This window comes from Sphaerodactylus townsendi, linkage group LG10 (genome assembly GCF_021028975.2).
Source record: "Sphaerodactylus townsendi isolate TG3544 linkage group LG10, MPM_Stown_v2.3, whole genome shotgun sequence".
Classification (NCBI taxonomy): Eukaryota; Metazoa; Chordata; class Lepidosauria; order Squamata; family Sphaerodactylidae; genus Sphaerodactylus; species Sphaerodactylus townsendi.
In genome coordinates, this window is record NC_059434.1 from 74,774,502 (window position 1) to 75,017,202 (window position 242,701).

Genomic DNA, 242,701 nt, shown 5'->3' on the forward strand with positions numbered 1-242,701 from the left:
CTATTGGGGAGGACAGAGTGCTACTGGGCCACTGGGGCGCCCGCCCTTTGTGGCCCCCTAACTGCTGGGGTGTCAGGCTCGAATTGCAGAGGCCTCCGCGGCATGTGCCATGAGCCCACCCCACCCCAAGCCTCTTAAGGAGGCTCCCAACCGTGGGGAGGTCCAGCGCGCAAGCTCGGCTTCCCCACAAGGATGCGCTCCTCTGCCCAACACACCAGGGCTGCGACAATTAGAGCAGCCAACCCATCCCTTTAAAATAGGGAGGGTGGGTGGGTCAGTTTTCTCCAGGCATCGAAGAAGGCCGGAGCAACCGCGTGCTGCCTAATATATAGGGAGTGTGCTCCATCCTCTCAACTCATGCGCATCGCACGATCAGGCCGCCCATCCGGCCCAGGGCACACATGCTCACTGTTCCGGAGCTCACCATGTGCCCGGCCAAGTTGATTCTAGTGCCATTATTTAGCATACAAAAAAGTGCTAGTCAGCCAGCAAGCTCTGGAAAACTGAGGTAGAACATACCAGCACCTTTTTTTTTGTATTATATTTGTACATTGTCCATTATCTTTAATAAGGGATATTATGTTTAATAGGTTTCACACTCTCATTAAATGGAGCACTTACTATATTTTGTCTTTCGTTGGTAGCTAAGTTTATCGCCATTACAGGTGTAGCGGGTTCCTTTTTGCTGGTTTTTGCACTTGGAAAAGTAGATTGGCCGCAGTTCCTGAATGGCAAAAAACAGCGATTTAATCTGCTTGCTATCCCAAGAAGCATTGCTGGAGAGCACAGAGAGAAATTTCTTAATGCCTTTCTGTTGGGGGGAGAACTAAAATTCCCAAGGTTCTTTGGGGCAAGCACCGGTCCTTACTGATCCCTGGAGTGATATCACATCACAATGCTCACTAGGCATATTATGCCGTGGCCTTCCCCAGTTGTCTGGGGGTTTGCCGTGGCCTTCCCCAGGAGTGTCCAACTCTGGCGCTTCAGATGTTCATGGACTACAATTCCCATCTGCCCCTGCTGGCATGGCCAATTGGCTGATGGGAATTGTAGTCCATGAACATCTGAAGTGCCAGAATTGGACACCCCTGCTTTAGCCTCAGTAAGCTGGGGTAATTATCATAAATCAGCTGTGTAGATAGGTCCCTGCTCACCATTCTCTGATGTACACTGGCCCACTATAAGCAATTAAATAATGGGGCCGGGGGTGGGGGGAGGGGATAGGTATTCTTCCATAAGGTCACTGTATTTTCATAAGGATGATTGTTGATGCAGATCTCATAGTTCTGTTCTCCCTTTGTCCTATGGGATGGATGAAGGGAAATCATGTAGTACAGAGAGGATATTTAATTCCTTGAAAATGGCAAATTTTTCCTTTGAACAATTCTGAAGCCGGGTAATTTTGCTAGCGGGTATCTTGCAGGCTCTGTACGTTGTCTCAAAACACTTTTTTTGAGTTTTCTAATGTGGGCGATTTCTGGATCTCCTAAGACGGGATCAGTCTATATCCAATATTCCCACCTTTATGCATGATGTCAAATTGTATTCCAGCTGTATGACTCTGCACCACTGTTAGGTGTTAAAAACTTGCCTAAAAGTGTACATTCAAAGTGATCTTTGTGCCTGCTCAACCCTTGTGTGGACACCTGCATGCACTGACAATCAACTTTTGGTGTGCTTGTGTCTTTCCTTATTCAGTGGTCTCTATAATTGCGCAGTGTCCGACACAAACCATGGCCAAGTTCTCTCCGTAAACCCCATTAAAATGAGCGCTGTGCAGAAATCACAGCACGGGGCTGTTTCAGTCTGAATTTTCCCCTGGGTTGTGTCCCTTCTGATGTATGTATACACAGTTTGATTTCAGGTGGAAATCCAAAGCCAAACTCTGTTGTTGGTACAGCTATAAGAAAATCCTTTTGTCTAACTTTCGAAAAGTCACCTGCACTCTTTCCTCCTAGCAACGATCAGCTCTCTACCCGAAGATGAAACATTTTGGACTCAGTTCTGTTTACATCACATCATGTCAGCAAAATTCATTTGAAACACTGACTCTTTTTTTCATCATGTACGATTGATTTGACAAATGTTGTGCGTGTACATTTTCTTACATGATTGTATTTTGTACAAAACAAAGAAAATAGAACCTATTTTTGACTGCAAGAGTTTCCAGCCAATGTGGCATTTATCTACACTGTAACGGGTTTTGGAGCCCTTGACATGATCAAAGTCCCCCCTCCCCCGACACACACAATGGGGCTGAGTTGTGGTCTGGATTGAGACCAGTGAAATGGCAGTATTTAATAACAACGATGCTATTCACACAAAACGGATTGACCTAGTTGAGTGGCTGGTGAAAACAAGGTAGGCAGCCTCTAAAAATGGCGGTTCTGCAGGACTGCACTAATCCTGCTAGAACAGTTCAAACAAACGTTTACACACCGTGTACTGGAGAAGCAACCCTGTACCAGTTTAACTTTGGCCCTGATATCTACACAAAGGCCCCTTCCGCACATGCAGAATAATGCATTTTCAATCTACATCATCGGTGTCCCCTGCCAGCATCATGATGGGAAATGTAGTCCATAACATCTGGAGGGCCGCAAGTTTGACATCTATGATCTACTTTCACATTTGTTTCAAAGTGGATTTTGCTATTCCGCACAGTAAAATCCATCTGCAAAGTGGATTGAAAGTGCATTATTCTTCACGTGCAGAAGGGGCCTGTCTTGCATTCCCAGCAATGAATACTTTGGAGATTAAATGTGACTGTGAACATGAATGCCAGGATTGGGGGAGGGGCTGTGGCTCAAAGGCAGAGAATTTGCTTGGCATTCAGAAGGTCCCATGTTCAATTCCTGACATCCCCAGTTGAAAGGAACAGATAGTAGGCGATGTGGAGCACCCTTATGTGATGCTGGACTCTCACAATACTAGAACCAGGGGGCATACATTGAAAATGCTGGGGGGAAGAATTAGGACTAATAAAAGGAAACACTTCTTCACGCAATGTGTGATTGGTGTTTGGAATATGCTGCCACAGGAGGTGGTGATGGCCACTAACCTGGATAGCTTTAAAAGGGGCTTGGACAGACTTACGGAGGAGAAGTCGATTTATGGCTACCAACCTTGATCCTCTTTGATCTGAGATTGCAAATGCCTTAGCAGACCAGGTGCTCGGGAGTGGTAGCAGCAGCAGCAGAAGGCCATTGCTTTCACATCCTGCATGTGAGCTCCCAAAGGCACCTGGTGGGCCACTGCGAGTAGCAGAGAGCTGGACTAGATGGACTCTGGTCTGATCCAGCTGGCTTGTTCTTATGACTTCTGTGCGTAAGCCTAGTTTCTACACCATTTCCTTTTTTTTTTTTTAAGGAAAAATTACACATTGCGCATTACCTTGTGGGGGCAATACACCCAAGTCCTGTTCATCGTGCAAACTGTATCAACAGTTATGGCTCCTGTGGAATGTTTCCAAGGGTGGATTCCTATGAACAGAGGAAGACTTTTTCACCTGTAATTCAGTCTGGGTTTTAACCACAGCGTGAAAAATTAAGCAGGGTCAGCCACGGTTTAGTAAGGCGATGGCAGACCGTCCCAAGGAATACGGCTTACTATGCAGATAAGGCAACGGGACCCACCTCTGCACACCTGTTTCTTGCCTGGAACACCCCTAATTTGAGGTCTCCCTGGTTGTGATTCAATGGCAAATTCTTCAGCTCAGAGCATGTACTTGCTCCTTGCTCCTCCACAGCTGCACAGCTTCCTTCTGCGCATGCATGCGCTTTATTTCTTAATGTGAAATTCCTTGATGTTTATATGACATGCCAGAATAGGAGAACACCCCAGCCTTAGGAATATGACCGCACTTAAACAGAAGTGCATTTTATTAATGCAGTTTCTGCACTGTTTGAATTTCTGATCTGAGCCAAACGTTCCTTTGGAACTGAGCCCTCTGTGGCACGGGGCGCCTTAAAACAAACCCTGCCTTGGCCGTTCAGTTTGTCGCAGTCTTGCTTTTGTCTTTGGGGCGGCGAAGTTTGCATGTGGCTGCCGAACAGAAAAGAAGCCGTGGAACGTAACACCTGCTCGACTGCAGAAACCGAGGAACTGCCGTGAACATCCTATAAACCAAAAATCCGGGTCATTTTGTACTCCAGCACTCAAAGGGTATACAGGAGAGTGAGATTTTCTTTGCTGGGATTATTTTGTGCTGCCTGGTGTCAGCGAAGGATGGAAACAAGTTCAACTCGTACTGGAACTTGGCTTAATGATGCCAAAGCAATGGCATTTAACTCTGGGATAAGCCCCGATAAATTGGCTTGGGAGGAGAGCCAAAAGCCATGTGATAGTTCACTTTCTGCCAAGACGGCTGTTTACCTATTTCCAAAAAACACTCTCTGTGGCGAGGTCTGGAGGCACCGCCGGGGGTCTTTCCTAACGCAAAAGGGATTAAGAGCTCCGCTGCACATGCCTGTTGTCTTCCCAGCTATGGCTTGCAACGATAAACCTGGTTGGGATTGGGGTGCTGTGTGGTTTCCGGGCTGTATGGCCGTGTTCTAGCAGCATTCTCTCCTGACGTTTCGCCTGCATCTGTGGCTGGCATCTTCAGGGGATCTGATGAAGATGCCAGCCACAGATGCAGGCGAAACGTCAGGAGAGAATGCTGCTAGAACACGGCCATACAGCCCGGAAACCACACAGCACCCCAGTGATGCCGGCCATGAAAGCCTTCGACAATACACTGGTTGGGATTTCTTCAAACTTCCAACAAGAGGCTGAGGGCAATTTGAATTGTTTAGGGATGGAAACAGTACCCAGTCATTTCTCCCATAGACTGGTAAGTGGGCCAGTTCTCAGTGGGATCAGGACCTTTGAGCTCCTGTGCAGAAGGTACGGATGTGGCTAGAGAGAAATAGCTTCCCCTTTTTTGCAAGCTTTAGGTGAGGTTATTTATTTAGAATAATTATAAACACACCCCACCTACCGACAGAAGTTACACTGTAGATTTTACAGGCTGGGTTTCTAGATTTCAGTGCATTCTCAAAACCAGCTCTGGTGGGCCATAGTCCTATGGATATTCTGCGGTTGTGGCAATGCACTGAATACAAATGTCACATCAACAGAGGCACGGCATCACACTGCATGATCAGACTGCCTTATACCGAACTAGGCCTTTGGTCTTTCAAGGTCAGCATTGTCCACTAAAACTGGCTGTGGATCTCCAGGGTCTTGGATTGAGGTCTGATCCTTTAAACTGGAGATGGCTGGGGTTGAACCTGTGACCTTCCGTACGCCAAGCACAGCCCCTCCTCTCCACCTGGCAGGCCCAAAACCAGGCCTGGCCAGACCCTGTGAGCAGGCATCGGTCTCTTCCCCTAATTGCTCATTCTTATTATGCTGACTTGTGACAAACAAAATATAAAACCAGGGCTTATTTTAACTGTTCAATTTATGAAACTAGGATCTGGTTTGCACGTGATCGCTCAGATCCAGGATTGCCTTGATAAATGCGGGTTTTATGGCCTCCAATCTGGGCAGGCATCGCTGTAAATGGAGGAGTGTATTGGGAGCAAGGCATAGGAGAATTGAGTCAGAGTGTCCACATTCAACATTGATGAAAACCACTGCCGCTTAACTGTGGTGTTTGGAATATGCTGCCACAGGAGGTGGTGATGGCCACTAACCTGGATAGCTTTAAAAGGGGCTTGGACAGATTTATGGAGGAGGAGTCGATTTATGGCTACCAATCTTGATCCTCTTTGATCTGAGATTGCAAATGCCTTAACAGACCAGGTGCTCAGGAGCAACAGCAGCAGAAGGCCATTGCTTTCACATCCTGCATGTGAGCTCCCAAAGGCACCTGGTGGGCCAATGCGAGTAGCAGAGAGCTGGACTAGATGGACTCTGGTCTGATCCAGCTGGCTTGTTCTTATGTTCTTATGTGGTGAATAAACATACTTCAAATCATGCTCCAGATCTTGGTTTGACATTACCTAATTCACCAGAGTTGGTGTTGTGAGCCTATCACCTTGTAACCAGTGCTCAATTAGAACACGGTTTCATGTTATGTCTGAAGGAGCCACAAAAGTTCCCCCAAATCTTGCCCTCAACGTTTTTACGAGACTCGGCTCGTGTATGATGCTGTCCGGCAGAGATTCGATTAAATAGGACTAAGGCGGGAAAATCAGAAGCAGGGATAAAAGGCTGAAGGAAAACAGTACGTTTATTGCATAATACTGGGCTATGTACTCACACATAGAAAATAAACATTTCATAGACCTGTATTTAATGCTGTATTACAAACAGGCTGATCAGCTACCAGAGTAGCAAATCAGATTATCTTTAAAAAGCCCCATAAGCCTTTAGTTGCCTGTCTTCACAAGGTGCAAAAAAACCCCCAAAACATGGTTCGGCGGTACCTATGAAACAAGGTACATAAATAACATGGCCTCAATCCAGCTCTTACATCCCCTGAAACTCATGGAATCATTCCACCACAATAATTCCATCACAGCTATCTCCAAATTCAATTTCTTTCTATTGGATTAAACGTGAGCTAATTTGGATAGGACTGAGGCCACCATTTTATATAAATAAATCCACTCTCCAACAGCTGGCTTTAAATTAACACCGAATATTGGAAAACAGGGAGAAGCTATTCGTTATAAGATCTGAGGGAACGAAGGGGGTCTTGGGAGGCTGTGGTTGGAAAGGAGAAGGTACAGAAAACTGCTTCACTAGCTTGCCTCCGTCCCCCAAAGTGTAAACAGTGGTTGGCCAGGGCCCCACGGTGGGCCAGCGGATCCTGAATCTTATACGGAAGGCTGAGATGAGCCACTCAGTGAAAGAAGCGTGCCAGGGGGCAGCAGCACAGGGTCTGATTCTCCGTTCAGGGGGCTCACTGGGGCAGGAAAAGGGTCCAATAGAACCTGGCAAAGGACCCTCAACTACACCTGAGGAAAGGGGCAAAATGGATTGCGCCAGAAATCACTTCCAGAACACTATTCCTGAACAAAGAAAGGGAGAGAAATGCCACACCGAAATACGGCCACCCTTAAATCCAGCTGCATAAAAGTCATATTCTAAAGCAAAGATAATCACCAAAGTGCAGAAGTACGTTATTAGTTCAGTCGCCATTTTTCCTGATAAACTTAAAAGAAAAAAAAACAGTCAATCTGCATGTTGATGACAGTTTAAAGCAGGGGTCTGCAACCTGTGGCTCTCCAGATGTTCATGGACTACAATTCCCATCAGCCTCTGCCAGCATGGCCAAGAAGAAGAAGAAGAAGAAGAGGAGGAGGAGGAGGAGGAGGAGGAGGAGTTTGGATTTATATCCCCCCTTTCTCTCCTGCAGGAGACTCAAAGGGGCTTACAATCTCCTTGCCCTTTCCCCCTCACAACAAACACCCTGTGAGGTAGGTGGGGCTGAGAGAGCTCCGAGAAGCTGTGACTAGCCCAAGGTCACCCAGCTGGCGTGTGTGGGAGTGTACAGGCTAATCTGAATTCCCCAGATAAGCCTCCAGAGCTCAGGTGGCAGAGCGGGGAATCAAACCCGGTTCCTCCAGATTAGATACACGAGCTCTTAACCTCCTACGCCACTGCTGCTCCTTAAAACCTCCTACGCCACTGCTGCTCCTTAAAGGGTGCGACCAGGGATTATTATTTCACTCTTTAACCGGGTGTTTTATTTACTTTATTCATACCCCAGTGGGGGCCCAAAACCACTTAACCTCATTCGCCTGCCCTCCATTTATCCTCACAATCCTGTGAGGTAGGTTAGCTTAAGTATGAGTGGCCATTCGGCCTTGAGTCTTCCAGGCCCTTGACCAACGCTCTTTGATAAACCCAAAATAAATCGTGACTCCGCAAGGTATTTTTATCTGCACTGGGGAATATTTTTGGACAAAACAAGAATGTCAAAAACATCACAGGGATGGATCCAGACAGCTTTTTCACCCCAATTCACCTAATTGCTTGACTTCCTATAGTCCATTTTCACGTCTTTTGTCTGTGCCCGTCCCATAAATGCCCAGTGTAAGACCCTTTCGTCCTTTTTCCTCCAGCAGCAAGGCTGGTTGACCTAACTTGATCCTAGTTTGTGTGATCTTTATCATGATTTCTCTTTCCCGTCATCTCTTCACAGCTTTGAAATTCTCTTGGCTAAATTATTTGTGTCCCCTCTCCTTTTATGAGAAAAGTTTCAACTGAGGAGAAAAGATGTAAAAAGATCCCACGATGCAAAATCTTCACACACTCCCCCAAACTAATCTGCACGTGAAAGGATCTTATCTATTACAGAACTCTCTGCCACCGTTCGCATGAAAGAAATCGTTTTTGAAAAATATAAAGTTCTCTAGGCCTGGAAGCGATTTGTGATCAGCTGGGTGGGCAGGTTCATTGTGAGTCAGAGGAGGGCCACATGGGAAAGGAAAGGGAGGGAAGAACACAAGGGGATTCCCAGGTGCTTTGGGAGAAAAGGAGAGAACAGACATTCCCTGTGAATTGCGACCGTCTGTCTTTAGAAAGACTAAGGCCCCTTCCGCACACGCAAAATAATGCGTTTTCAAACCACTTTCACAACTGTTTGCAAGTGGATTTTGCCATTCTGCACAGCTTCAGTGAGCAGTTTGAAAATGCATTATTCTGCATGTGCGGAATGAGCCAATGAAATCAAATCTATTCAGCATAATTTTTGGAAAAGTAGAATAGAAGATTTTTTTAAAAAATCAGTCAAAAGATATTGAACTGATTTTGTTCGATGGATTAAAAACACCAAAACTGAAAAATCCAGGGGTTGCTGACTGGTCTTTGTGGGGGCTCTTCATCCCCTCCCCCCACTTACCACTAGAACATTACAAAAATAAAAACGAAGACTGTATTTCTTTTCTGTACAGAACAGTTCCTGTTGGGAGAGGGGGCTAGGGGCTCCCCTCAAGCCAAGCTGAAGCCCTCGTAATGGTCAATAGCTTGAGTCAGTCGAATATTCAAGATTTCTTTCGTGCTGTACACGGGCAGGTCAAGCAGGTTGTAGCACGTGTGAGCCACGGGTAAATATTCCTCCCCACTGGTCGTGGACTGGATGACGATGCGCAAACTGGACATGCCGTAGATTGGAATGCGGTCACTGCCTGTCAGAAACACTGAGAGCAGGAAAGATGGGTCACTCGCCACTCACCCACAAAGATACCAACCATTCTTTCTTCAAAATCGCAGCACTCTGCAACAGAGACCCTCCCCTGTTTCCCTGGGTTGACATCTTCATCAAGTACCCGGGCCAGGGCTTTTACGGCCCTGGCCCCTGCCTGGTGGAACGCTCTTCCTCCATCTGTTAGGGCCCTGCGGGACCTCGGGGAGTTCCGCAGGGCCTGTAAAACCGAGCTGTTCCACCGGGCCTTTGGTGAGGCTGGCCGCTGAGTCCGCCCTTCTTTGTTGCTCCTTACAGTTTTGTCATCTGCTGACTGAATATCGGCCAGTCCCCTCCCGGGGGGTTAATGCCGGACATCATCTACTTATTTTAATTGTGGAAGATCACTGCTGCTAGTGTTTTAATGTTTAATTTATTTATTGTTTTAATTGAAACTATTTGCTGTATTCAAATGCTGATTGTTTTGTAAACCGCCCTGAGCCCTTCGGGGGTCTATTCAATTTAAGTAGTAGTAGTAGTAGTAGTAGTAGTAGTAGTAGTAGTAGTAGTAGTAGTAGTAGTAGTAGTAGTAATAATAATAATAATAATAATAATAATAATAATAATAATAATAATAATAATAAAAGTATCCAATCACCCCAAAGATCTCTTTCTTGGTCTGTCACTGCCAGCGCAAATCCTATCCGTTTATATGTGAAGTTGGGGGGGTTTTTTTGCCCCAATATGCATCACTTTACATTTGCTCACACCGAAGGAACAAAAAACATTTTACACTGCATTTCCATCATCATTGGTGTTCGATTTTGACACCTGTGAGTTCCTTTGAGATCCAACTTACCGCTGAAAAGCAAGGTTAAAATCCAGGCTACAATTACCACTGAAAAGCAAAGTTTGTATGTTATTGAGCCCTTCGGGGATAGGGCGGGGCATAACTCCAATAAATAAGCAAGCAAACAAATAAAACATTGATGTGAGCAGCTCTGAGCCAATTATGACATGGGAGCCAATTCATGTCATTCCAGGCAGGTCCACATCAGTAAATCACTTTTAGCAAAAACTGTCAGGCTATGAAATTTGAGGGAAATTATTCAAGTTACTTACAGAGAAACTTCTTCTTCTTTTCCAAAGGAAAATCATGAAACGTCTCCCAGAACATTTTCACGGTTGGGTGCGTGGCAGAGAATTCTCCCTTGTAAGCAGCACTCTGTAAGGGGAACCGCAAATCCCAAGGCAGGCGTCAAAAACCAGCAGCCACTGATAACAACAATTTTAGAATACGTAACAAACAATTTTAGAGTGAAACACCCAGAGGCGGGTTATTCTGACTGTGTTTGGGAAAGCACTTCAGGAATTGTCCGTCCTCAACAAGAAATATTCCCCAGATAGTAAAAAAAAAAAGGAGGGGGACCCCACTTCTAGTGTCTGTGGAAAATATTTGATGATATAACAACTTTAAAATTCTTCAAAACATGCAAACGTATTTGTTCGATTGCCTGTGAACCAGCTAGCTCAAAACTTCATTATGTTCCCTGCACATTAAACCGTTCTCTGACAGCATCATTGAAATTTCCCTAATCTTTCTAAAGTCCTCTTTGATGCCGTCCAGCTCAAAGGAGCTGTCAGCTATTCGTGGAAGGCTTGGGAAAGCACCGCCCTCTGCGAGGCTCCAGAACACAGTAGAAGACAAGAAACACTTCTTCACACAACCTGTGATTGGTGTTTGGAATATGCTGCCACAGGAGGTGGTGATGGCCACTAACCTGGATAGCTTTAAAGGGGGCTTGAACAGATTTATGAAGTCGATCTATGGCAGGGGTAGGGAACCTTTAACACTCAAAGAGCCATTTGGACCCGTTTTCCATGGGAAAAGAAAACACTTGGAGCCGCAAATAATTATATTGGGTTTTTTTACCTTTTACTCCGCTCATTCTGAGGAGGCGCGGATCGTCCACCCTGCTGACTGCAGAGCGGACAGGATATGAGGCCAGCGGCTCGGCCTCGCGGCCGCCCGGAAAAGCACCACCCAGCTCCAGCAGGGCAGGCGGAAAGGAAAGCCAGCGGTCGCGGCCCAGCGGCTTTCGCGGGCGGTTAATCGCCATGCCTGCAGAGGCAGACAGGAATGTCGGACTGGCGGCGAAAACAATGGAGCTGCAGTGCGGGGCGAAGGCCATCGGCTCTCAGGCGCGGGGTTTCACCTGATCTATGGCTACCAATCTTGATCCTCCTTGATCTGAGATTGCAAATGCCTTAGCAGACCAGGTGCTCGGGAGCAGCAGCAGCAGCAGCAGCAGGTCATTGCTTTCACATCCTGCATGTGAGCTCCCAAAGGCACCTGGTGGGCCACTGCGAGTAGCAGAGAGCTGGACTAGATAGACTCTGGTCTGATCCAGCTGGCTTGTTCTTATGTTCTTATGTTCTTAAGGTAAACAGCACTGGACTGTCGGCTTACCTCTTCCAGTTCCTTCCAGTTGTAGTTGCTGTTACCTACAATCATGGCGCGGAGCTCAGTCGGCTGGAAAAGTTCCAGGACTTTCCCACCACACACTTTCAGGAAGCCGGAGGAGAAAGCCGCGTACCACTCCTGGATTGCGAGGTTGAAGATGTAATTCACGTAGGCGTCGACAAACTCCTGCCTGGGGGATTGGAGAAACACAACTGGTAAATATGCTTTAAAGGAGTAAGAGGGAAAAGCGACAACAAAAGACCTTGGCGACCACCCTGAACATTTATTTAAGGAAAACAGTAACTTCTCCTAAACTTGTTCAGAATATAATTTCAGGGCATAGCCATGTCGGCCCTGGATCGTTACAACAAGCTAGGCCCCTTCCAAGATATGCCCAGAGATAATACACCTCTTTCAATCCAATTCTCTCTTTCAATGCGCACTTGGAAGCTATAGGTTTTACAAAGTCGCGAGGAATATCAAAATCCACTTTTAAACAGTTGTGAAAGTGGATTGAATGTGTATTATTCTGCATGTGCAGAATGGGCCCTAGATTTGAACCCAGTAGCATTTCAGAGACCAGCAATATTTTGGGGTGTCTGATGAAAGCAGCTTTGGCTCTCAAAAGCTCACACCCTAAAAATCCTACTGGGCTAAAATCTAGTTGCTCAGAAAAGTGGCAGATAACATGGAAGCAACTGGTATAAAACTAGTATAAAACTTCCATCTTATGGTCAGAGTGGAAGACTCAAGCCTAGCAGATCGAGACCAAATCCCACATAGCTATGGTTTCCCTGAGTGACTCTTCCTTTGGCATAGCCCACCCCACAAGGCTGTTGTGAGGATAAAATGGGGAGGGGAGAACCTCCCTGAGCTACTGAGAGGAAGGGCAAGATAGCAAAAAAAAAATACACCCCGTCATGGAAGCCATGAGGAATACTTTCCAGTACTCAACCATCAAATCTCAGAACAGGCCAAGCCTTGGAAGCCCGCAGCGTGGCCCAGCAAGCCCAACACAGCAAACCAACTTGACTGAAACTAAAAAGAAAATCAAGAGGATTGTACAGTGTCTGACAAGAATCCACAGACAGACAGCAGGTGCTCGGGAGCAACAGCCGCAGAAGGCCATTGCTTTCACCTCCTGCATGTGAGCTCCCAAAGGCACCTGGTGGGCCACTGCGAGTAGCAGAGAGCTGGACTAGATGGACTCTGGTCTGATCCAGCTGGCTTGTTCTTATGTTCTTATGTTCTTATGCTGTGTTTAAAGAATCTCAAGTTGTGTAGGGCTGACTTAATTCCTTAAAAGGAGTGAATTTCTGCAGACTTGTTCACATTTCACAATCCTTAATTCCTCATTTTGGCTTTTACTGCAGGGTGGTGGTGGAGGTGATTTGCCATTACCTCTGTGCTGTGACCACGGAGGTCTTCTCTGGTGGTCTCCCATCCAAATACTAACCAGGTATGACACTACTTAGCTTCCAAAACATGACAAGATCAGGCTAGCCCACCCGACCCACATCCAACTGGTTGCGCCAGATCTTGAACAACCCTGGGCATATTGGCACACAGTGGAGAAAAAGGAAGTACAAACTGCCCAATGGCTTCCCCTTCTCATTCAGCTTCACATTTTCAGATGCTTTGATTTCAAACCACCAAGTTCCAAACCATGTTTGCCAAGGGAAATCTCTTGCAAATAGCATGGAGCTAGGTTTTCCTTTCCCCCCAGACTAAGGCAAATGTCACGAAATGAGAGGGAGAAGGAGATTACAGGACCCCGTCCTATGACATTTCTCATCTCTGGCAAAGGTTATCCCCCCCCCCCCCCCTCCACAAGCGTTCTGTCGTGGATCCTTCATCGCCATTTTCTGACATTTAATTCCCTCTACTCCCTCTCCCTTCTGGACATGCGCAGGAGCCTCAATGGCAGCAAAGGCTCCCACGTGGCTCCCGCGGTCAGCGCACAGCAACCAGCCCAGATGCAGCACACCTGTTCTCTTTCTGCACGGGAATCTTGTCGCCACCGGGCACGAGGTTCTTGTGCTCTGCCACTCCGTAGCTCTCTCTGCAGATCTATTTTTCCCCACCAAAAAAAAAAGTGACAAACAGTTACTGCTTTACTCTGCAAAGTTCAGATGACAAAAAAAACACGAAGCTGTCTTTCACTGCCTATTCGTTGTCTGGGTTGGCCAGGCAGAGAGGAGATACAAGGGTCGGATGCATAATAAAGCACAGGCCTAGCTTCTTTTTTAACAACACTAAGGCGGTTTCCGCACAGCCAAGGGAGAGAGCCTGCATCGGCATTAATCATGCCGATGCAGGCTCTGGGGCCGTTTGCACAAACGGCCCCATGGGATGCACAGCTGTGGGAGCAAGCTCCGCACAGCCGCGTATTCCCCGTTTAAGCGCCTCCGATTACCTTCCTGCTGGCGGCGGCGCGGCTCTGCTCGTTGCTCCTGAGGAGGGGAAGGGGACACGCCCCCATGGCTACAGGCGACGGCTGAAGCTTACCGGGAGACTCTGAGGGGCATGTCCCCTTCCCTCCTCAGAGCGACGATAGAGCGAGGCGGCTGCCAGCAGAAGGTAACGAGGCGTTTGAGGCTGGGGAGGGGAGGGGAGGGGAGGGGAAAATGCCGGCTTCCACCCGCTGCCGTTCGCATGGCAGCGGATGGAAGCCGGAGTTTGCAGGAAAACTCACTCCCCGGGGCAGGGGCCGCCAGTTTTGAATACATCGATTTGGCAGCGGCGCCTGTGCGAAGGGTCCCTGCCATAACAGGGTTTTACCGGGCTGAAGCCGTTGCTTTCAGCCCGTGCAGAAACCGCCTAATGTCCATAGAGTGCATATCCCAACCTAATGAAGATGCTGCCTGCCTCTGCAGCATTGCTTTTATAGGACTGCGCACAGTATGGACAGAACATGAGGCCAGTTCGTGCATACCAGGGGGTGGGACTTGGCGGCCCTTGGAGTCTCTTCCAACTCTATGATTCTTATTTATGCCCCCAAAAAAGGGCACTGCGCTAGATTCCTTCTTTTATATTGGTCCCGCTCTCCCTAACATTAGTCGTAGAACTTACCTGCCTCCGAATAAAGGCCAGTTCTTAAAATAGATTTCATTTTTAGATTGGATACTGGGAAATTTAATATATAAAATTTTTACAAAGCTATTTCAAATGCTTGCAGAGTTAATAAGAAGCGCGCATTCTTGAACCAGTAATTTCAGAAATTAATATGCAGGATGCTTTGATGATAACCCTCAGTCAAAAATCCTGGAGGTAAAGACTGACTGCCAGTGCAGTGTCGTGGTTAAGAGCAGTGGACTCTAGTCTGGAGAACCGGGTTTGATTCCCTGCTCTTCCGTGAAGCCTGCTGGGTAACCTTGAGCCAGTCACAGTTCTCTCAGAACTCTCTCAGCCCCACCTACCTCCTAGGGTGTCTGCTGTGGGGAGAGAAAGGGACGGAGTTCATGAGCCGCTCTGACTCTTTCTGGTTGAGAAAAGAGGGACATAAATCCAAACTACTACTCCTCTTCTTCTATAAAGAAAACCTGTCCCCTGCCATCTGTCTGGTTTCTAAGTCTGGTGACATATTTAGGCCTTCCTTCCAAGAATAGCAACGCTGCGGTTGTGTTAGTGGGCTCTTGGGGTGACAAGTATCTGGGAATCTGAAATAGCATCTCCTGTAGCGACAAACTCCAGATTGGACTGCATTATACTGTCCAGGATCATACATTGGAGCATAGGTGTCAAACTCACGGCCCTCCAGAGGTGATGGACAACAGTTCCCATCATCCCCTGCCAGCACATTGCTGACAGGGGATGATGGGAACTGTAGTCCATAACCTCTGGGGGGCCGTGAGTTTGACACCTATGCATTGGAGTGAATGGCCAATACAATGCATATGCCCAGTGTTGATCTTTCCAGAGGCTGCCAAATAAGCACACCTTAGAACAGTGGTGGCGAACCTTTGGCACTCCAGAACAGTGGTGGCGAACCTTTGGCACTCCAATTGGCCATGCTGGCGGGGGCTGATGGGAATTGTAGTCCATAACATCTGGAGTGCCGAAGGTTTGCCACCACGGCCTTAGAACATAGGTGTCAAACTCGCGGCTCTCCAGATGTTATGGACTACAGTTCCCATCATCCCCTGCCAGTATGATGCTGGCAGGGGATGATGGGAACTATAGTCCATAACATCTGGAGAGCCGCGAGTTTGACACCTGTGCCTTAGAAAATACCATTTCCTACTAAGACTTTGCTATGAACCACAAAGGACTGGATTTATAGCCCCAGACACATTCTCTCATGCACACAAAATTCCTAAGAATATACGCTGCCATATTTGCTTCAACAGAGGTCAACTCCATTCATCCCAAACTGTCCCCCTCTACCAAAACAAGCCTTGGATGTGTGTAGGGGGAAGGGGGGTACTAATACTGGTGTTCCTTGCATCCTCCCCAAGTAGCTGGACTGCAGCCAACTGCAGCTGGATAAAAATCAAGTCAGCGTGAACTCTCTTGAAATTCACGAAACTTTCAAATGAAGCTACGTCCGTCGTGCATAGCTGTTGAAGGGATCTGGGTCTGACTTGGGAGGCAAAACGTATTGCCTCCCAGGGGGCGTCAAATGGCTTGCACAGACACTCTGGATACACATTCATTGATCTTACTGTAAAACACAGGCAGAAAGTTTCTTCAACATCTTCCCCAGGGTAATCTAAAAGCTGTTGAAGGCTCCTACATATGAGGCAAAGGAAAGACACAGAGAGGGGAAAGAGGGAGAGTCAAACATCTGAGATAAAAGATCTTGCCTGTACGTTACATAAAAACTCTCCTTCTCAAAAAGTATTGGCTTAATACAAAGGGCTCCAGAATCTTCTCTGGGTTCATAAAAAGATGGCAAAGGCAAAGGACTCATGTCTCACCAAAGGCCAACGTCTTGCATTTCTCAAGTTTTTAAAACGCTACTGCAATTCTACAGAGTTCAGTCAAGCAGAAATGTAGAGGAAAGCACCCTTCGAAAGTGTTCTACCTTCCTTCTGTTGGAGACAGCTCTTTCAAATCTTCCAAACAGGGCTCCACGTTCAGGAGTTTCTTATAGAGAGCCAGCGGGAAGTGAAGATCCACCACGGTGAAGTTGTATATGGCCAGGCCACAGATGATGCCAATGAGATGGAACCAGTTGTGCTCCACAAAGCACTTCAGACATATGAAAGAAAAAGAGCAATTAGTGGAATGAGCTGCTGGTTCTTTATGATCCCCCTTTACGTTGAATTATACACGATGTGATTATTATAAGGCATTTTGAAGCTGCTAAAAAGGCAGTGCAAAATATTGTATTGTCGAAGGCTTTCACGGCCGGAATCACTGGGGTGCTGTGTGGTTTCCGGGCTGTATGGCCGTGTTCTAGCAGCATTCTCTCCTGACGTTTCGCCTGCATCTGTGGCTGGCACCTTCAGAGGATCTGAAGCATCTTCAGAGGATCAAATCATTTTCAGATCCTCTGAAGATGCCAGCCAGAGATGCAGGCGAAACGTCAGGAGAGAATGCTGCTAGAACACGGCCATACAGCCCGGAAACCACACAGCACCCCAGTGCAAAATATTCTTACATCATTATTGAAAATCAATGGGCAGAAATCAGAAAAGTGCAGAAATACTCCCCACTGAGAACTGGCTCACATATACACCTGCTACAAATATGTATCGTTATATAGTTAAGTTGATGTATTATACTCTGTCTCAGATAAAGATGTTAGTATGGCCAACTGAGGCTCAGGGGTAGAGAAAATTATATGCTTTCCCATTAGAATATAGTCCTGAATGAATATGAGAATCATCGTTCATTTTTACATGCTGGCCAAATATGTGAATTCATACAATGGAAAAACATAATATCAGAGGACATTTAGAAATTCACGTGTGGTTTTTTGCCCTTGTGCCAATATCCTGTCTTCTAAGCAACAAAGAAATCCACCAGGAGTATCAATGTGGTAGCTTCCTGGCTAGGTACTTTAATATGAAACTGAAGTGGGGGATGGCTTAACTTCAGTTGAGTTTTGCAGCTTGTGAGTAACCACCAATAACATTCTCCTGTGTGAGGTGCTGCATGGTTTCCGGGCTGTATGGATCCTCTGATGCCAGCCACAGATGCAGGCAAAACATCCGGAGAGAATGCTGCTAGAACACGGCCATACAGCCCGGAAACCACACAGCACCCCAGTGATTCCGGCCGTGAAAGCCTTCGACAATACATTCCCCTGTGTGTTCTTCCCTGTTTTTATCCAGTGTGTGGAGGACGTCAGAAAGGCAGCATCCAACATCTCAAAATGTTAGCAGTAGAACCCAAAGCAGCAGGTAGTTTCTAGGTCACCCATCAGCCAATGACTTACGGTATCTGAGAACCACAGCAGGTTTGATTCTGAGTAAAAGGTGAACATTCCATAGATGGGATTGAGGAGCTCTTTTAGCAGCAGAAGGAAGAATTCCTTTGTGACTCCACCAGCATCAACAGCTTCCTCACCGTCGAAGATCACCTGATGGGGTATTAAAAACCTATTATTGTCTTCAGTAGTAACAATGTCTTAGCCTGAGACACGCGTGAAAGGGCCAAAACAGATAGCATAGGGCCAAAACAGATGGAGGTCGCACAGCTGCCGTTTATTGAAGGTAAACGGCTAATAAAAACACGGAAATCTCAATCTCAATTCCCACAAGAGCGTGGGTTGCAGAATTAACTCTCCTCTTCCCTTCTTATGAAGCCTAAATCTAAATCACAGTAAGATTTTAACTGTGGATGGAGGCCTGCACCCTCTGCTATGTCTGTTTTGACTGCTGGAGATGGAGGACCAGGAATAATTTTTGTCCTGCAATAAGGGAATTTATATCGGGGCAATTATATTGGGGTTTGCTGCACCTGGATGGCCAAGACGAGCCCAATTTCATCAAAAATCAGAAGGAAAGCAGGGTCAGCCACAACCAGTTTTTGGACAGGAGACCACCAAGGAAGTCCAAGGTTGCTATGCAGAGGAAGGCACTGACAAACTGTTTCTGTTTGCCTCGTGCCATGTACACCCTGCGAGGTCATCATAAGTTAGCTGTGACTTGATGGTACACTCAATCACCAATAACTTCCATTTGGAGAACTGGTGCGGCCCACCACTTAGAAAACCAGGGGCGCCTAGTGGTTAGAGTGGTGGACTACACTCTGGGAAATCAGAGTTCAAATCCCCTTTCAAATATCATGAACAAAACACAATTAGAACAAACTGAAGTTAAGAAACTATCTGATCAAAGCAACTTTGACTCTCAAAACGGCTCTGGCCCCGGCCTGGTGGGAGCAGCATCTTCCTCCACGCTGTCCGAGGCCCTCGCGAGGACCTTGAGGGGGAGTTCACTAGAGGGGCCTGTAAAGGCTGAGGCTGTTCCACCCGAAGGGCCTTTGGGAGGAACCAGCCGGTAATGGTGCCCCCTTTCCTTCGGCCCCTGACAATTGGGCCACCTGTCATCTAATGAGACTCGCCATGCCTCCCTCTTTGAGGGGGGAGGGACTTTTTATTATTGGAATGCTGGACGCTATTTTAATTTGCTGAGCTTTTTATATAATTGGAATAGGAACTGATATTTTTATCGCTGCTTTAAATGGTTACTTATTTTATATTGTATTTTATATGTTGTACACCGCCCAGAGCCCTTTGGGGATGGGGCGGTATAAAAGTCTAATAAAATAAAAATAAATAAAACAAATAAAAAGCTTATAGCCCCAAATTCTTGCCGGTCTCTAAGGTGCTACCAGACTCTAATCTAGCTGACCAACAAATGCCCCCTTCTGAAACGTTTGTGGTCAAGCCCAGTTTGTGTGCACGCTGTTTCTCAGGACAGAGCCACGGCTCTGGCAAAGATGATTTGGGGAATACGAAACCTGATGGGCTCTTACCTTCAAAGGCTTTTTCAAGTCAATATCTGAATGGATGCTCAACTCCCTCAAGGCATCACCAACCAACTTGCTCCTACGGACATGAAGGACGAGGAAAGGACTTCGGGCCAGGAGGGGCTCCAGGGTAAGTAGCATGAAAACGTTCTGCAAATTCGCTCCGCTAATGGCCACCTACAATACAGAGACAGAGGAACCCTGAACAAGGTCTGTTTTTCCTTCTCTGCTCTATTCTTTCTTCCCATTCAAAAATATGGGGAGGAAAGGGGTGATATCTATTGAGCTGCACTGAGCCCTCCGTGGGTAGGGCAGGATATAAATCCAATAAAATCCGGCTGGCTTTGACAAGAGCCAGGGTTTTCATGGCCCTGGCTCCAGCCTGGTGGAACAAGTTGCCAAGTGATGTCAGTGGCATAGGAGGTTAAGAGCTCGTGTATCTAATCTGGAGGAACCGGGTTTGATTCCCAGCTCTGCCGCTTGAGCTGTGGAGGCTTATGTGGGGAATTCAGATTAGCCTGTACACTCCCACACACGCCAGCTGGGTGACCTTGGGCTAGTCACAGCTTCTCGGAGCTCTCTCAGCCCCACCTATCTCACAGGATGTTTGTTGTGAGGGGGGAAGGGCAAGGAGATTGTCAGCCCCTTTGAGTCTCCTGCAGGAGAGAAAGGGGGGATATAAATCCAAACTCTTCTTCTTCTTCTTCTTCCGCACATGCAGAATAATGCACTTTCAATCCACTTTCACCATTGTTTGCAAGTGGGTTTTGCTATTCCGCACAGCAAAATCCAGCTCCAAGTGCTTTGAAAGTGGATTGGAAGTGCATTATTCTGCATGTGCAGAAGGGGCCTGTGCAAGGCAAGGCAAGACCAGGGAGGCAGAAAAAGGAAGAGCCAGATACCTGCATCTGCAGCTCAGCATCCGTCTGCAGCATCTTTGTCTTGGCTTGAGCATCAAAAATGAAAGGATAAGAGCAGAGGGTCACAGCATCCTGTAAAGGAGGAGGAGCAATTCAATGTATACAGTGCCAGGCAGGCTTCTGCTGAAAGCTACTTTGGCAAGAGTTAGCCAGGACTTTCTTTACCTGCATGATCGACGGCCGCACTTTCTGCGAAAGGGAGGAAAAAGAACAAGAAATACATGAGCTTTCAGTTGCCATAATCACATAAACAACAAGAGACAGCCCAATAGGAAAGGTTTACTTGCCCAACTCTTACAGTCATCTGTACTTTCTATCTTGGCAATTTGAAAGGTTTCCTCTTTTCTTTTTCTGCATGTAGACATTCTTCTTCTAAGACCCTATTTTCTCTAACACTTGCACTTTTCCAAGCCCCCTGGACTATTTCATACCTTTGGCCCAGGCAGAGGCATATCGGGGGGAAATGGTGCCAAGGGACAACACCTCCTCCAGGCGCCCCCCCTGGCCCCCGCACTCAGGGGTGGGGCTTGGGGGCAGCTCAGACAGGCACCGCAGTGGCAGGCTGGCTCCTGGGCCGGCCTGCTGCTGCGGCACCCATCCAAGCTGCCCCCCCCCGGCGGCTGCAGGGAGGTGGAGGTCAGGGGGCAGTGAGCGGCCCAGAAGGCAGCCTGCCACGGTGCCTGTCTAAGCCACCACCGCCCCCGAGGGCCTGGGGAGGAAAGGAGGCGGCTTGGATGGGCGCTGTGTCCCATGGGGACGGGGGGGGGGTCAAATGACTCCCGGGTTGGCGCAGGGGAGGAGGGGGGTGGGGGCGATTTTGCACCACCACCACGACCCCCGCTGGTGCGCCCGGGGTCATTTGGGCCCAGGTAGTTCCTCCAGCATCTTCCCTCTTCTGTCAACGGTACATTTCCTCCTACTATATAAGCCAGCCGCCTCCCAAGGCTAGTTACCTCTACTTCCTTGATTCTCCAAGAAGCTCTGGACAGTGCATACAGTTCTCCTTTCCCCCATTTTAACCTCACAACACCCCTAACAGGTAGGTTAGGCTTAGGTTGAAAAGATACAAGTGGTCCAAATATACAATGTATTACCATGGGAATCTCTGCTGCCTTAGATGTGGAGCAAAAACTACCAGATCATGGCCACACAGCCTGGAAAACCCACAACAGTCAATTGATTGCGGCTGATCTTTGCTGCATTTCAGCCCCCATCCAGCCCCCACCCCCAGTCTGATCAGGAAGCTGCTTACCATTCCGGCTTGATGCAGGAACCACATCAGGTAATCTTCCTGAATATCCACCAGATTGGAAATCTCTGGGATATAAAACTTGTCATATTCGACATGCTTAACTTTCTGATTTACCTGATTTAAGGGAAAGTCAAAACAGAAGAATGTACCAGTTAGGAGAAAAGCAACAAACAGTTAAGACTCAACACGTATTTATGACTGATATCTGAACCCTAACAAGCATGCAATGGGGAAACTAAGGCCCTGAGCTCAGCAGTATTACTGACTGGCACACATCTTCCATTGATGGTGCAGAAGGTGTGTGTAGTAACAAGAAACCAGGATTTCACCAATCTGCTATTTCTCATAACACACCTGCACAGGTGTTCATTCACTAGACTGAGACCTATATGTCAAAAGCCCAGCACACGCCCTCAACTACAGACTCTCTTCCACCACAAAATGGAGGCATACAGGTAACATTATTCAAATTTTTGTGCCCTGTGTCCTATGCATGTGACCTCCCAATGAAATCTGACATGCAGGAAAGGGAAGAGATAGGAGCAGAGGCGTACTGGGGGGAAATGGTGCCTGGGGCAACACCTGCTCCGGGTCGCCCCCCCCATGCCCCACTTTTCTTAGCCGGCTGAAGCTCTGCCGGCTGAAGGAGCAGAGGGACCAAGGGGCACCTGGCGGAGGCTCTGCAGCTGAAGAAGCAACCTTGCGGGGCCAGGCTGAGGGGCGCCCGGTGGCCCCCCTATGTGATTCAATGGCGGGCGCCCGGGGTCAATTGACCCCCCCCCCATTCCCCTCTGGCAGATTCACCACTAGATAGGATACCCTATCCCCTGCCATAGATACTTTTCAAACACACACAGAGGCCCATGTGTGCAGGCCCACGTGTACATACTCTGCTCCCTTACTTTATGGAGTTTCTCGAGAAGTCGTAGAGCAGCTGTGATGTAGCTACTGTACAAGACTGGGATCAGCAATGTTTTTTTCCCATGCAAAAGATAAACCACAGCGCCTTTATAGAGATCGACCAGCCTCAAGAAGTACGTAGGGCACACCTGAGACCACCAATTATCTAAAAAGACAAGAAAGGAAACCTGTTGTTAGCTTCTGTAGCATTTGTGATCCCATGGAAAGAGGTGGCAATTAAAGGCGATGACAACGGCTTCCCTGCTCAACTGTCGTGACTCCAATCCCAACATCTTCAATAGGATCCACTTTTCACTTTTAGAGAAATCATTTACTCACAGGCTGTCCTCTTTATATGGAAGCAAATACCACCCTATTCAGGGGGAATTATTCGTTTGCATAAGTCTGCAAACTCAAAATCTTTCTCTGAGCTTTGCATCGAAAATTCTATCCATGTATACTCAGAAGTAATTCCCACCAAGTTAACTGGGACTTACTTGCTCGTAAATACGCTTAGGTTTTCAGATTTAGGCTTATAGAACTGTAGTCAGAATCTTTGGAGAGAAGAGATAATAAAATCTCAACATTGTTTATGCAGCTAAGAGGCAACTTAATTTGTGACATCCAATTTTTTTTAATGATTTATTTTTTTTGCTTCAGCAGCTGCAAAAAGCAAAGCTAAATACAGACAAACTACTGCTGTTTTTGTAGAGGGGAATGCCTACTTTCAAGTAAATTAAAGCAAGTTCATTCTCGTTGTTTGTAGAGGCTGTTCAGTTTTGGCCTACAAATGCAACACTGGAAATAGTCCAATTTGGGGCACATGCATCCTTGTCATAACAAGTAAAGCAAAGCAAAGCCTTTATTGGCATACATAGAACAACAGCAACAAAACACAACAACCATAACAATTTTAAAAGGCAAAAAGGATAACCTCAGATATATACATATTATTACTGGCTCTGAATTATTTCCATAACAAAGCTTGCAACCTCTTCACAAAAAACAGAATCAGAGTTATTCAACAAGAGAAATAATCTAATCAAATCTGTTAACTCAGATTGGAAGAGAGGGTGTAGATTGACATATTTAGATCTAATTTTAGCAAATTTGAGTTACCGACAATGTAATAGCTGGTGGAGCCAACTACCTTAAATTACAGCCTACACAGCCTTTTAGATTTTTTCCAGGTTATTAAACCTGCCATGTAGTAAGGCAGATGGCATAACATTGAATCTAGCAATTGTGAAGACTCTCCTTGAGCAGGGGTTAGTTAGAAAATATAAGTAGTGGGCCATGCGACCCTGCTCAAATGGAATTAAAAATTGTGTGGGAGAGCAAGTTCTTTTAGCTGCTAGATACAGTTCTGCAAATTCCCAATCTAAGAGTCGGTCTTTGAGTAGTTTGTACGCTTCTGAGCAGGAAAGAGAGTAGAGTGATTCGTCCTTGTCATACCTGCTGAACCTTTTCTGCGTACTTAGGATGAACACCATTTCAGAATGATTATGGTTTTGAGTACATTATTTGAATTAAACTAAAAAGGCTGTGGGTGACAGAGTTAACATTTCCTGGGACACACAGCCAACAGCTTCACACTATGATTTGCACCTGCAGTTTCGGCCTTGCGATTCAGTTTCAAGTAGTCCCATAAGACCAAAAGGTGAGTGCAAGACTTGGCCCACTGTGTGAGGCAGCAAAGAACATAAAGAATAGAAACCACTACGATTGCAAAGGTTTTGTTCACAAGTTAGGAAACCTGTATGCCACCTCTCAACAAGCATTCTTGAAGTGGCTTGCAGTACAACCTAACACACAAATAAAACCAACCACTTATGATCAACAGAACACTTAAAACAATACCAGCTATAACAAAAAGGAATAAGATTTAACAGAGAGTGGGGGGCAGAAAAATTCATCTCCCGCCAAAAGCCCAGAAAATTAAAAAAACAAAACCTCAAAACAGTTGAGGGGGAAGGCATTACATGATAATGGAGCCTCTACAGAGAAGGCCCTGTTCCTGGCAATCACGCATCCTACCCTGTTTCCCCTAATATAAGACATCCCCGAAAAATAAGACATAGTAGAGGTTTTGCTGAAGTGCGAAATATAAGGCATCCCCTGAAAGTAAGACATAGCAAAGTTTTTGTTTGGAAGCATGCCCGATGAACAGAACACAGAAAAATAAGACATCTCCTGAAAATAAGACGTAGCGCATCTTTGGGAGCAAAAATTAATATACGACACTGTCTTATATTTGGGGAAACATGGTACTTTGTAAGGTGAAGGCCTACAGAATGGAACCTGCAAACTGAGCTGAGCGCTTTGGAGAAAGGTGGGATAAAAACGCACTAAATTAGGGGTGGCCAACCTATGGTGCTCCAGATGTTCATGGACTACAATTCCCATCAGCCCCTGCCAGCATGGCCACTGTTGATGAGAATTGTAGTCCATCTTGTATCTAGGAAGCACCCACTCAGAACAACCTCTCTAAATCGAAGCATGAAGAATAAAACATACACTCACAAATGCGACATCTCCTACCTAAGACTTTGCTGGGGTTTCTGTCCAGGCGCAGTATGGCCATTGCCAAGGGAAGGGTTAATGTTACGTAGTATTTGGAGTCTTGGAATGGTGGGAATTCAGGGAGAATCAGGTAGATCCTCATGGCTTCCACATCTGGTGGGGAACTGGGCAGCTGAGGGATCAAAAAGCTTTCGAAGCTCTTCAAGACCTTGGGAATTGAAAAAGAACAAGATGGTAGTGAGACGGAGACAGAAGCTTGTTTTCGAGAGCCAACAGGTTCCCAATGGCTCTTTCCAGCACCGTTTGGGCACCACGACAGACACAGGATTGTTTTAACAAGTCTTTTGGATGGGGACTCATGTTAAAAATGTTTCTTGCACACAGTTCAACACTGAAAAACCTCCAAGAGTTTTGGGGAAACTACTGAAGATTCAACACTCATGTTCTCATCCTTCTGGGCTCCTCACGTTCTCAGCTTCCTCACTTCCTCCAGCTGAAGTGAGTCTTTATTTGGAGGAACAGTCACTTCTGTTGGAGGAAAGTCCTTTAGGCTGTAGGAAAGCTTCCGACTTGGCTTAATGGAGCAGAGGGCGACAAGTCCTTGTCTTAAAAGCCTATCTATTGCTTCTCCTGCAGAAATCAGAGCTGGGAGGGCAGAAAACCAAGTAAAGAAGGCCAAGGGCATGATAGGTCCATGGAAAATGAACAGGATTTGCATTCAATAATACTGTTGCTATTGCAGGGAATGCAAATGCGAATACGCACGTCAATGGACTGAAAACCCCACCCACAATACAATGCAGTCAACCACACCTTTGCATAGCAAGTTCTACCCAAACACTTACTGATTGGTTCCCCGCCCTGGGACATGGACAATATATACCCCATTAAACGTTCCCTTCTCACTGGACACAGGGTGTAACAGAATTCTCTCTGTGATACACCTCTGAAGATGCCAGCCACAGCTGCAGGCGAAATGTTAGGAACCACGGCCACACAGCCCGGAAAGGCCACAACAATTGGTTCAGTCCGGCCGTGAAAGACTTCGACAGTACAGTGGAAGCTCAGTTTTTGCCGGTAATCTGTCTGACGACGCTAGGCAAAACCCGAAACCGGCGAAAACTGAAGCTACGCCATTTGCGCATACGCAAATGGCGTAGCAAATTTATGCAAAAATTTACGCAAACGGCGTAGTCGAAAACGGAGGCGTCTGGCGAAAACTGAAGCAAAAAAACGGCTCGGGGCAACTGTCAAAAACCAAAACTGGTGAAAACTGAAGGCGACGATTACCGAGGTTCCACCGTATAAGTAAAGAAGCTTTGGGCAGGAGATCGGTGCATTACAATTAACTGCAGCTATTGGCTTTCCTCTGCAATACTTTCCCGCCTGGCTCCAGCAGGTCCTGGGTCAGCATTCATGATAGTTAAAAAATATAGCTATATGTATAACATAATGATCAAAGCAGCACATGCAACAATAGCTTTAGGCTGGAAAGAAAAGAAAAAATGGACAATCCAGAAATGGTTGGAATACATCTGGGAACAAGTGACACTGGACATTTTCGAAATAATAACAAAGAATAAACTGTGGCAAGATAAACAGAGCGAAATCTTGAAGATATGGACCATATATGCGGACTGGATGAAAGAAGCTGGAGTCAATGAGGAGAAATGGGAGAAGAGATTACAAAGAATGAACTTACTGCTGTTTGTTTGATAAAACTATGAAAAAATATAGGGGGGAGAGGGAAAAAAGGGGAAAATGTATTGTTTGAAAACGAATGAAGAAAAGCATTAATATAAAATGTAATATTCAAATGATACAATAAAACATTATTTTTTAAAAAAGCATTCATGATAGTTAAGCACCCTCATTCAGTCTAAACATTCTCGGCTGCCCATCGTATCTTCCTGGTCTGGACTTGTGCAGAACAATCAGAATGTAGAAACCACACAGTTTTAACTACACCTGTTCATCAACGAAGTGTGAGTCAGTAGATTAATTCAAATAGATTGTAGGTCTAACCTTTTCCAGCATATGAGCTTGAACCAAGAAAAATGTCCTTGCAAAAAAAAAAAAGCAAGCTTTTTCTTTTTAACATAAGGTTGAGATTCATACCTGGTCGAGTAAGATGGAATGCTGAGACGTCATTAGCTTGTCAAACGTCACTTTGGTGGAATTCAGGTCAATCCCTGGGATTTTGGGACTAGTTTTAAAATGTTCATCTATTCTAAACAAAGAGCATGGAAGAAAGAAAAGAGAATGAGACCCCAGAAAGGCATTGGATCTCCTGACAGAAGATAAGATTATTTTGCCATAACACTATAACTTATTTATAGGCAGCCTCAAGCAGACTCCCCATTAATGTGTTTTTAATTGAATTTATAATTTTAACTGTTCTTTTCAATTGTTCAGGTGTTTTCACGTTTAATATTTTGGGGACCCTAACTGGACGCAAAGGTAACATGAAAACATCTTAAATTAATAATGTTTAGAGTGGATTTACTGCCTGCCCCACTAGAATTCTGATTTTTTTTCTTGGAATAGGTGACCCCACCCCTCCCTTTCCCTGCATCGAATCACAAAAGGGTCTGGCCATCTGACACATAATCACGTGGAATGGCCTTATGCCAGATCAGACCACTGGACTACCAAGATCAACACTGTCTGCTGAGATGGGCGGCAGAATGACGAGAAGATGGAGGCACATCCAAGATGACACTATGACAGGCCCTCACAAGGGGGCAGCCAATCCGCGGCCGGCCTCACCAAAAGCCCGGTGGAACAGCTCAGTCTTACAGGCCCTGCGGAACTCACTAAGATCCCGCAGGGCCCGGACTGCTGGAGGAAGAGCTGTGAACATCCTCGGACTCTTGCATTTCCTCCTCCCGCCACACTCAGCTCAGATTTATAACAAACCACAGTTTGTTGTGAGCTCCAAACTGAATTGACAAACTGTGGCTTGGTCCTTGATTGCAAACCAGTATCCTTTTTCCACGGATTAACTTTGGATTAGAGTACTGGTTGATAACAAGGCATAGTTGGAGGGAGTCTAGACATGAGGGCAGTAAGGGAAGCGTGAGCCCAAAGATTTCAGGAGTCCTTTCTTGGTGCTGTTCCAAGCCCATTTTTGCTTTAAAAAAAAAGAAGAAGCAGTTCCTCGCAGCTGCTGGGGTTTTGTGGAGAATACGGGAAAAACAAGTGTTAAAAAATTAAGATACATATCATATGATCCTCTGAAGATGCCGGCCACAGATGCAGACGAAACGTCAGGAGAAAATGCTACTAAAATGATGCAGCTGGTCTCTACCCAGGCCAAGTGGAAGTCGGGGCCCTGCAGGATCTTAGTGAGTTCTGCAGGGCCTGTAAGACCTAGCTGTTCCACCGGGCTTTTGGTGAGGCCGGCCGCGGGATTGGCTGCCCCCTCGTGAGGGCCTGTCATAGTGCCATCTCTGGCAGTGCCCTATATTAGTTCCATCTGGGGCGCTGCCAGTCCCTCCCAGCCTTAAGACCGGGTGCCGCTAATATGGGGTGGTTATGCTGCATACTGATTTCAATGTTTTTAGAGGTAATTTAAGTTATTTATTGACTGCTCTTTAGTTTTGTGTTGTGAACCGCCTAGAGCCCTCCCAGGATGAGGCGGTCTATGAAATCTAATGAATAAATGAATAAATAAATAAAACACAGCCATATATCCCAGAAACCACACAGTATCCCAATGATTCCAGCTGTGAAAGCCTTCGACAATATATATCGCATAGTTTGGTTCTTACTTAGAATGGTCAACAGGACCTGCAGCACTGTTAACAAAACCATTTAACTCAGAGCCTTAAATCTGCCCAAAAGGTTGCATCACGGGCCTCCCGAGCAGGTAACACATAAGCTCTTTGTGTACATCATAGTCCCTAATGCCAAGCTAGACTTTGTCCCACTGGGAATTGGAATATAACAAGGTAAGGTGCATCAATAGCAGAAGCTCTCATGAGGAAAAGGCTGTATTTAACCACAACCCAGTTTCTCGCTAAAGTGCTTGGGAGCCACAGAGCTAAACATAGCCGGGCATAACATAACTACCATTGCCATAACAACACAGACAATGGAGCGAGGAAGGTTTCTCCAAGCTTTGTCATTCTCTGGGGCTCTTGTGATACAGCAGTGCATCTACAGAGAACCCGGCAAGTTCAGCCTAGGATGAGCTTTTCCTTATGCCTGCAACAATAATCACAACCCTTCCAAAAGAGACACTTCGTGGCAGAGGTGTAGCAAGAGGGGAAATGCCCAGAGCACTGGTGTGTCCTGCACCCCTGCCCTGGAACGCCCCCCGCCCTCGCCATGCCCTCACCACACCCCCACAGGGGCGTGGCTGATTGCATTCTGCGCATCCCCCATATACCACTTAGAGCTATGCCTCTCGCTTCCGCCAGGTTGTTGGTCTGAAATTCACACACCTCTTCCCAAAATCAGCTTTATCCATCTGGCCCCATTTAGTTGCAACTAGCCTATTCATTTCAATGTGATTTGCAGAGATGTTCCAGGTAAAATGCCCCAAAATGTTCTGAGCCCCTTCCTTTGCCAAGAAGTCACAGATCTATAACTGGCACTGACTGATCTTTGTTTTGCATTTGCTCCATCAACACACATTTGCGTTTTCCCCGTGAAGATTCCGGGTCACTTACTTCTTTTCTAGGAAGCTTCCGTTCCAGCAGGCAGCTGAGGACAGGATTTGCCCAACCTCACTGCTCGGAGCAATATGAAAGAGACACCAAGAGGCTGGTTACAAGTCCGCATTAATGCATTTCATTTCATGTACCCTTTACTTTATTATTTCCTAAAGAGTTCAACTGCTCCCATTCCTATATTCCTTTAGGCAAAAATATTATGAACAAGAAAAAGGAGGTCAAGTAGGAGCATAACAGCCACACGCAGGCAGAGCAAAACAGCTTAAACATGTTATTATTTAAAATATCCTTCAGAACATGATTGTTTAGTGCCTTAAGCATACTCTACAAAGCAGCTTGGTACCCTGTTTCCCCGAATATAAAACATCCCCTAAAAATAAGACATAGTAGAGGTTTTGCTGAAGTGCAAAATATAAGGCATCCCCTGAAAGTAAGACATAGCAAAGTTTTTGTTTGGAAGCATGCCCGACGAACAGAACACAGAAAAATAAGACATCCCCTGAAAATAAGACATAGCGCACCTTTGGGAGCAAAAATTAATATAAGACACTGTCTTATATAAAACACTGTCTTAATATAAGACACTGTCTTATATTCGGGGAAACACGGTACATGGATCACCCCACCCCCACAAAGTCCTTTCAGGACCCTGCTAGATGTCCCCTAGAGAACCCGGCAAGAGAGAATGACAATTCTCCAAGTGAGAGAATGACAATTCTCCAAATGAGAGAATGACAATTCTCCAAGTGATGTTGAGGATAGAACACGGCAAGTCACTACCTATATTACACCTGCAGTTCAGAACAGCAGCAATACAGAAATTATGGCCAGTATAATTCCTTGGCAAACTGAGCCCTTCGGGGGAGGGCGGTATAAAAGTGGAACGAATAAATAAATAAAATATAAATAAACTCTCATTCAAGCTTCCGAAAGATTTCCCTGAAGGAATTAAAAGAGTCCTCTTCAGCCGACACTCGAATTATTACATGATTAGAAGAGATCCTGCAACAGAGCCAATTACCATTTTGAGTATGGTTTGTTTACCCTTAGAAGATAAAAGAACTTGCCTTGAACATGCAACCCTTCTGCATGTTGCCCAGGTCAATGCGTGAGGAACAAAGCAAGAGGAATAAAGTCAAAAGAATCGCATTAGAGGCTGGGAAAAGAGACCACAAGGGCCATCAAATCCAACCCCCTGCAATGTAGGAACATACCATTGAAGCACTCCTGACAGATGGCCATACAGCCTCTGTTTATAAACCTCCAAAGAAGGAGACTCCACTGAGATACTGCATTCCACTGTCGAACAGCCCTGACGGTCAGGATGTTTTTCCTGATGTTTAAGTGGAATCTCTTTTCCTTCACCTTGAACCCATTACTCCTGTGCCTAGTCTCTGGACTAGGAGAAAACAAGCTTGCTCCCTCACCAACATGACATCCCTTCAAATATCTAAATATGGCTATCATGTCACCTTTTAACCTTCTCTTCACCAAACTAAACATCCCCAGCTCCCTAAGGCCATTTCCGCACGGCCACGCTGGGGGTTGGGTCGGCGTACATGAGTCCGGAGTCGCAGGGCAGGGGGGCGTGTCCCCAGGAGCCTCCGGCGACCTGTTTCCTTGAGGAACTGTGCGCCCACTGATATGAAGAGAGAGTAGATCCCGATTGGGCAAGGGGGGGGGGGAGAGGATGGCGCCTTCCACCGCCGTTTTACAAAGGAGCAACCTCACTCAGAAGGAGGCTGAGGAAGGTGGGAAAATGTAACCAGCACTTTGCGCAGCTAGGGAGGAAGCGAGAGGCGGCTTTCTGGCTTAGCTGAAGCATCTATGCCTTCCCATCTGGCGAACAGCTCCCTGGGGATGGCGTTTTTGCCGTCCCCAGGGCGCTGTATTTGGCCCGTGCAGAAAGGGCCTAAGTCTCTCCTCATAGGGCATGGATTCCAGACCTCTGACCATTTGGGTTGCCACTGGTCCCACCTCCTGGGTCCACACAATCAGCTCCTAGCAGCATGTATGCACTCTACCCCCAACACAGGTGATGCTGGGAAAGCAGCGCCCCCAGTCACAGGAAGAGGAAGTACATGAACAGGCACTTCCTCCACGTTTTTATTGAGCAGTTGACCCAGTGCTATCATGGAGAAGAAGAAGAAGAAAGAGTTGGGATTTATATCCCCCCTTTCTCTCCTGTAGGAGACTCAAAGGGGCTTACAATCTCCTTGCCCTCCTTCCCCCCTCACAACAAACACCCTGTGAGGTGGGTGGGGCTGAGAGAGCTCCGTAGAGCTTTGACAAGGTCACCCAGCTGGTGTGTGGGGGAGTGCACAGGCTAATCTGAATTCCCCAGATAAGCCTCCACAACTCAAGCGGCAGAGCTGGGAATCAAACCCGGTTCCTCCAGATCAGAGTGCACCTGCTCTTAGCCACTGCTCTTAGCCACTACGCCACTGCTGCTCCTGGGTGGGGCAAGCAGCAGGGCTCTTTCTCCCTGCATGCTCAGCCAATGTGCCAAGGGGTTGTGTGCAGAGAATTGCTGTGATTACCAGAACAGACCCATGGGATCCAACCCATTACCTTCAGTCACCCCCATTCTTGAAAACATAGGATAATTAAACAACAAACATACTTCACTGAATTGGGGTTGTTCCTCTCTGACAGCTTGTGCCTCCACATGTCAATCGTTTCGTCGTTAATTGAACAGGTGTAGTCACTTTGATTTATGGCTCGGAAGTCATCAGCAGGCACCGAATTCTGTAAGGATTCACGATATTCAGAAAGAGAAAGAGAAATGCTGACACGTGGCAAAACAAAACAGTTCTGTCATTGTCGTCTGCCTTTCTCCCAGAGCAGGAAGTTTCGGTGCTGATTTTGTAAGGCGTAATGGCAGCTTCCCCACCCAGAAGTAATTTAATGCTAGTTTCTTGCCATGTGAAATAACTCCAAGAACTACCGGCTGAAGTTAAATCCACAATTAACTGTTTATGAATATGTATTGTCGAAGGCTTTCACGTCCAGAATGAAGATAGCAAGGTCAATAGGTGAATGGATCTGAATAGAAGTATCCTGGTCAATCAATCAAAGGAAACAAAGACCAGGATACTTCTATTCAGATCCATTCACCTATTGACCTTGCTATCTTCATTGTTACTCCCAGGCTACAGACTTCTTTGTGATTCACATACCAGGCTACTCTATTCAGAGGGCCTCACCTTTTGACCTCACAGTATATATACTCCACTTGCTTTCCATTCCTACTATCAGATCCTCTGAAGATGCCAGCCACAGATGCAGGCAAAACGTCAGGAGAGAATGCTGCTAGAACACGGCCATACAGCCCGGAAACCACACAGCACCCCACTGTTTATGAATACATTCCGCTGCCACACCCAAACACCCCCTTCTTTTTTAGGAAAGGAACAACTGTATATTACCTCCCTTTCAGAGCAAAGAACAAACGTTTGGTCTCCTCCAGAAAAGATACGTTGAACAATATAATATTTATATGGATCTGTGAAGAAAACAATATACATTAGCCGTGGCTCAGCAAATACACACCTCAGTGCTGCCAGTTCTCTGCCCGCTACGCTTACCTGTTATACCCAAGTATTGCTCGTTGTAGGTGACCCACTGACCCTTTACTGGGGAAGGACATTTAAGATTGCACGTATGTCCGGTTCCTAACTGGCCTCTGATTCCGCAGCCAAATGCATAGATGATTCCTGAAGAAGGCACAAAGGCAAGTGTGTGCTGCCTGCAAGAGCATAACAAAAATGTTACTAAGTACACGGAAGGTTTGCAATGTTTATTTTTCTATTTGCATTAGTTTCTTTGAAGTCTGACCAAAAGAACATTCAGAGGAGAATTCTCACAGTGAACCTGCCCAGGCAGCTACAGGATGATCTCCTAAACCGCTTTTACATTCTGGTCTAGCTAATTTTGTGCAGCTCTTTTAAAACTGTTGTGCTTATAATCTGACCGGGAATAAAGATACAATTAAAAGGGCAATGGCTCTAACTGAAGAAATCTCAAATAGCCAGAGGGATGGCTGAACAGGATATCCTGTGAGTGGAAGCTAGGCCTCCAGGGCCCTGTTGAGTTCCTTGTGTCTTTCAGCCCCATGGCTATACATCATCCAGCATATTTGCATAATTTATGCAGACTTCCAAATTCAGCTGTTCTATATGCAGAATTTAGATTGCCTCAGGCCAGAACTGCAGAAGAAGAAGAAGAAGAAGAAGAAGAAGAAGAAGAAGAAGAAGAAGAAGAAGAAGAAGAAGAGGAGGAGGAGGAGGAGGAGGAGGAGGAGGAGGAGGAGTTTGGATTTATATCTCCCCTTTCTCTCCTGCAGGAGACTCAAAGGGGTTTACAATCTCCTTGCCCTTCCCCCCTCACAACAAACACCCTGTGAGGTAGGTGGGGCTGAGAGAGCTCCGAGAAGCTGTGACTAGCCCAAGGTCACCCAGCTGGCGTGTGTGGGAGTGTACAGGCTAATCTGAATTCCCCAGATAAGCCTCCACAGCTCAGGCAGCAGAGCGAGGAATCAAACCCGGTTCCTCCAGATCAGATACACGAGCTCTTAACCTCCTACGCCACTGCTGCTCCTCTATTCCACTCACAAACAAACCTTTGGAAAATACAAGTTTGTTAGCTTCAAAGAGACTCACATAACAAAGCTTCCCAGAAAGTTTTCATATAAAGTTTTTCATCGCTTCCCAGAAAGTTTTTCATCTACAGATTAGACAATTTCAGCAAAAGAGGAAATGAACTGAGCAGAAACCGTAGCAGAATAAAGTTCTACTGTGAATACTATGGAAGATCTTCCAAAAGATCGGTTTCTAGATTCAAGAGGAAAACTCTTTGTTCCATTTCAAGTTGTAGATGGGATATTGCATATACTGGCTATATGCTTAACTGGTTCCTTGTGAAAAATATCCTTGGATGTTTAAAAAGTACATCAGAAAAGACGGGGGCTGACCCCTTCCGCTCTTGGATTTTAGTTCTTTAGATAATAACACTCTCAAACGTTTGATTCCACCCCCGAGTATGAAATGGTACAGGAAGAGTATACTGACAAGTTTATTCTGCTGAATATATATTCTGACAATGGTTCGCCCAAGTTAAAACCTCCAGAATGATTCATATTCAAGTTGTACACGTCATGTTTTGACAAAAAAAAAATCTTTAAATCAGGGACAGGCAAGGGGGGAACTGAGCCTTGGGCATGGGTGCGCCCCTGCCCCTGCCACACCCCTGTCCATCCCTGCCATGTCCCTGGAACGCTCTCACCATGCCCCTGCAGGAGCACGCGCCCGGTGCTCCATGCACCCCCACCCCTTGATACTACACCACTCATCGCCGGGGGTGGGGGGGGGAATCCTCGATGTCTTTCATCTTGTGGTTTTATCATCTATATATATAAAAAGCTAACCGTGTATGTGTTGATGACAGGGTACCTCAGTAACTGCTGGGCCAATTCCTCTGAAAATTCCCAGCCACTATAGTCAGTCAGGCGAGAGTGTTTTCAGATGTTCACATACCTGAAATTTCATACCTGGCCCAGGTAAAAATGCCTTTTTCCTGGCGCTCCCTGGTGAAGGACAGGGAGGGGAGGGGCCTGTAATGTAACTATCACCCCTTAGAGATGTCTTCGTGCCCTTAGAGATGTCTTCACTCAGATGGCCAAGGAGATAGGCAGTGGAAGCAGCACATAGACGGTAACTCGAGTGGGAAGTAAGAACACATACACACACATACACCTGCGAGGGAGAGGGGAGGAGGAGGAGGAGGAGGAGGAGGAGGAGGAAGAGGAGGAGAAGGAGGAGAAGAGGAAGAGAAGGAGGGGCAGTTTGGATTTATATCCCCCTTTCTCTCCCTGTAGGAGACTCAAAGGGGCTAATAATCTCCTTACCCTTCCCCCCTCACAACAAACACCCTATATATGAGTGGAGTGGGACAGAGAGAATCCGAGAAGCTGTGACTAGCCCAAGGTCACCCAGCTAAGCGAGTGTAGGAGTGTACAGGCTACTCTAGATTCCCCAGATAAAGCCTCCCACAGCTCAAGTGACAGAGCCGGAGAATCAAGCCAGGTTCCTTCAGATTAGATACAGGGAGCTCTTAACCTCCACTGCCACAGAGAGGGAGGGGTGGCATCAAGAGATGGGATCCAGCAGTTTCTCACAGGTTCCAGAGAGTGAGTTACTAATTATTTGTGAGTGCCGAGAGGGGGTTACCTAATTGGTGATTTTATGTCACGTGATTTTTGCCTTAGTTATGCCCCTTCTCTCAGAAGTAGCGCACAGAACTTGAAGCAGTCCCTTGCAGGAGGTGCACCAAAGCGTGCGTGACAGCCTGCGCCTACTGCGTGCATTAAATTTCCACCCAAGGACCGGCTGTGGCTGCGTCATACCACAGCCAGCCCAGTAGTACCCCGCCCCTGGAGTGTATTGCCACGCCCATTAAGTACCCCGCCCAGCCCCATTGGTGTTACATACACAGTTTGAATCCCACCACCATGGGAACCTGTTACTAGGTGGATCCCACCACTGGGTGGCATGCAAAGGGAGGAGGAGGGAGGAGGAGAGGAGAAAGGAGGGGCCAGTGGGGAGGCATGCCTGCAAGGAAGAGAGAAGTGAGAGAGGGGAGACAGTGGGCTGCTTGGCATACAAGGGAGGGGAGGCAGAGGGCCCTACCATCTTAGTAAGACCCACCCACCCTAAGCGGAGGAGGAGGAAGGAAGAGGAGAGGAGGAGTTGTTAAGCATACAAGGGAAGAAAAGTGAGGGAGGGAAGAGTAGAAATTTATGGCATGCAAGGGAGAGGAGGCAGAGGCCCAGCATCTTGATATAACCCACCCACCCTAAGGAGGGAAAGGAAAGGGAGGGAGGGGTAGCATACAAAGGGAAGAGTAGTAAGTGAGGGGAGACAGTGATGAGGGAGTTGCATGCAAGGGAGGGGAGGCAGAGGGCCCAGCATCTTGATATGACCCATCCACACCCTAAAAGCGGAGGGAAAGGGAAGGGAAGGAGAGGGAGGGGTGGCATGCAAAGGAAAGAGAAGGGAGGGAGGGAAGAGAAGTGAGAGGCTGACTTGCAAGGGACGGGAGGGAGGGGCCAGGCACCCTAGATTCCCTGAATACTGCAGTTACAATTAAGAAAACCAGGCACGCATTACTCAGGAGTAAGCTCAGTACAGCAACCATGACATACTTTGGAATGGCTGCATCGCTTCCAATCAGAGGAGTTTCCTCAGAAGCGACACCCATTGCCACCCAACAAACTTACTCCCAGGAAAGGAGGATCAGCAATAGCCAACCTAGATGTGTAGGAGGGAATTTTTGCCTACATCCCCCCCCCCCAAGGAATGCAGGCACACACATCACTGGCTTATCGCACATTATAAGGCTGCATGTTTGCATGAAGCATGTACTACTAGCCTCTACAATTGAATTGCTGCTACTATTTCCCTTTCCCATTTCACCACAATAAGCTACTACAACAGCATTAGCAGACCCATATGGAGTGCCTAATAAGGTGACATCCTTTTGGATCAAAGAGAAGCAGTCACTTGATTTGAGCCTGAAGATAATCCCATCAACCAAGTGGCCACTGGACATGAACTTGACATTGGGAGATGGATATTCATCTGTAGCTGCTTAACACACAGTACCTCTAGTCACAGCCACATTACCACAAACCACATTACCACAAACCTGATTTGGACCCAATGGTGCTGAAAGTTCCCGAGGAGGACTGCTAGACTCATTTGTCTACATGGCTAAATCTAAACTAGACAGGCACGGTGACCTGTCATTTGAATCCTAGTGAGAACTAAACTTGAAGCCTCCAGAGATGTTGCCACATAAGCTATCCCCTTGACGACAAGGAAATGTTCCTGAGGGTGGACGAAAAACAATATGCCAAATGAAGAACAGCCTTGTATATGGAAAACATACAGTTCAGCATGATTCATGAATGCACAAACCTATCCAACTGCAGCTGGAAGACTCTTAGGATTTCTAGCTACAATGCTCCATTTGCCCCAAACCAACATGATTTACTCGTACAGTAGGTAGAGAGCAGTGCAGTAAGTCCACTCACCTACCACAAGCAATTTGGGATACCTCGCTGCCCATCAGCTCCAGAACCCGTCTGGGGTTTACTTCGTCGTTCAAGGAGTCATGGCCAAGCTGCCCAAAGGAACCTGCCCCAAAGGTGAACACGCCACCACTCTGGTGAACAAAGGAGAATGAAACATGTGAAGAGAAGTTCAGAATGGATGTCATTGCTCCTTGGCTGAAAAGGGAAGCCACTGTTGGGTTAAAATGTGGCTTGCCTCTTCAACCAAGCAAATGGCTACAGCGGAAAGCTCAAAGGCAGGTACAATTCATAGTTCTTCTCCCACGCACACATAGATGTTTCATGTTCATGTCTTAGTCTCTGAAGAAGGAAAACATACAGAAATGGCAGGAAGTAGTTCTACATACATTAGCCTTTATTGGCATAATCAGAAAGCAAAAGAAAGTAGTTCTAAATGAGTGGCACGGGGCTACAAGGTCATCAGCGCTTCCAGGAAATTCTAGTTTCCCCCACTCTTCCACCTTTTCCTTTACCTTGGTGAGGACAGCCGTGTGGTCATTTCCACAGCTGATATAGACGACCATTTGAGACCGTAAGAGCTTCACGTGGCATGGAGATTCCCGATCTGCATTAGAGAGAATATAAAAATGTGTGCCTCAAGGATACAGTTATGAACTACTGCAGAATTCACAAGATGGCGCTACTAGAAATAACATTATATAGCAAGAAGTTTTTAATATCCCACTTTTCTCTACTTTAAGGAGTTTCAAAGCAGCTTAAAATCACATTTCCTTCCCCTCCTCACAAAAGGCACATTGTGAGGTAGGTGGGCACTGAGGCCCCTTCCACACATGCAGAATAATGCACTTTCAAGCCACTTTCAATGCACTTTGCAGCTGGATTTTTAATATATATATATATTCATATAAATACCCTGCCCTTTCCCAGCTGGGCTCAGTACAGCAAACATCAATAAATACAGATTAAAATTTTACTGTGCAGAATAGCAAAATCCACTTGCAAGCAATTTGATTTGATTTTGATTTGACTTTTAATTTATATACCGCCCTCCCCCGAAGGGCTCAGGGCGGTATACAACATAGTAAATAACAACAGTAAATACAATAGGCATAAAGCAACGTCAGTCACAACAAATCCTAACACTGGTCCAACATCTCAGGTCAACAGCTAACACCTATCAACATAACAGCATCGTAACAATTTGTAACAGTATAATAGCATCTTACATTTTGCAGCATAATAATAGCATAACATCAAATAACACAACATTCTAACTGCCAAAAATATCAATCCATAGTACATGAAAACCTAACCATTACAACTATCAAGCCTCACAATTAATTAATTGTGAAAGTGGATTGAAATCACATTATTCGGCATGTGCGGAAGGGGCCTGAGAGAGTTTTGAAAGAACTGTGGCTTGCCCAGGATCATTCACAAGGTTTCATGTGAAGGACTCATGTGGGGAATCCAACTCAGGTTTCATGTGGGGAATCAAATTCAGTTCTCCAGAGTATGCCACTCTTAACCACTATACCTCATTGGACCCCTTTTTTCTTGGCCCCTTACACCTGGGCCTTCTGTCACCTAATGGGACTTGCCGTCTCTCCCCCTTGGGAGAGGATTTTGAAAATGGGGTTGTCGGACGCCACTTATACTTATATTTATTATACTTATTATATTTAGTCTTTTATTGTTTCTATCGCTGCTTTTAAAGGTTTTAGCTATTTTATGACTGTATTATGTCTATACGTTGTACACTGCCCGGAGCCCCTTGGGGATAGGGCGGAATAAAAATCTAAAGAATAAATAAATAAATAAATGTACAGCAGTGTAAAAGCCCCTGTGTGAAGGATGATGGCTACTCAATGGGGCCTCTGTAGCAGTGAGCTCACCCAGGCTTCTCGCAACTTAATAATTCTGGAAAGAGAAACTTTTATTGAAGGAGGTGGGATGTCCTTATTATTTCTCTCTCTCTCACTCTGACACATAGTGATTCTTCATGAGTCTTCTAGCCCTTCCTAAAGCTAAACAGTGGAAATGTATGGTTGTCAGGTCTGAGATAGAGTCACTAGAACTATTATTCTGTGGCCTAACTGGGTAAGGACTAGATTTCAGAACAGAGTTGTTCCACAGGAACTCCTTCTTTGTTACCCGTCAACATTTCACCTGCCCCAGGCAACCCCTCAAATTACCTCGTTGATCGCTCAGTCCCAACTGTCCCGAGCTATTTTTCCCCCAACCAAACACAGCTCCTGAGAGAGACAGGGCGAAGCTATGTGCTCCTCCCGCAGCGACTTGTGCCAATGGGATCCCGTCAAGTGACTTGACACGCTGAGGACTCGGTTGTGAGGGGAATTCTTTTCCCAGCCCGAGCTGCCCGTGGTTGTTCTGTCCCCATGCAAAAAACTGTCCATCTGAAAAAAAACCCGAGAAAACAGATAGCGGCAATCAAAAAAATTAATGCTGTGTTATTTTGAAGCAGCATTACCACACGAAATCGTTCTGTTTTGAGATCATGCAGATGAAGTCCATTGCATTTCTGTCAAAGTAGTAAAAGTAGATGTAACGGAGTTCACTACTAGTCTTTTAAAGAGAAACTACAAGGCTCCAATTCAGGCTGGAGCTATGAAGAGATGGGCAAAAGCCTGCAATCGATCCATTTTCACATGGCTTTACTAAATGAAATGAGTTATTTATTAGTTATTTGAAGGAAAATGTTGTATGTTTTGATATTCAGAGCATGAATGATAGAGTTGGAGGAGACCACAAAGGCCATCAAGTCCAACCCCCTGCCATGCAGGAATACTCAATGCATGGCAGCTGTCAACTCAATGCATGGCAGCTGTAAAAAATTGATAATAAAACTGCAAAGATTGTCATGCCCTTATATAAAGCAGTGGTGAGACCGCACTTGGAGTACTGTGTCCAGTTCTGGTCGCCGCATCTCAAAAAGGATGTTGAGGAGATAGAAAAAGTGCAGAGAAGGGCAACAAGGATGATAGTTAGGGACTGGAGCACCTTCCCTATGAGGAGAGGCTGCAGCGTTTGGGACTCTTTAGTTTGGAGAGGAGGCGGCTGAGGGGGGATATGATTGAAGTCTACAAAATTATGCATGGGGTAGAAAATGTTGACAGAGAGAAATTTCTCTCTCTTTCTCACAATACTAGAACCAGGGGGCATTCATTGAAAATGCTGGGGGGAAGAATTAGGACTAATAAAAGGAAACACTTCTTCACGCAACGTGTGATTGGTGTTTGGAATATGCTGCCACAGGAGGTGGTGATGGACACTAACCTGGATAGCTTTAAAAGGGGCTTGGACAGATTTATGGAGGAGAAGTCGATTTATGGCTACCAATCTTGATCCTCTTTGATCTGAGATTGCAAATGCCTTAACAGACCAGGTGATCGGGAGCAACAGCCATGAAGGCCATTCTTTGATTCACATCCTACATGTGAGCTCCCAAAGGCACCTGGTGGGCCACTGCGAGTAGCAGAGAGCTGGACTAGATGGACTTTGGTCTGATCCAGCTGGCTTGTTCTTATGTTCTTATGTTCTTAATACACAGACAGATGGTCATCCAGTCTCTGTTTAAAAACCTCCAAAGAAGGAGACTCCACTATCCTCCTCAGGAGCATATTCCACTGTTCAACAGCCCTTTTTTGCTGAGAAATACCTTTTCAAATCTCACCTCAGCCATGAATCCACTAGCCAACCTCAGATACGTGACTTTTCTGTCATCTCAGGTTCTATATGCAATATGGGAATGCTATTGTAATATTATAAAAATATTGTGTAACTAGAAATAAAGCCAGTTGTGTGAAAAAATACAATGGGCTCTAAAAAAACCCTAATCCTCCCAGGGCAAGAGACATGGGTGAGGCATATCTACAGGAAATGGCGCTCACTGAAAACACTGAAATTACACCTCTTCCCAACGTCCCAGCTTTGCCAGGTACTCCTACCACATCTTGACTGTTAAGGGAAGGGCAGAGCATCAGGGATTATGACTTTGCATTTAGAAATGCCTGAGCCTTTAGTCCGTGAACAGAAGGCATTCACCTCCTCCCACTCCTCCTTGCTGTAATCCTACAGGAGGAGCAGGAAAAAGGAGCAGCTGCCAGAAGCAGACTAAGACTGAAGAATTTTCTAAAGGCAAATCATTTGTGACTATCCTGCCTTGGGTCAGACTCCAGAGAGGTAACAGCAGCAACAGGAGGAATTTCTTCCCTCAGTGTCCATACTACAATGTTCTCCATGGGTGTGGCCTGCTGGAAGGTGACCTTGGAGCGCCCAAATGGCTTCAGCCGGCCCTCATAATGAAAAAAAAACCATTGTTCACTGGTAGAAGAGACACTCTGCATACAGAAAGTCCTAGTCTTTCTCATCTTGGGATTAAAAAGAGGTAACCAAGACCAATAGACTCACCCGCCCATTGACAGAAGTTTTGAAGACCTCCTGCCAGAACTGAGCTAGATGGACCGTGTTCTGAACTGGCACAAGACAAATTCATACTTCCATATTCTTGATAAAAAAAATCTTGGTGCCTTAGTTATTTATTAATTACATATTTATTCAATCTTTAGCCTGTGCTTCCTCCAAGGAATTCCAGGCTGTACCCATTGTTTTCTTCTCCTCCATTTTGTCCTCACAACACCCCTGAGAGAGAAAGGGATTGCCTCATGGTTACCCAGTGAGCTCCATGGCAGAGTGGGGAGTCAAGCCTGGATCTCTCAGATTCTTCTTTAATACTCTAATCCAGGCGTGTCCAACTCTGGCGCTTTAGATGTTCATGGACTACAATTCCCATCAGCCCCTGCTGGCATGGCCAATTGGCTGATGGGAATTGTAGTTCATGAACATCTGAAGCGCCAGAATTGGACATCCCTGCTCTAATCACTACATCACAATGACTCTTCTATACAAATCCTTGTGGATACACCAAATCAGGCACTATTAGAAATGACAGGGCTTGAAAGAGGGTCGTTGGCCTTCTGGAACCTTCCCTGGTTGGCCATTTTAACGGGACTTGTCCAAAGACATAAATCCAGAGATGATGAGACTGTTGCCTCAGCAGAGCTATGTATAGATATTCCAAAAACATAAGAAGTATCTGAGGAAAGAAATCTCAGTCAACCAAGCGTATGTGTTTTACTATGAATAAATCTGTGTACACATTATAGCCATATGTGGATTGAATGCAAAGAAGTAAAAAGATTCTGGGAAAAGGCATTGCTATGGATAGAGAAATTGGTGAAAAATAAAGTGGAATTAAGAAATGATCTATTACTTATGGGAATGATTGATGATGAAAAAATAGATATACAACATAGAAATATGTATAAAACGTTGATTAGAGCAATACATGCAGTGATAGCGTTTGGATGGAAAGATAAGAAAAAATGGACGATTCAGAAATGGTTGGAATATATATGGGAACAAGTGACATTAGACATTTTTGAAATATTATCAAAAGAATAAAGACATGGCCAAGGAAAACAGGATAGAATAATGAGAGATATGAACAAGTTACTTAGAGGGTGCTGGATGGGGAGGCCAGGAGTCAAAGAAGACATGGATAAGAAGACAACAACGAATGAACTTATCGCTGTTTGGTTAAAGAAAAGTAAAACATAATATTAGAGGAGGGTGGGAGGAAAAAAGGGGGAAATGTATTGTTTGGAAATTATATCAGAAAGATGTAAATAGAACGATTATTTCAAACTATACAATAAAAATATTTTTTTTAAAAAATGAATACATCTGTGTACGAGTACCCTCTTAAAAGACAAAATTCCTCCTGTTTGAAAACAGAGACAATGCACCTCTTTCTGACGTGGAATCCACAATCTATTTATTTTTGCAAGTTCTTGTACTATTTCATTCAATAAATCTGCCGTTCAAACCATTACAAGTTCAAGCTTTGTAAGAGTATTCAGCTATTGCATGTTAATATGTCACAATACCAGCTGCAAGGGCGAGGCAGTGCCAGTTGCCACAGGAGACCTGCAGTATCGTCTCTTGGTTCAGCTTCTTGATTAACCTAAACGGCAAAACAATTGATTTTTTAAAATAGTTTGAACCCAAGAGAATCCATCCAAGTTTCAGTCCGGCATTGACTGCTATAAACACATAGTTTAATAAACACAGCATTGGCAATACAAGAATAACTAGCTTGCATAAAGAAAAATAACACTGTCCAAGCCAATGATGGTGTAATGGTGAATATTGTATGAAGAGGTTTGTAAGTATATCATGTTACAACCATGTCCATCTCTTTTATCACCAAGAACAGGGATTCTTTAAAACTGCCATCCCTAATGTACTTTTAGACGTTAAAACCGTGAGTTTCCTACCACATACTACTGAAGAAGAAGAAGAAGAAGGAGGAGGAGGAGGAGGAGGAGGAGGAGGAGTTTGGATTTATATCCCCCTTTCTCTCCTATAAGGACACTCAAAGGGGCTTATAATCTCTTTTCCTTTCCCCACCAATAACAAACACCCCCCTGTGAAGTGTGGAGTGGGAGCTAGGAAAAAACTCCAAAAAAGCTGCTTGATATGAAGCCCAAAGGGGTCACCCAACTGGAATGTGTTGGAGTACAAAGTCTAATGTGGTTCCCCAGATAAACCTCCACTGCTCAAGTGGCAGAGCAGGGAATCAAACCCAGTTCTCCAGATTAGAGTGAACCTGCTCTTAACCACTACGCCACTGCTGTCTGTAGATGTACATGAAGCAAAGTACATCTAAATAGCTTGCTTCTTCAGCCATGTAAGAGTTCTTCCTGGACATACGCACACATTTGGGAACAGTAGCTACTACAGACAAATGGAAGTTTGGTTATATTTTGGAAGCTTGATGAACAAAACTACCTAGGAAGCCTCAGCCTTTGTTCATTGCTCTGGTTACCTTGGGACAGCCACTGAATCCTCTGTAGTAGTTAGTCCTAGCTGGCCATCGCTCCCGGCGCCCCAGGAAAAAAGTTGCCCTTGGTTACTGAGGGCAACACTGTGAGCTTCTCCACAGGCAACGTGGATGATGTGTTGATCCGCTAGAGTGCATATTTGCTCTGTGGAAAAAAACCCAGAAAAAATCATACACAAGCAACAGGATACCTCTTGGCACTGCAGTAGAGAGTAAAGAAGGGAGAAGAGAGGGAAAGGACTTTGAATACCTTTTAAATAAACAATTTCATTCAGCCCATACTGATGGGAAGCAAGCTGGTCAGATTCCCAAGGAGAGGCTGCAGCTCTATGAGATAATTTACTATTTGGGCAGGATCCAATGAATTACTTCAAGCCTTCTGTAGTACCTGGAAACCAGTGGCAGAGGGGTGGATGGGAGCAGGGGAAAACAGTGCCACGCCAGAAGCATGACATCATCTCCAGCTGACACAGTGACACCTTGTCACCTGGGTGACTTCAAGGCAACACTCTAAGATTTGTGGTAAAACCACAGAATTTTACCCAAATCCTAGAACATCACCTTCTCAAGCCAGTAACATTCACTTGAACTGATGGTGTGGTGCCATTTAAAAAATCCCTCTTGTCAGCTTTTAGCAGGCTGGCAGGCAATGAAAATGGGGAACAGGAGGTCTCCCTCCACTTAAGCAAGCTCAGTGGGTTGAGTTTTTAAATTTTGCTACTTCGTGTTTGATCACTAAACATTGGTTGGCCGAGTGGATGTAGAGAAAAATGTCAAGAAACATCCATCCACTAGCCACACAGTTAGTCAATTGTGAAGTTCTTTGGATCCTGGTCTTGAAGATCCCTGGGTTCCGGGTTTAATTAATTTTTTATTAGACTTTTATTCCACCTTTCTTGATCAAAGGAGCCACGTGGCATAGTGGTTAAGTGCTTGCACTGCCACTCACACGGTCAGGAGTTTGAGCCCCCTGTGGGTCAGATATCCTGCCAGCTGGCTCATGGTCAACTCAGCCAGCCAGCCATCCATTTCTTGGTCAGTAAATTAGTACCTAGCTCATAGCCAGAGGGTAAAAAATAGCTGGGGAAATCACTGCTGGCAGTGGTACCCCAGGGTCGGATACGTTTAATGACCAGGGGAACGGCTTTACCTTTGCCCTTCTTTGCTTAGTCTAAAAGAATCAGACTTCCAGGAGTAGATAACAACTCAGCAACGTATAAACCGCAATCAAATTTCTATATATTAGAAATCAATTTGAATCGTGTTTAATCTTGCTTCATTACCATGGCAGCGGAGTGAGTTGGAACTGGGAGATCTTCCATATGGTGAGATCTTAGGTAATCATAGAAGCCGTAGGGAAGAGACCCCAAGGGCCATCAAATCCAACCCCCTGCAATGCAGGAACATACAATCAAAGCACTGTTCAGTGTGATATAGTGGGTAAGCACACTGGACTCTAATCTGGAGAACCGGGATTAATGCGGCACTCCTTCACATGAAACCTGTTGGATGACCTCGGCCCAGTCACAGTTCTCTCAGAACTCTCTCAGCCCACAGGAAGGCAAACCACCTCACTCTCAGCCACGAGGAGGCAAACCATCTCCAGATGTCTTGAGCGTTGAAAACCCTATGGCAGGGGTCTTCAAACTATGGCCCTCCAGATGTTCATGGACTACAATTCCCATACGGAGCTCCTACTGGCTTGGCACATGCTGGCATGAGACTGATGGGAATCAGGGAGATCCATGTAGACATCTGAGAGGGCCATAGTTTGAGAGACCCCGTCTGTCCATGGGGTCACCATAACTCAGCTGTAACTTGACAGCACTTTGTACCACCACTTTAAAACTAGATACTGACACAGGCACAGAGAGACTTCTGTGCGCATAATACCTCATTAAGGGTTTGTCAAACCAAAAATAGCCTCTGTTTTCCACATGAAGCAGCTGTACAGCCAGGGATGAATCACAAACTAATGGGAGAGTCCCTTCCCAGATGGTGTGGCCTCTACGATCCAGCATCCTGTTTCTTTTGCACAAGTTGCTTCTGAGGGAGGGAGGCAGAATCCCCACAGAAGGGCCTGAAGTACTTCAACGGAAGAAAAAATCTCACCGCCCACCTCAAAAGGAAGGGGGGGAAGGGACCAGTACTGAAATAAGCGGGGAGAGGAATAAAACAGGGACAACCTTTCAGTTCATGAATAATTCTCTTTCTTTCTTTTTTTCTAAGCCATTAAATTTGAACGTGCCTCACTTTGATCCTAACTATAATCGCTAGGATGCATTTGCGGATGTTCTGCTGCGGCTACAGAGGAAATTTTACTAGAGAAGTGGTGGCGAACCTATGGCACGGGTGCCAGAGGTGGCACTCAGAGCCCTCTCTGTTGGCACTCGTGCACAGAGTTCATCATGTGGGAGGGGGGTGGAAAATCACCCCCCCCCCACACACACACACACATCTAGGCTGGCCTGGGCATGATCCTTTACCTGGGAGTAAGCTCAGTTGCTGGCAATGGGGCTTGCTTCTGAGTAAACCCTCCTAGGATTGTGATTCACCCATTTGAAGCGTTGCACAGTTGCTTCACCAAGCTTACTCCTGAGTAACGCGTGCCTCGGAGCCAACAGTTTTTTCTAAACTAAAACCTCAGTATTCTGGTTAAATTGCCGTGTTGGCACTTTGCAATAAATAAGTGAGTTTTGGGTTGCAATTTGGGCACTCGGTCTCGAAAAGGTTCGCCATCACTGTACTAGAGGAACGATCAACAGTGTTTCATGTCCTCCTTCCCAATGTACTTTATATGAACACAGCCATTAATTTAAAAAACTATTATTTTAAATTCATATTTCAGAAGGCATTGATTACTGTAGACAGCACCTGTTTTTACCACATCATCTTTACATTGTGATCCACTTTCTGTATAAGTTTATAGTTTATCTTGCCCTAGATAATTTGTTGCACTGTTCTCCAATTCTGTAATTCTAGTCCTGTTACAGGGTTCACTGGTTATCTTACGCTGCTTGATTGCATTAAATCCTGCAGTCTGCCCTGAGTCTCAGTAGGAAAGGCAGAGAGTAAATAATAAGTATAATAATATTTTTGAGTCAAAAGAAAAAGCAGTTGAACGAGATATCTAGGGCCTGTTATACTTCTGAGAAAGTAAGAGATATTACTCCTACATGGATATAAACGATATTTTAAGAAACCTTAGTAAATGTATTTTTATAGCTAAATCATAGCAATGGTCCCAAAACCCCACAACATAACTGGGGTCTAGGGCCGTGGTGGCGAACCTTTGGCACTCCAGATGTTATGGACTACAATTCCCATCAGCCCCTGCCAGCATGGCCAATTGACTTGTAGTCCATAACAATTGAATTGTAGTCCATAACATCTGGAGTGCCAAAGGTTCGCCACCACTGGTCTAGGGAGATGCCAGCCTTCAGCCTGGAGTTTTCCCAGACTTACAGTTCATCTCTAGACTACGCAGGTCAGTTCCGGTGATGTTTACATGGAATGACTGACATCCAGGAATTCCACTTGAGCACGCACTATCATCACCACATTACTATGCACAGGAATCCTGCTTTCCAAACTGCCTATTATTTATTTACTTATTAGATTTAACAGGCCGGCCACCCCTGAAGGGCTCTGGGCAGTGTACAAGATAAAACCAATGAACTTAAAATCACATAGTTAAAAACCGGATTAAGAACATAAGAACATAAGACAAGCCTGCTGGATCAGACCAGAGTCCATCTAGTCCAGCTCTCTGCTACTCGCAGTGGCCCACCAGGTGCCTTTGGGAGCTCACATGCAGGATGTGAAAGCAATGGCCTTCTGTGGCTGTTGCTCCCGAGCACCTGGTCTGCTAAGGCAATTGCAATCTCAGATCAAAGAGGATCAAGATTGGTAGCCATAAATCGACTTCTCCTCCATAAATCTATACAAGCCCCTTTTAAAGCTATCCAGGTTAGTGTCCATCACCACCTCCTGTGGCAGCATATTCCAAACACCAATCACACGATGTGTGAAGAAGTGTTTCCTTTTATTAGCCCTAATTCTTCCCCCCAGCATTTTCAATGCATGCCCCCTTAATTAATTAATTAAATCAGCAACAACAACCCACGAAGGCTTCCTATCCCTCAGGGAGGGGACCGACACAGCACAAAATAGCCGGTGTGATGGTATGTGGAGGGTAGCGGGGGAGGCAATCAGCGATTAGCCCCCTCCCCCAAGCCCGGTGGAACAGCTCTGTTTTACAGGCCCTGCGGAACTGTCCAAGGTCCTGATGGCTGGAGGGAGAGAGTTCCACCAGGCAGGGGTAAGGGCAGTAAAAGCCCTAGCCTGGATAGATGCCAGTCGCATCATTTAGGGGCCAGGGACCACCAGCAAATTTGCCTCTGCAGAGTGAAGAGGCGGATTATGGACATACGGGGAAAGACAGTCCCTGAGGTATGAGGAGATTTCAGATGACTATGCTTGCAACACTCTGGACCTTTTGAACAGGGAAGCAATAAGGCTCCACTAGCAGGACTTTGGAACACAAAGCAAATGGACCTACAATTTGACAATATGGTGCAGATTGTTACATGCAAAACAAAACTTCTCCTGTCGCATGTTGACCTAGGACTGCCAAAAATATGCCCTAGGCCAGGTGGCAGAGGAAATTCCAGGTGTTTCCACTTTGTTCTTACACTGTCCCACCTCTTATTACTTTAAACACTATTTCTCATTTGTCCTACATAATGCTTTTCAGTGGATAGGCTATTCTACAGTGGTTCATTCTCATTTAAAGCAAAACAGCTTTTTTGTGATGAGGATTATTTGAACTTTGGTCTGTCATTTGACTTGTGCTTTAAAAGTTATTCTACCAGTCTCATACTGGGGTCTAATAGACCCCTAGGGTTGCGAGGTCCCCCCCCCCCCCGGTGGGGGACGAAGTGGGGATAAGGTTTCGAGATCCAGGCTGGGAAACTCCTGTAGATTTGGAGATAGAGACTGGGAAAGACAGATACCTCAGTGGGGTGCAATGGCACAGGGACCGCCCTACAAATCTGTCATTTCGGGGAATTCTCAGGTCTCACCCGGAGGCTGACGTCCCTATATAAGGGGCGCATGAACCAGCCCCTTTAGTTCACTGTCTGGCTAGGAATAACATCATGTGCAGCCCTAGCAAGGAAACTTCAGTATCTTCTGAGCACATAAGCAGCAGAAAACATGCATTTCTTTCTCAGGCCCCTTCCGCACACGCAAAATAATGCGTTTTCAAACCACTTTCACAACTGTTTGCAAGTGGATTTTGCTATTCCGCACAGCTTCAAAGAGCACTGAAAGCGGTTTGAAAGTGCATTATTCTGCATGTGCGGAATGAGCCTCACTCTCAGATCTTGCCTTTCAAGCATGCAAAAAAAGGATGCACATACTATTATTATTATTATTATTATTATTATTATTATTATTATTATTATTATTATTATTATTACCATCATCAAACAGGTATGCTGCTCTCCCCCATAGGGCTCAAAGCAGCATGTAAGCAGAATATAAAAACAGCATGTGACTCCCTTGAAAGTAGGATACGTCAGATAGTGAGATGGTAGAGAAATAATCCTTTGGAAACTGAAACCAGAAACTTGGAACTCTTTTCCCTTTACAAGCCAAGCTGCATGCTACGGGAAAAGATATCCTTACAGCTTCACCAACTGTACTATGAGAAGGATGCAACATTTATGAAGTTGTTTCAGCCAGCAACACTTTGGGTGATTGAATGTTGGCTGTGTTACTGGTAAGCAACAGCAGCCTACAACAAACTGTCAAAGGATAGCTTTTTTACTTAACTGCAAAAAAAAAAGGAAATTTGTATGCAGTCACTAATGGCGGTCAAAATCTTTAAAACACTAACGGTTGGATTCAGAGATTAGGGTTCCCAGTTCCATCTCCTGGGGATTTGGGTGGGGATATAATGCCATAACGCAAGCACGCACACACACACTGCTCTAAAGCAGTCATGTTCTCCAGAGAAACTGATTTTTGGAGCCTGGAGATCTGGAGAAATGCTGCCAATTTAACAGCTTCAAGTTTTAGAATTAAGGTGAACACCACTTCCTCGAGACTTTCCCATTTCTGCTCCAATACACAGGTCAGGATCCTGGAGATCCGTTCTGCTAACAGCAACATTTTCCTCTGGCGCAAGGAGCCTTCTCCTGACATGAGGGCTCATTCCGCACATGCAGAATAATGCACTTTCAAACTGCTTTCAGTGCTCTTTGAAGCTGTGCGGAATAGCAAAATCCACTTGCAAACAGTTGTGAAAGTGGTTTGAAAACACATTATTTTGCGTGTGCGGAAGGGGCCGAGGAGATTTCGTAGCAGAAAGTTCCTAGTTCCAGAGGAAAATGAAACTGTTAGAAGAACAGAATCCTGGGACCTTGCTCAAAGTTGTGTTCTTGTTTTGTTTTTGTTTTTAAAAATTCATCTCCCGTGTCATTATGAAAGGAAAAAAGGGGAGCAGGGAAGGAGTGGAAGAATCAGAAGGACTCCCATTTGCCAAACACACCGATTTTCTGCCCTCCCACCAACTTTTCTGCCCTCCCACCAACTCCCTCCCAAGCCTCCTACACATAATGGCAGTCAGTCAGTCAAAATACAAAAGCAGGATGGACAAAAGCCGGCAACCAGTCTAATCATGTATCGTAGAACAATTCTGAGGTCACTTTTAAAAGCAAGGTTTTCAATATATATATTTGGGGGGGAAAAGATAAGCCTGAGAATATTTCTGCAGTTGTTGTCAAAACCTAGAAAATGGAGTGGCTACACAGAGATTCCAGTAGACTGGAGGAAAGGACTTGAGGAGCGAAGAAAGTTCACCACTCAGGGATGAAAGTCACAATCTCCTCCCCATAGATCAGGGGTCTGCAATCTGCGGCTCTCCAGATGTTCATGAACTACAATTCCCATCAGCCCCTGCCAGGATGGCCAATTGGCCATCCTGGCAGAGACTGATGGGAATTGTAGTTCATGAACATCTGGAGAGCCGCAGGTTGCAGACCCCTGCCATAGATGGTGCCAACTCTGCCCTTTCCGTCTGGGGTTGGTTCCCTCTGCTGAGACTCAACTTACCTGGCTTGTTTCCCTCCCTTTCATGGCCGAGTTGTCCTTTGGCATTTAAGCCACACGTGTAGACTTGCCCATCCTCCAGAAGAAAAATAGAATGATTTCCACCACAAGCCACTTCTTTGACGTTCCTCTCATGAATGAAACCACAGCTCTGAGGCTCAGGGATGATCGCCTGGAAACTGCTGCCGGCCCCAGGAAGTCCCAAAGACCAATATCCCCAACATAACATCATCCTCTTCTTCTAGCAAATCATGTAGCTTGATTGTTTCCTGAAGGAAAAAGAAGGGGAGAAATCCATCAGCGCATGAGGCACGAGCTGAAGTTAACAGGAAGTGATGTTGCCAAGCAATTATACTTCCTGTCGGATTATATTCATACTCAAGAGGCTAGACTTCAGCCATTAAGGGACAAGTAACAAGGTTTGTATATGGCCAAAAAGCTACGGCTTATATGCAAGCTGGAATAATCTTTTAAAACACTGATACACCTGAATTTAATCTATATGATGCAGCATCCATGTAAAATATCATGACTGACCAATCTTTTCTCATTCACCAAGATCTGGTCATGGTCCATGTGCTCTGATAACCATTCGGTTTGATTAGTGCAATAACTCTCAGCAAAGTTGTGTTTCAAGGGACAAAGCTCCAGCCCATGTGAAACTAAGCTGTTATTGTGGAAGATGGCATGGTAATCATGACTGATTGTTTTGGAATGTGTGCTGCAATTCCAGATGGCACAATGAAGCCACTGTAGCGCTGTACATATTATTCACCCACACTACAATATGTACAAAGCCCTGCAGTACCACAAGCTTTGGGTTAGTATTTTGTCTACCCCTCTGATCTGGGAATGAAGCTACAGCACAGGTCTGAGAAGGCAGGCGGGATTGTAGAACTGACTTTATGACCCAACCAGATCACATGACTTCTTCAGCGCCTTTCCAGATGTGCCATGAACCCCCACTGCCGTTGCCACAGGCTGGGCACCCCCGCGGTAGAGAACGTACTTCTTCCATATTAGTGCCACTGGAATGACTGCCTTTGAGCTTCTGCATCCATGTTAAAGAGCTGGTTGTTACTTCTAATACCCTAAATGCCCAAGTTTTAGCATACCTCAGGAAATACCTCTCCCATCCAAACCTCCACATGTGCCTGTTTTATAGAGGATGCCCACCAGGAGTAAAAATATTTAGCCTTTCTCAGCTCACGAAAAGCCTTCTCATTTATGAAGAAATCTGAAATATATACCCCTTTTTATTATTTATACGGCCTACTTTCAAGAAGATCCAAATTGCCACTGCTCACAGTCTTCGAAGGCTATTTTAATAGGATCAAGTATAGGAAAAGAGTCTGCTCCTGTGATCAAAAGTCTGTTGAGGATCTATCCCAAGTCACAATCCAGAGTCCAAGATATGAGGTTGAAAGTAATAGATTCTTGTGAATCATAATATCCTGCTTCCCAGGAAGGTCAGATCAAGAGAAATTAGTTACAGTGCTGACAAAGACAAATTCATTGCATTGTTGAAGACTTTCATGGCCAGAACCAACAGTGCCACGGAGAGAAACACATTGTACCATGGCATGCCTCTAAAGATGCCAGCCATAGATGTGGGTGAAACGTTAGGATCAAAAATTACCAGAGCATGGCGAACACAGCCTGGAAAACCCTCAACAGCAGACAAATTAATTACTTTCAAAATGGCAAGATTTGCTCTTGCTGTTATGAAGAATAAAAAGATGTTAGCATATGCTGACCATACCATGTCTGACCCATGACTTCTCCACCCTGGGTGATGTCATCTTTTATTTGTATCTGGACTGTATGGTCTTTCTTTCCTACTATATATTGATTTCCTAATAGATATATTTATGATGATACTCATTTCTTGAAATATATATCAATGATGAATTGTGTATTTTTATAATCTGTGTAAAATGTCTAATTTTAAAAATTATTTTACTATTTTTTAAATTTTATTTTGGTAGAATTTCCAAATTCTAAGGCTTTTTTCACTAATGCAATAAAGACTGATCAACTGAAGTGTCTACTGTGTTTCCCCGAAAATAAGACAGATTCTTATATTAATTTTTGCTCCAAAAGATGCGTTAGGGCTTATTTTCAGGGGATGTCTTTTTTCCCCATGGTTTTGCACCCCCCACGTGACCAGATCAGCTGCGCCGGGGAACCTGTAACTAGGGCTTGTTTTTGGAGTAGGGCTTATATTTCAAGCATCCTCCAAAAATCCCGAAAAATCATGCTAGGGCTTATTTTCGGGGAAACAGGCTAGTAAGTCCCGCTGAATGCCACAAGGATACGATAACTGGACCATATCTAATGTTTGGCCCCTACAGCTGCTATTTCAAAGTACACTGCCCGAAAAAGGTAGGTCTACTAAGCTATCTCAGTTAACAGTCAATATTTTTAGAACTGCTTTCAATTTTTGTAAAATTATGATTATGATTTTTGTATTGTGATGGTTGGTATCACTCCAAGTTATCACAGCAGGTTTCGGAAAGCCGAGCAACACATTTGAGAACTACACAAATGCACAACTTACTAGACAACAAATCCACAATTCACTTCCATCGCTCTTTGCTTTATTTTATATTGGTGCGCAGCACAGATTAGAAAACGGCTTTGTCAACAGGCAAAGATCTCTATTAAAAAACAAACAATCAACCAGCTTTTCCTGAAGAAAATTAATCTTGCATTCTGGCTTCTCCCAGCATCAGCCGGGATGACATTGTGTGTTATTAAATTGTCAACTGAGAGAAGCTTTTGTAAAAACATTGTCAGGATGTTGTCTGAGGAGAGGAAATTGCCTTAAGATATCTGGTCCAGGGCAGAACTACATTTCCTTGGGGATCTTGGGGTGAAATCAGGACAGTAAAATTAATGGTCCAGACATGCCTTCAGAGGTAGCATTGATGAAGCTTGTATCACTAAGACTGTTCCCCAGAAGGGCATTTGGTGGTTCTTAAAATGTTAGGAGTAGGGTCTGGGAGATCCACATTCAAATCTCCACTTGACATGAAGCTCACTGAAGGATTTTGGGTCAATCTTTCCCTCTCAGCCTAAGACAAAGGAAGAGTAAACCATGTTTGTTATCCTAAGCCCGTGGTGGCGAACCTTTGGCACTCCAGATGTTATGGACTACAATTCCCATCAGCCCCTGCCAGCATTGCCAATTGGCCGTGGTGGCAGGGGCTGATGGGAATAGTAGTCCATAACATCTGGAGTGCCAAAGGTTCGCTACCACTGTCCTAAGCTTTTTAAGAGGACAGCCAGGTTAAACGTGAGAACAATTAGCATCCTATGCCTGAAATCAGGCCTATAAAATGATGCTACAAATGTCATCTTAAGCAGAGAAAAAGAACATTAGGCACACAACAATAAGACTTGACAATGGGGTGCTGTGTGGTTTCCGGGCTGTATGGCCGTGTTCTAGCAGCATTCTCTCCTGACGTTTCGCCTGCATCTGTGGCTGGCATCTTCAGAGGATCTTCAAATCCTTTGAAGATACCTGCCACAGATGCAGGCAAAATGTCAGGAGAGAATGCTGCTAGAACACGGCCATACAGCCCCAAAACCACACAGCACCCCAGTGATTCCGGCCGTGAAAGCCTTCGACAAGACTTGGCAATGTTTTGTTGGATGATAAATACAGGATTCTGGCCCCCTGATAGTGGTCATCTCTTGTTAAAACAATGTACATAGGGTCCATCAAGTCATGACGAACTTATGGTGACCCCAGCAAAGGGCTTTCAAGGCAAGTGAGAAGCAGCGGTGGTCTGCCATTGCCTTCCTCTGTAAAGCCTTCTTTGGTGGTCTCCCATCTGTAAATTGACCCTGTTTAGTTCATTGCTGCTGAACCCTTCATCAAAGTACTCAGTCTAGTAGATGCTAGAATACCAGATCTTATCTTTTCCCATCAGAATGTAAAATGATTACCTGACCCAATCAGATTCTGGCAGCATACACTTCAATTTAAGGTTTCATAAACTGAGATAAAGTCTTCTGGAAGATATTGGTTACATTCAGATGTCTCGAACAAGCCATCGTTTGTTTGTGACATGAAAGCGTCAGGAAGTTCTCGGGCTCATATGCTTCTTCTCTCCTTTCTTTGCATGTTGCACAAGATTGAAGATTGCCTAATTTAGGAAATCTAAACACTTTTTTGTTTTTAAAAGCCAAATCGGAAAGTTAAATAATTTATGGTTTGGTTCTTCCCTCCAAACCAGAACTGTAAGTCACAATTTGATCCTAAAAATCGGGGCTAGCATCCAAGAAACAAACTGCAGGACACTATAACTAACCATGGTTAGACCATGGTTAGACCAGGCCTCGGCAAAATTTCTTCAGCTTTACAAACCACCACTAACATTTTGCAGCCAGACTTGAATTTCAGCCTTCAACGTTTTATATCTTAATGACGATACTTTCTGACTATTGCTACCGCAAAACCAAACCCTACACTCTTCTCAATTTCTTGTCTTCTTTCCAAATCTAAAGCAAAAGTATTATGAAGAATAAAGCAAAGCAAAGCCTTTATTGGCATACATAGAACAACAGTAACAAAACACAGCAAACATAAAAATTTTAAAAGGCAAAAAGGATAACCTCAGATATATACATATTATTACTGGCTCTGAATTATTTCCGTAACAAAGCTTGCAACCTCTTCACAGAACACAGAATCAGAATTGTTCAACAAGAGAAATAATCGAATCGAATCTGTTAACTCAGATTGGAAGAGAGGGTGTAGATTGACATATTCAGATCTAATTTTAGCAAATTTAGTGCAATGTAATAGCTGGTGAGCCAATGTTTCAACTACCTTAGAATTACAGCTGCACAACCTTTTAGATTTTTCCAGGTTATTAAACCTGCCAGTTATGAAGAATAAATATGGGATAACCCTGGCTGTCATCACAACAAAAAGTTATCCTCTAACCCTTACCTAAATAAGTTTTGCACTTCTACTTGGAATCACCAAGAGATGCTTACAATAAGTGACTGCTGAAAATTCTAGGCAGGTGGAATGAAATGTCTAGGTGCCATGGCATCTGGGATTCATTAGACCCACATCTAGACTGAAAACCAGAAGACTTTAATCTTGGTTGACACAGCACAAGAAGGGGAAGAAACTACAAGCTTGGGGACTTCTGTCTCCTTATCACAAAATCTGTTTTGTTTGTGATGTCTAAATGGTGGTGAAAAGTGCTGTCAAGTTGAAGCCGATTTATGGCAATCCAGGTGGGGTTTTGAAGGCAAGAAATGTTCCAAGATGGTTTGCCACTGCTTGCCTCTGCACAGCGACCCTGGTATATCTTGGTGGTCTCCCATTCATATACTAATTGGGGCCAACCCTGCTAAACGGGGCCAATCCTCTGAAGATGTGGTTGGCCTCTGAAGATGCCAGTCACAGTTGAGGGCAAAACCTCAGGAGAGAATGCTGCTAGAACACGGCCACACAGCCCAGAAACCACACAGCACCCCAACCCTGCTTTGTTTCGGAGATCAAAGGAGACTGGGCTAGCCTGGGCCACCCAAGTCAGGTTAACATCTGAATACAACTTATGAAACAGTTAGCAGGAGGGGCAATGATTATATTATCCATTTTTCCTGAATTTGATTCATAGTCGTGTATTGACCTTCATTCATCCTATCTCTACATCTTGTTAAACCATGTTTTACCCAGTTAGAAAGATTTATACTAATTGAAAAACTGTCCCTACACATGAATGATTGAAGTAAAGAAATAAATGGATATCCAGTTTCTTCATACCAAGTACTACCCTGTTTCCCCAAATATAAGACATCCCCTGAAAATAAGACGTAGTAGAGGTTTTGCTGAAGTGCGAAATATAAGGCATCCCCAGAAAGTAAGACGTAGCAAAGTTTTTGTTTGGAAGCATGCCCGACGAACAGAACACAGAAAAATAAGACATCCCCTGAAAAGAAGACATAGCGCATCTTTGGGAGCAAAAATTAATATAAGACACTGTCTTATTTTCGGGGAAACAAGGTATGAAACAATTTTTGCTTTGACACGTTCCTGAAACAAGAAGGTAACCGAAGATATTACAGACACCTTTTCCTTCCAACAGCAAGCGATTGCTTCTCTTTACGAAATCATTACCTTACAGTTCCTTCAATAACTCAATGAGGCATCCACACTGATGTTACAGTAATAAATAAATTTAGTGTATGGAATAAATCAATAAGCCAGAAAAGGCAGAGAATCAGCCAACTAAAACATCTTAAAATCAGGCTGACTGGCCTTGTTTGTTTATTTAAAATTGTATCCAACAAAATACTTTGCCTCGGGCCTTCTAAAACAGAACCAAAACCAGTGCTGTCTGCCACTGAAGTTTATCATCAGTAACACATAAGGAGCAGCACAGAACATTAAAAAGGACACCGATGTTGCCTGGAGGCCTTACAAGCTCATAATAGTACAAGCAGGACTAAAAATGTAATAGCAGGGAACAGGATTTTGAATACCTAAGAGTACATTTGGGAGGGAAGGCATCATGGTATAGCCTGATCTCATCAGATCTTGGAAGCTAAATGTCAATTCCACGCTCAGGTAATAAAACGCTTGTGAGGGTCAAAGGATTTTATTGAAGGCAAGTCAGGAACAGAAAAGACCGTTCTGGCGAAAGCGCACCAGAACAGTTGATAATATGGGTCGAATCCCCACTACCGTCTTAGCCAGGTTTCAGAACACAAACGACCTCAAACCTGGTTAGTTTGTGTTCTGAAACCTGGCTAAGACGGTAGTGGGGATTCAACCGGGGAGGTCGTCCCTCAAACCTGGTTAGTTTGTGTTCTGAAACCTGGCTAAGACGGTAGTGGGGATTCAACCGGGGGGTCACGCCCCTCAAACCTCCGGTTAGTTTGTGTGTTCTGGAAACCTGGCTAAGACGGGTGTAGTGTGTGGATTCAACCGTGGAGGTCGTCCCTCAAACCTGGTTAGTTTGTGTTCTGGAAAACCTGGCTAAGACGCGTAGTGGGGATTCAATCGGGAGGTCGCCCCCTCAAACCTGGTTAGTTTGTGTTCTGAAACCTGGCTAAGGACGGTAGTGGGATTCAACTGGGAGGTCAGCCCTCAAACCTGGGTTAGTTTGTAGGTTCTGAAACTCTGGCTAAGACGGTAGTGGGGATTCAACCGTAGCGTCAGCCCTCAAACCTGGTTAGTTTGTGTTCCGAAACCTGGCTAAGACGGTAGTGGGGATTCAACCAGGGAGGTCGTCCCTCAAACCTGGTTAGTTTGTGTTCTGAAACCTGGCTAAGACGGTAGTGGGGATTCAACCGGGGAGGTCGTCCCTCAAACCTGGTTAGTTTGTGTTCCGAAACCTGGCTAAGACGGTAGTGGGGATTCAACCTCAAACCTGGTTAGTTTGTGTTCTGAAACCTGGCTAAGACGGTAGTGGGGATTCAACCGGGGAGGTCGTCCCTCAAACCTGGTTAGTTTGTGTTCTGAAACCTGGCTAAGACGGTAGTGGGGATTCAACCGGGGAGGTCGTCCCTCAAACCTGGTTAGTTTGTGTTCTGAAACCTGGCTAAGACGGTAGTGGGGATTTAACCGGGGAGGTCGTCCCTCAAACCTGGTTAGTTTGTGTTCTGAAACCTGGCTAAGACGGTAGTGGGGATTCAACCGGGGAGGTCGTCCCTCAAACCTGGTTAGTTTGTGTTCTGAAACATGGATAGCATGATCCCCACCCCCACGAGGGAACAACGGAGTTAGAAGCGTCCAGCCTGGAGGCTCTTCCCAGCTGCAAACCTCAAGGACAGAACTAGGAGATAATTAAGCACCTGCGACAGTGAAAGCGCTCCCAAAGAATTCCCCCTGCCCAAACATGGCAACTTGATACTAAGCAGAGTTGGTACTTGGATGGGAGACCACTAAGGAAAGCTCTGCAGAGGAAAGCAGTGGCAAACCACCTCTGCTTCTCATTTGCCATGAAAGCCCCTTGCTGGGGTCACCATAAGTCAGTTGTCAATTGATGGTCTTATGTACCTAAGAGCAACGTCCAATATCAATCTAACGCAATTAGAGATGCACATTCTCCAAGACGTCATATGGACTAGATGTGCTTCTCCCATCCCAAACCTACACCAAAAAAACCTCTATTTCTGAATTCAGAATAAACCTTACCAACACGCCCATGTGTGACTATCCTGTAAAATGTATTTCACTTCCAAATACCAAGGTTTGTTAAACAAAACAAAACAAAACAAAACAAGGTATTGTAAGTTTTTGGAAAGGACAGGAAAGATCAAGTTGGAGCTACTCAGCCTACTGGGGCACCATTGCTAATTTCAGAGGCAAATAAATTGATTCAGCAAGCCGGAGGAGAGATGAGCAATAAGGCTCAAAAGCAGGAGTCCAACCATCGAAAATATTAAAATTGTACAAGGAACCTTTTTTAAACCCTCTTATTCAGTTCCTTTTGCTACGCCTCATAACAACCAGAAATATCCTTCAAAAATAATTAAATGGGGTCTGAAACAGAGGCAGATGTCTTCTGTTCTGAATGGTGCTACTATTGGTCAGATGAGATCACATGACAACTTAATCACATGGGCAGTTCTGAATATAGCGCTGCCTAGTGAGTCATGGAATTGATGGTCTTCTTGAATGATTTGTACAAGGTGGGTGGCACAGAAAATGTTACAAGCATAGAATCATAGAGTTGGAAGAAAGTGTTACAAACATTGAATTGAGGGCCAACAAGTCCAACCCCCTGCTCAGGGTGACAAACTCACACAAAGCAGCCAGGTTAACAAAGGGAATTCTCATGCTGAGTTTCCCAGCGTCTAGCAAGTTTGGGCTGCACAAGAGACAGGCCATTTGCACATATAATTTAACCCCAACACAAAAACGTGTATTGTGTCAGGCTTAGCCTACACTTTGTTTCAAAACAAGCGTGTTTGACTTCTGCACCTTGACGGCTGCAACCCAAAAACTTCAATATAAAGACAGAAGTGGATTTCTAGCAGTGAGCTTTCCAGGCCTTGCCAGGATTCATTAATAACCCTGCCAGTTAACTAATTAGAAGCACAAACAGACTTTTAACAGAAAGTCATATTAGGAGGATGTTGTGGTTTTTCCGGGTTGTATGGCTGTGGTCCAGTAGCATTTTCTCCTGACGTTTCACCTGCATCTGTGGTTGATGCCAACCACATATGCAGGCAAAACGTCAGAAGAAAATACTTCTAGACCACGGCCATACAACCTGGAAAAACCACAACATCCTAGTGATTCTGGCTGTGAAAGCCTTCGCAATACAGTCATATTCGATTTCCTTGGAAAACCAAAATGCACAACACTACAAAACGTAGTAAGAAAATTACCCAGCATTTGATGAAGCAAACCAGGATTTGAATGAATTTCTGAGAGCCATTTCCTGGTTTGACAAACTTATCACAGTTAAAACAAACAATACAGGTATGTGATGTCTCTACGAGAGAGATAACCAGATCCTTGAAACATCCTTTCTTAACAGCTGTCAAGACCAAAACAGGAAGAACTGAGTTGCTTTCAGCCCAGCCCTAAGCAAGCTTGTTCATAAAGCCCATTTATTTCAAAGGAATGTAGGATAGAAGCACAGTATGCTACCCAAAACACGCTGCACGGTCTACCCCATGCCCCAGTGCTCACCCAAATGTCCCAATATTATTGTGTGCATATTCCCCTCCTGCCAGCAGCAGCCATTGACAGCTTTAAAAAGGGCTTGGACAGATTTATGGAGGAGAAGTCGATCTATGGCTACCAATCTTGATCCTCTTTGATCTGAGATTGCAAATGCCTTTGCAGACCAGGTGCTCGGGAGCAGCAGCAGCAGCAGGCCATTGCTTTCACATCCTGCACGTGAGCTCCCAAAGGCACCTGGTGGGCCACTGCGAGTAGCAGAGTGCTGGACTAGATGGACTCTGGTCTGATCCAGCAGGCTAGTTCTTATGTTCTTATGTTCTTATGACAAGGAGCAAGAATAGGGAAGCTGTACCACACCTGACCCTGGAAGGGGCCTTAGTTGCACCCAGCAGGTTCCAAACAACCTTTACTTCTCGGTGGCAAAAAGTTTGGAAGAAAACACATCTCAATCTCCTTCATTGCCTTGCTTTTGCCACAACCCGTCACATCTATTCAGTGGTCCTCACCATGTGGCTCACAGAGAGTCACACTTGCAACCATCCTCAACCAAACAAGCCACATGATTGCTGAACGCCCTATGCCCCACCCCAACAAACAATAATATTAAATGGGCAATGATAACCAGATAGCTTTTTCATTCCACCTATTTATTTGTGGCATGCGTTTTACTTCTGGATACACTGTTGGAGGTGCAAAGAAAATCCCCCAAATTAGAATAAGTGCCAGAAGCGGCATGGGAAAGAGTCACAACAAGCTGTCTGCACAGAGCAAGCATGACTGTGCTAGGTGATTGCTTTTAATTGCATCTAATCAACTGCACAAAACAGAGCAATATACTGTGAACTTCCTGGTCAGGTCAGCTAAGGAATGGAAGAGATGGAAAGGCAGGGGAGAATAGCAGGAAGTAGGAGTGTGCCTGTCAAAAGAATAGTCTGAAGAATCCTGACAGAATGTTTGGGATATGTAGATGGGTGCCTACCGCATCTGTGAAGCTCCCTTCATTACATCAGGGATGGAGACGAATGAACATCCAGTCCCGTAGCAGAAGGCAGCTCCCAATCTGGTGGAAAAGGAAGAGACAGGTGAATTCTAACCTGGGGTGCCAGGTATGTCTGTCCAAGGTAGCAGGGCCATTATGGGGTAACAACATAGTAAGCAACAAACAGCAGGTTAAGGTAAACAGGGTGAGCAATCACTGCAATCAAATTATGCCCAAGGAGAAAAACCACACCAACCAAACGTAGCTCTGTTGCAGCGACCATTAAGTACACCTCTGTTGCCAAAACTAGGACTAATCAGCTGCAACCCTATGTACATTCCCTCTGCTGAAGTCAATGGGATTTATTTTCTAGCATATACGCTTAGGCTTCAAGCATTCCCCTATGCACGATTACATAATCGCTTAATGGTTCTACTTTTTCCCCGTGAAGATTTTATATTTTACAAACTGACAGTGTGAAGTACGTGGACGATTCCCTATACACAATGCGCGCAATGCTGTTCCAATTGATGCTACGGCTGGGGCATCAATAAATTATTTAGTAATGGGGCTTTCTGAGAATGCTGCTCTTATCTTTGGCACGAAGCATTCGTACATAAGCAACGTGCAACGGAGGAGGGGGATTAATAGAGGAATTTTTTCCTGAAATTTCATTCTAACAGCCAGAACAAGGCCACAGTTTGGTGAGACATAGGCCCCTTCCACACATGCAGAATAATGCACTTTCAATCCACTTTGCAGCTGTGTGGAATTGCAATTCCACTTGGAAACATTTGTGAAAGTAGACTGAAAGTGCATTATTCTGCATGTGCAGAAGGGGCCTTAGTTATGGTAGAGCGAACGATTTGCTTGTAGAAGGGTCCCAGGCTCACAATCACTGATACTGCAGCTAAAGACTCTCAGGCAGCAGGTAATAAGAAAGGATTTCAGTTGTTTTTGTTTGCCTTCTAAAAAGTTCTAATAAAATCACACCAAAATGAGAAAGGATGATTTCTCTGCCTAAGACCACAGAGAACTGATGCTATCTAGTCAAGACAATCCTGCATGCAGTGTGGTGGTTAGAGTTTCAGACCAGGCTCAAATTCCTATTCTTCCCTGGAAGGTTGCTGGGTGACCTTGGGCAGGACACACACTCTTACCCTAATCTACCTCACAGGGCTGTCGTGATGATAAAATGAATGAGAACAGAACAATGTAAGTTGGTTTGGGTCTTCACTGTGAAGGAAGATGGGAAATAAACCTAAACAGTGCAAAATACAAACACAGTAAGCCTCCACCTGAAACAACTAGTCAAAACAACTAGTCAAAACTTCAAGAATAAAAGAACAGGGGAGGAGGGAGTCAATTCAAATGTAGGCATAAGACAAAATAAAAATCTTGTGGACCGTGTTGTATAATGGTTGGAGTGTTGAACTAGACCAGTGATCGCTAACCTTTTCGAGACCGAGTGCCCAAATTGCAACCCAAAACCCACTTATTTATCGCAAAGTGCCAACACAGCAATTTAACCTGAATACTGAGGTTTTAGTTTAGAAAATATGGTTGGCTCCAAGGTGCGCGTTACTTGGGAGTAAGCTTGATGAAGCAACCGTGCAACGCTTCAAATGGGTGAATCACAACCCTAGGAGGGTTTACTCAGAAGCAAGGCCCATTGCCAGCAACCGAGCTTACTCCCAGGTAAAGGATCGTGCCCAGGCTAGCCTAAATATGTGTGTGGGGGGGTGATTTTCCGCCCCCCCCACATGATGAACTCTGTGCACGTGTGCCCACAGAAAGGGCTCTGAGTGCCACCTCCGGCACCCGTGCCATAGGTTCGCCATCACTGAACTAGACTCTGGGAGACTGCATGAAAATCCCCTTTCTTTGATGAATTTCCTTTGGTGGCAGAATAATGCATTTTCAATCCACTTTCAATGTACTTTGCAGCTGGAGTTTACTGTGCAGAACAGTAATTGTTCAATTGCAAGCAACTGTGAAAGTGAATTGAAAGTGCATTATTCTGCATGTAAGGAAGGGGCCCAAATCTCTCAACCTCAAAAATGTACTACACAGAAAGGGCTTAAAGACTAACATTTTTTTTATCCCAGACCATAAGCATTTGTAAACTAGAATCTACATTCTTCAGATATACTCAACAGATCCACACTAAACTGTCACTTTCGTAGAACTCAGGAGGGGGAGGAATCAAGATCAAGAGGCCTTGAAACACAAGAAACAGAGGCACACGCAAAATAATGCGTTTTCAAACCACTTTCACAACTGTTTGCAAGTGGATTTTGCCATTCCGCACAGCTTCAAAGAGCACTGAAAGCAGTTTGAAAGTGCATTATTTTGCATGTGCGGAATGAGCCAGAGTGAAATACCACCCAGTAAAATTCTAATCTAATCAAGAAAACCAGAGATTATTCACTAGTGCATACCAAATTCACATTAGGATGTAAAACCCATTGAATTTAGGGCTTTACTTTGAGGAAACATGCATAGGGCCCCTTCTGCACACGCAAAATAATGCGTTTTCAAACCACTTTCACAACTGTTTGAAAGTGGATTTTGCCATTCCGCACAGCTTCAAAGAGCACTGAAAGCAGTTTGAAAGTGCATTATTCTGCAAGTGCGGAATGAGCCTAGGATTGCAGCATATATATATTTTTAGGCAGGGAAAAAGGGCTTTGCAGAAAAGCAGGCCTGGTGGAAGGATTTCAAGAGAGAGAATGGAAACAGAAAGGATACTGTGGGCAAGCAATTCAGGAGTACGAGAGCAAGAAAAATGTACCATATTTCCTTAAAAAGAAAATGACCCCTAACTATGGCTGATTCCGCATGGGCCAAAAACAGCAGTGTGGAAATGGTGTGAAAATGGTGTAAAAGGGTTCAAAACGGTGTAAAAGGGTTTAAAACTGTTTTCACACCGTTTTCACACTGCTGTTTTTGGCCCGTGCGGAATCAGCCTAAGTGATGGTCAGAATTTTATGACTGTACGTTTACTTTGTATGGGAATGCACGATGACCTCATCTTTTTCAGGAAGGGGGGAGTCTTCCATATGTAAATACAAATAACAGAAAAAAGAACCAAAAAATTATCGCATATGAGAACATTGCAGGCAAAGCCTCGGAGTCTTAAAGCAGCCATATGTTAGTAATGTCAACATCCGCTGGGGCATGGAGACCTCTCCTGGAATACAGCTGATCTCCAATATCCCAGCCATACCAGGCCATATAGCTGAACAATACATCTCCCCCTCTTACAAAATCCAAGGCAGCACAGAGCTTACGCTCTCGCTCGCTTTAACGTTAGACCATCTGCCCTACTCTGTGCCCTACTCCCGACAGTACTATAAGCAGAAAGAGTCTGCCCTTGTGATCCAGGAACTACTGAATCAGTACAACATATCTTATTTTTCTGCTCATTCTACGCTGATATTCGGGCCAAGTTCTTAACCCCTATTCTTGCACTGAGAACCAACTCTTCTGTTGCCGCTTTGCCGTTCTTTGCATTAAATAGCCCTTCTGCAGATTTGTGCGAGAGGGTACTGAAAAAATCTATAACACGTATATTTTTCTAATTCTGTTTTCTGTTCTGTTTTACATTACTTGTTAGTGCTAACCATCCTGTCTCCTTGTAATGATTATGCTGGATTAACTTTTGATGCCAATAAAGGCCTGCGTGTGTATGTAACTGATCTCCAAAGGACAGAGATTCGCTCCCCTGCAGAAAAGGGCATTATAACCGGCTGAGCCTTCTCCCTTCCCCCAACCCCTCCCTTCCCACGCTACACCCTCCAAGTCTCCAATAATTTTCCAGCTCAGGATTGCAACCCTACGTTAGAGCGACAGATCCCACACCCCTTCTGGTCCAGCAGCAGTAGGGCCCAGGGGAAAGGTCAGAAGTAATGCTCGCACATCCATGCACACGCCAGCAATGGCACGTACACCCACACGCTCCAATGCCAGCCCTGGACAGCGGCATGTGCAGTCAGACACGTGGCTCTGCACCCGTCGGCTGATTTTTCTTCTTTTCCTTCCTTTCTTTTTTTTTCCCTTTTCAAGCCAGCTGGGAGGCCGCTGATCGCTTTAGATGCCTGAGCATCTCTCCCAGCCAGGCCAGGCCGAAGGATGGCACCTTTCAGAAGCCGGCAGGGAAGAAAAGGGGTCAAGATGCAGAAAACCACTGCAATATCTCTAGGGCTGCTTTCAAGCAGAAAATCCTGCCAGGATGGTAATTTTTGCTGCGTTTTCGCATCCTCCCAATATGCAGTTTGCAGGATGGAGAAAGGAGATGATGTGCTGAAAGGGCGTTTACAACCAAAAAGGTTACAGATCCTGGGGGGAAACTGTGGGGGGAGGGGGTTAGCCTTCAGTACTTATAAGGACACACCGGTCATATTCGCTGGCTCTGACCATCGGAAACGGCTCTCCAGGCCCTTTTCAGACTGGCAGAAAATGTAAAGTAGATGTGGATTAATGCTGAAGCTTTTTGATGTAGGTTTTTTCTTCCACACCTCCTGTACATTCTATGGAGAGATCTGTGCACCTGATACCCTTTCAAAGTTATCTCCACACAAACCCTAAAAACTGTCCCTTCACCCCACAGGGACGTTCCTGAAATAGCCATTGCACCAGCCAGCCTCTCCCTTCTGGGGAAGAGTCAGTTGCCTTCCCCCCCCTCCCCCCCAAGACAAGCCCAAGCTAAGGTCTGCAAAGTACCGAAGAAGCAAAATCCCGTGGGGAAGGAAGGCGCTCAGCGGCTTTCCAAAATCCCTCGCCCACTGGGCCATTAAGCCAGATCATGGAGCTTAGATCTGACTTGCAAAAATGGTCCGGAAAGAGCAAAGGGATTCCAGGGTGGTGATACAGGGGCCGGCAATGGCAAACCCCCTCTCAAGCCTCTGGCCTGGAAACCCCTAAACCGGCTGACGCTTGACGGCACCAGCCCTATGCAACGACGTCCCCAAGCAGACGCAGATACACCCCCGTACAGCAATGCCTTGGCTGCCTCCCCCCACCCCCCATGCAAATGCAGAATGACAGCTGGCAACTGCAAGCAAATGCAAGCGTGTTTGCGCACCAGCACCCCGAAATAAAAGCTCTCCTGGCTGCTTGCAAGGAAAGGGAGACATAACCGACCCCTTTTCCCTGCTAAATAGAAACAGTGCTCGTATTCCTCCCCCCTTCCCCCCTCCCCAAGTATCGAGAGCTGTCAGGCAGCGAAGCCTTAGCAGCAGAGTCGATACAGAAGCGGATCAATAATGCATGGGAAGATGCTCTGATCCGTCTTTTTAGTCTGCAGTCCTGGGCACGCACACAGCCAAGGAGAACTCAAAGACGGCTTACTCGCGAGTAAAAACGCAGAGGCTCGGGCTTGCACAGCGCCTGCCCACTCACCCCCCACTCAGCAAAAGAGGCAGGTCCCCCCCCCCCCCATCGCCGGTGCTCTGGATCTAGGGCGGTCGCAGAAATCCTCACCTGTCCCAGCTACTGCTCCCCGGGTGTTCCAGATGTGGATGCACCTCTGGCCCGGGTTCCTGCAGCCGGCGGCACAATAACAAGGAAGTTTGTCTTCCCAGCCAGGCGGTGACCCCTATCTACGTGATTGACGGGAACTCCCTTCCAATGGGAAGGCAAAAAGGTTTTCCGGCTGCGCCAATTGTCGCCTTCCAGAGGGTGACATGCAGAAGGGGGTGGGGCTGCTTGGAGGAGGAGGAGGAGGAGGAGGAGGCTGGTCTTTAACTGTTGACACGCCAAAGAGGTGCAAAATCATTGGTAACAAACAGTAAATGTGGGTTAAGAGTGTCCTTCCACACATGCAGAATAATGCACTTTCAATCCACTTTCACAATTGTTTGCAAGTGGATTTTGCTATTCCACACAGTAAAATCCAGCTGCAGAGTGCTTTTAAAGTGGATTGACAGTGCATTATTCTGCATGTGTGGAAGGGGCCACTTGGTGGTAGAGGAAAGCGTCACCAAGTCACAGGCCAGTGGCCACTTATGGTGGCCCCATAGGTTTTCAAAGCAATAGACATTCAGAGATGAGCTTGCCATTGACTGTCTCTATGGAGCAGCCCTGGGTTTCCTTGGTGAGCTTCCACCCAAATACCAACCAGAACTGGTCTTGCTTAGCAGCCCATCTCTGAGAAGATCTGGCTCACCTGGGCCATCCAGATTAGGGAATGTGCAAACTTTAGGATTACACAGAAATCACAACCAGGGCACAATTAACAGTGCTTGCCTCTTACGTAATCTCCCATGAAAACTCAGTTTAACCAACTTGCTAGCAATGAATTCCTCGCATCTCTTTGGTGCCTTGACAATTGAAGAACAGCCCTTTTCTCCCTACCAAGCAGAACTATTCCAAGCAATTTACTGCTGAATGATGAACAGGGCAAGACAGGGCCTGAATATGCCCGGCGCCAACCAGGTTGATAGATAAAAGCGGATGATGAACACATTGATGGTTTTATGAGTTGTTCTGCTGTAAACATTGCCGTGGCATGTTGTAGCAATTCATTTCCAGACGCGTGTAAAACGCTGATCGCCCTAAATCAACCAGCAGGCTCCAGTCCAGCCAAGCGTTTGGCAAGCAGTGCCAGAAACAGAAGCCGAATTCCTAGTGCTTGTAAACGAAATTACAGCGCCATCTTCATGGGAGCTCACATTCTGTTGTAAAATGGGCTTTCTGATGGAGTTATTTTGGATCAGCCCAGTTTGTGCTGAGTGCACCGAATAAAACAATCTGACAAAGAGGTCAATGCAAAGATAAAACTTACATTTAATAAGTTAGCTTCAGTTCACATTCTTGGTTCAGGTGAAAGATAGACAGAAAGCCCTCATCTCAAGAAACATACTTCCCTATACAAGAGGGCACCTAATGCGCCGTCATGTGCGTGCAAGGTATGAATTGCTTCTGTTGGAAGGACCCACAGTAGCAAGATGCCATCATGGCACATCCATGTGCTTAGAAATGAATGGCTACAGAGGGAGGAGGAGGAAGTTAGTTGCCAGTCCCCAGGCCCAGACAAAGGCCCTTTTGCACATGCAGACTAATGCACTTTCAATCCACTTTCACAATTGTTTGCAAGTGGATTTTGCTATTCCGCACAGTAAAATCCAGCTGCAAAGTGGATTGAAAGTGCATTAGTCTGCATGTGCAGAAGAGGCCAAAGAGAGAGCAATCCCCAAGAGATAACAATTTAGAAAGATGCAGCATCCCACAGTGTCCAGGCATGCAGAGTCGCTAATTCCAACACTTTCATCCACTTTTAATGTATTGCATAGGAACATTCCGAAGAGATGCACTGGTCACTGACTGGAATTCTTTGGAATAACTTTTGGGTCCTTTCGGAGGACAACTGTGTTGTCTGCAGTGGAAAAGTTAAAGTCACCTCAGAGACCAACAAGATTTGGGGGGGGGGGGGGATAAACTTTTGATAGTCAAAGCTCCCTTTCTCAGATAGGTACTTGCAACATAAGATTAAGAAGCCAATTGCTTGCCCAGTGATTGAAGAAGATGTAGCTCGTTTTGTTCTGTATTTTTACTTTAACATTAGGATCCAACAGACAAGCAACTAGCTTCTTAAAATGCAAACATTCAGTAAGGTGACCAGATTGTCACCTTTTTAAACCAGGACGGGGGCACGTATGCTGCCGCACTGCCTTCTGGGGCGCTCCCCTGTTTCCCACCCTGTGACAGGGCGGGAAAAGGGGAGCGCCCCAGAAGGCAAAATCGGGACAGTTAAAAAAAAACCAGGAAGCGGGACATATTGGTTTAAGGCGGGACTGTCCCGCCAAAAGCAGGACGTCTGGTCACCTTAGCATTCAGTGATCATAACATCATGGGTGATGGTCACAAAATCAACTTTGAAAATTCAAAATCTACTGTGTTGTTATGATTTGTACATATGGATCCATGTTATTTTATACGGAACACTTTTGTATAACAGTAAAGTTTTCATTGCACATATTATATTTGTTATTCACTTAGTTGGTTTAGGGTCCTTTGGTTTGCTGATTTTGTTATGCAGGTTTCTTAAGAGGAAAACCTGCTTCTTTTTTTCTTTCCTGTAACCTTCAAAGTAAGTATTATGCAGACAGTTCCCTGTGTGTTTTCAACACTGAATAAGGCTTCCATAATATTGGTTTTAAAAGATAAATCAATAGGTCAGTTTGTTTGAAATAAGTTCAGTGGGACTTCTCAGATTTCCATTGCTCAACAGCCCTAATTTACTGAAATTTAAAAAAATTGAAGATCAGTCTCTAGCTTGTATTTAAAAAAACACACCCAGAACTTAGCTTGACTCTAAGCATAGGCAAGGACTTATTTCTTAATATGCTTTGAACTGCATTACACTCATATAATACTAATCCACAGAGAAGTTTTGGTGTGCATTTCTACCTAAGTATAGAGTTTACCATTACTTTGTTTCACACTACAAAGGTTTCCACTACAAAGGCTTAATAGCAAAACTCAAGACTTTCCCAAAGCAATTTAAGAAGAAAGGAGATGCAGGCTTTTCAATTGCTTGCAAAGAGGAAATTCATACATGGGAAGAGGGTGAGTTTTCACGACCTATAAAATTTCTCAAGTTTTATCTCTCTCGTGCCACTACATCGCACCAAACTAGAAGGAAATAATCTTAACCTCTACATAGACCTGTAATCATTTAATCTCTCATAGGTTACTAGTGAAATCCCAGAAACGAACATCTTATTAGACACCCATAGTGCATACACAAACTCAGTTGTTCAGTTGCATAGATAAATTCCTCAGTGATTGTATTTTTGAATAGGAAAGAAGAAGGTATATAAACTATGACTCTAGAGCAAAACATAGCAGAATTTGGAACTAAATATGACTCTTTTAGGATATATTTGAGGAGTGGGGTGCTAGAAAAACTAGGATGTGAAGGGAATGTCGGGAAATTATTTTGATGGAATTAAACGGTTTCTTGGGGGTGCTGTATAGAAAGGGATATAATACAGGTGGGATGCTGATCGAATTGGACAGCCGAGGATAGCCAGATCTTGCCAGATCTCAAAAGCTAAGCAGAATAAACCCAGCTTAGTAGTTGGATGGAAGACCACCAAGGAAGTCCAGAGGTTGCTATGCAGAGGCAAGCAATGTCAAAATGACCTCTGAATGTCACTTGCCTTGAAAACCCTGCAGGATCATCATAAATTATCTATGACATGATGGCACACTCCATCACCAGGTGAGATGCTAGAACATCTGGAGTGCCAAAGGTTCGCCACCACTGTGCTAGAATAACCAGGATGTGAAGGGAATGGCAGGCAAAGATTTTTATGGCACTTAAGGGGTACTTGGAGATAATGTTCAAAAAGGGAAACGATAGAGGTGAACACTTACCCATTATCCAAGCCCCAGCTATGTGTGGATTTATACCAGGGCACTGAATCAATTGTGCAGAGTGGTGCTGTGTATGGTTGTTACTAATTATAAGACTTAAGAAGGGAGGCAAAACAGGGGGCAGGCAGATATGTGAGCACATGTGGCAGATTTGGAGCCCAAGGTCTTCCTTCCTGAGATTCTGGGGGCAGATCCGGTTCCAGATTTTGGGGGTTCCCAGGCAGAGAGTTCTCAGGGCCCGCCTCCACTCCTTTGCCCACCACCAGGCATTTATGCCATCCTCCCCCCACCCCAATCTGCTTGTGTCTCCTTTCCTTGTGTGCTCACAAGCATTCCCACTGTCCATATGTTCACAAATGCCGATTGCCTCTTTGCTTGCACCTATGCTCTCCTTGTGTATTTGTAAATAAAAGAAATATTGCAAAGTCACCATACACCTCTGCCATTCCCTGGGAACTGGCTGACTAAGATAGAGTCTACCTAAACAGCCCAAACAAGGTATGCAGGATCCCACCCACTCCTCAGGTCTCATCACAAGTTAGAGCAAGTCTCTGTCCTTTCTACGAATTAGGAGAGGGCTCTTGGGGTGTACAGGGTTTCTAACCCCTTTGAGACTGAGCTTTTGATGAGATGTGCATGTAAAACGCTGAAGTCGCAGCCGAATTCAAGGTGAGATAGAAGTTGAGGTGGTTTGTCGTTGCTTGACTCTGCATGTCAACCCTGGACTTCCTTGGCGGTCTCCCACCTAAGCAGTAACCAGGGCCAACCCTACTTAGCTTCTGAGATCTGGGATCAGGCCATTCAGATCTTATCCCCTATTGCAGAAGGCATCTTACAAAAATGACCACAGTCTTGACCCACAGCTTTGACAAATAAATATTTTCCACCTGCAGACTCTAAAAGGTGAATCCATATTCAGACACTTAGCAACATTTTTTCCTGCATATGATTGCCTAAGCATAGCGCCTAAGTGGCACTAAGATTAAAATATAATTACAGTCATTAGATGGCTTGAGGAGTTATTCTGTGTTGCACACACTGGAAAACAAGTATGTTTTCCTGCCATGAAACGAATTATTCTAGTTCGACCCTGCAGAAGTTTCAGACATTTGCAATTGACTGCAGGTGACAAATTACCACTTCCAATCTTCAATTTGCTCCATTGCAAAAAGGCATTTTTTTCTACTGCTGTCTGTTGTTTTTAGCATAGCTGACTTCTGGCCAGCCTGTGAGAATCATGGCTTTTGGCAATCTACCTTGCGAAAATGTATCAAAAAGAGTGATAGAAATGTTTGAATCGGTCATGAATTTTCCTTCGATCTTAATGTATAGCTTTCTAGTAGACATACTGTATAGGTTAGCTGACCTGCAGGATCATCTTTTGGGTAGGTTCTCAGCATGATTGGGAATTGAGGTAAGTGGGAGATGTAAAAAGTGGGGGTTTCTGTGTGAAAACTATTTACAGTCAGCCCTAGAGGCATTACACAAATTTCATAGAGGGAAATGCCACAGTATCTGGACCCTCAGTCTAAGCTTGTCAGATACATTGCTAGAGACAAAAGAAGAGGCCACTTTAAGAGAATCTCTACTGAGCAAGCTTCATGACTTCCGGAGACTGATGGACGACCCCTTTTATTGCTGACACTAACAGTAAAGTATTGAGTTACACAGAGTTCATTAATGATACATTAATAATAATGTAGGGTATTCTGTCAGGGAAAAGCTAGCAGTGGCACAGAAGCAAACAAACACAAATAGACAGTGGCAGCTAAAAGCAGGGCTCCCGGGAGTATCATATTATTTGTTAGGAGTTCTACAAATTTTTTTTACTAAGTTCTTAATAGCACAGGCCAAAGTAAAAGCTTGATTCCTTTACATTAGGAATTTGTTTCGTTAAAAAAAGAGGCAAGTAATTATTATTTTATGATGTTAATGTAGATTAATTTGAATCCTCCAAAAATAATAAGGGGAGAGATATCCTTCTGTCATCGTCATCTGTCTGATTAAATGTGTTGAAGAGATATGTCATATTCGACAAATTGCTACATCATCTCATCCAAAATGTCAAACAGCTCACAACATCATTTCCCCTTCCTCCACTTTATCCTCACATAAGCAGTAACTCTGTGAGGAATGTGAAGCAGAGAGAGAGCAACCAGCCCATGTTCATGTAGTGATAAAGTGGGGATTCGAACAGAAGTTTCCCTGATCCTAGGCCCTTCCACACATGCAGAATAATGCATTTTCAATCCACTTTGCAGCTGGATTTTACTGTACGGAATAGCAAACAATTGTGAAAGTGGATTGAAAATGCATTATTCTGCATGTGCGGAAAGGGCCATTGTCTGACACTGATTTCCCTGTGCCAGAGGTGTCCAACTCTGGCGTTTCAGATGTTCATGGACTACAATTCCCACCAGTCCCTATTGGCATGGCCAATTGACCATGTCAGCAGGGGCTGATGGGAAATGTAGTCCACAAACATCTGAAGCACCAGAGTTGGACACCTCTCCCTATGCCATGCTGGATTTCTGAGGAGAACTTTGAAGGGGACAATAGGACTGTGAAAGGATGCGAAAAATAAAGGGTTCAAATTCCCATAATGCAGTTTGATAACTAAGTTACCATTCTGAAGCCTATAAACTGTTCCTGAATGAGGGTCACGGTTTCCAGAGCATGGTGTACAATATAACATCTTGGGAGTGCAGAATTGCACAGGTACTGAAAGGAAGATGCAGGTTAAAGATAAGGATTGCAAACTTCAGGTGAGGCCTGGACATCTCCTGGTATTAAAACACCAGCAATCAGTTCCCCCAGAGAAAGACCAGCTTTTAAGCTCTGATCTCCCTAGGCTCCACTGCAAAATCTTCAGGAATTTCCCAATCTGGAGTCGGCAACCCGACTAAGGAAAGGCAAACTTTTCCTAATCCACTGAGGCAACGTTGATAGGCTGACATACAAGATGAACATTTTGAGATAAAACCTTCACGCTCCCCACCAACGCCCATAAATCTCCAGGCATTTCAGGCTGTGTGGCCGTGGTCTGGTGGATCTTGTTCCTTAGGAAGGAACCACAGACCACAGCCACACAGCCCAGAAAACCCACCAGAACCAGTATACTTCCATAATTTGGGTTTATGTTAATCCTACCCTGTCTGTCTCTCCTGTCTGTCTCTCACCCACTCTGAATAGACTGATTCATCTCTTTGATGGGTACTTGCTTTAGGCTGGTACCTTCTTCCCACTGCACCCTTTTCTGTTGCTGGAACTCTTTTAAGTATAAATTTAGCTGCTTTGGATGGCATCTGACGAAGCAAACTGTGACTCATGAAAGCTTTAAATTTTGTTAGTCTTTAAGGCGCAACTGGAGTCTTGCTTGATAAAAAAGAAACTACCTAGTTAAATTAAAACTATCCATTCCTGTGTAGTTCTGAATGTGACAAAGAGGAAAGAGATTAAGTCCTTTCAAAATACAGGTAGGCCTGGACTATGATCGACACCTCAGCAATACACATAATTACTTTATTTACAGAGACTACCTCATGCAGAAATGGGATTTAATGTATGCCTAACTTTACAAGAAACTCCAGCCAACCGTGCTCATGTAATATTTATTCTTCTTTGTATTAGTTTATTGCCTCTTTACAAATAAAGCCACATTCAGTATAGGTTAGGCTTGGGTGAAGGTATATTTACTTATTTTTCATTCATTTACAGATTGCCTTGAAAACTTCGTTTGGGATGTACAGTTTTCAAAGTTAAAAAAACACCAAAAAATGAGTTGTTTCACCACATCATAACATGAAAAATAAATAAAAGTATTTTCAAAAGAAATAGAATTGTCACCACAGTAGTAATAAGAAGCAGTCCTTCTCACGTAAGTATACCATAATTGGGAAAGAGATTATCCAAATGACTGGGTGGTGGTGGAAAGTGCCGTAAAGTCACAGCCGACATGGTTTTCAAGGCAAGAGACAAACAGAGAATGGTTCGCCATTGCTTGCCTCCACATACCAACCCTGGACTTATCTGGTGGTCTCCCAAACAAATACAAACCAGGGCCAACCCTACTTAGATTTTGAGATCAGGTTAGCCTGGGTCATCCAGACTGGGGGAAAAGCCTGTAGTGCTCGTTTAATGTGCGTCTGAAAGACAAAAGATGAGATGACAGACAGCTCTTGAGGCAAGGGACTCCATAAGGGGCGTCCCATGCTGAAAGCCAGCTTGGTGTAGAGATGCCAGCAGGGCATGATGGGAATTGTAGTCCATGAACATCTGAAGACAGCCCTGGATTACAGGGTCTGATTCAGTGGTGGGATCCAAACATTTTAGTAACAGGTTCCCATGGTGGTGGGATTCAAACTGTGACGTAGCGCCAATGGGGCTGGTGAGGCACGACGGCAGGCGTGGCGGCGAGGCATTCCGGAGATGAGGCATTCCTGGGGCGGGGGGGCTGTGTAGGACGCCGGTCATTGGGCGGGAAGCAGATACGCGCCGAAGCAGGCTGCCACGCACACCGGTGCACCTCCTGCTAGACTGCTTCAAGTTCTGCACGCTACTGCTGAGAGGAGGGGTGTAACTAAGGCAAAAATCGCGTGGCAAAATCACCAATTAGTAACCCCCTCTCGGCACACACAAATAATTAGTAACCTACTCTCGGGAACCTGTGAGAACCTGCTGGATCCCACCTCTGGTCTGATTAGGTTTGAATCCCCATTCTGCTGCAGAAGTTCACTGGGTCTCACCCTCACCTACCTCACAGGAGGATAAAATAGAAGCGGGAAGAATGATGCAAGAACCAGATCAGGAAAAAAGTGGGGTTCAGGTATTCAGTTAAATGAGATTAGAATGAATATTGGGAAAGCCCTAATCAACAGTCTTTCCTCCGTAAAAGATTGGTTCTTGAGAAGGATTCTCTTGACAGAGGCAATGTGTTGAATATTGAATAGTTACATATATATCACACCTTTTGTCCACTGCTGAACTCAATATGGTATATGTAACATTCCTGCGAGGACTCCTGTACAGTATTTGACAACAAGGATTCATTGCCTTGAGCCCCATAATCTGATACCAAAAGGGAGAATCAGAATTCTCCTTGTGGCAAAGAGAAAAATCCTCAGATTACTTTGTTGTCTTCAGTGAACAAAAACAAAAGAGTTAGGCAGAAAAGGACATCAACTAGGTTCGAATCAACAATCCAAACAGCGTTCCTTGCATCCAAATTTCATGACAGACCAAACTTTTCATAGTGCTCCAGTGCAAACAGGAACATTTCTCGGAGAACATCTTGGCTACTATATCTTGGAAGAATGAGGTTTCGATTACAGGTGCAGGCTACAGGATACCACTTGTCTGGATCTTCTTTTCTGGCATCCGAAATTGTAAATTTGAACGTTTCCATCCCTAGACCTGGAATGCAGTTCGTTCCTGTAAGAAAAGCTGAGGAAACAATACAAATTGAATAAGGGGCAGCTGGCAAATAACCTTTTAAAAAATGGAGTAAAAAAGATGCACACGGACGAAGAAACGTGGGCCTGCTTCATATGTGTGCACAGGGTACAGAAGCACAGCTGCAAATAGCAGATATGCACCAGGAAGGTCAAGCCAATCACAATCATGCATGTTGACCATTTGCTTACACAAGCACAATCACGCTTATATTAGTTGATTATTGAGAGCAGTTTTATCCTGCCTTTCTTCCAAAAACTCAAACCGGAAAAGGGAAGAGGATAAATAAATATATTTATTTATATACCCCGTTTCTCCCCCATTGGGATTCAATGCAGCTTAGGACAAATTCTTCCCTCTTCCATTTTCTCACAACAGCCCTGTGAGGTAGGTTAGGCTGAGAATTTGTGATGGGGCCAAGGTCACCTAACAAGTTTCCGTAGTAGAAATGGAGAATCAATCCCAGGTTGGCTAAGGTCTTAGTCCATAATGCCAGACTGGCTCTTTTATGTGCCCCTTACACATTTCCCTCATTTGCATTCATTGAAAATGCTGGGGGGAAGAATTAGGACTAATAAAAGGAAACACTTCTTCACACAACGTGTGATTGGTGTTTGGAATATGCTGCCACAGGAGGTGGTTATGGCCACTAACCTGGATAGCTTTAAAAAGGGCTTGGACAGATTTATGGAGGAGAAGTCGATCTATGGCTACCAATCTTGATCCTCCTTGATCTCAGATTGCAAATGCCTTAGCAGACCAGGTTCAGGAGCAGCAGCAGCAGAAGGCCATTGCTTTCACATCCGGCATGTGAGCTCCCAAGGCACCTGGTGGGCCATTGCGAGAAGCAAAATGCTGGACTAGATGGACTCTGGTCTGATCCAGCAGGCTAGTTCTTATGTTCTTATGCATTTTATTCTCAGAAAGGCCCTGTGAAGTAGGTTAGAATACCAAAGTTACCCAGTGAGTTCATGGCACACAAAGATCTGAATCTAGGTCTTTGTACAACAATCTAATCATTTCACCCCACCAATAATGGTGTGGGATTCTCATATGTAACTTCTGTACTGCTTAATGTGTCATGTTAATATTTATACTATGCTTCACTTCTTTGTTCCACATCCAAATAAAATCTAAATGTATTGGTTACTGAATGTCCTATTTTATTAATTATATGGACTCCCTAAGCATAATCCGTCTTGAGTCCTATGATAAAGGCAGATTGCAAATAAATAAATAACTTGATTATGCTCTCTTTTTTTTGTTACAATATCAATATCAATATTATTCTTTATTGTTATGGTTTCAGTGATGTACCTTTGTAATTAAAATGAAAAATGTAAATAAATAATAAAGTAAATAAATGATTACCAAGAAAATCCTTCTTCTTTTCTTCTGGAAGGTCATGAAACACAGCCCAAAAATTCCTGATTGTCTCATCTGACTTTTCATAGCCATTGTATCGAGCATTCTGTCACAGAGAATAAAAACAGTCCTGGTCTATTTATCTTTCAGTATAATTTTATATAAACCAATATGCATGGCCTACCACACGCTCAGCACAGTTAGTTTGGTCATTGGTTTGCGTTTATAGAAAGAGCCACTCCCCACAGTACAAACTGACAAACCCAGGTTTGGACAATAAGTGTATGCTTGTCAGAAAGTTGTGGGCAACCCCAGCAGCCTATTGAATGATACCTGCATGATTATCAAGACTCCAAGGCCCCAGGGATTCTGAACGTGAGATGCCAGAACTCATTTCTGGCCAAAGGATCAGCTTGATCAGCAAAGTAAGTTTCTTAATCCCATGAGGCCAAAAAAGGCCAGATAATACACCCTGATCCCTGTAGGAGCTTACATGCCAGCCTTATTCACCAGTATGAGGCTACTGAGTGCTGTGCAAAGATCTTCTGAGGGCTAGTTCAAGACAACCACCAATAAACTACTCTGTGCAGTTCAAATGATGCATCCCAGATGTTGCAGAGCATGCTGGGTTTTAAACCATGGCTAAAGCAATGCTACTTCTGTGCCTGTGAAAATGCTGCCATCCCAAGATACGTTTGGATTGCTTTTCCAGTTCAAGCCCTTCCTTAGGCCTGCCCCCTTTCAGGCCCCTTAAACACATGCAGAATAACGCACTTCCAATCCACTTTCAATGCACTTTGCAGCTGGATTTTACTGTGCAGAAAAGCAAAATCCATTTGCAGAAAATTGTGAAAGTGGATTGAAAGTGCATTGTTCTGCATGTGAGGAGTATTGTTCTGCATGTGAGAGTATTGACTCAGCTCATACACCTGTACATTTTCTCCCGAAGACTTGAAATTACTGCTGGTGAAGGTTAAAGAAGAAACATGCCAAAGCAGGACTATGGCTGAACATCAAGACAAAGAGTAATGGCTATTGGGGCAAAACTCAGCTTTAAGGTTGACAATGAAGAAATTGCTCGATTTCTATTCCTTGGCTCCATCATCAACCATAATGGAGACTGCAACCAGAAATCAGGAGTACATTGTGACTGGGAAGGGCAGCCATAAAGGAGCTAGAAAAGTTTATTAAATAACAGGATATGTCACTGGCAACCAAGATCAAGACAGCCAGTGTGGTGTAGTGGTTAAGAATGGTGGATTCTAAACTGGGTTTGACTCCCCACTCCTCCACATAAGCTGCGGACTTTTATCAGGTGAACTGGATTTATTTCCCAGCTCCTCCAAATGAACCCTGCTGTGTGACCTTGGGCTAGTCACAGTTCTTTGGAACTCTCTCAGCCCCACCTACCTCACAGGTTGTCTGTTTTGGGGAGAGGAACAGAAGGGTTTGTAAATTGCTTAAGCCCCCTTACAGGAGAGAAAGACAGGGTATAAATCCAAATTGTTATTCTTCTAGTATTTGCTACTTCTATGTATGGGTATGAAAGTTGGAAAATGCTGTCAGGAAGTAAGTAGATTTATTTGAAATATGGTGCTGGACAAGAATGGATACTATGGACCGCCAAAAAAGACAAATCAGTGGGTTCCAGATCACATCAAGCCTCAACTCTCCTTAGAAACTAAAAAGACTATTGTACTTTGGTCACATATTGAGAAGACAAGAGTCACTCGAAAAGATAATAATGCTAGGACAAATCGAAGACAGCAGGAAAAGAGAAAGACTCACCATGAGAAGGATTGATTCAATAAACGAAAGCCTTAGTTTGCAAGTCCTGAGCAATGACTTCTGGAAGTCATTAATTTATAGAGTTGCCATTAATTGGAAGCAACTTGACGGCACTTGACACCAGGGACAAAGTGAGGGGGAATTGCGCCCGGTGCGCATATGCGCCCACGCCCCTCCAAGCCCCCGTCCATCCCGGAATGCCCCCAGAATGCCTCTGTCAGGGCACGTGCCCGGTGCGTCATGTACCCCCCGCTCCCTTGGCACTATGCCACTGCTCACTGCTCACTGCTCACACTGCCACAGCCATTTTAACACATAAAAGTGATGAGTGCATGCATTCTTCATAATACAAAAAGTTACTTACTATTGGTGGAAATTAGGTATGTACTAAACATGCCTGAAGGTAGCAATAAGGACCAGTGCAGAAAGAGTCAAAACAGCAAGGACTGCAATACAGATGCTTCACTGCCCAATTCTATCAAATATATTTCACTGACTGCTTAATTCAGCTACACATACATGCACACACGGTTTATGCTCATTGTTACCTTTTCTAGTTGTTCCCAATTGTAATTGGTCTGCCCAAGCAGAAGTAGGCGGAGCTCAGTAGGAAGGAAGACGTTCCACTTTTTAGTTTGGCAGCCTCTTGAAAACCCATCCATGAAATTCTTAAACTGCTCTTTAACAGAATCGTTGAATATGTAATTCACATAGGCATCAACGTATTCTTTTCTGTAAACAAATTGTTCAGCCGTTTTATTTATTTACTAGGTTTACTCATCTTTTTTTCCTTGCAAAATATCTAACCTCAAAATAACAGCCTGGATCCAAAAGGTAATGGTGGCACCTAGGTTACCATCAGAATACTGAAGCAGCACTTAGTAGCTTTGGGTCAAAGACAATTTAAGCCTCCTGTTAGAAAATCTTTCACCAAAGGCCCCTAATTGCCACTGAGTTTGAAAATATCAAGGTTCAGCATCAAAGCTGTCAAAAAGGGCATTAATACCGTGTTTCCCCGAATATAAGACAGTGTCTTATATTAATTTTTGCTCCCAAAGATGTGCTATGTCTTATTTTCAGGGGATGTCTTATTTTTCTGTGTTCTGTTCGTCGGGCATGCTTCCAAACAAAAACTTTGCTATGTCTTACTTTCGGGGGATGCCTTATATTTCGCACTTCAGCAAAACCTCTACTATGTCTTATTTTTCGGGGATGTCTTATATTAGGGGAAACGGTATTTGAGCTTGACTCATTGTTATCTTAGCAAAACACAAAGCCACAAGCTTGCATTGGCTGGGATAATGCATATGCTTGGGTAGAAGAGTTTTTGCTGGGCAGAATTGCTGCTGCTTCTTGCATTCACCATCTGCATATTCCCCTAGCCAGAGGCGTGTCTCTAGGCAACCCCCTACTGTGCCTTGGAGCAGGGCATGGCAGGGCTCCACCTCCACCCCCAGCTGCCGCCCCCCACCCCCGCCTCCCAGCCGGCAGTCCCTTGTGCCCTCCCTCCTGGGTGGAGCCAAGGGCTCCCGAAGACGACAAGGCAGGAGGACTTCCTGCTGCCTTGTCATCTTCCTGGTAACGTGAAGGCCGATTTTGCACCCCCTACGCGACCAGATTAGTGGCACCCAGGGACAGAGGATACCCCTCGTCCCTAGGTAAATACGCCACTGCCCCTAGCGATTTTCACAAGTCCCTTCCTTCTTCAAAGTCTGATCTGAAGAGATGGGGTGGATGACCAGCAGGAGAGACCTTTGCAAGGGACTTCTGGGGAGAAGGATTAAACACATGCCTCCCCTGCAAATTTCCCCTGCATCAGCATTAGGAACGTCTCTTTCCCCCAGATACAACAATCATCTTAAAACAAATTGAAAACCTTGCCTGTTGTACTTAGTGACAGGAATGTTGGCACCATTTTCTTTCAATTCAACAGAAACTTTACATCCTCCTTCTTCTTTCAGTACCTCAATAAAGAGAGAGGTAAAATCAAAGCTACTGTGGATCATAAAAACATTATTACAATTTACTTTGATTATACTCTGTCTTGCTTCCCAACTGAAACCGAAAGAGGTGTGCATCATTCTCTATTCCTCCATTTTTATCCAGCTTTTAAAAATTCTGAATGTTGCATGCAGGCATGTCAGCAAACTGATCAGAAAAGTCAAAGTGCCTACATGTGTATGCCACAAATCAGGGCTATGAAGAGGGCATCAATATGTCTTACTGTGAAATCCAGCATCAAGCTTTCTAAGATGTCATCATACTGCTCATCCAAGACTGCTTGAAGACACCTAATGGGCAAAACAGCAAAGTGAAATACATAAAATGCAAGTACTTAGGAATAGTTGAAATCAGAGACCCCCAATCTTCTTGCACCTTTCGTATTTTGAGGAAGAGAATGGTAAGTGTCACTCCAAAATGGCTGTTATAGAAGCTGAAGCCAAACCCAAAATGGCTGTCTCAGGAGGTGGAGCTGAATGGGGTACCTCCCCCCTTGCACCTCCTGAGAAGAAGGAAAGACTGAAGGGGAAATGGACCCACACACTAAGGAAAGTCCTGGTGCTTACCAATCTTCCCTATCTTCTAGCAGAAAACTGGTTCATTTGAATGAGGACAGCCAATAACAAGCTTTGCCTTACAACAGCCCCATCCATTTTATGAAAGGTTTGGCAGGTACCAAGGGAAGCACTGCTGAGCGCCACGATGCCGATGGGCATCATGTTGGAGAACCCAGAGTTAAATGCAACTGGCGTCTGACTAGCCCAGTGGTTCTCAACCTTCCTAATGCGGCGACCCTTTAATACAGTTCCTCATGTTGTGGTGACCCCCAACCATAAAATATCTGTACCGTGGGAACTTAATCTGGATGCTGATCAGTCTTAGGCAACCCCTGTGAAAGGGTTGTTTGACCCCCAAAGGAGTCACGACCCACAGGCTGAGAACCGCTGGACTAGCCGAATAATCCTACGCAGACTTATTCCAGCCTTTTTAAAGGCTTAGCCTAAAGTAACTCTGCACAGAATTGCACTGTAAGCATGCTTAATATTGCCGCTCAGTTATGGAGTTAAGTTACAGTTCTGATTCCCTGTTCCTACAGAGAAAGATTTGTCAAAGTTAAGGACCTTGTAAAGTCCATGTGACTCTGAACATAAAAACACAGAAAGAACGCTTGCTCCAATAATTGTTTTAATGTCCGGATCTATGGAATATTACTCCACACAGTGTAGTGACTAAAGCGTCAGACTAGCCAAATCAGACTAGCCGGGTCAGGGAAATCCAAGTTTGAATCCCCACTTGTGCCACTAAGGCCGCTAGGTGACACTGGGCCAATCATCCACTCTCAGCTTGACCTACCTCACAGGGTTGTTGTGTGGATAAAATGGAGGAGAGGCAAATGATGTAAGCCACTTTGGCTCTCCCCTGGAGTGAAAAGTGGGATACAAAAGTAAAACAAACAAATGAATAAATCCCAATACTCCGCACCTTCCTTCTATAGGAGAAAGCTCTTTCAAATCTTCCAGAGTCAGTGGAACATTTGCCATCTTCTTGAACAGAGCGAGAGGGAAAGGGAAGGCAGCTATCTTCTTATTATAGAGTGCCATTCCAAATATATTCCCAATCAGAAAATGTACGTCTTCCTCTGATGGTACCTAGTTTGAAAATTTAGCATACGTAAAATGCAGTATTAGCTTTTTGAATGGGCAGAAAGAACATCAAGTTGTAAAAAACAGCTATGCTTGAGCACCTTATAGGCCAACCAGATTTTTGTGGTAGAAGTTTTCAAAAGTAAAAGCTCCCTTCATCGAACAGGGCTTGAATCTAGATGTTCTACTGCAGATAAACATAGCTACCCTCTGACCCTATAAGCCTTTTGACAGTGTAAGCCTTTTTTTACAGAAAGAAGTTCTTCGGTGGAAGAAGAAAAGCCTCCGCATTTTAAAGAGGTCCCGTCAGCTATCAGCAACACTTTTGCTTTTGTATGGTTGCACTTGCCATTTTGTAGGCCCCAGGAAACAAAATGGCGGGCGCAACTGTACAAAAGCGAAAGTGTTGCTGACAGCCACCCGCAGCACTATAAAAGCTCTTTTATCAAAGTGCTGTGTTTAACGTTGCAAAAGATAATGGCTTTGACAAAGCCGGCACTTAGATATGATTCTTTAGTCTTAGAAGAGAATTGAAAGGTGGGGGAAGGCAAGCTCCAGGACCCAGACGGAGCACTCCATAAAAGAAAGGTCTAGGAAGATGTGGCTAATACACATCTCCTCTGTTATCTTTTTGTGGAAAAAGGTATAACAATTGTCAGGTTTTTAAGCCCTCTAGTGGTGGGGAAGGAAATTACGAGGCAAGAAAAATGCAGGAAACACTGTGGTGCAAACGCTCTGTCGCTGCTGTGGATGCTTCACAGAATCATCACCATGCGGAAGCAGCCAAAGCAGCCCAAGACAGGATCTTGGGACCATGTATCTGGAGAATACAGGGATTGACCCTGCAACCATCTGCATGCGAAACAGACGCTCTGGCACTGAGCTGACTACTCCCTGAAAGGAAAACATTCCCTTTTTGGTCTTCCTCTTTGGGAAGACAAATGGGAAGACAGAGGTCCTGAGTTCTGAAAGTCAGAACTGAGGACCTCTGACCTACAAAATCAATTCACTGACATTTGACAGGTTGCTATTGACATGCTGGAGATCCAACGACAGATCTCCCAGCATCACATCTGGTAATCCTGGATGCTAGATCAGGAAGGCTGGCACCTGATTCTGCAAAACATGCTCCCCTAGCTAGTAAATAACAGCAGTGGCGTAGGAGGTTAAGAGCTTGTGTATCTAATCTGGAGGAACCAGGTTTGATTCCCAGCTCTGCTGCCTGAGCTGTGGAGGCTTATCTGGGGAATTCAGATTAGCCTGTACACTCCCACACACGCCAGCTGGGTGACCTTGGGCTGGTCACAGCTTCTCGGAGCTCTCTCAGCCCCACCTACCTCACAGGGTGTTTGTTGTGAGGGGGGAAAGGGCAAGGAGATTGTCAGCCCCTTTGAGTCTCCTGCAGGAGAGAAAGGGGGGATATAAATCCAAACTACTACTACTACTACTCTTCTTCTTCTTCATAAGAAGCATAAATAACTGCAGCATGGAAGCAGAACCATCTTACCTGGCTGGAGAACCAAATCAGATGGGACTCTTCAAACAGCTGGAAGATCTGTGCTTCTGGAGCACACAGTTCCCTTCCAAGGATTGTGAAGAACTCTTGGGATGGCCCCCCATCATCAATTCCAGGTTCCCCAATGAAACACACCTGAGAAACCCAATAACGGTCAGATTATTTATACAAATGTGAGCAGAATTAGTAACGGAAGAAATCTCTGTCCTACTTTTTGACCTTACATAGGTCCACAAAAAGAACTGTCAAGCTGTAGCCAATTTATGGCAACCCAGTAGGGTTTTAAAGGAAAGAGACTAACAGAAATGGTTTGCCGTTGCCTAGCTTTAGATAACAACGCTGGCATCGCTTGGCCTCCCATCACAGTACTAACCAGGGCTGACCCAGTGACCCTGCTTAGCTTTTGAGATCTGATGAGAGCAAGCTAGCCTGGACTATCCAGGTCAGGGAGGCAGCATGGGTTACTGGGTAAGAGCAGCAGACCCTAATCTGGAGAACCCGGTAAAACCAGGTAAAATTCTCTAATCTGGAAAACCAGGTAAATCTCCTGAACAAGAAACCTCCTGGGTGACCTCGCATTGTCAGGCCACGCATTGGAAGGCGATGGCATATCACCTCTGATCATCTATGCCTATTCGCAAGTCAGTGATACAGCCCAGTTCATAGTAAAAACCGAAACGTGTGTCCTCAGACTATCCATCTGGTGCGTTAGAGCAAAGTCCTCTTGGATGAGTCTCACCCTCGTGCAAGTGTGTAGAGGAAACCGAGCCCAGCAAGGGTCTTCTCAGGAGCAAACCCGGAGAAGAACTCGCATATTTCCACATCCACAAGATTGGGCATAGTCAACTGCAACGCAGCTCTGGAAGCAGTTCCCACTGAGCACAGTAAGGCTTTCCCAAACGAAGCGTGCCTAGAACTGCAGATCTCTGTTTCGTGTACTCCGCAGAAAGCCCGCCGGTTTTGCACGGCTTGACTCCCACTGCGGCTCTGCGGCGCCGACCAGGAACCCCAGAGCAGCTCCAGCAGCAGTTCAGGGACTGTTTTGCTTGCCGGAGCAGGAAATATTCTGCTTGCACAACCGGGTTGCCTCCCTCCGTCCTTGCAGCGGCTGCGGCGGATCATGCTGGCCCTTCCCGGCCTCCGCCTCCTGGCTCGCGCTTGTTGGTGGCGGGCAAACCGGCAGACGGCTCTAGCTGCCCGGGCTCTCTGCGTCGCCGCCCAGGACGGGCCGGCTGGGTCAGGACAGCAGCAGCAGCGGCCGCCCTTGTCGCCCGCCCTGCTGGACATCCTGGTGTGCCCTTTGTCCAAGAAGCCGCTCAGGTCAGCCTCGCCTTCCTCTCCGTCGCGCCCTGCTAGCCCCTGTTCTCTGCTCCTAACTTTGCAGGCCCCCCCCCCCCCCCGTGCTTCGTGCACCTCTGATTTCTGCTTGCATGCAAATCCTGCCTTACGTGTCTCAGATGGCTCCGAAGGGAGAAATCTTAGGTCTACTCAGAAGTAACACCATTTTATTCAGCGGGGTTACAATCCTTTTTAGGATTGCATCGTAAATCCGCCTCTTCCTTTCCCCCCCCCCCCCCCTCCCTCCGCCGGTACTCCATTATGGCCCTTTTTGTTCCCTTTGCTATTTTCCCCCCCCCCCCCCCCCTTTGCAACCGCCACCCTCTTTTCTTTCCCTTCCAGGGACTACTTTCAGTTTGCGAGCTCTCTCTCCCCCCCCCCCCCTTCGCGTTCGGATTTCTGGGATATATCACATTTACTCCAAAGGGGAGCATGTCATTTGTTTCTTCCTAAAGCTATGCATGCTGCAATTTTGATTTACTGTATTGGCAAAGGCTTGCAGGGCTGAAATTAACTATTATGAGTTTTGCGGGTTATATGGCTGTGGTCAGGTAGTTTTTGTTCCCAAAGTTTTGCCCGCACTTTAGGAGTGAAAACTACCAGACCACGTCCACATAGCCCGGAAAACCCACAACAATGGTACACTTTGGAGCCATCTTGGTGCATCAGTGCCAGGCTATAAAGTGGAACCTATGCCAGCGGAGGAGGCAAACAGCACCCTGGCACAGTGGATGATGGTCTGGAGGTGTTCATGCAAGTGGAGTCTGCTTCCCCATCAGGCTTTGAGTCGGGGAACGTCCCCTTCCCCAGCCATAGACTTACACCACCAGAAAGTGTGGTTGGTGTAAGCCTGCTTGGCCTATGAGGCCATTTGGGCAGCAGGAGGAGGGTTTTTGAATCTCACTCCTTCCTGTTCTGCCCGAGGCCCCTCCACCACCCCAGTCTGGATTGGGCTGCTAGTATGATTGGCACCCAGTGAGATGTACAACAGAGTGATTAGAACCCAGCTCTCTTACATCCAGTGCCCTTGCTCTCCCATGGTAGATGCACGATATACCTAGGCAACTGTGATAAGGGTCATGAAAAATGACATGCTGCAGTGGTCTTCCTCCAAACTGTGCCGGTTAACATTTTGGGGCTCCTCAGCCATTTGTCAAGAGCTTCGTGATGAGCAACTGAACAATGGCAAGCGAGCTTCCTTGACAGACTGCTGATGTTTCCCTGTGGTGCGCAGGCACACAAGTGGGATGTGCGTGCCCCCACTAGAACATCCCATTTGCATGTGGCACTGGTGAAGCCAGAACTGGTTTGTGTGACTGAAACATTCCAGCAGTTGTCTAAGGATTCCTCAGCAGGCAACTGGAAAACTCCCTGGAGGTGAACAGTTTGAATAAAACATAGGCATGCCAGACAAGGGGACCATCAACAGAGTTCTCACATCCTGGTTTTTCTCAATTTGCCCAGCTGCTGAGGCCCATTAATGGTGCTCTTCTACAGGAACAGATCATAGCCAGGGTTAGATTGGTCTGGACCTATGGGGGGCCTTTTCTGCTGCTGACTCCAAACTGTGGTGTGGTGGTTAAGAGCAATGGACTCTAATCTGGAGAACCAGGTTCGATTCCCCACTCATCCACATGAGTGACGAACTCTTATCTGGTCAACTGAATCTGTTTTCCCCTACTCCTACACATGAAGCCTGCTGAGTGACCTTGGGCTATTCACAGTTCTGTAAGAACTCTCTCAGCCTCACAAGGTGTCCATTGGGGGGAGGGGAAAGGAAGGAAGTGTTAAGCCGCTTTGAGACTCCACACATTAGACAAAAGTGGAGTATAAATCTAGCTCTTCTTCTTTAGAGGCAAGACTGGCACTACCCATCAAGGCCTTCTGGACAGTCTTTTAAGGACCTACAGAGATCATTTGATTTAGATAAAGGCTGAGGGATCCGTTCCCTACTGATTTGAGAGCTGTTGCCAAGTGTGGTTTTATGAACCCTTTTCATGGGGTGGAGTTGTATTTACATATGACTTGGTGAGGAAGCAGTTAAGAACTCAACTAAAAATTGCTACTTGTTGCTTTAAATCAGTAAATTCAATTTATGAAAACACGTAACACTGCTTTGTACTGAAAGACCACTGGAGCTTGCATGGTGTACTGTAGCAGTAAAAAGTGGTGGACTCGAATCTGGAGAACTGGGTTCAATTCCCCACTCCTACACATGAAGCCTGCTGAGTGACCTTGGACTAATCACTGTTCTCTCAGAACTCTCTCAGCCCAGCATACCTCACAAGAGGTCTGTTGTGGGGAGAGGAAGGGAAGGAATTTATAAGCCGCTTTGAGAATCATTAAAGGTGGAGAAAAATGGGATATAAATCCAAACTGTCTCCATACTCTCGATACTGGCTGCTTTGACTGGCAGCTGCTGTCCAGGTAGAGAAAGGTTAAGAACAAGCCAGCTGGATCAGACCAGAGTCCATCTAGTCCAGCTCTCTGCTACTCGCAGTGGCCCACCAGGTGCCTTTGGGAGCTCACATGCAGGATGTGAAAGCAATGGCCTTCTGTGGCTGTTGCTCCCGAGCACCTGGACTGTTCAGGCATTTGCAATCTCAGATCAAAGAGGATCAAGATTGGTAGCCATAGATCGACTTCTCCTCCATAAATCTGTCCAAGCCCCTTAGTGGCCATCACCACCTCCTGTGGCAGCATATTCCCAACACCAATCACATGTTGCGTGAAGAAGTGTTTCCTTTTATTAGTCCTAATTCTTCCCCCCAGCATTTTCAATGAATGCCCCCTGGTTCTAGTATTGTGAGAAAGAGAGAAGAATTTCTCTCTGTCAACATTTTCTACCCCATGCATAATTTTATAGACTTCAATCATATCCCCCCTCAAACGTCTCCTCTCCAAACTAAAGAGCCCCAAACGCTGCAGCCTCTCCTCATAAGGAAGGTGCTCCAGTCCCTCAATCATCCTCGTTGCCCTTCTCTGCACTTTTTCTATCTCTTCGATATCCTTTTCAAAGGATATTTCTTTCTTCAGGTTTCTCATCTCCTGTTGCCTGATCCTTTTAAGGGAAGGTCCCAGGGATTGATCTTCTGCACGCAAAGCACAGGCTTCGCCACTAAGACACCAATGCTTTTTGTATTTACTAGGTATGAAGAATCCACCAACGAATTAATTAACGAAGAGCTGGGCATTGCCTATCCCATTATTGATGGCATTCCTAATATGATACCACAGGCAGCAAGGATGATTGCCAAGGAGAACCGAGAAAAGGAACCCGAACAGACCTAGACGACAGTCCTCTTAAAAAAGGGACAGTGAAAGATACACGGAGGCAGAAAAATGTTCCCGTCACTTCCTACTATGACTGTACTCGTTCCACTGTTGTCGTTAGCTGGTCTGTTTTATTCAGCCAGTGTGGATGAAAACTTTCCCCAGGGATGCACAAGCACATCCAGCCTCTGTTTCTACAGTCTGCTGCTTCCCATTACAATCCCCGTTTACGTGTTTTTCCATCTCTGGACCTGGATGGGCCTGACACTCTTCCGCCACAACTAGGATGCGGAGGGTCTGTTAGCAAAGAATATGGTAGCAGTCCACAACATGGTATCTTACAGATTCTAAAGTAAGGGACCACATAGTGAATTAAATAGATCTCCACAAAGGTGCCTCCCAAGTCTATAGAAGATCTGCATGCCTTTTAAGGAAAGCAACTTCCCAGTTCAACACTGGTAGCACCAAACCATATTTGTGAGAACCATTAAGCCTAGAAGAAACTGTGGGGTTGCAAAATGAAGTCCTGTGACGTATCACATCATGTGGACAAGACTGCCTTCATGGGCTTCACTTTCTCTCCCTTGTGTGCATGGGGGCGAGGGCTGAGATTGCCCCAAGCCAACCCTAACGGAGCCGACAAGTGAACACATTCAAACCATCTATCGAGTTCATTAAAAATGCTCTGTGTAAAGCTTGACAGACAGCTTTCTCCCTTACACGTTCTTGAAATCAGGATTTGCATACCTTCTCCTTCGCCAGCAACGCACAGAAGAGCAGTCTTTCATGCAGGGATTTTGTAAAGTGAGAAGTTGTCTTTTGTGCACTAGATATTGAGCTCTCAGGTTACAGATGGTTTAAAACCAGGTGTAGCAGTAAGGAGGCATACTCTCTTGCATTTCGCTACCCTGTAGGGTTGCAGATATCCGGCTGTTTGAATTCATGTATGCAAAAGGATTGGAATTCACACACAGTGCTGTGGAAGTGATCAGCACTGGATGAAAATGTTACCGAATAGCAAACTTTTAGTTTTTAAATAAAACCACCTTTAAACCCAGCAGTTTTCCACAATGACTGTACTTGGGAACATTTGGCTGACTGCTGACACCATCTGGGAAATCATGAAGGACCAAAGGAGTCCAGGTGCAATCCACTGGGTGCTGAGAGAACCAGATCTCTGCCCCCAGTTTAACTGAGGTTAATACCACTTAAATCCTGTTCAGGCGAAGTTGCCACTGACTTGGCCCATTGATTACAACGGGTTTAAATGCAGCGGGCACAAATCATGTTGGGGCTCTTGTGCTTTTCCACAGTTAAACACCAAAGACATGTCAATGCAGCTTTATCAAGTGTAACTGATGTCTGAGACAGTTCTTAGACTTAAAGCTCTGCTGCTTCTAACGATAAGCTGGAAGTTGTGACATTTATTTATTTCTAATATATGTGCATAACCTTTCTTCCAGACAACTGGGACCTGCTCATGTCAGGGACATTGTGGGACAACCCTCCAAAATTAAGAGAGAGAGAGAGAGAGAGTGAAAGTTTGAGAGCGTGTGTGTGTGTGAGAGAGAGAGAGAGAGAGAAAGGGAATGCAACCCAACCTGAGAAACAAGGTAGGAACCAAAAAGGTTGAGAAATCTAAAACTGTTCCTTAAAATGTATGAAATAAATATTTTATTGCATTCTAAGCAAAAAATCACGAAACAAACTTTTCAAACAAAAATATACATTCAGATCTGAGAACAATAATACAATATCATGAACTATATTGCAAACAACCACAAAGCCTTAATTTTAATAATCCAATGCACGGATTTCAGGATGAAACACATAAAAGACCTGACGCGTTTTGATCTAATTGGATCTTCTTCAGAAGTCATTGAAACAACCCACGCATATATAAAACTTCTCACAATCCATACAAACTTATTTACAGTTCAGCATGAGTTATATAGCTAAAAGAAACAATAATTGGTGTTCCCGTAAATATCTACAGTATAGTCGAAGGCTTTCACGGCCGGAATCACTGGGGTCCTGTGTGGTTTCCGGGCTGTATGGCCATCTCAGATCCTCTGAAGATGCCAGCCACAGATGTAGGCGAAACGTCAGGAGAGAATGCTGCTAGAACACAGCCATACAGCCCGGAAACCACACAGGACCCCATCTACAGTATATATTGTGAATCTCATAAGTTTCAATCCAACAGGTAACTTTTAAATAGAACATCACTCATAAGACAAAATAACAGCAAACGATGTTCCCATAGATGTCTATGGTTTGTATTATGAATCTTACATGTTTCTATTCAGGTAATTTTTCCACTGAACACTACTTGGCAGACCTGCCTTGGACTATGTTTCTTGCTGCCTCCTGGATATATTCTTGAACCACACAGTCCAGGGCAGGAACACCATTCACAATATATACTATAGATACCTACAGTGATACCATTATTAAAATTAAGGCTCTGTGGTCGTTTGTAATATATTTTATGATATTGCAGCACTGTGTGATCTCAGATATGAATGTGCATTTTTGTCGACAATTTTATGTTTAGTGGGGGCTTTTTGCTTAGAATACAGCACAGTGCAATTAAATATATATTCCATACATATTAAGGGGCAGGTTTTAGACTTCTCAACCTGTGCATGTGCTACACAACTGCAACATGTTTCCCTGGAGCACAGAGCAAGACATGAATGTTTTGTGCCTCAATCAGAGGAAATGAAGCATAATTTCTTACTTGGAAGAAGAGCAGGAATTGGTTTGCTTTCATATTCCTTAGACACATCCACGTATCTTGCACCAGATATTGTCTCCTCACAATTAGTTCTATGTTTGGACTAAGGTTTGGCTGCAAGGACACAAATATTAGGTTAACAGACTTCCTAGTGTGTTCTGCAGTCATGTCAGGCACCTGTGGGGATGTACCTACCCAGCTGGACATCCAATTCAATAAAACACAGTCTAGATTATGCAGTAGGATCTTTGCTTCCATATCCAAGATACAAGGGACCTGAATGACAACCTGAAAGGTATACTGAAATGACAAAGGGAAAATTAATCTGAAAAGTAACACACACATTTAAAAATCGGGTTGTTAGAAATGTAGGGTTGCTGTTTCCCTCCTATCTGGCATTTGTGGCCATCAGAAAATAAAATACATTCACACGTTAGTGCTTTTATTTCAAACATGGCAGCAGAGTCAGACAATCATCTTCCCACCTGCCAATGTTTGATGGTTTCTGGAATCATCCATTGATAGGAATCCAGTCCTTAAAAGTCAATGTATGAACAACCCCCTGCTCATCTGCTTTATAACATTCTTGACTGAAAGCAGCACTTGGGGACAACAGCAGAGCCCACGAGAAGTTCAAAGGCCTGTCAGAGAAAGCCAAATGGTTTTCTACCTATCCTATCAGTGAGAAAGAACATCATAATGCTCAGATGCAGAGGGAAAGTCCCAAGGTCTATGGAATTGTTGCATTTGTTAGGAAGAGATGGAGCAAAGAAGCTCTGAGTAGTATCAGGGACCTGTGTGAGCACTGATAGCACAATGGATGGAAGAAAATCTGGCCAGGTATACAGCCTTTTAACAGCTGAAGGGTGCTGACTTTTGCTGCTATGGGTGGGTTAAAGCTCTAGAATTTCTGGACAGACTATCAAAATATGCCCCTGTCAGCTATCTCTCTTCGAGATCATAGAAGGGTGTGGTGGAAGTCATATATGATAATATGTTAACAGCTCCCACCAACCATTTAAATGGGCACTAATAAGTCAAATCTAAGCATTAAAAAGTGTCAACCTTACCTTCACTTCCAACCGCTTTGATTGAAATATTCTGACTACCTGTTTACAAATATAATAGAAAAATCAAATATTTAGCACATGCTGACATGAGGGGTCTTACAGTTTTCTCCTTTGAAAGCTACACACTCAAGAACTAGGTGAATGTTTGATGGTGTCATGTTGAAAGGCCCCTAGTAGCATTCTGTTTGGCTTGCCTTATTCTAACAAGAAACATGCAAAGAACTGGCTGATTGGTGCCAAACAATGTAAAATTTAACCTCCCATTCCTTGGCCTTGCTGCCGCCGGCCCCCCTACCCCCCCGCTTGTCAGGCTATAATGTTGCTACAACAACAGGCATTGATTCCCCTTCTCTGCCTCACCGAAAAGAACCCTGCCAGGGTCTACTCATGCATTACAGTCTCACAAATCAGATTGCCATATTTGATTCCTCTGACAAACAGTCAAAATTTAGATAAGTGTAATGAGAACTGGAGCTCTGGACTGCAGTCAGAAATTTGGGGGAATGTGATTTATTTTGAGAGGCATAATTAGTGGCTCCTGCTTTGATACTTATGTTGGAATCATGAACCTCAACACAGTAAGAACCTCCATAGGACTGCTTGCTGTACACCTGCCTGTTGTTGTACTTACTTGCTCAAAGTTTTGTGTAGGGCTCAATTTTGGAGCACACAGCATTTCTTTAACTTCAGGAACATAAAAGTTCCTTTCCTGGATCTTGAAACCAGTCCTGCTATTTACCTACACAAACAGCCAAACAAGAAAATAACCCATGAATATATTATCTAATAATAATAGTAATACTTTTCTGCTAAAAAGCACTGCACGATAAACTCAAATAAGAACACTATGGCTCATTCCACACATGCAGAATAATGCACTTTCAAACTGCTTTCAGTGCTCTTTGAAGCTGTGCGGAATAGCAAAATCCACTTGCAAACAGTTGTGAAAGTGGTTTGAAAACGCATTATTTTGCGTGTGCGGAAGGGGCCTATAATATTAAGCCAAAAGTCCAAATGCAAAACAAAGAATCCTTGATAACACTTTTCATAAGGGCAAGTTCTACAAAGGCAGCCATGTCAGTTTGCTGTAGCTAAAATAAGAAAGAGTCTTGTGGCACCTTAAAGTTTAAGAATTTATTGTACATTTTTGATAAGTCAGAGCTCACTTCATCTGGCACTGCAAGTCATTTGTTTTGTAACAGTTTAGCCCCCTGAGAAAGAAGCATTTTCTTTTAAAGACAAGGAAATGAAAAGTCTCTTTATCAGTTCCAAATTGACACATTAAGCACTAAACCACAAGGTTGCATTGAGATTACTATTTTCTAAAGCAAATCTCTACAGGTTACTGCCCTCTGACTGAAGAGAAGACAGATATTTATTTTCATGTATCACATGAAAACCTTCTGTCCCTGCCAAAGATCACTTATATTTATTTTTAAGATGCTTATTTAAAATTAATCTAATCACTCCTGAAACGGTTGAATATGAAAGAATTACAATGAAACAAAAATATTTGCATATTAGATGAAATCAGAATTAGAAGGACACACATAATGTGCATTATCCTATCTCTCTTATGATTAAATGATAAAATTAAATTTCCTTAGATTCTCAACAAAATGCTTTGAAAAAGATCAGATACTCTCATGTAACCCACATCTGTGAGATTCAGGGGTGTTTATATAGGCCCAATTACATTAAATTCACAACTCCATCAAAACCATTTAATTCATCTCCTCAAATATATGAAGAAGCATGGCCAAGCTTTCAACTAACTTTCCCACAGGAATACTGCAAACCAATGATTTGCTTTTTCCTCACATTGCAAAATGTATTTCTGGGCCAGCATTTAATGTTGAAATGGTAAAAGTAAATTCTCAGCCCTGCTTTGTTCAACTGTTGACAAATAGAACTGTTATACTTTAGCAGTCTTGGTGAAGTGATTCTCTCACATCAAGGCCAGCCTCTTTGTTGAGGCCAAAGCTTGGGGAGAATGCCACACAACTAGTCCTCAGTCACCACTGCATGGCACTGAGAAAAGCAAAGTTGGCAAGAAGAGGGCATACCAAAGAGGACATGCCTAATGAGCATCTCAGCATAACATATGGGCACTTCCTTTACAGAATCTCTGTGGTCCAATTGAGACTGCAAATGTACTTCAAGGATCTGTTAGCCAATGGTTAAAATAATTTTACTCTAATCTGGAGGGAAGAACTTTAGTGTTTGATTTTCTATTTCTTGACATGAGTGGTGGACTCTTATCTGGTGAACTGGGTTGTTTCCCTGCATGACCTTGGGCTAATAGTTCTCTCAGAACTCCCTCAGCCCCACCAACCTCACAAGATCTCTGTTGTGGGAAGAGGGAGGGAAAGAACTTTGTAAGCTGCTTGAGACTCCTTACAAGAGACAAAGGCAGGATAAAAATCCAAACTCCTCCTCTTCCTTCTTACCAATGCTATGTTTAGCAGCACAGAAAATGACTCAGGGCTTCAGTTCAAGGGTTTCACCTACCTCATATAGCACTTGTAGGATCAGGAGAGGGCTAGGTGCATTCCAGTATGTGTCTACCATCTCAGAATTTCTCGTCTGTTCAATGATGGAATATATCTTGACCCTGGAAATTCTTTGATAGATGTCCACTAGATCCTTGAAGAATGGGATGTCTAAGCTGGACCACAGAGATTCTGTAAAGAAAAAGCCTTATTATATACTAAGCTGGTTAGGTACTGCCATCTGCTGAGAATTGTTCTCTGTGGTATCCCTTCCCTTTAATTAGGATACACCAAACTAGAAAATCAAATTAATAAAATAAATAAAAAACAATTTCCATGTTTTGTAGGGCAGGTGTTTTCACCATGTATTCCCACTTCACATTTGGACCTTGCAGGTGGATCCTGCTGCCAGCCCCTTCCTTACCAAGTATCTGCCTGTCTTCTGTCTCAAGATCCAAGATGATTTGTGCCAACTGGCTGAGCAGCGAGTCCGATTGGTGGTCCTTCTTCCTCAAAATTACAGGCAGGATGAGGAAGACTCTGAGCGCTTCAGGGGAATTAGCAGAATAACGCAGGGACGGTGCAAGCTTTTTAACAGCATTTGTCACCTTGAAGACAGAGGAAAATGGAATGTCATGCAGCTATAAAACATTTGATTTTCACCATTTTGTGGCGGTAAGATTAAACGCAATGTATTGTATCATCCGACAACATTTTTTCTCTCCCTGTCCCTGCCCCCTTTTCTTTTCTTTTTTTTTTAATAGGCAGCTGATAAAGATTTCTGGTAACAAAAGGGCTGCAGTTAGGCACAGGAGAGAAAAAGAAAAGGCCAAGGCCAATGGGGCAAAACAAAATTAAAATATTTTATTACTCAGTTAAAATTCCCCAAATTCCCTACGGCCGTTTCCGCACGGGCGGAAAATGACGGCCTGGAGACGGTAAAAACGCCGTCTCCAGGCTGCCATTCGCACGGGCGGCTGGCCCGCAGCCGGCGTATTCCGAGAACGCTAAGAAGCGTTCTTTTGGGAATACGCCCGCCCGTGCGCCGCTACCCGGCCGAGAGCAGCGGCTTCACGCAGCGCCTGCCCGACCCGGCAGCGTATGTCCCTGTAAGCCTCCGGCGCGTCGCTGAGGCCTGGGGACCACGCTTAACCCTGCGCCCGCTCGAGCAGGCGTGCAGAGACCAGGGGGGCGTGTCCCCGAACTTCGACAACGTGCCGGAAGGCCCAGATGCTTTCGAGCGTCGTCTTGAACCAGGCGCTCCGCGCCGACTGCCGCCCCTCTTCGGGGACGTCCGTGCGGGCCGGTCAAAAGCGTCTTTCGAGGTCAGCGCCAACGCCAACCCAGCCGTTTCCGCTGCCATGCAGAAACGGCCTATATGTTTTGCCAAGAGGCGTCTTCAGGAAAATCTGTTTTGCCAAGAGGCGGTCTTCAGGAAAATCTGTGGTGATTCTCCAAAAAGAGCATATTATTGCACTGATTGAGCAGGGCGCCGCATCTGTAGAAAGATTTCCCCAGTTAAAACTCGAACTGCGCAGATTTGGTGTTTTTTTTAAAAGATATTCTATTTTTAAATTTTCCTTTGGACCAGCTAGGCTGCTTATAAAACTGGATCAGGCTTGTTTAGCATTTGGTGGAGACGTGCCTTTTAATGCAAAAATTGGGAAACGCTATTTAACTCTGCACATTAGGTAGAATTTCACTGTTGTGTCTTACCTCTGTGCAGACTTCAGGGTTTTTTGCAATCTTATCTGAGAAAAGGAGCACAGCAGACATATTTATACCTGCAGCTTCCTGGGATGTTCTGAAATGTTCATCTTGACTGGAAAGATAAGAGTGGGTTATACATTGGAACTTCTTGTTCACCGAGTAAATACAAAAATATTTGATCAAATGTGGGTGCAAAGAGAACTAACTGCATAATACACACCTTGGACCTGGTTCTCTCAATTTTATTTCACATTATATAGGCAGGGAATTTCTTTTTATACCAGTTTTTAATGTCTCCTCCATTCCCAGATTACTAGAGTTTTATTTTATTTATTTTGAACACTTCTATGTTGCCTTTCCAACCAATTTCAGGGTTTTCAAGGCAGTAAACATTAAAACAGAATTAAAATGCAAACACATCCTGTCTGAACACAATCACATCCAAACAAGAAACATAAACCACATCGGCTCTACAATGGCATTTGTCAGATCTCAGAAGGTAAGCAAAGTCAGCCCTAGTTAGTCCTTGGCCAGGAATTAACCACTTGCAAGGGGAGGAAATAGCAAACCACCTCTGTTCACGCCCTGAAAAGCCTACCTGGACTATACCTTGATGGCATTTCCACCACATTTAAAAACATTTTATGTGTTTATAATGTAAACACAAAATATAAACACGTGAAGTTTGTTGCTGAGTTGACTTGTAATTCACAAGAATACTTGCCATGATGCGTAAAAGCGTGGAATGGGCTGAATATCTTCAAGGTGGCAACACACTCTTGTTGAGAAGCTTCCGTTATTTTGATACAGATGAGAGAGAATCAGCTATGAATGTCCCTGTTGATACAAAAAGAGAAAAAAGAGTCACTGAGGCTTCAAGTTGTTGCCTGGAGAACAGAACTGGACTTGCCGCTGAGGTAAAACAGATAAAGGAAAGCCCTTTGTGCAAACTGAGCAGTCTCTCCGTGACACAGTTGCTTATTGCCCAACCAATGGCTTGTGAGAGAAAAGAAAATACAACCACGGTGGCTATCTTTCCTGTTCTCTATTCATGCAATCAACTATCTTATATTTATCCCACTCTTCCATCAAGGAGCTCATCACTCTTCTTGTCACCATTTTATTCTTACAAAAATTCCAAGGCCATCTGGTGAGCATCAAAGCTGTGTGGAGCCAAGGTTTTCTCAGCCCTACACTGACAGTTTAGGGAAGTATAGCAGAAAAGGACTGGATCATGATGTAAAGCAAGCAGAAGATACTGCCTTGTTGAGCAAACAAGGGTAGAAATCCAGGCCAATAGTACATCTGTTTTGTCTTCTGCACTGAAGGGTTTTGGTGCTTTGGGTGAATGAGGGGGTGTCATAAGGGAAAGTGGTAGACACTGCCAACAAATCCAGAATTTGCTCCCCAAAGTACAGGAGACTGAGAACTGGATTTCATGCAGAACAGAGCATCCATCTTGAATTGCAACAAATGCAGATTTGAAATTAAGTAAATTGGTATGTTGAGTAGTGCTCCATAGCCTAGCAACAGAAGACCATAAGTCTCCAAGACACATTTGTTGAGTGTGTGTTGAGTGCTTTAAAAAACAATAAAACCTGTAGCCACTTGGTTCAGCTAGACCTTATTCAAGTACTGAAGAAGGGATATATGGAATAGAGATTTGAATGGGCATCTCTCAATAAGAAATAGTGTAATTCTTATGCAGATTCTACTCAAAGGCAGATTTGGTTGTTCTGGATTTCAGTTTTGTAACATCTACGCTTGAACTCAATTGTAAGATGTAGGTGGGGGGGGGGGGTATTATAAACTTGTGCCTTGAAGTAATAAAGCTTTAGTGACAATGGCTGCATGTTGATAAGATTCTGACTCCTCCGCTGGCTGCACAGATTTCTAAACCCAGCCACATTAGATTGGCTCCCCACTTACCTTGGTACATTGCCAGCTCCACTTTGGCGTCCGGGCGAAAGCCTCCATGACTTATGACCCGCGGGAATTCTTGCTCCCCACTCAGCGTTTGCCGTTAAAGACTACTTGTGAGGCGGAAAGAATGCCGGAGTTTTACGGTACGAAGCAATGAAGAAGCGTTTCATTGGCTTTAATACGGAGTTATTAAAGATCATGGAGGAGAAATGGGGCCTCCATTTTCATTGGCTGGAAGACGAGGTCGTTTTGAAGCAGAGCTCGGATGTCTGCGTCATCAGAAATGCTGGAAGCTTTGGAAGCATTTGTTTGAGCGTCTGCACCTGCTGGCGTGGCAGAATGAAATCGGTTGCTTGCCGCCACTGCGATCTGCGTCTGCTCTGCAGCACCTCGCTGAACGCTAATAGATCGTAAACTAAATTCATTGTGAATGGGTACGCTTAATGAACCATGAACAAAGGGAACAATAGCGTCACGTGCGTTTATTACTGCGTCTCAATGCCTGCATTGTAATAGAACCATCCGGCGATGATTCTACGCAATCTTCATGTGGCTTCATTCGGCGCACTTTATTGTTGGCAGCCCTCCCCAAACAGAATGGAGGATTCTTTCCCCTGATTGGCCGGAAAGCTCTGCGCCCCAGCGAATCAACCGCGCGTCATCTTCCGGGTTCCCCACCACCCCACCACCCCGCGCCAAGCGCGGGGTTTGGGAAAATGTTGCTGTTTTTCAAAGAGCAGATTTGACGCGCGCCAGGGAGGCGGAAGAGCGGCAATTTCTGCGCAACTTCTTTTAATGGAAGGCTGGGGATATGGGGAGCATACTGGAACCACGATCTGCAGCTAACCCCGCGGCTAATGGTGAGTGGGAAGCGACCCATTGCTTAATCTTACTTCTCTTGCCCAATCCAGCTCATGATGCACACACAGACAAGGACTGGGGGATGGCTTGGCTGAACAATCTTTGCAGCATCACGGGATGAATATACATAGCCAAGTCGTAGATTACTAGACTGGGCCTCAACTTCTGATCATGGATTCCCTGAAAAGCTACATGCCACTATGCACAGACTGAATATTATGTTGTTGCTTTTGAATTTAGTATTATTGGCCAAATGTGGCAGGGACACGGATTCTTTAAAAACATCAGGTGTGCAATAGTTGTAGAGGAGATACGTACTGTATTTTGTTAGAATCCAAATCAGAAACCCATTTATCTATCTCTTCCTCTTCTATTCTGGCAAGTGTCTGGTTTAAACTGGCATATGAATTCTGGGGAAAAAAGACACAACACACACAAAATGATCCCAGAACTTTTTTGAGATCCCTCCACTGGAGATTTGAAACCCAAAGTGGATATGTCTCCTTGCATTTTGTTGATGTTTCCCCCGATCCCTGATAATGCAGACATTTATGGCATTAAAGCACACCAAAAGAAAAAATGACTTTTACAATCAAATTATAAGGCAAACTATGGACCATTCCAGTTTGTAGCACAATAAATACCTAGCAGTTATTTGAGTGATGTTCAATGACCAGATGGCTTGCGTCAAATGACACTTATAGTGAAGGTTTTCCCAATGTCCCCAGCCAGATATGCCCCTCCCTGGTCCCTCTGCGCTGTGGGCCAGATCAGGATCAGGCCTTTGTGGCATTTTTAAATGTCCAAGCTCAGCCCTAAAATGGCATCAGTTTTCACAAGTCAGACCTGTAAATGCCACAACATCTAATTTGATCCTAAGGCAGAGAAGCAAAGCTGTAGCCATTTCCCCACCGCCCAGAGCCAGTGGTGGGATCCAAAAATTTTAGTGACAGGTTCCCATGGTGGTGGGATTCAAACTGTGGTGTAGTGCCAATGGGGCTGGGCGGGGCATGACGGGAAGATGGCCGGGCATTTCACCAGGGTGGGGCATTCACCAGAGAAGACTTTATTGGCAGGGACGCGGCAGCTGCGCAGCCGATCGCCCAAGATTGGAAGCGAATACGCGGAAGCGAAGGCGCCACGCACACCGGTGCACCTCATGCTAGACTGCTTCAAGTTCTGCACGCTACTGCTGAGAGGAGGGGCGTAACTAAGGCAAAAATCACGACAAAATCGCAAGTTCGCCGCCACCGCCCACCGACGCACAAATAATTAGTAACCTACTCTCGGGAACCTGTAAGAACCTGCTGGATCCCACCTCTGCCCAGAGCCCTTCGGGGGAGGGGCAGTATATAAGACTAATAAATAAATAAATAAATAAATAAATAAATAAATATAAAGCCTGCAATAAATATAAATATAAAGCCTGCAATAATTTAGAACCCTTACTGACCTTTTTCTTCAGAAAAAGCAAAATACTTTGGTTATCTCCAGCAATGACTTTTATTTTTTCCTCTGAAGCGCTCCCTTCTGTGACAGACAATAAAGCAAAGGATTATTCAAGGAGTCCTGTCTCAGCTCTAGTGACCTGGTGAAGTGGGATCTGGCACTTGGAACCTTATGCTTATGACACATCTTTAAAGTATTCTTCTGTTGTTTTTGCTGTGATAGGTAAACATGGTTATTCAGGCAGAACTTATAACATGCTTTAACTGGTGTTCCATCAGTGATCCCTCCTCATGCCTTATGTTGTTATTGTTATTTTTAGGTAAATGTATCTTATTGTGTTGTGTGTATATAAGTTATAAGCAGTGGTGGGATCCAAAAATTTTAGTAACAGGTTCCCATGGTGGTGGGATTCAAACTGTGGTGTAGCGCCAATGGAGCTGGGCGGGGCACAACGGGGGTGTGGCCAGGCATTCTGGGGGTGGGGTGTTCCTGGGCGGGGCTGTGGCAAGGACGCAGCTACTGCGCCGGTCCTTGGGTGGGAAACGAATGCACGCAGGCGCAGGCTGCCACGCACGCCGGTGCACCTCCTGCTAGACTGCTTCAAGTTCTGCACTCTACTGCTGAGAGGAGGGGCGTAACTAAGGCAAAAATCACGTGGCAAAATCACCAATTAGTAACTCCCTCTCGGCACACACAAATAATTAGTAACCTACTCTCGGGAACCTGTGAGAACCTGCTGGATCCCACCTAGTGTTTTAATTACATGTTCTTGTTTCAATCGTCTTAACATATGTTTTTATTATGTGTATTTTTAATCTGTTAGCCATCTTGGTGGTCCTGATCAGAGCAGAAAGGTGGGGTATACATTTTATAAATAAATATAAAAGTTTAACCTACTAAGAATATAACAGAAAGAGAATTCAGGCTCTGTGGCTGGTATAAGCTTTGTCAGCTATGTAATGATGGAAATGCGTTGTTTTAAATTGAGAATGTTCCTTGCCCAAACAAGATTGAATTTATTTATTTATTATTTGGTTTTATATACCGCCCTATCCCAAGAGGGCTCAGGGCGGTGTACAACACAAGCTTCACCACAAAAACAACCAGACCCAACCTCAAAAACAGGTGGCAAAGGAGATCTTAAATTACAAAAAATTGTGGCAAAATTGATCTTAAATTACTTTCACACTAGTTCTGTTCCCAATGGAGCAGCTGTGGGGCAGAGAATCCTTTTCTACCCCAGTCCCAAAGCCCTTTCTAGCCTTGCAACTCTATGTAAATGGTTTGACTGAAGTGAAGTCAAGTCTTCATTTGCGGTCTATAACAATGCAACTCTACAATACAACAAAAACATCTACAACAAAACAGCAAATGCAAATCTCACTCCAGTATTCCAGCACTATCCATATATGTATCATTATACAATGTAAGCATACTAAACAGCACACAAATACTAAATAGAAGTTTGACTGTATTATTATCTGCCTTGAGTCTCAATGAGAATAGTGGGCTATGAATAAAGCACACAAATAAATGCTGATTTTTAAATTACAGATGGACATTAAATTCACAATGTCTTTGATTTGCAGCCAAACATGAAGCACATCTTATAAAGATCATAAAAATAATTGATCCTGTTTGGATTTCCTACCCTTCTCAGCAAAGTCAACAGGAAGGGGAATCAACTGGTCACACATTCTTCCATTGCCAAGCTGTCCTTGAGATCCAGAACCAAATGCATAGACTTTCCATAGATCTTCAACATAGACAAGTGTATGCCATCTGTTTATAGGAGAAAAGCAAATAATGCGTATTCAGGATCTTTAGCTCAACCTGGCCCTTACAAGCTGAAAAACTGCAAACCATCAAAGAAGGAAATTATTTTGGTATCATTCCATCATTTATTTACATTTGTACAATAACTATTTTTAGCACTGCAATTAATTCCTGATTTAAAACCAAAATCTCATGTTTTCCCACTAAAGGAGCAGCAGTGGCGCAGGAGGTTAAGAGCTCGTGCATCTAATCTGGAGGAACCGGGTTTGACTCTCCGCTCTATCGCCTGAGCTGTGGAGGCTTATCTGGGGAATTCAGATTAGCCTGTACACTCCCATGCATGCCAGCTGGGTGACCTTGGGCTAGTCACAGCTTCTCGGAGCTCTCTCAGCCCCACCTACCTCACAGGGTGTTTGTTGTGAGGGGGGAAAGGCAAGGAGATTGTAAGCCCCTTTGAGTCTCCTACAGGAGAGAAAGGGGATATAAATTCAAACTCTTCTTCTTCTTCCAATGAGAATCAGTGCAGTGTAGAGGCTAAGAGCGTCCAACTAATATTTGGGCTAAGTGACCTTAACCTACCAGGACAAAGGGAGCTCTTGCCTTCCGGAGAGAAGACAAGAGGGAGACACTGAAGTGTAAAACACAAGTTCACTGTTGAATAAATAACATTAATGGCTGGACACTTGGCTTAATGTTCTAAACCAGAGGTCTGCAACCTGCGGCTCGCCAGATGTTCATGGACTACAATTCCCATCAGCCCCTGCCAGCATGGCCAATTGTAGTCCATGAACATCTGGAGAACCGCAGGTTGCAGACCCCTGTTCTAAACTTTATGGTGCCCAAACAGAGGGGGAAGTTGATTCAATCACAGCTTCCAGACAATGCCGAATGTAAATGAAGGTGGTCTTGGGAGAGGTTAGTCAGAAATTAGAAAACAAAGATTAGTATTCCTGGTAGGAACTCTTGATGAAATCTTGGATAATATATCCTCTGTTTCGTGGCTCTTCTCTGACCAACAGAACCAATAATGCAAATATCAGGGGGTGAGATCTACAAGATTCCTGGTTTGTGATGGATTTGGTAGCCTTGAATGCATCAAAGAAAACTCAGTGAACATTCTAAAAAGTGACAGTTGGTACTGTAGCTCTCTGATTGAAAGTTTAATACTGTAATACTGTAAACTGTGCTTGTTATTGGTAACCAAATTGTAACCAAAACGATGAACTGTAAATGTGTGTGTATTTCTCTCTCAGTATAAGCAAAGTTCTTTTGTTTATGATTTCTGAGGTAAAAAGGCTGGTCTTTACCAAGATAACTGTTCTTATTTAAAGTGGCACACAAGCTACATTCTGCTCGTTATTCTGCTGACAGGATTACATATATATGTAAGGTCAACAGGTACACCTGCTGACCTTCAGTTTCTACCTGACAGTGGCCCTTTCCACACTACCAAAATAAAATCTCTTGAAGCAGAAAATAAAATGTGACCTCTCAAGAGTTTTGCAGTTTTTAGCCCAAAAAGTTTTATGTCCAGTCTCAATACATTTTATTTGCATCCTGTTCCCTAGCAATTCTTTATCTGAAAATGTTTTGAAAATATTTTCACTTGCTGTGTATAGGTCTCCCTATGCCTCCCAGACTTCCTCATCTGAGCCATTTTCGGAGCTTGAGCCGGCTGTCTCGCACTGTATTTTTGTCAGTTCCTTTTTTAAATTTTGGGAGGGTCCCGTCTCCTTAGCTTCAAAGACATTACCCCTAGAGAATCACAGCACGAGGTTTTGAAGCTCTGTAGCACTGGATCTGCAGTTCTTTTTAAAAAGGGAATGACCACAAAATGGTGATCAGGAATCATTTTGAGGGGGTGAGTGTGAACAAACGGGGGGGTTGAAAATGTTCTGCAAATGCTACTACGGCCCTGGCCCTGTGACTGATCCCCATATCTCCACTACCCAAAAATTAATTAAAAGGGCTTCTCTCACGTACCCTGCCTGTATTATGCACTGGTACAAATCTGGAGAGAGAAACCTTTTCTCACCCATTTTATCCTCTTTTCAACTTGGCAAAATCATCTCTCTGACATAAAACATTTGGAAGGTGGGTGGCTTTCTTACCTCCCACAGGCCACCTCAGATACTCGAACACCAAACAGCTCTGCCACAAAACGTGGAAACAGCTCGTTGCGCGTGGAGTTGTGGCCAAGCTGGCCATAGCAGCCAGCTCCAAAAGTGCAAACCAGTCCATCCTTAACAAGAAAGAGACAAATCGACCCGACACACTCAAAGAGCAAATATGCCATACCATGCAACACTGATAATTTCCCCCAGAGTTATTCCTTTAGTTTCACAACAACCCTGTGAGGTATATGAGACTTTAACAAAGATTGGCTGATGGGAACCAAAAGACCAGTCATGGCTGTGTGGGGATTCAAATCTGGGATCCTAGTCTGACTATACCAACCAGCTCACGTTATATAACTGAGGAAATAAAACTTTGAAAGCTTATGGGTGACCAAGACTCTCTCTCTCTCTGTGTGTGTGTGTGTGTTTGTGTGTATAACTATATATCTTTATCTATCTATCTATCTGTCTGTCTGTCGGTCTGTCGGTCTGTCGGTCTGTCTATCTATCTCTATGTCTGTCTGTCTGTCTGTCTGTCTGTCTGTCTATATACGTCTATCTATATATGTCTCTCTCTCTGTATCTATCTATATCTATCTATACCTATATCTATATATACAACCTTCTTCTCTTAAATATATACACAACCTTCTTCTCTTAAATATGGAGAACAATGTTACTGCAGAGTACTTAAGGATCTCCTACATTATTTACCTTTTTTTGCTTCTCAAATTTCCACAGGCATAGCTCACACACTTCTAATTCTATTTTCATAAGCATAAGATTTAAACACAATGCGCAATTAACCTGCAGAATTCACTGGTTCAGTAATGCTGTAATACTTGGCTTCTAAAATTTACTAGATAAGCTCCCAGAGGAGGGAGAGAAAGAATAGGCATATAAGAACATGCCCTATTAAAATATATAAAGTGTTTCGTTAAATGACAAAAACAACCTTTGTAAGAACGGCAGTGTGCTCTCCTCCGCATGAAATGAACACTGTCTTCTTATGCTCCAATGCTTTCACATATGTGGGGGAATGCTTATCTGAAAAGGAGATAAAAAGGGAAACGGAGCCACCACAAGAGGGTGCTGATTGATCTTTGAAAAAGGAATAACAAAGTATTTCTTATCCCAGCTAGAAATGATTCAGATCTGCTAGATATGGGAAGATGGAAGTGTCTGCATCTGATGAGGATTAACTCCTTGCAGAATCCCAACCCCTTGGGCAAGCCTTGCTGTGAGCTTGCTTCTGCCTGGGTGCAACAGGTGTGTTACCTGTCACTGCCATGTGCCTGGTACATCGCTGATCCCCAGCCTGTTTATTGGTTCTCCTGTACCACGAGCTGCGGACTGTTATCTGACTACGCCTTGCCTGCCACCTGCCTTGACCCATTGGACTGTTATCGGACTGTGCTTTGCCTGCTGCCCGTTTGGCACTGCAAGGCCGGACCTGGCCATGCCCTGCCTGCCAGCAGCACACCAACTCTGCTCACCTTCTGTATGTCCAAGGCCCAGCTGCCCAAAGGCATTCTTTCCCCAGGAGTAGACTGATCCAGACAGAGAGACTGCCATACTGTGATATCCTCCAGCTGCGATCCGGGCCAGCGGAATGCCGTCCAGTGCCTGCACCCGCCGTGGTACCCAGGCAGGCCTCATCTTTCCTCCCAAGCCAAGTTGACCGTAGTCATTTTGACCCCAGCTGAAGAGCTGTCCTCCTTAATACAACATACAAAAGGGGAGTCGGGAGTTGCAGACACTGAGATCACAGTCAAGCTGCAATATTAACTAGAAGCCCCCTCAAAATCTATCTGCTTCACATTCATATCCTAACATCCTGACTTCTCCATAACGTTGCCTGTATGAATGACATATCATACCTTTTGACAGGGCCATGGAATGATAGTTGCCACATGCAATTTGAACCATTTGTTTATCTCCCAATCCTTTCAGCAGTCTATTCAAAGAGAAGAATGCACACAAGAGATGTCTAACAGTAACATTCCTTGCAAAAGATTTGGGCAGGTCATTCAAGAGTACTATGTTCTGTGCTTTGAAATCTGCAATCCACAATATAGTTCTATGTTTTTTACTCTGTCGGGGCAATCCACAATATAGTTCTATGTTTTTTACTCTGTCGGGGCAATCCACAATATAGTTCTATGTTTTTTACTCTGTCGGGGCAGGAAGAAGAGTTTGGATTTATAACCCCCCCCCCCCCACTTCTCTTCTGTAAGGAGACTCAAAGGAGCTTACAATCTCCTTTCCCTCCCCACTGCCACAACAATCACCCTGTGAGGTGGGTGGGGCTGAGAGAGCTCCGAAGAGCTGTGACTTGTCCAAAGTCACCCAGGTGGCGTGTGCTGGAGTGCACAGGCGAATCTAGTTCCCCAGATAAGCCTCCACAGCTCAGGTGGCAGAACAGGGAATCCAGTTCTCCATATTAGAGTGAACCTGCTCTTAACCACTACACTACACTGGCTCTCAAGTAGGATCCTCTCGAGTAGGATGTGGATTCACAAAGACCAGCTGGTTGTGGATTGAGAGATGCAGGATTTTCCTATGGCTATCCCACACTGAAGTGGTCATGCCATTAGAACCATGATGCCTTTCTGATAACATTTTTGCATGACTACTTGGAAGTTTTCTTTGGGGGTGGGAGGAACCAGAGGCATTTACATCTTGCATTCTCCTATAAAGTGAACTTATGGAAGAAACACAACTCCAGTGTTCCTATTCTTCATCTATTATTTTAGACCCTCCCGTAGTAAATAGTGTTTTTTAAGAACCTTAGCAGTTATGTCTCACCTTGGTTCTGACTTAACGTTCTGGAAGTCAACACTGTGTTCAGAAAGTTTTCCTTCTGACGAGAGAATGAGTAGATGAGAGGTTTCGCAGTCCACTGAATTCACCTTGACATTCTTTTCCAGCTTAATGCGCCCTGCAAGATCAACCAAGAGAGAAGCTGCGATGCTGTTTAGAGACAAAAACATACCAATAGCAGGTTTGGGAATGTTCAACAATTGCACTGGGCAAGAGCAGAAACTGACTTGGTGTGGAATTATTGCATGGTCATCATTTTTCAAAAGGAGGCTGCTTCTAGCCCTCAAGGCTGCCAGGGCAGAAGAGCATGTGAATTGTGTCTACATGGTAAAATCTCAGGAACTACTAGGACAGTGATGGCGAACCTATGGCACGGGTGCCAGAGGTGGCACTCGGAGCCCTCTCTGTGGGCACGTGCACACAGAGTTCATCATGTCCATCTACTGGACTCTGTGGGCACACACACACACACACATCTAGGCTGACCTGGGCCACTGAGCAGGGAGGACTTGGCTGGTGGGCCTGGTGCCTGTGCTCCGGGTGGCTGCTGCCCCGGGGGGGGGGTGTGTGTGTGCAGAGGAGGCATAGATGCTAGAGAGGCACAGAGTTGTGCGTGCGGGACTTGCTGGAGGCTAGAGCAGGCTGGCCCCTGCTCGAGCGGGTGGGGTGGAGGAAGAGGGAGCCAATCGTTTTTTCCTAAACTAAAACCTCAGCATTCTGGTTAAATTGCCGGGTTGGCACTTTGCGAGAAATAAGTGGGGTTTGGGTTGCAATTTGGGCACTCGGTCTCAAAAAGGTTCGCCATCCCTGTACTAGGAGAAGGACTCCTCAGAAAGACTACCAGAGGGAATCTTCAAGAGCCAGTGTAGTATAGTGGTTAAAGTTTCAGATTAGGATCTGGAAGACTCAGGTTCAGATCCCCATTCTGCACTGGAAACTTGCTGAGTGACTTCAGCCCCATCCGCACATGCAGAATAATGCACTTTCAATCCACTTTCACAATTGTTTGAAAGTGGATTTTGCTAGTCCGCACAGCTGCAAGGAACATTGAAAGTGGATTGAAAGTGCTTTTTTTTCCTGCATGTGCGGAAGGGGCTTTTGAGCCACTCACATGCTTTCAGTTTAATTTTCTTCACAGGGTTGTCGTAAGGATAATATATAAGAGGAGAATAATGTAAGCCACTTTTGCCTGAGGAGAATGGCAGGGTATGAATGAAGTAATTAATAAATAATTGAATATTTTAGGACCCAGTTTATCTCATCTATCTGTTAAGCGTTGGAAGGTTGGGGAAGGGAAGGATCTCAGCAACATATAAGGCCATATAGTCCACCCTCCAAAGCAGCCATTTTCTCCAAGAGAACTGATCTCTGTAGAGCAGTGGTGGCGAACCTATGGCACGAGTGCCAGAGGTGGCACTCGGAGCCCTTTCTGTCAGCACGCACACACAGAGTTCATCACCCCACACACACACACACATCTAGGCTGGCCTGGGCCACTGGCACAATGCCCCACAGCAAGCAGGGAGGACTTGGCTGGCGAGTCTGGTGCCTGTGCTCTGGGTGGCTGTTGCCCGAGGGGGGGGGGGCAGAGGAGGTGGAGATGCTAGAGAGGTGCAGAGCAGTGCGTGTGGGACTTGCTGGAGGCTAGAGCAGGCTGGCCCCTGCTTGAGCAGGTGGGGCGGAGGCAGAGGGGTGGGGTGGAGGCACTGGAGCAGCACAAGGTAGAGCGGCGGGTGCACACAGGACTAAAACGTCAGTATTCAGGTTAAATTGCCATGTTGGCACTTTGCGATGAATAAGTGGGTTTTGGGTTGCAATTTGGGCACTCGGTCTCGAAAAGGTTCGCCATCACTGCTGTAGAGTGAAATATCCAGGGCTTTCCTGTACGCTGGTAACCCTATTCTCCATACAAAGAGCAGCCAGTATGTCGATAGAGATAGTGATTCATAATATCAGGTAAATTAAGAAAGAATATTTCTTGCTTCAGCTTTGTGAGTAAAGTGCAGTTAAGTCGCTTCTGACTGATGGAGACTCTATGAACCAATACTCCCCAAAACTGTCTAATATTAACAACCGTGCTCAAGTCTTACAAACTGAGGGCTGTGGTTTCATTTCCATTGCTCCTATCAGAGACCGCAATGCTCAATGAAGGAGTAAAAGGTGTTCTCTTTCCTTGGTCAAAATCCCTCCTCTATTTTCTCTTCACAACAGCCCTGTGCTGTAGGTTATGCTCTGTGTGTGTGACAGAGAAAGACAGACAGAGACCGGCTAGTCAAAGGTCACCCAGGGAGCTTCATGACTGAGCGGAGACTTGAACCTGAGTTTTTTTTCCATTTCAGACCTAACCACACCAGCTCTCAGTGTTAAGAATATGAATTTCAGAAGATGTGTGGACTTTGTGCGCCTGTGCTCACCTGAATTTTGTTCACCTGAACTTTGTTGACTGTTTATTAAAATAGGCTGGGCGAAAAACCACTAGCCTGCTCACCACTGTGGAGAAATTCTTCCTGGGGAAGTTGCATAATCATGGGGACACCACCCCTCTCTTCTGTGCCTACCAAAGGAGCTTCTTTGATTGATGGTCTCTCCCTGTAATCTGGCTACTATTCACCCCTCAGTAGCCATATGTCCATCAGGTGCTAAACTTAGAGACTGACATGTCTCCACCATCACCTCTTCTAGCAAAAGTTCTGGGTCCCCACACAGAGTTCATGTTGGTGGCAGCTAGCTACCCTCCAGCAAACCCAGCACTGGAAATCTGGAAAACACCACTCTAGCCTCAATACTCGGTGATCCAAGATGACCAATCACCTTCCTACAGCAAGAAGTTCACCAACAAGCGTACTGAATCTGGTACTGGGAAGACACGGGAGCCCTCTTGGTGGAAAAGGTTATAGCCTTTGTATCAGGATGCTGAGGCTCAGAGCTAGAGCACTATCTAGGCCAGCCCAAGGATGTCCAATTCTGGTGGTCTGGATATTTATGGACTACAATCCCCACCAGCCCCTGCCAGCTGATGAAAATCATAGTCCATGAACAACTGAAGGACCACAGTTGGACACCCCTGATCTAGGTGATGATGTGAAAGCCCACCACCAAAATTCCACAAAGCCTTGCCAAGTTTGGCAGATCAGGGATCTCATGCGTCCAGCACGCCCACCCACAGCCACATCCCATCATGTTCAGGGGTGCTTACTCTCAGGTTGCACCCTTTCAGTGGTCGGTGATGGGGGATTGGCAGCGCCAACAGGTCTACTCACTGGGTTTCCTAGGGTGGCTCTGGGGGTCGCCTCCTTCCTCTGCGCCCACCCAAACGACCACCGTCCCGTCGTTCTTCACCGCAGACAGGCAGCCGCGCTTGCAGCTGATCTGGCGGAGGGTGCCCAGGTCCTCCTGGAAGAACGGGGCCTCGGGGAAGAAGAGGAGCGACGGAGGCAAGGGGGCACCACTGATCGCCCCGTGGCAGGGGGCGCGCCGCCTGGGCATGTTCTCCGGGCAGCTTCCTCGCCAGGCACCCCAACACCGCCGGTCCTATGCGAAGAAAACGCCAAAACAAGGAACCACCAACTCCAGCCGTCTGTTCCAGGACATGCAACTGACCCCAAAAGCGGAGGGGGAAAGAAGTTACTTTGCAAAACTTTGCAAACGCGACGGTCAGTTTGCAAGCCGTCTGAGCGCCTCCGCCGCTTGCACAGATCTCGCTCCGTTTCCGTGGGCTGGATTGGCAGCCGAAAGGCAGCAGCGAAGGGCGGCTCTTCTGGGGAAATGGAAACTGAAAATAAGCGCGCTGCTGTCTAGTGTGCAAAACAGCTGTGAATATACATAAATGCCGAAAGTTACACTTACTGGAGTTACGCTTTCGGCATTTATATATATTCGTAGCTGTTTTAGACAATAGGCAACCGTGCACTTCTTTTCACTTTTCAATCCACTTAGTAAATCAGTAGTTTCTAAGTTTGTGTGTTTGTGTTCTTAAGCAGCAGGACTGGCGGTGTTTTTTTGTGTATTGTTCATTGCTATTTCGTACGCTTCAGTGTGATAAGTTGAAATGGAAACTGACAGCGGAGACAACAGCATTTCTGCTCTCTGCCAAACGAAAGGTGATGAAATCACTCCGCCCCTTCTTAATAAACGCCACGCTCCCCAAATCTGCATATGCAAATAAGGTTGCAATCTCATTAAGGCTGCTGTGGCTACTAGTTGGAATCCGAGAACTGAAAGGGACCACAGAGGCCATCCAGCCCCACCCTCTGCCATGCGGGAACCCACAGTCAAATCACTCCTGGTTATTCACTGGTTTTAACGTTTTATACTTTTGTAGTGCTTTTATATTATTGTAGTCCTTATTATGTTTACATATTTAAGATGCCTCGAGTCCCTTGGGAGATTGGCGGGGTAGAAATGTAAAATATAAATAATAAATAAGATGCCTCTTTAAAAACGTACAGCAGATGTGTACTGATAATTGATAGAACCCATTCCTGCTCATTGCTGCTTTTAATGTTTTCCTTGCATCTATGTAGTGTTATGTTTCTAACATTCAGTATGGTGAAGAGTATGGTGGAGTGCTAAGTAGCTTCAACGCTGCATTGTGTCATTTTGGTTGGTTTGAAGTGTTGGATGTGGTGGTAGAAAGTGCCCTGAAGTCGCAGCTGACTTATAGCGCCTCCTGAGGGTTTTCAAGGCAGGAGTGGTGGTTTGCCACTGCCTTGCTCTGCATAATGAATGTTGTCTTCCTGGGTGGTCTCCCATCCAGATGTTAATCAGGGCCAGCTGGCTCTGCCAGGCCACCTTGGACTTCCTGGGTCAATTCTGCTCAGCTTCTGAAATCTGAGGATTCTAGTCTGGGCCATTTCAGGCCAGGGTTTTTACCATCAAAAGATAGATGCCTCCATCTCCTACATCCAAATTTAACCCTCAAAAGTAGGATTGAAGGTATGAAACCACTTTACACTATTTACTAGACCACTTCCTCTATCAAGATGTGTATCATGTAGTTTCCTTCCAGCATCTTTAGTAGTAGTAGTCCTTCAGGTCACTTGCTCCCTGTTCCTCTAAGCCAGTGGTTCTCAACCTTCCTAATGCCGCAACCCTTTAATACAGTTCCTCATGTTGTGGTGACCTCCAACCCTAACATTTATCCATTTTACAGATGGAGAACACTGATGCAGAGAGTCTTAGGCAACCCCTGTGAAAGGGTTGTTTGACCCCCAAAGGGGTCCCGACTTCCAGGTTGAGAACCACTGCTCTAAGCTGGGGACCGAACCTGGGGAAGTTCTGCAAGGAAAACAGGTACTGTGCCACCAAGCTGTGGACTCATGATAAAGGTTTATGGGTCTCCTGTCCCCCACACTCGGGCTTCAATAAATACACCCCATTTTTTTTTACATCCAGGCTAATGAAGTCTGAAAAACCCAAAAACTTGCGTCTTTGCTCCTTTCATGTTTTTTCTCCCCCTCAGGAGTTCTATTACTGACCTTCCCAGCTTAGCATCACATCAATGATCCCCTCAGTATTTACAAAGCACTGGCCTCTGCCTGTGTCCAGGTGCCTTGTTTTAATCCTGCTACTCAAAAGTAAGCTATTGTCAGTACTTAAAAACTGCAATCGTGTTTAGAAATGATCAAGCACTGGCCCATTTGGTCTATGTTCAGCAAGCATGCCTTGAAGAAGCATTTCTTTCCTTGATAACCCCACATCCTATTTGAGAAGTCAGTGCTGACAACTGTGGACATCATTATCTCAGCTGCACCCACCTTACAAGGTTGCCCATGTTATGCTGCCCTAAATACCTTGGAAGAAGAGTAAATAACCAGCCATTCATTACAGCAATCAAGAAGGCGGCAGGAAGAATCTAAAACAAGAGGTATTTTATTAGGAATAGTCTATCGACAGGGCGTTATAGACAATGTAAAAATCAATCTGTAAAGAAATCTATGACAATCTCCATCACAAATACTTGCACTGTGATGAGCTACTGCTATGTATTTTGTAAAGACCCTTGGTGCTGTGGCTAGCCAAAATGGCAGCAGTGTGTACTGAATATGGAGCCACCATACTGGAAATGAAAGAACTTCCTGAGACCAGGATGAGCAGACACATATACGCGCCCTTGAGATCTAGTAAACCAGATTTCAGGTGGTAACAGTTCTAGTACAGAAGACGCCATTCAGAATTTAGAAACAATCAGAAATTCATATAATCTCCTTAAATCAAGAATGGGCCTTCTATCAAGCACAGCCTACAAAGCATGATAGTGTACTAGCTCTTAAAGACCTGCAGGGATTGCCTGTTCATTTCTGTGCCCAATTCAAGGCATTAATATTAATGCCCTGCTATCTCCTGCATATTCTTGCTGAGACCTTGCATTCATTCTCATAGGCTACAGGCCACGAAGGCTAAAGGTCCTTTTTATTTTAAGCACGTTTTAATTTGTGGGTGTCCACTCTTGTCTGCTAGTTCTTCCTCCTGCCCCCCAGTTAGTGGCAACTAATTGATCACTGTTGTCTGGTTTTGATTGTTGCTGCTTTTCTTAATTTTTGTGGCAATTGATTTTGGGAGTGATCATCTTTGTTTTGTCTTTGGTTGTTTAATGAATTGCAACCCTTAGACACATTTGCCTGAGGATTAGAATATGTGGTGATGACGCAGTTTCCACCAGTAGGCGTGGAGGTCTCACAAAGTGACTCATGAAGTACCCCATTGGTGGGAAATGTGTCCCATACATTCTAGTCCTCCCTCCCTCTCCCAAAGATGAAGTTGGCCAGTGAAGAAAGCTGGCAAACTGGCCTCCTCGCCATTCCTGGCCGATGCCTTCCCCCGCCCTCCCTCTCTCACCCCTCCAACAACCCAACTGGGCCCTTCAGGGCATTGGCTTTAAGCCTCCAATGTCCTACAGGGCCTGGCAGACCCTGCTTCTCCACCCTCTGTCTCCCATCCCCAAATGATCAAGCCAGGCCTGGCCGACTTCTGCTGGGTCTGGCAACAGGCCCCCCAGTCCCCCACACTCCAAACCCAAGCCTCCCCAAACAGCATTTAGCTGGCTGCGACAACAAGTGGCAGCAGGAGCGGCCGGGCCAAGGAGCAGTAGCCTCAGGTAAGTCCTTCCCAACCAACTAGTTTTCTAGGGCCTGCCCTCCCCACTTCCCCACCTAGAGTCCATTTATTTTCACCTAAAATGGGCTTCATTGCTAGTTATTTTGTAATGTTGTGAGCCACCTCAGATGTGCATATAGACAGGTGGCAGATGAGTATTTTAACTAAACACCCAATGAAGAAGAGAGGCAAGAGTCTGCAAGCTGAGCCTTTCTTTTCTCATGATAAGATTCTCTTTCTTCTCCATTACCATGGTCATAATCCGGCCTACCAGTCATTTCAGGCTGTATGGAAGGAAATTTCTGCGATGTAAACTATGGTTGCCAACTCCGGGTTAGAGAATTCATGAAGATTTGGGGGGGGCAAGCTTCAGACAGTGGGGGGAGCTCAGCAGGGTATAATGACTGCCCTTCAAAGCAGTCATTTCCTCCAGGAAAAATAAACATTCAATGAGCGCGGTGAGTTGCAGTTTCTTGTAAAGTTAGGCATACATGAAATCCCATTTCTGCATGGGTTGGTCTCTGTAGATAAAATTATTATGTGTAATGCTGAGGTGTCGATTATAGCCCAGGCCTACCTGCGTTTTGAAAAGACTGCAGCTCTTTCCTCTTTGCCACATTCAGAGCTACACAGGAATGGGCAGTTTTAATGTAACTGGGTAGGTTTTTTTTTTATCAAGCAAGACTCCAGTTGCACCTTAAAGACTAACAAAATTTAAAGCTTTCATGAGTCACAGTTTGCTTCGTCAGATGCCATCCAAAGCAGCTACATTTATACTTAAAAGAGTTCCAGCAACAGAAAAGAGTGCGGTGGGTAGAGGATACCAGCCTAAAGCTAGAACCCAACCCTTCTTCATATCCCATCTTTTGTCCACCGCTGAATTCAATATGATATATGTAACGTTCCTGGGAGGTCTCCCGTACAGGTATTTGACAAAAAGGATTCATGTGCCTTGAGCCCATAAACTGGTACCAAAAGGGGGAATTAGATTTCTCCTTTTGGCAGAGAGAAAAATCCTCAGCTTTGTTTGTTGTCTTCAGTGAACAAAGAGTAAAAGAGTTAGGCAGAAGGGGACATCAACTAGGTTCAGATCAACCAATTCCAAACAGCGTTCCTTGCATCCAAGTTTTATGATAGACCAAACTTTTCATAGTGCTCCAGTGCAAACAGGAACATTTCTCGGAGAACATCTTGGTTACTATATCTTGGAAGCCGAAGGTATCGAAAACAGGTGCAGGCTGAAGGATACCACTTGTCTGGATCTTCTTTTCTGGATTCCACAATTGTAAATACGAACCTTTCCATCCCTTTACCTGGAATGCAGTTCGTTCCTGTAAGAAAAGCTGAGGAAACAATACAAATTTAATAAGGGGCAGCTGGCGAACATCATTTTAAAAATGGAGTAAAAAAGGTGCACGTGGAAGAAACGTGGGCCTGCTTCATACGGTAGGTAGGAGCAGCAGTGGCGTTCTGGTTAAGAGCAGGTGTGCTCTAACATGGAGGAACCTGGTTTGATTCCCGGCTCTGCTGCTGGAGCTGTGGGGGTTTATCTGGGGAATTCAGATTAGCTTGTATACTTCAACACATGCCGGGGGGGGGGGGGGGGGGCGTTACCCTGGGATAGTCACAGCTTTTCGGAGCTCTCTCAGCCCCACCCACCTCACAGGTGTTTGTTGTGAGGAGGGAAGGGAAAGGAGATTGTAAGCCCCTTTGAGTCTCCTTACAGGAGAGAAAGGGGGGATATAAATCCAACTCTACTTCTTCTTCTTATGTGTACATAGGGTATAGAAGCACAGCTACAAATAGCAGATATGCACCAGGACGGTCAAGTCAATCACAATCATGCATTTCTTTATTTATTTAATATATCAAATTTATAAACCACCCACCCCCGAAGGGCTCTGGGCAGTGTACACTAGGCCAGACACAGTATTACATACAATAGGCCAAAACAACAATACACAGAATAAAATAAATTAGAGCAGGTTAAAACAATTTACAAAATTCATAAAACTAGCAGCATCAATACAGTATATATAACAATAAGATTATAAAAATGTGTGGCGCCTGAATCCAAGGCCGGGCGGGGGAAGCAGTGTAAATTAGATGTTATATTGGGCGTGCCAATGATTGAATGGCACGCAACACAGGGGCATCCCATAGGGGGAATCTGTGGCCGGCCTCACCAAAAGCCCGGTGGAACAAAACCGTTTTACCATTTGCTTATTTGCATGTTTACCATTTGATTATACAAGCACAATCACACTTATATTAGTTGATTCATTACTGCAGTTTTATCCTGCCTTTCTTCCAAAAACTCAAAAAGGAAAAGGGAAGAGGATGCATTTATTTATATACCTCTTTCTCCCCCATGAGGATTGAATGCAGCTTAGGACAAATTCTCCCCTCTTCCATTTTCTCACAACAGCCCTGTGAGGTGGGTTAGGCTGAAAATTTGTGGCGGGTCCAACTTCACCTAGCAAGCTTCCATAGTGGAAATAGAGAATCAATCCCAGTTTGTCTAAGGTCTTAGTCCAGAACACCAGAGTGGCTCTTTTATGTGCCCCTTACACATTTCCCTCATTTGCATTTTATTCTCGGAAAGGCCCTGTGAAGTAGGTTAGGATACCAAAGTTACCCAGTGAGTTCATGGCACACAAAGATCTGAATCTAGGTCTTCGTACAACAATCTAATCATTTCACCAATAATGGTGTAGGATTCTCATATGTAACTTCTGTACTGCTTAATGTGTCATGTTAATACTTATACTATGCTTTACTTCTTTGTTCCCAATCCAAATAAAATCTAAATGTATTGGTTACTCAATGTCCTATTTTGTTAATTATACTGACTCCCTAAGCATAATCCGTCTTGAGTCCCAAGAGAAAGGCAGATTGCAAATAAATAACTTGATTATGCCCTCTTTTTTGTCATGAGATCAATTTTATTCCTTATCGTTATGGTTTCAATGATGTACCTTTGTAAGTAACATTTAAAATGTAAATAAATAATAAAGTAATTACCAAGAAAATCCTTCTTTTTTTCTTCTGGAAGGTCATGGAACACGGCCCAAAAATTCTTGATTGTTTCATCTGACTTTTCATAGCCATCATATAGAGCATTCTGTCACAGAGAACAAAAACAGTCCTGGTCTATTTATCCTTCAGTATAGTTTTATATAAACCAATGTAAACCCAACACATATTCAGCACAATTAGTTTGGTAACTGGTTGGCATTTTTAGAAGAAGAGTTGGATTTATATCCCTCCTTTCTCTCTTGTAAGGAGACTCCAAGAGGCTTATATACTCCTTCCTCCCCGCCCACAGCAAACACCCTGTGAGGTAGGTGGAGTTGGAAGTGCTCCAAAGAATTGACTAGCCCAGATAAATCTCCACAGCTCAAGTGGCAGAGCAGCGAATCAAACCCGGTTCTCCAGATTAGAGTACACCTGCTCTTAACCACTACACCACCACACTGGCTCTCTAGGAGCCACTCCACACATTACAAACTGACAAACCCAGGTTTGGACCATAAGTGTATGCTTGTCAGAAAGCTGTGGGCAACCCCAGCAGCCTACTGAACGTTACCTGCATGATTGTCAGGACTCTAAGACCCTAGGGATTCTGAACGTGAGATGCCAGAACTCATTTTTGGCCATAGGAAAGAAGATCAGCTTGATCAGCAAAGGAAGTTTCTTAATCCCAAGAGGCCAAAAAGACCAGATAATACTCTCTGATCCCTGTAGGAGCTTACAGGTCAGGCTTATTCACTAGTATGAGGGTACCGAGTGCTGTGTAAAGATCTTCTGAGGGCTAGTTCAAGACAGCCACCAATAAACTACTATGTACAGTCCAAATGGTGCATCCCAGACATTGTACAGTCCAAATGGTGCATCCCAGACGTTGCAGAACATGCTGAGTTGTGAACCATGGCTAAAGCAATGCTACTTCTGTGCCTGTGAAAATGCTGCCATCTCAAGATACGTTTGGATTGCTTTTCCACTTCAAGCCCTTCCTTAGGCCTGCCCCCTTTCAGGCCCCTTCCACACATGCAGAATAACATACTTTCAATCCACTTTCAGTGCACTTTGCAGCTGGATTTTACTGTGCAGAATAGCAACATCCTCTTGCAAACAATTGTGAAAGTGGATTGAAAGTGCATTGTTCTGCATGTGAGGAAGGGGCCTCAGAGCAGTGGTGGGATCCAAAAATTTTAATAACAGGTTCCGATGGTGGTGGGATTCAAACAGTGGGGCTGCTGCACACACGCACCTCCAGTCCCCATTGGGCAGGAAGGTTACTTTAGTAACCCCTTCTCGGCACTCAGAAAAAATTAGTAACCACTTCTAGAGAAGTGGTGAGAACTGGTTGGATCCCACCTCTACCTCAGAGTATCAACTCAGCTCATACACCTGTACATTTTCTCCTGAAGACTTGAAATTTACCGATGCTGAAGGTTAAAGAAGAAAAGTGCCAAAGCAGGACTATGATTGGATATCAAGAAGGCAAAACTAATGGCTATTGGGGCAAAACTCAACTTTAAGGTTGAAAATGAAGAAATTGAAATTGCTCAAGATTTTCTGTTCCTTGGCTCCATTATCAACCATAAAGGAGACTGCAACCAGAAATCAGAATTAGATTGTGACTAGGGAGGGCAGCCATGAAGGAGCTAGAAAAGTTTATTAGATAGCAGGATATATCACTGGCAACCAAGATCAAGACAGCCAGTGTGGTGTAGTGGTTAAGAGCGGTGGACTCTAATCTGGAGAACTGGGTTTGACTCCCCACTCCTTCACATGAGCTGCGGACTTTTATCTGGCGAACTGGATTTGTTTCCCCGCTCCTCCACCCTGCTGGGTGACCTTGGGCCAGTCACAGTTCTTCGGAACTCTCTCAGCCCCACTTACCTTACAAGGTGTCTGTTGTGGGGAGAGGGAGGGAAAGGAGCATGTAAGCCACCTTGAGTCTCCTTACAGGAGAGAAAGGTGCGGTACAAATCCTCCTCCTCCTCCTCCTCCTCCTCCTCCTCCTCCTCCTCCTCCTCCTCCTCGTATCTGCTACTTCTATGTATGGGTATGAAAGTTGGAAAATGAAGAAAGCTGTCAGAAAGAAAGTAGATTCCTTTGAAATGTGGTGTTGGATAAGAATGGATACTCTGGACCGCCAAAAGACAAATCAGTAGGCTATAGATCAAATCAAGTCTCAAGTCTCCTTTGGTCACATTATGAGAAGAGTCGATGAAAAATACAATAATGCTAGGACAAATTGAAGACAGCAGGAAAAGAGGAAGACCCAACATGAGAAAGATTGGTTCAATCAAAGAAAGCCTCAGTTTGCAAGTCCTGAGCAATTGATAGGACTTCTGGAAGTCACTGCAAGTTATATAGACTTGCCAATAATCAGAAGCAACTTGACAGCACTCGACACACAGCCTCTTTAACAAATCTTTAGCCCATAAATTCATAAAAGTGATGAACATATGCACTAAACTTTCCTCATAATGCAAGGAGTTAGTTTCTGTTGCTAGAGATTATGTAATACATCAGATGTACTAAACATGCCTGAAGGTAGCAATAAGGACAAGTGCTGAAAGAGTCAAAACAGCAAGGACTGAAACACAGATGCTTCACTGCCCAATTCTACCTATTTCACTGACTGCTTAATTCAGCTACATACACAAGCACTCTCGGTTTATGCTCATTGTTACCTTTTCCAGTTGTTCCCAATTGTAATTGGTATGCCCAAGCAGAACTAGGCGGAGCTCAGTAGGAAGGAAGACTTTCCACTTTTTAGTTTGGCAGCCTCTTAAAAACCCATCCAGAAAATTCTTAAACTGCTCCTTGACGGAATCATTGAATACGTAATTCACGTAGGCATCAACGTATTCTTTTCTGCAAATAAATTGATCAGGCATTTAATTTATTTACTAGGTTTACTCATCTTTTTCTCTAGCAAAATATCTAACCTCAAAATAACGGCATGGATCCAACTAATGGTGGCACCTACGTTGCCATCAGAATACTGAAGCAGCGCTTAGTAGCTTTAGCTCAAAGATAATTTAAGCCTCCTGTTAGAAAATCTTTCACCAAAGGCCCCTAATTGCCATTGAGTTTGAAAATATCAAGGTTCACCATCAAAGTTGTTAACATGGGCATTAATATTTGAGCTTGACTCATTGTTATCTTAGCAAAACACAAAGCCACAAGCTTGCATTGGCTGGGATAATACATATGCTGGGGTAAAAGAGTTTTTACTGGAGAGAATTGCTGCTACTACTTGCATTCACCATTTGCATATTCCCCTAGCCAGAGGCATATTGGGGGGGGGGGGATGGCACCCGGAGACAAATTGTCTTTGGCTGCCCCACCCCCCCCACTGCGCCTGGGGACAATGTGGGGCTTTGTACCCTGCCCCCCAACTGCCGCCCCCCCAGCCCTGCCCCCTGGTTCTTGGCCCCCCCTCTGGGGAAACCAGAAGCAACTGCCATCCCCCCAAGTGCTGCTTTTATAAGCACTGGCAACACCTCCCCAAGGCGCACCCCCGTCCTCGGTGCTTTTAAAAGCAGCTCTCGGAAGACAGGGGCCGGCAGTCGCTTCTGCTTTCCCCAGGGGGAGGGCAGAAGGGACTGCCGGCTGGGAGCTTCTGCTCTCCCGGGGAAGGGCAGCAGCCAGGCTTCCTTGGCCCTGCCCATGTCGATGACGACTTGAGTGTGGTCAAGGTGCCCAAAGATGATGAGGCAGCAAGACTTCCTGCTGCCTTGCCGTCTTCCTGATCACGATTTTGTGCCCCCCACGTGACCAGATTAGTGGCGCCCGGGAACAGAGGATACTCCTCGTCCCTAGGTAAATAAGCCACTGCCCCTAGCGCTTTCTTCACAAGTCCCTTCCTGCTTCAGAATCTGATCTGAAGAGATGGGGTGGATGACCAGAAGGAGAGACCTTTGCAAGGGACTTCTGGGGAGAAGGATTAAACACATGCCTCCCCTGCAAATTTCCCCTGCATCAGCATTAGGAACGTCTCTTTCCCCCAGATACAACAGTCATCTTAAAACAAATTGAAAACCTTGCCTGTTGTACTTGGTGACAGCAATGTTCGCACCATTTTTTTTCAATTCCACAGAAACTTTAGATCCTCCTTCTTCTTTCAGTACCTCAATAAAGAGAGAGGTAAAATCAAAGCTGCTGTGGATCACAAAAACATCATTACGATTAATTTTGTTTACACTCTGTCTTTCTTCCCAACTGAAACCTAAAGTGGTGTGCACCATTCTCTATTTCTCCCTTTTTATCCAATTTATAAACATTCTGAATGTTGTAAGCAGGCATGTCAGCAATCTGATCAGAAAATAAAAGTGCATACATGTGTATGCCACAAATCAGGGCTGTAGCACAAGACAAAATATCTTGCTTTTTATGAGTTCAACTTGGTTTACAAAAAAACCCTTCAGACACCAAAATGTTTATAAAAATTATTTTTTTAGTTAACTCAGAGGCTAGTAACCCTTCATAATATCCACCATAACAGCAATAAAAAGACATTATCTAAATTATCAGGTTATACCCAAAGAAACACGTAAACTTAAAACAATAATATTTAAAAGAAACTAATATTTACAAAATAATTCTTATGGCAAATAGTACCAGCAAGATTACCTCTAAAGATGCGGAGCCAGCCAACAAGGAGCAATTCCCCTGATAATCAGGACTAATAATAAATAGCTGTTTCACCACTATTAAGACAATTATAGAACACCACGGCCAATAAAATCATTCTTCTCATCTAACATGAGCTTGCTTAACAATAACCAGGTGATAATACTTTCATTAGCAATAGAATGTAAGTGTTACAATCATTGTACTGGGTCAGATGACCCTGAATAATGAACAAATTTATCACAACTGTAAAGGGTAAGGCAAGAACATTACATAGCATATTTTTAATTAAAGAAAAACAGCCTCTCAGTCAAGGCTGTAATTTTGCTGATATAAACAATTTCTCCACAAAGGCTACAAAGAAGGCATCAGTATGTCTTACTGTGAAATCCAGCATCATGCTTTCTAAGATGTCATCATACTGCTCATCCAAGACTGCTTGAAGACACCTAATGGGCAAAACAGCAAAGTAATATACAAAAAAACACATGAACTTAGGAATGCTTGAAATCAGAGATCCCTAACCTTCTTGCACCTTTCTTATTTTGAGGAAGAGAATGGTAAGTGTCACTCCAAAATGGCTGCTATAGAAGCTGAAGCCAAACCCAAAATGGCTGTCTCAGGAGGTGGAGCTGAATGGGGTACCTCCCCCCTTGCACCTCCTGAGAAGAAGGAAAGACTGAAGGGGAAATGGACCCACACTAAAAGGAAAGTCCTGGTGCTTACCAATCTTCCCTATCTTCTAGCAGAAAACTGGTTCATTTGAATGAGGACAGCCAATAACAAACCTTGCTTTACAACAGCCCCGTTCATTTTATGAAAGGTTTGGCAGGTACCAAGGGAAGCACTGCTGAGAGCCACAATGCCGATGGGTATCATGTTGGGGAACCCGGAGTAAAATGCAACTGGCGTCTGACTAGCCCAGTGGTTCTCAACCTTCCTAATGCGGCGACCCTTTAATACAGTTCCTCATGTTGTGGTGTCCCCCAACCATAAAATATCTGTACCGTGGGAACTTAATCTGGATGCTGATCAGTCTTAGAGCAACCCCCCTGTGAAAGGGGTTGTTTTGACCCCCAAAGGAGTCATGACCCACAGGCTGAGAACCGCTGGACTAGCCGAATAATCCTACGCAAACTTATTTCAGCCTTTTTTTAAGGCTTAGCCGAAAGTAACTCTGCACAGAATTGAACTGTAAGCATGCTTAATATTGCCACTCAGTTATGGAGTTAAGTTATAGCTCTGATTCCCTGTTCCTACAGAGAAAGATTTGTCAAAGTCCATGCGACTCTGCGACCTTGTAAAGTCCATGCGACTCTGTAAAGTCCATGCGACTCTGAACATAAAAACACAGAAAGGACGCTTCCTCCAATAATTGTTTTAATGTCCGGATCTATGGAATATTACTCCACACAGTGTAGTGACTAAAGCGTCAGACTAACCAAATCAGACTAGCCGGGTCAGGGAAATCCAAGTTTGAATCCCCACTTGTGCCACTAAGCCTGCTAGGTGACCCTGGGCCAGTCATCCACTCTCAGCTTGACCTAACTCACAGGATTGTTGTGCGGATAAAATGGAGGAGAGGAAAATCATGTAAGCCACTTTGGCTCTCTACTGGAGTGAAAAATGGGATATAAATAAAGTAAAATAAAGAAGCAAATAAATCCCACCTTCCTTCTGTAGGAGAAAGCTCTTTCAAATCTTCCAGAGTCAGTGGAACGTTTAACATCTTCTTGAACAGAGCGAGAGGGAAAGGGAAGGCAGCTATCTTCTTATTATAGAGTGCCATTCCAAATATATTCCCAATCAGAAAATGTACGTCTTCCTCTGATGGTACCTAGTTTGAAAATTCAGCATAAGTAAAATGCAGTATTAGCTGTTTGAATGGGCAGAGAGAACATCAAGTTGTAAAAAACAGCTATGCTTGAGTCCAGGAGCACCTTATAGGCCAACCAGATTTTTGTGGTAGAAGTTTTCAAAAGTCAAAGCTCCCTTCATCAAACAGGGCTTGAATCGAGATGTTGCACTGCAGATCAACATGACTACCCTGACACTATACCTTTTTTTACAGAAAGAAGACAGCGTGGCGGTGGAAGAAGGATGTGTGGGCCTCTGCATTTCAAAGAGGTCCTGACAGCTGTCAGCAACACTTTCACTTTTGTACGGTTGCGCCTGCTATTTTGTAGGCCCCAGGAAACAAAATGGCGGACGCAACTGTACAAAGAGAAAGTGTTGCTGACAGCCACCCGCAACACTTTAAAAGATCTTTTTAACAAAGTGCTGTGTTTAATGTTGCAACAGATAACGGCTTTGACAAAGCCGGCACTTAAATATGATTCTTTAGTCTTAGAAGAGAATTGAAAGGTGGGGGAAGGCAAGCACTAGGACCCAGACGGAGCACTCCTCCATAAAAAAGGTCCAGGAAGATGTGGCATATTAATTCACGCATTTCCTGTCATCTTTTTGGGGGAAAAGGTGTAGCAATTGCCAGGTTTTTAAGCCCTGTAGTGGTGGGGAAGGAAATTATGCCCGAAGGGGGCTGAGGCACGAAAAATGGAGGAGACATTATGGTGTGCAAATGCTCTGTGGCTGGTGATGATTCACAGAATCATCACCATGCGGAAGCAGCCAAAGACAGGATCTTGAATATATTAGGCAGATCATTGGTCCATCCAGCTCAGGACTTTCCATTTCGACTAGAAGCAGAAGAGGTCTCCATACAGGAAACCTGAGACCATGTATATGGAGAATACAGGGATTGAGCCTGCAACCATCTGCATGCAAAACAGATGCTCTGGCATTGAACTGACTACTCCATGAAAGGAAAACATTCCCTTTTGGGTCTTAATGGGAAGACAAATGGGAAGACAGAGCTCCTGAGTTCTGGAAGTCAGAACTGAGGACCTCTGACCTACAAAATCAATTCACTGACATTTGACAGGTTGCTACAGACACGCTGGAGATCCAACCACAGATCTCCCAGCATCACATCTGGTAATCCTGGATGCTAGATCAGGAAGGCTGGCACCTGATTCTGCAAAACATGCTCTCCTAGCTAGTAAGAAACAGCATAAATAACTGCAGCATGGAAGCAGAACCATCTCACCTGGCTGGAGAACCAAATCAGATGGGACTCTTCAAACAGCTGGAAGATCTGTGCTTCTGGAGCACACAGTTCCCTTCCAAGGATGGTGAAGAACTCTTGGGATGGCCCCCCAACATCAAATCCAGGTTCTCCAATGAAACACACCTGAGGAACCCAATAAGGGTCAGATTATTTATATGAATTTAAGCAGAATTAGTAACTGAAGAAATCTCAATGCTACTTTTTGACCATACATAGGTCCACAAAGAGAGCTGTCAAGCTGTAGCCAATTTATGGCAACCCAGTAGGGTTTGAAAGGCAAGAGCCTGACATTGCCTGGCTCTAGATAACAACGCTGGCATTGCTTGGCTGGCCTCCCATTGCAGCACTAACCAGGGATGACCCAGTGACTCTGTTCAGCTTTTGAGTTCTGATGAGAGCAAGATAGATGGACTATCCAGGTCAAGAAGGGAACATGGAGTACTGGATAAGAACAGCAGACTCTAATCTGAAGAACCAGGTAAAATTCTCCTGCACAAGAAGCTTGCTGGGTGAGCTTGGGCCACTCATAGAACTCTCTCAGTCCACACAGAGGAAGGTGATGGCAAACCACCTCTGCCTACTCGCAAGTAAATGATACAGTGTTGTCCATAGTGAGCACTGAAGTTGTGTCCTGAGCATATCCATTTGGTGCAGGAGAGCAAAGTCCTCTTGGATGAGTCTCACCCTCATACAAGTGTGCAGAGGAAACCAAGCCCAACAGCGGTTTCCCCAGGAGTAAACCTAGAGAAGGGCTCGCATATTCCCACATCCACATGCACAGGATTGTGCAGCCTCATAATCAACTTCAACGCATCTTTGGAAACAGATCCCACTGGGCACAGTAAGGCGTTCCCAAACAAAGCCTGCAAATCTGTTTAGTTTACTCCACAGAAAGCCCACCAGTTTGCACAGCTTTACTCCCAGTATGGCTCTGCAGCACTGACCAGGAACCCCAGAGCAGCTTGCTCGCTGCTCGCACTTTAGGAGCGAAAACTACCAGACCACAGCCACCTAGCCCATAAAACCCACAACAGTCCATAATGGTATATTTTGGAGCCATCTTGATGCATCAGTGCCTGGCTGTAAAGTGGCACCTATGCCAGCGGAGGAGGCAAACAGAGCATCCTGGCACAGTGGATGATGGTCTGGGGGTGTTCATGCAGGTGGTGCCAACTTTATTCAGCTTCCATCAGGCTTTGAGCCAGGGAATGTCCCCATCCCCAGCCATAGACTTCCGCCACCAAAAAGCATGATGTAAGCCTACTTGGCATATGAGGATATCTGGGCAGCAGGAGGGTTTTTGAATCTCCCTCCTTCCTGTGCTCCCCAAGGCCCTTCCACTACCCTGGTCTGGATTGTGCTGTTAGTATGACTGACACAAGGTCATCCAGTGAGAGTGATTTGAACCCAGCTCTCTTACATCCAGTGTCCTTGCTCTAGGCAACTGTGATAAGAGTAATGAAAAATGACATGCTACAGTGGTCTTCCTCCAAACTGTGCAAATTAACATTTTGGGGCTTCTCAGATGTTTGTCAAGAGCTCCATGATGAGCAATTGAGCAATGGCTAGCAAGTTTCCTTGACAGATCGCTGATGTTTCCCTGTGGTGCGCAGGCACACAAGTGGGATGTGCATGCCCCAACTAGAACATTCCATTTGAATGTGGCACTGGTGAAGCCAGAGCTGGTTTGTCTGTCTGAAACATTCCAGATTATACGGGCAGTTGTCTGAGGATTCCTCAGCAGGCAACTGGAAAACTCCCTGGAGGTAAAAAGTTTGAATAAAACATAGGAATGCAAGACAAGGGGGCCATCAACTACTAGAAGTTAGAAGAAGAAGTTAGAAAAAGAAGAAGTTAGAACAATAAGATGATGAATAAGAAGAGTTGGATTTATATCCCCTCTTTCTCTTGTGCAAGGAGACTCAAAGGGTCTTACAAACTCCTTTCCCTTCCCCCCTCACAACAAACACTCTGTGAGGTAGATGCAGCTGAGAGAGCTCCACTGTGTGGAGAACTGTGACAAACCCAAGCTCCACTGTGTGGAGAACTGTGACAAACCCAAGGTCACTCAGCTGGCATATGTTGGAGTGCACAAGGTAATCTAGTTCACCAGATAAGCCACCACAGCTCAAGTGGCAGAGCAGGGAACCAAACCCGGGTTCTCCAGATTAGAGTGCACTTGCTCTTAACCACTACACCATGCTGAGTTGCTTACTGTCTTTTCTTGATTTGCCCAGCTGCTGAGGCCCATTAATGGTGCGCTTCTACAGGAACAGATCTTAGCCAGGGTTACATTGGTCTGGACCTATGGGGGACTTTTTCTGCTGCTGACTTCAAACTGTGGTGTGGTGGTTAAGAGCAATGGACTCTAATCTGGAGAACTGGGTTCGATTCCCCACTGATCCACATGAGTGACGAACTCTTATCTGGTGAACCGAACCAGTTTTCCCCTGCTCCTACATGTGAAGCCTGCTGAGTGACTTTGGGCTATTCAGTTCCTTCAGAATTCTCAGCATAGCCAAATGGTGGGTGGGGCAAGAAGTTGTGCTAACCCTGGTTACTATTTTAGTCAGGCCCTGCTGAAATCCTTTCTTATTACCAAAGTGTCTTTGGTAATATTCTTATTACCAAAGAATGTTTTCTGCGTGTACTTGTTACTTGTCTAAAATCTAGTTTGACAATTTTGTGTTGCCACTCATTTGCAGTTTAACAAAGTAGAACTACTTGGAAGAAGCAGTATAGTGTAGTGCAGGGGTAGGGAACCTGCGGCTCTCCAGATGTTCAGGAACTACAATTCCCATCAGCCCCTGTCAGCATGGCCAATTGGCCATGCTGGCAGGGGCTGATGGGAATTGTAGTTCCTGAACATCTGGAGAGCCGCAGGTTCCCTACCCCTGGTGTAGTGTAGTGGGTAGTGTTGGAGTAGGACCTGGGAAACCCAAGTTCAAATTCCCACTCTGCCATGGAAGCCTGCTGGGTGACCTTGGGCAAGTCATAAGTTCTCAGCCTTGACTCGGGCTAGTGTATTTTATGATATTGCGGTATTGTTCTCAGATATGAATGTACATTTTTGTTGACATTTTTATGTTTAGTGGGGACTTTTGCTTAGAATAAAACACAGCGCAATAGAATAAATGTTTCATACATATTAGGGGGCAGGTTTGAGACTTCTCAACCTGTGCAAGCGCGACCCAACTGCAAAATGTTTCACTGGAGCACAGAGCAAGACATGAATGTTCGTGCCTCAGTCAGAGGAAATAATGCATAATTTCTTACTTGGAGGAAGAGCAGGAATTGGCACACTTGCATGTTCCTTAGAAACACCCACGTGTCTTGCACCAGATATTGTCTCCTCACTAATAGTTGTACGTTTGGACTGTCTAGCTGCAAGGACACAAATATTAGGTTAACAGACTTCTAGGGTGTTCTGCAGTCATGTCAGGCATCTGTGGGGATGTACCTACCCAGCTGAACATACAATGCAATACACGACGGTTAAGATCATGCAGTAGGATCTTTGCTTCCATATCCAAGATACAAGGGGCTTCAGTGAAAACCTGAGAAGTATACAGAAATGACAAAGGGAAAATTAATCTGCAAAGCAACACACACATTTTAAAATAAGGTTGTTAGGAATGCTTTCCCCCTCCTATCTGGTATTTGTGGACATCAGAAAATTTATTTATTTATTTATTTATTTATTTCGATTTATTATACCGCCCCATCCCCGTAGGGCTCCTTTCACTGAAATTCACTGAAATTCATACATTAGTGCTTTTATTTCTCACAAACATGGCAGCAGACAATCATCTTCCCATTTGCCAATGTTGGATGGTGGTATCATGTTGTAAGGCCTCTAGTAGCAATCTTGCTTGGCTTGCCTTATTCTAACAAGAAGCCCTCAAAGAACTGGCTGATTGGTGCCAAACAATGTAAAATTTAATTTCCCGTTTCTAGGCCTTGCTGCCCCCCCCCCCCACATTCCACAATGGTTCTCAGGCTCTAATGTTGCTATGACAACAGATATTGATTCCCCTTCTCTGCCTCTCTGAAAAGAACCACAGCTCTGCTAGGGTCTTCTCATTACAGTCTCACAAATCATATTTGATTCCTCTGATAAACAGTCAAAATTTTAAAAAGCATAGTGAGAATTGGAGCTCTGAACTGCAGTCAGAAATTTGGGGAAATGTGATTTATTTTGAGAAGCATCATTAGTTGTTCCTGCTTTGATACCTATGTTGGAATCATGAACCTCAACACAGTAAGAACCACCCTAGGACTGCTTGCTGTACTGTTGTACTTACTTGCTGAAGGTTGTCTATGGGGAAATGCAGCAAATATTTAACTTCAGGAACATAAAAATTCTTTTCCTGGATCTTGAAACCAGTCCTGCTATTTACCTACACAAACAGCCAAACAAGAAAATGACTCATGAAGATATTATCTAATAATAATAGTAATCATTTTCTGCTAAAAAGCACTGCATGATAAACTCAAATAAAAACACTATAACATTAAACTAACAGTCCAAATGCAAACCACTTTCTATAATGGCAAGTTCTACAAGGATAGCCATGTCAGTTTGGTGGTGCTAAATAAGAAAGAGCCTTGTGGAACCTTAAAGTTTAAGAGTTTATTGTGTCATAAATTTTTGATAAGTCGGAGCTCACTTTCTCTGGCACAGAAAGGTCTATAGCATCTTTTTTGTGGAAGTAAACATTTCACAGAGATGGATTTTCAGGGCCTTTTGGTTTCTGATAGTGGAAGGCAGATTGAAAATAAAACTTCCAAGTCGTTTGGGCCTTCTGGGGGCATCAACAAAGAACTAGGCGAGTCCACCGTCTAGCACCCATTCTTACAGCAAAATCTTAAGCAGACCTATGCCCTCCTAAATCCACAGCAATCAGTGGGGTTAGAAAAGTGAAATTCTCCTTAGAATTGCATTGGTAGAGTGTCTGCTATGTGGGAAGAATAAAAAATATTCTGTGCTTTATTCTCTCTCACTTCTCCTCCCCAATGTGTTTTTAAAAATTAACCTCTCTTCTGCCCTGTATACAAAAAACCCCACCATCAATTTGTTAGTCCCTAAGGACTAGGCTCTCCATTATAATGGTAACACCAACAAGAAAACAAGACCCAAATAAACTTTCAGACAGTGAACTGAAGAAAAAGTAGAAGATGTCATAAGGCTGGGTTTCTCTGGTCAAAGAGTTACAAATACATTCTTGCAACCACTGAAAAGATTTTACTGCATCCTTGTCATCTCTAGAAAGGAGAGAGTTTGCAGCAGGCTCTGGACAATGTTAGATTTCACATTCCCAGAAAGCAAATGTGATGTCCATAGTGGTAACTTGTAGATTGCCTTGTATATCCTGGTCTAACAGGTCAGCAATTAGCAAATTGGGACAAAGTTTCTGAATCCAATCGTGCAAGGATTTGTCATTGTCCACTACTTTAAGATGGTACATCTTTTATTTGATAAGTGTCCCACCATTTTTAAAATAGTTCCAGCTTTTGAGTGAACCACAGGAAGATGTAGAACCATATCCTACTCTGTATCATAAGGAACTGGCTATACCAGGGGTCCCCAAACTACAGCCCGGGGGCCAAATGTGGCCCCCTGAAGGCATTTATCTGGCCCGCCAGGCATGGCAGCGATGGCTCCATTCATGTGCAGTGGGGGCTCGAGGGAGAGGAGGAACCGACCCCAACGGCTGTTGATTGCAATTACATGATGGCACCCCCAAATCTCCATGAATTTTCTGACCCAGAGTTGGAAACCTTACATGTGGCAACGCCTGCTCCGCCCTCCCCTCTCGGCTACTCCATGTGTTGCTCTCAGGCTTTCTGTTCCGCCTCACTCCCATTGGCATCAGCCAGACTGGTGAATCGCTCGCTGGCTGTTGGGAGGAAGAACCCAGGAAGATACCTAATCCTGGGTTAGATGGAATGCTTCATTGGGAAAGTTCTGCTTTTTTTTTTTTTACAGGGGAAGGTATTCCACAGCCTCCCCAACAATATTTGCAGCCCACCCTGTACTTGACATACTTTGGTCACTGTTCTAAAAATAGACCATGACAGAAAGACTGAAAGGTGAAATCAAACATTTTACAATCATTTGTGCATAGGAATTTGTTCATAGTTTTTTTTAGTCCAGCCCTCCAACAGTCTGAGGGACAGTGAACTGGCCCCCTGTTTAAAAAGTTTGGGGACCCCTGGGCTATACCAATGGCTTGCTGCATTAAATTGCTGCTCAGATGGTTTTCGGTGCCCATTTCTTAGAGCCAGACTTCATACGGTGGCCGTCATATTGAAGTTGCTTCTGGAGTGGCTACTGTATATTATGATTTCAGAATATAGAAGAAAACAGCAGGTAGTTTCTTTCATGGCATAGAATTTTCACATTACCCCACCTTCTCCCTGTGGTCCTGATCCAAACTGGGTCCCTGCATACTCAGGAATTAAATTATGAGCATGGCATTCCTGATTTACGGAATGAGTGAAACCCTTGGTACCGTCACCTAATGGGGAACTTCATTTCGTTAGGACTTGTTACCCCATTTAATACACTTGCACTCCTCAGTATGGCCCTAAGAATGATAAATGGCATCTACACTAAATGAATATCAAATGCCAGTGAGTGATGCTGAGGGTGTAAAGGAATGCAGGGCAGCCCCTCCAATCATCATGCAAAAGCTCACCCTAAGAGGGATTAAATCAAGGGCCATTTTCCCAGAAGACCTTGAAGCCTTCTCCTAGATAATATGATCTAAACCAGGGGTAGACAACCTTTACCACCCAAAGAGCCATTTGGACCCGTTTTCCACGGCCCTGAAGATCTACCGAGCCGGAGAGGCGGCTCCACATGGAGCCACCTCTGGTTTGGCCTCTCCACTCACCTTTCCTTCCAGTGCTGGGAGGCAGAGGCGCCAGGCAGGGAAACCCCCTCTCCCTGACGGAGCAGGCAGTCGCCTGCTCCGTGGGGCAGAGGGGGAATGGAGGCTGCGGCCTGCCTGGTGCCGCCGCCTCTCACGCTGCAGGAGGCAGCTGCACTGGGCAGGGAAACCCACTCTGCCTGACAACTTGCTCTGTGGGCAAAGGGGGGATAATGGCTGTGGCCTGCCCGGTTCTGCTGCCTCTCGCTCTGCGGGAGGCAGTGGTGCCAGGCAGGGAAAACCCCTCTGCCCAACGAAGCAGGCAGGCACCTGCTCCGTGGGGCATAGGGGGGATGGCGGTTGCTCTGGAGGTACATGTCCACGCTACCCTGACCTCCAGGTGAGTGGAGGGGATGTGAAAAGCAGTGCCCTCACGCACGGAGCCACCTCCGGTTCGGCTCCTCCACTCACCCTTCCTTCCAGCGCTGCTCTGGAGGGACACTCCCACGCTAACCTCCAACCTCCAGGCCATGCGGAGCTGCAGTATAAGGCTGAAAGAGCCGCATGTGGCTCCAGAGCCACAGGTTGCAGACCCCTGGGCTAGTCACAGTTCTCTCAGAACTCCCTCAGCCCCATCGACCTTACAAGATCTTTGTTGTGGGAAGAGGAAGGAAAAGAACTTTGTAAGCTGCTTGAGACTCCTTACAAGAGACAAAGGCAGGATATAAATCCAAACTCCTCTTCTTCCTTCTTACCAATGATACGTTTAGCAGCACAGAAAATGCCTCAGGGCTTCAGTTCAAGAGTTTCACCTACCTCATATAGCACTTGTAGGATCAGGAAAGGTGCATCCCAGTAGTTGTCTACCATCTCAGAATTTCTCATCTCTTCAATGATGAAAGATATCTCATCACTGGAAAGTCTTTGATAGATGTCCACAAGATCCTTGAAAAATGGGATGTCTAAGCTGGACCACAGAGATTCTGTAAAGAAAGGGCCTTATTATATACTGAGCTGGTCATGCATTGCCACCTGCTGAGAATTTTTCTCTGCGGTATCCCTTCCCGTTAATTAGGATACAGCAAACTAGAATACTGAATCATCTAATGCTGCTCCCTGTCTTAACATGGATCTGTGCTTATTATATGCTAACATACAGAATTTCGCTACCTGCAAAGATATACAAGAAACCTTCCAATCTTCCAATAAAATTCTTGTAAGAGCTAAATCAGAATCAACTGTGATTGAATTAGTGTAACGAATTAACAACGGTCGAATCAGAGGCTTCCTTTCCCCTTTATGGAGGTCACAATGCAGTAGCTTGCGTGACACAGAGTCTGAATTGCAAACACATATTCTCCCGTGCTGTGGGATTTTTAAAAATCTTCTCCCCTAAATGGCTGATGGAAAAGCATAAAAAACAGGCCCTAGAAAAGGCCCAGTGGCATTTTGTGGATGTAATATTAGATAAATAGCGGGCGGCCAAAATTCCCAACCAGAAAATCAAATTAATCAAATTAATAAGGAACTATTTCCATATTTTGAACGGCAGGTATTTTCACCATGTCTTCCCAATTCACATTTGGACCCTACAGGTGGATCCTGCTGCCAGCCCCTTCCTTACCAAGTGTCTGCCTGTCTTCCGTCTCAAGATCCATGATGATTTGTGCCAACCGGAGAAGCAGCCAGTCCGACAGGTGGTCCTGCTTCCGTAAGATTACAGACAGGATGAGGAAGACTCTGAGCGCTTCGGGGGAAGTAGCAGGATAATATTGGGACCTTACAAGCTTTTTAACAGCATTTGTCACCTTGAAGACGGAAGAAAATGTAATGTAATGCAGCAATAAAACATATGAATTTTTTTGTGGCAGTAAGATTAAACGCAATGTATTGTATCATCCCCAAACATTTTTTTCTCTCTGTCCCCTTTTGTTTTATTTTTTAATATGCAGCTGATAAAGATTTCTGGTAACAAAAGGGCTGCAGTCAGGCACAGGAGAGAAAAAGACAAGGCCAAGAATAATGCTGCAAAACAAAATTAAAAATATTTTATTAGTGGGGTGATGTGGTTTCCGGGCTGTATGGCCGTGTTCTAGCAGCATTCTCTCCTGACTTTTCATCTGCATCTGTGGCTGGCATCTTCAGAGGATCCTCTGAAGATGCCAGCCACAGATACAGGCGAAATATCAGGAGTGAATGTTGCTAGAACATGGCCATACAGCCTGGAAACCACACAGCACCCATTGATTCCAGCCGTGAAAGCCTTCGACAATACAATATTTTATTACTCAGTTGAAATTCCCAAAATTCCCTATGTGTTTTGCCAAGAACCGTCTTCAGGAAAATCTGTTAGTCTTGTGGTGATTCTCCCAAAAGAGTATATTGTGCACGGTTGGCTTTGGCCTTACTTTTTATCTGTAAAGATTTCTGGTCACCTCAAAAGCTTTCAAGCTGATTTGAGTCACTGTAATGGGTCTTTTTAAAAAGACATTCTATTTTTGAAATTTTTTTTGGACCAGCAAGGCTGTTTACAAAACTGGATCAGGCTTGTTAAACATTTGGTGGAGACGTGCCTTTTAATGCAAAAATTGGGAAACGCTATTTTACTCTACATATTAGGTAGAATTTCAATGCCATTTCTTACCTCTGTGCAGACTTTAGGGTTTTTTGCAATCTTATCTGAGAAAAGGAGCACAGCAGACATATTTATACCTGAAGCTTCCTGGGATGTTCTGAAATGTTCATCTTGACTGGAAAGATAAGAGTGGAGGAAAGGATAAGAAGCTGGGTCTGTTTTTACTTCAGAAAAAAATAAGTCTGAGGGAGGAATATGACAGAGGTTGATAATGGAAGGGGTGGAGAAAATGGACAAAAGGAACTTTTTTTTCCCTCCGTCTCCCATAATACTAGCACTTGGGGTCAACCAGTGAAGTTGACAGGCAATGGCTACAGGATAGACAAAAGGACTTCTCTTTTCAGTGAGTCATTAAACTGTGACATTCACTACCAAAGGAAGTACTGATGGCCATGAGTATAGATGGCTCTAAAAGGGGGTTAGATAGATTCGTGGAGGTGAGGTCCTTCAGTGGCTATTAACCATAAGTAAAAGAAACCTCCATATTTAGAAGTAGCAAATCTCTAGAAACATCTGGGAAGGCCTTGGCTGCTATTCGTTTGCTGGCCATCCAGGTCAGGTGAATAGCCAATGTGTAAAACAGGTTATTTGACTAAATGGTCTAATTTAGCAAGGTTCTTCTTATGTTCACTTCTCCAAAGCCTTTTTATTCTGATGATCAAGCAAAGACTTGCTTCAAAGGAAACGTTTTTAAATGGTATTTCTGCCGCTGCTTTTTTCTGGGCACAATCACTATGGGAATCTTAAATTTTACAGAGCTCAGATGTACATCTGCTTCTTCAACTGTCTAGGAAGCTAAAATAATATTTGGGTCTTGGACCTGGTTCTCTCAATTTGATTTCACATTATATAGCAAGGGAATTTTTAAACCAGTTTTTAATATCTGCTCCATTCCCAAATCATGGTTTTATTTTATTTTAAACACTTCTCTGCTGCCTTTCCAACCAATTTCAGGGTTCACAAAGCAATAAACATTAAAACAGAATTAAAATGCAAACACATACAAAATGTTTAACACAATCACATCAAAACAAAACAAAACGTAAACACATTGCTCTGATCTGGATAGCCTGATCTTGTCAGATCTCAGAAGGTAAGCAGAGTCAGCCCTGGTTAATCTTGGACAGGAATTCACCAAGTGCAGGGAGAGGAAATAGCAAACCACCTCTGTTCACCCTGAAGAGAGGAAACAGCAAACCTCCTCTGCCCTGAAAAGCCTACTTAGACAGTACCTTGATGGCATTTCCACCACATTTAAAAACATTTTATGTGTTTATAATGTAAACACAAAATATAAACACGTGAAGTTTGTTGCTGAGTTGACTTGTAATTCACAAAACTGCTTGCTTAAACGATGCCGCCAAAACGTGGAATGCGACTGATCCTCCACAAGGTGGCAACTTACCTCTTGTTGAGGAAGCTTCCGTTGATACAGGCCACAGATGAGAAGATCAACCTAATGTCCCTGTTGATTCCAAAAAGAGAAAAAAGAGTCACTGAGGCTTCAAGTCGTTGCCTTGAGAGCAGAGCAGGACTTGCTGCTGAGGTAAAACAGATAAAGGAAAGTCATTTGTGAAAACTTCTGATCATGGATTCCCTGAAAAGCTACATGCCACTATGCACAGACTGAATATTATGTTGTTGCTTTTGAATTTAGTATTATTGGCCAAATGCGGCAGGGACACGGATTCTTAACTGTGGAGATACGTACTGTCTTTTGTTCCGCCAGCAGTTAGGATCCGAATCAGAAATCCATTTATCTATCTCTTCCTCTTCTATTCTGGCAAGTGTCTGGTTTATACTAGCATATGAATTCTGGGGGGAAAAAGACACAATACACACAAAGTGATCCCAAAACCTAACGAGATATCTCCACTGGGGATTTGCAACCCAAAGTGGATATGTCTCCTTGCATTTTGTTGATGTTGCCCCCTGATCCCTGATAATGTAGACATTAAAGGCATTAAAGCATACCAAAAGGAAAAATGGCTTTTACGATCAAATTATAAGGCAAATTAAGGACCATTCCAGACAACCAGTTTGTAGCACATTAAATACCTAGGGGTTACTTGAGTTTTGTTCAATGTCCAGATGTCTTGCTTCAAATGACACTTATAGTGAAGGTTTCCCCAATCTATTTTGTGCCCATTTGCATGATTTTCTATAGATTGAATGACAGAAAATTATTGTTATGTAGAATTTTGTCAGATTTAGGTCCAGATATCTGTTGGCTGTCAGAGGTTGCCCATAATTTGAGTAGTAATGAGATGTAACTTTCCCCTCTTCAAGGTGTGGGTTTTGACCTTTAAGGCCTTGCGCAGCCTGGGACCCTCGTACCTTCGGGACCGCATCACCCCATATGTCCCCACTCGGCCTCTGCGATCAGCAGAGGCCAACTTGCTGGTGATCCCTGGCCCCTCGATGATGCGGCTGGCCTCCACGCGGGCCAGGACCTTTACAGCACTGGCCCCGGCCTGGTGGAACACCCTTCCCTCAACTGTCCGAGGCCCTGCGGGACCTGTAGTGAAGTTCCGCAGGAATGACCTGTAAAGACTGTGTTGTTCCACCGGGCCTTTGGAGTGTCCGGCCGCTGATGTGGTGCCCCCTACTGCTCCTTATTGCCCTTGTTGTTCAGGGCTGTTACATCAGGGTCCCCTCATATTGAGGGGCCTACCGTCCCCCCCCCTTTTCTGGGGGTAGGTTTTAAATTTGAGGTTGGACGCCTGCTTTTTATGTATTAATTGTTTCCGCTGGTTTTAGGTTATTTTAGTGTTGACATGAGATGGAGCCTATGTATTTATATTGTATGTGTGTTTTGCTCCTGTTGTCTCTGAATTTTTGCTGTTCACCGCCCGGAGCCCTTCGGGGATCGGGCGGTATAAAAGCCGAAATAATAAATAAATAAATAAATAAATAGATAGATAGATAGATAGATAGATAGATAGATAGATAGATAGATAGATAGATAGATAGATAGATAGATAGATAGATAGATAGATAGATAGATAGATAGATAGATAGATAGATAGATAGATAGATAGATAGATAGATAAAATGCCCTCACATAGTGATTTTTAACCCTGGAACTGAGCATTCCCCTGCAGTAAGCACACATCTCAATTAGAAATATGTCAAACCGTTGCATGTATGCTGAAGATTATACTTTTATTTTCGATTGAGACTCTCAGTGTCTCCTTTTTCGATTGAGACTCTCAGTGTATAACCACAAAATGGGTAACTGAGGAATGTTACAATATAAATGGATGTTCCTACTAACGGTCAAACTAGCTGTTTCAGCATTTTAGAACAGACTTTGGCCATTTAAAAGTGCTGCTAGGGACCAATCTGACTGGCTGCACAGCACAGTAGAACCAGGCACCCCCCCCCCCTTCCCCAATGTGCTGAAACAGCTCCTAAAAATACAGGATGGATAACAAGATCACCTGGTCCTCTGCACACCGGGTCAAATCAGGATCAGGCCTTTGTGTCATTTTTAAATATCCAGGCTCAACTCTAAAATGGCATCAGTTTTCACCAGTCAGACCTGTAAATGCCATAACATCTAATTTGGTCCTGAGGCAGAGAAGCAAAGCTCTGGCCATTTCCCCTTTGGAAATATAAAGGCTGCAGTGTTTTAGAACCCTTACTGACCTTTTTCTTCAGAAAAAGCAAAATACTTTGGTTATCTCCAGCAATGACTTTTATTTTTTCCTCTGAAGCGCTCCCTTCTGTGACAGACAATAAAGCAAAGGATTATTCAAGGAGCCATGTCTCAGCTCTAGTGACCTGGTGAAGTGGGATCTGGCACATGGAAACTTATGCTTACGACACATCTTTAAAGTATTCTTCTGTTATTTTTGCTGTGATAGGCTAACATGGTCATTCATACAGAACTTATAACATGCTTTAACCGGAGTTCCATCAGTGATCCCTTATTCATCTTGTTACCCAAAATGGTGGGACACAACGACCTGTAGAGCACAAGGTCACTTAGCGTTGCTGAGGAGTGTTGGGTAACTTGATCGCGATGGATGGATGGATGGATGGATGGATAGAGATTGCCTATGTATTATGTTCACCATAAGAAACCTGTGTAAGACACTTCAGTTCACCATAAGAAACCAGCAGATAAAATAGATTTCTTTTTCAATGTTTTTTATTGGGAAAAATAAAATAAATTCTCACTCACTCAGTTACTGGGGTAAAAACACATGCACTCAAGATTTCCTAGGATATAATTTAGAGGTGAAAGATAGGTTTTAGATATATAGAGAGAAGAGATGGAATATGAAATATTATATTACCAGTCTTGTGGATGTCCAGGAAACAGAGACCTAATGGCTAGGCTCTGGATAATCTGCGTGGATGGAACAACATTACCGACCACCATGGTGGCATGATAATATTGAACCACTGACTGGGGTCTGAGACATGCTTTTTATAGGAAAAAGCATGTTATTTGGGGGCCAAGGAAATCCTTGAACAAAGGATTATTCCTGCTGTTCCAGGTGAGTTAATGGTCTTGAGTATCAGACCACTGAGCTGATGGCTGACCCATTATCTTAATGGGTTTTGCCTGATTTGAACAATACAGTTAACAGGGAGGTTAACAAACATAGACAAAAGAGGATTGTTGTTCATATTCAAATGCTGTTTCCTGAGTATGGGCCAGGCATTAAGTTGTTGGTGTGGGTGGGAGGGAAGTCCTTGAGGCATTCTTGCCCACAAGTTCAGACAGTCCCAAGATGGAGTTTTTTAATTCAAACACTCCTTTCAGGGCACTGTTTTGCCAGGTCTGCCAGGGCAGCATTCTGGGAGAAAGGCCATCCTCTCACCCTCTGCACTGCTACAGGTCTTAGGTTGGCTACAATCTCCTTTCCTTCCCTCTCCCACAACAAACACCCCATGAGGTGCGTGGGGCTGAGAGAGCTCCGAAAAACTATGACTAGTCCAAGGTCACCCAGCTGGCATGTGTTGGAGTGCACAAGCTAAGCTGGTTCACCAGATAAGCCTCCACAGCTCAAATGGCAGAGCGGGGAATCAAACCTGGTTCCCCAGATTAGAGTCCACCTGCTCGTAACCACTACACCAAGCTTTCACCACTATACCACACAAATAAATGCTGATTTTAAACTTTAAACAGATGGATATTAAATTCACAATGTCTTTGATTTGCAGCCAAACATGAAGCACAGCTTATAAAGATCATAAAATTAATTTACCCTGTTTGGATTTTCTACCCTTCTCAGTCAAGTCGACAGGAAGGGGTATCAACTGGTTACACGTTCTCCCACTGCCAAGCTGTCCTTGAGATCCAGAACCAAATGCATAGACTTTCCATAGATCTTCAACGTAGACAAGCGTGTGCCATCTGTTTACAGGAGCAAAGCAGATAATGTGTATTCAGGACCTTTAGCTCAGCCTGGCCCTTACAAGCTGAAAAACTGCAAACCATCAAAGAAGAAAACGATTTCAGTATTCGTGGCGGAACAAGCTTGCTTTGCCTGGCAGGCCCTATTCTACTCCCAAGCCTCTACCAGGGGTTGCCACCTTTTCCTGAAGAGAGCTTGCTTTCTTCTCTCTGGGTGTCGCTGCCACCACCTGACCTTTTGAGGGACTTCCCACTGGAGAGGGTCAGGACCCCCCAACTCCCTTTGCAACCCTGTGTAAGACACTTAAGTTCACTGTTGAATAGTTAACATTAATGGTTGGACACTTTGCTTAATGTTCTAAACCTTAGGGTGCCCAAACAGAGGGGGAAGCTGATTCAATCACAGCTTCAAGACAATGCTGAATGTAAATGAAGGTGGCCTTGGAAGAGGTTAGTCAGAAATTAGAAAACTAAGATTAGTATTTCTGGTAGGAACCCTTGATGAAATCTTTGTTCATATATCCTTTGTTTCATGGCTCTTCTCTGACAAACAGCATCAATAATGGAAATATCAGGGGGTGAGATCTGCAAGATTCCTGGTTTGTGTTGGATTTGACAGCTTTGCACGCAGCAAGGAGAGCTCAGTGAACATTCTAAAAAGTGACAGTTGGTACTGTAGCTCTTTGTGTCTGACTGAAAGTTTAATACTGCAATACTGTAAACTGTGCTTGTTATTGGTAACCAAATTGTAACCAAATGATGAACTGTAAATGTATCAACATTTAAGTGTTACTATGTTTATGTATATAGATCTTTTTCTCTCAGTATAAGTAAAGTTCTTTTGTTTATGATTTCTGAGGTAAAAAGGCTGGTCTTTACCAAGATAACTGTCCTTATTTAAAGAGGCACACAAGCTACATTCTGCTTGTTATTCTGCTTACAGAATTATAAATATAAATATATACCTGTTGACCTTCAGTTTGTGCCTGACAGTGGCCCTTTCCACACAACCGAAATAAAATCTCTTGAAGCAGAAAATAAAATGTGACCTCTCAAGAGTTCCAGAGTTTTTAGCCCAAAAAGTTTTATTTCCAGCCTCAACACATTGTATTTGCACCCTGTTTCCTAGACAGGATGGCAAGATGAAAAGACCAAGATGTAAGGAAACAAAACATTACATCACAACAGAATGGTTCAAGGGCTGCTGCAGCCCTGTTCCTGATCCCCATATCTCCACTATCAAAAAATTAATTAAAAGGGCTTCTCTTACGTACCCTGTCTATATTATGCACTGGTACAAATCTGAAGAGAGAACCCTTTTCTCATCCATTTTTATCCTCTTTTCAACGTGGCAAAATCATCTCCTTGACATAAAATATTTGGAAGGTGGGTGGCTTTCTTACCTCCCACAGGCTACCTCAGACACTCGAACACTGAACAGCTCTGCCACAAAACGTGGAAATACCTCATTGCACGTGGAGTTGTGGCCAAGCTGGCCATAGCAGCCAGCTCCAAAAGTGCAGACCAGTCCATCCTTAACAAGAAAGAGACAAGACTCAACACACTCAAAGAGCAAATATGCCATACCATGCAAAACTGATAGTTTCCCTGAAGTTTCCTTTAGTTTCGCAACAACCCTGTGAGGTGTATGAGGTTGTAACAGAAAGATTGGTTATGGGAACCAAAAGAGCTTCATTGGAGCAGTAGTGGCGTAGTGGTTAAGAGCAGGTGTACTCTAATCTGGAGGAACCGGGTTTGATTTCCCGCTCTGCCGCCTGAGCTACAGAGGCTTATCTGGGGAATTCAGATTAGCCTGTATACTCCAACACACACCAGCTGGGTGACTTTGGGCTAGTCACAGTTCTTCTGAGCTCTCTCAGCCCCAGGGTGTTTGTTGTGAGGGGGGAAGGGTACGGAGTTTGTAAGCCCCTTTGAGTCTCCTGCAGGAGAGAAAGGGGGGGGGGTATCAATCCAACTCTTCTTCATCTTCTTCATGGCAGTGTGGGGATTCAAATCTGGGATCCTAGTCTGACTATACCAACCAGCTCACATTATATAACTGGGGAAATAAAACTTTGAAAGCACATAGTGTTTGTTGTGTTTGTAAATCGATCGATAGATATGAATATTATGTATGCAGGTATTCCAAATTCTATGCTGAGAAAAGCTCAAATCCACAAATCAATCCTGCTTCTCCTAAATATGGAGAACAATGGCCCCTTCTGCACATGCAGAATAATGCACTTTCAATCCTCTTTCAGTGCACTTTACTGTTCGGAATAGCAAAATCCACTTTCAAACAATTATGAAAGTGGATTGAATGTGCATTATTCTGCATGTGTGAAAGGGGCCAATGAGTTACTACAGAAGAATCTCCTGCATTGCTTATCCTTTTCAGCTTCTGAAATTTCCCCAAGGCTCACACACTCCTAATGCTATTTTCATAACCACAATGGACAATTAACCTGCGGAATTCACCGGTTCAGTAATGCTGCAATATTTGGCTTCTAACATTTGCTAGATAAGCTCTCAAAGGAGGGAGAGAGAGAGAGGGGGCATCTAAGAACATGCACCTATTAATATATATGGAGTGTTTCTCTAAACAACAAAGCCAACCTTTGTAAGAATGGCAGTGTGCTCTCCTCCGCATGAAATGAACACTGTCTTCTTGTGCTCCAATGCATTCACATATGTGGGGAAATACTTATCTGAAAGGGGAGATAAAAAGGGAAACGGAGCCACTGCAAGAAGGTGTTGATTGATCTTTGAAAAAGAAATCAGAAATTATTTCTTATCCCAGCTAGAAATGACTCAGATCGGTTATATACATATATTAGCTCCCACTGAAACCAATGGAGGATGGGGCACCTGAAGATACCCTGCAATTTTGGTGCTGCTACCCTGTTTCCCCTAATATAGGACATCCCCAAAAAATAAGACGTAGTAAAGGTTTTGCTGAAGTGCGAAATACTTCCCCCAAAGTATCCCCCGAAAGTAAGACATAGCAAAGTTTTTGTTTGGAAGAATGCCCGACGAACAGAACACAGAAAAATAAGACATCCCCTGAAAATAAGACATAGCGCATCTTTGGGAGCAAAAATTAATATAAGACACTGTCTTATATTCGGGGAAACACGGTAGCTTTAAAAACGCACCCCCTAAAGGCCAAAACCTGAAAAACACCTTAATTTTTTTTAAAAAAATCAGATGGACCCAAATTTGGGTATATCGAATATGGCATTTGACATATTCGGGTAAACCGATAATTTTACACCCAAATAAAGCAGAGTCCAAATTTTACCAAATATTTTCAGTATTGCTGAACTCTAATTTTAAGCTGCCAGTTGATTGTTTTTGTGCTATATGTTTTCATGATGCAGTTTCGAATGCTAGATTTTAATTAATATTTTGTAGTGTTCTGTTTTTATTATTTTTATTTTGCAAGCTGCCTTGGGTGGCCTCCTACACCAACAGGGTCACTGTAAGACGGCTGCAACTTGACAGCATTTTCCACCTTGGCCTTTCCCCTCATTTTGCTGCCTTCCACGTCACCATGTAGATTGGATGCATCTCAGTGGTTCATCATGTACCCAGCAGGCAAATGGTCTCAGCAAAAGGAAGCAGAAAAGTTGCAGATCAACATAAGACTCAAAAACAGCTACCCATTAGGGGCGAAATTAATGGGTAGCTGCACCAGCAAACTGCTCCATATAAGGCAGTATTCACTGCAGCGATTTTACTATTCCATCCCATCAACTCTGCTCACCTTCTGTATGTCCAAGGCCCAGCTGCCCAAAGGCATTCTTTCCCCAGGAGTAGACTGATCCAGACAGAGAGACTGCCAGACTGTGAGATCCTCCAGCTGCTATATGGGCCAACGGAATGCCATCCAGCGCCTGCACCCGCTGTGGTTCCCTGGAGGAGGTCATCTCTCCTCCCAAGCCAAGTTGACCATAGTCATTTTGACCCCAGCTGAAGAGTTGTCCTCCTTAATGCAACATACAAAAGGGGAGTCAGGAGTTGCAGACACTCAGAACACAGTCAAGCTGCAATAGTAACTAGAAGCCACCTCAAAATCTATCTGCTTCACATTCATATCCTAATATCCTGCAGGGCCCAGGGCCCTGACTTCTCAGTAATGTTGCCTGTATGAATGACATACCATACCTTTTGACAGGGCCATGGAATGGTGGTCGCCGCATGCAATTTGAACCATTTGTTTATCTCCCAATTCTTTCAGCAGTCTATTCAAAGAGAAGAATGCATGCAAGAGATATCAAACAGTAAAGTTCCTTGCAAAAGATTTGGGAAAGAATACTACGTTCTGTGCTTTGAAATCTGCAATCCACGTGCTTTCACTCTGCCAGGGCAGGAGAAGAGACTAGCAGGATAAACACAGAATTGGAAGTGTGTGAGCTCAACACTGATTTTGTGTTCATCTGTTTAGCTGGGGAGAACCAGCAGACAAGAGGAGAGAGCCCACAAATTATAACTATCTTAAAATAAAAAGGAACCTACCCTTTGCGGCCTGTAGCCAGTGAGAATGAATGCAATATCTCAGCAAGAATATGCAGGAGATAGCAGGGCTTTAAAATCGATGCCTTGAATTGGGCACAGAAATAAACAGGCAATCCCTGCAGGTCTTTAAGAACCAGCGTACATTGTAGGCTATACAATGCCGCTGTGTTATTTCCAAACAGTCTTCAAGGGCAGGCCAACATACAGTGCATTACGGCAATCTCATCTGGAGATTAAGAGAATGTCGATTGCATTCTCCTATAAAGTGAATTTATGGAGGAAACACAACTCCAGTGTTCCGATTTCTCATCTACTTTAGGCCCTCCTGTAGTGAATAGTGGTTTTTTTAAAACCTCCGCAGCCATGCCACCATTATGTAAAAGAAGATGTCTCACCTTGGCTGTGACTTAACATTCTGGAAGTCAACACTGTGTTCAGAAAGTTTTCCTTCTGACGAGAGAATGAGTAGGTGAGAGGTTTCGCAGTCCACTGAATTCACCTTGACGTTCTTTTTAAGCTTAATGCGCCCTGCAAGATCAACCAAGACAGAAGCTGCTATGCTGTTTAGAAACAAAAGCATACCAATGGCAGGATTGGGTATGTTCAGTGGTGGGATTCAAGTAATTTAGCAACTGGTTCTGGTTGCTTAGAGGGTGGAGTTACCACCCCCCTGCTCAACCTCCATTGGCGGGGGTGGGGGGGGAGTGCCGGAAGCAGAGGAGGCGAAGGCTCTGGAGCAGCACAGAGGAGAGCAGCGTGAGTGGCACCTGCTGGATGCTGGAGGAGGCTGCTGCTGCTCGAGGGGATGGACAAACAAAATGTGTGCCTTTCCAAACACCGGGGAAATGCTCACACCCAAGTTTTTTGCCGATCTCCTGGGCAGATCAAGCCTAGGGAAGAGGAACTGAGAGCACAAAAAACTTGGTAGTAGAGAATACGTGTATAAAGTTTGTAGCTGTTTTGTGCAGATCTAGCCTCCTGCCGCCGTTCCTCTCCCATCTTTCTGTGCATGGCCCTGGCAAGCAGATAAATCTGACATGCTTGTTTTATTGCTCTGCTGCCTGTTGTGAAATGAAAGGGGAGCCGAGTGCATTGTGGAAAATGAACGGGGAGCCGAGTGCATTGCTTGCCCCAAGACTTCTACCGGCCAGGAGAGCCGCTGGTGTCTGGCACACGCAGCCCTCGTTGTGAGGGCAGCAGCTTCTCTCTGCAGACTGGCTAACCTTTCCCCCCTCCTCCCCCGTGTAGGAGTAGAAGCCTCACATTCTTTTCCCACATTCTTACACACACACAGATTATCATGCATTTAGGATTTTTTTAAATTAAAACACCCACACCAAGGTCTTTGCTTCCACATCAGCTACGAGAAAACCTTTTAGGACTGCTTTTATTGGTCTGTTCCTGTTGCATTTTTGGGGGAAGTGCTGCGATCACATGTGAAGGAAAAACCACAGATCAGATGGTGCTTCACCAATTTAGCTTTCCTGAAGGTATCCCATCCCTCGCACGGAATTCTTGCCTTTGACTTGCTTGCCTTGAGTGCCTTTTAACTTCTGTTTTGTGGTGGGGGTTTTATTGGCTTTCCCCAGTGTGATAATAGTGTAATTATTTCGGGGAGATTATTAGCATTAAACCCAAGACCTGGTTTTGGGGAAGCAGTGTAGGTCACTAACGGGGCAAATTAAAGAATTTGCAGAACAGGAGTAAAGAACATTATCTATTCCACATTATGCAGTTTTGTGCGTGTGCAATCTGATCCTCTCTATGGTTACTTAGGAAAAAAACGATATGCAGGTCCCAAACCGGTCCCTGTTAAGCGCTGTTAAACCCCACTGGTTTTCATAGGAAGAGCTAAAGAGCGATCCTTTACCTGGGAGTAAGCTCAGTTGCAGGCAATGGGGCTTGCTTCTGAGGAAGCCTGCCAAGGGTCACTCTGTGATTCACCGGTTTGAAGTGTTGCACAGCTGCTTCAAAGCAAAGCCACCAGCTACTGCCAGGCTTACTCCTGAGTAATGTGCGCCCCGGAGCCATTTCGCCTCCCTATTTTAAATCAGGGCTATTGTCGAATGCCTAGCAGGTCGAGCCTTGTGCTTCCTCAGGACTAAGTGACGCTGATCTCAGTGCAAGTTTTACTTCTCCCAATACACCCCCTGCCCCGCCAGGCTCCACTCAGCCCTGCTGGAGGCCGCCTCCACCCCACCCCCACCATTTCCTGGCTCAGCAAGCCCAGGCAGGGAGGAGAGTCAAACCAGCAGCTTGGAGTCCTTTGCTTCACACCTCCCCGCCAGTGCTGCCCGGCTCAGTTTTCCTCCCCGCCATGGGCTCCCGGCTGAAGCTCAGAGCTAGAGCACTGTCTAGACCAGGGATGTCCAATTTTGGTGCTCCCGATACTCATGGACTACAATTCCTACCAGCCCTTGCCAGCATGAGCTGATGAAAATCATAGACCATGAACATCTGAAGGGATGTCCCATTCTGGTGCTCCAGATGTTCGTGGACTATAATTCCCACCAGCCCCTACCAGAATGAGCTGATGAAAAATCATAGTCCATGAACATCTGAAGGACCACAGTTGGACACCCCTGGTCTAGGTGATGATGTGAAAACCCACCACCAAGGTTTCACAAAGCCTTGCCAAGTTGATTTTGGCAGATCAGGGGTCCAAGGCATCCTCAAAGCCACATCCCATCCCATTCAGGGGTGCTTATCTTAGTAAGACCACTGAAACATTAAGGATGCAACCTGAGAGTAAGACAATCTTACTCTCAGGTTGCATCCTTAGTGTTTCAGTGGTCGATGAAGGAGGATTCGCAGCGCCAGCGGGTCTCTGCCCCGTCTACTCACTGGGGCTCCTAGGGTGGCTCTGAGGGTCGCCTCCCTTCTCTGCGCCGACCCACACGACGACCGTCCCGTCGGTCCTCACCGCAGACAGGCAGCCTCGCTTGCAGCTGATCTGGCGGATGTTGCCCAGGTCCTCCCGGAAGAAAGGAGCCTTGGGGAAGAAGAGCAGCGGAGGCAAGGGGGCACCACTGCTCGGGCCGTGGCCGGGGGCGCGCCGCTTGGGCATATTCTCCGGGTAGCTTCCTCTCCAGGCACCCCAATACTGCCGGTCCAATGTGAAGAAAACAAGGAACCAGCCCCAGCCTTCAAGGACATCCAAAAGGGGAGGGGGAAAGAAGTTACTTTGCAAAACTGTGCAAATGCGACGGTCGGTTTGCAAGCCTTCTGAGCTCCTCCGCCGCTTGCACAGATCACAGCGGAGATCCAGGGGGAGGAGCCAGGCTGGGTTTGCCGCCCAAAGGCAGCACCGAGGGGCGGATCTTCTGGGCAAATGGAAACCAACACCGGCGGCCCACGGTTGCTGCTCTCTGCCAAAAGAAGGGTGACGAATCACTCCCATTCTTAAACGCCACGCCTCCTAAATCTGCATATGCAAATAAGGTTGCATCCTATTAAGCGGGAAAGCTGCTGTGGCTAGTTGGAATTCGAGAACTTGGGGAGACCTCAGAGGCCATCGAGCCCCATCCTCTACCATGCAGGAACTCACCATCAAAGCACTCCCCACAGATGCCCCTTTAAAAACCTCCAGCAGATTGCGGCTGATAGTTGATAGGGTTAGAACCCACTCCTGTTCATTGCTGCTATTAATGTTCTCCTTACATATACCTATTCCTTACATATGTTCAGTGGTGGGATTCAGCAGGTTCGCACCACTTCTGCACAACCAGTTGTTAAATGGTGCTTGTTGACAGTTGTTAAATTATTTAAATCCCACCACTGCATATGTTTATGTAATATCTGTGTGTGATACCCTAGTCTCTTTGGAAAAAGGATAAACATCTAACATTCAGTATAATGAAGAGCGCTGGAATGCTAAGAAGCTTCAACGCTGTGTTGTGTTATTTTGGTTGGTTTGAATCAAAAGTGGTGTAATGGTGGAAAGCGTCCTGAAGTCACAGCTGACTTGTTTTCCTAGTGGTCTCCCATTCAGACTGGCCACCTTGGACTTTTTGGGCCAATTCTGCTTAGTTCCTGAGATCTGATTACTCTAGTCCACTGGCGTAATGCCCATTGGGCAAGGTGGGCAGCTGCCCAGGGCATCACCTTGTGGGGGGGCATCAAAATGCTGGGTTCGGTTTTGGGTATTTTAGTGGTTTTCCATTTTTGGCCTGCAGGGGGCGCAGTTTTTAGGCTAGCGCAGGGGTAGGGAAACCTGCGGCTCTCCAGATGTTCAGGAACTACAATTCCCATCAGCCTCTGTCAGCATGGCCAATTGGCCATGTTGGTAGGGGCTGATGGGAATTGTAGTTCCTGAACATCTGGAGAGCCGCAGGTTCCCTACCCCTGGGCTAGCGGCACCAAAATTTCAGCGTATTATCAGGAGACTGTCCTTATGATATCCCCCACATTTGGTGAGGTTTGGTTCAGGGAGTCCAAAAATGGACTCCCAAAGGGGGTGCCCCTATCCCCCATTGTTTCCAATGGGAGCGAATAGGAGATGGGGGCTACAGTTTTGAGGGTCCATAACTTTGGCCCCCTTGAACCAAACTGCACCAAACCTGGGGGGTATCATTAGGGAAGTCTCCTTATGGGACCCTGAAAGTTTTGAGACTGTGCATTCAGAAATGTGCCCCCCCCAGCCTGCAACCCCCATTGACAGCAATGCAGAAAACTCAATGCAGAACAAAGATTCTTGGGCAAATTTCGGGATGTTCTTGCAGGGAGGGCATTCTTGGACGTATCAGCACCAAAATTCCAGGGTATCATCTGGAGTCTGTCATGATGGCACCCCCAAGGTTTGATGCAGTTTGGTTCAGGGGGTCCAAAGTTATGGACCCTCAAAAGGGTAGCCCCCATCTCCTTAGCAAAGAATGGGGGATGGGCCACTCCCTTTGAGGGTATATAACTTTGGACCCCCTAAACCAAACTGCACCAAACTTTGGGGGTACCATAAGGACAGTTTCCAGATGATACCCTGAAATGTTGGTGCCAATACATCCAAAAATGCGCCCCCTGCAGGCAAAAAAAATTTGGTCGTGGTGGAGTGGCCGCCCGAGGGGGGGGGGGGCATCCAACTCAGGTTTTGCCCAGGGCTACAGTTTGCGCCCCTGCTCTAGTCTGGGCCATTTCAGGCCAGGTTTTTTTGCCATCAAAAGATGGATGACTGATGTCTACCCCCCTGAAGTTTTCAAGGCAAGAAATGTTCAGGGGCTGTTTTCCATTGCCATAGCAACTTTAGACTTCCTTCACTGTCTCCCATCTACATACGAACCAGGGCCAACCCAGCTTAGTGTTAAAGATTTGACAGGATCCAACTAGCCTGGACTACTGGAGAACCAATATGGATACCAGCAACCTCCATCTCCTATATCCAAAATCAACCCTCAAAAATAGGATTGAAGGTATGAAACAACCTTACACTATTTATTAGACCACTTGCTCTATCAAGATCTGTAGCATGTAGCATCTTTAAGTAGTAGTCTTTCAAGTCACCTGCTGCCTGTTGGGGATCGAACCTGGGAAGTTCTGCAAGGGAAACGGGTACTGTGCCACCAAGCTGTGGATTCATGATAAAGGTTTATGGGTCTCCTGTCCCCCACACTGGGGCTTCAATTAATACACCTTTTTTTTTTTTACATCCAGGCTAATAAAGGGTCTGAAGAACCTGAAAACTTGGATTTTTGCTCATGTTTCTTCACCCCCTCAGGAGTTCTATTACTGACCTGCCCAGCATCGCATCACATCAATGTTTCCCTCAGTATTTACAAAGCACTGGCATCTGCCTGTGTCCAGGTGCCTTGTTCTAATCCTGCTACTAAAAAGTAAGCTATTGTCAGTACTTCAAAACTGCAGTCTTGTCTAGAAATGATCAAGCACTGGCCCATTTAGTCTATGTTCAGCAAGCATGCCTTGAAGGAGCATTTCTTTCCTTGATAACCCCCACAATCCCTTTTGAGAAGTAGGGGCCGACAACCGTGACCATCATTATCTCAGCTGCACCCACCTTACAAGGTTGCCCTGAGGGTGCAATATAGTCTATGCTGCCCTAAATACCTTGGAAGAAGAGTAAATAACCAGCCATTCATTACAGCAATCAAGAAGGCGGCAGGAAAAATCTAAAGCAAGAGGTATTTTATTAGGAATAGTCTCTATCGACAGGCCATTATAGACAATGTAAAAATCAATCTGTAAAGAAATCTGTGATCTCCATCATAAATACTTTCTGGGTCACTGCATTAATATCTTCCATGTCTCAGCCTTGACAGATGTTGACTACTGTAGAACAAAGTCTGGGTTTATCCCAGTTTACTAATAGACCCATGAAACAACACGCCACAATAACTAAATTCACATGAGTGGATAACAGCTTTTTAGACTGCACTGTGATGAGCCACTGCTATATATTTTGTAAAGACCCTTGGTGCTAGGGCTAGCCAAAAGGGCGGCAATGTGTACTGAAGCCACCATACTGGAAATGAAAGAACTTCCTGTGACTAAGATGAGCAACGTATATGCATCCTTGAGATCTCTTATCACAAACCAGACTTTAGATGGTAACAGCTCTAGTACCATTCAGAATTTAGAAACATTCAGAAATTCGTATAATCTTCTTAAATCAAGAATGGGTGTTTTGCCCCCCAGCTGGGGGGACAAAGGGAATAAAAACTGCATGAACTATCATTAACAATTTTCTGCGTCGCCCCTTTGTAGAGTTGGAGGGATACCAAGAGGGCATTTGCTTAAACACTTAACTTCTACCCTTGTTTAATAATCTTTAAAACCCAACCATCTGAGCAGCTTTCTTCCCAAGGATGGGAGGAAAAGGACAACCTCTGCAAAAAACTAGGGGGGCCAACAGTCAGAATTTTGAGCCCAGTGTTGATGGTTTCTGCAGATTTCTTTAAATTTCTCAGTAATGAAAGAAAGACTAAGCTACCAAAGTTTCACTCTCAGTCTCCTATCTATGTGGCTGTTGAATCCGTAATTTCACTGTTTGCCAAAGCCTTGATTGTTCTGAATGGCCAGGAGAAGTTTCTCCTTTAGTTTTTCCATTGTGGAATAAGGTGGAAGAAGTAGAAGATGGCAGCAGGTCTGGGCCTCAGGGAGATGACCTTCTGAAAATGTCTTATGTGAGTGAATAGTTAGATGAACGGACTCCATTCCCATTACCGGGATTCGATCATTTCCTGCAACAAATACTAAAGAAGGAGGACACAGATTAGCAGATATTCGTAAGCCAAACCAGAAAATCTTTAGACAGTTGTATTGAGCAAACCTTCTTGCATGTCTTATGAGGAGAGGCTGCAGCGTTTGGGACTCTTTAGTTTGGAGAGGAGACGACTGAGGGGGGATATGATTGAAGTCTATAAAATTATGCATGGGGTAGAAAATGTTGACAGAGAGAAATTTTTCTCTCTTTCTCACAATACTAGAACCAGGGGGCATTCATTGAAAATGCTGGGGGGAAGAACTAGGACTAATAAAAGGAAACACTTCTTCACACAACGTGTGATTGGTGTTTGGAATATGCTGCCACAGGAGGTGGTGATGGCCACTAACCTGGATAGCTTTAAAAAGGGCTTGGACAGATTTATGGAGGAGAAGTCGATCTATGGCTACCAATCTTGATCCTCTTTGATCTGAGATTGCAAATGCCTTAGCAGACCAGGTGCTCAGGAGCAGCAGCAGCAGAAGGCCACTGCTTTCATATCCTGCATGTGAGCTCCCAAAGGCACCTGGTGGGCCACTGCGAGTAGCAGAATGCTGGACTAGATAGACTCTGGTCTGATCCAGCAGGCTAGTTCTTATGTTCTTATGTTCTGCTCCAGGGTAGCATAAACAACAATGGTGTATACTGTGTGAGCCCGATATTTCCACATTATTGATACTAACAAAAATATATGAATGAAGCAACCACACAGGTGAAGCCAACTGTATGACTTTTTTCAATCCCCTTACCTTCCCCATTGAAATTAAATTACATTATTTTCACTACTTAGAAGGAAAAGACTTGGCTTTTATACCTTACTTTTCTCTATTGCAAGGAGTCTCAAAGCAACTCACAATCACCTTCCCTTCCCCACAACAGGCCTCTTGTGAGGTAGGTGGGGCTGAGAGAGTTCTGAAAGAACTGGGAATGGTTCAAGGTCACCCAGCAGGCTTCATGTGGAGGAAGGGGAATCAACCCATTTCTCCAGATTAGAATCTACCACTGTTAACCACTATACCATACTGGTGGTGTCATAATTTGCCTTTATCCTGGACTCTAGGCGAGTTACACAGAGTTAGTCAATACAATCAACAGGATGGGACATTCAGTAAACCATATAATGGGAACAGAATTGTAGAACCAATAGGAAATCTAACAACAGAACAAAAGCAAAGCAGAAGTATAAATATGATGCATTAACCGATGCAAAAAATACATACTGGAATCTTAGTTTCAGCAAGGTAAACACAGTAGTATAGACTATAGTCCCTAGTAATTTTGTGAATCCTTTCACTCTACAGATGGGATCACACTATGAGGATGAGGGTCCCAAAACACTTTAGATGCCTGCAAAATGTTATACGACTCCTTAAAACAAATGGCATGTAGTACACACTAATATCCAGTAAGCAAAAGACATCTTATCTTGGGGGGATGACTGTTATTTTAAGAAAGCCAGTGTAATGGATTTGACTGATTGTCGGATTAGGATTCTGGAGCCCCAAATTAAACCCCCCCCCCCCCCCCCCCGTGTTTTAGCCATGAAGCTTTCTGAGTGACTCTGGGGCAATTCCTACCTCTCATTCCAATCAAACTCCCAAAGTTGTTGTGAGGATAAAATAGAGCAGCAGCTTGCCATCAGTAACAGTGATTTGAACAAAAGCTTGCCAAATTATGAGGAACACATCACCCTACCCATAGTGAGAGATCATCAGCCTCTCAACCTAACAGGATGTAAACTAATCTGACAATCGGTCAAATCCATTACATTGTCTTTCTTAAAATGACAGTCATCCCCCAAGATAAGATGTCTTTTGATGCTGATGCTGGTATTATGCTACGCCATTTCCCCTCCCGGATTTAACTTTAGGTTTGGATGCCATCGATAACAATTAGTATGGGTTTTATGATGTTGCTGCTGTGCTGTGTTTTTAAGGGTTTTTGATGTTGTTTTAGGTTTGATATTTATCATGTATTGTCTTTTGTTATTGCTGTACACCGCTCAGAGCCCTTCGGGGGCGGTCGGTCTAATAAATAAATAAATAAATAATTCAGAAGGCAGCCCTGCTGGGATCCGCACGAATACTACGCCGACACATTACAACTTCCTAGGCCTCTGGGTGAGGATCGAAGTGTAATGAAGGACAACAACCAGCTAAAGATCTGGCAGCTGTGAAATCTACAATGATGATGATGATGATAACCTAAAATGTGTCGAGGTAGCCCTGAACTCTTGGGAGGAATGGCAAGATTTTTTTAAAAAAAGTATTAATACTTACATAGAAAGCCTTTTTTCTCAGCCAAAGTTAGCTCATGGAAAACCTGCCAGAACATCCTTACGGTAGGATGAGTCGGACTATATATTCCCCAGTATACAGCATTCTTGAAAAGAAGGGAGAAAAGACATGAGAAAGATGTGCGAGTAAAATTTGGGAGATGCCAAAATGAGTCATCCCAGTCAATGGCTTGTCTGCACCCTTTTCTCCACCAACCTTTTCATACATGTTCCAGTCATACTTGGCATTCCCAATGGCCACCTCCATCAGCTCCTGTGGCTCAAAGAAGCCAACGATCCGCTTGTCAAGGACTTTAAAAACACCCCTCTTGAATTCTTTGAAAACTTCTTCCACGGATTTGTTGAAGATATAATCCACATATTTGTTGACAAAGTCCTTCCTTTGAAGGAATAAACAGAAACCGTTATGCCATGACATGCCATTTACTTCTCAATGACATGCCATTTACTTCTCAAGGTAGAGTGGCTACTATAGCATGCTTCTGAGAAACAACGTCTCGTTTCGTAAAGAAATAATTTCTGAAAATCGATCAGTGCCTCCTCGAAATGTCACAGTGTGCTCGGCAGCTCAACTGTTGATCAAGCAATAACCAGGTGTAAAGTGCCAGCAAGTCGCAGCTGTTGAAGAAGAAGAGTTTGGATTCATAGCTCCCCCCCCCCTTTCTCTCCTATAAGAAGACTCAAAGGGGCTTACAATCTCCTTGCCCTTCCCCCTCCCACAACATAAGAACATAAGAACAAGCCAGCTGGATCAGACCAGAGTCCATCTAGTCCAGCTCTCTGCTACTCGCAGTGGCCCACAAGGTGCCATTGAGAGCTCACATGCAGGATGTGAAAGCAATGGCCTTCTGCGGCTGTTGCTCCCGAGCACCTGGACTGTTAAGGCATTTGCAATCTCAGATCAAAGAGGATCAAGATTGGTAGCCATAAATCGACTTCTCCTCCATAAATCTGTCCAAGCCCTTTAAAGCTATCCAGGTTAGTGGCCATCACCACCTCCTGTGGCAGCATATTCCAAACACCAATCACACGTTGCGTGAAGAAGTGTTTCCTTTTATTAGTCCTAATTCTTCCCCCCAGCATTTTCAATGAATGCCCCCTGGTTCTAGTATTGTGAGAAAGAGAGAAAAACTTCTCTCTGTCAACATTTTCTACCCCATGAATAATTTTATAGACTTCGATCATATCCCCCCTCAGACGTCTCCTCTCCAAACTAAAGAGTCCCAAACTCTGCAGCCTCTCCTCATAAGGACAAACATAGTGCAACAAACATAGTGCAACAGGAATCCAGTTTATCTTTACACTAGGCTTCTTTCCTGCCATTTAGATTTCTCCTAAGAGCCTTTGGGAGAATGATAGCTGCAAAGGAAAGAATAAGGAAATTGTTACATACTTGTTTGCATTGTTCACAGGTACTGATTTGCCATTTGGAACCAAATCTACATCTGTCTTGTCCCAGGATATCTGAAAATCAATGTTAAAAAAAATCTATTGTTTGAACCCTACTGGCTTTTCTGCTAGTGGAAGAGAAGATCCCTGAAAAAAGCTGTCAGGTATTGTGGGCCAAGGCTACAGTGAAGAGGAGGAGGAGAAAGCAGAGAAGATTGTGGCATCTAACCCCATGAAAACCAAGCCAACAAAAATTCAAAATCAAATCTGGGTCATTTAGTCCAACCCCTAGAATCTATGCAGAGAATCCAAATCTAGAACACCTTTGACAGATGGCTCTCCAGGGTTTATTTGAAGACCTTGCCACTAGTGGAGGAAAGCCCATTCACCACTTAGATAACTGATTTCATTGATGAATTGTTGTTACTGTTATGAAGATCCTCCTTAACGTTCAGATGAACTCTACCATCTGATAATTTACACTCATTAGATCTACTCTTGACTTCTGGAGCACCAGAGAACAAGCCTTCCCATTTTTCCATGTGACAGTCTTCTAGGAAATTTGAAAGCGGTGATCACATTCCCACCCCCATCTCTAAGAAGAAGACAACTGTGGATTTATACCCTCCCCCTTTCTCTCCTGCAAGGAGACTCAAAGGTCACCCAGCTGGCACGTGTTGGAGTGCACGAGCTAATCTGGTTCACCAGATAAGCCTCCACAGATAAAGTGGCTTAGCGTGGAATCAAACCCGGTTCTCCAGATTAGAGTGCACCTGCTCTTACACCATGCTGGCTCTAAAAGGTCAGCCCATCAACATTAAGGTACATCTCACAAGCTAAGGAACAGAAACAGCTGAAGCCAATGGGACCAAATCCATATTAGTCGTTGGTTGGCTGCTGGTACACAAAAAGACAAACAATTCTGAAACATTTCCGAGGAAGATGCATGGTGCCCGTGTACCAGGCATACCAAACTTCTGGAGATACTCACATTGTAACATAGTTGAAGGTTTTCTTCCATATCATCCTTTTCATAATCAAGAACTGCCTGTAAACCCCTTATTAACAAAAAAAAACAAGAAGGAAAACAATGTTTTCTAAGGAACTGGACATATTATTATTATTTATTACTTTATTAGATTGCTATCCTGCCCTCCCTGACCAAGGCTGGGCTCAGGGCGGCATGCAAACATATTTAAAACATCCTAATTCATAAAACTAACTTATACATTCCTAGTATTAAAATGCAAGATGGCAAAACAACCCCCCAAATCTATGCAAACCTACTCATCTCACCTCGTACATAACCCCCATCCTTCAGATACTGTCCAAGTGTGGGAGCGACTAAGAGGAGAGGGTGATATAGACTGACAACACATTGGTGGTTAAGTGTTGTTGTACGGGGGCTAGCAGATGTAATCAGGATGCATGAGCGGCCTCAACCAAAGGCCTGGTGGAACTGTTTAAAGTCCCATCGGGCTTTGGTGTCAGCTGACAGAGAGTTCCACCAGGCTGGGGCCAGGGCAGAAAAGGCCCTGGCTCTGGTCGAGGCTAATCACGTATGCTTACGGTCAGAGACCACCCACATAACATTGAACAAGGATATTAAATGGTGTGGTGGGCCAACCCACCCCCACCAGTTACACTGGAGGCCTCACCCAATCTTTGCTGCTCACATCAGCTATTGGTAATCAAAAAACTGATTAGTGGGGGAGAATCCTCAGGTGCCACTGAACAGAATGCAGTTAAAACCGTTGTGATAGTCCAAAGGGTTCCAGAGATACAGGTGGTTTTATCCATGGTGGCCATTCTAATATCGGGACTTCTTTTCTACAGTGGAAGCATACTGTTTTCACTTCCACCGAACAATGCAGAACCACATTTTTATCTTTCGGTGAGATAGAATCTGCTGCGAACTTTGAACATGCGCTACCACAAGAAATGCATGGCTAGAGATACACATACACAACCAAGAAAATTTAAGCCACTTACTTTCCCAAGTCTGGGCTCAGTTCTTTCAGGTCATCGAGAGAGGGCTTTTCACCCACCAATTTTTTAAAGGCAGCAAGTGGAAAAGGTACATAGACAATGACCTTATTGCAGAGGGCCAACCCGAAGAGGACTCCAAAGAGGTAATACTTTTTCATCTCTGCTGAAGGCTGCAATTAAAGATCATGACATACTCTGTTATGAGCCAGTTGCATTTCTCAGCTAGACTCTTCTGGTAACACTTTTACCTAGGACTGTCCATATGCACATTGCTAGGTGAAGGCAGTGCCAGCAGTGTGATACGGCAGCCAAGAAAGCCAATGCAATTCTGAGATGCATCAATAAGAGTATTGTGTCAAGATCAAGGGAAGTAATTGTACCACTATATTCGGTATTGCTCAGACCTCACCTAGAGTACTGTGTTCAGTTCTGGGCACCTCAATTTAAGGAGGATATTGACAAGCTGGAACATGTCCAGAGGAGGGCAACAAAAATGGTAAAAGGTCTGGAATCCATGCCCTATGAAGAGAAGCTGAGGGAGCTGGGGATGTTTAGACTGGAGAAGCAAAGGTTAAGGGGGGACATGATAGCTATGTTTAAATATTTGAAGGGATGCCATGTCGAAGAGGGAGCTTGTTTTCTGCTGCCTCAGGGACAAGGATATGGAGTAATGGATTCAAGGTGCAGGAAAAGAGATTCCACCTAAACATTAGGAAGAATTTTCTGACAGTTGCGGGGGGGGGGGGGGGGCCAACAGTATAAACCTAGAGCTGGCCATCCCCCCAGGGGCTCAGTCTGATCTTAGCCTCAGTGAGGCTTGGATCAAGCTTTAAACTGCAGCCTGCAAATTAAAGCTAGACCCAACCCTTGCTGAGGCCAGGGTCAAAGCGGCCCTTGCCGCTCCTGATCTCCATGTGGAGACTGGGGGCGGGACAAGACTTGCTCACCGGCATTCAACTGTGCCCCTGCCCTTGACTCCACAGGGACTTTTGTTCGGGGCACAGTTGCGAGGGGTGTGTGGCTCTGCAGTCCGCTCCCATGAAGTGGCACCCAGGATTCCAGCCCCCTCCCATGTTCCCTAGCTATGCCACTGAAGTGCAGCCACCGGCTCATCTTGTAAAGGGCACTTTGGGCATGAAAACTGGGCAGATGGTAGATGTTGCTACCTCCCTGAACACTTTCTCTCCACAAATTTCTCTTCAGAGGATCTAGAAAGTCTCACTAGCCAAATGCACAAGTTTCAGTGCATTCAGCTGCCCCTAAATGTTCAGTAACATTGTGCTCAAGAGAAACAGGAACGCCAGGTATGAAGGAAGGTACCTTTGGAAACAAAGCAGCAGACATGAAATCGGATGCTCTGTAGTGGTCTCCAAATGTTTGCCTCATGATATTCACAAGGATGGGTCAGGGAAAGAATGTCTACCAGATTTAAACTCTTCGCTTTGAAAAAGAACAACCCTATTCAACACCCCCTTCCCTCACAAGTTCCTTGTTTTAGAAGCTTAAATTAGGCCAGGGAAAAATAAGATTACAAAGGTAGAAAAGACAATATTCTAATTACGCCATCACATCGAAAATTGAAATCAGGTAAACCCAAGGTTTTTTTTTTAGTCTGCACCCTAAATAAATGTTTAAAGCCAAATAGCAACACAAGTGGATTTTATCTATTTGTCTATCATGCTGAGCCATGACCTTCTTCCCAGACCCTCACGGCAACATACATAGTTTTCAAGTTCTCACTGTCCCACTTTATTTTCAAAGCAGCCCTATGAGGTAGGCTAGGCTGAGAAAGCATGCTAGGCATGAGAGCAGGGGCCATTCTGCATCCCCTCTTTGTGCCTAGAAGCTTCTCTGAAGCTAACGCTTACCCTCGTTGGAAACCACATCGGAGAATTCTTCTCACAGTACATAAACAGCCCATAATCAGGCTGGGTCATCTCCTCAAACACATACAAAAAGAATTCGATCAACATACTGCCAACTCCACGTTGACCTTCTTCTCCTTCAAACTCAACCTGCGAAACAACAAAACCCAGATTTTAAAAAAGAACAGTAGTGACGTAAAAAAAATGTGAGGCAGAGTAAATAACATTTTAAACTGGAATCCTATCTCAGTCATTAGAGTCCTCTTTCTCCTCAGGAACCCTGGACTGGGGTGAGTGAAATTAGGGCCTGCCAGCATGCAGGAAAAGGTATTTTATATGAAGTGGTATGTCTTTAGTGGTCATGTTCTTTACAGTCCAGATGTTTGGATGCAAAGTCAACCCCCAGAAACTATGCATACATAAGGAAGGGGACAGAATTCTTTCCTGTCAAGTCTTTGAGCCAAGTTGACCCAAACTGGGTAGTTTTAGTTTTGCTTTGTATTACAGGAATCTGTGGAGTTCTAAGATGCTATTAATTTAGTACTGTTGTGGATTCTATTGCAGGTGACATCTTATTTGGCTGTTCCCCACTTTATGTACTTCCTGGGAAGAGCGATGTAAATGTTTACAAAAGGCAACACTCAGAAACCTCAAGAGCACTTGGTGTGTGTTATGTGCTATCAAGTTGCTTCCAACTTATGGCGACCTTGAGTATTAATGGCCTCCAAAACATCCCATCATTGACAGCACTGCTCAGGTCTTGCAAGCTGTGGCTTCCTTTATTGAGCCATTCTACAGGGAAATTTTTAAGCAGAGGAAATCAAAGTACAGGAACTGACCGATAGCTGCAAGTCATCAGGTTCTAGCTAGTATAAACTGATAGTCTGGATCTGCAGGAAGGAGATTCTCTTGCTCTGTGGTGCCTTCTTGCAATAAACTCCAATGAATTTTCTTCAAGCTGCCCAATATCCCTCACTTGGACTCCTTTACAACATAAAGGTAGATCTGCAGTCACATTTTGCCCACTTCAGATCTAACTGTGGACAGCGTTTCCAAGAGCGGAGCAAGAATGCTGCAAAATGCCAACTCACCAACAGCTGCATTTTCAGGGAATTGTCTTCCACCCGATTCAATTTGTGCAAAGTATCCTCTACAAGGTTATGGCGCTTTACCCGCAAGGGAAAGAAAGGCAGTGTGGGGTATTCACCAACTCTGTTTATTCGGTTGTGGAATAATAATTCTTGGGCTTCTGCCTTTATGCTCTAGAGGAAAAATAAAAAGGAAAAGGGAATTATGTTTATCTAATATTTTAGTTACTTAGAACCTATCAAGCATAATTGGGGGAGGGATTGTCCCTGCAGCTGTGCTCATTGTGTCATCAGTCAAGATCCCACACATCCCTGGGGGATCCGCCCAACCCCTGGGACATCTGCTGCTTCAGAGTAAGACTATGGAAAGGGCTCCCACAGCTCCACATCCATCCATCCATCCATCCATCCATCCATCCATCCATCCATCCATCCATCCATCCATCCATCCATCCATCCATCCATCCATCCATCCATCCATCCATCCATCCATCCATCCATCCATCCATCCATCCATCCATCCATCCATTCATCCAGCACAGCACCTAATATCTGAGTCATCATTTATCATTTATTCATGCACCATCACCTGTTCCTAGAGTCAAGCCAAAAACAGTAGTAATTTTAGCATCCTGCTCTGAACAATGCTAGGTGTTGCCTCCACTGAGCAAGGAGCTACAAGCAGATCAGTTATGGGATGGTTTCTGCATGGCAGACCCTCTTGAACTTAGAAGTGGACCCCCTCTTCTGCACTACCGAACCCTGTACACATACTATGACAAGATGGTTTTGAAAGGTAGCCATGTTGGTCTGCGTTAGAACAGCGAGATTTGAGTTCTGTAGTGCTTTAAAGTGCCACACAAAATTCTTGAGGTGACAGACTAACACCTCACCAAGACAAATGCATGAAGTAACCTTTCTAAAACAACATGTCAAGTGAAAACAGAGATCTCCCTGTGATGGCCACATTGGTTTCACCAAACCTGTTGATGGCTGGTGGGGGCAATATAGTCATTCCACATACCACACACACAAAAACCCCCACAGCAGTCACTGAATACATTCACTCCTCAGTTTATCTCTTCTGAACTGGCACGGAAGGAGTAAGGCTGGGAGAATTACTAAAGTCTTTCTCTTTTCATGACTCAGGAGCTCTTAAAGAGTTCTCATCTCCCTGGGCTATGCTGGAAGACAACTGGGAATAAAGAGGAAAAGATCACATGCGAGAGAGAGCCTTTTCGGTAGCAGTCCCAAAATGATGGAGCAACCTCTCCAGTGCCATACACCTGGCCCCCTCATTGTCGATCTTCAGGAGAGACTTAGGGAGCTGGATATGTTTAGTTTGGTGAAAAGGTTACGAGGGGACATGGTAGCCATGTTTAGATATTTGAAGGGATGTCACGTTCATGAGGGAGCAAGCTTGTTTTCTGAGGCTCCAGAGACTAGGACCAGGAGCAGTGGGTTGAAGGTGAAGGAAAAGAGATTCCACCTAAACATCAGGAAAAACTTCCTGACAGTCAGGGCTGTTCAACAGTGGAATGCACTACTTCGGAGTGGGGTGGAGTGTCCTTCTTTGGAGGTTTTTAAAGAGAGGCTCGATGGCCATCTGTCAGGAGTGCTTTGATTGTGTGTCCCTGCATTGCAGGGGGTTGGACTTGATGGCCCTTGGGGTCTCTTCCAACTCTATGATTCTATGAGACAGTTGAAAACAGTTTTATTTAGGATTGTATTTAATTTTTTTTTAGTTTTCTATTGGCAGTCCTAATTGGAATTTTTAAATTGTTGACTTTTTGTGGGTGTTCAGAATTGTAATTTTTCAATACAATGTTTCCTTTTCATTGTGTCGCCTTGAGTCTGCAAGGCAGAAAGACAGCTCATAAATATTTTAAATAAGTGGACAGTGAACTGAGAGCAGCATTCTAGGTACCACAAAACTTACCTCTTGCACAACAGCAGACTCAAGGTAGAACAGTTTCATCTTGGACACAGGTTCGAAAACAAAAGGAAAGCGGCAGAAAGAAGTGAGAGGCAAAGAATGCTGGAAAAGAAAACAGGGACTACAGGTGAGATAGACATTCTTCCCTCTACAGGTCTCTGCCCCATTAACCTCCACCCAGCACCAGAGTGTTCCACCTTTTTGGCAAATCAGAGGAAAATAATGATAGCTTTCTTTCCTGAATTGCTGCTACCTTTCCCAAGCAAGCAACCCTGTTGCTAACTAGTGTTGATTCCAATGACACAAAATTGCTGCCCTATAAAAAACAAGTGCCTAAATGCGTCGTCTGCTTGGAGAAACAGTGAGATGAGAGGTTATCCATTCCCCTGCATGAACTAGAAGGAAAACCCACACTGCTTGCTTGCTTTCAGAGAAAATCTTTAGAAGCCAATGCAACTCTAGGTTAATGAAGTGATGTCTTCTTCCAATAGGTAGCATAGTGATCACTAGAAGAAGAGTTTGGATTTATACCCCACCTTTCTCTCCTGTAAGGAGACTCAAGGTGGCTTACAAGCTCCTTTCCCTCCCTCTCCCCACAACAGATACCTTGTGAGGCAGGTGGGGCTGAGAGAGTTTCGAATAACTGTGAATAGCCCAAGGTCACCCAACAGGAATGTAGGAGAGTGGAAACACATCTGGTTCACCAGATAAGCCACTCAGGTGGAGGAGTGGGGAATCAAACCCAGTTCTCCATATTAGAATCTACCTGTTCTTAACCACCACACCACGCTGGCTAGGGGCCAACCATCATGCCCACTGGTAGGTCTCTTGGGGCTTGTTTGCTTTCCCCAGAAAAATCTCTTCCCTAAAGCAAAAAACCACATTTGGCACATTTTATCCACTTCTTTGGAGCAGGAAATGCTTCCTAAGAGCCTAAAAGACAACACCTTTGTGTCTGCAGGGAGCACCTTTTCAGAAGCAGCTGCCTCCATCATGGGAGGACACCTGACCCAGTATTCTATGACTGGCCCCAGTTCCCCATGGCAGCCATTTTGGTGGTTGGCAGCCATTTTGGTGGTGACATCTAGTCAGTTTTCTCAAAGTTCCAAAGGTTCCCACAAACTCAAAGAGAGCATATACTGCTATATTTTAGGAAAGAGAAACTAAAGGTTTGGTTAAAAGTGGAGTGCCAAAGTGAGGATGGAAAACCAGGAAAGGCCAAAGGGGGCATCCCAAATCTGTCTCTATATGATTCAGGTTATTTGTTGATGGATTCCAGTATTGACCAACTGCAACGCCTCATGCAGAGATCTTGGCCAGCCCTATTGCACTCAGCAGGAGATGCCAGGGTCAGGATTACCACACAGTACAAATTGCTTTGGAGCTATGGACCTTCCTAAGATATGCATATGATACTGCAACCTTAGAAATTTTGTAGGATATACGTATGTGTAGCTGGTACAAGCTGAACAGACCGCAAATACTCACAAGATTTTCAATCCAGGCGTGCCATCTTCCTAAATCGACAAAAAGGTTAATTTTCTCAGCGATATTATCAACGTAGAAACTGTTCAGTTGGAGTTTGTAGCCGGCCTTCTTGTTTACCTTGAACGACAAATGTCAGCTGAGTTCAGACAAATGGAGTTTATACAAATTTCACAGTGGCCCACCCACTTCCCTGGACCTTATGGTGGGCAACATAAGAAAAAGAAGAGTTTGGATTTATACCCCCCTTTCTCTCCTGTAAGGAGACTCAAAGGGGCTTACAATCTCCCTTCCCCTCCCACAACAAACACCCTGTGAGGCAGGTGGGGCTGAGAGAGCTCCAAAGAACTGTGACTAGCCCGAGGTCACCCAGCCGGTGTGTTGGAGTGCACAGGCTAATCTGAATTCCCCAGATAAGCCTCCACAGCTCAAGTGGCAAAGCAGGGAAATAAAACCAGTTCTCCAGATTAGAATGCACCTGCTCTTAACCACTGCTGTTCCTGCGCGGGTGGACATGGTGCCTTTCTCTCTTTCCAACTTTCCTGCCTTTTACCATATTTTTATACAAATTGTGTTTACAGAAACATTTAGACAAACGGTGTCATCACATCACACAGCTATTCCAAAAAGTTACTCAGATTGCTTACCTTGAATAGTTTTTGAAGCACTTCCAAAATTGGAATTACTGCTTGGCAGTGGGGAACAATATAATAATTAGGCAGCTGAGACACCACAGCCTTCTTAAACATCTGAACAATTCTGTCAGAAAAAGAGGCCGGCAAGGACAACCAGTATTTTTCTGGAAGAAAAAAGAAGGCGAATATGCAACTCGTCTCTTCAACAACGTTTAAGGGATTCCACATTCTTCACCATACAACTCATGGAATAGTTAGGAATGTTATGATACATACGCAATATGTACACATTTTATCCAGCCCTTCTTCCGAGAAACCCAGGGCAGAGTGCACAGTTCTCACGTCCATCTTATTCCCACAACAACTTTGTGAAGCAAATCACAGTGTAAGGCAGAGATCACATCAAGAGTTACGTGGCTGAGTGGGGATTGGAACTTGGGTCTCCCAAAACCTAGCCTAACACGCTAAGAGATTCCCAACCTTCTGCAACCTGTGAGCACATCTGGTATTTTGACAGAGGCCTGGGAAATTCCTGGAGATTTAGGAGTGGGGCTCAGCGAGGGAGCTCACTGGGGCTGGGATGATTTACACTTCAGTCTGCTCTCTGAAGCTGACATTTCTTCTACAGGAAATGCTCCCTGTAGTCCCCAGAGGTCAGCTGTAATGTCAGTAGAAGTCTAGGTCTCAATCTGAGGTTGGAAACTCAACAGAGGATGGTGAGCTCCACTACAAAATGGCTGCCCACAGGAGGCAGAGCCAAGCACAAACTGGCAAGGAGTGGGGTTGACTAACTTTTTAATTATACCTTGGCAACAACAGGGAAAGAGGAAGGAGAATGTGAATAACTACATGCAAGTCCAGAGGCAGGAGGGGGAGAGGAAGGGGAATAACACACAAAGAACTGAGGGAACAGCCTTTTCAACTCAGAGGTTCCCCACGACTTGAGAGCAGAAATGCAGCTGGTTTTTCTCCAAGACTCCTCATGCCTTCATTTTCCATTTCCTGTCTTTACCTGCTTTTGTTGACTTTTAGCCACACTTTCTAAAGCAGTGATGGCGAACCTTTTCGAGACCAAGTGCCCAAATTGCAACCCAAAACCCACTTATTTATCACAAAGTGCCAACATGGCAATTTAATCTGAATATTGAGGTTATAGTTGAGAAATGCGTTGCTCGGGAGTAAGCTTGGTGAAGCAACCGTGCAACGCTTCGAATGGGTGAATCACGACCCTAGGAGGGTTTACTCAGGAGCAAGCCCCATTGCCAGCAACCGAGCTTACTCCCAGGTAAACGACTGTGCCCAGGCCAGCCTAGATGTGTGTGTTGGGGGTGTGTGATTTTCCACTCCTCCACATGATGGACTCTGTGCACGCGTGCCCACAGAAAGGGCTCTGAGTGCCACCTCTGGCACCCATGCCATAGGTTCACCATCGCTGGCTTATGTATTGGGGATCTTCTTCTGGCAACTGACATCAGGAAATCTCTTTTACTGACATGAAGGCACCCGATAACAGCAGGTCTTGCCTTTTTAGTGCCCCCTGTCCTTTTCACCGGAACACACAGCAGGTCCCAGGAGATTTTCCAGAGGCCATTATGGCTCCCTTGGGCACCATTCTGGGAAGTGGGTGAGATTCCCTCCAAACTCACCTAGAAGGTCTGAAGAGCGCTTGCTCATGCTGCTGATGGCTTTTGCCAAGGGCTCAGCCAAGGACTGCAGGTTCTGTGCTTCAAGAGCAGCAGAGCATTCAGGCAGCAGAAGGAAGCACTGAAGGGCCTCTTGGTGAGGAGAAGTCAGCGGAAGAGAGGGGATCAGATGGTTCCGCAGAGAGAACGCGATCTGCAGCCATTTTGAAAACAGTACTTAGTCACAGATGGACTGAAAAGTAGGTCCCTGCTGTATTCCAGCAAATCACTGGTCTGTTTCTGGGAACACATTCCTTTCAATCCACAGCTAAAATAGGATAACTTCAAGACAGAACACCAGCTGCCATCTTTGTGCTGGGCAGTTCCTGCCCACACCAGGCCAGGGCACTGAATAGAGGACAGGGAATTCACAATATCATGGCACCAGGTCACAGTGCAAGCTGTGTATCTCAAGTTGTACAATACATTATGCACTGAAAGGAAAATTCACATGAGGTAAGTGTCCTTTACAATGTGTAATTCTACCCAAGGTTTAAAACAGCCATGTTAAAATTATGGGCTGTCAGACAATCAATCCAAGTCATAGATCTCCTCAAGAACTGGTCCCAAATCTGGATCATGGGAACTTACTAATAACAGACAGGGTTTATGAACCTCCACAAAATGCCTTTTCCTGGTATTAGGGAAAGCTGCATTATCTTATGGCTATGTCACAAATGATGTTAGCAGGAATTGCTTCCATAGTATCCTCCACATGGGGTTGGGATTTGATGGATTCCCCACTGCTGGTGGAGATAAGACACATTAGCAGCATGGTTTTCACTGGGAACATTCCATATTATATTAATGTTATTCTATTTTCTCCCAAGATTCTTGCTGCATTTCCAATGCTATGCGATGGAAAGGAAATGATTACCAAAGGGGCTGATTCTGTTTTCTTAGGTGTTGGTGGAATGCCCAATGCAACCTCCCAATTAAAAAAAAATATCTATGACTTACTTACTATGGCCTGTTAGATGCCTGTTTAAGACTGGTCAAATACACATTGTGTTCAGGCCAAAAATAACTTCAGAAAGCTCCTGTTATAATAAAGTCAGTTTTTCTACATGGTGCCATGCCTCAAGCTTTTTCGCTGAAATATACAGGAATTGCTCCTCTTCCCAAAATTCATGAATGTGGAATTTCTGTGGGATTTTCCCAAGCACTGCCACACACACATTCATGCTCACAAGGGCTAGAAACTTGGCTGTTCTTCCAAAAAACAATCTTGGGAGGCAAAACTGTGCTTACAATACCAAATGTCACAATTGTACAAGTTCTGCTGTAGATGCATGGAACGCACATAGCTCTGTCAACAATTTCTCTCCTCTGATTTTAAAAATAAATTATTTTTCCGGATGCAGCGTACTAGCAACAGCTCCCATCATCGAGGTCATAAATTAGGAGATTCTTTACCCTGCCAGCAATCCAGTCTCTCTGGGTAAGCTCGCTGAATATGTCTCTTGCTTTCTGTAAGTCAACTACTACACAGCAGCCAATTTCCAAAGCAGATCTAAGGGAGATACAATATTAATGGAGGATGGGAAAAATAATGTTTGCAACTATGATCCAAGCTAAAACTCCTCAATTGCCACCAGTTTTCTGCCAAAAAATGACTTACCTTGGTTTTAGGAAACTTGCAGTTAAACAGGCAGGAGAAGAAAATATCACTTCTATTTCTCTACAACAAAAACATAAAGCAACGTTTATTCTTACACGCAAGCCAGATTTGAGTAGGGCTTTCATCTGACACGTCCATCGCATTTCAGGAAAGAAGAGTCACATGAACGTACGAAGTTGTTAAATACCAGGTCCCTCTAGATCATATTACAGTCTATTTTGACTGACAGCAGCTCTTTAAGGTTTCACACAGAAAGACAAATTGGAACCTTCCGTGAAGGTGTCTTTTCTTTAGTGGGGTCTTTACAGATATCCAGATGGGATCATGGATAACTGGGGTTTCCCACCCTAGGTCAAAGCTTTGGCATATAACTGTGTGTGAATGATGCAGCCCCACTGAAGGAGAAAAACATTTGGAACCTACCATGAAGGTGTCTTCTCTTCAGTGGGGCAAGGTCATTCACACAGGGTTTGGTCACGCCTACCCACCACCCAAAACCCTTCCACCGGTCACGCCACTAATGGAACCTGGGCTTTTCTGCATACAAAGCAGATGGTTCCACCATCATGCCAGCCTCTCCACAGTGAATAGCAGAGAATTGCCACTGCTGTGAAGCAGAGTTGTGTACAGGTAGGGTTGCCAATTCCCTCCTGGCAATTGATGGGAACTTCAGAGGGGCTGGGGCAATCCAGGTGCCCAGCTTGATAATGTCGTCTCTGGATTTACCTATGATTTCCATAGAGTTTTTGAGGCAGGGTGATAGGAGTATCCTTGTTGTGATACCAGAGCTCATCATGCTGGGTATGTGGATAGCTCCCCCCACTTCAGCTGGCCGGCTTTTGCCTGGGATGGGAGGCATCCCAGTCAATTAAAGAGTTTCAAAGCAGCTTGCGAACTCCTTTCGCAAGGAGCAGCAGCAGTGGCGTAGTGGTTAAGAGCGGGTGCACTCTAGTCTGGAGAACCGGGTTTAATTCCCCGCTCTGCCACTTGAGCTGTGGAGGCTTATCTGGGGAATTCAGATTAGCCTGTGCACTCCCACACATGCCAGCTGGGTGACCTTGGGCTAGTCACAGTTCTTCTGAGCTCTCTCAGCCCCACCTACCTCACAGGGTGTATGTTGTGAGGGGGGAAGGGAAAGGAGTTTGTAAGCCCCTTTGAGTCTCCTTGCAGGAGAGAAAGGGGGATATACATCCACCTCTTCTTCTCCTCCTTCTTCCCTTCCCCTCCCCACAACAGACACCATGTAAGGTAGGTGAGGCTGAGAGAGTTGTGAGAGAACTGTGACTAGGCTGAGATCACCCAGCAGGCTCCATGTGTAGGAGTGGGGAAACAAACTTGGTTCTCCAGATTAGAGTCCACCACTCATGTGGAGGAGTAGAAAATCAAACAGGATCTGCAGATTACAGTTCACTGCTCTTAATCTCTACACCACACGGGAAGATGGGAACCGTAAGCATATCAGCTCTCTTGCTGGAAATCAAGAGACAGTAGTAGTGATTTTTGGTTTGAGTTAGATGCCTGGCAGCTGACTGCTCTCCCTTTCCCCATAAAACCAGAGAACCAATCAAAACCTTTTCGCCTTTTGGCGTGTTTCACTTTCTGCTGTCGCTGACATCCACTTGTGAATCAGCGTTCTGTTCATTTGGTTAATCTTTGGCAAGGATTCAACTGGGCCAGCTCCATTAGTGTGTTCAGGAACCTTTGAAACAAAACAGAAAAAGCCAATAGTAAAACGGTACTGACTCTCCAATCATCCATATCAAGGGTCTGTAACTTTTTGACAATAATAAGTCAAATTACATAAAATTTCAGAAGGAACTAAATTCAGATTTGCAAATCCCAATTTGCGTTAATACACTATACACCTAAACATTGTTGATACTTGATACACTGATTAATAATCCACAAAGGGCACTTTCGCACATGCAGAATAAGGCACTTCAATCCACTTTCCATGCACTTTGCAGCTGCATTTTACTGTGCGAAACAGCAAAATCCACTTGCAAAGAATTGAGGAAGTGGATTGAAAGTGCGTTATTCTGCATGTGCGAAAGTGCTCAAAGTTTCTGCAGTCCAAACACCAGTGAAAGTGCTTTATAAGGAAGTGTCACACTGCAGATCTCACAATAAGTAATAAATATCACCTGAAGTACCCTGTGTGATTCTTTTACTGCACTCTGCATATGGTTCACATTTAGATTATCGGCAGCTGTTCTCCTCTAACATTTCCCTTTCTGCCAAGTGACTTGAGCAGCCCAGTCCAGCAATACTGCAGTCCAAATGGATGCCAGCGTGGCGTGGGGAGACTGACCAGGGCATTCCTGGGGGTGGAGCCGACTTTAGTTGGCTTTTACCCGGTGTTTAGGCCTGGGAACACTGTGGCCAGGGCTTAGGACTTATGCCACCTGAAAGGGTGGCATAACTCCATTAAGCCCCATTGAGGGCTTCCAAATGGCTGGGGTTTTTTTTTATTCTTTTAGCTGCCTCCCCTCGCTGCCTGAAAGGGTATTAAGGGAATTGCTGGGCATTCCCTTAAAGATGTCCCTTAATTTTTTTTGAAAGGCGCATTTAGCCCCATATTGAACCACATTTGGCTTTAGAGGCCTAGCTTGCAGACCACGGATGTATAAGGAGTTTAGGAAAAAGAATACTTTTAAACATTTTGTAGGTTTCTACTAATTTTATTTCAGTATTACCCTATCCAAAATTTGGCTGCTGCCAATATTCTCATGGAATTGAAAATGTCAGCGTTCACCAGTCTGTGCCTCTGCTTATTGACAACACCAGCAAATGATGTCATTCCAGGGAAAAAATAAAATCAATTTTTAAAGATTTGTATAATGTTCACAGTGCTTCACGTATGTGATCTTAGCAATACTAGCAACAAGCCAGTAAGATTAAAAGTACTGTCCTCATTGCAGTTAGGATAAGATGGAGAAGAGAGAGAGCACAAATCGCGACATAAGCATAAGCATTTTGTCATTGTGCACGCACAACGAAATTTACAGCAGCATTCCTCGATGCACACAATTTCAGACTCATACCCCATCCTCACTTTCCCCTTCCTCCACCCATCCCTACACAGCCCCAAACACATCAACACGAAGCCGCGGAGTTTAGCATAGCTACAGCTCTAGAGTAGAAGCTGTCTCTAAGCCTCTTTGTCCTAGTTTTGATAGACCTGTATCGTCTGCCGGATGGTAACAGTTCAAAAAGAGAGCGTGCTGGATGAGACGGGTCTCTCAGGGAGAAATATTTTAGACTTTGGAAGCGGGGAATTATAGAGTTCTTCCAAGGAGGGGAGAGGGCAGCCGATAATCCTCTGTGCAGTAGTGATCACCCTTTGGAGCGCCTTCCTATCTGCCACTGTGCAACTGGAGAACCATACACAGATGCAGTAGGTTAAGACACTCTCTATAGCACAGTGGTAAAAAGACACCAGGAGTTTTCCATTCAGTTGTTGTTTCCTTAAAAGTCTCAGATAGTACAGTCTTTGCTGGGCCTTCTTAACCACCACGGCAGTCTGCACACCTCAGGTCAAGTCCTCTTTAATCACAACGCCCAGAAATTTAAAACTAGCCACCCACTCTACTTGATCTGCTGAGTATCTGCTGAGTTCCATGCATAAAACCAGACTTGAACAAGTATTCTGGTTCCAAGCTCACCCTGCTTGCTGCTACAACTATATGACTTTTCTAAAATCTCTATTAGCTAGAAAATACAAGCTGTAGGTGGAGACTATCAGAGCACATGTTCTTAAGTCAACAGAATGTACTGGTAACTCTACCTGTGGCTGAACCGTGCTGGCAAAGTTGACATACGTTCCAGCAAAAATCTGTTTTACCGGGATGTCCAATAATTCTGCAAAAGCAAGAAACAATGTCTGTGATAAATATTCAAATACTGTTTACAATGTGCTGTTTTCCAGTGCCCTGCAGATATGCTTTTGAGCCAGTCACGTAGCTGCCACAAGGCAGGGGGAGGGGTGCCACTGGGGTCACGTGGGGAGCGGATAATCGTCCCCACACCCCTCCCCCACTCCACCACCCAGGCCTCACGGCCCAAAGCAGCCTGTCCGGAGCACGGGGGCACGAGGGGGGGCAGGCACCATTTTGCCCCCCTACGCCTCTGTTTTGAGCTGTCTGATTAGATGCCCAGTCTCTCCATCAACCTAGGGAGTTCCTCTCCAACTCTTCCTCTGCCAGCAGTGAGCCACAATAACCTTTCAATCCTCTGAGAGAAGGCACCCTCATGGCAAGTCAAATATTGTGTTCTTCATCAGTGGAGGAACATGTCCTTGTATGGGATACTGAAAAACTCAAAATATATCAGGTGGGGATAACAGAGGGCAACTCCCTAGGCTGACAGGGAGACTGTCTGGATTTTTCTCAAGCATTCTTCAGCCTTACAATATCTCAAGTTACAGGCCTCCAGGGAGAAGCAGGTTTCCATCAGTGATTGCTACACTAAAGCTTCTTCAAGAAGCTTGGCAGACATGAAGGAGAAGAGGACTGAAAGTGTATTACTCTGCATGTGAGAAAGGGGCCAGTGAGGAGCATATGTGTGGACTCCTACCCTGAGTGTTTGCACTATTCACATGACTTGTCAATCATGTAGATTCGGGGGGGAGGGGCATCTTGCTCATTCTCTTGAGTTTATCCAAGGTTATTCAGTCAAGGCATAGAGGGGTCCGTGTAGAGGTCTAAGGTGTGGTGAGCACGTACTTAAAGCTCAGGAGAGGTGAGCACGTACTTAAAGCTCTCCAAGGGAATGCAAAGTTCACTTCATCACAGCCAAAATGTAAAATGCTTGGTACACAAAATTAAAATAAGAGGGTTTTTTTTTTTAAAAAAAGGAGCAAAAAGATACCATTAGGAGAAATAAGTGCACTAATGTTAAAGCTGTTCATCTCAGCCTGTTCGCTGCATCCACGGCCAAAAGATATCAGCTCGCCAGAAGAAGAGATATAAGCAAGAGTGTGATAGCTGTTGAAGAAAAAGAAGGCAGAAGTGTATGTGATGAAAGAAAATGACTGCTCACCATCACACAAGAAGTCACCCCTACCTGCCTTCCCATATTTGAAGGAACTTGTGAACCAGGAGATCTGTAGTGCCCCATTACGTGATGCTCTTAAGAACATAAGAACTAGCCTGCTGGATCAGACCAGAGTCCATCTAGTCCAGCATTCTGCTACTCGCAGTGGCCCACCAGGTGCCTTTGGGAGCACACGTGCAGGAGGTGAAAGCAATGGCCTTCTGCTGCTGCTCCTGAGCACCTGGTCTGCTAAGGCATTTGCAATCTGAGATTAAGGAGGATCAAGATTGGTAGCCATAGATCGAATTCTCCTCCATAAATCCGTCCAAGCCCTTTTTAAAGCTATCCAGGTTAGTGATCTTGCTGATGCAATTCCCCTCTCCTCCATTAAAGACAAGAAATTATATTAACAGAGCTTCTGTATGAGTGGGTGCATGCCACTTTGGGGGAGGATCCCAAATAATACAGCCTTAGAGGCGAATGATGTAAGACAGCCACCCACGGGGCTGCTATATGGACCAGCACTTACAACAAAACATTAAAAACAATTGAAGTAGTAGTAGGAAGAAAAACAAACTATCCTCTAAGTAGTAGTCATACCAGCACACACCACAGGTTATAGGATTTTCCCCTCCCCCAGAGATCGGGGGTGGGGGGGCATACACCAGCAAAGCTCAGTGCTATTGAGAAAAAACTGCCCACTTTTCCAGTACTAAAATATTCACTATTTATTTAATTCATTACTTATTTATTATTGCCTTGACAGAGAGGAGCACAGACTCTACAGTGCTGCCCCTGTGTAAAGCAGTGTGGCGCTAGAGCGCACGTGTCAAACTTGCGGCCCTCCAGAGGTTATGGACTACAGTTCCCATCATCCCCTGCCAGCATCATGCTGGCAGGGGATGATGGGAACTGTAGTCCATAACCTCTGGAGGGCCGCAAGTTTGACACCTATGCACTAGAGAATCTGTAGTACAATTGCTGTTCGTTGATGTGACAGCGAAGGGGCAGTTTGCCATTTGGGGTTTGGGTGATAACGGCTCCTACTCACTCGAGGAAAAACGGCAAGTTGCAAGGCTGCCTTGGAGTCACTTTCAGTTATGCTTGATGCTTTCTACCATTATGGTGTCCATAACTTATTTTAATGGGCTCTAACAGGGGCTGTGAGTTACCACAGTCTTTAATTTATCAACTGCATGGCCCACATGCCAGCTGAGTTCCTGATAAAATAACTAGGAGCAGAAAGAGATTTCCTCAGCTGCAAGGCGCCTGTTGTTTTGTTACATCTAGCATGAAAGACACATGAATTATTCTTGTATCACTTTCTCCCATTCTCTTGCAAAAACCATATAGTATACATGGTGTGTACCTTCCACAAGCCAGGTGGGATACGGCACCGCCAATCCAGTCAACTTTCTGTGGCCCAGTTTTCGGGGTAGAAGAGCTATGCCCTAGCTGCCCAGCAGAGTCACCTCCAAATGTGAAAATACTGCCATCCTGTTTAGAGTTTGAGCAAACCATAGGTATGTAAGTACATGACTGCTACTTTTACCACTTTCCCCAGTTTTAAAAAAAAACACCTTTTCCGTTCTTCTTTTTATCCATCCCTTCAAAAAATCCAATGTCAGACTGAGATAGAGGGACCAAGCTCACAGGCAGATCTGCAAAGTTTTGTGAAACCAAAACTTTGATTCACAACAGTCCAGTTTTAAAAATGCAGGAGGTGGAGTAGTGGTGGCAGCTTGCCAGTGTTTTTCCAGTGAACCCTTGGTCAAAGGAAGGAAAGACCCAATTTCCCCCTTCCTATCATAACACAATACGTAGCTGGTGCTTCCACCTCTTACTTTTAAGACTACTCTGTGAAATAGGTAAGGAAGAAAGAGGACTCTTCCAGGTGCAAATTTGACACTGGTGTCACCAAAACACTGGCTTTCTATTAGGCTACACTACAGCAGAAATCTCTTTCGCAATCTTATGTTTCTGTAGGGGCTACTTCTATATTGGAGTGTTTTTCAGTTTTTTTGCTGGTGAAAAAGGCAGGAGGGGGTCTCCTCTGATCACCGAGAAACTTTATGCTGAGGATCATGGAACCTGAATGCACAAAAGTCTGTCTGATGTAGGGGTCACAGTGTTGGACTAGAACCTGTGAGGCCCAGATTCGAACCTCCACTTCGTGATAGAAACTTGCTGGGTGATCCTGAGCCAATCACATGCTCTCTGCCTAACTTACCTCACACATGGCTTTGGTGCAGGCTAACAAATAGTAAATAACATATCTTGTAAACAGATGGTCAAAACAAGAGCTTGATGACAAATGAGAACTGTATATCTTATCTGAGGCTGAATCAATTATGTAAGAATAATAACAACAGTAAGAATATTAATTTGTTACTGACCAAGATGTAAGTAACTGCTGACAAGATACTTATTGCTGTTTATGAATTAAATCTTAGAAGGTAATGAATTTCAGAACTATGTAATGTTCTCTCTGAATGATATTGAAATTGTAATATTAAGATCCAGTGTGTTAGAGTTAATATATATTGTTCATGGGTAGTTCTTATTTCTTTTTCTATACTTTTTTCTGTTCATGAATTATATTTGAGAAAAATAATAAAAATATTATACAAAAAAAGGCTGTGGTTCAGACAAAATGGAGGCAAGGAGAACCATATAAACCACTTGGGGTCTCCATCTGGGAGAAAGGTGGAGAATAAATGACACAAGTAACATTTTAAAAAAGAAACAAAATTCACGCTGTGAAGAGGCTATAACTAGGAGGGGAACTGGAGAAGACTGTGAAAAAGCTGGAAGGGTCCATCGCAGTGTTTCCATCAGCCCAATATCTTTACTTTCCAGGAATCAATTCCTAACTGTGCTTTAGGGCACAATTTTCTAGCAACCCCGAAAACCAATTTCAAGCGTACCTGAGTGAGGACAGCCGTGTGCTCAGCCCCACAGCTAATGTAGACCACTCCGAGGCTCCTCAGAGCCGCCACTGAGTACGGCTTGTAGATCTGTTCTGTTGGAAAACCAAATCAAATCTTTTTTTATTTTTGTTTATTAAAGTATCAACATTACAACAAAGGGTGTTATAAAGCAAGCATATAACAATATAAACTTTATAGTACAATAAAGAAATAACAGCCTAGACTAGGCTAGTTTCATGAGATCTTGGAAGGGAGACCACCAAGGGAGACTGGGCGCCCCCCTCCCCGTGACTGAAAGGCCCATGTCCCTATAGGCCTCTGCTCTCACTAGATAAAGTTTATCTTCTACAATCTGCACAAACAAACCCATTATAGACTCAGAAACCTCAACAAAATCTTTTTGTCAATCTTGGGTCCTGTTTTCATTGCAACGACCTTCTTTTTGTTGGCTTGTACACCATATGAGGGAGCCATCAGAACATAAGAAGAACATAAGAACAAGTCAGCTGGCTCAGACCAGAGTCCATCTAGTCCAGCTCTCTGATTCTTGCAGTGGCCCACCATCAAGGTGGGAACAGAACCAAAAGGAATTCAGAGGGAGCCATACCTTTGGGATCACTTTGACTTAAGCCCAGCTGATGCACGTGGTTCCTTCCCCATCCATACGCAACTCCCAGCAGGGAAAGGGCAAAACTATGAGCCCCGCCCGCAGCCACCTGAGCCAATGGGATGCCATCAAGGGCAGTAACATGCTGCGGCCGGCCATGGGAAGAGACCTCTTTACCAATTCCCAGCTGGCCATAGATGTTCTGCCCCCAGGAGAAGACTCTGCCATCTTTGTTTTGGGAGAGAGAGAGAGAGAGAGAGAGAGAGAGAGAGAGAGAGAGAGAGAGAGATATTAGACGCCACAACCACAATCCCCACAATTCCTCAGTGAACACTGAAATCTACAGCATGAGAGCCACAAAAATTGAAAACCATTTCTTTTAGATGAACTGCATGACCCAATAAAGGTATTTAGAACTATCATATAAATGAAGCATTACCTTTTGTCAGGGCTATTGAATGGGAGTGTCCACAAGCCACCTGTATTACTTTGAATGTAGACAAGCCATCAATTTTCCTACAGTGATCAGAAGGCAAGAAAACAAAGTGTGTGCTTAGGAAATTATGAAGGTGGGTGGGGGAGACAGACTGTTAGCATTCTAAATACAGATTCGTTTTCAGATTTAGGGCGGAGGAGTTATCATGCCTGAATGCTTTAAAGTCATCATTTCCTTCATTTTCACAACAGCCCGTGAAATAAACGTGCATTTAACCTCCATTTAATAAGGAGGGGCACGAAGAATAACTTTAGACAGTAAGCTTACCACATGACAAGCCGCTAGCGACTCCGTTGAGACATCATACAAAACCATGACTCGGTTTTACAACAACAATAGCAACAACAACCTTTATTAGGCATATAAAATAGGCTCCAGAGCGTTACAGACATTTCTGAAGTACAAATCAAAAGTACATTCAAAACACAGAGAAACTATATCTAGCATTGGACATTACTTAGAAAGTTCTGTCACTTGTAAATAAATTCTGCTACTTTTTCCAAGAGCACGGCGTCTGTATTATTTAACAAAAGCTGCACAACAGAGTTGGCAGAGTCTCTTTCAGATTTGTCTAGGACCAGCCCAGGAGAGAAATTCCTAATACCCACATATCTTGGACAGTCGAGTATAATGTGAGCAAGAGTCTCCACTTGGTTTTTACAGTGTGGACAGACCCGATCCTGCAGGGATAGATAGGTAGCGACCCTTTGTAATAGCCGATGGAAAAGTATTGCATCTGGCCCTTGTAATAATCCATCTCTGTTGGGGTTCAGTTAATAGTTCAAGGTATTTGGCTATGTGACCCTGTTCCGGTACTATTCCGACAGAAATGGGTGAGCATGATTTATTTGCTTGGCCCAACAAGATATGGTATTCCTGTTCTAGAAGTCTGCTTTTTAAGGTTTGCAGAATCTCTCTGGGTGACAGCATACAGAGATCTTCATATATTAAACCTAGAGAGTAGATTTTTGATTTAAGAAGTTGATACCATTCGGAGGCAAATAGGTCTGGGTGCACAATGTATGTTAAACTGCGCTCATCAGAGTTAAAACATAGTTTGATCCAATACTTGAATGTATTCAGCCATGCTCTTGTTTCAAGTAGGTTCTGACCAGTTTCTAAGCATAGTACAGCATATGGTACAGAGTGTGGTAACCCAAGTATTTTGTAGAGGAAGCCAGATTTTATTCTTTCAACTGAGTTGTTCCATGCAGTTATCCATAGGGAAACTCCATAGAGAAGTTGCCGACCTACCTTGGGAGTTGAAAACCTTTAGAGCTGTGGGGACATATGCCCTTCCCCTGGAATGAGAAACATGACTCGGTTCAACTATGATTAGACTGAAAATTCAGAATTCAGTCACAGGAAACCACTCAAATCGGGGTTTGTCTTGTTATAATCAGGGCTTGCCACGTTGAAAAAAGGTATGTGTCTGTCAACTTGCTTCCAATTTATGGTGACCCTATGAATTAATTACCTCCAAAATGTCCTATCATTGACAGCCATGTTGGTATGTCATCTTTTCCTGCTGCCTTCAACTTTTCCTAGCATTATTATCCTTTCCAAGTGAATCCTGTCTTCTCATAATGTGAACAAAATACAATAATCTCAGTTTAGGGAGAGCTCTGGCTTCATTTGTCAAACATTTGTTTCCTTGCCTGCCCTTTCCTGGCAGGGCATCTCCAGAGAAACAAACCAAGACCAAAATAGGATTAAACCACCATGTCTACATTTGTATACAACACAAAGCAGTAGTTTCCTTTCATGAATTAACCAACTTCAGCCCATGGTTTCAGATACTGCCTCAACAGACTCAAACCATAGTCAAGAGAGTTGTCTGCTTTCAGACAACCGTATTAGCCAAGGTTCCCTAAACCATGGTTTTGCATGATGTCTAAACCGTGGTTCTGCATAATGTCCAAATTGAGTCACTTTCTGTTCATTCAGAAATCAATCAGGTCTTCTTCTCCCCACGGGTAAGGAATGCCGAGAGGCATTGCAGTCCTACATGCAGACACTTGCTAGCACTAGATCAGACTCTTCAGATATCTCACTGCGGCTATAATCTTCTCTACTCCTCCCCACCTGCTCAAGATAGTTTAGCTGCCATGGAAGGGAGATTACTCAAGATAAAATCAGGAAAAATCCCAGCTACCATTGCTCTTTCCCTGCAAGTAGAACTTCAAGTCCCTGTTTACCTCTTCTTTGCAAGGAACCTTCAGTATGGGGAAAGCTAGGCTGCTTTTCAGGTAGCAAGGACAGCAAACCCCAATGAATATAGAGAGGACAAGATGGAATGAAGGATGAAGCCCAGCCTTTGTCCGGGCTCATCTGCATCACAACGGTGCCAATTAAACACTTACTTTGGGATTAGGCGGTCTTTAAGTTCTCCAGTGCCCAACTGTCCAAAAGTGCCGGCTCCCCAAGAGAAGACGCTTCCATTGCTGCAAATGGCAAGCGAGTGATCCTTCCCGCAGCTTACGTGGATCACTGCCTGCGCTTCCAGCGCTTGGATTTGTTCTTCCAAAAGGACGAAGGAAAAGCATGGGTACTTATTTGCACAAAGGTACGATAACTAGAAGGACATGCTTCTACATCCTGTGTCTCCAGTTACAACAGTGGAGAAGTGAATGCAGGATTTAATGGCCATTGAAAACGACAGATTCCTTTCCCCATACACACAGAACTACAGACCTCTCTGAAGACAACCATAAACAGAATCAGAACTTATAAAGTGAAATTACTTTAGTCCAAACACTTACTGATTGGTTCCCCACCCTGGGACATGGACAATATGTACCCCACTAAAACATTCCCTTCTCACTGGACACAGTATGTAACAGACTTCCCTCTGTGATACACCTCTGAAGATGCCAGCCACAGATGCAGGCGAAACGTTAGGAACAAGATCTACCAGACCATGGCCACACAGCCTGGAAAACCCACAACAACCAGTAGCAATAGCTTTGTCTACATAGAGCAGGCTTGTTTGGTTTCTCCATCCCTGCTGATACACGAGGTTTTTAGATGGCATGTTTCCTTGTTATTTTTGCTATAAGGGTCCCCCAGGAGCGGCCACTAACTTTTCAGAAAGGCAGGGTATAAAAACAAACTCTTTTCTTATAGACAGAACTGAGGGAAAGGGAATTTTTTTCAACTTTGCTGTGAAGTGCCTTTCTTTTCTTTTCTTTTTTGCAAAGGAAAAGCCAGATCGCCTCCCAAACTACTTGGATAGCCTCATAAACGAGCGAGGCTCCTTTCTTTGTTCAGCAATCCACAGAAGGATGACTCACTCAGTCTACTTTCGGTTTCCTTTCCTGTCGGTTCAGCCCTGTGAGTCTGGAATAGAACACCGGGTTCCCTTGCTATGCATGAAGGGGAACGATCAGTGTAATAGAAAACCGGATTTACCTGCATGAAGGATAAAAATGACCATCATCATCACACAGACACACACGTCTGAAACGTATAAGACTTAAGAGCAGGGGTGTCCAACTCTGGTGCTGCAGATGTTTATGGACTACAACTCCCATCAGCCCCTTCCGGAATGGCCAATTGGCCATGCCAGCAGGGGCTGCTGGGAGTTGTAGTCCATGGACATCCGCAGCACCAGAGTTGGACACCCCTGACTTAGAGCCTGACTATGACAGACTCGCCGGGCTGCAGCAGCAGCAGCAGGAAACGAAACCGAAACCAGAAGCTGCAGAAGGGCGATCGAGGCCGCCGTCTGGGCGCACAACGGAACAGGCTTCCAACGTTGGTTTAAACTTTAATGCAACTCCAACGCAGGGCGCCCGGTTTAAAGCAGAAATCCGGAGGGTGGCGGAAAAGGGGATGCCTTCAATGGCCCTTTCCTTGGGGTGGGAATGGGAGCCGAAGGGCTCACTCGGCAGGACTTCCTCTCCAAGGGGAGCGAGCTGGTTCTTCCCCGCCCCGTCCTTGGGAAAGGATCTGGCTGGCGAGCTGGCTTGCTAAGGCTCAGACGCCCTCCAGACCTGCCCGCTCCTACCTGGCACCGAGCTGCGCTGCTGCCCGGCGGGGAGCCTCCTGCCCAGCTGGCCCCGGGCGTTGTCCCCGCAAGAAGAGACGCTGCCGTCGGCGTGCAGCAGCAGCGTGTGCCGCTCCCCGCAGGCCACCAGCACCACCCCGCGCTTCTGGGACGCTTCGGGCCCCGCGCGGAACCGGACCGGCTCCTGGATCTCGGCATCCCCCACGCCCAGCTGCCCGGAGGCGCCTTCGCCCCAACAGTACAGCATTGCGCCTTCGCACCCAGGACTGGTCTCTCTGGCGCGCTCCCGGACACTGCTGCGCCGCCACTCAGCCTCCAGCTGGGCACGCCCAGGACCAGCCCTGCCCGGGCGAAGGACCTCCCTTCCCACCTTCCAGGGAGCCCAACTTGTCCTGGGCCCCTCCCCCCAGGAGCTTGCCTTCTCCCCACCCCACCCCAAGCCACGACTTGCTTCTCAGAGGACCCGGCTTCATGATTTTTTTTGCAGGATCGCCAGAAATCCACACAGCACAGCTGTACCAGAAAGACTAGGGCTCCATAGCCCGTGCTCCCTGATGCCTCCCAGGCAGTGGTGGGATCCAAAAATTTTAGTAATAGGTTCCCATGGTGGTGGGATTCAAACTGTGGCGTAGCGCCAATGGGGCTGGGCGGGGCACGACGGGGGCGTGGCTGGGCATTCTGGGGGTGGGGCATTCCTGGGTGGGGCTGTGGCAAGGATGCAGCTGCTGCGCCGGTCCTTGGGCGGGAAACAAATGCATGCAGGCGCAGGCTGCCACGCACGCCGGTGCACTTCCTGCTAGACTGCTTCAAGTTCTGTGCACTACCGCTGAGAGGAGGGGCGTAACTAAGGCAAAAATCACGTGGCAAAATCACCGATTAGTAACCCCCTCTCGGCACACACAAATAATTAGTAACCTACTCTCGGGAACCTGTGAGAACCTGCTGGATCCCACCTCTGCTCCCAGGGGTCTGCAACCTGTGCGGCTCTCCAGATGTTCATGGACTACAATTCCCATCAGCCCCTCCCAGCATGGCCAATTGGTCCATGCTGGCAAAGGCTGATGTTCATGTAGTCCATGAACATCTGGAGAGCCGCAGGTTGCAGACCCCTGCGTCAGGCTTTTCACATGGGATCCAGCCAAGCCCAGACCTCTTTAAGAGCAATGGACGGCACCTCAAAAACGTGAACGGGCACCAAGGTGCCACCATGCCATGCAAAAGTCTGGATGGTTACACTAGAATGGTTTTCAGGCAATGCGATCACACTCACCTCTACAGATTCACTTGCACAAAAATGATCTCCTAGTGCCCCTGGATGAAAGCAAAAATGTCCCAGGCACTTGGGTGGTTACAGACCTTGGTTTTCAGATGGACTCCACCTGATTAGCTAACAGAAGCCACCTCCTGTCTCAGGTTGTTTCAGTTGCAAAATATTTTTGGCGGAGGGAGAGGGGAAGCCCTGTTACAAATTAAGTATACAAGAGCATTTATGCATGTCATTTTCATTCAGAGTTTCTTGGCCAAAAGATTTTCAGTGTCACTGTGAACTTCTGGAAGCTATAATGGTGGCTAGCTAAAGAGAGGCCCCTTCTGCACATGCAGAATAATGCACTTTCAGTCCACTTTCAATGCACTTTGCAGTCCCCAACAACACAATGCAAAGCAATCTAAAACAAAGAGGAACATTAAAACCACAAAGCCAGAATCCTGAGGAGGAGAACAATCTTTTGCCTGTGCTTATGAGATTAAGTCCCAGGCTACACCTGAGGCTTGTGTTTTGAGATTATGTCAAATAAAAATTCAAATAATCCAGTGGGCCTTCAGATTTTGTCAGTGGAAAGTTCAAATAGTCCAATGGGAAGTCGGGTGACATCTTCCAAACGGCCAAGGCACACCTTAATCCTATCACTTGTAAATCCAAAAAGTATTTTGTTTATGTTGATGGGTTTACCTGCCAGGCAGGTGATAGGAGGGTGCTGTCCAGTTACATATCCTGGCTGACTTCTAAAACTCTTGTCTCAAGCAAGGTAATATTACAAGCAAAGCAATATCAATGTAATACCAAGGAATCTACAACATAGCTAAAGGTATACATATATCAAAAATAAAGACAAGAAAAGAGTTATTTGAGTAATATCCTTATTTCTATTGTTTTCCAGATCAGAGTGTGTAACCTCTATCTGTGGTTCTGTGGGGTAGAACTTGGAATGAGTTTGCAACAACAATTTTTAAAAACAAAATGGCTTACTTTCTTAACATATAACATCAACATTTAACATCACACTTCAAGGTCCTGTTCAGGTTGCATTTTCAAGTCCTTATATCTAGTTACAGTCTTCTGATATTGCCAAGTCCAATTCTTCCTGCAAGTGGGTTGGCTCCTGAGGACTCCAAGGGCTTGGTGAACAGGATTCAACATGATGAAGGTTTCCAGGAGAACTCTCACCCATTACAAACATTAAAAAACCTTAACAAGGTGTTAAGGGCTTATACAACCAAGGTCCGAGTCTGGTAGCCTTGTCTCCTCCAAACTACATGAGGTCTGCAGCCTCCTCCTGCTTTGGGTCTCTGTAGTCGACCCACGCGGTCAGCGTAAGAACGAGACGAGACGCGGAGTTCACTAACATTTGGAGTTCCATGAGATGGATAGCATGAAGGTGACCTAAGTAGATTATCATATGTTTGGATTTCATTTAGGAACCACACACACCAGACTGTAGGCACAGAGAGGAAGGGATTTTAATTCGATAAGTAGAGTAAGGTTCTCCCCATTAGTTTCTTATAATGGGGGGGAGGTGGCAATATAAAGCTGCTGACAAAAGAGGTCAGGCGAAGACCTTAATGCTTACTGTTCTTTTTTACTGTTGCTAACCAGACTTGTAACAACCCTGAAGAATGCCCCTTGTTCGCAATTCCAAAGAATATGTGAGCTAAACTGTTTTTGAGGTCTCAATGTTTCTAACAGTACCTTGAAGTTGCCCTTTTCAGATACATGCTTAGGCTCTTTGTCTGGAAAATAGGGCAACAACGAACAATACTGATAAGGTAAACACAGGGCCTTAGTTCACCAAACGTCAATGGGTGACATACTGACATCTTCCAATAAGGATTTTAGCCAGCCCCAAATGTTTTGGGGAAAGGGAAAATCTCTACCTTTCTACATGATTGATGGATGATGTGGGCATTTTGGGGTGTATTCTTTTCTGCCATTTTAATGTTTTTTACCCTATAAAAGTAAGAACCCGCTGCCATTTTAGCGCGGCTCCTCTGATGCTGTCTTGCCCGTTGTTGGCCGAATAAAACACTTCTTTGATTTTATTCTTTGCCGGCTTGAGCTTTTTGGGCTTAAATTTCTTAACTCGTTACCCCGTTGTAACAAGACTACTAATTAACCTTACCAGCCAAAGGATAAAAGAATAGGCCCTCTGATGGATTACATATTGGTCAAGCAACAGACAGCAAAGGGCTGGAGTGGACAGTTCTCTCCATGGAAGAAAGTGAGCAGACGGCCCCAACAAGAATCAGAAATGGTAGTAATTCATATATTTTCTATTTTTTCCATCCCTTTTCATAATTATATTTAAACAGTTTCTCTTTCCGATGAGTTATAGTTACTCCCAAATATTTTATTCTCTTTTTCACTAACTTTTAATCTAACAGTTTCTTTTCAATGTTTACCCCTAAAATTTCTGTTTTTTTTCCATATTAACCGTCAACCCTGAATACTTTTGAAAATCCTCTAATATTATTTTTAACTCTTTCATTGTATCTACAGGGTTGACTGTTATTAAAAGTATGTCATCTGCAAATAAGATCAACCTTATCTCTTCCTGATTCACTTTATCACCCTTAATTCTACCATTGTTTCTGATTCTTTCTGCTAGAAATTCCATTGCCATTGCAAACAATGCAGGTGACAATGGACAACCTTGTTTTACTCCTCTTTCAGGGGGTGCCCTGGCCGTCCCTTTGTAAGGCAGGAAGTTTGGGACATCAAACGTCTGCCACCGGAGCAGAGAGCCAAAATGGGAGATCAGTGGCACCGCTGGATTGACGCAGCCCACCACCCACCCACCCACCCTTGGCGTCTGGTCCTGTGGCCTTTAAGTACTGAGGCAGCAGTTGGCTGGGTGGGTGGGTGGGTGGGTGGGGAGAAAGAGTGGAAGGTCATGCCTATCTGCCTCCGTGCTCTCCTGCCCAAATGCCAAGTAGTTCCCAGGTTAGCAGCCACATTGGGAGTGGACAAGCTCCGGAACTGCGAGCAACCTCACCTCTGTCCCAAGTCAGAGTGCAGCACACCAAATCAGACTACATGCCAGGTTGCTACTGGGGTGTTACCGCCCAGGAAAATAGCCAAAATATTTTCCTGAGTCAAGTTACCTGACTACACTGGCTCCAGGTCAGGACACAGAGACCTGTTTGGTTCAGAAGCCTCCATAAGGCTTGCAAAGAACATATGTATGTGATTGTGCCAATATTCTACATGGTTTCCCTCTTGCCTCTGCCCTTTTAAGATGTAATAAAAGCCCCTTTAGTGTTGAATTTATATGATTTGCCAGCTGTTTAGGATTATGTTTTAGCTGGAACCTCAAAGTTGGTTTTAGGTTTTGTTGTTGTTAATTTAGGAAATTCTTATGTGTTTGTACTGTATTGAAGACTCTCTAAGGTTTTCTCAAATGTTTAAGGGTAGAAATTTTATTTTTGATATTTGTGTTTGTCAGTAAAAGCAGTAGCCTGTAGAAGCTGATATTAAGGGACAAGGAAGTTAGTCCTGGAATTCAGCTTTGAATTCAGCTTAGACCAACACCCAGCCGACTCCTTAGCAAAGACAAAGACCCCTTTGGTTTTGCAAATTAAATCTGATGGCAGCGCAGAGGGTCCCAGCCTGGAAGATTCTCCTGCCGAGAGCTTTCTACAGCTTCCGAGATAAAATGCACGCCTTGAAGAAACACCGCCTTCCTGCACCTCACTACGTTGCTGGAGCTGAAATCACTTATTGTTACCCGAGCAGCAGCGGTAACAGGGGCAAACATGCCAAGGGTGCCCTGAAACAGAGGCACGTCCCTCAGCAGGGCCAAAGGCAGAGTGCCGCCGCTGCCACAGGCCGAGGCACATAGCAAGTCAGCCTTGACCAGGGTGCAGTGGCCCTGACCCAGGGAAGGGAGTATGGTGGTTGCAGCGATGAGGGGCATCTGGGACAGCCAGAGCCTTCCCCCACAGAAAGGCCACCCGTACTTCCAGGTCCTGCCTCCTCAAGGGCCAAGCCCTTGGCCTCCTCTGCTCTTCTGCACCTTCCTGGGTCCTGCTCAGGACAGGGGTCACCAATGTGACTCATGGGGGCAGATTGCGGGGATGGCAGGCGCAAAGGCAGTGCAGCTGGAGGCAGAAGCCGTGACTTCAGAGGATCGCCTCCAGCCCTTCTGAAGACCACTCTTTCTGAAGGATAAAGATCTGTGGGGCAAGTTGTCACCTAATGTTGCTGTCACAAAGTGATGAATACATGTCTGTATGGAGGGAATTAAACCTTTAAAAATTTGTTTTAAGTACTTCTGTGCTGCCATTCCCAACTTCAAGCAAGCTTACAACTTAGACTCACACAATGCATTTCCTTCTTTCGTTCCTTTGAATTCATATTTCAACTATAGATACCATATTTGATAGTAAACATAACCATCACTTTTATAAACAGTTTATTGATGGCTAATTAATGGTTATTAGATGTACAGTAAACCTTTATTAGGCATAAATAATTCTGCATACAGTATGTTTGTATGATAAACAACAATACAACGAGGAATCCAATTTTTTTTTCGTTGGGATGAATTATACATAAACTTTCTGGAGATCTATTGCCCGGTATCCATATGTTAATTCAAGCCAATTTGAATGACTTCTCATGTTTATTACAATGACTTGGGCCTCAGACGGTAAATCAATGTAATCTAGATGATTTGATACATGGAGGGACACATTTTGTTTTAGATCTTTGAGATAATGCTTCAGCTAGATATGTAGCGACCCTAACGGTTATCTCAGAAGATGCATCACTAAGTAAATACTTCACTACATAAGCCGAAGGCAAATTTGTTTTAGCTTTAATAATCGGGATTATGTAGTGACTACGTAATGCAGAGTGTAGCTGACATTCTAGGAGGGATATGTATTGTATCCACGGCATTTACAGAGCATGGGCATAGTCTGTCCAGCCCGAATGAAACACCTTAATCTCCGATTGTAACTTTAGAAGGAAAGTTTACTCTAGCAAGCATAAATGCTCTCGTGACATGGACTGTGAGACTATAGAGGTATTTTGCTATCTTCCATGTAGGATGGGTAGGTTTAGAAAACCTGGGAACATACACAGATTTGTACTGGGTGAAGGGACTGAAATTCCATATCAATCAGTCTTTGGCTGAGCAATCTAAATATATATTCCCTCGTTAAAGAGGTTGAAATTCAAGATAGAATCCTAGAGGTTCTTATTTTGGATTCAATATGGAATAAACAGGTTATTAGATATATAAGCATGTGCAGATACTTAAAATTATCTTACCAAAAAAAAATAGGATTTTGCAAATGGCCAGAGGACATTCTGTCTGGGAGGGAAGGAATTCACCTACAGAGCATAAATGTAGGTGACAGAGCAAGATGTTAACCCAACATTGCAAAGTGCTTGGAGATAGTAAAGGGTTTAGAACCCTTGAGGCTGAGAAAATATAGAGTGGTGGTCATGCTTGCTAAAATTATTTGTTTATTTACCCCCTCAGTCTTTTCAGAAAATCCTGAAATGCAATCCCTTGTTAGAGTATTTCCTGCTGCTGTAAGAGTGTCTCCCCTTGTGAGAATTGGGTAAAAGGTTATTGACTGTAAAGAGATTTTTTTTTAAGAATTTATCCAAAACAAAAAAGAAAGAAGACAGGTAAAGAAAATTAACAATTAATTGAACCCAAAAATCGCGTCATACACCAAAAGACGGAGGTTGAACTAATCCAATATGTACAGTTTCATTTTCACAAACTCAAACACATAGATTCATATGGAACAATAATATATTTATCCAACTGATAAGTATTTGAACTTGTCAGCTCTGAGGAGAGACAAAAACACTTGTATATGTCAGTTAAGAAATGTGAAAAAGGAAAAGAAATTACTCTTCCTGAGGAAGACATCTACAAAAACGCATTTTGAAACGCATGAGGCGTTTGAGATTGACTTTACAAAACATTACTGAAATGGATAAGACATTGACTTTATGAAACATTGCAGAAATGGATATGTTCGTCCTCATATGAGAACACATTGAGTATATGACTTGCTTTCAGTTTGATGAACCATGTTTTTGGGTCTATCATTCATTGAATACTTATCAGTTGGATAAATATATTATTGTTCCATATGAATCTATGTGTTTGAATTTGTGAAAATGAAGCTGTACATGTTGGATTAGTTTAACCTCCGTCTTTTTTGGTGTGTGTGATTTTTTAGGTTCAATTATTTGTTCGTTACACACGAGTGGGATCTACTTGAGTGTATAAAGAAAATTAACAACAATGACGTATGTATATTTTAAAAAGAAATTATTAGAATGGATCTGCATTTACTAGTCCCTCAAGTAATATAGATCCACCTATGATTAAAAAAATAAAAGAGATAAAAAGAAAATAAACAAAGATTAATGAGAGAAAAAACAAAGGAAAGGGAGGCTGTTTCCAATAGCTCCAGCAGATCACATACACTGCTGATTCTGGATTTTTTTTTTTCAGAACTGGTGGGCTAAATCCAGATCAGCCAATCCACCAGTCAAATTTAAGGTCCAAAGTATTTGGGGAGCCAGAGTGGCCCCTTCCGCTTTATGAAATAATGCGTTTTCAAACCACTTTCACAACTGTTTGCAAGTGGATTTTGCTATTCCTTTGCAACTTCAAAGAGCACAGAAAGCAGTTTGAGAAAGTGGATTGTTATTCTTGCGTATGTGAATGAGCCAAACGAAGAAAACTTGCTCTAAGGCCGACAAAATAGCCTGTCTCAGCGGCGTGTAACTAAGAGACACTCAGAGAACTCAACCAAGGTGAAAAACCCAGCCCACCAGAAGTCTCCTCCACTGGAAAGGGTTTCTGCTGAGCCACCACCTCTTCAAGGCAGGAGTTGTCTGGCTTTTGGCTACCTGCTTTGACAGATGCTGCCTGGCCTGCTGCCTTGCTTGGGGTCCTGCCGCACAGTTTCTGGAAGCTTGCCAAGCTCTAGGTGGCATAGAGACCGAAACCGGCGCAGCAAACGGCGACATCCCGTAGGTAAGGGCGGGTTCTCGGGTTTGAACCCCATTTCATGTCCAGCTCCGCCCATACCGTTTGTGGGTTTTAAAACATTTTAGTGTTTTTTTGGGTTTTGGCCTGCAGGGGGGGGCCACGCATTGTTTTAGCTAGCTGCAGCACTAAACTTTCAGGAATTGATTTTGGGGGGACTCTCTGGTGATACTGCCCAGGTTTGTTGAGGTTTGGTTAAGGGGTCCAAGTTGCTCAGACTCCCACCCAAAGGGGGTGCCCCCCTTCACTCCCATTGTTTTAATGGGAGCTAATAGGAGATGGGGGCTACACCTTTCAGGGTCCACAACTTTGGACCCCTGAACAAACTTCGCAAACCTGAATTTATTCTATCGATAGGAGAAGTCTCCTAACTGGTGCTTCTAGCTTAACACTTGCACTACGACAGCTGAGCACCCAAATCTCCTGGATTCTCCTTTTTAAATCCACCCTTGGCATGGATTTAAAGGGAGAATCTGAGTCAGTTTAGAAGAAGAGAGTTTGGATTTATATCCCTTTCTCTCTCTGTGGGGAGACATCCAGGGGCTTACAAGCTCCTTGCCTTCCCCTCACAACAAACACCTGTGAAGTGGGTGGGGCTGAAGGCTCTGAAGCTGACTAATAGGAGTCACCTGGCTGGCATGTGGGGTGCACAGGCTAATGCAGGGTTTCCCAGATCAGCCTCCCACAGCTCAGCTGACAGGCAGGGGTCTTGGTTCCTCCAAATTAGATGCACCTGCTCTTAACCACGCACACCACAATAGAGTGATGCTGTTTCAGGGTGGGGGACCATTACCAAAACAGCATCACTTTCAACGTTGTTTAGCTGGGGACTGGGATTTTACTCCCAAAGGTGGATTTAAAGGGAGAATTTGGGCTCTCTAGTTAAACATATTGAAAGTGTGGGGTGGATTCCATCACAGCAGCTGCCCAGTAGGGGGGGGCCCCTCGGGTGCTGCACCAGGCTCCATTTTTCAGCTGCCTCTGCCGTGGGCGACCAGCTGGTGGGAGGCAGGGGAGGAGTCTGCTGTCCTGACCTCATTACTTTTATCAGCAGTGGTGGCAGACCTTTGGCACTCCAAGATGTTATGGACTACAGTGCCTCGACCTGCCAGCCCTTGATTCGGCATGGTGGGGGGGGGGTGATAAGGGTGTAGTCCTGTATCTAATAGATATAAGGTCACTCACAGGCTCTTAAAACCAAGGAATTGGGGAGGCATTGGCCATGCCCTGGAGCCAAGGGTGGGGAGGCGATAATGGCCATGCCCACAGGGGGGCAGGTGCGGGGAGTGGCTAGCTAAAGTCACCTACGTCCCTGTCCCGGCGATGAGGAGAACTGCTTGCCAGGGGATGGGGGGCAGTGGTGGGATCAACATTTTTAACAGGTTCCGATGGTGGTGGGATTCAAACAGTGGCGCCGCCGCCACACACACACCCCAAGTCCCCTCTTGGGCAGGGGAGGGTTGCTTGGTAAAGCCTTCTGGGCACTGGAAAAAATTAGTAGCCACTTCTAGAGGGGTGGGTGAGAACTGGTTGGATCCCCACCTCTGGGCGGGGCGGTCCGTGGGGGCATTTGGGCCCCGACCTCCCTCAGAATTCCCGCCCACTGTTGGCACCTCTGCGGCCTCCTCCTTGGGCGGGCGCTACAGCCTGCCTCCCGCCCCTCCCCCCGCCGGCCAGCCTGGCCTCCCTCTGGGGAGGAGGCTGCACACAGCCGCAGCGCCCCGGGCAGCAGGGCAGGACCCCGGGCGAGCGGCGCTTGCCGTCGAGCCGGCCGGGCATGGCGGCGGCAGTTCCAGGTAGGCCCTGCCAGCCCAGGTACAACCAGCCGCGCCGTCGGGAGGGAGGCAGGGGCGCCGTGGGTCTGGTGCGCGGAGCAGCGATTGGGCGCCACTTGCTTCTCAGGGTGGGGGTTGCGAATGAAGCCCCAGGTAAGGAGGCGAGGAACTTTTCCCCTCCCCGTGCGTGGAGGGTCAAGAGCCCCTTCTGTAGGGTCGTGGCACGATCATCCAACCTGCTGTGGGCGGGTGCGGAGGGAGCCCGCCTTTCTCGGGCTGGGCGGGTGGCTGGCCCAGGGGCAGGCAGGGGCCCTCCCTCCCTCCCAGCGGCCAGCAGAGGTCTCCCTCCCAGGACCTGCGGTGGGGTGGGGGGGCTGCACTTCGGGGATGGGGCCGCAGCAGCAACTCGCGGGGCTCTCTTAAAGTGCTCAAAGACAAACATGCAGGAGCTACACAGGGCAACCAGGGAAAGAACTCTGTGCCGACGGAAACGGAGCCTTTCAACCTGCCCAGCGGAGCCGGCCAAGGGCCGCCGTTCCCTTTCTGCCCCTCCTGGAGCCATCTTGTCGTGTGCAGCTCCCACTTCCTCTTGTGTTTCAGGTAGGAAGTCCCGCTTGATCCCAGTAATGAGGGGGGGGGTGGCGTTGCCGCTGGTTGGTGATGGATGGCCCCTGAGGGGAGGGGGGGGGGGGGGGGCTAGGGAGCAGAGCAGACCCAGGCTCAAACCCCTCCTCTACTGGGAAGCAGCTCACAGGGGATCTTGGGTGATGTGGCGAACCTGGCTCGCCCCCCCTCACTGGAGTTGTTGTGAGCAAAGGCACAAAAGTCCAGCTGCTGGGTCCCCCATTTGGGAAGACATGGACAGCAGAAATGAACAAGTGGATGCATGAATGTACACGGCCTGAGTGAGATGGAATTAGAGGAGGAGGAGGGAGGAGGGAGGGAGGGAGGAGGTCCATCGCTGGCTGCTGGCTAAAATGAGCCTCCATATGCAGAAGTATTAACCCCCGTGGATGCTGAGGCTGAGATGCATCATCTTTTGGGGGGGGGGGGGAGGCGCTTTGGTCTCTGTTTTGTTTCTGTTGTTTGGAGACAGCCTTTCTCACTGGAAGCAAGTGGACAATCCAGATAATGCCAACAGCGGCGGGGAAAAAAGGCATTCGTATTCCAAAACAGAGAAATGTCAAATAATGTGGAAAACGCGCTGTTCTGTTCCCAGCTTACCGATAACAACCCAGGGGCCTGTGGCAATCTGAGTCTACAATTCCATTTCACAGCAGACCCACGGAGTGTATTTCTTGTAGTCTAACCAGTGTGATTCAAGGTGTCCAGGTTGGAGCCCGAAGCCTGCCCTCCAGGGCAACTAGTTTACTTACTATGTGAACAGGATCAGCTGATCTGTGAGCCACAGAAGTCCTCCCACTCCCCAACCATCCAAATTCCCCCCCCCCCCCCCCCCACCCCCCACCCCACCCCCACCCCCACCCCCACCCCAATATTCCTGCTGGTACTCCTCTTTATCCTAACCTCATATCAGCGTCTGCCTTGCGGAGGACACGCCCCTTACAAAGTGGTTCTTCCGATGCTGGAACAAAATCTTGTTAAAGTGCCGCAGCCTCCTTGCTTGTTTCTGTTGCAACGGACTAACAAGAATACCCCTCTTGAATTATCAGAATCCCTTTGTTGTGGTTGGTTTAATGGACAGCCAATGAATCCATCTCTGTGACCCTGAGTCTGAGAGGCGCTACTGATGAGCGTTGCTGCTCCAGCAGCAGTGGCGTAGTGGCTAAGAGCAGGTGCACTCTTATCTGGAGAACTTTGGGGTTTGATTCCCGAAAGCTCTGCCATTTGGAGTTGTGGGCTTATCTGAAATTCAGATTAGCCTGGAGCACTCCCACACACGCCATTTCTAGAACGTGTAGGGCCAGTCACAGCTTCTTGGAGCTCTCAGCCCGCCCACCTCACAGGGTGTTTGTTGTGAGGGGAAGGGCAGAGATTGTAAGCCCGTTTGGGTCTCCTACAGGAGAGAAGGGGAAAAATAAATCAAACTCCTTCTTCTACTCAGTTTCCCGATTTCCTTGCCAGCCCATTACTGAACTGCTTTTGAAATCTGGACAAAGGGGCTGGAGTGCTATGTCCTTTTTGTAGGAAATGGGACAAACTGGTCCTGCCCTGCTGGACCAATTGGCACAAAGTAGTAAAGATACAACTCTTTACCCACTCCAGTTCAGTGAGAGCTTACTCAGAAGTTGTTTCATTCATTTGTTATTGCCTACCTGTTTGGGTGGTAGTCTTGCAGCTGTGCCTGTTTGTTCAGGGTAAACTCCACTGTTTTTTTAAAGGGCTTATTTCTAGGCAAACCTTACTTTTCCAGGACGGGTGCTCTGCAGGCTAGTAAAATCAGTGCAGATGAGAGTCCTTGTTTCTATATAAGACTGCAGTCTTAGAGCTGAATTTTGGACTTATTTGCTCAGAAATAAAGCCCACTGATTTCCGACTTCCTACTAAGCCTCTTTAAGGTTATGGCTTTAATCTCTCCTTTTTGGTGTTCCCATTTATTGATGCCGTTTAGCTGGAGCTAAAGGCTGCACAGTTGCTTCTTGGCAGTGGCGTAGCGCCAAGGGGGTGGGGGGACATGACGCACCAGGGGCGTGGTGGGGGTGTGGCAGAGGCACAGGACCCACACGTGTCCCGGGCTCTGGTCCCCCTTGCTACAGCTCTGCTTCTTGGCCTCACCATCAGGCCTCAAAAATGATGTACTCTTGTCAGCTCTGGGTTTGCCAGTTATCATATCTGAGGGGGATATGATTGAAGTCTATAAAATTATGCATGGGGTAGAAAATGTTGACAGAGAGGTACCTCTTTCTCCTGTCTACTAGAATTGGAAATTCATTGAAAATACTTTGGGGAAGAATTGGAGCTAATAATAAAACACTTCTTCATAGCGTGTGATTGGTGTTTGGAATATGCTGCCACAGAAGGAGGTGGTGATGGCCACTAACCTGGATAGCAAAGGGCTTGGACAAGATTTATGGAGGAGAAGTTGATTTATGGCTCCCAATCTTGATCCTCTTTGATCTGAGATTGCAAATGCCTTAACAGTCCAGGTGCTTACGGGAGCAGCATGAAGGCCGTTGCTTTCATGCTGCATGTGAGCTCCCAAAGGCACCTGGTGGGCCACTGCGAGTAGCAGAGAGCTGGACTAGATGGACTCTGGTCTGATCCAGCTGGCTTGTTCTTATGTTCTTACATGAGTCAACTGCTCAGTTTGCATTATGGTTCCTTGGCTTTCTGCAGCATATTTTTCTTCAGTGTGCTCATGTGCTATTGTGATAGCCAAATGTCAGCAGGTTCTTATTTTCTACAAAAAAATTTAGCGTGCTCAGAGACGGAGTTCACATGCTAGTTGGAGAATATGTGGAGACTGTTCAGATTCGTGTAGAGAGTGAGGTGCACCTAAGCCCGCCAAAATCAATGGCTGTAAGACATCGCTTAAGGACATCGCTTAGGGTTTCAGGCTAAGAGCAAAATGCAAGTGAGTTTTTATTCCCTTTTTACACTTCTCCTAATTGGGCACGGTTTCTCTTTGTGCATGAGCTGTCCTCACATGAGGAGCCCACCCACGTTACCCGCAAGCGTGAACAGAGGAAACGCAACAAAATGGTGTGCAGCGCCCCTCCTAGACAACTGCTATTTTTATGTTCGCATTTATTAATATATATCCTGTCTACAGGATAACAGAAGCCTCAAGGGAGTTCGCATGTAAAATAAAACAACAATAGAGCTTTGTCTTCTTGTACAAGCGAAGCATTTTAACAGAGCTGTGGGTAACACCTAGTTCAGTGATGGCGAACCTTTTTGAGACCGAGTGCCCAAATTGCAACCCAAGCCCGCTTGTTTTATTAGCAAAGTGCCAACCCGGCAATTTAACCCACCAGATGCTGAGGTTTTAGTTTAGAACAAACCCGGTTCGCTCCCCTCTTCCTCTGCCCCGCCTGCCGAGAAGGGGGGCCAGCCTGCTCAAGCCTCCAGCAAGTCCCACACTGCTCTGTGCCTCTCTAGCATCTCTGCGCCTCACCCCACCTCGGGCAGGAACACAGGCACCAAGGTCCTCAGCCGAGTCCTCCTGCTCACGTGGGTGATAGCATGTAGATGCTCAGTGGCCCCAGGCCAGCCTAGATGTATGTGTGTGGGGTGGGGTGAGTACCGCACCCACATAGCCCGAACTCTGTGCGATGCCCGGGGGACTCTGAGTGCCACCTCTGGCACCCGTGCCATAGGTTCGCCATCACTGACCTAGTTCAAACATTATGTCTGGGGAACGCTATCTGCTGGTACCCCAAAACTGAAATTCCTAAGGGAAGGTTCGCATGCTGTGTGTTTGGTAGAGAGGCCAACAGCAGACAAGGATGATGGTTTATAGTAGGGGTGGCCAACCTATGGTGCTCCAGATGTTCATGGACTAAAATTCCCATCAGCCCCTTCCAGCATGGCCAATTGGCCCCTGCCACCAGGGCTGGTGGGAGTGTGGTCATGAACAGGAGAGGGCACTAGATCAGAATCATAGCCCAAAATGGGAGCTGCTGCAACAAAACAAGAATGCAGATCTCTCTCCCGTATTCCAGCACTATCCATCTATATATCATTATACTTTGTAAACACACCAAACAGCATAAAAATACTAAACAAAACAAAAATATCTAAGGGGGATACCATATTCAATCTGCAATCAGTAGTTTGTGGGAGAAGGAAAAAATAAAGCTGCTGACAGTTTGAATTTGGCCATAGACAGAGAAACAGCTCCAAGAACTTTTTCAAGCTGCCATTGGAAGGCACTAACTGTTGCTTTTAGAGAATCTGGTACAGGATCAACAGTTCTGTGACTTGCTGTATGTGTCTGTTTATTTCCACTATGCTCTGAGAGTATATTTGCAAATAAAACAGATTATTTATACATTTTACTTACCGTATATCCTGCCCCTGCTCAAGTGGGCTCAGGGCAGCTAACAACAGTCATATAAAACAAAATATATAGCATGAAATCCCAATGTATAATTTAAAGCCAGTCAGCAGTGGAGGATGTGCTGAAATCTCACTGTTGTCTCACCCTCCCCAATAAACCTACAATCATCTGCTAGAAATGGGGGGGGGGGAGATTCTGTCTGATTGCCAGTGTACTATGCAAAGTGTCTGTCAAGTTCTCAACCATATGCTTGCTGAAATATCACTATCTTACAGCCCTTACGGAACTGAGAATGGTCCCTGAGGGACCTGGTTTCCTCAGAGAGAGTGTTCCACCAGCTTGTGGCCACAGCTGAAAAGGCCCTGGTTGAGGTCAAACAGACTGCTCTTATCCGTAGGGTCTAAAATTTTAGAGCCCCTCAGAGCTCTTTGAGGGACATAGCTAAAGGGATAGTCTGGGACCTGCAGTTACACTAAGCCTGGAAAACCCACCAGAACCTGTCTGTCACCTGTTATTAATGTCACTGGCAAAGATGTTGCACGCTCCTCACCTGTCTTGTGTTTTCTAGCTGCAATCAATCATGTGCAATAGGAACTCATTCGCGGGTATGTAATTTCAGCCTACTTCTGCATTTGGGTTTGCTTTCTAGCATGTAAAGAAAGATTTCATTACAATCATACCAGATTCCCAGTGGTGTGCCAGGATATACTCATGTGCTGTGAAAGGGCTTCTTGGAGATCTAGCTTTAAAAAATGAAGTGTTCCTGTGGGGCCACACAGAGATTAGTGCATTTGTTGAATCTCTTCTTACAGGTGACGGGGCATTCTGAACGCTGAATGTTTGGCATGACACAGCAGAAAAACCGGAACTGATTGGGAGGTTGCAATTGAAAGGGGAGAAATGGCATCCCTCTTTTTCTCATTTCTCTACCTTAAGGCCATCTCTTGCACCTTTTAAAGCAAAAAGACAGGTGTTTCCTATCTGACTCATCCTCCTTGAGTCATTAGAAGCAGTTACAGCCTCTAAGTAACCTATGTTCATTCCCAGCAAGTAATTGAGGAGTGTTTCCTAATGGTTGACTGGACACAATGGGACTTTTCCTTCAAATAAACATGGGCTGTATGTAGATGGCTGCACTCCATAAAACCCTTTACTCCAGGAGCAATTAAAGTTCCATATAAACAATACTGCCCTAGAACAGCTTAGAAGCAAAGGCTTGTGAACCTATCAACCCACTCTGCAACACCAGATTGCAAACATCACAATCCTTTTCCCCCCAGTGTAGATCTCTGGACAAAAACTGAACAACAGACACTAGCAGTGCAGTCCTAGGCTGAGTTGGGCCAGCCTAAGTCCAATAAAATCAATGAGTTTACACTGTTATGCGAGCGCAATGCAGGATGCTTTAATATCCCAAAAGACACTGGCCTCAGAAAACACCTTCCAGCCTGGGAACCACGCAACGAATCCTTGAGTTTCAGACTCAGGAGATAGTTCTCCCTATAAAGGTTCTTGTTCCAGCTCATGAAATAGTAGAGGTGCAGATGGGTCATGACAAGAGCAAGGTGCAACTCATTCCCCTCTGTCTATCTTCAAGGTAGTTTCCTTAATATCCCACAAAGTGAGCGTTGCTGTCGGTACTGTCCCAATGCTATAGACTCAGTCCCTCATATCCTGCTTTACTGTTCGAGGTATAATGATATTAGAACCGATCTGGGAGCTTTACTACCTCTAGAATTTATGTTTCTCCCAGACAAACAAACAAAAAAATGTCTAAGCTATTGAACAGCCCTAATGTAGAAATTTCTGAAGAGGTTGCTACATTTTTAATCCATGTTCTACATGATATGTAACAACGATCCTGTTTTTGTATTTGGAATGTATGGTACTTCTGGTTTATGCCTAATAAAGGTTTTTGGATTGGATTGATTGCTAGAGGCTTCCACAATCGTCTGGCTTGAACCAGTGGCGCATTCACACAGGCCACGGTTTTGCCAAGAGACAATCACGTTTTGTCATGGGAACCAACTCCCAGGTAGAGCAAGGGCTGCAATGGAGCCAGATTGGTATAGTGGCTAAGAACGATGGACTCTAAACTGAAGACCCATATTTGATTCCCCACTCCTCCACATGAGAGGTGGACTCTAATCGGATGAACCAGGTTTGTTTCCCTCTTCTCCACATGAAGCCTGCAGGTGACCTTGGGCCCGTCACAGTTCTCTCAGAACTCTCTCAGCCTCACCTACCCCACAAGGTATCTGTTGTGGAGGTTTTGTAAATCGCTTTGAGACTCCTTACAGTTGAGAAAAGTGGGGTATAAATCCAAACTCTCCCCTCCTCCTTTTTCTTCTTCCATGGCCACATGGCAGGACATCCAAAAAGTGATATATCTGCCACTTCCTGGCAGAAGGGCAAATAATGATCACCGTCATGTCCATTTTTAGGATTGAAAGGGAGATGTTGGGATGAGCCAGGCAGTTTCCTATGAGTTAAAATTTGTTATAATTACTAAATAATTCATGTTTTAATACTACTGTTCTTATATGTAATGCTACCATTGTACTGTATTTTTGTAATTTTGCTGGTAAAAAGCCATTTCAAGGAACTACATTTCCCAGTGTGCTGGGAGTGGTGATGGTTAAACAGATTCAATATTAATCTCACTTCCACTGTTGGTGTGTTTAAGATCAGGGAATGAGGGTTTCTTAATTCTGTTTCTGCTTGTTTTCTTTCACTGACCATGATCTAATTCTTCACAGTGATAACTATTGGTTTAAAATCCTAGTCACTGAAAATTATATACAAACTATACCGTAGTGACTGGAGAAAAATGTTGTTTTCCTTCAACAGAGGCTTAATGTATGGAAATGTTCTTATGTTCTTAAATGGGCAGCTGAAACTTTTCATGGCATGGATGTAAATGTGGTAGAAAGTCATGAAATTGCAGCTGATTTATGGTGTCCCCATTGGGTTTTCATGGCAAGGGATATTTGGAGGTTGTTCTTTTGAGCACTTGGAAGCCTTGGATTTGTGCAAAATAAATCCAACCTCACTACATGCCTATGCAAATTTACTGAATATAAAAACTGGAATGAGGAAAAAATCGAACCAAACTTATCAGAAAATGCAGACAGTCTGCAGGATTTTAAGATGCAATTGCAAACACCAGTTGCAAATCACGCTGATGTATACATAAATGGGAAGGGTGACATGAATGGAGACTCTGTGTGTGTGTGTGTGTGTGTGTGTGAGAGAGAGAGAGACTCTGCAGTCATTGGCTGAACAATTAGCCAATAGCAATCCCAAGCAAACCCTACGCCCATTCTCCACTGGCTTTCTATTTTAAGGGAGGAAAGCGTCAGACATCTGAGTGAAAGCAATTCCAGTTGACATTGAGAAGTCATTGGTTTTTAAAGAAGGAAAGACAGACACAGATGGGTATTTAAATGCTATTTGGGAAAAATAATTGCATTATGTTGACGATAAGAGTTAAACCAGAGGTTTCTTTGCATTTGCTGGATTGCCATCTACAAGTGAACTTTATTAACCTCTGTTTTCCCAAGGCGGAGAATTGCAGTTAAACAACATTATCAACACATGTGTCATTCAAGGGTTTACATAATCAACAGGAGGCAATGCCAGCCTGCTAATAATTTTGGCTTCATTAAAAAAAAACCCTCCCATCTCACTCATGTATTTTTTATTTATTTAATGTATTTACAGTCCACCTTTCTTAAAAGATTACACAGTGTATGTTGATAACAGACCATATGAAGAGACCCAGTGTAAGTTGATACTATCAATATGAGAAAATATTGAACGTGCAGTGTACTCTGCCTAGCATTACCAAAATCTGAGTGGGCACAGCATGACACATGATACAGAATGTGGATATAATGAAGAAAATGGGATTATCAGTAGAAAACAAATGATATGAAAACATGGTGATTGGCAGCAAACTGATAATATCTCTCATACATTATCCGCAGGCACTTTCCCTTCATAAAGCACCTTCCTGAACTATTCTGCTATAGCCCTACCCAGAGGCGTAGCAAGCGGGAAATGAACCTGGTGCACCGTGCATCCTTCGCCCCTGCCCCACCCCGGAACATCCCTGCCACACCCCCACAGAGTACGTCGCGCACCCAGGGCATCACGCACCCCCCCTTCCCCTTGGAGCTATGCCTCTGGTCCTATTACTTCCAGAAAATCTCTCCCAAAATTTTTGTTTTACGTATTTTGCAGAATGACAGGAGTGTGGGAGCCCTCCTGACTTATTTGGGCAGACCATTCCACAAGGAGGGGGCCACTATAGAGAAGGAGCATATGGGCAGATCTTGCCTGTTTGCATAGTGGTACCTGCAGAAGTCACTGAGCTGATGAGCAAAGCAGTTAAAGCAGAAACAGGAGGAGAGGCAGTGCTGTAGATACAAGGGTCCAAGGCCATGCAGGGCTTTGTAAATGGCTTTGTAAATTGACCCTAGTAGCTAAAATGCAGCCAACGGAGTGACTGGAGAATGGCGATAATGCACATATGCTGTCTAGCTCCTGATAATAACTGAGCAGTAGCATTCTGGTTGACTGGCAGACCCATGTAGAGTGTATTACAGTATGGGATGGATCCAGATGGCTAACTTGAGGGCCATCTTTTAGGCTTGACAAAGTGAACTGAGTGAGCAAGGGTCAACTGATGTCCATCAAAGGTGGGAAGTCCTGTGTCCTGCAAGGCCTCAGCTTTCCCGATTACCACTACTTCAAGTCTTATCAGGAATCACTTTTAATTTGTTCACTCCGCCATTTTACCACAGACATCAGGCTGTGGTTAAAGGCCTCTATGGCAGTCCCAGGAAATCTGGTTAGATATAGATCTGGGCAGTGGTGGGATCCAAAAATTCCCATGGTGGTGGAATTCAAACTGTGGCATAACGCCAATGGGGCTGGGCGGGGCACAACAGGGGTGTGGCCGGGCATTCCAGGGGCAGGGCATTCCTGGGCGGAGCTGTGGAAAGGACGCAGCTGCTGCGCCGGTCCTTGGGTGGGAAACGAATGTACGCAGGCGCAGGCTGCCACGCACACCGGTGCACCTCCTGCTAGACTGCTTCAAGTTCTGCGCACTACTGCTGAGAGGAGGGGCGTAACTAAAGCAAAAATCACGTGGCAAAATCACAGATTAGTAACCCCCTCTTGGCACACAGAAATAATTAGTAACCTACTCTCGGGAACCTGTGAGAACCTGCTGGATCCCACCTCTGGATCTGGGTGTTTATTATTTGTTACATTACATTTATACCCCACCTTTTTCTGAAAGATTCAAGGCGGCTTGCAATAAAATCTATACGATACAATAAATAATATAATATTTAAAACATCATAAATACAATTAAAACCAGTTTACAATAAGTTCATAATAATTCAGTAGATAGATGTCATCACCATACAAAGGAGCAAGAAGAATGAATATATCGCCTTGTCTAGACAGGGACTAGAGGTTTTTTATATCACCTACTTTTAAAGTGTAGGCGCCCAGAACTGAACCTGAAATCTTTTATATGCAAAGTAGATACTCTGTCACTGAGCCATGGCCCTCCTCTGAGTAATCACAAGATCCAAGCTATGGTTCTCCAGTGCTGTGGTCCCTATCCAAATATCTCCCAAGGGAGATTTGGAGGCTTAGAAATATATCAGGATATTCAGTCATTAATTTCCCATGTAACATATACTTTGACCCTCAGGCCTGAATCTCTGCAGAGGAGCTGCCCATTCAGGAAACATCCACAGCTACTAAGATTCGCTTTATCATTTTGGGGGCAAAATCATAGTGACAGGCCCAGTTGCCAGAACCTGCAACGATATCTGAAAAAGGAAGTGTAGGGTAAATAACATGCACACTTTTTAATTCCTCACCCCTTTTCTTCTGTTTAAAAAAATAAGGAAAGAGAAAAAAAGATTTTGGAGGGCATAGTGGCAAAACCCTACAATCTACAGTTCACGCTAGCCTTAAACTGGCTTTTAGTACCACCCTCTGCAGAGGTTCTAGTCAAAACCCATAGATTTCCTTGGGCTTAGACTAGAGAAACTCTTGAAAGAACTGCATTGTGAATTTAGACTGTGCTAAGTGCCGAACAAATTTCAAGAGGCACCAAGGACTACTCAAGTGGGGAAGCAAGCACTTTAAAGATATAAAAGTCAGTAATAGGTTGGACAGGACTGTTTGTTTCAAACTCAGTGGCAAACTCAGAGCTGTATTGCATCAGGTCCTGTCTAAAATGAAATGTAATCCACCCTTTACAGAGATTGGAATCTCAGTGGAGGAGTTCTAGAATCCCCAAGGCACATAGCAAATACCTGTAAAGGTTTAGGGAATGTACAAGGAAGCTGTTAAAACATTTGCCCATGGAGGAAGGACAGAAAGCAATTGTCAGGTGTAGATTCTTTTTGCAGTTTTAAGCAGTGTGTTGAATAACATAATAGTTAGTTAGTTAGTTAGTTAGTTAGTTAGTTAGTTAGTTAGTTAGTTAGTTCATGGTTAACAACCAGTAAAACAATAATTCATAAAAACCAAATTCCAGATTATTTACAAATGAAGAAATAAGTAAGTTAAAATATAGAATAAAACTTATTTTACCATTCCTCTATAAGAACCACCTGCTCTCCTGTATTTATTTACTAAAACACAAAACAGGGCTACATCACTGGAGACTCTCTGGTTCTTACCCAACAGCAAATAGTTCAGTTTCCATTTATTATATTTCCCAGACCATTCAGTCAAAATAAACTTATCATATAGAGGGCACTTAAGCATCTTGTGTTCAAGCAAATCTAGTAACTTAGGTGGATTCCACATGGGCCAAAAACAGCAGTGTGAAAACGGTGCAAAATGGTTTAAAACAGTATAAAAGGGGTTACACCGTTTTCACACTGTTTTTGCCCCATGTGGAATCTGCCATAGTATGTAAAGTAAATTATATATGGAAGGGCCATCAAGTCACAACTGAGTTAGAGAGACCCCAGCAAGGAGCTTTTAAGGGAAATGTCAAGCAGAGTTGGTCTACCAATGCCGCCTTCTGCGGGGTCTTCCTTGGTGGTCTCCCATCCAGGTACTGGATCTTGCATAGCTTTTGAGATCTTCCATAATCAGGCTATACCATGTCACATTTCCTCCCTCAAAGTATATTACCAACAAGCAATAACTAAAACAATAGTTTCATATAGGAATCATCTTCAGGATGAGTTAAATGGATAAACCTCAGCCTGGCTTGCTTCCAGTGTGTGCTTACTTCTTGCCAAGTATGGTTCATTCATGCACTGGGACAACACCCCATCCCCGCACCTGGAAATCAGAGAATTAAATTTCATATCCTACAAATTTCTTTAAAACAATATTTTTTATTTTTATAATTGAGACTTTGGGAACCGCTTAGTCTTCTAACTCTCAATGAAGGCAATGCTTAGACTCAGGGTGCCACCAGGCATTCTCTTAGGCCACAAGCTTCCGCAGACGGCGACGCAGTCGTGGGTTGCCATCGGCGATTCCACGCCGACCAAGTCTCTTCCTGGGACCGGCTCGCATGAACGGTCCCCAGAAACAACCGGAAGACGGCACCGCAGATCGCCATCTGCTTCTTCAGCAACTGTAATCTGGCTGTGCATTCTGTGGTTTGTCCGCATCGTCGCCGAGGCCTGGGGACACGCTCCCCCCTGCCCTGTGCGAGTGCTCCAGCGTCGCAGGGCAGGGGAGCGTGTCCCCAGGCCTCGGCGACGCGCTGGACGGCCACAGACACGGTAGGTAGAGGGCGAAAGGGGGGGAGGGAGGGAAGGAAGGCGCCGTGGAGCTGCTGCCGTTCGCACGGCAGCGGCTCCAAGCCGCCGTTTTCCGAAAACCTCGCTGGTGAAGCGAGGTCGGAAAATGGCGGCTTTGCGCCACTCGGGCGGAGCAGCTGCGCCCCCTGTGCGAACGGCTCCCTGGGGACGGCGCTTTGCAGTCCTCCTATGCAGCACCACTATTCACTCGCGGATGAGGGGCCTTTACTTTTAAAAAAAAGAGATTACAGGCTTAAAGGAATCACACACAAGGTTTAATGAAAACCACCGAAAAACAGGTTTATTTCACTGGTACATGGGGGTTGTTTGTTTTCCTTTCCTCCAGTCCTCTCAGTATTACAGTAACCAAATTACTGGAGAGTTGAGGCCTGAGAAAAAAAATGACAGTTACAAAACAGGTTTCTTCTGTGACTGATTCAGACTTATAGCGAGGAAAATAAAGGCTTTTAACTGTTTTTGACAGGAACAGCACCAGACTTCTATAACACAGATCAGATAGATTTCCCACTTTTTAATTATTTTTGACAGGAACAGCACCCAAATTTTACTATCTTCAAAATACCTAGAGCCGCTAATGGACTCTCTGCCCCAATATCTTCCCATCGGCCATTACAAAGGGTCGTTACTTATCCAACCCTCTCCAGGATCGGGTTTGTCCACACTGTAAAAATCAAGTGGAGACTCTTGCTCACATTATTCTTGACTGTCTGAGATATGTGAGCATTAGGAATTTCTCTCCCAGGCTGGCCCTAGACAAATCTGAAAGAGACTCTGACTGTTCTGTTGTGAAGCTTCTGTCAAATAATACAGATGTCATGCTCTTGGAAAAAGTAGCAAAATTTCTTTTACAAGTGACAGAACTTTCCAAGTAATGTATACTGCTATATACAGTCTTCCTGTCTGCGTTTTGAATGTACTCTTGATTTGTATTTCAAAAATGTCTGGCAACGCTCTAGAATCTATTTTAAATGCCAAATAAAGGTTGTGGTTGTTAAAGACTCTCTGCCTAACCAGCAGACCTCCGAACCCTTCTCTCATCAAAATCCTACAACCTCCCAGCTGGCCGGCAGTTTAACTGCCAAACACTTCCCCCTCTTTTCAAAATTCTAATTTATCATTTAAAAGTCATTGGCGGAAGTCCCCAGAGAGTGGAACTCGAAACTGTCCATCATAGGTGCATATTTATATACTAGTAGAGTCACTACCCTTGACAATGCCAACCAGGGTTCGTTTGAAGATTCAGTCTATCCTCAATTATTCTGAATTTGCTGCAAGTGATTCCACACAGCATATTTATAACGAGTTGCAATGGTTGTTAATGAATTCATTTTCCATTTATTAAAGGGGAAAATGGGTTCATTTCTAACAATTATAACATTATAAAAATGCTGTGTGGAATCCACTTGCATGCCACTTAGCTATCACTGTTGAGTCATGATTTATCAGGCCAGACAGATTGGGAAAGTAAGGGACAAATGGGTTTATGCTGAAGAATGTTTACTAGAGATTACAGTTTAGGTAATGGGATGGATAAGAGATCAAAAAGAACCCACTCTCTCTGTGTAAGATAAATAGCAAAGTGACCAACATGGTCAGAGACAACACCATGGTGCTCTAAATTATGTAGCCAGAGTCTAAATGGTGATGGTACTATTCTGCTTCACTTTGCCCACTTCCACAAACCATGGGGCTTCTCTAATCGGTGTCAAGGCAAGGTTGGGAGGGAAGAAGGCTGTACACAACCAAGAATCTGACCCAGTGGGAATGTGGGCTGACTGTGGGCAGGTCTCAACTGCATTAATGGCCCATGTCACATTAACTGATTTTTAGAATATGCAATCCACGATCGCATTCTCACACACATTTATTGCACCATCCAGTCGGGTTTGTTTCCATGAACATGAAACAAAAGAAGAATGAAGAAGCAATTTTAAATGAATAAAACTGCATTTAAGCTGCCTGGTGGGAGCAGCTCACTTTTAGAAACCCGATTTCAGCTCAAATGTAGCACTGACAACTTATCCGTCTCCCTCTGCAGCTGTGCCTTTAACTGCGGGTCGAGGGTCACGTTGGCCTTTAGGCCATTAAAAAATTCATTTGCTGATCTTTGCAAATCAAGTTCTCTTGCAAGGCAGAGGAACAGGATCGGCTTGTTCACGGGGCAACCCTCCACAGCTTGCAAACTGGCGCCGGCGGTGCACAGCAAATCGACCCGTTTGCAACCCGCCACTTGGCAACCCAGACCTCCCCTCCTCCTCTTTTTTGCTCCTCTGAAACCGCATCCAAAAAATCGAGGGCGGGGACACGCCCAGCGTGCCCTTCCAGTTGGCTGGGGCAGAGGGTGGGGACGGAAAGCGCTTTCTCCTTGGCTGGCCTCGCTGTCACTCAGCGGGGTTCCATGACGCACCTCGCTGTTCCAGCCCACGCTTGCGCCTCTACTGAAGGAGGTTAGGAGGCTCGTTCCATTCTGCAGCGGCGATTGGCCCAGGAGGGACGGGAGGCGGGCTCAGCCGCGTCCCTATAGGACGAGAGGGTTGTCACGATGGACGCGATGTTCGAGCTGCTTTGCTAGGCGCGTGGGCGGCGGTGAAAAATCCCGGGCATTCGTTTCAGAGGCTGCAGGGCGACGGAGGTTCGCGGCCACCGGGCGCCTTCGCGGGTCCAGCCGGCCTCTCCGAGCATCTCTCCCGGGGAGAAATTTTGCAGGTAACGAGGCCGCGCCTCGCATGTGCCGCTGCTCGCTCTGCCTGCTTTTGCATTCATCCTCTAGACTAGATTCCCGGAGAGGAAAGAGCGAAAAGGCTGGCTAGCCGGGCTGGAAAGAAATCCGTTCTAGGGCGCTGGAGCAATTTCGGCCTTACAATCAGCAGACTGCTTTTTCTCGTTCAGTTTTGTACCGGAGCGAGCAAGAGCGTGACGGTCTAGACTGCCTAGACGGGTTGCGAGCCCTCGCTTTCTGGAGGGCTCTTGCCCTTTGGAGGAAATGGCTTTTTACAAGCTTGCAACGCAATCAGAGCCTTTGCATGCTTGTTCCTTCTAAGTTGCTGGGGGTTGGCTCTCTTGCCCTGCCGACGCTCCTAGTGATGGCTTTGTAAGGATTAAACGCAGGGGCTGACATTGCAACCAGCTTCAGGATATCGGCCCCTCTCTTCCAAAACTTTCGATTTACTCAGAGCGTCCCTGCTGTAACCACTATACCTCACTCTTCCCTTGCTGCATAACCCCCCCCCCCAATCGTTTTTTTGCACCGAGGATTTTCATTTGCTCTGCAGCCAGAAATTAGGCCTTGGTTCTGCTTTCGATTTCAGACGCTTGCGGGGTTTTGTGCTGGCGAGGTGTTCGCCACAGGCTGCCTTCGCTCCCTTGCTTGGAAGAAAACACCTCCCAGGGCCCTCTCCGGACCGGCCATCCCAGTATCCCGGCAGGGAACTGCCCGCTGCTTATGGGACTGGCTCCCAGCGGTGCAGACGACGCTTGCGGGGCGGGCTGGCACAAGGATTTGGCTCCGGGCTCCGGACCGCGCCCCCGGGGGAATGCGCCGTCCTACTTGGAACGGGACCCGCTGGCAGGACTGGGCTCTTTGCAGGCTGAGCCCGCTGCTGGCTCGGGAAGGAAAGCCTGGCTGGCGGTTCCGTCTCCGCTTTGCACGCAAGGAGGCGAGTCCGCACGGTTAGAAAACCGCGCCCGAAACGTTTGCGTAACGCCCCGATCGCGCACTCGTGGCGTTTTGCCTTACCGCTGCCCTTTTCTGTAGTTTTAGCGATGGGGTGCACCTGCCTTGGGTGGAGAAAGACGACTTTTCGAAATGCTCTTATATGAGTCCTAGTATAGCTGATTTTATTTTTTTCCTACAGAGTTTCCCTTCTCTCCCTACAGAGTTCCTCTTCTCTCGCCTCTCTTGTTGTTTTTTATTGATACTGCTGATTTCTCTTTTTCTTTAAAAAAAGGTCCCTTGAAAATGCAAACACTGCTTATTGAAATGGATGCAAACTAAGCATTTATTTGCCTTGGCCCATTATGTTATGTAAAATAAGAGATCTACATCCTAGATCAGTGATGGCGAACCTTTTTGAGACCGAGTGCCCAAATTGCAACCCAAACCACATTTATTTATCGCAAAGTGCCAGCCCGGCAATTTAACCTGAGTGCTGAGGTTTAAGTTTAGAAAAAAAAGGTTGGCTCCCTCTTCCTCCGCCCCACCTGCTCGAGCAGGGGCCAGCCTGCTCTAACTTCCAGCAAGTCCCGTGCGCACCGCTCTGTGCTTCTCTAGCATCTCTGCCTCCTCTGCACCACCCACCCTCTGGCAGCAGCCACCTGGAGCACAGGCACCAGGCCTGCCAGCCAAGTCCTTCCTGCTCAGTGGCCCGGGCCAGCCTAGATGTGTGTCTGGGGGTGTGTGATTTTCCACCCCCCACATGACGAACTCTGTGTGCGCGTGCCCACACAGAGGGCTCCGAGTGCCACCTCTGGCACCTGTGCCATAGGTTCGCCATCACTGTCCTAGATAAAGGTCATCTCCCCTAATTGATGCTGGACAATAACAAGGTCTTGTTGAGTTCTTCCTGATACCCCCGCCCCCCCCCCCCCTTGCACAGCACTTGAGTTGATTTCTGATTTGGCCTTGCAGAAGAGAAGTGAAATCTATCCTACCAGTATACCTTCTCATTCTTAATTTGAGATTCAGGGATGAAAATAGGAGCAGGAAGATCCCGAATTCAATCTCCGAACATCTCCAGTTAAAAGGACCGGGCAGTAGGTGATGCGACCTTGGAGAGCTGCCAGCCTGAATTGACAGTATTGACGTTAATGGGTGAATGGATCTTATTCAGCGTAAGCCAGCTTCATGCGTCTGTGTAAGAGGAGAAGGGTGCATGTGACTGGTTGGTTCTGCCAAGTCCACCCCGCCCCCTTTAGCTTGGAACAGTCAGGCTTGGGTTCAGCCCAGATATTATTCAGTCTGGTTAGAAATTTGGGTGTAAAGCCATCTAGAAAGTACCTGGAAAGGAGCATCCTGTGAGATGAAAATATTCTTTCTTTGAGAGGAGAAAGACTCTTGGCAGGGAGGTGTCTAGAAGCACCACTGTGTAGTACTGAAAAGGGCAGTGAGCCCTGTGTGTTAGACAGTCTCCGTGGATGTGTATTTGGGAAAGGTTCCAAAGGACCTTTTGCTAGAGTAAGGAATGTGGGTGTGACATTGTGGTTAGAATATCAGGGTAGGATCTAGGAGAATCCCCAAGTCTGCCAAGGAAGCCGGCTATTCTCTAATAGCCCAAACTTCCTTGCAGCTTTGTTAGGATAACACGGAGGAGGGAGGACAGCGTTGTAAGCTGCTTTGGGTCCAATTGCGAAGAAAAGTGGAATATAAAAGCTGTGTTGAAAAGCACAAGTCATTTGAGGCAGCAGTAGCAGAAGAAAGTTTGAGGAAGGAAAACGTCTTTAGATAAAAGCGTCTGAGCGCACGTGAAGTTGTCTCGTGCTGAGTCAGATCTGTGGTTGATCAAGGTTCCCTTTTGACAGAAGCTGTCCACATCTCAACTACAAGTCTTTCACAATACCTACTGTTGAATCCTTTGAACTTGGTGGATTCCCCACCACTGAGTCATAATGCCCCCTCCCTGCAACACTGATTGGGGCAGGTGGAAAAGGGAATCTAAACCCCCCTTCTTTCAAACTTCCTTTCAAATAGTTTATTTTTTTCAACAGCGGATAAGTTATAGACAGTTCTTATCCAAATATCTTGCACTGTTCCCATGCTTTTCCATTGAAGAGTTCCAAGTGGCATGTATTGTTCTATACCATCTCTTTTTCACAACAACCCTGTGAGGTAGACCAGGCTTAGAAAAAGAAAGACAGGCCTAAGGTAGCCCAGTGAACATTGTGGCAGTGTGGGGATTTGAATTGGGGTCTCCTGTCCTTACCACTACAACATACCGCCCAAGCCATTTCATCCCTGATTCTCTGGATTTTGCAAGAGTCTAGGACAGATTCCGCATGGGCCAAAAACAGCAGTGTGGAAATGGTGTGGAAATGGTGTGAAAATGGTGTAAAACGGTTTAAAACGGTGTAAAAGCATTTACACCATTTTCACACCGTTTTGACACCACTGTTTTTGGTCCATGCGGAATCTCCCTAGGACTTATCGTAGCTCCCTCAAAATAAGGAAACTTTGGAAGGCATTTCCAAAAGGGAATGAAAAGGTCACAGTTTCCTCTGTTCTCATCATGCACGTTCCTTTCTGTACTGAAAGGAATTTCCCTTTAGTATATATGTGATAGACAGGAGGCTATCTTGCCCCGGAAAGGGAAAAACATCCAGTCAGATTGGCCCATAGGGATAAGGCTCCAGGATCCCATCACCCTCGAGAAGAGGGATGAGATGTTGTAGGGATCAGAGGAGAAAAGGAAGTTCAGTTCTGCCTCAGGAAGAAGAGCAGACAGAGTGAGGGGTTGCTCCACCTGGTAGTGTTGCAGAACAGTTTGGCTCTATCTCGGGGTGAAGGGAGTACCCAATTGTTAGCCCTGTCCCTATTAATGAGCAGACCTTGCACCATTTAGGTTGGCGCTTGGGAAAGGGCAGGAATCCTGCATGTGAGAGAGGATCCAGCCCACTGTTTGGTCCATAAAAGCCACTCTTGTCTGTCTGAAAGCATTAAAGAAAATTCACACTAGACTGACTTAAGCTGTCCTATGCTGATGGCTCCTGCCTTTCCCAGATTGTGCTGCATCCAAATAGTTTGTGCCAAGCTTCTAATCTTGCCTACTGTTATCTGGGCAAGATTAAAGCCTGAAGGCTTCCATTCCAAACTCTGTGTTATCTTGGGTTGAAGTTTGACCAAGTTCTTGTCTCCATGGTGATGAGAGCCAGTGTGGCATAGTGGTTAAGAGCAGTGGACTCTAATCTGGAGAACCAGGTTTGATTCCCTACTCCTCCACATGAAGCCTGCTGGGTGACCTTGGACCAGTCACAGTTCTCTCAGCTCCACTTACCTCACAAGACGTCTGTTGTGGGGAGGGGAAGGGAAGGTGATTGTAAGCCCCTTTGAAACTCCTCCAAAGTAGAGAAAAACAGGGTGTAAAAACCAACTCTTCTTCTGAATCTTGAATATGCAGGAGCAATTCATAATTACAAACCTATTTCTCACTCTGAACAAGCAAGCTTCCATTGCTGAATAGAAATGCAAACCTCTGTGTCCCAGATCCTTATCCTCATTATTACATTGTGCTGTTGCTGAGACAGTTGTGCAAGTCCTTAGTTTCTGAATTGTACTGATCAATATGTTAAAGAACTGAGGTATTTCACTGGTTTTTTTAAAAAAATATTTCTGGCAATTGAGATGTCTTGAAGATTGCTGTATTTTTCATGTACTGGGTAACTACAAGTAATTAGTTTAAGGGAAAAGAGGAATCAGTATTTGCACAATCAATTTGTCTTTAGAAATACCAAAAACCAGAAAACCGTATTTTGATGGTCGTGTACAAGTTAGGAGCAAGAGAACAGAACAGAAATAATCAGTACCTTTTTTGATTCACTTTTTAAGAAGAGGCGGGGAACCATCTGGCAAATAACATTCTCCAATTTCAACCAGACAGAAGGTGTTTTGATTTTCCACAGTGCAGAAATAGACACTTCCTTGTTTGCAAAAAAAAATCCATTTAGTAATCCATGGTAGCATTTCATGAGCAAGGTAATGCATTTCATTTTCCCAGCAACACTTACATTTTGTCTTGATCTGTCTTAACCCCTCAATGGCTGCCGGTTTTGCCCCCCTCCTGGTTAAGTATTCTTCTGAACTGCCTGTGGAAAATTCCTCTGTCAAGGCAAAACCCACACAACAAAAGGTGACCTTGCTCTTGAAACTGAACAGAATGCTTAAAATAATAACATGCGTACAGTGGTTTGTAAGATCCAATAGCTTTATGGATGGAACAGGTTTCAGTCACATGTTCAGTTGTACGTGCACTGAATATAACGTGAGAATTACCCAATGCTTGTGCCAAAAAATCAAACATACACACCAATGCCCTGTTCACAAGTTACAGTGAATACACAGAATCCTTATACTTCATATAGTACATTAAAAAAATATGTATATTACATTCAACTCAGGTACAGTCAAATGTATGATTAAAAACCTCCCAACATTTATTCCAGTATTGGTCCCTCGTTTTGTTTGTGCACATGCATGTACTTGAGTTCACTGAAACATATGAATAGGGCTGGATTGTACATAGATTTACTCTAACTTGTGAGCAGGACCAATATGTAATTTAAAAAAATGTTAAAGGGCTTTCCAGAAGGACCAGTTCAGAAGTTGCCAACCCTACTGGGGGAGTGGAGGAGCTAAGTATCATTTGTATATCCTTCCCCTCCACCCCCAGTATAAAGTTCCCATCATCATTCTCCAAGCAGCCTGATTTCCAGTCTTCTTTGTGCATTCAACTGATTGGAAGGCCAAAATATGTGATATACTATTGGAGGTCCACCAGGATATCGAGCCAGACATACTTTAGGTGTTCTATGTTCAGAGCTCCCTGCAGTTTTGGAAACTTAATTATCAGGCAGATAAGGACTCCGTTTGTAACAGGACTGGGTGGTGTGAAGGGGGGGGGGGCTTCTCCGCCTCTTCCAACCTAAAACAGCCCTGCAGAGCTACTGGAGAAATTTACAAACCACCCATCAATACACATGTTTCAAGTTGAATCTCTGTTGTTTCAAGTTGAATCTCTGGCCCACCAATTACTACAGTTTAAAGGAAATCAGATCCAAGTATGTGAATCTTACTCCTTTACATTTACCCGATATCCCCGATTTAATTAGATTACACTACTTGTTGGACAATCCTGATCCTTCTCTCTGTATGATAGTGGCAGACTTTCTCCTGGAAATTACTAAACGCCAGTAGATTTCCTTCGACCTAACATTTATTTCCTGTATTGTATATGCTTTTTAATCCATTTTTATTATTGTTGTACTGTTGTCTATGCCAATAAAGGCTTGCTATGCTATGACCACATTTAAAGATCAGTGTATCAAAAGCTGAGATGATTGAAGGATGGTTCTCACTGTCAATACCTTTCAACTCTTCTTTCTTTCTCCTCCCAAGCCTCCCAGTTGATCTAATCTGCTTATATCTGCATTCTCGCTGTTTCTCTTCAGCCTCCTAAGTGCAATCCAAAGGGGAATATACATTTCATCCTTAACTTTGTTGTTTCTTTCTTCAGTGCTGGTTGTTTCTTCAGTGCTGGTTGTCTTGTTTCAAGAGGCCAAGTAGTAGTTCCTTGGGATGTTTTTAGGTTGTGAAAATGGTGCAGGGCCTTCCCCCCTCTGTGTGTTGTAGTTGGGGTTGCCAACAGTGCTGGGAAAAAATGTCCACTTTAACAAGATGCTTAGTGAGGGCAGCTGGAACTGGAGCTAAGGAACTTCACCTGATCTGTTAAAGGGACAGGATATATTTCTCCAGGACTGTTGGCATCCTTGTAACTGTCTCAATGAAGACTAGGTCTGGAGCTGAAAAGATGCTGATGCAACTGAGCAAAGGACTCACATCACAAGTGCCATTCCAGGAGCGACTCTTTTGTAAGACTGGAACTTAGAATGGCTTGTTCTGCTGACAAGCATAGATCTTAGACCTCCGTTGGATTCGAAGCTGTCTCTTTTAAGTATTGTGGTTTATTTGAGGGAAGGAGTGGTTGACGTATCCTTTATCTGAAACATTCAATAGTGTGAGTTGACCTGGGGTCCTTTCCAAGGACTTCCCCTTTACAAATCCTGACTGGGCAACAGTTCCTGTGATGCGATTCCTAAGCTGGATTGCATCATGTATTCCTTGCATAACAAGCCCTATAGGTGTGGTGTCTGAGCCCTGCAGTGACAGAGTGATGCAAATTGTGTCGGGCAGTTGTGTGGTTTGTGCTTTACATGAACACTGCGTAACTGCCTAGTGTGGCATCAGAATGCTATGTGTGAGCAGGTGCCAGAAATGGGATTTTTCTTGTCAGGAGCAAGGCCAGGATGTAATCATTCATCATTACTCTCCTCATAACTGGAACGACCCAGATGATTTTGAGGTGAGATTGGAGAAGTCCCTCCTGAGTCCTTCTGATCCCGAGGGAAATGGGCACTTACTGTGGACAAGATTTATAAAACATTCATCCCCTTTAAATTGCAGCAAGTCTGTGGTGAGTAAGCTCTGGTCCTGGGCCAGGAAATCTCTCTCTAAATTTGTGCATTCCCAAGTTGGCGACTCAGTCCTTTTCCCATGCCCTGGATCTTGAACTGTGAGAGGAAGTTTATGGCTCAAATTCATTGTGGCCTTGGTTTTAAGCAAGCTATTTGCCTTTCAAAAATACCACAAGTGTAGGCCCACAGGAGGGATCCCATTGTTATCATTTCTTTCTTGCCGGGTCCCTCATTGCTCCTGGGATCTGCCACAACCCCAGTGACCACCTGGGTTGCATTCTCTGTGTTTGTGCAGAGAATGATATTTTGTTTTAGGGGGGATTTAGAAGAAGAATAAGAGTTTTTATACCTTACCTTTTCTTAAGGAGTCTCAAAATGGCTTACAAACTCTTTCCCCCCCCCCTTCTCCCCACAGCAAACATCTTATGAGGCAGGTGGGGCTGAGAGAGTTCTGAGAGAACTGTGACTAGCCCAAGGTCACCCAGCAAGCTCGATGTGTAGGAGCAAGGAAACAATTCCAGTGCCAGATTAGAGTCTGCCATTCATGTGGAGGAATGGGGAATCAAACCCTGTTCTCCAGATTAGAGTCTGCTGCTCTTAATCACACAAGAGGAAACATTGCTTTCATCACCTGGGAGGAAGCCTTTGGTTTGATGCATGAAAAAATGTTTTCTGTTCATGGTTCATTTAGTCAGTGAGAAAGAAATGAAGGGCCTATCTCAGTGATGGCTTAATCCTTTTCGAGACTGAGTGCCCAAACTGCAACCCAAAACCCACTTATTTATCGCAGAGTGCCAACGTGGCGGTTTAGCCTGAATACTGAGGTTTTAGTCCCAAGGGGCGGCACCAGTCACTCTGTTCCTGGCGTTGCTTCCAGGAAAAGCGCCATCAACTCCACCACCCCCTCTGCCTCTGTTCCCTGCTTACCTCGGGCCGAAAGCAGGGCCAGCCTACTCTAGCCTCCAGCAAGTCCCACGTGCACCACTCTGTGCCTCTCTAGCAACTCCGCCTCCTCTGCCCCCCCTCGAGCATCAGCCACCCGGAGTACAGGCACCAGGCCTGCCAGCCGAGTCCTCCCTGCTCGCCGCGGGGCATTGTCCCCAGTGGCCCAGGCCAACCTAGATGTCTGTGTGTGGGGGTGTGTGTGATTTTCCGGCCCCCCCCCCACATGATGAACTCTTGTGTGTGTGTGCCCACAGAGAGGGCTGTGAGTGCCATCTCTGGCACTCGTGCCATAGGTTCGCCATCACTGGCCTATCTGGTGTGCTCAAAGCTTGAAGCGGTTTTTCTTCTCCCTTTTTCCGATTGCTTGATAATATTTCCTTTATTTAAAAAAAAGGTAAAGGTTGTCCCCCTGTGCAAGCACCATGTTGTTACTGACCTATGGGGTGATGTCACATCATGATGTTTACTAGGCAGGTTATGTTTGTGGGGTGGTTTGTCATTACCTTCCTCAGTCGTCTACACATTACCTCCAGCAGCCTGGTCTCTCATTTTACCAACTTCGGAAGGATGGAAGGCTGAGTCAACATTGAGTTGGCTACCTTTAATTACAGACTTTATATCCAGAGACAACTGTAAACAAATGATTTGCTGAGCATTTTGAATGCCACGTATATTTATTTATTTGTGTTTACATCCTATCTTGCCATATACTTGATTAAAACAATACAGCCATTAAAGCAGAAACCTAAAACATCATCTGCAAGCCAAGAGGGGCAACTCCCTCCACCCAAGATTTTAAAGAAATCCACAGCACCGAGCCTACAAACAACGTACAAAAACACAACAGAAATCCATCCAAATAAGGCTGAGGAGTAATCAATAGACTCTAGCAGCTTCTGAAAAGCTGAAGCAAGGGGTGAGGCTGACTTCCTGGTGTCGGAAGTTTTATAAATTGGGGACCACCACTGAAAATGCCCTGATCTGCGTACCAACCAACCAATACCTTGTCTCACAGGAAGAAAGAACCTCAATTGAGAATCAATCCACTGCCCGTTCCTGGACCTTCTTTCTTCTATGAAATGCTCCGCTTGGGTCCTAGTGCCAAAGGTGCTGTGGTTGGCTGCTGGTTGGCAACAAGGGGGACACATGAGAAAAGGGAGTGAAGCAATGGCAGCGGAGTTCCCCTGACAGCTGGAGGCTGCAGCCAACCGTGGTTCTTTGCAACAACAGTGACGATGACTCCGTCCTCTCTGGTTCCCTTTGCTCTTGCCAGTCCCTGCCTTTCCCCCACTCTCATTCCTCTGTATTGACAAATACACAAAGGCCCATGCCAGGCTGGAGCTGGCGTGGAAGACAAAAAGAGGGCCATGAGGTGAGGCACGAAGCGGCCACCTCAGAGCAGCAGGCTTGGGTTGCAGGGAAAGGGATTGCAGCAGTGGTGGGATCCAAAAATTTTAGTAATAGGCTCCCATGGTGGTGGGATTCAAACTGTGGCGTAGCGCCAATGGGGCTGGACGGGGCACAAAGGGGGCGTGGCTGGGCATTCTGGGGGCGGGGCACTGCTGTGGCAAGGACGCAGCCACTGCGCCGGTCCTTGGGCGGGAAATGAATGCACACAGGCGCAGGCTGCCACGCACGCCGGTGTACCTCCTGCTAGACTGCTTCAAGTTCTGCGCGCTACTGCTGAGGAGCGGTAGAGGGGCGTAACTAAGGCAAAAATCACCAATTAGTAACCCCCTCTCGGCACACACAAATAATTAGTAACCTACTCTCGGGAACCTGTGGGAACCTGCTGGATCCCACCTCTGCCCTGCAGGGGTGTCTTATTTTGCCTCTTGAACCTCCTTCTTTCCCCCCACCCTCCATCAACCCAGACCAAGCACACAGGGAGGAAAGGAGGGTGAAGTAAGAGCAACGTGGCCCAACGTGGCCTGGGCTGCCACTGAGAAGGGGCCACATGCCTCATTTGAACCACCAGTGCAAGCGTGTTTGTGGTCCTTCTCAGGACAGCAGGTGACAGTAGGAATATTTTTTAGCGCGGAAGCACGCTACTCCTGCCCAACTACTTCTGCCTGACCGCGTTTTTATTTTTCTATGAGATGGTATAGTTTCTCTTGATGAAGGCACACAGAGCAGAGCACAAAGCCGCCTCCCGTGATCTGAAACCATGGGAAGATTGGCACAGGAGGAAACGCTCCTTTAAATATCCTGGTTCCAAGTTGATAAAAAAATGAAGAGTCCGCGAGTTCACTGCTGAATGTGAGACGTGCTTGCAAGAGAGCTGCGATTATCTGACAAGAGATCATTGAATGTTTCTCCACTCAAGGCTATAAGAATTGTTTCAACTTGGAGGTTTTTTTTCCTGTTGCTGCTCCATTTTACAGAACAGTCTTCCTGAGCAGGTGGGAACACTCCAACTCTTGCATAGATACCTGAAACTCTGTTAAGCGGAGCCTTTCCAGCATGCTTTTCGCAAGAACATAAGAACAAGCCAGCTGGATCAGACCAGAGTCCATCTAGTCCAGCTCTCTGCCACTTGCAGTGGCCCACCAGGTGCCTTTGGGAGCTCACCTGCAGGAGGTGAAAGCAATGGCCTTCTGTGGCTGTTGCTCCCGATCACCTGGTCTGCTAAGGCATTTGCAATCTCAGATCAAAGAGGATCAAGATTGGTAGCCATAAATCGACTTCTCCTCCATAAATCTGTCCAAGGCCCTTTTAAAGCTATCCAGGTTAGTGGCCATCACCACCTCCTGTGGCAGCGTATTCCAAACACCAATCACACGTAGCGTGAAGAAGTGTTTCCTTTTATTAGTCCTAATTCTTCCCCCCAGCATTTTCAATGAATGCCCCCTGGTTCTAGTATTGTGAGAAAGAGAGAGAAATTTCTCTCTGTCAACATTTTCTACCCCATGCATAATTTTATAGACTTCAAGCAAGGCTTGAATGGAGCTCTGCCAGTGTCGAGCAATTAGTAATGGGTTACCTTTTCTATCTGTCTCTATTTCTGTGAATTTTAGATTTTTTAAAAAATGGTGAAAGCTGTGTTGAGTCAGAAGACAAAGCAGGAGATCAACATTTTAAATAGCATTTATATGTAATCATTTTGCAGCTAAGTAGCACTGTGTTTTTAATTATGGCATGTTTCTCTGCAAGTCTGTGTTGTGTCGATCTTAGGAGTTACAGCCCATGTAGCTTGCTCCAATGCATGTGAATTTGGAAGCAAGTTTCTTGTAATTCAGTAGGGTTTTTTTTCCAAGTAAGCAGGCATAAGGTTGCAGCTTTAAGCCTCGGTTGTTATGTTATACAGCTCTTGAAAGGAGCAGTACAATGACCTCTCCCATGCGACCAGGATAACCTGAGAGGCTTAAAACCATGTAAGAAGAGCTCGTGCTGCAGTTCCTTCTGTGTGTCCCTCAACATCTTGTGTTGCTTTGGTGACCTCAGGAAAAATGATACAGTAGTGCTTCCTACACTGCTGAGAACATGGTCTTATTTTGGGACTGAGACACGTGGTTAACTAGTAGTGCTTTGGGTCCATGTAAATATGTTTTGGATCTGTATCGTTATCTTAGGACCTTGATATCTCCGCAGCAGGCCTGAAGGATTTATTATGATGCATTCATTTCTAAAGGTTCTTTGTTCATTTTGCCTGTGGGTTCTACCAGAAAATGGCAGCTACAGAGGCTGCATCCAAGTAGAACATGACTGCCACTGCAGTATTGGGATTTGTCATGATCCTAGGTCTAGAATGTGGCCTACAAGTAGCTATTCCAGGCTCCCTCTGGATCTTGTGATTGGAAGTAGAGGATTTGGAGGGAAAACTAGGACAACTCAGGGTGGAGGTGCCAGGGAGTGGTGCCTGGGAAGAGTGCATAAGAGGCCTTGTTCCTAAAAGTAGGATGGTTCACTCTTAGGAGCGAAGAGGTGGAGAGGCTACCTCAGATGGAGGGATGAGTTGGGCTGAAGCCTAGTTCCAAAAGAAAGATAGAGACAGTAAAGATAGACATGCTAGGGTTTTTATTATTTTGTTCACTGCGCTTTACTGATCTCATCCTACACGTGACTTCAATTATTGTTATTAAAATCTCTTTAATAAACTGTTATTCATGCCTCATTCGGTCACCTGAAAGATATTCCCTGGTGGGAAAATGGAGAGTGCTCTGGGTCCTCCTGAGTTAGGTGCATACCAGAGTGGTGGCAGCCAAATGATCCCCCCCCCCTCACACACATACTTCTGACAAGGCTGATCACTAAATGCTGGAAGGGTGCAGGCCAGGTATCTTCCTATGATGGAGGTATCTTCCTATGATGCATTCTTTGCGGATACAAAAGTGATGCCTCCAAGGTTCTTCTGGAGGACATCCTGCTCCAGTGAGGTGGAAGAAACCCTAAACCTAAACTAGTATTTTCTTTTGGAAAGAGATGCTTTGTCCTGAAAACTAATGGACACGAGGAAGGTTATCAGTGGACATGACCATGCTAGGTGCAGCTGTCTTATGCCATTATGAGTTGGCTGTGCGCAACTTGTCTGTCCAATGGGCTACTTAGATTTTTCTTTGGCAAAGGAGGCCTACTGATTCCTCCAATTCTTAAAGCGTTTCAGAGTAAAGTGCTGGCGCAAGTACTGTACGGAGCAGAAATTTGGGGTTGGGACATCGCCACAGTAGGAAAACTGGAAACAGTCCAAAATATCTTTCTGAGAAAGATTTTGGCCCTGCTTACCAATCCTCCACCCCTCACTTCAAGCTGTTCTCCAATGGAAGTAGGACTACCTTCCCACATCAGGACTAGAATCCCACATGTAAGAATAACTTCTGTACTATAAAACCCCTGGCAACTCTTAAAGCCCAACCAACTAGTAAATCTGAGTTTACTAGACACATGATGAGAACAAATGGAGGTGGAAGGACCAAATTTCTCCCATACTCAGTTTCTATGCAAATTCCTGACCTGGAATCTATTCATATGCTGGGACGCCAGCAAAATTCATGGACTTGGCTCTATATAGTAAAGATGCTCTTACAAGACAACCAACTTGTTGCTTATCCAGAAATACTCCCCATGGTTCTCTCTGCAAGTTCAAAAGAACAAAATGTTACGCGACAATATCTTAAGCTAAAATCTCAAGGAAGCAAACTCTAAGGAAAATCATTCACTTCCCCTGAGATATCAGAGGCGTTTTAAATCCAACATTTTATGGGGAGATTTAAGAAAAATACCAAGAGCTAGCTTAGGTATGCAGATGTAGCTTAAATCCTCAGTGTGAGGACATAATACACCATACACTTTATTGTCCATTTTATTCTGCTTATCCGTGAATCAAATATATCAATGATATCCTGCTGTCAGGCCTGACAAGGTGCAGAGGAGGAGAAAGTTTGCTTTCTGATGGCTGATGTGTATGCTGAGGTTACATCCAAAGTAGAAATATTTATGTTTCTAGCAGCAAAAATCAGAGAAAGTTCAACTGATGTTCAAACCACAGAAGCTAAGCTATAATGAAGGTGGTTGGAGATTCCTAGAATTACAGTCCTTGTTGTGGCTAGGAATTTTATGATATATTCCAGCTTTGATGTTGCTTATGGCTGCATTGCTTCTGTACTCTAATGCTTCTTGAAAAACTCTCATAACTTACAAGTTTTATACTTTTGTAATCTGAGGGGAGTAGGGCTTCGGCTGAAGTACCTTTTTATGTGTATATGGCCTAAGGCTAATAAACACTGATTGATGATGATGAGTTGGCTGTGACATAAAACAGACCAGTGTGGAGAGGCCCAGGTTCAAACTCTTAATCACCAAAGAAACTGGCAGATCCATGGACAGTCACTGTTTCTCATCCTAATCTAGTTTTCTATAGCTGATGTAAGGACAACATGGGTGAAGACAGAATATGGTACTTCACTATGAGCTCTTTGGAGGAAGAGTGGGGTACAAAATCAGTAGCTGTATTAAGAGGATATGCCTCCCATTGAAAGCCTTTTAATATACCATGGCTGTGAAAAAGTACAATGATTGTGTGTTCCTCCATTGCAGGGGGTTGGACTTGATGGCCCTTGGGGTCTCTTCCAACTCTATGGTTCTAACCGTCTTTCTCTTTTTTTCTTCCCCGATTCTCATTGTTCTCAGAACATTCCGAGACCTTCTTGCCAACCTTCATTCTTCACCCAGTGCTGCGGAACCAAGTTATGTCCACTGCTGCTTTAATAAGCTTGGCCAGAAATGGAGGGCACCAGGTGAGGAGAGCGCTGCTGACGTCCCGGCTCTTGCAAGACGACAGCCGACTGACAGCTGTATGCCAGAGCTCCACTACTGACCGCAGGGCGTCCCGCTTTAATTCCTGGATGGTAGCGGGCGCCCTGCCACCTGGGACACATTTGGTATTTGGGATAACCGCATCGATGAGCCCATCCTCCTCCCACAGAGCATCAAATATGGGAAACCAATCCCCAAGGTCAGCCTATCGAATGTGGGCTGTTCCAGCCATATTGGGAAACGTAAAGAAAACGAAGACCGCTTTGATTATGCCCAACTGACTGATGATGTATTAGGTCTATATTTTGCTGTTTATGATGGGCATGGAGGGGTGGCAGTAGCGGACTTCTGCAGCAAGTATATGCAAAAGTATATCAAGTGAGTATCGGGTTTGTGTCTCTGTTATAGTCATGATAACATTGCACAGATTGTGACCACCATTTTGACCTCGCCAGTTCTGTTTTGTTTATCCCCTTGTGTTGTGAATGAATCTGTAGTATGTGACCAGTGATTGGCTATAGGCAGTCTAGGAAGGCTTCCTGCTTTATTACTGCTGAAACATAGCTCCTAATGCTATGATGTCACAATGGGTGGGGCATGCAGTCCGATACAAATGGTCACCAGTGTCCCCTTCACAAAAACAGTCTCCTAAGATATTTTATTTTGCACATTCTACTCAACAGTACTACCATGGGAGTCTTCTTGTTCTCATCAGGTAGGTTAATGTGCCAGGTGGAGTCCACACCAGAGAATTCTGCAGTACAGGCTGCCACTGATCTTAACTGTGTGCATGGGGGCACCTTGAAAAAGCTTCCATAACCCATACAAGATCTTCATGCAGGCCGACTGGTAATTCATGAATGGTTGAAATGCACCACTTGACCACAACAGTCATCTGTTTATGAATCGGGCAGAGAGGTGGCTTCTCCGTTCAATGCTCTCACTTTCTCGTTTTTCAGGGAATTCCTCGCTGAGGAGAAGAACATGGAAGTAGTGTTGTTCAAGGCGTTTGTAGAAATAGACAAAGCGTATGAGAGGCATGCTATTTTATCTGCTGATGGTAGGTACCAAGTGTGTTTGTGTTTAGAGGTGGAAGAAAAATCTTTATGAGAGGACTACTGTTTTTGGAGACTTTGATGTTGTTTTTCCCACTATCTCCCCATACCCTCAGCATTTTAACACAACGATTCGCCAAGCCCGTTTTGTAAAATCTGTGTTCCTGTAAGCTTGTACTGCTGACAGCATAAAACTGTTAAAAGAATAAATTATGTGAAGCAACAAAATTAAGTAATGTGCCAGTTTCAAGCCTTTAAAAAGATTGTTGTGGCTTTTATGGTTTTGCTTCCCCATAAAACACAACATACAAGCCTCAAGTCAAACTTTGCCCTTTTGGCTCTGAATAGGCAATTACTAGTCTAGTGTTTCATTATGTAGTACATTTTTATCCCATTCTCCCTGTAAAGAACTCAGGGCAGCATATGTTTATCTTCTCCATTTTACATTTGTAAGAAATCTGTGAAATTAGCCTGAGGCTCCTTCCACACATGCAGAATAATGCACTTCCAATACATTTTCAGTGCATTTTGCAGCTGAATTTCACTGTGCAGAATAGCAAAATCCACTTGCAAACAATTTATTTTATTATTTATTTATCATATTTATATTCCGCCCTCCCCCAAAGGCTCAGGGCGGTGTCCATCAGTCATAAAAACAATTTTTAAACAGATAATAATACATAAAAATACTAAAAGCTTGCAGATGGCTTCTAACCCTCCCTCTCCCCTTTGTATACCCACGGAGGCCAGGAATGTTCTTTATTACGCGGTTGAAAATCATCCCGGGTTAGTAATGCCAAATGCCAGATTTGGAAGCAGGGTCTTTTTACAGGCCCCGCGGAAACTCTGTGCTCCGCAGGGCCCTGATCTCATCTCTCGCGGAAGCTCATGTTCCACCAGGTAGGGCCAAAGTCAGAAAAGCCCTGGCCTTTGTAGAGGCCAGCCGGATCACCTTGGGGCCAGAGGATCACCAGTAGGTTCAACTCGCCCGACGAAACGGAGGGGCCTAGAAGGGCGGTATAGGGAGAGACGGGTCCCTCTCAGATAAGCAGGTGGCCAAGACCGCGAAATGGCTTTGCAAAAGCCGTCAGTACCAAAACTTTAAACAATTGACCCGGTTACTTCGATTGGCAAGCCAGTGTAGTTGAGTATAGTGTGGACTTACGTGAATCCGTCCCTAGATGTTCGCGCCCTCTGGAAAAGCGAGAGCCTGGGCTGCTGCATTTTGCACAAGTTTCAGTTTCTGGATCATGGCTAAAGGTAAGCCCGCGTAGAGCGAGTTACATTAGAGGTGATAAGCTTTTTATTTTAATATTAGGTATGTGACTGCATATCCAATACCTGTACCTTCCTGTATTGGATAAGGTGAAGGCCCTCTGACTTTTGATCCAGGAAGTGCATGCAGTGAACGGAAAAGGAGAAATCAAAGGGCTTATGCTACTTATCATAAGTAAGAGGCAGCCCCCCCACCTAAGAATATATGTGCAATAGCTGTATTTTAAGAGTTGCTGTTTTATTATCATAAGTCTGATGAAGAGAAGTCTCCTTTGGACAGCCTTAGAATCTTGTTTGGCTTCGGTGATGAAAATAGTGTTCATAATGTAATTACGTTACTGAACAAACTCTTCCCCTGATTTAAAAGATAGTCAAAATCATGACTTTAATGTGTTGACCTGCAACACTGCAGAAGTGACAGAGCTGCAGAATTTTTTATAAAAGAAATCTTTGAATGTGAGAGTTCCTGTGATGGTGTTATCTTGTATCTCTTTTTTCCCCCTCTCCGTGATGGATGTGACTCAGCAGCCTTCTATTAAAGCCACCTTGGAATGAACGGAAGGCATGCCTTGGCTGTGTCCCATTCAAAATGCAAGTAAACTCCCAGTAAATTGTACTTATCGGTTATTGGAAGTTGCTGCCTCTAACAATATTAACTGAAAAGCAGTGGCTGCAGCATCCCTCCAAGTAGCCACCAGAACTGCGAGGACTACCTCGATAAATTCTGCTAGAGATATAGCAGATGGCCTTTGTTTACCTAAAAGCGAGAAAAGAAGCAAAATTCTGCCACTTTTTTTTGTGTGGATAAAAATAATTTCAATATGCAAAACGTTCAAATAAAGCCTCTAACTTGACTGTTTCCAATTTGGATGTTTTTATGATTTGGGACCTATCTTTAAATTCTCTAGAAAAATGCCTTTTAGTTCCACCCAATGTCATCCTTTTTTTGTGATGTTTTAACAGCCATGCAGATGGATTTGACGGTTGCTAAGGAAGAATGAGGCATAGTAAAATTGAATACAGGATTTTGTATTTTATTTTAAAACGTGGTCTGTAAGCAGAGTCCTCTAACTCAAAGTAGATGCTCTGCTTTTGCAGCTCTGATCCTCCCAAGTGTTGCAGGTTCTATTTTTAACTTTGAGCAAACATTTCCTCAAGCGAATTTCCCTATTTGCCTCTGTGGTACCACATGTTATTGGTAAAAAAAAATGCACCCTGACCAGCGCAGCTCTAGAACTGGAGGCCCGAGACTGTATATGCTGGGCTTCAGTGGACAGAGAGATCAGCTTAATTTGCTCCCAGGCGAAGGAGTCTGCCGGGTTCCTAGCCTGGACTACTGGAAGGTCCCTACATCCGCTTTGTCATATTAGTTGAGATGACATGCTGTAAAAATTGCCCAGTGAGTGTTAAGATACCTGTTGAAAGAATTTGTATTTCTGCTGTTTAGGAAACAAGCAGTTGTTGTTTTATTTAAAAAATTAATGTGTGCCAAAGCAAATGTTCTTTTTCTTGATGATTGAATTAGACTCGATAGAAATAAGTCTTGGCATCTTAATGAAGATAACGATTCCTTGGTTTTGGAACTGTGCTATTAGTTTGGGTGCCTAGGCAACCAACCGTGGAGCTTGGCAAAAGGGTTCACAGATAAAAACCCCAGTTGAAAATAGTGTATCTACTTCCTTTGCAGATCCTCTGTCTAAAACTGACTATAAAATGTCGGTTGGTTAAGAAGATCCCATTCGTATTAATGACAGTATGTTTAAAACTGGGATCTGGGATCCTTGCTTTGTAGCTGGTATATTGAATCTGCCTCTATTGGTTCCGGTTTAGCTTCGGTAATTGACACTACTCCAGTGGGCAACAGCTGACCAGAAGCACCAACAGAAACCTTTCCCAATTCCATCTGTCAAGATGCTAGAGAGGCCTGGAGTTGAACCCAAGACTGGCATGTGCTCTGCCAGGAAGCTATGACCTTTCCCCAGGTGGTATTATGTATTCTGTGAAATACTATACACACATATACAGATGTATTGAGAGTTAACATAAGGAATATTGGTGTGGCATTTGTATTGTTTCCTTCTTGTTTACTGATACAAGCTTCTTAGAAAAGAAGGGCAGCATTTATGAACATGCAAACACTTCTTCCACATCACCCCTAAAGGCTTTACCAGAGCTTGTTAAACCACCCCAAACTATCTTAGATCCCAACAGACACTAGTACCCTCTCTTGGCAGTATTGCAAGTTGCAACCCTGAGGTTTCTATAGATGCTGTTCGCTGCAATAGCAGATAACAAATCTAATGGAGGAAAAGTTCCCCCCAAAGTTGGAGCTAAGTTGGGAGTGTTGGTGGTTGTCTGGCTATAGAGGGTGTTTAGTTTTAGTACAGCATTTTTTCTCGTGATTTCCTGTGGCTGCCTGCATCTTCAGAGGATCTTGAAATGTGATCTCTAGATCTCCTCTGAAGATGCCAGCCACAGATGCAGGCGAAACGTCAGGAGAGAATGCTGCTAGAACACGGCCATACAGCCCAGAAACCACACAGCACCCCAGTGATTCCGGCCGTGAAAGCCTTCGACAATACATTGAGCTAAGTTATTTTCCTCCAAATAAGCTGTGATTACTGTCCATCTCTGTATAATCTAGGTTCTGGGACTGTTGTTAAAACAGGACTCTTCTGTTGTATTCACTGTTCCTCGCAACCCCAACGGTCACTTGGCGACTCTGCTGTCATCTCAGCACAGCCAGGGTTAGCTTGTAAAGTTGCCAGTGTGTGAACCCCCTGTCTCCAACTCCCATTTCCAGCTGAGTGGCAGTGGGAGAAAAATAGAATTTTTTAAAAAGGCAAACAGCAAAAGGTAAATTCAGAAATGAAGCCATTCCTCTCTAGGAATTGCCAGAAACTCTTTGGTATAACGACTTCTGGAAAGGACTGAGATCACTGCTAAAAATGGTATTTCAGTTCCAGAAGCAAGGAGAGTCATAGGGAGACGGCTATTAAGCTAACCTCAAAGATTTTGCCTTTAATTTTTAGATGGGATGGAAGAGGCAAAACACCGAATACCCCAACGTTTAACATTTTGCGGTGTCCTATGTAGCTTGTTTCTTTAAAGCAGGTATTCTGCAAGCAGCACTGAAGCTCTGAATTGCTTGTCTAAAATCACTATGCAATCCTCTCTCCTCTTCCCCTGCCCTTGTTCGTGTTTAGACAAACTGATTATAACAAAATGCAGAAGGTGAAAGTAAACCGCTAATCCGTTGCCCACTTGGGATAAGCCCTTTTGTTTGGCTAGATCAGACTGAACATGCGGTACAACCGAAGGGTGCACTTATGTTGTAACAACTGTGGGAGGAGGAAACTTTCTATTCTGAACTATAGTAAAGGCAGTGGTCAAGAGCCTTTTAATCCCTTCTTGCAGAAACAATACCTGTTTTAAATAATTACTACCATAATACTGTCTAGGTTTAGATTACCTTTTTTTGGTAGCTTCCTTTTCTTTTGTATTTGAGTCCACAGTGTGTTCACTTCACAAGTTTTGATGCATTTCTTGTCATTCATTGCTGATGAGGAAAGGAGAATTCTGGGCTCTCTGAGCACTGTAGTTCTGAACAGGGAAAGAACACCATCAATATAGGGTGCAGTCCAGTGCTCCTCAAACCCTGTCTTCTTTTTGACCCCTGTCTGGTGAACCTATTGGTGAATGAAAAAAACATTCACCCTTTGTTTCTGACTGGAGCCCTCACCAGACTACAGTTCCCAGAAGTCTTTGGGGGGACAGCTTTGTGAACTACTCTTTGTTTTTGACTCGAACCCTCACCAAACTGCAGTTCCCAGAAGTCTTTGGGGGCAGCTTTGTGAACTAAACTGACTTCAAACCAGTGTCACACTTGTTTACCGTGCAGATGTCTCTTATCTGGCTGTGAACAAGGGGAGACTACCAACCCTCCCATTTGGGCTGCCACCATCCAGGTGATACCTGTATTCTCTAACTTATTGTTGATCTCCAGATGACCGAGATCCGATCCCTGGAGAATTTGGCTGCTTTGAAGGGTTCACTCGATGGCATTATATCCTACTAAGGTACTTCTCCTCCCCAGGCCCCACCCTCAAAATCTCCAGGTGTTCTCAACCTAGAGTTGGCAACTCTGCATCACATCCTTCACACCCCTGTGTTCCTTCATCCTTCATGTTTTGTGCAGCTGCCATCCATTAGAACGTTCTCAGTCTTAGCCCTCTATAGTCAGAGGAGTTGCCAGTACCCGCTTGCTGTGCCTTACATTTATACCTTGCTTTTCTCCCCAAAGCAGTTTACAACACTGTTCTCCTTTCCTCTGTTCTGTCATCACAATAAGCTTGTGAGTTCCATTAGCCTGAGAGAAACAGACTGGTCCAGAGTCACCTAGTGAGCTTCCATGGCAGAGCCAGGATTCAAATTTGGGTCTCCTATTCTTAGTCTGGTAGGGAGTGATGTTAGTGGATTGATACTTCATCAGCTCTCCAGCATGGCCACTCACACTGGCCATGCTGGCAGGGGGCTGATGGGAATTGTAGTCCATAACATCTGGAGTACCAAAGGTTTGCCACCACTGTAAGTCTAACCCTGCTATACTACTTGGCAAAAGTGAAGTGGCTTGAACCGGTAAAATACGTTAAACATCTGTGAACCCTGGCTGAAAGTAGTCCTACCCCAGGAATGGCTTTGTTACTGAAAACAGTTTGTTATTGACCTCTTCTGTTGACATTACATTCCACACACACACCGCCCCCCACTGCATGTAGCCATGTTGTAAAAGTCTTCTTCTTCCTTCTGTGCATGCAAAATCTCTCCTCCCAACTTCCATAGTTTTAAGCTGCACAACAGCGAGTCTCCTGGTAATAGAATAGTTGATAACGCTTTAAGACATAAGAGGCACAGGAAGCTTCCATGCTCACACACTGACGGTCTTCTCTTGTGTGACGTTTATAGCTACCTTGCAGAATGCCGGGTACGCACCTATTTAGTGGACTTTATTACTGGTCGACAGTGCTGGAGACAGCCGTGTCTCCTCTTCTGTGTCGCAAGGGGAAAGCTCTGAAGCTGACCATTGATCACACTCCTGAAAGGAAGGATGAAAAACAAAGGTACATAACCTCACCTGGATCCTCTGTGAATCATCAATATCCTTGTCTAGACATTCCAGGTTTTTTTTTTACCATCTTGAGAGAGTTTAGGAATTTCTACTCAGAAAAGCCCTCTTGAATAGCTCAGTTTTGCATAGTTTGCAGACAACCATGAGCAGAGCTGTTGTGGTAGAACATTAGGAGAAAGTTGATCCCATAAATTAGAGGGGCCAAGATCATAAAGGGCTCAATACATTATAGCCAACCCCTTAAACCGAGCTTGGTAACAAATGGGCAACCAATGGAGGGTCTGCAGAATGGGAGTCACATGCATGCTCTGTATAGTTTCTGCAAGCTCTGGCATTGTGGACCAGTTGACGTTCGTGAGTTAATTTTGAATCTGAATCACTGGAATTTTTTTTTTCTCATTTAACTAATGCCCTGGGCACACCAAGTAGGTTACACCATTCTCCACTCCATCATTTTAACATCACAACATCCCTGCATGATTGGTTAGAATCATAGAGTTGGAAGAGACCACAAGGGCCATCAAGTCCAACACCCTACCATGCAGGAACACACAATCAAAGCACTCCCAACATATGTGCATCCAGTCTCTGCTTTAAAATCTCTGAAGAAGGAGACTCCACCACTCTCCAAGGCAGTGAATTCCACTGTCAAACAGTCCTGACAGTCAGAAAGTTCTTCCTAATGTTTAGGTGGAATCTCTTTTCCTTCACCTTGGTTAATCTGAGAGAGTACAAATGGCTTAATTTCACCCATCAAGCTTCCATGGGAGAGTGGGGATTAAAAAAAATCCTATTTAGATATTCTAACTATCACTCCCTGGCAAATTTGAAACACACTCTTCATTCACAACTAGCACCAGCCCAACACTGAGGTGAAGATATTTCATACTCCATCTTTCTAGTTTGGTTCTTAGATAATTATCAGTTTCGCCAGCATGGCCAATTGGCCATGCTGGCAGGGGCTGATGGGAATTGTAGTCCATAACATCTGGAGTGCCAAAGGTTCGCCACCACTGTTCTAGGCATTCATCATGGACACTTAGGGATTCCCAAGCTTTTGCTGAGCAAACTACACCTACCTGAGAAGGTGAGATCTCCGAGTGTATTTAATGGGACCTCATTGTGGCCTTCCTGGTGGAACTACCTCCTTTGAAAAGCGATGAAAAACCGAGTGATAAGTCTGCAAAAGTCATTTCACACCCCCAGACTAGCAGTTTCCTTTCATGGGTAGCAGTCAGATAACCTGTTTGTCTGAATTCTGAAAGGGTAATGGAGATGGGCAGAGAGATAATCTAAATATTGTGATCTTCTCTCTCTCTCCCTTCCCCCCCCCCCCCCCCCCCGGGCATAAAGAATCAAGAAAGCTGGTGGTTTTGTGGCTTGGAACAGCTTAGGACAACCTCATGTGAATGGCAGACTCGCAATGACACGGAGCATTGGTGACTTGGACCTTAAGAAATGTGGTGTGATAGCAGAGCCAGAAACAAAAAGGATTCAGGTAAGAGGCCTTTGAAGCTGCTTGATTTGCCCTTCAGCTGAGAGCGGGTGGGTGGTACGGCTGCCAGCTTTGTGCTGATAATTTTCACGGCCAATTTTCACCCCTGTTCTGGGTTTGGCTGCGGATGTTTGTGCTGTTCCCTGAGCAGCAGCGGGCGGCACAAGTGGATCTGGTCTGGTTTGTAGCAGGTTGGCATGCCTGACGTTTTTAAAATTCTTCCAGGAAATACCCAAGTTGGTGCTTGACCACACGTAAAATTCCTGTAGCACTAAAGCTAACTTAAGTGCTGCGAATGAGCAAGGCTGTATCTATCAACTCAAAAGTTTGCCTTCTTCCACACCAAGAATGTTAGCCGCCCTGAGCCTGGAAGGGGGAGGGCGGCCTATTAATTTCAATAAATTTTGAAGAAAGAGAAGAGTTGGTTTTTGTACCCTTCCTTTTTTCTACCATAAGGAGTCTCAAAATGGCTTACAATTGCCCTGCCTCCCCTTCCTCTAGCCACAACAGACACATTGTGAGGTAGGTGGGACTGAGAGAATTCTGCAAGAACTGGGACTGGCCAAAATTGCCCAAAAGGTTTCATGTAAAGGAGTGGGGAATCAAACCTGGTTCTCCAGATTAGAGTTCACTGCTCTTGACCGCTATGCCACACTGGGTCTCTGCAGGAATGGGTCTAAAGCAAGTCTTGAAACTGAAACAGCATCTCTGCTTATCTATAAAATTGAGATTTTTAACGACCTTCATGATAGGATTGGGAAAGTAGTTCTCAAAACACTTTGGAAATTAGCAGTCCAGTCTGAAGCAAAGTTACATCCTTCTGAGCCCATTGAAGTCAACTGGCTTAGAAGACTGTTTAGGATTTTGCTGAAAAAGAATTAAGTCTTTTGGGCTTGTTGTATTCTAGTCAGTGAAATCTGGACACACAGGTGGAGGCCGGCTTTGCAAATAGAAATGGGAGAGAATCTAGGGGAGGGGCCATGGATTGGAGGTGGAGCTTCTCCTCTGCAGGCAGAAAGCTTGTTTCTTGCCCATCATTGGTTTTGGCATTTTGGTTAGTAAGTAAAAACAGAGAGAGCTGTTTTCAGAATAGACAGAATGGATCTGGATGTACCTATACTCTAACCAATATTATATTCATGGAGAAGAAGGTTCTAGTCTCAGTGGCTCCCATTAGGTGCTATTACATGCAACCAGAGATGTGTTTAAGACAGAGGCGTAGCAAGGGGGAAAAGCGCCCGGTGCATTGGTGTGTCCCCTGCCCCGGAACGCCCTCGCCACACTCCCAAAGGGGCGTGTGCCCGGTGCATCGCGTACCCCCCGCCCCCTTGGAGCTACGCCTCTGGTTTAAGAGGAAGGGTCAATATCTGTCATGGTCCATTCTCTGGGGGTTGGGGTTGCTTGCAATATATTCACGTCTTGGCAATAATTAAAATTTGTGTCATTAATCTAACACAGTGGTGGCGAACCTTTGGCCCCCCCAGATGTTATGGACTACAATTCCCATCAGCCCCTGCCAGCATAGCCAATGGACCATGCTGGCAGGGGCTGATGGGAATTGTAGTCCATAACATCTGGGGTGCCAAAGGTTCGCCACCATGGATCTAACAGTTTCTAGTAAATTGCTATCAATCTGGTCAACATCTGTGTGCCTGTTCCATTACAGCTGCACCATGCAAGCGACAGCTTCTTGGTTCTCACCACAGACGGCATCAACTTCATGGTGAACAGCCAGGAGATCTGCGACTTTGTCAACCAGTGTCACGATCCCGCCGAAGCAGCTCATGTTGTTACAGAGCAGGTAGGCTTCCTCTGCCAGACAAAGCTGGGAATAATGTGGTTGACCACCGGGTGCTTTGCCGAATCCCTCACCAGGATGGACCAGGCTAATCTGGTCTCGTCAGACCTTGGACCCTAAGCAGGGTCAGCCCTAAGAGGGAATCCAGGGTTGCTTTTCAGAAGCAGGCAATAGCAAACCGCAGCCTCTTGAAAACCCTATGGGGTTGCCATAAATTGGACAATCTATGAAATTAATGTGCTACATCCAAAACAATGTAAGATTCACAAACACGCGTGGCACATAGGCGCTGGCTCAAGAAATTTATATTACCTGTTAGTTTCTTGTAAAGTATGCCAAATTGTTGGCTATTAGACTTATCAAACTATTATATCTCCACTTTAAATCCAATTCATGCAACAATTTATTACAAGACAACCTTCTCTCAAGTCCATAATCATGTAGTTGTTAAACCAACAATGTCCATAATCTTGTAAATGTTATTGCGTCAATGTCACCCGTTGTGACTGTAATACAAGTTCATGACAATTAATGAAAATCCTGAATTGGTGGCTTGAATTACTTATAAATACTGTCCCAATTCAAGGGCAGTCAAATTTCTCATCGTACAACAGAGTGGATTGAAATATATACAACTGAAAATGATGGAGATATAATAGTGATGGAGATATGATGGAGATATAATAGTTTGATAAGTCTAATAGCCAACAATTTGGCATACTTTACAAGAAACTAACAGGTAATATAAATTGCTTGAGCCAGTGCCTATGTGCCACGCGTGTTTGTGAATCTTATTGTTGCCATAAATTGACCATTATTTGACAGCACTTTCTGAGGCAAGGAGCTCTTGGGCTCTTTTTGTGCTGCAGTGGAGCACTCTTGTACAGACCGGCGCAGGTGAACGGGGTTGAGGCAGCTAAACTTCTGTCTTGTCTCTCTGGCAGGCCATACAATATGGGACGGAAGATAACAGCACCGCAATCGTTGTGCCCTTTGGAGCCTGGGGCAAATACAAAAACTCAGAGATCAGCTTCTCGTTCAGCCGGAGCTTTGCCTCAAGTGGGAGATGGGCATGAGGGCCCTCCAAAGCCAGGTGTTGAAAACGTTGAGAGGCAGAAGGCATCCAAGAAGAGAGCTGACCAGTAGATAAGTCAACATAACTGACTCGTCCATCTTTCTTCCATACCTGGCGCTTCCTGTCTGGGTATCACACTGTTGTCATGGTGTTGCCTTTGAAACGATAAGCCATTAGCTGCTTATTTTTGTCCAGCCACTTCCCGTTCCTCCATCGTCAAGGGGTGGAGAAAGATCCTGGTTCTGTGGTTGACGTCCATTGGTTTTGTACCAGGTGCTTCGTTTAATATGCCTTGGGACAGTTAGAGGCTGAGAGGCACTCACAACCAAGCTCTCTCCATTTGTATAACATCTCAAGAAATGGCGGAAGGACGGCATTTGTCTTCCTCCACTATCCCAGAATCGGCCTGCTTAAGGAGGTCCGAGAAAGCCAGTAAGTGGGAGTCCCAAGCAGTTGCACCGATGAGTGCGTATTGTTTTGTGTGGCCTATAGGATCCAAGCTAAACCAGTTTTAAGGCCAGATGTGAAGTTAGTCTGACTACCAGAAGTTTCCTCATGACAATGGGCCTGTACAAATGTACAAATGGAGTGGCAGTTGTTCAGCTGTGTGGCCACTAGTCTTGGGTCCCTCTCTTCCAAAATGGAGTGTTTCACTCTCAGCTTGACACACACACGTCTGTTTTTTTGTTCGTAGGGACTTTGGCCAGTATAAAGTTCAAGGGACCCATTGTGACTCTAAAGAAAGCTGTGGACATGGCATTAACAAGGGGCAACATGGACTATACCTTTAAAAGAGTGAAAACTACATACATTTTTATTGTTTTGCATTTTTCTTTAGAACCTGATACTAAAAAATCCCCTTTGCTCAAAGAAAGAAAACTCTGAGCAAAACTGATAAAATAACACTTAAATTCCTTTTTAAATGGCTATTCCCTCAGCCTCCTTCCAAGTCTGTGAACAGCTCCTTCCAAATGAACAGAATTAACAAGTATGGGGATCTTGTCTGGAGTACTTAGACATTTAAGCTCCAGGTTTTTTAATAAAGGGATGTTTTCCAACTAGGCAAGTAAATGAGTATATATCCTGTTAAGTACTCCCTATCAACTGCTACTGGAAGAGAAGAATGAACATATTTAAAGTTGCTGCCAACTTTTACTTTAACAAGATGGGGGAAAGGTATCATTGGCTGTTCGCTTTGGTGAAGAAGCAAAGTAAATACCAGGAAACACATCAACCGCCCCCAGAGCATTCACAGATGCCACATCTGGGATCACCGCTATAGGTTGTAGAGGTAATGGTTTCTGCATCAGTTTATGAGATGTCCACTCTTCAGTTTTAACACAAGTACCTTGGGGACTTTGCCAGCATCAAAACTTTAAAAATGCACAGACAGAGTAACTCCACTAAAATTATTTTTTGCCCGAAGCTACAGTGCTGAGCCATTTAGTGAACCGCTGATCACAATGTGAACTGTGAGACAGCTGCTGTTGAGCTGTACTGCGTTCAAGTCACGCGCTTTGTGTCAGTCAGGCGAGACTGAGAAAAAGCAAGTGCTTTGCAAACACAGTGCCCTCGTATTGTCCCGTTACTTAATATATTTTATGTTTGTATAATATTTGTAAACATGCCATGCTGTCATAAATAGGTCATTATAGAAGTGTATGCTGGTTTATTGGATGACCGTCATTGTCATCACATTTTCTGCCTGGACTCCTGTTTTTTCAAGGGTTTGAAGCTTCTGCATAGTAGTGCTGCTAGCAAGCCAAACACAATCCAGTAGCTGTGGATGGCAGCCCATAGGATGGTTGATAAAACCTCATGGCCTTTGTGTGGGGATATGAAAGTGGAATCTCTGGTGTTCTGTGCCTTAGAAAAAGCAGGTAATGCTGTAAAGAGGATCCCAGGTCTTATCCTGGCTACTGTTGGAACAGAAAGGAGAGAGTGAATAACAGGAATAAATGGAACCTGGAGCCACACACTGCTGTTGCTAAATATTCCAGAGGTTTGAATCGAACCAGTTTGTTGGTTGGTGAAAAGGGGAGGAAAGAGTCCCTGTTGGCTGCCAAAACCTCTTTGTCTGTTTGGATAAAAGCCATGTGGGAGGAGATCTGTAATAAGGAGTGGAACTGGTCAAAATGAAGTGAAAAAGCTGGCTGGATCCTATCCTGGGTCTCTTTCTTCCTTGTAATGTGCAATGCTAATGAGGTTAGTTGTGTAGCATCTTGTTTTAGTTCATCCAGTTCAATGGTTTCTATTATCTGAAGCCATTTTTCTGACACTTAACCCTTTCAGACATTGTCCCTCTCTTTACCCCTTGTGGATGCAACCTTAATGTTTTGCAGTTGTGAGTTGCTGGTGTTATAGTCTTTCAAGTTCCTGCTCACTTTTGTATAGAACCTATTCATGCTAGTTTGCACTATAAACTTCCCTGGAAATGGAACTTTTGGTGGTAGTGAATGCCTGGTGCGCATCAGCAATAAGGCACAGTTCTGCACCATCTGCCGCTGCACACACGTATATTTTAAACTATTGGTAGATAACACCTTTTCTAATCAGTTTAACCAAAAAAACCCCAAAACCAAATACCCTTTTCCACTTCTAAAATGTGTGCTTCAGTAAACTAAAAAGTAGTGTTGGAGTCTCTAACCCACAGGTGTCAAACTCACGGCCCTCCAGATGTTCATGAACTACAATTCCCATCAGCCCTTGCCAATGCTCCTGTTGGGAGGGACAGATGGGAATTGTAGTTCATGGACATCTGGAGGGCCGCGAGTTTGACACCCCTGCTCTAACCTATGGCCCTCCTGATGTTCATGGACTGCAATTGCCTCCCTGGCAGGGGCTCATGGGAATTCCAGTTGGTCATGCTGGCAGGGGTTGATGGGAATCATCCAAGAGCATCTGGAGGGCCATAGGTTGGAGCCTCTGAAGTAGAGCTTCCAGCATCACGTCACGTTGCAGGTGGAAGGGGGCTTGCACAATCATCCTTGGTGTGACAATAGGGGTGTTACATACATATTATCTGCTTTCAAATGTTAGAAGGTATGAGATCCCCTGTTCCTTCTACTACCACACTAACAGAAGCCAATGACTGAAATTAGGAATTGTATTTTGAATAAGGAATTTTGAGACTCACTGTGTCACTTTTGTTATCTTTGGGCAGAGAGGCAATTCATAAACCCTGCAAGGCATTTTTTTTCTCTTCAGGCTGTTAGCCGTTCTAAAAGTGGGCGTGTGGTCCATGAATGTGTCTGATTTCCTTCCAAAGCCTAGTTAAACTGGGGACTGGCAGCACATCCCATCCTCTTTGATTAAAGAAGTACTCCTTCGGGTTTCAAGTGTTCCTTTTTCAAGTTATGGGTATTGAGGTAGCTGTTCAATGTATCTGCCAATGTAACGTAGCTCTGCCTGAGGGCCTCAGCACAGGAAAAAACTAAGGAAAAACCTAAAAGAGTTTTCGGGGAATTCACATGGAAAGGTACAAAGTGCTATAGTAGTTCTACTAGCAAGCCAAACACAATCCAGTAGCTGTGGATGGCAGCTCATAGGATGGTTGATAAAACCTCATGGCCTTTGTGTGGGGATATGAGAGTGGGTGTGTTATGGAATCTCTGGTGTTCTGTGCTTTAGAATAAGCAGGTAATGCTGTAAAGAGGATTCTCATTCCTTGTTAGGTAGAGTGTCAGCACTTCTGTCCACCACAACTAATTTGTGTAAGTACTGAAGGGCACTTATATAAATTCTACTGCAGATTTTGCCTTGAGAAATATGTAAAATCCAAACTTTGAAGGTCCAAAAGTTGTATTCTGCTGGCTACTCTTCGACTACCTCTGCTTCTGGTGTCAGATAGTGATGACTAGTCAGTATTTTCCCCCAAAAAATAATTAAATTGGCTGTTTGCAACCTGGCGTATCACCATCATTTGAAAGTGTTTGAATGTTGTGGCTTAGCTGCTGCTTCACTTTAAAATGCCCATTTAACAAAAGTGTAACAAAAGCTGGCCAAAAGTTGTTTGAATAATGTTATAATAAACAACATGTTTCCAAGAGTTCTGTGTTTTCTATTTTTTCAACATTTTATGCTTTCATACATTACGTAGATATGTAGTCTGATGAATAGACCTGAAAGATCTGGAGCTCTTTTAAAAGACTTGGAAACTAAGTGAAGATCTCATGTGAGGCTGAATCAATTTCCACGTGAGAACTTCCTGACTGGAAAGGTATCTTGGAGGCTCAGAGGGACCAAAAAGCCTGCCTCATACTTTTAACCTTCTTACAGAATTGCCTCAGTTCAGCAGTGTGACAGGAGGTGAGCACATTGCTGTGGTAAAATGCAAATAATAATGCAAGCACACATATCTTTTTTAAATGTTGAAATAAAATATGCACTTTTATCCACTCAATATTGACTAGCTCATTTTGGACAGTATAAAATAGTCTTGTCACTACAGCAAGCCCCTTGGTGGCCTAAGCTTTTGCCATACATCACAAATGTTTCTAATTTTGGGTGAAATTTTCTTAATGGGAATATATGTAATAACCACCCTGACCTGGATGGTCCAGGCTAGATTGAGCTTATCATGACTGGGAAGTTGGCACAGTCAGCCCTGGGTAAGTATTTGGCTGGAAGACCCCCAAGGAATTCCAATGTCACCATGCAGATGAAGGCAATGATAAACCATCTCGGCAAGTCATTTGAGGTCATCGTAAGTCAGCTATGACTTGATAGCATTTTACACACATGATAAAATCATAAAGAAGTAGAAGAGTTTGGATTTATATCTCCCCTTTCTCTCCTGCAGGAGACTCAAAGGGGTTTACAATCTCCTTGCCCTTCCCCCCTCACAACAAACACCCTGTGAGGTAGGTGGGGCTGAGAGAGCTCCGAGAAGCTGTGACTAGCCCAAGGTCACCCAGCTGGCGTGTGTGGGAGTGTACAGGCTAATCTGAATTCCCCAGATAAGCCTCCACAGCTCAGGCGGCAGAGCGGGGAATCAAACCCGGTTCCTCCAGATTAGATACACGAGCTCTTAACCTCCTACGCCACTGCTGCTCATAAAGGTTTGGGGGCACTGCTGGAACATCACTGTGATGTTGTAATTTCACTTCAAGTCATGAAACCAGATACCCCACCCCATGAGTCTTATGGGTTCCCATCTGTACCCATATAGTGCAGAAAGTAAAATGCAGAACAAATTTGTGTCATACATAAATATTCAAACAACACTGGGTACAGAAACTGTTAAACTGTGGTTATGAGTCTGACAAATTCCCTGGTGCTCTACTCATTCTGAACAAACAGAATTATTAATTATTGAACATGGATATCTGAAGAAGTTGATATCCATGTTCAATAATTAATAATTCCTCTTTACAGATGAAGTACTAGTTATATATACTTCAGGATTTTTATCAGTTTCTCACATTTGAGGCATCCCTCCTAACCGCTTCCTTCACAACAAAAGAAAAATAAATATTGCCATCTAGTGGTTATCTCTGAAGGGCTCTAAAAACTCTTCAGGGTTGGCATGAATCAGCTGTGACTTGACAGCACTTTCCATCACCAGTGGTTATCACATACATTTGGTTATTTATTTATTTTTATTTATTTATTTGTTCCACTTTTATACCGCCCTCCCCCAAGGGGCTCAGGGCGGTTCACAACATAATACATACAAGTGGATAAATAGAATAAAATGCTAAAATTCATATCAGTTAAAATGCAGCGCTCCAAGTTCATAAATATTTAAAACAGATGGCGTTCAACCTTTCACTCCTCTGACTCTGGGAGGGGAGCAGCGGATCTCAGTTGTTATTAATGCTGGCACCTTATCAGGCAGCCGGCCTCCCCAAAAGCCCGGGCGGAATAACTTCGGTCTTATATAGGCTCCCTGCGGGTCTACTGAGGTCCCAAGAGGGACCAGGACAGCTGGCGGAAGAGCATTCCACCAGGCAGGGGCCAGGAGCCGTAAAAGCCTCTGGCCTCTGGTGGAGGCCAGCAACGATCATAGAGGGGGGGCGGGACCTCCAGTAAATTGGCCTCTGGCCGAACGGAGAAGACCTGACGTGGGGACATATGGGGGGCCAGACGGTCCCTAAGGTGCGAGGGGTCCCAGACCGCTGTGAAGGCCTTAAAGTTGTTATCACTAATACTCTTGAAGATGATTCGGAATTCAACTGGGAGCCAGTGCAAATGGTGCAACACGGGCGTGATGTGATCTCTGGAGGCACCTCCCGTGAGCAAACGAGCCGCCGCGTGCTGGACCAGTTTCAATTTCCGAATCAGCCTCAAGGGTAGGCCTGCGTTATTTATTATTTATTTAACTTAATATACCGCCCCATCCCCGAAGGGCTCTGGGCGGTGTACAACATAAAACCATGCATAAAATCATCATACAGAGCTTCCAGAAATATAATAAAAACAGCAGTTATCCTAAGATGGCATCCCACCTAAACCGAATCCTCCTAAAAAGAGGAGAGAGAGGCAGTGGGTCCTGATGGCATTACGACCTATGGATCTCAATAATGGGTCCCGATAATATTAGGGACCCATGAACTGGGGGGGGGGGGGCACAACTCAGCGGCTGGTATCTCCAAAGGCCCTGTGGAACAACTTAGTCTTACAGGCCCTGCGGAAATCACCAAGGTCCCGCAGGGCCCGGACAGCTGGAGGGAGAGTGTTCCACCAGGCAGGGGCCAGAGTCGTAAAGGCCCTGGCCCGGGTGGAGTTTTGGATGCAACTGCAGAAAAGGTCCAGTATCCCGATCATAAAGTTTTCCAACTGTGTCTATGTAATTGGTAGACTATTTACTGTGGTATCATTCACAACCCCTGAATTCACTGTCATATCAATGCAAATTATGTAACATGCCTATGCAAATAAGCTTTGAGGTAAGAACTGAAGACACTTTAGGTCTGGCACTACTATTTTCAACCCACATAATTAATAACAACAAGAACTTTATTGAGGGAAGTTTCAATACAGAAGGGGTAGGAAGTAATAAGTAGGTTAACTAGGGCTGCAAGAACACCCTCCCAGGCTCCAGGTCCTTCTTCTCTGGGATCTCCTGACACAATCAATATACAAAGTGTCTATCTGGAACACCAGTTTGATGACAACAGTCCAAATTCTGTGCTTCAGTTTCCACAAGTCCCACAGCTATCTTTCCAGCACTCACAGGCCTGCTTCTTACTGACATTTTTCTCTCAACCCTCCATTTTCCCCCTTCCTTCCGCTTTTCTCCACTCTCTCCTTCCTAACCTCAGGAAACCAACAACTCTTCGCAGGTATCCATGCCGGCATTTCCCTAAAAATAGGAAAGAAATGAAAGCGGCCTGCACAATATCAATATAAGAAATATCTACATCACATTTAAAGGGCTTGAAAAACCCAAAACAGGCAACTTTTTGATCCTGGTTTTTGATGGGGGAGCAACCCAGAAGTGGGGGCAAGCAAGTGCGCAAGCTATGCGGGGCACCTCCTCACATTTAAATAAGGAACCCAAGGAAACCCAATATGAAGGCGTCACAGAAAGCTCTCAATGCATAATGGGCCATACGCTGATATTTTCTCTTATATGAATTTGCATACAGTGTTAATGGGATGGAATTCCAAAGAGGTTGATTTTCATGTCTATGTTATGCTTTGGACAAAGAGAGAGAGAGAGAGAGCGAGAGAGAGCGCAGCATTATTTGTAAAGTGTCATAAACGTCAGATCTAAAAGGTCAAATACCTTTATGTAACTAGCTGTCAATAGCCATAAGCAGTTTTTATTATATGACTGTGGGAATGTTTATGGTTATATAGGTGG

At 44.9% G+C, this 242,701-nt stretch overlaps 7 protein-coding genes across 12 annotated transcripts; 3 read left to right on the forward strand and 4 right to left on the reverse strand.

The window, feature by feature from the left end:
• Window positions 1–6,202: 6,202 nt before the first annotated feature.
• On the reverse strand, window positions 6,203–68,161 carry HERC3 (HECT and RLD domain containing E3 ubiquitin protein ligase 3). 4 transcript variants are annotated; one of them, XR_007245660.1, is made up of 27 exons: window positions 68,046–68,161; window positions 62,562–62,642; window positions 51,919–52,184; window positions 44,785–44,944; window positions 43,844–43,920; window positions 40,070–40,291; window positions 38,387–38,478; window positions 37,875–38,005; window positions 33,370–33,530; window positions 33,211–33,287; window positions 32,406–32,530; window positions 29,780–29,839; window positions 27,222–27,333; window positions 25,122–25,311; window positions 22,583–22,746; window positions 21,681–21,794; window positions 20,594–20,617; window positions 20,411–20,500; window positions 19,515–19,685; window positions 17,971–18,114; window positions 16,612–16,778; window positions 16,250–16,316; window positions 13,573–13,655; window positions 11,592–11,775; window positions 10,244–10,346; window positions 7,648–9,137; window positions 6,203–7,210 (listed from the first exon to the last, which is right to left on the reverse strand). XR_007245660.1 is itself a non-coding variant. In XM_048510015.1 (26 exons), the coding sequence occupies exons 3-26, from the start codon at window positions 52,145–52,147 to the stop codon at window positions 8,929–8,931; spliced, it is 3,156 nt and encodes a 1,051-aa protein (XP_048365972.1). In that variant the 5' UTR covers window positions 52,148–52,184; window positions 62,562–62,642; window positions 68,046–68,161; the 3' UTR covers window positions 7,523–8,928. The 4 variants fall into 4 exon arrangements, 3 of the variants coding, with proteins under 3 accessions (XP_048365972.1, XP_048365973.1, XP_048365974.1); XM_048510015.1 differs by lacking the exon at window positions 6,203–7,210 and having other exon boundaries at window positions 7,523–9,137; XM_048510016.1 differs by lacking the exons at window positions 6,203–7,210; window positions 62,562–62,642 and having other exon boundaries at window positions 7,523–9,137; window positions 68,046–68,148.
• An 8,253-nt stretch (window positions 68,162–76,414) lies between these two features.
• On the reverse strand, window positions 76,415–112,767 carry LOC125439635 (E3 ISG15--protein ligase HERC5-like). The gene is made up of 22 exons (XM_048508751.1): window positions 112,542–112,767; window positions 109,267–109,399; window positions 108,339–108,415; window positions 107,955–108,176; window positions 107,414–107,505; window positions 106,453–106,583; window positions 104,205–104,347; window positions 102,570–102,652; window positions 101,431–101,526; window positions 98,339–98,479; window positions 97,047–97,230; window positions 96,642–96,814; window positions 94,762–94,869; window positions 93,256–93,360; window positions 93,064–93,174; window positions 85,701–85,844; window positions 84,033–84,199; window positions 82,774–82,840; window positions 82,426–82,513; window positions 81,098–81,276; window positions 78,768–78,867; window positions 76,415–77,387 (listed from the first exon to the last, which is right to left on the reverse strand). Exons 1-22 carry the CDS (start codon window positions 112,765–112,767, stop codon window positions 77,173–77,175), a joined length of 2,985 nt encoding a protein of 994 aa, XP_048364708.1. The 3' UTR covers window positions 76,415–77,172.
• PYURF (PIGY upstream open reading frame) lies at window positions 86,793–90,338 on the forward strand. The gene is made up of 2 exons (XM_048510022.1): window positions 86,793–87,029; window positions 90,197–90,338. Exons 1-2 carry the CDS (start codon window positions 86,830–86,832, stop codon window positions 90,336–90,338), a joined length of 342 nt encoding a protein of 113 aa, XP_048365979.1. The 5' UTR covers window positions 86,793–86,829.
• PIGY (phosphatidylinositol glycan anchor biosynthesis class Y) lies at window positions 90,390–91,377 on the forward strand. The gene has a single exon (XM_048510023.1). It carries the CDS (start codon window positions 90,390–90,392, stop codon window positions 90,603–90,605), a length of 216 nt encoding a protein of 71 aa, XP_048365980.1. The 3' UTR covers window positions 90,606–91,377.
• Window positions 112,768–115,131: 2,364 nt separating the features above from the next.
• LOC125440279 (E3 ISG15--protein ligase HERC5-like) lies at window positions 115,132–149,828 on the reverse strand. Of its 3 annotated transcripts, XM_048510019.1 has the most exons (23): window positions 149,400–149,828; window positions 146,951–147,083; window positions 146,205–146,281; window positions 145,804–146,025; window positions 144,654–144,745; window positions 143,441–143,571; window positions 141,889–142,037; window positions 140,318–140,394; window positions 138,378–138,481; window positions 138,072–138,131; window positions 136,676–136,781; window positions 135,656–135,839; window positions 134,848–135,014; window positions 131,461–131,556; window positions 130,621–130,713; window positions 130,433–130,540; window positions 127,136–127,279; window positions 125,700–125,866; window positions 124,412–124,478; window positions 123,445–123,527; window positions 122,085–122,268; window positions 119,401–119,500; window positions 115,132–117,719 (listed from the first exon to the last, which is right to left on the reverse strand). In XM_048510019.1, the coding sequence occupies exons 1-23, from the start codon at window positions 149,620–149,622 to the stop codon at window positions 117,505–117,507; spliced, it is 2,982 nt and encodes a 993-aa protein (XP_048365976.1). In that variant the 5' UTR covers window positions 149,623–149,828; the 3' UTR covers window positions 115,132–117,504. The 3 variants fall into 3 exon arrangements, 2 of the variants coding, with proteins under 2 accessions (XP_048365976.1, XP_048365977.1); XM_048510020.1 differs by lacking the exon at window positions 127,136–127,279; XR_007245661.1 differs by lacking the exons at window positions 115,132–117,719; window positions 119,401–119,500 and having other exon boundaries at window positions 122,252–122,268; window positions 123,445–123,558.
• A 2,842-nt stretch (window positions 149,829–152,670) lies between these two features.
• Window positions 152,671–183,101, reverse strand: LOC125440278 (probable E3 ubiquitin-protein ligase HERC6). The gene is made up of 23 exons (XM_048510018.1): window positions 182,828–183,101; window positions 181,182–181,338; window positions 178,762–178,838; window positions 178,323–178,550; window positions 177,713–177,807; window positions 176,155–176,282; window positions 174,621–174,736; window positions 173,539–173,612; window positions 171,323–171,450; window positions 169,752–169,811; window positions 169,547–169,643; window positions 168,095–168,284; window positions 166,461–166,612; window positions 165,817–165,933; window positions 164,332–164,430; window positions 162,396–162,566; window positions 161,308–161,454; window positions 159,443–159,609; window positions 158,442–158,508; window positions 157,455–157,525; window positions 156,258–156,441; window positions 156,045–156,147; window positions 152,671–153,754 (listed from the first exon to the last, which is right to left on the reverse strand). Exons 1-23 carry the CDS (start codon window positions 183,072–183,074, stop codon window positions 153,543–153,545), a joined length of 3,087 nt encoding a protein of 1,028 aa, XP_048365975.1. The 5' UTR covers window positions 183,075–183,101; the 3' UTR covers window positions 152,671–153,542.
• Window positions 183,102–208,248: 25,147 nt separating this feature from the next.
• On the forward strand, window positions 208,249–237,610 carry PPM1K (protein phosphatase, Mg2+/Mn2+ dependent 1K). The gene is given in 9 exon segments (XM_048509669.1): window positions 208,249–208,395; window positions 222,940–223,151; window positions 223,154–223,443; window positions 224,025–224,125; window positions 230,361–230,437; window positions 230,439–230,515; window positions 231,877–232,021; window positions 233,685–233,819; window positions 234,761–237,610. Coding segments are annotated over 8 exon segments (1,110 nt in total). The 5' UTR covers window positions 208,249–208,395; window positions 222,940–222,998; the 3' UTR covers window positions 234,893–237,610.
• Window positions 237,611–242,701: the final 5,091 nt, after the last annotated feature.

What these genes read in the sequence shown, in the direction of transcription:
- LOC125439635 (XM_048508751.1), bottom strand. Translation starts at nt 112,767, where the DNA reads ATGCCCAGGCGGCGCGCCCCCTGCCACGGGGCGATCAGTGGTGCCCCC. An exon ending in GGGCCTTGGACATACAGAAG is followed by an intron (nt 107,506 to 107,954) that starts GTGAGCAGAGTT and finishes TCTCCTTTTCAG; the next exon opens with ATAAGCATTCCCCCACATAT. An exon ending in TGAATTGGATGTCCAGCTGG is followed by an intron (nt 93,175 to 93,255) that starts GTAGGTACATCC and finishes GTGTCCTTGCAG; the next exon opens with CCAAACCTTAGTCCAAACAT.
- PYURF (XM_048510022.1), top strand. Translation starts at nt 86,830, where the DNA reads ATGCTGGCCCTTCCCGGCCTCCGCCTCCTGGCTCGCGCTTGTTGGTGG. An exon ending in TTGTCCAAGAAGCCGCTCAG is followed by an intron (nt 87,030 to 90,196) that starts GTCAGCCTCGCC and finishes TGTATTTACTAG; the next exon opens with GTATGAAGAATCCACCAACG.
- LOC125440278 (XM_048510018.1), bottom strand. Translation starts at nt 183,074, where the DNA reads ATGCTGTACTGTTGGGGCGAAGGCGCCTCCGGGCAGCTGGGCGTGGGG. An exon ending in ACACGGCTGTCCTCACTCAG is followed by an intron (nt 176,283 to 177,712) that starts GTACGCTTGAAA and finishes AACTCTAAACAG; the next exon opens with GATGGCAGTATTTTCACATT. An exon ending in ACGCCTGGATTGAAAATCTT is followed by an intron (nt 164,431 to 165,816) that starts GTGAGTATTTGC and finishes TTTCTTTTCCAG; the next exon opens with CATTCTTTGCCTCTCACTTC.
- PIGY (XM_048510023.1), top strand. Translation starts at nt 90,390, where the DNA reads ATGTTCCCGTCACTTCCTACTATGACTGTACTCGTTCCACTGTTGTCG.
- HERC3 (XM_048510015.1), bottom strand. Translation starts at nt 52,147, where the DNA reads ATGATGTTATGTTGGGGATATTGGTCTTTGGGACTTCCTGGGGCCGGC. An exon ending in AAGGGAGGGAAACAAGCCAG is followed by an intron (nt 44,945 to 51,918) that starts GTAAGTTGAGTC and finishes TTTTTTCCACAG; the next exon opens with AGCAAATATGCACTCTAGCG. An exon ending in ATGCTGAGCTGCAGATGCAG is followed by an intron (nt 19,686 to 20,410) that starts GTATCTGGCTCT and finishes TCTGTATTGTAG; the next exon opens with GTGGCCATTAGCGGAGCGAA.
- LOC125440279 (XM_048510019.1), bottom strand. Translation starts at nt 149,622, where the DNA reads ATGCCCAAGCGGCGCGCCCCCGGCCACGGCCCGAGCAGTGGTGCCCCC. An exon ending in GAGCCACCCTAGGAGCCCCA is followed by an intron (nt 147,084 to 149,399) that starts GTGAGTAGACGG and finishes TTGATCTTGCAG; the next exon opens with GGCGCATTAAGCTTAAAAAG. An exon ending in GCTGTCACCAAGTACAACAG is followed by an intron (nt 122,269 to 123,444) that starts GCAAGGTTTTCA and finishes ATTTATTTGCAG; the next exon opens with AAAAGAATACGTTGATGCCT.